Source organism: Anastrepha obliqua, chromosome 5 (assembly GCF_027943255.1).
Source record: "Anastrepha obliqua isolate idAnaObli1 chromosome 5, idAnaObli1_1.0, whole genome shotgun sequence".
In the NCBI taxonomy this organism is placed as follows: Eukaryota; Metazoa; Arthropoda; class Insecta; order Diptera; family Tephritidae; genus Anastrepha; species Anastrepha obliqua.
Window position 1 is genome coordinate 79,202,967 of NC_072896.1, and position 288,358 is coordinate 79,491,324.

A 288,358-nucleotide genomic window follows, 5' to 3' on the forward strand; every position below is an offset into this window, starting at 1 on the left:
TCTCCAAGTTTTTTGACAATAGGGAAGTGAGCTTCTATAAGAGGGGCATTATGAAGTTGGCATCTCGTTGGGAACTCGTCATCGAACAAAACGGTGCATATTTGACTTAAATCGCATTATTATAACCAATTTTATGAACAATTGAAAATTCAATAAAAATACCGCAAGAATTTTTTGCCAACCTATATAAACTGAATATATGCAGAACAGATCTTGCTAAAATATAGGCTCTGGGAACGCCGTCAAAACTGGATATTAACAGCCTATAGCTTGGCATATCCCATTTGTACGAGCCTAGTGCTCTTGGATGGTAATAACATCATCTGAGCGATTTGCTAAGCGAATCAGTAAAGCAGCAGAGGTCGATTTAGAATGGTGCAGATTAAAAACATTAAATGCCCATCAGGCATTGCGTTTTCCAGCTCCACTATCGTATTATCGCTCTCGTCCTCATCGGAGTCTAGTTCGCGGGCTCTTCATAGAGACCTTTGACCTCTGATAGCCTTTTTGAAGTAGAGGAGTGGTAGTCCTCGAGCGTGGGAACTGCTGATGCCTCCGTAAAGTTATTAGCATCCGCAGTGGGCAGCTCCTCTTTGACGGTGGCTACATCTTTACGATAAACGCGCAGATGCACCTTAGTGAAGCCGTAGTTTACTACCCCTCCAGCCTTCTTTAGTGATGCCAAAGATTGGGTGCTGCTTCTCATCATCACCTGCATAAAAGAGCCTTCTGGTTCCTCAACCTTCTATATCTTGCAATTATTCGCCAAAAAGTTCGGGTTACAAATCTTCAGCATTCGCAAGATGAATGCATCATAAGCCGACTTGCTGGCAACTCAGGCGCGAGCTCTTGGCGGAGACGGGATATATTCAAAACCCACAGCCTCAAGCTATGCGTCAGAGTAAACCTCATCAACCTTCTCTTCAGCCACCTAGTATAGTTCGCCCTCACCGGCGACTAATTCTGTGTGTCGATTAAACGTTAAATGCATTTGATATAAAAAAATTAACATTTTGAAAAGGATTGTCCCAATTTTTTTTTATAAGAATAGATTATTTGTCATCATCATTGACATCCAAAAAATTGGCAACAAATTTGTTCGACTTATTACTCCTTATGCCTTGAAATTTTTTCATTTGAACACAAATTTTTATATAGTTTTTGGTAAAACGAGTAGCATTACTGAGTGTCTGCTATCTGTAGGTAAACTGTTTTGAATCCTTTTATTACAAATGATTTAAGCTTTAAGTTAATTTTTAGTTATACTTTGATTGCTACTCGAAAAGTCTAGTCTGCGTTAAAAAGTAGCGAATGCCTCCCGTACAATGTTATTTCGTGTATGCACCACATTTAAATTTATGGCAAATTAGGAAGGCTTAATTTAAGACTGAATTAGAAGGCACGCCGCAGTAACTAACAATTCGGTATATTTACTTGTAATGAACTTAGTTTCATTATATGCACAAAAATTCACAAGATGTTCGCCATTCTTACACACTTACACATAATTTTGATGGTAAGTGGGAATATTTGTACTTTGGCAAACATTTCATTTGCTTTTTTCTTCTAAGCACTACCACAATTACTTCCTTGTAAAAGTAATGTTCGCAGCCAGTAGCCATCGCACGAACACGAGCACGAGCAGTGAAAATATGGCGACTGGTGTTTGAATGGATAGGAGTAGAGATGTTTGTGTGTATGGTATGTACGAGCATGGCATGTGTGCTGTTCCTTTAACAATTTCGTTCAATCTACTACTTGATACTTTGTACGAAAATCACAGTCGGAACACCGAAGAAATGGACCAACAGGCAGAAAGACAAGCGAAAGAGCATCAACTAGGCATGCAAACATCTGAGAATACACGTACAACCTACGTCGTAAGTGTGCGTGTGTGTGTGTTAGCAGCACCATTATAGAGACCAACAGCAATCAGGAAAAGGAGTCGGAGTAATAATCGTAACAACAATGGCAGTAGTTCTTGCAAGAGTAGCAATAGCAGTCCGCAGGCGAAAGACAAAATGCACAAGTATGTGCATGTGAGGATGTATACGTTTGTGTATGTGTATGTGCATGCAACAATTTTCTCATTTTTCTAATAGCAAGTGTTTCATGCTCTTGCAATGGTTGTTTGGCAGTAAAATTGCATTATTTAAGCGTAGAATAAAGCGAACACTACGACGACCTATTCAAATTGAACGCACACAGACCTTAATATTTATGTTATGTTCATATACGAGTATGTACGAATGTTTGTGCTTGCATCTAACAATGTTCAGCTAGTACAGTAGCACATGTTAAAATTTGCTTAGAGGCAAAAGCAAAACATACTCACTAACGAACACACATACACACACCTATACGTACAGCGGCGAACACCTAATTAGTAAAGCGTATTTTGACCAGTTTTGGCAACTTTTCTTTTTTTTAATTTGCAATAATTTTTTATGTAAATACAGTTCATGATAAAAAAAATACTACATAAATCAATGCTTAAGACTTTGTGCAAAATATATAAAAATTCCCTGAATTTTCATCAAAATTCCAAAATTTGTAATTAATTGAAATTTAGAAAAAAAATGTTGTACGCAGTTTTATAATCCATCAAATTTTAGTATAATAAAGTGCAAATTTCAGGTGGCTTACAATTTTCGCTGATTTTTGATAATTTGTTTTCTTGGATGATATTCGTATTTGCTCTATATAATGAATGCGGATCCATTTTTTGTTTATAAGGAGAAAATGCGCATCACCGTCGGAAAAAAATTCTCAAAAATCAACGAAAATTCTGAGCTATTTCAAACCTGCACTTTATTATCCTAAAATTTTATGAGCCATAAAACTGGAGCTATGGCAGCCGTAGCTGAATGGGTTGGTGCGTGATTACCATTCGGAATTCACAGAGAAAACGTAGGTTCAAATCTCGGTGAAACACCAAAATTAAAGAAAAACATTTTTCTAATAGCGGTCGCCCTTTGGCAGGGAATGGCAAACCTCCGAGTGTTTTTCTGCCATGAAAAAGCTCCTCATAAAAATATCTGCCGTTCGGAGTCGGCTAAAAACTGTAGGTCCCACACCAGAAATAGGAGGAGGAGCTCGGCCAAACACCCAAAAAGGGTCTACGCGCCAATTATATATACAGTGGCCGAGATAACTATACATACCCTACCTAAGGGAAAATTCAAACACAAATATTTTTTTCTATTATATCATTCAAATTTTTATAATATATATTAGTAACATTATAAAAACACAAATCAAAATATTTCAATTCCAAAAACAAAATATTATTTTCATATTTTTTTTATAAATGTTCAGAAACTTGTAGCGACAAAATTTGCGTACTCTTGTACCCTACTAGTAATAGTAAAAGTAATAACGTTATGCAAATGACTCAATACTTAGTGTTGCCGCCTTTTGCGTTAATTACAGCCAAAAGGCGGCGTGGCATACTGTGAACTAATCTCTTAAGAAGCTCTTCAGGTATTTTATTCCCGGTCTGTTGCAGTTTCTGAAAAAATTCTGCTTTCTTTGAGCGGCAACTTGATCGATCGATTTTTTCGTCTAAATATTGCCATAAGTGCTCGATAGGATTTAAGTAGGGGCTTTGAGCCGGCCATTCTAAAAGCTCTATTGAGTTTTGTCTAAAGTATTTCTTTGCTACGCGACGGGTATGTTTAGGGTCGTTGCCTTGTTGATAGATGAAATTGTGTCCAAGATCCATTCTTCGTGCCGAGGGCTCTAGGAATGTGCTTAGCATATTCACGTAGGACTCCCCAGTCATTTTTCCTTCAATATGTACCAGATCTAATATACCGGTATTGGAAAAACAGCTCCAGATAAGCACACTTCCCACGCCAAACTTAATTGTGCTTTGCCCGCACTTTGATTGGAGCCTCTCATTACTTTTTCGCCACACTTCTCTCTCTTATTTTTGTATTTTTAAACTCAAACTTACTCTCATCGCTCCATATAACTCTCTCCCAGAAACTCAATGGCATATTGATGTACTTTTTGGCAAATGCTAGTCGCGCGTTCATGTTTTTATTGCTGATGAAATGTTTCCTGATCTTGTAATGACCCTCTTCTCGGATTCTCCGCTGAATTGTTCGCTCACTTACATTAATTTGAAGACTTTCTTTAATAAACCTTGCCGATATTGTCGGGCCTTTCTTAATTTCCCTTACTATTTGCGTGTCATCGCGAGAATTGGTTACCCTTGACCGACCTGTTCTTAGAGCGCTCGCAAAGCCGCCATTTTTTTTAATCTTTTTATAACTCTCTGGATTGTTGACTTGCATCTATTATATTTTTTAGCAATTTTGCCATACCCTGATCCATTTTTGTGGTCCTGAACAATTAGTTTTCTTAAATCAATGCTTATTTCCCTCGACTTAGGCATTACAATGTGCTAAAAGTATATTTGTTGTAAAATAAACACCAAAAGATTGTTTCCATTACTTTTCACTACGAATTTGGGAAATATTTAAAACGAAGGACAAGACACGCGGATATTTTAGTGGTATGCACACTTTTGTCGAATCCGAAAAGCAACTGAGACGCAGTTAGTGAAAATTGTTCTGCCATGTGAAACGAAAATGGCACATTTTTAACGGCGCTTGTTTGCTAGCTCACACTTAGAAAAATAATGTGTACAATCTTAAATTCGAGGAGCAGCTTACGGACTTATTTATATAACAAAATATTTCTTCAAGAGGTATTCATAGTTATGTCGGCCACTGTATATATATAAAACTGCGTACCAAAATGTTTTTTTGTTTTTCCTTCTGATACAAAATTTTGAAATTTTGATGAATATTGTTTGAATTTTTATAAATCTTATACCAAATTTAAAACTTTGTTTTATGATAGTTCTTATAGGAAATATTTGGAAATAAAAAAAGCGAAACAAAAGTAGCGTTGCTAATTATTTGCACGCCAATGTACATGCTCCCAATGCACAACACTTACAAACGGAAGTGAACACACAAAGTTGCTGACATTCCATTTACGTATGGCTGTATGTATGTACAGGGATGTGTGTATGTAGATATAATGTGTTGAAATTTATTTTATATTTTTTACTGCTTCTCGTCTATTGCACTAGCATAAATTTCCACAAAATTGTGCAATAAGAAAATATTTAATTTGTTTTGTAAGCTTGCAGTCTACCTACATATCTTCATTGTAGTTACTCAGCTGTTATTCTTTGCATTTACCAAATTTGCGTTTGAGCGCACAAATACCAAGAGGCAAACATCAACACCAGCAGCACCGGCAGATACTTAGAAATATACAAGGTGGCGCAAAATTAATCACCCTATCGGAAGGTATCAATAATACTTGACACTTGTGAGCTACGTAGCTGCAGTACACAAACCGACAAGTCAGGAGGAGCGCATAAAGGTCAAAATAAAGATTTCCATTACTCATTCACTTGTATTTAGTAAAAATTTTATCAAAAAAACAAAATTGAATGTTTAATTTTGCATCGCCTTGTATATGGACAGAAGAAGTGTTGAAGTGAAGATATGCATACACAGTGACTTAAATACCCAATTGGAAGGGAAAAACAACTCATCAATGACTATGCTAGCAATTATTTCGTAAGTGTTGTTTGGAAAGATGACACAGTTCAATAATGTCTCTTCTGACAGGTGTTAAGTAGTAAATTCACAATTAACTAAAATGAGTTAAATGACGAGAATTTGATTCACCGATTGGCCACCAGGAGGCAGCACCCGCACAGGTAATGGCTTGGGCTGCTGTAACCGAAGATGGGCGCTCTCCAATCCGCTCCGCTTTTCGAGCCAGGCGTCAAGGTAAATGAGAAATATTATCGGTAAAGTATTCTGGAGGTTGCTTGAAGCCGTGGGTAGACAAACATTTCGGTGGCATACCCTGGACGTCTCACAAAGCTCGAGTGAACCAAGAATGGTCAAAAAACAATGTTCCAGAACTGCATAATGCCTCTGCATAATGGCTCTCAAATTCACTTGACGCATATTCAATGGATTATTCTCTTGGGGCCACTAGGCCATTTTGGAGAGCAAGGTCCGATCTAAAATATTCACCAGTCTGGAGGCGCTGAAATAAGCCATTGCCCACGAGTAGGGCAAAATACCTGCAAGTCACATTCAGGCAGCTTGCGATTAATTTCTGGACGGTCTAAAGACCATAATCCTGGCAAAAGTAAATTGTTTCTTAATTTTGTAGTATTTCACAAATTTTTTACTTTAAATTTAATAAAACTAATTTTCCAAACTAAACTTATGGCTTTTTAATTGGTTACACTTCGAATGCCGTAACCTGTATATATAATTGGCGCGTACCCTCTTTTTGGGTCTTTGGCCGAGCTCGTTCTTCTATTTGTGGCGTGGGTCTTGATGTTGTTCCACAAATGGAACATTGAAATTCTCCAGATAGCCTAATGAAATTTTAGACCAAGCCGTTTTAATGATCCGAATTAAAGCATTTTTGTTTTCAAATTGGTACCCTTTCTCATAAACCTTACGAGCCTTGCCATCATCGTAGGTTTTCAATAATATTTACATCTGGGGAGTTCGGTGGCTATGCTAAAGTTGCAACGTTTTGCGACGTACTCCAAGTTTAGACCACACTTGAAGTGTGTACAGGTGCATTATCTTGTTGCAAGACCCAATTAATAAGTACATATATTTCACGTTTCTCGGGAAAAGATGGGTGGATTGCGTTATTGAGATATCGTACATCTATAGTCAAAAGTATCTGCACAAAAATATTCACAATATTTGCTAGAAAGCCTTTCTTGTTGTTAACCAACTGTATTGAAAAATGTTCTAGTTGTTGAAACATTTAGAGTATGCCAAGAAAAGTATTGCAAATTCAAAGACAACAACGGCATAATTCACATTAAAGCAATCGCTTTAATTTACGCGAAATTTCGGGTTTGCGTAAATAATTTTCGTCTATGGCTGTATCAGCAATGTTTTTGCAACAACGTTTTGAAATATTGAAAACTTACTCCCAAAGTAGATGCGGTGTTTACGAAACAGTGCGAATTTTAAAAGAGATAGTAAATTTGTGGAAATGACAAGAGGCTGACATCTATATTGAGCGCTAAAGTATGTTCGTATTTGTTCAGTATACAACCCTGAAAATATCACTGCTGTTTTTAGATAGTGTGTGCATGAGTGGAGAAAATAAACTCGTTACAAATTTCACCAACTCAACATTAGTTGCCCTAACCTGAAATAAAATTCAGAGGATGACATTGACTCGTTGAATTATAAATAAACTCAGAAATTTAAGGTATATCGATATATTTTCTCTGTATGCGCCTTAATTCAGCCGAAATATTACAGCGATTATAATAAAAAATCTACTTTTCGGATGAGTACCATTTTCATCTTAGCGACTATTGTAGAAAGTTGTAAGGAAGTCAATACATCCCGATCGTTTTTGATAAGGGTCTTTAAAAATATTGATGATGTAAGATTCTAACAACACGGTGCCATGTGTCTCATATCAAGTGAAACACTTAATTTATTGCAAACGAAATTCGATGGAAAAATAACTTCACTATAGCTTGAAGCAATTTGGCCACCGCGATCACGTGAATGTGACATTTGTTTAAGGATAATAGAAGAGAGGATTGTGCCATTGGCGTTCTGATACCACGCAGCTCATCAACGAAATTTTACACTTATATTTAAATTCAATTTGGTAAAATTTCATGCAAAAAAAAAAATCCAATTGATTGCGTGTGAGTTCAAAAGCCTTAAAATTGTAATAAAAAAAAAAAACAAAAACATAAAAAATAGGTGTCACAAACAAATTTTCCTAAAGTATTGTACGAAAGCAGTGAAACTTGAATTAAAGGATTGAATTTGCAAAAATTTGAAATTATTTTTAATTTAATTTTTAATAAACTTTTTAAATAATCTTTTCACTGAAGTGATTTCGAAAATTTTTATTTATTTATTATTATTCTCAATATTTCATACGTTTTGTTGTATTACAACATTCAATAATTTTTGTTTTGCTGTTTGTTTGAAGAGAGAGAAAGATGCCTTTTTTGGTTGAAGAGAAAGGTTGACAGATAATGGCGCTCAACAGGGTACACAGGTCAACATACGTTACAATTGAGCCACGTCAGAAGAGACGTCCCACATCCAGTGGGAAGCCGGAAAAACACAACATTCATTAAAAAAAGTAGTAACAAATAAAAAAAATAAATGAATAAAATAAATACAAATTATTGGTGCGCCATTGGTAAAGTCAGCGAGAGGTCGTATGCGGTTTTCTATGCCCCGCACAAGGTTTGTATAATGTCCGGTGCCCATTTCCAGCTGGGTATGTAATCACGTATATGTGTGTGTATGAGATGAGGCACCGTTGTTGTGTTGCCTAACAAGAGCAGCTGCATTTGGATTTAAATGTCAATAGTTTGCAACAAAATTATCTTGATAAATAAAATGTGGTTGATTTTGCACTAGTCCACAGTCGTCAAAACTTTCAACTTTTTAATCTAAATTTTTAGAAAATTTCTGAGTACGCAGTTTTATAGCTTATTTAATTTTAGTTCAACAAAGTGTAAATTTGAAGCCACTCAAAAATTTCGTTTGAGCATTTTCTTCCTTATAAAAGCCTTCCAAAATACGAATACATATGTGTTTTATATGGGAAAAATGCTCAGCCTGGTAAGAAAAAATGAAATAAAATTTCAAAAATTAACGTTACTTTGTAGCCACTTCAGACTTGCTCTTTGTTATATTAAAATTCAATTGACTATAAAACTCCATACCCGCAATTTTTCGAAAGATTTCTGTTAAGAAGTTGAACATTTTGTAGGGAGTTTTTAGAAATTGGTTGAATTTTGGTTGAATTTTTGTGAAAGTCACCCGATCTTGCTTAAAATAATGGCATGGCTTTTGTCGGTTTCCCGCAGCATGTTAGATGCCTTAGGGTAGGCTCAGCTGCAAAGCCTTTTCAATATATGGTTTGTATGTCTACAGGTGGAAAGTCCAGAAGTGCCCTGTGATTGGATATAAATCTGCCAGTCGTTGAACTCATTGTAATCTGAGGAGATGGGATTTGGTGTTTACAGTCAGCCATCGAAGCTATGTGCCGCAAGTGAGAGTATATTTTATAACTGGTGTGTACATCCTAGGTACTATCTGCAGACGTAGGTGGGAATCTTTCCTAATTGTGTTTCTAGAGCAATAAAGTGCATTAAATATTTTTCTTCAGCAATATATAGAGCCGAGAAATACTCGCAAAAATTTTCCACCTTTCGACAGTTGAAGTTTTGTATAAAAGTTTGAGTTTTGTGGCAAAAGAAATAAGTAATAAAAAATTTTTATCAACTTGTTGAAAGAATCCTCTTCAACAGCATATCTAAATATTCTATTTTTATAAGCAAATTTCTACTAGGTTTTCCACGCAATTTTCGAATATATTATCGTGGGAAAATTGATTAGTTTTGAGACTTTAGGTTTAAGCTGGTCAGTAAAAAATTAATTTTTTAGAAAGTAAAATATAGTTAAATCTCGGCAAAAAATATCTAAAACGCAATTCCACGAATAGGGTGATTCAAGCCTTTGGACAGATAAGACAGATTTCAGATAGACATAAAATTTAATATTATGAAGGAGCAGAGAAGCCATTAAAATATAATTCTAAAACTATACTCATTTTGAATTTAATCTCAATTTGTACACTCCTTGCAGGCATTATTGCTTATACATCCATCGGGAAAATATAGCACTTCAAAATTATTATTAGTTTTTAGCATTTTTCTTTTCCATGTTAATGTGCATTACTTTTTTTGTTTTTATATAACGGGCCACCTACAACCTCAAACAAACGTCATCATTGCTAAACATGAAACGATGGAACGCTTGGAGGCTCACGGCAGTCATAACAGGCTATTGGTCTGTCAGGGAACAAGCAGCCAAAGTGGGCATCCCTCACAACACACACTGTTACAGTGTAAACAACCAGAGAAATAAGAAACGATTTTCCTTTTTCTCTGTGAATGCCTTGCCTTATGGAAGGAGAAAACGTCAACACTTGTTGACAAACCACTGTTCGGGAATCTCAAAAAACTGTCTGGCTTAGACGACCTTCTTCTTCTTAATTGGCGCGATAACGGCTTACGCGATTTTGGCCGAGTTCAACAAAGCGCGCCAGTCGTTTCTTTCTTGTGCTAACCGGCGTCAGTTAGACACATCAAGTGAAGCCAAGTCCTTCTCCACCTGCTACCACCAGCTGGTACCGTATCGAATACTTTCAGAGCCGGAGCGTTTGTATCCATTCGGACGACATGACCCAGCCAACGTAGGCGCTGGATCTTTATTCGCCGCGCTATGTTCCATAGCCTGGGATATTCGCCGTTGCCAACGTGCAAAGGTCTAAAAATCTTACGCAGAATCTTTCTCGGATGTGGTCACGTTTTGTTCGTCGAGAGAGGACTTTACTGCTCAGTTGCCTACTTAGTCCAAAGTAGCACTTGTTGGTAAGAGAGATTCTACGTTGGACTTCAAGGCTGACATTGTTATCGGTGTTAATGATGGTTCCTAAGTATACGAAATCCTTTACAATCGTGAAATCATAACTGTCAACAGTGACGTGGGTGCCGATACGCGAGTGCGCCGACTGTTTGTTTGATTAGAGGAGGTACTTCGTTTTGTCCTCGTTCACCACCAGACCCATTCGCTTTGTATCTTAATCCAGTTTGGAGAAGGCAGAACTAACAACGCTCAATCAATATCATCGGCTTACGCCAACAAGTGTACGCTCTTATAAAAAATTGTGCATGAGCGATTAAGTTCTGCGGCTCGTACGATGCTCTCCAACATCAGGTTAAATAAGTCATACGACAGCGAGTCACCCTGTCTGAAACTTCGTTTGGTATCAAAGACGAGCTTAGACGACGTTAGACAACCTAATAAGGCTGTTAAACCACACAGACTGGATATATTCATGTCATAAATAACATTAAACAAGGTAACGGGATGTGGCAACGAAATGGTGCAGAAGCGCTAGTTGGATGAATCCTTAGTTTAACCAACCAACCATGGCCCTTTATATAGGGTGGGCCATGTAAAATTTGCTTTTTGAATCGGCTATAAGAAAAAAACTAATCAATATTTTTCAAACTTTTTTTTTTATTTTGAAGATTGAACATTGTCATTTATGAATGAAAAATATTGAGAAGTTGAATTAGTTTTAAAGGGGTTTTTCGAAGATTTGGGGCTTTATTGTGAAAAAACGGTACAAAATATTTTATTCGAAGTATTGGCCATCGCTAGCTACAACTTTCGCCCATCTTTCGGGCAATTTCCGGATGCTGTTTCTCCAAAATTCTGGCCACTGCTTGGCTATCCATGACTCAACCCATATTTTGGTAGCCTCGTACGAGGAGAACCGCTGGTCCGCCAAATCGAGACTCATATGCCGGAACAAATGATAATCGGAGGGAGCTATGTCTGGACTATACGGCGGGTGGGGTAACACTTCCCAGCCAAGCGTTCCAAGGTATTTTTTGACAGGTTGAGCAACATGCGGTCGAGCATTGTCATGTTGCAAAATAACCTTGTCGTGCCTTTTTACCGTTTCCGGCCGTTTTTCTTTCAATGCCCGGCTTAAACGCATCAATTGCAGTCGGTAACGATCCCCCGTGATTGTTTCGCCCGGTTGGAGCAGCTCAAAATATACGACGCCGACCTAATCCCACCAAATGCAGAGCATGATTTTCTTGCCGTGAATATTCTGCTTGGCCGTCGACGTTGATGCGTGGCCGGGCAAACCCCATGATTTTTTGCGTTTTGGGTTATCGTAGTGGATCCATTTTTCGTCGCCAGTCACCACCCGATGCAAAAAACCCTTCCGATTTTGTCGCTCGATCAGCAATTCGCGCGTAAAAAATCGCCGTTCGACGTCGCGCAGCTTCAACTCGTACGGGACCCAATGCCCTTGCTTTTGGATCATTCCCATCGCTTTTAGACGCTTGCAAACGGTTGATTTATCAACGCCCAATGATTCAGCAAGCTCTTCTTGGGTTTGGCACGAGTCCTCGTTTACCAATTCCCCCAATTCCGCGTCCTCGAACTTTTTGGGCTGGCCAAGACGCTCCTTGTCTTCGGTGTGAAAATCACCACTTTTGAATCGTCGAAACCAGTACTCACATGTTGAAATCGACGGAGTATGGTCTGGGTAGGCCTCCTGCAGCAATTCACGGGCTTGGGCTGTATTTTTTTTCAAATTGAAGCAGAAAAGCAAAGCTTCCCGCAAATTGCGTTTCGACGGCACGAAAGTTGACATACTCGGAGCACGAAAACACTGCGTTGTTTATACTTCAGCGGCAGACAGATACTGATAAACAAAGCCTAGGGATGAGGCTTTGTCATGAATATATATTCAGTATTGCCAACGCGATAAAGTGATAAATAGCGCCATCTATGTGTCACCTTTAAAACTAATTCAACCTCCCAATAATATCTTCCAAGTGACTGCCACGACTGGCTTTACAGTAGGCCATTCGATCAACCCAATTTTTAAGCACATTTTCGATTTCGTGTTTTAAAACATCAATCGTCTCTGGATGGTTTGGATGTCCTTAACGGTTCCTCACAAAAAATAGTCCAACGGGCTTAAGTCACAGCTCCGAGGCGGCCAATTGGTATCGAAATTTCGGTTGATTATTCGGTTTTCAAAAACGGTAGCCAAACGTTCGAGTGTTACTTTGGCAGTGTGACAAGTTGCACCGTCCTGTTGAAACCAAATGTCGTCCATGTCATCCTCTTCAATTTTTGGAAACAAAAACTCGTTGAGCATGGCGCGGTAACACTCGCCTTTTACTGTAACCGCGGAAGAAGAAGAAGACTCACCACTTTGGAAATAAGTTTTCAATATTTCCCAATTTTGTTCAAGCGTATAGCGTCCCATTTCGAAAATGTCAAACCTTTAAGTAAATTATGAACACATTTGACATGCCATTTGTGTTACCATTCTCAAAAAAAATAGGTGGTTTAAAAAGCAAACGCTATATGGCCCACCCTAATAACAAAAACCTGGAAACCCTCATTTCAAACTTTGTATTAAAATTGAAAAAATTCAAAAATTTCGTGCACTCTTTATATGGAGAAAATGGGCAGTACCAGAAAAAAAGTATACAAAATCAAGAAGTTTTCTTGGAAACTTCAGACATACTGGAAGTTTTAGTGGAAGAAATCCTTTTAAAAAATTTAATAAGCTGTGTACAAATAACTTTTCTAGAAATTCTATTTAACAGACTCAAAATTGTTTGATGGAACTTGGTGTATCTATATATATAAAAAGAAGTTACATTTCCTTGGTAATCTTATAACTCAAGAACCGCCGAACCGATTGACACAAAAATTTTAGAGTTCTTTTCTATCTTTAAGGAGGTGGTTTGTGTGAAGTTTGAATTAAATCGGTGCAGCCGTTCCTGAGTTATGAAATTTTATGTAAGTAATGGTTTCCTCTCATACGAAATGCCTGTATGGGAAAAACAACAACAAATACACAACCGCTTATGAGCGTTTCTGTTGTACTGTTGTGGTTGTAAGTGTATTATGTTAATATTAATTTTGGATGAAAATATAATAAAAACTGGAGCATTCAAGGAACTGGAAAAACATTTTTAACTTTATTTATTTTAGCATAATTTATTTAGCGTAAAAAATTGAAATGGAAATTAAAGAATCAAAGTTTAATTACAAGTTTTTATCGGCTCTTTCACCTTACCTGTATATAGGTGACCACCACAATCAAATTTTAAAAAAGTACAGAAAAGGCTATTGTGACATCTTTAGAAAGTATGTTGAATGAAAAAAATCAGCTAATTCAACTGTTTAAACATTTTACGAGTTCTATAAAGAAAACTTAATATGAAAAATTTCTTGCGATATAAAAAACATTTTATGTATGGTGGTGCGAAGCCCACTGGGAAATGCTAGTTTTTTATATTTTCTTAGTTTTATAATTTTTTACAATGTAAGTATTTTTATTTTATTTATTATTTATCCTTGCCGTCAAAACAACATCTTCTAAAAGACCCTTCAGTCATGTAAAAAAAAAAAACAAGTAAAAAAGCAATTAGGTACCTCACATGTGTGGTCTTACAACAAATTTAGGTCGAGGCATAAACAAAAAAAATATTTTTGGGGCCAACCTAATACACAGATTTACCTTCTTAATTGAAAAATTTATAAATTAAGTCACATATTTAATAGCTTAACCAAGCGTGAATTGAATTTTAACTTTAAACATCAAAACTTGCGCCAGAATGATTACATACACCAGCATGAGTAGACTTCAAACTTTAGCACGAAAAAAAGCAAAAGAAAAAATTGAAAATCCACAAAGTTGAGACCATAACCAACCAAATGGTGGCAAATTATTATGAGATTATGATGATTATGATTTTGGGAATTTCAGCTGTTGCTGCTTAAGCTTTTACCATTGTTGTTGTAGCCAGAGCTTCTGTGGCTTGTTGCGTTTCGGCCTAACTTCTATGAAAGTTTCAACTAAAAGTCAACAACAAAATGCACCCACCATTCAGTGTTCACACACGTCAACATGGGCATACACATATGTACATATATTTATATGTGTAGAAACGTCCACACATACACACACAATATGTGCACACGTATATACATATGTGTGTTGTTTTTGCTTTTTCTTGAGCACATTAGCACCAATTTGAAACATAAATTCAACATTTCATAAGCCGTTAAACTGAAGTGTGTTTTAGTGGCTTCATACTCACTTTGAAGCTGTGAATGTGTTGCTGGCATGGAGGCATTCAATGAAAGTTTAGCAAACCACAATGAAGTTACGGTAATTTTGGTAATTCCACTTGCCATTTAGGGGTGGCAGGTGATGTGCTGCGTTGGCCTAAATAGTCATTATGTGGAATATTTGAGTTAGTAGTAAATGCATTGGCGGGGCCAAAGGCCAGAATCCTTACAAGCGATTATGTGAATAAATTTATAATAATCACAATAAACTCGTAAAATTGATGCGGAGCTTGAGGTTGCTTTCAATTTAGGTATTGCAAAGTAGTTAATATAACTATGTTTGCATGTATTAATGTATGTATAAGAGATTAAGTATATTATTCCAGTGGGATTATAATATTATCCCAAAGTTGGTTGGTGTAAAATAGAGGACCTAGATTTTCTCAAAATAGTAAAACAACAAATCTACCAAAAAATCAGCAGATAGCAAAAGGTTGCAAGACCGAAGCGTTTTGCTGTAAGAACAAAAACGACGAACAGGTGGCTGACATCCAGAGCATACTTGAGTTATGGAAGAAGCACTGCTCGAACTTGGTGACACCTGTGGATGTCACAGAGGATGAGAAGATTCCGATACAACAATCGTTGGCGACGATACTGTCATTTCGCTGCCTGACCGTAACGAGATATGAATAGCAATAAAATAACAAGAAAGCCGCGAGAGCCGACGCACAATGAGCATTTTTGACAAATTTTGTTAAAAAATCCTAAAGAGGGTAAATTCTGATTGATTTTAATAATTTTTTTCTTAAAACGCTGCTAATTTGATTCGGAAGAGATTATCTAGGCCCACAATTGAATTATTATTTTATAATAAACAAGTCTAAGCTAGAAACGATAGGAGCTTTGTGCTGATAACTTTGATTTTATTTATTCAAAATAGTCCTTTTTGACCTCGATACACTGTTTTGTGCAATCTAAAAGCTTTTCGAAAGAGTGCTTCAGGTCATTGACCGGAATATCCTTCAGGATGTCGGTACAAGCTGTTTGGATGACCTCTGCCGACGCGAATCTTTTTTTTTCATGGCCAAATGCAATTTTCCAAATATGTAGAAGTCACAGGGAGTCAAATCAAGCAAATACGGTCAGTGATTGATGGTTAAAATGCGATATCTAATAAAAAAATCAGTTACAGGAGTGGATCGATGAGATGGTGCATTATCATGCAATAAGCGCCAGCTTCCTTCTTCGCGGTATTCAGGGCGCATTCGACGAATGCGATGCAACAAACGCTTCAAAGCCCCAAGACTGAAAATTTCAATGATGGTGTGGCCCGTTGGCACGAACTTCTTGTGGACAACTTCCTTGGAATCGTAAAAACAAATGAGCATCGACTTGATTTTTGACTTTTCCAAGCGCGATTTTTTGGATGGTGGCCCGTCTGGGGCCTTCCATTCGACACTTTGACGCTTAGTTTCAGGTTCATGTTGGAAACATCACGCTTCATCACCAGTTACAATGTTATAAAGGAAGTTCTCGTCTTTTCTATTGCTTTATATTAGTTCTTTATTCGTAACTAATTTTTGTATCGATGGCACAAATATACTGACACCTTAAACGATATAATTTCGCTTCCATCGAACCAAATGTGTCCAAGCTTTCACTGGCTAGGGATGTAACTCCCAACGCACTAATTCAATAAAAAGGTGGCGCCATCAAAAGCATTTTTATGACGCCAATCTTGTTTATTTTGGACTTCACCTTGTATTTTTTCATTTATTTTTTTTTAACATGAAAACATGCCTTTGAATAGAGAACATTTTTTGAACTCTCTCAATTTTTACAGCATTTTTCGGTAAATATTCGATGTTTTACCTGAACTGAACTTCAGTTTGACGCCGAAAGGACAAATGGGCAAAGAATTCGAACTCAGCAACCCTAGAAATGTTTGTATCATTTTTTTGATTTTTTTCCGGTTAATATTCTTGGTGTGCCCTTGAAAAAATTACTTTTTAAGTATTTAGGTATTTAGGGGATGATTTCACTTTTTAAGGAGCGTTAGAAATTTGCGTACTTACCATGATGAATTACTGTTGATTAGAACTACAATAAAGAATACCAAACTGAATTTGAATATCTATCAACTAAGATCTCGCTGTTTGTCAATAGATGCCGCCAGCAGTGTGTGCTAGTAAATTGTAACATAACCTAAACGTCATAAACCAAGCTTAGACATATGGTAAACAAACTGCTTCGACACATTAGTGATTTTGTTTTGGTATCATAAACTTTTGGTTTGGTGAAAATGTCTGATTTTGTGCCGAATAATCGTCATTTGCGGGAAGTGTTGATTTTCCTCTTTCATTCGAAAAAAACGTCGGCTGAAGCGCATCGAGAGCTACAAAATGTTTATGGAGATGCTGCTTTAAGTGAAACAAAGGGCCGAGATTAGTTCCGTCGCTTCAAAGACGGTGATTTTAATGCCCGCGTGAAGGAAGGCTGAAAACCTTCGAAGACGCTGAATTGGAGGCATTGCTCAATGAGGGTCCGTGTCAAACGCAAGAAGAGCTTGCTTCAGTATTAGGAGTTACCCGCCAATCCATTTCCAAGCATGCAGGGACATGGGTTCCTTATGAGTTAAAACCAAGGGATGTTGAACGTCGTTTTTTCGCCTGTGAACATATGCTCCAGCGACAAAAACGGAAGGGTTTTCTTCATCGCATCGCGACGGGTGATGAAAAATGAATTCATAACAGCAATCCAAAGAAAAGAAAGTCATGAGGACTGCCCGGTCATGCTTCTACATCGTCACCTCAACTGAATATTCACGCTGCGAAGGTTATGCTATATATTTGGTGGGATCAAGTTGGTGTTTTTTATTATGAACTGTTAAAATCAAGCGAAACCATCACTGGGGATCGGTGTCGACTTCAATTGATGCGATTGAGCCGAGCACTGCGCAAGAAGCGGTCGCAATACGCGGATGGAACGAAAAAGTGATTCTACAGCATGACAACGCTGGCATCACGTTGCCAAACCGGTTAAAACCTACCTGGAAACACTGAAATGGGAAAGCCTATCCCACCGGCCATATTCTCCAGATATTGCGCTGTCCGTATATCACATGTTCCGATCGATAGCGCATGGTCTAGCAGTTCCATTCATATGAAGACATGAAAAAATGGCTTGATCCGTGGATAGCCTTAAAAGATGAATAGTTTTACCGCGACGGTATACGAGCACTACCAGAAAGATGGGAAAAATGGGCAAATGGGCAAAGATAGGAAAAATGGGCGATGGGCAATACTTTCAATGATTGATTTGTAACCATTTTTTCAGAATAAAGTTGTATTTTCATCAAAAAAACAGCGAGAACCTAGTTGCGCACCTAATATTGTATAATTTTTGTATTCAAAGTTTTTCTAAATTTTTCGTAAAAAAACTAATATTCGAGGATGTGTTTTGATACATATAATATAATAATTATTATTAATTATAATTAAACAAAATGGAAATTCCGGACTACACTATCGTTTCTAAGCTCATTTACGAAATGGTTGAAAATTCGATCCTGTAACCGTTTTTGAACAAAATGTGTCAAAATATCCCCACTGTGCGACGAAATGCCACCTGAGCTATTCGATCATGCGACGAGGAGCTGGTAAGGTGCATGCAACAACAATTGTCAGATGACATGCTTAACGATTCGAATTTAAGTGTGCTCTGCAAAATCCATAAGAAGAGTGGTCCTGCGATAGAACAATGGCCTGTATGAGCTTTATGGCGACATAGATCCAGTGAAGCGAATAAAGATCCAGTGGCTTCGTTGTCTAAGTTATGTCAACCGGATGAATACAAACGCAAAATTATAAAAAATCAACGAGAATTTTAAGTCAAAACTTACACTTTTTTGTACTAGAATGAGATGGGCTATAAAACTTTCTATAAACTACCCGAAATTTTTGAAAGAATTCTGCTTAAAAATTAGAACATTTGATATAAATATGTTGAAATACTTGGAAAATTTGAATTATGTGATTTTTGTAGGGTTGTGAATTATATTTTCGTAAAAAAATATCAAAATTAAATAAGAAAAAAATAAATTACCAAAATGACAATATGTCGTAGTGCTAAAGTCACGAAACTCACTTTAAGTATATTATATACCTATGATTTTCCTTTCTAAGGATAAATTGAGAAAGCTCCACTGACTCTTGTCGTATCTGCGGCCAATCCCCGGAGACTCCAATACACCTTCACCACGAATGCTATAGCGCAAATCAGAAAATCGATTTTTTTTATATTTCGAAAGTGTAGGCTTTTAAGGGGACAGATACCTGTAAAATTTCGAAAAAAAAATTTTTTTATAAAATGCTAATATAATTCTTTAAGAATATGTCAAAGAAATTTTAGAGCGTAAATTTGAGTATTTCTTATATTATAGATCGTCAACTGTGATAACTCTATTCATTGCGTTTGAGCGCTGGGAGAGGTATAGTTACGTTGTATTCATACTTTAGACGCGTTTTTCTCAAAACTATATTTTTCGAATTGGCATACACGATAACTCGAAAAGTTATTGATCGATCTCCCTGAAATTTCGCACACATATTTTTTATGATATTACTTTCTATGTGAATTTACAATTCGAAAATTTTTCGAAAAAATAATTTTTTTCAAGCAAAAATATTAGAAAAATTCGCCCCAAAATTAATATTTTTGAAGCCTTTTATTCCGCGATTTTTTTTTTATATAGAAATTAAGACACTAAGAAACAAAAAATTTTTTGGGTTTTTGTATTCAGGTCACTGACGCCGATGCTACAACAATTGAGAAGATCCGCTGCGACCTTCCTGGAAGAATTGAGTATACATCCGCCATTTTAAATGATTAAAAAAAAAATCGCCTGAAATTTTAATATGTTCACAACATCGGCCATAGATTCTGGATGATTGTTTAAATTTTTCGTATTTTTTTGATTAAAAAACTGAATAAAAAACGACTTTTAGAGCTTCATATTCAAAACCGCGTCATTTTGGCAATGTCTTGTTTTTATTCTAATACAAGACATAGCTATAGTCATACTGATTAATAATTGTTTCGGTTTTTCGTGTTTCAGATAAAAAGAAGAGAAAAAATGGAAACATTTTTTGGGAGGGCTATTTTGAAAATTATTAAAATTAAATTTTTTTTTTCATTTATGTATGTAAAAGAAGTTAAATATAAAGCCTGAAAAATTTCAATATCGATTTTAATTTTTTTATTGTAAAAAAAAAATTCCTGAAAATACCTTAGATTTACGAGCTCTGCACCACCGAGACCCGTTTAGTTTAAGAAGGGAACTGGGTTTGGATGAAAAAGTTACAGGGGGCTAGATCTGGGGAATACGGTGGCTGTGGCATCATTAGTGTGTTGTTTTTGGCCAAAAAGTCGCGCACAAGCAACGATGTCTGGCAGGGGCGTTATCGTGATGCAAGAGCCAATTTTTGTTCTTCCACAAATCCGGGCGTTTCTGGCGGATTACTTTGCGCAAATTGCGCATTACTTGCAGGTAATATTCCTTATTGACCATTTTACCCTGTGGAAGAACTCATGATGCACAATGACCCTGCAATCGAAGAAATGGTAAGCAAAACTTTTACATTCGACCGAACTTGGCGCGCTTTTTTCGGTCTTGGTTGGTGCGGCAGCTTCCGTTGAGATGATTGAGTTTTGGTTTCCACGTCATAGCCATAAACCCACGATTCGTCACTAGTTATGACCTGCGTCATGCGATGGTCGAAATTGAGCAGTTTTGGTACGTATTTTGCGGCGATCCGTTTCATGCCAAATCATTGAAAAAAATTGAATGGTACGAGCCAATCAATATGTCTAGGTCCTCAGTAACTTCTCATTTTGTGCCACCGATAAACGTTACTTTGGTCCAAAGTAGCTTCTCCGTATGACACAGTCAACATTCGGAATGCAACCGCGCACTTAATTTCCTTTTTCACACAGAATTTAATATAGGTTCTTTGATCCATCTTCTTGAATAGGTAAAAAGCGAAGACGAGCCGAAGCACGTGCAAGCAAAGTAGCTGTCAACAATTAACCGAACATTCAAAATGGCCGAACTCGTCGACATGAGTGAGAGATATGAGTCCAACATATCGCCACAAAAAAATCGAAAACGTAACCTCGAAGATTCAAAATTCGAATCTCCGAGTATAAAATAATAGCGGTCGTCCCACGGCAGGCATTACAGTGGTCGAGTGCACTTCTGTCATGGAAAAGCTCCTCATAAAAAAAAAAATAAGACGCTCGCTACAAATAGGAGGAGGAGATCGGCCATTACCCAATAAAGGGTGTAAAAGCCAATTAAATATATTTATATATACATATTAAAGAGGTTACAAACGGCTAGATTAGGCCGACTTCCAACGCCAGCCACAATAAAATACTTCACTTCCTATAAAGAGTACTAAAGCAGCCTCAACCCTTTGATGCACTTCAACTGCTAATATTTTATTTTCCATACACACAAAAGTTCTTCATACTAATTAACACTCTTTACACATACAATTTACCTAAGCTCTTTAAGCCACTTTAAGTCACTTGTATCCTATCAAAGTACTGAATCATATCTGCGTGACAATCCAGCGAAAATACCAACTTTAAGTGACATTATTTTATATGCAATACAAATACCAAGTAAAAGTCAAAATTTATGTGCGAAACTTTACATTACTGTCAGTCAGACAATCTGTGCATGCTGCGTTGAAAAACAAAGAAAAACAACAAAACATGATAAATACAAAAAAACCAAAAACAAAAACAAAATACATAAAACCCCACTGTGAAAATGCAAATGAAAGCCATAGGGGTGTCAAAAGAAAATAAATATTTTACTTTGTGTCAAACAAGCTGGGGGTGATATGCTGAAAGGGATGTGGGCGAGTAAAAATACAAGCATATAGGCACTATGGATACATACATGTGCTATGTAAATACATATTTACATACTACCCATATGTGTTTGCAGTTATGTGCATGGGCGCAGTTGTTTGCTTGTGTGCGTGATGCGGAGTAGCAGGGCTTGTAATAAGTTGAAGTTTTAATTACATTATGAAACAGATACCACCATATTTTTGTGGAAAATTAACAATGACATTTTACCCTTCTATGCGAGATAGAAGCACCACGAGCAGGCTTTGGATGTCGTAAGATGTTGAAAGAGAAAAGCAAATAATAAAATTAGGAAATGTGACGGGTGGTAGGTAGAGTGTGTTATTGCCAACCAAATGCATAGAAAATTTAAGCAAATATGTGCGTACATATACATACATACATACTGATATTATTCAAGTTATTGTGATATGTACATACAGTCAGGGTCAAAAGACAGTGTACAACACATATTGATAAGTTTTGACTATTTATTTATTTTATAATTCGAATTATTTTTTTATAAAAAAAAAACATTTCTCATACTACAATGAAACCCATATAGTAAATTTTCGAGCTTTGTAAAAAAATTTGTAATCATTTCGCAAACTTTCAACAAAATTTCAGGCTTTTTACTCAGAATTTTTAGAAAAATTTGTAGTATGCAGTTTTATAGGTCATTGAATTTTAGTTCAATAAAGTGCAAATGTCAAGTGGTTGCAAAATCGCCTTGATTTTTGAGAATATTTTCTGCTCACCGTGTGCTCTTCCAATTGAAAAAAAGTGGTATAGGCGTTAACTGGAGAAAATGCACAAGATCTAGACGAAACAAATTCTCAAATATCAGGGTGATAAAATTGTATACTTGAAATTTTTCCAGAAGTTTGAAATTTTGAGGAAAATGTACCGAATTTTTTAGAAATTTCGTATAAAGTTTGAGACTTAAACTATGAACTATATTTTTGAATACATTTTTTTTTAAATAAGAAGTAATTTAATAAATATTCAAAACTTGCCAACTATTGCGTACACTTTCTTTTGAAGTTGACTGTAGATTTGTACTTCAATGGTTATGTTTAAGTGCATGATCAGCGCTATAGAGTGAGTATAGCGTAAAAACGAACACACGGTTCAGTTGAATATGTATGAGAAAAGAGGACGCATTTAATCTACATTTAAACTTATATAAGCCCTGTTAAGTTTAAGTGAACTTATCGCCCAAAAACAAGATTTTGACTTGATTTTGACTTGATTGATTTTGAATTTTAAATTTGTCAAGGCTGGAATTCCTCATTCTGCGGTTCGGGGGAAAGCCAAATGCACATCTAATGTCATTTTATTAAAGGAGGATTTTGTGATCGTTGATTACGAATTTACTTAAAATGAAGAATCCCATTTGACTGACTAAATTTGAGTGAATATTAAATTTTATTATTTTTGAATTTGTTTGAAGAAAGGTGCGCAATATTGTGCTTACATTTTGATTTTGCATTATCCAGGGAGTTTAGGACTATCCACAAGAAAATTCGTTACTTCTCATATTAAAAATGTCGCGTTTACTTAGAGACCTTATCAAATATTCACCATTATTAGAATTGAGTGCATCCAGAAGGGTTTATTTAACCCAGATATACCTAATTTACTAAATGCAGTACAACCAGAGAATGTTGCATTAACATTCTCTGGTACAACTATGTTTTCAGAGTTCTTCGATAACAGTGTTTTGAATTTGCTAACTGATTGCTTTTATGTTATAGAACATTGTGGAACTTAGCCAACAAGAATCCTATAAGTACGGAAGTCAAAAGAAGAAAATGGAGATGGATATGGAACACATTTAGAAATCCACCTGACAGCATAATAAGAGTGACGCTAGAATAGAACCCGCGCGGAAGCAGAAGTCACGGTCACCCAAAAAACACTTGGAGAAGATCAACACTCCGCGAACTTGCAGCAGCCAATATAACGTGGGACCGGAAAAAAAAGGAGCGGGCCACATGGAAAAGCCTTGTAGAGGCTCTATGCTCCCAAGAGAAGTGAAACAATGAGATAAAAAATCAGGACATTATGACCAGAGAAGTGCAGGATTACAATTTTCTTTTTAATCTCACTTAATTGTGCGACACATTTTGTCGATGAAAAGGAATTTATGAAAACCAGGACTAGGACTATTTCCTCTAGGTCTTTAGTGTTTCACGTGATGTATGTCAATATTGGTTGCTCGCCTGGACTCCTCGCTACTCCGTTTCCTATTCCAATGTCGAATGGAATGGAATGGAACATTTTTTCAAGTGCTCAATAGGATGTTCCTTAAATTTCAAGTTGAATCTTTTTTTACGCATACCTTCTTAAAAGTTTTGTAATAACCCTATATTGTCTCAAAAAAAAATATTATCTCGATTTATAAACGATAACCCGTGCGGACTTGCGACTTGAACTTTTCTATATAAGTTGCATGAGTACTGCGCTGTGACTTGTTTTATTTGTCATTTCATAGGTGATTTTTGAGATTATTGGTGCTCTATTGTTTAGTGCGTAAACATGTCGGTGGAATTACAGTGTGACAAACAAAGTATTTCCCTTATTGGATTATCTAGTTGTCAAATAAATGGTGCAAAATTTCCTTCTAATCGACAAGTTCTCTCAGTCCTATTTTACGATATTCGTCAGGTTAAACTGACTGTTAGTGAAAGTGCAAATCTTGTGATTATCGAGTGCATCATATATTGGGAAAAAGCGAGAATTACAAAAAGGGCATTACCTAACTGCGTAAACAAATTTGTTGATTTATAAAATAAAAAAAAAATAAATAATTGATGCGTACACTTCTGTTAGGTGTTTGGCCGAGCTCCTCCTCCTATTTGTGGTGTGCGTCTTGATGTTGTTCCACAAATGGAGGGACCTACAGTTTTAAGCCGACTCCGAACGGCAGATATTTTTATGAGGAGCTTTTTCATGGCAGAAATACACTCGGAGGTTTGACATTGCCAGTCGAGGGGCGACCGCTATTAGAAAAATGTTTTTTATTAAGTTTGGTTTCACCGAGATTCGAACCAACGACCTCTCTGTGAATTCCGAATGGTAATCACGCACCAACCCATTCGGCTACGGCGGCCGCCAATTTGTTGATTTAGGTATATCAAAGTCAGGCTACGTTCAAGAGCCATGAGATAATTTGTTTGATACTGCACATGCTGATGCATTTGAGAGAATGAAAATAGAGAAAGACAAATTATTTTTAATGAAACAGAAAGACCCAGGTCACCTGGGATGCTTAGATGGAGTAGACAAAAAATGAACGGAAGAAGAAGAAAGATCTAGACGACAACGACTCGAAGAAGAGGAAAGTCTGCAATCAATGGCTCTTGCATCTCCTTCCTCCCCAAATAGCTTAGAAAGTGTAGAAGATTCAGATGAAGAACAGACCTTGAATTCTGAACTCAGCTTGCCGGACGTTCCCTGCCACGACCAAAGTTCAAAAAGATGTAGAAGGAATATCATAACACCTAAACTAGTTGCAGCTTTAGATCGATGCCAGTTAAGCATTAGATACTTCGTTTACTTTCTTAATGCAGTGATAGAAGCACTTGGTCTGAATAGCGATGGTTTCTCTATTAATAAATCCTCAATTCAGCGAATTCGTACTGAAACTAGAAAATCAAGGGCAGAAGCAATAAAATCTGACTTCCAAAACAATGCACCCGGAGTAATCACAGTCCATTGGGATCGGAAGCTTATTACCTGGGTTGGATGTACGAAGTTTAAAAGAAGAATGCTTGCAGTGTCAAAACTAGAGAGTTCTTTTGGAAAACATCAAGCTAAGCCATCTTTACAGCTCTCTTTGATTGGGACCTTCACAATAAAGTACAAATAATGGGCTGCGACACAAAAGTTCCAATGGAGCTTGTGCTATTTTAGAGCAAGGAATACAATTGCTCCTTTTCACCTGTCGTCATCATGTTTATGAATCGATCCTTAAAGCTGTCTTTGAAACCAAGATTAAGGAAATTACTAGTAGCCCAGATACTCCAATGTTCAAAAAGTTCAGGGAAAATTGGAAAAACATCGATTCTTTTTCACTTTTTGCTTTTCTTTGTTCATTGTAAAAATGTACTCGTCTGTTCCGTTATTGAGACAGCTTCTTCTTATATACTTGAATATTAAAAACGTTGGGTCGACACGTACGCCGTACTCGACTGATGCTTCGCGACTGCTGTGCAAACGTCATCCCCCAAATAGGATGCAGTGGGTCGCCGATTATGCTTATAGTGTAGAGTTAGCGCGCAAAAATGCCGAGTCGCGAGATCTTTCTGGCAATGGGTAGATCGAAGGCGCTCGAGAAAACTTCTAAGGCTAACAAAACAGTAGCTCCCTATTTGTTGGGTATTTTTACTGGACATTGTCCGTTAGGTATCCATGCGGTGAGACTTAAGATTGCAAGTCCTTTCTGCAGAAACTGTCTGGAAGAAGAGGTGGTTTCATCTCAGCACCTTTTTTTCAGCTACCCTGCCCTCGTCGGGCAAAGATTCAGGCATCTTGGCTATCATTTTTTGGCTACACCTGCGGATATTCACACACCTAGTGAATATCATCAGTAGCTTCAAGATTTTAATTCAAATGTAATTAGCCACGGTTAGTCGTCATCCTCCTTGTTTCCATCTGTTTGCTCTTTGCTCTAGTCTCCTTTATATGGTACCACAAAATGTCCCGGTATCCACTCAAGTTCAAGCTCATTCCGACTTCCAACAGAGTTTGGTCCCGACTTACACTGCAGAATAAGTTTTGGAGAAGTGCAAGTGGTTTTAATGCCTTAAGAGCAGCTTTGCTGTCACTATTTCGACCCCGGTTTTAATTCCTCGCCAGCCCCCTGTTGTCCAGTCTGCTACTTTAACTAATGCAAATGCTTCCGATTAAAAGACCGTTGCCTTAACAGTAAAGCATCTGAAATCACTGTTCAAATTCCATCGCTCTCCAGTGCCAACGAGATATCTTCGTTCTTACTATTATTTTCATAAAAAGAAATTGAATGAGAGTTATGCAAGGTTATGGGCAGCTATGACACTATAGGGCGCTAACTTCGAGAATTAAATGAGATTTCAAATTTCATTATCATTGATTTAGTCGAGGCTGATAAGCACGTTTGTAATTTAATTTCTTTTCTAATAAGTCGATAAGTCCAACTTTGGACTACTATTTTATTAGAGATACCAATCCTGGGATACCGGTGATTCTTTTAATTCCGGGATCGTGAAGAATTTGAGTTTTTGAATTGAAAAAAGTCAAAGCTGAATTCTTACAAAATTTGCGTACAATAAAAGCTTTCCGTCTTAAGATTTATTATCGAAGAAGTGAAAAGTAATAAATTTCCTTTAAGTAAGATTTTCATCGTCATCATTAGCACTACAATCTTGTGCAGACTATTGCTTCCTCATGATCAATCCTCTACTACGCTTTTCCAGGCTGGGATTCTTATTTTCCACTGGTTGACTGTGACCTCATCAATCCCGCGTTTATTTGGTTTCCCTCGACCTCTCAGTCCAATTGCTTGTCTATGGAACGCTGCCAGTACTCTTAGTAAGATTTTAGTTTCGAATATCGTTCAAAGAATTAAACAACGTTTATCGAATTCTTTTTCTATCATAACGATTCCTAATAACATATATGAGCTGAAGTATGATTTTTGTATTATACAATACCATGTTTGGCTACAGTCAAGAAATAACCTGAAACTATACTTCTACAAATATAGCCTGGGTCTTTTTGTGAAGAAAATTTAAATGGATGTGATTAGGGCGTCATTCATGGAAATGAAACAGAAAGTTTTAATAAAGGTTGCATAATTTATTAAATTGTCGGAAAACTTTTATTTTATCCGATGCGCTGTGAAGAAAAAATTGAATTACAATGGTGAAGATAGGTGTTATTATCGTCAAATAAAGGGTGTTTTTTTTAGAGGTTAGGTTTTCAAGATGAAATAAAACGTATATAATTTAATGTTATGGCCAAGAATTTAGCTTTATTATAAAGATAAGGGTTTGCTATTATGTTTTAAAAATGATTTCGGGCAAGTGGCCGCCGCGGCTGGCTCGAATAAATTCCAGCCGAGAGGCCCAATTTTCGACCACTTTTTGCAGCAATTGGGGCCGTATGTCAGCAATAACGCACCGAATATTCTATTCCAAGACGTCAATCGTCTCGGGCTTATCTGCGTAGACAAGCGACTTCAAATAGCCCCACAAGAAATAGTCCAACGGTGTTATATCGCACGATCTTGGAGGCCACGCCACAGGTCCACGGCGCGAGATAATGCGCTCACCAAAAGTTTCCTTCAATAAATCGATTGTTTCGTTGGCTGTATGGCGTGTAGCGCCGTCTTGTTGGAACCAAAGGTCGTCCACATCAACATCGTCCAATTCAGGCACGAAAAAGTCATTAATCATGGCTCTATAGCGCTCTCCATTGACTGTAACATTATGGCCGGCTTCATTTTTAAAGAAATATGGACCAATGATTCCCTCTGCCCATAGAGCACACCAAACAGTGACTTTTTGAGGATGTAACGGCGTCTCAGCAATGGCTTGTGGATAATGTTCACTCCAAATGCGACAATTTTGCTTATTGACATACCCATTCAGCCAAAAGTGAGCTTCATCGCTGAACAAAATTTTCTTGTGATGCGTCGCGCGAACCGAACCATTATTTTCGTAATAAATTTGCACGATTTGCAAACGTTGTTCAGGTGTAGGTCTATTCATTATGAAATGGCAAACCAAACTGAGCATAAATCAAGTGACAGCTGTCAAAAAGACCATCTACGAAAAAAGTAGTGCCAACTTGAAAACCTAACCTCTAAAAAAAACACCCTTTAGTATTCACAAGTCTATAGCTCAGTCGAAAAATAATGAGGCGGAGCGATGTTTTTATCAGAACGTTTTGTAAGTAACATATTTTGAGAGACCTTAGAAGACTCCACTTAGCGCACAAGAATAGATGTAGAAGTTGCAATCAAAAAGAATCTAAGGATACAGTCTTTCATTACATAGAACGCTGGGGGAATTCTCGATAGTTATCTTGAAAGAAATTGCGGAATAGATGACATGGGAATATTCTTAGTCAAATCAAGATGGTTCATCGAATAAAAAGCAGTAGTTCTACTAGTGGTGTATCAAAACGCCATCTTTTGTGCTAATTGGGTTTGGGCCCTGTCACTTAGATAACACCTCCACCATCACTACCACCATCACTCTAAATGCTTCCCTGTTTTTACGCAATCATTTTAATATCCAATATTATTTGCTATCACGCCGGCTGGGGGCGCAAAGTGTCGATATAAATATCATAAGTTCCATTGGGGTCGATTTGCAGCTTTTGACTTTATCTGTGGCCAGATGAGCGAGTCGTCAGATGTCGTGAATTCGTCATAGAGGCGTCATCTCCATGTTCTTTCGGCCGTCCTCTTCGGCGAGAGCCTTACGGATTCCAGTCTAGAGACATTCTGCTGATATCAGTTGCAGGTTTACGGATTGCATGGCCTATCCATTTTCATTTTCGTTCGCGTATTTCAATCCCAACCGGGCTTTGTTTGCTTTGGGCAATAATAATTAGTATCCAATTATAAGAAATTTTTTTTTTAAATAGGCCGACTATTAATGTTTGTTTTATGGAGTACAGGAAATATTTTTGAAGGTTTTGCTTTTGTATATTTTTGTTAATTTTCTTTTAATGTTTTTTTATAAAAATGATAACCTTCAAAAGTACCTTACATTTGCACTCTTTTTTGTGATATTTCCTTGTGATGTATTCCTGAATCATTAGTTTTCTAAATATAACTTAAAATTTATTATCTTAAGATTTGTCTGTATTAAAATCCATTTATCTTAAATTTCGCAAGGATTTACTTCATTGTGTGTTAAAATGCCTTCAGTTAGAGCATTTTTCCTGAAGTTAAAGAAGGTGTGTCCCAAAGTCAATGCCGACACAAGTCCATGGATCCCGCGATTACTTTAAAATTGCCCCTAAATTCCGGTATAGAAATCTTCCGCTAGCATTGCTATCCCTATTGCGCATTGAATATGTGACCACCTAATGGTGGTTACTATTAAATTTACTCGTCTACTACCACCAATGCAGATTTTGGTAATTATTCAGTTACACTTCAAACATTGTACCCTCACTTATGTGCATGTGTGTGTGCATACTTATTTTTTACTTATTGTAACGAAACCGCATGGCGTATACGTAATTTAATAATAAAGTTTTTGCTACAGCAGCCGAGTTGGTCGATGACTTTTAATTACTTACCTTAGAGCCACCCTTTTTTATACCGGAAAATGCATAATACATTAAATGACTTTCGATACAACATTTTACGTAGCTAAATTCTCTTACTAATTCAACGGTAAAATAATTCAAATTTTATGCTTTCGTAGTTTGCCTTTACGGCCAACCATTTTTAGTCACCCAGTGCCACCGGTGCTAATGTGTAAATGAAACCGCAATAAAAGTCAGACATTGCGCCCACACTTATGCCAGCATACATATCTACAAGTCCACACACATATTTTTAGCGCATTTGCATTTTTTGAGTGTTTAGCATTTTTTTGATTTTACTTTTGTAATGCTTTTAGCAGCGCAGACTGCTGTTCGTTTGTAATTTATGACACTTTTAAACTGCTTTTGTCTTTTCCCACTCTATTCTTTGAGTTTATGTAAAAATATTGTAATTGGAGCACTTATTGCAATAATTCAAAATATCAAATGCAGATAGGGCACACACCCGCTTGCATATGCCTGGAGGTGTATAATTTAATTTTAAGATTATTTGCCTTCGGTTAGGCAATATTTGAAAAGTCAATATACCAATGTTAAGAGTAATTTTAACTGCGCTGATATTGAATTTCAAAAATATAATCATATAGTTTTATATCTCATTTTGTTTGCTCGAGAATATTAAGAAGTATTAGTTATAGAAGCATTCGCAATTTCGTCTCCAAAAGTCTTTCAGAATCCCCCTTTACTTTAGAATATTTAAAGTTGAAATCTGTGCCGCAACAAAAGTAGCTAAATTGATTCAGGTTCTTTGATCCATCTTTTTGAATAGGTAAAAATCGAAGACGGGCCGAAACACGTCCAAGCAAAGCAGCTGTCAACAAATAACTGAACATTCAAAACGGCCGAACTCGTCGTATGAGTGAGAGACATGAGTACCAACATATCGCCCCAAAAAAATTGAAACTCGAATATACGTAGCCCGCGAAAATTCAAAATTGGCGATACTTTTTGAACACACCTCATAAAATGGATGAACTCTACGGAAATGGGCAGGTCACTATTTACTGGATACATGAATATAAAGGAATCGAAGGAAATGATGGTATGAGCTTGCTGAGACTTAAAACGTAAGAATTAAATACACCACTCTCCTTTCTAAAAACGGAACTAAATGAGGAACTATCTCTGAAAAAACCCGTTGATATGGGAACACTCAACCTCGTACAAAACTGCCACAATTATGGTAATGGCTTGGCATACGAAAATTACAATTTTTATTTTATCAATCTCCAGAAAATACTGCAAAATATTGTTTGGAGTACAGAGAAGGGCACTGTCTCACCCCACATCTCGCAGCCAAAATCGGATTAGTCAAGAATGATGCCTGTGACACAAGCAACGAAGCTAATGCCCGGGGTACTTTGGTGTAGTAACTCTGCCATTGCTCTGCTCTTTGTAGGACTCGACAAACGTGCCTAGGATCAACATACACAGTCAATAAATAACAGAACTTTTTATTTAAATCATGGAACACGTAGAGCTCTGTATTAAATTAACTATTAAATTATATTGAAAAGGTACAAGCGTCAGCTTTCAACCGCAGCCAACTTCATGTAAATCGTTTGACAGGTTAAAAATTTACGCGTCTTTTATTGACAGTATGTTTCGTGCTTGTGTCGTAAAAATACAATGGAGCAAAGAGCAAATATTAAATTCTGTGTTAAACTTGGAAAAACATTTAGTGAGACGTACGAATTGATGCAAAAAGTTTATGGTGAGGATTGTTTAGCTCGTTCAAATGTATATAATTGGTTTAGACGATTTAAAAGTGGTCGTGAAGATTTGAATGATGATGAAAGACCTGGTCGTCCCGAAGCAAGTAAGCACGATATTGGTGGAAAAAGTCCGCGAAATCATTGCTTTTGACGGAAATTTCACTGTAGGAATGTTGGCTGAAGAATTAAATTTATCTACTGGTACTATTTGGAAAATTTTAACTGACGATTTGGGTAAAAGAAAGGTTTGTGCACGCTTTGTTCTACACCAATTAAATGAAGATAAAAAATCGCTCGTGTAGAGCATTGTAAAGACATCATTTCAACAGCTGAAAACGATCCAGATTTTCTTGATTCGATCATAATGACGAAGCATGGTGCTTCAAATATGACCCTAAAACTAAGCGTCAATCTGCAGAATGGAAGACGAAAGGGGAGCCAAAAGCAAAGAAATTGCGTTTTCAGAAGTCAAGAATCAAAACAATGTTGATCACGTTCTACGATTCCAAGGGTATTGTACACAAGGAATTTGTTGCAGAAGGTGAAACTATTAATGGAGAATACTATTTACAAGTTTTACATCGTTTGTGGTCAAGAATTGTTCGTGTAAGACCTGAATATCCAGAGGGGAAACAGCTGTTTTTATTGCATGATAATGCACCACCTCACAAAACCAAAAATGTTCGTAAATTTTTGATGCAAAAACATATTTGTGTCCACCCTCCATATTCTCCTGATCTATCATCATGCGACTATTTTCTGTTCCCTAAATTGAAAACTGCCATGAAAGGTGCGTTTTATGATGAAATTCCAGCCGTTTAAGAGGCCGTACGCAGGTGTTAAAGAACATTCCCTTAGATGACTTAAAAAAGTCCATCGAGTTAAATGGAGACTATTTTGAATAAAAAATAACTTTCAAATACAGTACGATACGTGTTTTATTCTACATCTGAAAAGTTATGTTATTTATTGAACATACTGTGTAGTTTTCATTCTTGAAGGTTATTGGCGACAAAAGGCTGAGTGGATTGTTAAAACTCGCGAAGATGTGCATAAAATATTACATACAAAATAAATTACATAAAATAATAACTGGAATCCGAATTCATAGCACTGGCAACACAATGAACCCAGAGGTCTAAGTGGATCGTTTTACAGATCAGCCATCACTACCTAACCTAAAATATAGGCACAAATGAGGTGTTTATAGGAACTGATCTGTTTCAATCAAATGTGAAATTTTTAATTGCTACCTTGAACTTGTAACTACTTGAACTACCAATACATGTAAAATTTAACCATTTAGGGAGCCATACTAACGCCTGATTTGTGGTGCCAAGCCACTTTTTCTAAACTTCAACACAGTCTTATATGGACCTCGTGAGTCGTTTACTGAAATATCCAATTTTTGGTGTTTTGTTTTTAAGTACCGCTATGTGAGACATAGGCGTAACAGTTGTCCGATTGCGCCCATTTTTAATAACGTGAGCACCTTTCACACTTCAGCTTAAACTAAACATACACATACACGTTAGCACTCATTATATTTTTTGCCAACAATTTTTGAAACCTTGCTACTAAATGGCGAAAGTTTTTTTGTCATTAATATACAAGTGTTATTATACTATTCTACAAACAAATCACTTCAGTTTTGCGTAATTTTTCATCACATTTTAACTAAAAAATAAGCGACATTTTACTGATTTCATACACCAATTTTAAAACAGTGTTTATGTCACGCAATTATGGTAACCAGTGGAATATTCGTATTTCCTTTCAAATAAGCGGTGCACACTACTTTATTCAGAAATATTATGTCTTAGAAAAGTCTTGCAAAGCAAAAGCTGCATGCCACAATAATTGAATTTAACAAAGCATGACATCCAATTTCCTGTATCGAGTGAGCTGACACCAGTTAGAAAATGCTCGTGACGCTAAAGTCTTTTCCGGCTACCACAACATCTGCTGCTAGTTTTCTTTGCTACTTCCAGCGAGTGTTTCGAGTAGCTCAGGTAAAAGTACAGAAGCGGTTAAATAGGTGACATGATAGGGGCGGAAGTGACTGATTTTTATTTCGCCCAACTAAGTGAGGCCTTGGCTTATATTTTGATTAACTATTTGCTTTTAATAAACACATTAATACCAACGACACTACAATGATGGAGAGCTCTCTTTCAATGATTATTAATTTACAACTAATAGAATATAAGTATAACAGCCAAAAAAGTGGAATTTGCAATAAAAACACTCAAGGGCAGAAAAGCTCCTGGTCCTGACGGTAGTGTGAATGAAATGTTAAAATATGGTGGAGAGCTTCTTCATCAAGATCCTTTGAAAAATGAAAAAATATCGCAAGAGTGGAAGGCAAGCATTACAAGCATCCCGATCGTTCCCCCGATAGTCGGTTCTACGTTACCGGAGCGACCCGGATTTACTATATATCCGGCCAAGGACTGCCACTCCAGCAGCATTCCCCGTATATACATATATGGAGAATGTTTATGCTGCTACAACAACAATAACCCAATCTTCAAAAAAGGCAAAAACGACGTGTCGGCCTTTGGATTGTAAATGAATTTTTAAAGGAAAAAAAATTTAAATGCCGGAAGAGCTGCTCCCTTTAAGTTGTTCTTTTGACGTGATAACGTCTTATAATTCGATTTAGCCGGCTGCAAGCACGAAAAAATGTGTCGTTATCTTGCTCAATCGTCGTTATCTTGCTCATTCGTCGTTTTCTTGCTCACTCGTCGTTATCCTGCTCATGCGTCGTTACCTTGCTTGAACTGCAAGCGAAAGCGAGGAACGAACGACAAAGACCACAATCGGCCCCCGCATTCGGCAACGTTCGACATCTGGCTCTCTCCTACTTGAGTGAGCATATATATGTATGTATGTGTATGCGCATTTGTATATAAATTCACATATTTCTATTTGCATATGCTTTCTTCCTGTGTGAATGGTAATGAACCATTTCTCTGTTGAGAATAGGACGATGATAGGAAAAGTAGGGCATTAAAGGGAGTGTTTCGAGTGTACAATGTCTTGAAAAAGTCAAATCGATGATGGTGCCTCTTAGTGTTGTTGACTTATTAACGTCTGATGCACAATCGAAATTGAACATATCTTTCATGAATTTGATAAATGTTTCTTAATTTTTCACGTTTGTGTAAATGTAACTTCATCAATTCCATTGCGATTCCATTTACCTCCTTCTCTATATCCATACCTACAAAATATCTATCAAACAAATAAAATTAAAATTTTGTTTTGAAAATTGCAACCCTTACATCAGTATTTTCTTATGACGTTGTCACGTTAAACTATCGTCAGTAAACCAACTTTACAGACAACCTCTTTTTTATCTTTTTTATATTGTCATTAGTATTTATTGAATCTCGGCGACAAAGGATTGCAGTGTCGCCAGCAAACATGGATGTAAAGATTTGCGTGCTTTTTGAAAGGTCAGCCGTGTATATTATATTTATATATCCCTTAAGTTTACAAATTTTCTGTTCAACAATCGTTTTGTCACATGAACGTAGCAAAGAAAAAAAAATTATATCAAAACGTTTGTGTTTTTTAAACCCAATTTGAATGTTTCATTTTCTTGTAGGTCCATATAAAGCGAAATTTTACTGGTACCGAAGTTTGGGTTAGTACCTGTAACAGTTCGCGTAATATTATATATTTTTATTAAAAGATTTGAATGAAAATCGTCAGAAATATTCAAGAACAACAATTCTAAAGAAAATTTCTAAGATGTTTTATCACAGAATGGCTAGACAAAAAAAAATGCCGTTATTTGATTCGATACCCATATCTGTACATTACGACCTGCTCTTCGTTATTTAAAATCACTATTTTTACTGAAACTTTCCGACCCTTTTTAAAAATCGTAACCTTTGTGAAAAAACTAAACCGTAGATTTGCCATATTTGTCCTTTAACGTAACGCGCGTAACGTATATCCATTTCCTCACAAGTGGTTTGGGTAGTCGCACTATGTAATTGGTTAAGCATTGCTTAAACTCTTCTTGGAATTTATAATTCAACTTTTTTCATAGTTCTTCGTCTTATCTTGGAAGGATTTTCTTGTTAAATCGTGAGTATCGCTAAAAAATAAATGGAAACTTGTTCAAGCAATTTTGGGTTACACATTATTGGATGAGGTCAGCAAACTGCAAAGATACTTCATAGAAAGACACCCGACCTCACGCCAAGCTCTGCTATTTTGCTGAAAACAGCAGCTGAAGAGAGCCAATCACATGAAATATATTTACATATATACATATTTTTAAAACTTAATATGAATGTAAAGAAGCTAGTCGTATAAACATCTAAATGAAATGAGTTGAGAATTCGCACAGCCTTTGCAAAAAAAAACTCACTAGATAACAAAGCGAAAATGCACTTGCAAGTGCATCACGCAAATACAAATACTTAGAACAAACAAATGGTTCAGCCTGCATAAAAGAAGGAATGCGAATTGAAGATATCTCAATGGCTTCCTTCATAAATTCGAGAATTAACGACTTTGATATTTGAAGTTGTCGTCACTTCTTTTTCATATATTTTGTTATTTCCTGCCCCAAAAGTGGTAACTGCTGAATGAAAAACATTCAATCTCCTTAAAAATTTGCCAGCCTTCTGGAGTTAAATATTTGTAGACACTTCATTTCAGACATATACGAGTACATACATACTTCAGCAATATGTGTGCATATTTGTGTGTATGTATAAGTATAATACGGTACATGGGTATTTATTTTGCCGGACATTAAATATAAATTGTTGGCGAACAGCGCAAGACGTTGATGCGGAACGTGAAATGTTTGGTACAATAAAATCTTTTCAGGTTAAATAAACTTCCGGTGAACTTTTGCAATGTGGCTGGCACTCAAACACTGGAAGGGTAAGTGATATGTGCAGCAAACAAACAGAGTGTAACAGTAGCTAGCCACAATCGCACATACAAATAGCTACCATACGTATGTACATACAATCTCTCATACTCCCTTTGGTACGCAGAACAATCTCTGCGATAATATTCCGCACTTTCGTTGCCATAGCCAATGAACAGCAGGCAGCTAGCCGCGGGCAGTCCAGCATACAATAAGGCATGTAAGGATAATAGCTGCATATACTCGTATACGTCGAACGTATATTAAATCCTTCAAGCTGCGCCTGGTTGTTTGGTGCTGCACTTGTAAATCCAAGTGGCAAATAAAACTTGTAGCAACGCAATGCGGCGCGCTTCACTCTTAAATCCGCCCTGCCGCCACTCTTTCCATAAGTAAAGCGCGAAAGTAACCGAAACAAGCGAATGAAATTAATGAAAGCAATAAAACTGCATTGATCCGTGGGAAGCGCAAACTATACTATGCTACACCGGCAGTTTGTGCACGTACGCATATATCTTCATATACAGGGTGTTTTGCTATCGATTACAAGGACTTTTAAGTTGCATGATATTGGTTTATTTTTTTAAGGCATTTATTTAAGGCATGAAAAAAGAGACCTAAAGGTTCGTGTCCAACACAAACGACTAAGGAATGTCAGCCATTTATATTTTGATCATGTTTCACTATTAAAAATTGTGTAAAAAAAGATTATATCTGTTGTGTAGAAATCCTATTTTTTGTTTTTTTTTATTATGAATAAATTTTATTTGCAATCTATCAGTTGACAATCAGCAAATTTTTTAAATATAAGAATTATGACAGGATTGATGGCGCTCCATTGAGACCAATCAATATATTGTAACACAGTTGTATTCACTACAAATCAATTATGTTTCCTCAAATCTGTTTGGGAGATCCAAAATATGAATTTTTTAAGGCGTTTGACATCCATGCTATTATGTAGAAGATTTCTTGCTAGTAAGTTTTCATGGTACGACAGTCTGTCTAGGTATCTTCGAGAGGCTTTGGTGATTTCATTTCTAACGTAAGGTACATTTAAGTCTTTGTGAATTTCGAAGTTAGTTATATATCAAGGAGCACCAACAATGCTTCGTAAAGTCATAGCCTGGTATCTTTGCAGGATTTCAATGTTTGAGTTACTCGCTGTTCCCCAAAGCTGTATCGCATATGTCCATACTGACTTTAGATAGCTTTGTGGAGCAGTTCTTTATTTTCGAGACTAAGTTGTGATCGCGAGCCTAAGAGCCAGTACATTTTTTTCGTTTTAAACTTGAGTTGTTTCTGTTTCTCTTTAATGTGGGTTTTCCAGGTCATTCTTCGGTCCAAATGTACTCCGAGGTATTTGACAGTTTCACTTTCAGGTATGGTAAAGCCATTCAAAAATACGGGAGGACAATTCCCGGTTCTCAAAGTCAACGTTATCTGAACAGACTTCTGAGTGTTAACCTCCAGCTTCCAATTCATTAGCCATTTTTTAACCATATTCAGTTGTTGTTGTAGGTGAAGTGATGCGTCATTACGATTACAGTTTGTGGCAATAAAATCGGTAGGTCAGCGGTAAATATTGTGTATAGAACGCGGCGTTATACGCTCCCTTGAGGAACTCCAGCATTAATTGAGTACAACTCTGAAGATTCATCTTTTTCATGGACATAGAACGTACGGCCACTAAGATATGACTTTATAATTAAATAGTAAGGAGTAGGAAGCCAAGTTTTTACTTTATAGAGTCACCCTGGATGCCAAACTTTATCGAATGCTTGCTTGATATTTAAAAATACCGCAGTGCAATACTGTTTATATTCAAAAGCATTCTTGATAATTTGAACAATTCGGTGGCATTGCTCAGGAGTCCCATGCCTAAACCCAAACAAAATAGGCTCACTCGAAAGCTACTAAAACTAACTACTAAATAACGTTCAAAATTGTTATTGTGTGTTTTCTTTTTATCAGACACTTAGGGAGCCCAGGGGTCTAGAGCTCGAAAATGTACGGTATTTTAAAAAATTCTTTTATAATAAAAAAAAAATGAAAAAAGATATTTAAATTTTTTATCTTTTGTAAGCTTCTTATTAAGGACGCACTACTAAGTTCTGTAAATCAAAGATGGATTAGTGTCAATACCTGTGAAATTGCTAGGTAAACATGTCCAAGGCTAAATCTGCGTCTGCCCAAGAATATTATAATATAAAACTGAGTAGACTTCAAATTAGGACCTTAGTAGGGACCCTCACAGGACATTGTCTCATAGCAAGTCATGCGAAGAGATTAAGCGTTTACCTGCATGATTTCTGTCGTAGCTGCAGCAATGAGGAGGAGTAGGATTCAGCACCTTTTTTGCACATTCCCGGCTGTAGCTAGAAGCAGGAACCGATATTTAAGAACCCACTTGATAATGAATATAAATAATCTATACATTTTAGGTATCAACAACCTTTTACGCTTTGTAAAAAGGTCAGGATGGTTAAATAGGGAAAGAAAAATGTAGCCCAGCCCCTGCGGCTCACAACGGACCCATTTCGTGGTCTAAGTGGCATCAGTGTCTATATGTGCGATGCGGCTGCCAATCCTAACCTAACCTAGGCTTTTTATTTAACTTCTTTTACATACAAAAATGAAATTTTCTTTTTTTTCAGTTTTAATAATTTAAAAAATGGCACTGGATTTGACCCTTCTGAAAAATTGGACCTGGCTCTTCTATTTATCTGAAACACGAAAACCAAAAAAATTATTAATCAGTATGAATATATATCTATGTCTATATATGCTATATATCTATATATCTATATCTATATATGCTATATCCCGTACTAGAATAAAATTTAACAAAATGGCGGGCTTTTGAATTTGACACTAAAAATCTGGGTTTTCAGTGTTTTAATAAAAATATACGAAATAATTGAAATAATGATTCTAGTACGGGCGATGGCCATTGATGCTGTGAACAACATATTAAAATTTCAGAAGATTTTTTTTTTGACAACACCACTACAGCTCGGTGATAAATGAGTTTAAAGTTTGAGGTACCGAAGGGCGTGGACCGCTCTCTACCTAGTTAATGGGCTGAAGAAGCTATAATATTGGGAATTTCCGCATGAAATATTCTTATTCTTACCTATAGTGTAATTTCGAAATATCGAAAAAAAACACAATCGATTTTTTGAAATTTCTAGACCACCAAAACAAGTGAGCGAAAAACACAAAAAAAAATGAAAAAATTTAAAAGAAAATGTTTTCCTGTTCCGATATTCATTGTAAAAAATATAGCTTAAAAAAACTAAAAAACACGCTTTTATTGCTAATCGAACTAAAAAGTAGAAAATAAATTTTAATGACAAAGGAACCTATAATGAAGTAATAGCAAATCGAAGGATCAGTCATAGTCAACTACCTCAGAACAGAATTATAAAAAAAATTAAGATACAAATAGAGTAATTCAAATTAGAGTTAAAAGCGTGGGATGCATTTTGCTTCACTTTCATAACCCTCTGTACATAGGTAGTTGCCAATAGAATGATTGTAATATTTACTATATCAAGCACTCTCACGAGAAAAAGAGTTTCCCATCTAGTCATCTATGTTGTGTGTTCCGAGTCGATCAGATTTTTAGAAGCCAGTGAAAATTAAGCTCAAAGATTCCGTTACAGTCATTCATACATACAACCCGAGCTAATAAAAGTGTGTTAAAAAAATAAAATATTAATCCTGGCAATCCTAATAAGGATAATGGAAAATTTATCTCACATGTCTCACACTGCACTCGTTCTTCGTGACTATTTCGCCAAAAATTCCACACATATCGTTCCGCAACCAGCGTATTCGCCTGATTTGGCTCCGTGTGACTTCTGGCTATTCCCAAAACTCAAGAGACCACTACCGGAAATGGACTATTTGGCATGTTTCGGGGATTGGAAAACTCGTTGGCATAAGTGTATTTCATCGAGAGGATATTATTTTGAAGGGGATGAAATTGATTTACAAGAATAAATGACGATTTTTCATTTTACAACCAAATTCACCTTACTTTTTGCCCACAGGTAAAAAAAGAAAATATTAATCCTGGCAATCCCAATAAGGATAATGGAAAATTTTTATCAAATTATTGCATTGTCATCGGTCCTTGATAGGTGTGCAAAATTTTAAGTCGATCAGATGTTTAAAAGCCAGTGAAAATTAAGCTCAAAGATTCCGTTACATACATACATCCATACATACATACATACATACACACAACCCGTCCTAATAAAAGTGTGTTAAAAATTAAAGTACGAACCTGCAACTTTTGTGACATTTATCGACAGTTAGTTATGTAATCTTTAGAAATGTGTAAAATATTATGTTTTTTTACGAGTTTATAGTTGCCTCTTACGTCATGGAATGATTTACCGAATACAGCCTTAACGTTGTTGTTTTTGCTGTAACAGTTCACTAGACCCACACAAAATCGATTTTTTTCTTCACTCATCTTATAGTAAATCATTTCAAGAATGTTGTGTCAAAATTTTAAGTGGATCGGAGCAGAACTCTCAAAGTTATAGCCTTTGTAGGCACTCTACCTCGAATGCGGAGCATCGATAATTTTTCAGAGTCATTTTTTCAAACGCGTTTTTCCCGAAACGACTTCTTAAAAGTCGGTGCCAATCACAACTCCGAAACTATTCAACCGATTCTTTTCAAATTTGGCACACGTTTTCTAAATCAAAAATACCTCCCCCCTACACTGTTTTTTTTCATTTTTTTTTTTTTAAGGTTGTTTTTCACTTACAAATATGGCGAAATTTTTCGCCAAAAATGCTCGTTTTACGTTTTTTTGCCACCAAAACTACAAAAAAAAAAAAAAAAAAAAATTTATTAATGTAGGGGGGAGCATTACGTCATACTTTAACTGAAAAATTCGACTTTTTTAGTTTCAGATGATTCTACGACGAATGCCGATTGGCACCGCAGAGCACCTCTCGAAAAACATATCTCCAAAAAAACTCTGTCATGGGCTTATTTGTCAATATTTTATTATTAATATTTTTTAAAAACTTATTGAAAAGATGTACAATAACATGCAACTGATTTTATTAAAGTATCTTAAGCCATATTTCTGTAAAAAATTCAAAAAAAAAGTGTTTTTTTTTTAGCGCTAAACCCTACCCCCCCCTTAAAAACTTCGCTGTCCGGCGTTAGGAATTGTTTCGCTTGTCGCTGACCGGTAGAGTTTCGCCAGTGTTCAACGAACTTCTTCCCCTCCAACCTCCTAAGAATTTCGTTGACGGGGCTCTTTGTAAGTCCACAGAAAGTTTCAGGACCAATTTTTTTGCTAGTTTGTCTGCTATTTCATTTCTCTCGTGTCCTTCGTGCCCAGAACTCAACCCAGTGATATTGTGTTGAAGTTCCCTATCATATTAAGAAGGTCCAGGCAGTCATGTACCGTTTTTGAGGTGATTGTAGTTGATACAAGGAAAGGGCTTTAAAAGCCGCCTGACTATCTGAAAGTATGTAAATTTGAGTTCCTCTCATTTTTCTACGGAGACATTCCCTCGCACATATCTCAATGGCATGTATTTCTGTCTGGACTTTAGTAGAGTAGAGACCCATTGGAATCGATTTTTTGAATTTGGGCCCATTGACTCTCGCCCCTGTTTACTCATCTTGATGTTATTCGAGCTATCAGTGTACCATATCAGGGATCCGGGTTTGAACCTGATACAATTTTTTTTCCAGGCCGCACGTTTCTTAATGAGAACTTGGAAGCTCCTGAAGGGAATAGGTTTGATAGATAATACATCCGCCCTGCAAATAATAGGAGTGTGTCGGAAGTCTTATAAGAGATCTTTAGATGTCCTCTCATGTCTCCACCTTTTAGGTCAGAGTTGCTTTTTATTCTTAAGGCGCTCAAACGTGCTTCTTTCGTTGCTTAACTTTGGGCCACCATACTATGGAAGCATAGGTGACTATAGTTTTAACAACTGTAGTGAAAGTCCAATAAGTCATTCTGGAGCTGAGCCCCCATGTTTTCCCAAAAAGCCTTGTACAGGAAGAGAATGCCCTTGTGGCTTTTGCAGTAATTTTCTCAAGATGAGAGTTCCAAGTGAGTGTTTTGCTCTGATGTTAATTTCAAGCCCTTCAAATTTCAAAAACCTCGTATTAACTAAACTATGATCAGAAAGTATCGGGAATGTTTAAAGAAAACAAAACAGAGTTAAATTTCAAGCAAATTTATTTTATCTCCTTCAAAATATGATCCGTCTGAAGCAACCCACATGTGCCAACGTTTAACCCAGTCTCCCATACACCTCTGATAAGCCGACGAAAGGATGGCCTTCAGTTCCTTCGTCGCATTATCTTTGATCTCGTATATCGACTGAAATTTCTTTCTACGAAGTGGTAACTTCAACTTGGAAAACAAAAAGAAGTCGCACGGGTCCATATCAGTTGAATACGGTGCTTTCACTATGGTATTTACTTGGCGTTTGTTCAAATAATCCAGCACAATTTGGGCTTGGGGCGATAGCGCGTTGTCATCATGCAATTTCCAAGAATTGTTTTCCCACATTTCCGGCCTTTTGCATCGTACAGCATCTCTCAAAACGGATAAATAATATTCTTTATTGCCTTACAGGCCTACCACAAAGGAAGAAATTATGGACCGGTTCCCACGTGCGCGGTTCGCTTAAATTAAACATTCCCTGTGCTTTTTGATCATAGAGTACGAAGTTAATGAGATGTTTAATAATAAATAAAGGATTATCAATGTTACGTTTTTAACACGAACTAGTATTTGTGAGTAGGACAAATAAATTATTTTTGGTTTCTATTTTTTTTCTAAGGAAGCCCAAGCTAATTACTGTAATTTTGTAAATAATGTAAAAAAAAAAATTTACAAAATTTCAGAAAATTATTAAAAAATATTTTTTTAACAATCATTTTTTTTAATTAACAACGTATTTGCAATTATTTTGGTTTTATATCCTTTTTAATTGAATATGAGGCTTATTCTTTGCTTTTTCTATTTTTTGTCTTGATGATCAGAACTACCTCTCTATATTTTTGGTAATTAGATATAATGTTTTTAAGTTTGGAGCTCGCTATTGATTTTGGGGCTTTGCTTTCTTCCTTTTTTCTTGGAATTATATTTAGGAATGATGTCGAAAAAACTCTTCCCATACAAATTGCCCCGCCCTAATGCACATATTTATATATACACACTTATCTAAGGTATATCATAGGTATTTATACCGTCATTTGGCACATACATACTTACGCACATATCCTATGCATTGATGTTCAATGCGTATCCTTACGGAAGCTTCTGATTGATGCCACAATCGTTGTGGCGTAAAGAGAATACGATAATGCCAGCACAGCAGATTATAACTTTGAAGAGTAACTTTCAAATGGTGGAAGCAATTTTAAATTTTACGATTATTTGTTAACTCTGAAGTTAGTTCAGCTTTCAAACCTACAGGGTGGGCAATATAGCGTTTGCTGTTTGAACCACCTATTTTTTTGAGAATGGTAACACAAATGACATGACGAATATTGGAAACCTATTTTCAAAGGGGTTAGTCTTCTTCTTCTTCCGCGGTTACAGTAAATGGCGAGCGTTACTGTGACATCCTCAACGAGTTTTTGTTTCCAAAAATTGAAGAGGATGACATGGACGACATTTGGTTTCAACAGGACGGTGCAACTTGTCACACTGCCAAAGTTACACTCGAACTTTTGGCTACCGTTTTTGAAAACCGAATAATCAGCCGAAATTCCGATGTCAATTGGCCGCCTCGGAGCTGTGATTTAAGCCCGTTGGACTATTTTTTGTGGGGAGCCGTTAAGGACAAATGCTATGCGCACCATCCAGAGACGATTGTGTGCCGATTGTGTTCATTTCTTCCGTATATAACTAACACAATTGCATAATCATTTCAGAAAGTGATGCTTTAAAACACGAAATCGAAGTTGCCATTCATGAAATTGGAGCTCAAAAAATCGAAAATGTGCTTAAAAATTGGGTTGATTGAATGGCCTACTGTAAAGCCAGTCGTGGCAGTCATTTGAACGATATTATTTTTTATTCATAAATGACAATATTCAATCTTCAAAATAAAAAAAAAAGTTTGAAAAAATATTGATTAGTTTTTTTTTTATAGCCGATTCACAAAGCAAATTTTACATGGCCCACCCTATACAATCACCTGCCTGCAAGAAGCGGCTGATGGAAACTTCCAACGCTTATTCTCATTTCATTCACATTCCAAGTGTGGAGTTAGCGAAAATGCGAAGCTGCAAGGTAAAAAATATGCGCCACCACAGTACGTAAATTGTCTAATATCTTAACTTTTGGCCTATTAACATATACTCGTAAATAAAGGAAAATGGCGCATGTATTTGTGTTACATCATCACTTGAAAATAACTCGACCGATTTGACTCGTTTCGTTCGTAATTGCCGGGATGGACTTTATGTAAAAAAAAATTATCAACAGGTAGCGCTGGAGTCGAGTTATTACTAAAAGTTGTATTTATTGCCCAACTTACTTATATTCCATTCCATTATTCTATTACTAGCGAGCATTCGGCAGGCGCTACTCAGCTCTGTTAAGGCGAGTTATATACGAAAGAGTTGTAAACAATACAATAACAAATCAGCAGTGGTACGGGCAGGCTCTGTAATTCCCTTACCAGTGAAATTCATTGAAATTTCCTGGCAATTGCTGAACATTTCCGATGGAATTTAGGAAGCATACATTTTTTATCTTTACTATACCAGCTTCTTGGCGCTAAGAGAAGTTTGTCATACAGCGAACATAAACACGAACAGGAATGTTTTGATAGAATGTTTTTTTTTTGCAAAATTTTACAAGTAATAGGAAATAATTAATCAATTTTTTTAAAGCAGAGTAATAGCACACATTTCATAGTTGCATAATAAAAAAAAAACAGTACTCCAATCGGTTGATTGGTTTATTATTTGGTGCAGTTCGAAAATTCAATTTATGATTTTTTAACACTTTTCGGCTTATAGACACGCCACTTTTGTAAGTTTATTGCAATCTGAGTCAAAAAACCTTTTGACGAGTAATTTCTTCCAAAATAAGAAAAACTCTGTACAAATCGGTGCATTCTGTGGGTAGTTATTAACGAACATACATATTTTGGAACTTTATTTCATGAAAAGTGGAGGGGTTCGTCTTTGTAAATACAAATAAATTGTCGTATGTTTGTTATATCACCACTTAAGAATGACTCGAATCGAATTCTGTTTTGTTGGTATTTGAAATTTGTTTTTATATACGTAACTTCTTAATAACAGTCAGCTTTATAAAACAAAAAAAAAAAATAAACATATACTCTCGAAAATAAGAGCCAGGTATAGGAACATTTTACTTTTATTTCTTCCTTCTGTTATCAGGTTTCTGTTTAAAGGTCTCTGAATATGAAAATGAATAACTATTGAAGATATTCATTTAAAATTTTATCGTTGTATATTTTTGAAAATTTCTTACAAGTTATTACCAGAGAATTTTATCTTTAAGTTTATGTCCATTTTATTAATCTACACTGCACTGAAATTTTTAAATAGTTTTTTTAAATTAAACATATGCTTGAAATTATAAAGCCTTTAAAAAATCATGACGCCAGAGAGGAAAACTGAAATCACAGTTTTACTATATTTGGCCCCCAGTTTCGAAAGTGCATCGGTGTATTGGGTGTATTTAGAAGTTTTTTGGTTTTTGTCGGCCGGTGCTATATAAAAAATGTATGTACCTTTTTTCATTACTGCAATGATTTAATTATATTTTTGAAACTGCACATTTTGGCTAAAGTATTCCACCAATAAAGTTTTTTAATTTCCAGAAAAACAATTTCTTTTTTGTGTTAAAATGTTTTCGATAACACCCAAATTTGATTTACTCCCTGCCCTGTTCATGCGATAGCAATGACATTTAGGTGCTTTTGTGCTGAGCGAAGATATTCGAGCTTGTTTTGATATTCAAGGTGCCACGTATTTAAAAAAGTTGGAAGGTGCTAAAAAAGCTGTTGATTTTAAAAAAAAAATATTTTCTCTAACTTTTTTTCTTCTGAACCATTGGTCGGCATTGGCGGCCGCTGTAGCCGAATGGGTTGGTGCGTGACTACCATTCGCAATTCACAGAGAGAACGTCGGTTCGAATCTCGGTGAAACACCAAAATTAAGAAAAAAAAACATTTTTCTAACAGCGGTCGCTCCTCGGCAGGCAATGGCAAACCTCCGAGTGTATTTCTGCCATGAAAAAGGTCCTCATAAAAAATATCTGTCATTCGGAGTCGGCTTAAAACTGTAGGTCCCTCCATTTGTGGAACAACATCAATACGCACACCACAATTAGGAGAAGGAGCTCGGCCAAACACCCAAAAAAGGTGTACGCGCCAATTATATATATATATGTATATATATTGGTCGGCATTTTTTACATGGCCAAAATGCGCAACAACGTCAAGGCAAAATTTTATAAAAAGGAATGGAATTTTTAGGAAATTTTCGAAGTTGCACTTTAGGGATTTACAAGAGTTAATGAGCTATTAAATTGCATACCAAAAAGCTTTTCAGAAATTCTAATTAAAACACATGGAATTGTGATGAAAAGCTTGGGCATTGAATTTCCATTGGGTTACTACTTTTATAAAAGAATAATGAACATGTAAAAAAACAGAAACATTTTCAAAACTGGCAAACACTTTGATGCGCTATAGTTTGGTCGCTGCGTGAATATGCACAACTATTTTTGATGAACTATGCGAAAACACGTGAAGTCTGGAAGCATTAATCAATCGCTGTCTTCGCAAGGTTGAGCGCGTTTTCTGGCCAAACACTATCTCCGACAGTGATCTCTGGCGTATGACGAAACAGGTTACTGTTCATCTCGATATTCGGCACCGATAATGGAAATGGGTTTGGTATACACTTCGGAAGCCTCGTGAAGACATTGCAAAAGCAGCCTTGGACTGGTGCCCACAAGGAAGGTGACTAGTGGAGACGACTAATTAAACCTAACTTTCACTTGGTTATTGAGGAGGTTATTCCTCCTAGGAACCACATATAAAAGGGTGAACAATTTAGAGGTATCGAATTTTAAATTATAATAAAACAACGAAAATTCAAATTGTTTGGGCAATCTTTATTATTTTTGTGTAGAGCCATTAATGACATGTATTATTTACAGATAATCCCATTCAAAGGTTGACCGTGACTGCACCGTAATTCGTCCATCCGTAAACACCAATTCTGTATGACTCGATGAAGGAATTCGGTCGGTGTCTAGGGAATAACTTTAGTGATGTTGGATTTCAATGGTTTATCCACAAAGTATTTAGACTTTACATACCCCCATAAATAAAGGTCCAAAGCTGTGATATCACACGATCTTGGTGGCCAATCCACTAGTCCGAGAGGAGAGATAAATTGTTCACCGAAACAACGACGCAGAAAATCCATTGTTTCACGGGCTGTATGGCAAGTAGCGTCGTCTTGTTGGAATCAAATGTTGTGGAGATTAAGGGCTTCATTTTCCGGTATCAAAAAGTCATATATCATGGCACAATAGCGTTCGTCGTTCAATATGTTCCGATGATTCCTCCAGTGCATAGGCTCCACCAAGCGATTGCTGTTCTTAAATGGCTTCGGGCTAATGCTATTCAGCCCAAATATGGGAATTTTGCTTATAGTCATTCAACCAAAATGGGCCACATCGCTGAACACCATAAGTTGAACTGAAAGCGCAATGAAAACTTTTCACAAGGCGTCAATCGTACGATTTGTGAACGCTGTTGAGGCGTAAGTCTTTCCATAATGAAATTTCAATGAATACTGAAAAAAATTATGTATTTAATTTGAGAGTAGCCACGTGTGATCTGTGAAATGAAACCTATTAGAAAAACAGTACAAAAAACGCAAGGCTTAGTTTTATTTCTGAAAAATTACCGACAGAAAAATAATCTTGAATTATAAAAAAAGACTTGATTTTTCTTGATACCACGATAAAGGTGAAGTGTTCTTAGCGAGTGATATTTATTCGTGGCATTTAACGTCTTCATGAATATCATTTTGTTAATTATCAAAGTAGAGGTAGTATTTGTAAAAATTAAAAACCTCTTAAGATAAGACTCTGTTCAGATCGAAAAATTTATTGGAAGTGAAAAGTTTTAACGCAAATCAATTCAATATATTTTAAATATTATATTAAACAGTCTTAATCGTACAAAACATCGGTTGATCCAAATAGTAATCGAGATTGGTAGTGTGATAGCGGAACCGTGGGGATTTACCAACTTCTTTGTATTCGTGATGAAAGAGATACCAATTGGTTCCCAGCTGAGACTTTAAAGTGCTCGAGTATAGGGTCTTAATTGATGTTGTACTAAAATGCTTATAAAAGTGCAGACACGATTTTAAGGCAAGATTTGCTACATAATCAGTATGTTGATTGTCAAGTATGCCCGAATGCCCAGAAATCCATATCAGTTTCGTGCGTGGTGCTGACTTAATTAATAAATGATACAAGTGATAAGTGAATGTTAAAAAATTTTTAGTACTTATTTCGATGAGAATTTGTTCTGAAATTAAAAAAAAAATAGTCCAGGGATCAAAATAAATACAATTATCGAAGTCTTGGGATATTCTATATAAGCAACCCTAGTGTGTGTGAACAAACCATTTCAAATAGGTGTGGGAATGTTCGTCCCAAACCTGATGGGGCGTAACACATTGCATTGCCATTTTACTGTCGCTTGACGCTTATAACAATAAATAACAATTTTATAAATCAACAACGTGCAAAGACGAGAAAAAAAGCAAACAAAAAAGGTACAGGAGGAAGAAAAAAAAATCGGTGAAAACATGAGTGAGAAAAGTTTACGATCGTATGCAACATTTGCAAAGTGGGCAAAGCCAAAGTAAACGAAATGTTGGAAATATTCGCAGCCCGAACTTTGCTTCATAGAATTTTCGCTTGTGTGCGGAGCCGGTGTGTGGTAAATAAGTAGGTACTTCAAGTGCCTCTTTGGAAGTTCAGGGACAAAATGTAACTTTCTTATTTTGATTGAAAGATAAATCGAATTTATGAATTTATTATGAAAATATAACAACAGCAATTTCGCACAAATTTATTTATTCATGGTATCTGCTCGCAACTGTTGCCACTCTTCTTCTTTTGCACTTCTTTTCACTTTATGATTGTCATTGTATTATATTTGAAGTGGCTGTTGCTACTATAGCTACTGTTACTGCTGCTCCGACCGCTGTAGTTGCTTCTTGTTTACTCATTGTTGTTGACTGGCTTTTATTGCTGTTGATGTTTCTACGAGTACATATTTGACAAGCAGTCGACTGAAGGGTATTATCAAATATTTTTGACGCGCTTTTCTCATATTTTTTTATAGAAAATTGCATTGTAAAGAGGAGATTGCAAAAATCAACTTGGATTGTGCACATTCTTTAGAAGAAATCAGAGTAAAATTCGAGAAAAACACATCGTTGACAATACGCCTCTTCGATATGAGGATGACCATTTTTTGGTTTGTGAGTTACATGCATATATTTATAGCGTAGATGAGTTCTAAATATGCCTATCCGAAATTGGCTTAACAAAAATTGTAAGCAGTAGTCTTGAATCAAATTACATATGTTTTTATAACTTTTGTTTTTTCGTTGGGGTAAAAAAACCCAAAAAATATTATTAAATATTATTTGTGTTTCTTTTTCTAAATTAAGTTTAGCAATTTAAAGGAACAATATTAATAAACTTCAATTTATTCCCTACAAATCTTATTAACATATTTTTTGTTTAAGATCAATAGATTTCAGTATACAAATCTTTGAAGAAAGGTAAGTAATATCTTGAAAAGTAATTACATTGTTTTCTAAACTGTTGGGTCTTCTTCAAATACACCACGAATACAATAAAATTAACAAATAGCATCAATGTTTGAAATCCAAAATTTGGTTTTTTTAAAGGACTTTTTATTTTTCCGGAATTTGGTGTGCCTAATATATATATATATACAAAAAATATACTTACAAAAATTATAATATATATATATATATATATATAATTGGCGCGTACACCCTGTTTGAGTGTTTGGCCGAGCCCCTCCTCCTATTTGTGGCATGGGTCCTGATGTTGTTCCGCAAATGGAGGGATCTACAGCTTCAAGCCGACTCCGAACGTCAAATATTTTTTATGGCAGAAATACTCTCGGAGGTTTGCCATTGCCTGCCGAGGGGCAACCGCTATTAGAAAAAACTCTTTTCTAATTTCGGTTTTTCACCGAGAATCGAACTTACGATCTCTCTGAATTCTGAATAGTAGTCACGCACCAACCTATTCGCCTGCGGCGGCCGCCTAATAATTAACTTAATAATAAATATTTGTTTTTTTAAATCGGCGAATGAGCTTTCAAGTTATACTATACGGCAAAAAAAATTTGAGAACATTTCCCATTTGCTAGGAGAACTCCTGGGCAAGTACACAAACTTGTTAGACCGCGAAATCTTCTGGACACGTGTGGACCGAGGACTTACCCGAGCCTTCTCAGGTTGAAAATATTAGTTCTCGAATCTCATGGTTTTTCTCACAGGACACTACGCGCGAGGAATGCATGCTTTGAGACTTGGAATTACCTTGAGCCCTTTTTGCGCTGAATGTATAGAGAATGAGGTGGAATCATCCGAGCATCTCCTGATATAGATGGCGTTGACATTAAAAACTTGATGAATTTCGTCAGCAGCACAAAGCGGTTGACGCAAACACAGCACAGTCATCGTTCGTAATCCACACACTCTAAACTCACCCTCCTAACCATCCCACCACCACCTCTCCCCGCTCTCTCCCTGCACCCCATCGGTTTTTCTCTTTCCCCTCATCTCCTTCATAAGGATATCACAAAGGACAAATCCGTTTATCTTCGTCCAAGTCTACTCATTCCTTGGGCAACCATTCCAACGTAACCTATCCTGGGCGAGATAACAATAACCGGCGAGCGTTCCGTTCAACCTTTTTAACAGAGAAAATACCCCGAATTTTATGTAACCTTTTTAACAGACAAAATACCTCGAATTTTACTTTATTCTCGTATTTTTTTTAGCATACTCTTGAATAGTTATGCTAATTAACTGTTTCGACTAACAAAGCCCGCTGGTAGGGTCAAAAGAGCGAGGCACGTCCAAGGTTACAAGTCCCCATATGCGTATGCAAATAAGACTCAATCTTCACTCATGTCAGCTGTCAAACAGCAATGTTATATAATCTACACCATGAAAATTGCGCTAAATTTAAAATAATCGTACCTAGTGGTAGACCCAATATAGTAGATGCAGTTTTCGATTTTTCGAGTTAAAAATTGTCTTCCTCATTTTAGATTAGAACTGCAATGATATGCTTTTATGAGCACACCAATACACATTTACAGTTGCATAACATTGTATATGCTTACATACATACAAGCATATCAATAATAGGGGGTACCGCTCTCTATACAAAAAAATAAAAATATTAAAAAATAAAATATTATTCGGCACTTTTCTTCCAATGAAATTATAAAATTGAATATATTTTAAAACCTCAGAAAAATATTAATACTTACTCGGCCTGGACCGATTTGAAGGTACTTACAAAAATTGCACTTTTTTGATTCCTTTTATAAGAGTTAATTTGTATTATTTATAATAAGTACATATATATGTGAGGTAATTTTTTGGAAAAAAATATTTTCTTTAATTTTATTTAATTTTATAAAATTTAACTTATTTTTAAAAGTATTTTCTTTATAAAAACTCTATTCTTTCTAATTATTTTGAAATCGATTCGGATCACTTCAATCTTAACATACTTGCACTAACAACTATTAATTCGTAAGCCTACGAATTCTTCTCACATACACCTCGTTGCAAAATTATAAAAGTAAAAAGTTACAAAACTTTGTACAAACTTTTTTCAAAATGTTTCATAATTTCTTAAAATTTTATCAAAACTTTCAACTTTTTAAACAAAATTGTTGGAATTTTTCTGAATATGCATTTTTATAGCCTACTAGCGGACCCGACAGACTTCGTTCTGTCAAATATATTTTGAATGTGGCAGTTTATATTTCGACCTTAAGACGTGTTTACTTTGCTGACCCTCACACATCGCCCAATCTTCATGGTGACGGTTCTGTTCAGGAGAATTAAAGAAAAAAGTCTGCTCGGGTGACCTAAGTATCTTCGCTTCCACGAACTTTGGCCACTCTTTTGGGACCCACTAAAAACCCCGACTGGGATGTTTGGAAGAGGGCTTCAAACTAAGAGGGAAACTTAAGGTTCAAACCTGATTGAAAAATAATCTAAAGGGATAGTAGGAACCTAAAGGTGACAAATATTTATAAAGTGGGTGCTTCAATAACAAAACATAGAGATAATTAATTATTTATTATTATTATTATTAACATAGGGTTAGTAACCGATATAATAAAGAATAATGAAATAAAACGTATATATGTAAGTATTTTCAGTAATCGCTTTATTGTAAATCAAGTGAATCATAATTATTAACAAAAATCTGTTTTATTTTTATTGTAGTGCTTTATGATATACAATGTTTTTTGTTTGATTACCTGGTGAATATACAAACAAATCTGATGGTTTTCCAACACTGGAACAGGCAACATACAATTGACCATGTAAGAAACATGGGTTTTCTAGATTAATTGATAATGTTTGTCTTTTGTTATTCTTAACATACGTTTATCGTTTGTTCTTCTTCAAATACAGATGTATGTTTATCTTTTGGCATTCTTAAAATATGTTCGGATTTGTTCAGCCCTTCATGATTATTCTTAGAATTTACTTAACTATTTTTATTTATTATTTGTGAATGAAATCATTCCTTAACTCGTTCTGAAACTAAAAGAATAGAAAGAATATTGCGAGGCCAATCGAATCTATAGCTCTTACATTTTTTGATTTTTCAATTTGGTCAGGTTCACGATATTATCACTTTTGTGTAAACGCATTAGATCCCGCAAGGCGAACACACACGAACGCGCAATATTTGTATGGGAAAAAGAAAAGAAATTTTTCTCGCCGTAAAAACCATCCTTAGAGTTCAAGGAACATTTTAAAAAAAGAATTGTTAAGATTGGTCCATGCGTTGTTGAGTTATGCGCTTACCAACACATTTTGCGATTCATTTTTATATTATAGATTATATTTTAGTAGCGGTAGGCTAATCACCTACCCTGCCAGAAAGCAAAATAGATTAACGAAACCAACGCAAGACTGAGTCTTGTAAGGCCCTATGCTCCCGAGTGGAGTGAACAAGGAAAAATAATAATTTTTTAGTATAAAAAAGAGCAACTTTCAGGTGACTAAAAAATATCGTTGATTTTTGAGAGTTTTTTTTTTCGCTGAGGTGTTAGTAATTTTCTACCAAAAAAATTAGTGATGTTTTTTTAGCTCCAAGAGAACTATCGATATCGATAATTATGATTTCACAGCTGAGAATGGCAAACTCTGTTAACATTTCTGTTCATTAAGGTTTGGCAAGTCATCATGAATCGCCAGAACAATGTTGGCGAACTCCAAATTGTGGAAATTTACTTTGAAAAAAAATCTGTTCGCGAAGTTCATAGAGCGAAGTGTTGAAGAAAACGCCAATATGTCTATTCGTCGTTATTCTCAACTTGTTGACCTTTGTTCTTTGACTATTTGGAAAATGTTATTTAGGCATCTTGGCTTTCGTGTACATAAAATACAGCTCGTGCAAGAAATGAAGCCAAATTACTATCGTCTGGAAGCAGTTTGGCTGATTGCGCTCATTTAGGTTTCTTATTTAGATTTATTGGATAAAGTAGTAAAAAACTGGACTGATCGCATGGATCATGTAACTCATAGCCGCGGCGGACATTTGCTGGATATCAAATTAAAAAAATAAATGCCATGAAATAATCTATCGAAAAAATCATTCTTTATATACTCGGATTTTTTTATATGGAAGAAACAGCCTAAGGGGTAGTCAGAGGCCCGTTTCTCTAGAAGTCCCTTACGGTGACCATCACAAGTCCTTGGATCTAAGAACAATCGGAGAAGAGAAACTAATTTTATTAATAGATAATCTTGTGCCTGATCGAAGCTTTTTTTCAAAATTAATAATATAGCGGTCTCAGGAAATATTTTTCAGATTTTCGAGAAAAAAATCTTTCGATCAGGCACGAGTCTTTTATGTTTTTCAAAAGCAGTATAAATTTTATTGAAATCTATCTTTTAAGTTATTGTGATCATAGCTAGGTAGGTAGGTAAAATGGCAAGAGTAACACAGGCACACTTCAAGTAGCACTTACGCCCCGTTTTGATACCATATTCTGGACCATTACCTGCGCAAAGAAAAATTATGGGAAGAGAAAACCTTCTACAGCCATAGTGGTGGAGAGAAAAGGGATCTGGGCGTAGAGAAGGGCATGCTAAGGAATCTCAAGCGCCTAGCCGCCAGAGCCGGACATTTGCAGAGAAAATGTTCAACAGTCTCTTTCTCTGTAGGATTCTCACAGCTTCTGCAATAGGGGTTGTACGGAATTCCAAGCTTCTCCGCGGGAGTACCGATCACCCAGTGACCAGTGAACACCGCAATGAGTCTGGAAATTGAATGGCGGGGGATTCCCATCACCTTAAGCGTTCTATTTTTATCGTATTGAGGCCATAGTGTTTTCGAAATAGCGCACGATGAGACAGACCTCCATCTGCCTTGCGCTTTTCTTAAAAAGAAATTGTGTAGTTTCCCTTTAACAACGGACAACGGGACACCGATGTCTGCGAGGGGGACAGCTGAAACCGGTTCTGTCGACCCCTTCCTGGCAAGCTCGTCGGCAATTTCATTTCCCTCTATGTTCCTGTGCCCAGGAACCCAGATAAGGGAGATGTTTCCTGCTCGATCGAGATGTTTGAGTTCCTCCTTACAGGAGTTTACCAGAAGAGGGCTGCAATACGGCGACGACAGTGCCTTGATCGCAGCTTGGCTATCGGATAAAATATTAATGTCTCCCTCCCAACAGAGATCTTGAAGTATTTTGCATGCCTGCAGGATCGCGAAGACCTCTGCCTGAAAAACGCTGCTCGTTTCCGGCAGTTTAAAGGAGACCGAAATGCTGGCGGATTTAGAGAAAACCCCCGCTCCCACTCTAGATTCCATTTTGGATCCGTCAGTGAAAACAGAGGTACCTATATCCGTGCCGACTCTCCCCTCCTTCCAGTCTTGCCTGCTCGGAAAGATAGCCCAACCCACAAAACACAGTTTGTGGATGGAGAGATCAGTGCGAAGAACAGAGAAGGAAGGGGAGATCTGCTTCAAGGCTGCTACTATGTCCTGCAGGAAATTGTCTGTGATCATATAAGGGTGTCAAAAAAGTCTTGCGGTATTTTCGCAAGCTTGTCTTTGCAAGCACGTAGTTCTAGTTGTATTCGTCGCATCGGTTCACGCTAGAGCTTTTTGGAACACGTGTTTGATTAATTGTTGTTTGCTTTTAGTCGTTCGTGAGTTATAGCGTCGCAAAGCATGGAGAAAATAAAGAGAAAATACGGTATATTTTACAGTACTTCTACGATAAAGGCAAAAATGCATCTCATGCTGCTAATGAAATTTGTGCAGTTTATGGACCCGATACAGTTTCCATTTCCACCGCACAACGATGGTTTCAACGTTTTCGTTCTGGTGCTGGAGGTGATCGAAGATGCATCACGGTCCGGAAGGCCTGTCGTCGAAAATTTCAATAAAATCGCTGAATTGATCGAAGGAGACCGGCATAGTAGCAGCCGTAGCATCGGCCAAGAGCTGGGCATGAGTCATCAAACCGTTATAAACCATTTGAAGAAGCTTGGATTCAAAAAGAAGCTCGATGTATGGGTGCCACACGACTTGACGCAAAAAAACATTTTTTCCCGTATGGATGCATGCGAATCGCTTCTGATTCGCAACAAAATCGACCCGTTTTTGAAGCGGATGGTGACTGGTGATGAAAAGTGGGTCACTTACGACAACATGAAGCGCAAACGGTCGTGGTCGAAAAGCGATGAAGCTGCCCAGACGGTGGCCAAGCCTAGATTGACGGCCAGGAAGGTTCTTCTGAGTGTTTGGTGGGATTGGCAGGGAATCACCCACTATGAGTTGCTCCCCTATGGCCAAACGCTCAATTCGGACCTGTACTGCCAACAACTGGACCGCTTGAATGCAGCACTCATGCAGAAGAGGCCATCTTTGATCAACAGAGGCCGAATTGTCTTCCATCAGGACAACACCAGGCCACACACATCTTTGGTGACGCGCCAGAAGCTCCGGGAGCTCGGATGGGAGGTTCTTTTGCATCCACCGTATAGTCCGGATTTCGCACCAAGTGATTACTACCTATTTCTCTCCATGGCGAACGAGCTTGGTAGTCGGAAGTTGTCCACAAGAGAGTCCTGTGAAAATTGGCTCTCCGAGTTTTTTGACAATAGGGAAGCGAGCTTCTATAAGAGGGGCATTATGAAGTTGGCATCTCGTTGGGAACTCGTCATCGAACAAAACGGCGCATATTTGACTTAAATCGCATTATTATAACCAATTTTATGAACAATTGAAAATTCAATAAAAATACCGCAAGACTTTTTTGACAACCTTATAGTTTTGAGAAAAATTAATTTAAAGTTTTGCTATCGACTGCCGATTTGACCGAGCGCCCTTTGTTAATTGTTGAATAACGCGAAAAGTATTTGTCAGATTCACTTCAAATTTTCACACAATATTGTTTAGATATTATACTTTAAGCAAATAGAAAAAAAAACAAATTTTTTGAAAATTCTGACCTAACCCCAACCCCCGTAAATTTAGATCAGAAATTTTGAAATTTTTATGAACATTTTTCGAAATTTCATAATTTGTGTAGAAAGTTTAAAATTATGATTATTATGGGCTATGTTATAGACGGAACCATACTTTTATAAAAAAAAAATTAAAAAAATATGAAAATAGGTAGTGTTTTTAAAATAATTTCAGAAGTAAATTTTTCAGAAATATTTTGCATGAGGCCTTAAAATGTAATAAAGTCTATACCTTCTGGGGCAAAAGCGGCAACTTGTTGTTAGCGAGGCACCCTAATGTGTAAGCATCTTATTACTCTCATTTCTCAACTCCCAACATTTTCTTCATATTGGACAGTCAGCTGTCAACTGACAGAAATTAATTATAAAGATGACTCACGAAAGCTATTAATTATAATTATTTGCTTTCCAAATGGGCATATGCTGCCGCTTAGCTTTCGTACGTGTGTACGTGTGTATGTGCGTATGCAAGAGCTTTGTGTAAAAACTGATTGTCCTTCGCAGTGAGTGGACCAGCTGCTGCAACAAAATCTTATTCTTGTACAATTGCAAATTGCTGCAACATGCAATGCACACACACATACACACTATTGCATTTATACACCCACTCATACCAATACTCGCTCTTGTAACTCTCATTTCCTAGTCCCACTGCCTTGCTGGCCACTTCGCTGTCAGACTGTGTGACAAGATGTCTGACAGATTCTTCAACTCAGTTGATTTTCAGTGGCTGTTGTGCCATTTATTGTGTGGCGGCGCACTCATGCACTCGTGTCAAGGAGCAAATGTTGACAACTTAAATAGAGCAGCAACAAAATGACAACAAAACTAAAGAAGAACAAGCACAAACACAGGCACAAGCACAAGAAGTGGGAACGCCGAAATGACTCAAGCAATCACAATGGCAATGGCAACTGCAATACAAATACAAATACAAATACTAATATAAATGCGGATACGAACAAATACAAATACTAATGTGCTTGTTACGAGTTTATTATGAAATACAAGTGTGTGTGTGAGTGCGTGTATGAACTAGTTGCAGTGTTATTTTTATGTACGTGTAGTTTTCATGGATGTTGTTGCATTTCAACAGCAATTTTGCCATTTCTATTTGCCTTGTGGTTGCTTTTAGCATTTATACAGCCAGCAACAGTTGCACCATCATGGAAGTAAGTCTGCCATTTTGTTGTTGTTGTTGGTACTAAGCTCATTTTTGTGTGTTAAAATTTTCAGTGTTTTTTTTTTTTTGTGTGTTTTGTTGTTTGTATATTTGTTCATTTGTGTTTACTGAGGCGTACCAAATAACAAAGGACTTTTGGAGTACCCGAACTCCTTAAGCGAGTGAAGCGGAGTTGAGTAGCTGTCTGCTGACGATGTGCAGACAGACAGACAGTCATCAGCGTCTTGAGTGAAAATCATTGCCTTCATGCTTTTACACTCCTCAGCATGAGAAATAAATTCTGTACACACAGGATGTTTTTGTCCTTTAGGGCGCACACATAGATATGTAAGAAATTGCAATGATGTACTTGGACAGCGGAGATGCTACGTATTTATATATTTGAGAATTTAACTTGATTGAATTAAAAGTTAGGAAACGAAGATGCTTGTAGATGTTGGGAAGGTAATACGTTCATGCACAGAAAGTACAAGTACAGGTAACCCTCCTACAACGCGATTAATTGGTTCCTGAAAAACTCCGCGTTGTAGGAAAATCGCGTTGTAGGAAACTTTTTTTTCCTCCATTTTTCCTTTTCTTAAACAATATCACGCAAGTAACATTTTAAAGTTTTCTCAGCCGAATTAATTATATTAGACCTTTCATCGAATAAAAAAAATTTATTTTTTCAAAGATATTTTTCTATTTGTCTATTTCAATATAATAACATAAATTAATTCATTTAATTAACCAACAAAAAGCAATTCATTTATTTAAATAACATAAAACTAAGGAAAATAAAATCTGGGAAAAATAGACACGGATTTTCAAATCTACATATTTCAGAGGATTTTAAATCTCAACCTTCTACAAATCCGCTTCCTCGTCCTCGCTTATTATAATTTGCTTCAAACGTTTTGCTCTTGGTCGTCCTATTTCAAAATCCGAGCAAACACTTTTAGTATGTACATATGTATAATACAAACATATTATTATTTCTTTATGAGACTACGAATAATAGATATACACATATACACAAGTAATTTTTGATAATTGTGTGTTTATAGAATACAGTTTATAGAATATGTATTTAAAAAATGCTTAACAATCGCGTTGTAGGAGTCGCGTTATAAGAAACATTCCGCAATTCGCAAACCGCGTTGTAGCGAAATCGCGCTATAGAAGTACCGCGTTATAGGAGGGTTACCTGTAAGTACTTAGTAAAGAGAAAACTATATGAACTGGTATTGGTATGCCTTCTTATATGTAGCTCAACATTCTTGGCCCGATAGAAAGTAATATCATAAAAAAGATGTGTGCAAAATTTCAGGGAGAACGGTCAATAACTTTTCGAGTTATCGTGTACGCCAATTCGAAAAATATAGTTTTGAGAAAAACGCGTCTAAAGTGTGAATACAACGTAACTATACCTCTCCCAGCGCTCGAACGCAAAGAATAGAGTCGTAACGGTTAAGAAATACTCAAATTTACGTTCTAAAATTTTTTGAAATATTCTTAAAGAATTATAAAGGGTGATTTTTTGAGAGCTATAGGAAAGTTTTTCAAAAAAACACACGTAAAATTCAAAAAATGCATGAAATTTTAATTTAAATCGATAGTACAGTCCATATAATTTAATTTTGAAGATTATTTCCTGCAAATGTTGACCGCGACTGCGCTTCAAATGGTCCATCCGCTTAGTCCAATTTTGGCATACTCTTTCCAATGTTTCGGCCGGTGTCTCACATATAAATGCTTTAATGTTGTCTTCCAATGCGTTAATTGAAGCCGGCTTGTCTGAATAGACACGAGCATTAACAAAGCCCCACAAAAAATAATCTATAGGCGTTGTATCGCACGATCTGGGAGGCCAATTGACAGGTCCCGAACGTGAAATAAAATGTTCACCGAACTCGCCTCTCAACAAGTCCATTGTTACGCGTGCTGTGTGGCATGTGGCACCGTCTTGCTGAAACCACATGCCATGCAAGTCAAGCTCTTGCATTTTGGCCAAAAAAAAGTTGGATATCGTTTCACGGTAGCGCTCACCATTCACAGTTACGTTACGATTCTCAGCATCTTTGAAAAAGTACGGTCCAATGATACCTCCAGCCCATAAACCGCACCAAACTGTGACCTTTTCTGGATACGTTGGTAGCTCTTGCAATTCTTCTGGCTGATCTTCACTCCAAAATCGACAATTCTGCTTATTTACGTACTCATTGATCCAAAAATGAGCTTCGTCGCTGAACACAATTTTTCGATAAAAAAGTGGATCTTCGGCCAACTTTCGAAGAGTCCATTCCCCAAAAATTCTGTGTTGCGGTAGGTGCACACAGCACCAGCTGTATTTTGAAAGGCTTCACACCTAAATCCTTTCGCAAAATGTTCGACGTAATTGATGGTCATCATTAACACTGGCCGATACAGCTGCGATATTTTCTTCAGTTCGCACTCTACGTAAGCGTGTTGGTGGTTTGATGCCCAATAATGTAAATTTGGTTCTAAATTTAGTCGCAATAGCTCGAATAGCCGCTTCAGTGGGTCGATTAAACTGACCATAAAATGGAAGAAGCGCGCGATAAACTTTCTTAACAGAACTCGCATTTTTATAATAAAATTCAGTGATTTACAGGCGTTGTTCGTTTGTAAGACGATTCATGGTTAAATTATAGACCAAACTGAAGATGTTTGACAGTGAAACAAAACACGAAACGTGCGTTAGCTGTTTAAACCAATTGTTTAAAAAGATAATAGGTAAAAAATCACCCGTTATTAACAGTTTAGCAATAGTCCTAAGTATATAGCCCTAATATCTATTTCTTAATGATATTATTTCCTGTTTTTCGTTTGCCAATTTTCTTCTTTATTTTGATGATTTGAAAATATTTTCTGCGATTAGAAGAACTGAGGATGTTCCTATGTTGCACTTGCGCTCGTTTGCTGGTACAGTAACTCTTAATATAAAGAAATGTTTTCATCTTACTTTCGCCAAAACTCAAAGTGTTCTTCAATAATTTTATAGTAAGCTATTACTTTACCTTAATCCGTTCATGAATTTAAAGATCGAGGGGTGATTTTTGACTTGAATTTTTCATTTCATAGTCACATTAACTTTGTTGTATCCACTTCTTACTTAATCTTAGATTTCATACGGCGTAATATTTCGAAGTTTTCGGACCCTTACACACTCAAATTACTTTTCACTTCCTTTATTCGGAGACCTTGACACCAATTTCCAATAGAGATAATTGCACGTGTACAGAAGATGTTCCCTTAATACGCCCTCGGGTTGTTAAAATTTTCAAATCCTATAAGTCCTTTTGATTTTAATTAAATTAAAGTCTCTAGAGAGCATAATGTCTATACTCTGACTGTCTTTAGTTTTTAGTATAATTAAATGAGAAATTGATTGTTCCCTTTTCCTATTCCCTAATCTATTTCATCTTCATTTCATCTTAATTTGTTTAACACGAATTATTCGCGTAATGTTCGTATTGCTCGCGCTCTAACAAAATTTAATGAGATCTCGAGTTCTATTCCGCTTGACTTTTCGATGTCAAGGAATGACTTTTATGAAACTCTTAACTCTTTTTTTATTTATTTATTTAACTATCTGTAGTAATTTAGGCTCAAATTAGCTCTAAGTGGTCTGTAAAAACTATAATTGTGTTTTAGACTTGAAATAATTGAAATTTGTGAACTGTCCGATGAATCATATATGATTCATATCAGCATATCACCCTGTCTGATATGCTAATGTATCATATATACATATATAAGCAATTTTGGTCATATTTTGCCTAATGAAAATTTCCGGGACTTAATGAGCTAATTCTCATTTTTGTATGGTATGTGGGAGCATTTTTCCAATTTTTCATTGGCAGTGTTTCTGTGGTGGTCCCGAACTCTATCCTGGGATGCTTCGCCTTCTCACCTTAGCGAACGAATGTTCGGATGCTACACAGAGGATACTTGGGCGAAGCTCAGTTGTGAGGAGCTCAGGCAAAGTTGTGAGCTGTTTTGCCCGTATGCAGAAAAATCGTCCAGGCCACTCCCAAGAATATGGCGATTAGGGACTTTCTCCACAGCACTCGGTGTCACCAACTGGCGCCAACCCGCAGCGAACCGAGCTAGGTGGCATAATGTTTTAGATTTGGCCAAAGCCGACATATGGTTGTTGTGCCATCTAAGTAAGTAAGTAAGTACGTGACGGCATACTGCATACTATGTAAACTATAAACTTAAAAAAAAATTGGCATTGTTCAAATACTTGCCTGAATATGCGTCAATAAAAGCCATTTTCTTTTTATTTACAATTATGAGACGCCAAAATCTAGATTAGGTTAGGTTGAACTCGTTAAATTGCAGCCGCAAATAAATCGATTCGGTCCATAGGGAACCAGATGGAGTTCCTTAGTAATGTGTTTTGAAATAGTCCACCCGCATGGTGCTGGTTTTTATTGCGAATTTGAGGATATATTTCCAATCGACTGCTTATACAAGTATATCTTCCAATTGATCAAACTGTGGTGCCACCAGATATCTTAAGCGTGTTTTGAATAATGCGGGACATTCGTAAAGGAGAAGTTCTACAGTTTACCTTAAGCCCTGTTCACTCACATTTTCTGCATTGCTCGCTGCTGCTACTGGGATATGTCCCGTCGGCACGCATATCATATTATAGTTATAAAATCTTTTCGTGTTAGTGATACTAAAAATGGAATACGACTGCGATCGTCATGTTTACATATCTCTTAATCATGCCTGATAATAATCTGATCTTGTTTTCTTCTAAATAGTTCCCTGTACGTAATTCGTATTGACTTTGGTATTTCGCTAAGAAGTTACGAAAATAGAAATATCCCGTTTTTCGCTATATCGTCTACTATCTCGTTCCATTCAATGCTTTCATGGCCTGGGAGGCAATACAAATGTAGGTTAAAATCCAACCTTTCTACTGCTTCCCTGCTCTGAAGAACGATCTTGAATGTTATACTAAACGATGTAAATGCTTTAATGACTGCCTGACTATCTATGCAAAAGTTAACGTTGGAGTTGGTTCCAGTAGAATCACAAGCTAGGTCTGCTGCCTTTCCAACTGCGAAAGCCTCAGCCTGGAGCACTGCAGAGATCTGAAAGCTTATACGACTTCCTCAGGTCTAAGTCTGGACATTAGTATATCCTAGCGCTTATTCTACTACTAATTTTAGAACCGTGCGTATAAAAATTAAGCCCCTACGCCATCCTTCATTTTCGATTATAATCTTGAATCCTATTTCCCTTTTCAAAACCTAGCCATATATTCCGTATTGATTATATTTTTCCGGTTTATTGAGCTCATAGCATACATGACACTGCACTTTATGATAGTGTTTTTCAACAACATTCATTGAAGCAAGTAGGCAAAAGGTTTTACCACACATTCCGTATTTATTTATTTGGCTCGAAGTGAATTGACAGATAATTATTAATAGTACACACAGAAAATACAGTGCCGCTTCATTTCCCTAAGAAAACACAAGGGGAATTCGCCACACAAAAATCCAAGTGGCTCTGACTTATTGTAGATATTCTTATTATCATAAAACTGTTGATTCGTAACAGATAATATTGAAAAACATCTTGAGTGTAGAGATATTCGGTGAAATTTGTAGGTATAACATATGTATACAGGGAATCTGTTAAGCTGACAATAAAGAATATTTCTTCAACTACGATTGGAAGCACACATACATAATTTGAAATATTAAAGAAAAATCGTCAAAGATACACGTTCACGTTCTATGGAAATAAGAAAATATACCATTGGTATTTCGTGTTTATAATCAGCTAATTTCGGGGCGTAGTGAGTGTATTATTATAATCGTGCGCATTTGTGGCACGGGGATAGCATTATTCCGCCCACATAAAGATTATATAAAGGCCATATGAAACAGCATAAACCGTACAGATAATGCTGAGCACTTACGGAAAAAATTTCAATGCAATTACCAAAATTTTATTGGTCTCTAATACAACATTTTTTAATATGGAAATCAAATATTTAATCTGATATTTCTTCCGATGTGATATTCTATCTCTCTTTTACCAATAGCAATTTCCTATAAGTGAAAAAAAACATCTACATAAAACGGCAAAGCAACTCATATGCTTATAATGTGGCTGTTCTGAAAAAGGTACGCCTGGGGAATTTTTTGTGTTTGTTGTATGGTCCCGATAGTCGAATGAGTAGTAATATCCGAAATGATACCCGTATGTACAAGTTTTCTAATGAATACAAAAAATATTGTTTTTATAATAAATCTAAATATTTCTATATAAAACATTTTGTAATAACAAAAATGAGAAAAGGAGTAGTTTGGCAGTTCTGAGGACTTCATGATAACAAAAATGAGTAGCTTTGTTACTAGTGATGATTACTTAAAAATAAGTAGTTTGATTATTAGTGCCGAGAAGTTTGTGATAACGACAATGAGCAGTTTAGTTGTCAGCAGTATTTGCAATATAAAAATAAAAATTATTAGTTGCCTTGCCTTTTAGAGTACAGTAGATATACTTCTCACTTATGTGAAATGAATTCAAATTGGTAAAAGAGGGATAGACATCACATCGAGTCAGTTGTCTGTGGGAAAAGAATCGATATAAATACATATATATGTGTGTACCAAAATGCTCAGAATATCCGTCCAACCATCCGTGCGCACGACAACATGAGCAAAAATTAATACACTACTGTGGGCAAAAAGTAAGGTGAATTTGGTTGTAAAATGAAAAATCTTTATATATTCTTGTAAATCAATTTCATCCCCTTCAAAATAATCCCCTCTCGATGAAATACACTTATGCCAACGATTTTTCCAATCCCCGAAACATGCCAAATAGTCCATTTCCGGTATAGCCATCGGCACCTTCTTCGATTCCCCGAAGTGGCCTCTTGAGTTTTGGGAATAGCCAGAAGTCACACGGAGCCAAATCAGGGGAATACGGTGGTTGCGGAACGATATGCGTGAAATTTTTGGCGAAATGGTTACGAAGAACGAGTGCAGTGTGAGACGGTGCATTATCGTGATACAAAAACCAAGAGTTGTTGGCCCATAATTCTGGTCTTTTAAGACGAATTGCTTCACGAAACGAAGCATAACGCTCAAATATTGTAATATTCCTTATTAACAGTTTGGCCAAGTGGAAGGAATTCATAGTGCACCACACCACGAAAATCGAAAAAAAACTGTCATCATGACCTTTATTTTTGAACGACTTTGACGTGCTCTTTTCGGTCTGGCCTCGCCTTTAGCACGATATTCGCTTGATTGGTCGGTTGTTTCAGGGTCGTAAGCATAAATCCAAGTCTCATCTCCCGTAATGATGCATTTAAGCTTGCCCTGATAGTCTGTAAGCATTGTTTCACACACATCAACGCGACGACTTTTTTCCAAGAAATTGAGAGTTTTCGGTACCAAACGAGATTTGAGTTTTCGTAGGCCCAAATGGTCTTTCAAAATGGTTTTCACAGATCCTTTTGATATTCCGATCATATCAGTAAGGTCTTTAACAGTCAACTGACGATTTTTGAGCACTAACTCCTTCACTTTACTGACGTGTTGGTCATCGGTTGACGTCGATGGTCGTCCGGAGCGCTCCAAGTCATCAACACGTTCTCGACCCTCTTTGAAGTCTTTGCACAACTTATGGACATTTTTCTGCGACATGGTCAAATCACCAAATGCCTTCTGCAACATGCTAAACGTTTCCGCAGCCGAAATTTCATTCCGCAAACAAAATTTGATGGCACTTCTCTGCTCAATCAAATCAGACATTGTAAAAATCGAAAAATGCACTCTTGGTCGTTTGGTAAACACAAGCGTAAATATATTACTGATAATGACATTCACATGAAAGTTGGCCCAGATGTTATTAACAGTGCTGCCAACTCATGAAAAAATAACTAGAGCGAAATTTTAATCCCGCGAAGTTTGACAAATAAATTCACCTTACTTTTTTCCCACAGTAGTATTTCAATGAAACTTGGTGGGTGAAATCGGCCAATAACCACGTACATCTCCCAAGTTGATTTGTTTTAAAAGCAAAATTACTAAAATCCATTACAATTAAATAAATACTATTACTTAAATACATTTACAAATATGGGCCCATGAAAAGAAATGCAAAGTCTACTGCATTAAGGGGTTAGGGGTAGCCAGAATTTTCCACAAATTGAATTTTTGTTCTATTTTCTTAAAGTATAATATCTTAAAAATATTGTGTGAAAATTTGAAGTTAATCCGACAAATACTTTTCGAGTTATTCAACAATTAACCAAGCGCGCTCGGGCGCTCCGGCGCGTTTAAGAGCAAGTAATAAGAAGCAGCTGCTGAAAAAATGGATGCTGCACTTATGAAAGTGGCAGATAAGCGCGCTAACGATAACACTCGAGAAGGTAGAATGATACGTAGGCAACAGTAAATCGATATTTTGGAAGCTGCTACGACGGCTGAAGAACTATTATATGGCCCAGGAATAGATGCCATAGTGTAAGTGTTAAATAATTCGTATAACTCTACATAAATCGATAGCAAAACTTCAAATGCGTTTTTCTCAAAACTATGTATTTTGAACTGGTGATCATTGCAACTTAAAAGCGCTTGGTAGATTTCAATCAATTTATACTGCTTTTGAAAAACATAAAAAACTCGTGGCTGAACTGGAAGGATTTTTTTTAATTTTGTTTTTTTTAATAATTGTCGGTTTTTTTCTCGAAAATTTGAAAAATATTTCCTGAGGCCGCCATATTTGTTAATTTTGAAAAAAAAAGAAAAAGCTTCGGTCCGGCACAAGATTATCTATTAATAAAACTAATTTCTATTGTCCGATTTTAGATGAATCTCCAAGGGCTTGTGATTATCACCGCAAAGGAATTCTGAAGAAACGGGCTCCACACAAATAAATTTAATGTATTTCTATTATAGCTAACGACTTGAGTTTCCAGGCAGCTTCCTAAAATTTAATTTTCTATCGATATAACCTTTTAAAAAGGATCTTCGAACAGGACGAATAAAGGCCAGACCCGGCTGGCCGTCCGAAGGGTTTAAAGAGGTGTCCTACGGAGGGCTCAATTTCCATTCGTTCGTATGATATTATAAGCTATAACTGTCATTGTCAAAGAGTTCATTTAGCAGCCTGCTCCAAATTAAATTTTACTGTGTAGAATAAGTGCGGATATACAAAGTGGCGCAAAATTAATCATCCTATCGAAGTATTTATGGTATAATTGTTTGCGAATGCCGTCGTACGTCAAACATGCTTGACACTTGTGAACTTTTGTTGTTGTTGTTGTAGCAGCATGAGCATTCCCCATACTTGCATACGGGGAATGCTGCTGGAGTGACAGTCCTTGGCCGGATATAAATTCGGGTCGTTTCGGTAACGTAGAACCGACTGTCGTGGAAACGACACTTGTGAACTCGACAGCTGCGGTATACAAACAGACAAGCAATGGAGCACGCAAAGAGTAAAAAGAAAATGAAGACTTTCATCACTCAAAATCATTTTTTTATTTATTAAAAAGTTATTAAAATCGAAATTGGCTGATTAATTCTGCGCAAATTTTATATAGGCAGTGGTACTTATCCTCTTACTTTTTTCCATGCTCCCTCCTCTGTGCTTTGTTTTTTTTTGCACTAAAAACTGAAATTAAAAATACTCTATTTCCGCGTGATTTGCAATTTCTAAACATTGCACTATTAATTAATCCACTGAATCCATTTATGTTTGTGTTTATGGGCATTTGGTTTGCGTGCTGCCACGAATTTGTTGTGCGCGCTAGTCGTGCGGCTTCGGTGGTCAATGACGGGTGTAAATTAAGTATATGCAGTGCAGCCACTTAGCCGCCAGTTCAGGCGTGCGAAATGCTAGACGTTGTGATTTGCTTAAATGCTTGTGCACATTTCACTTTGCCTCCTCTGCTTCCGTCAACAATTGTTTGTTTACTATTTGCTTGCTGCTGCTGTTGTTGTAGCTGTTGTTATTTTTAGCTGTGATTTTCATGCTGCACTGTTTGCTGATTGTGGCAATAACGGTTGCTCTTGTTCGGCCAAGTATAATCGCCGCAGCCGTCTAATTGCTCAAACGCCAAACAAGCTGCTAATTTTGCACCGCCTGCCTGAGTGCTTAGTGAGGCGTGTTCGCTTGGCCTCCGCATCGATCGTGTGCCAATAAACAGTTCAGTCACGTAAAGTCCATTCATGAGTTCCTTCTGCACGGCTTCAGCGTTTTAAAGTACTCCGCTTGGCAAGCTGGCACTTAGTGAAGGAGCAAGTGATTTGGCGTGCGGTCAGACCGACACTTTGATGTGATTAAGACAAAGAAATTAAAAGTTGTTGATTGTTTGATTGGTTAGCTGATTTGTTGTTTAAGTGTCGCCATGCGATTGGCAAGGGCGAGATTTTCGAGCTATTTAAAGTTGATTAAGAAGGCAAATTTCAATGGAATGAAACCTGAACTGGTTTTTAAATAGAATGAGTTGGTTTTACTTACTTAAATGGACACTTTCATGGATTGGCAAATAAAAATAATAAAAATGTTTTTTATAAAAAAAAAAAAAATTAAAAAAAAAAAAAAAAATTACAAAAAAAGTAAAGAAGTGTCTACGCTCGCAAGAAACTCGGAATTTTAATGTTCTGCAGAAGAAATGTTATTCAAATCTTTAAAAAGTATCTATCAAATTGCAAGTAAAATTGCATTAAATTACCTTTTTCTTTTCTGTTACAGATTTATTACTGGGGCAGCAAATGTATTGCTCTATAACAATAGATGCCCCATTGATTTTTTAAGATTTTGATTTGATTTTATTCGTTTTAGTTAAAATCTGCACATACCTTCTGATATCGACAAGTCCAAAATGTTTGCCTTCTAAGAGATGGCACTTGAATGCACGACTCGGCCGCTGCGACTTCAAAGGAACTTTGAATTTTGAGTAAAGGTTTAATTTCTATTGATTCATCAATTAAAAAACTTTCCGTATTGCACACCTTACACACTGTCGCCTTCTGTCCTCAGTACTTTATTTTCAAAGCACATAAAAATTTAACTTATCGTAAATCCAAAACTTCTTGCAAAATGTTTGCTTCTATTGTTTGACTGGCAGGCAATGATAATTTGTGAAATAAAAGCGCATAACAAAGCCATTTTACAAATTTGATAGAATTGTTAAATTGTTGAATTGCTGTTTTCCCACCATCCCCACCGTCTCTCACCCCATTCAACAGACCTTAATGAATTTGCCAACTGCGAAAGTACAAAACTAAGTTCATTCATAAAACTGAAACTTTTAATGCTACGAAAAAGTTTGTAACAGCACTAATTTTAAGCATATTTCGGACAGATAAGATGTATTTTTGTGCTAGGTGAATGCAGCAAAACTTGTCTAGAGAATAACCAGAGTGGCGTACTTGTACTTTTATTTTTATTTGTTAATTTATCTATTTTTGCAAACAACGTTATTTGCATTTGATTAGACACTGTTGGCTTGAAATGTCAACTCTCCTATAAACACAAATTAAAAGCATTTTCATAAACCTAAATTTTTTTGAGTTATTCATTGATCAATTAATTTATTTTTTTCAGGCATTGTCAATTTCATGATAATGTATTTTCTGCCTGTCATTCTGACATTTTGTTAATGTATTAATTATCTGGAACAATGGCCTCTCACTACCATTTATTTGCATCCCTAGTTATACGTTTACATATACGTGCACACATCTACGTCATATCGTCTTCACGCCCCATCTACGGTTGGAATAACTTAATTTAATTACAGTCACGTACATTTAACATTGATGAATGTGACATATTATTTTTTTATTTTTTTTATATTTTTTTCTGGATACTATACAAGCACAAAAACACATAGACGTGCGGTAATATAATGAATACATTGATCACTTGAATTTTCAGGTAACACAATTAATTTGCTATCAATTCCTAATCTACAATTTTGGTCGTTAATCATGTCAAATCAATTAATTAGTGTTTAGTCATCTTGTCATTAAAATCGAATTAGTTGCGGATAAAAACACCTGAATATACACTAGGGTGGAGCGGGAAAAATAATTGGAGCATTTCAAAATTGCAATAGCGTAGGAACTCATGCCTTTGTAAATAAAGTACTAACGGATTAAGGCGACAGTGTGTATGGTGAGCAACATGGAATTTTTTTTAATTGCCTTTAGACGTCTATGTATGTATGTCTATATAAAGGATACTTATATATATATTAGTTTGGGGGAAAAAACATTATTTTCTAGGTAGATGCCTGTAGTGATCGATATCTTGTAAAGTAGGTAGGTAGGTATAGTGGTTGTCAATTGACACACCTATGCCTGCTATAGGTCCATTGTTATACCACCAGGACTGTCCCCTCTCCTCATTCTACATTGCCATCATTGAATAAACCTGTGGCTTTGAAATATCTAACAAAGCTTGTTATTTTTAAATTGGCTAGTTCTTCCAAGTTATTCAGGGAACTTTTTCCTAGAGTATTGAACCTTCTTCTATCTAGAGCCATGCACCCGCATAGAAAGTGTTTTATTGTCTCATCTTCTTCAATGTCGTTACAGCTTCTGAAATAGTGGTTATAGGGTACCCCCAATCTACTGGTATGCCTGCCAATCAGACAGTGCTCTGTTAGGACTGAATATATATTTATTGCACTTGGGGGGAGAACACTTTTATTTAGAGCTAACAAGCCATCCCTGATAGCCAAAATTTCAGCTTGAAATACACTACAGTGATCCGGTAGCCGGAATGGAATGTTGGCACTCATTTTCTCAGAGTGAAGGCCTCCGTCTACTTGTTCATTTAGCTCGGAGCCATCAGTATATATGCTGATTCCACTTCTATTGTCCATTACCCCATTGTCCCAATCTCTCTCGTTGGGAAAGTTGCGGTAAAGGGTGTGTTGGGGTGAGCTGTTGTGTTTTAGAACAGGTATCCGGTGTTTTCTGGTGAGCATGATTAGTTCTCTTTTGTTGGGACTTACCAAAGGACTACTCGATACAGCCCACCGGCTTACATCGTTCAAAGCATTTTGCATTATATTGCAGAGGATATCTGGGAATGTTCCTCTTATTAATATTGCAACATCATCTGCGTAGGGAACTACGTGTAGATTTCTTTTAGATTCTTTAACAATCGATTCATTGCCAGTATCCACAGCAGAGGAGAAAGTACACCGCCTTGAGAGGTACTTCTTCTGACGGATCTGCATATCGTCGAGAAGCCCAATGTCGAAATTACGAACCTGCCTAATAACAACAGTTCTATCAATTTCACCCAATACAGTCATCGCGCTTGTTATGGCCCCCGGTAAGATATTGTTGAAAGCGCCCTCTATGCCCAGGAAGTCTACCAGTGAATACTCTTTATTCTCTATTCATGTTTCTATCTCCGTAACTAGTGAATTTAGTGCTGTCTCTGTGGTCTCGTAAAGTATCGATCAAAGAATTTAAAGTTTATCTCTTTGTAAGGGTGACATTTCACACTAAAAAAATTCGTTTGCTGTTTTTGTTTGTTCCATTGAGTTGCGAGTTGCAGGGTGTTAGCAATGGAAGTCAACAAAGAGAAAACTCGGTACATTTTACAATTTTTCTTTGATAAGGGCGAAAATGGAAGGCAGGCCGCTGAAATTGTGAATGGTGTTTATGGTGCCGATACTCTAAAACAAATAATGTGCAGTTTTAGTTTCGTCGATTCCGTTCAGGTATTTTTAATGTTAAAGAAAATGTCGACTATGTCGAAAATGCTTATAAACTCACACAACTAGTTATATATGAGTTTGCGCCGTTTTGTTGGGATGTTGGTCGCTGAATTTCAAGCAAAAAAGGGACCACGTTGATGTCGTCAAAGATATGATTTCCAAGACTGAATCTACCCTCATTAAACGCATCATTACCGGAGGCAAGACGTGAGCTTATAAGTACGACATGCAATTCAAATATCAATCGAGTGAGTGACGAGCTTCAAATTAGCCAAGACTAAAAAACCACGTTGTTTTCAATCTAAAAAGAAAGCGATGCTCACCGTTTTTGTAGATTATAACAGTATTGTACTCCACGAATTTTTGTACACCACCAGAAAGTCAAACAGTTAATCGAGACTCTTATACGGGCGAGAAGCAATTCGCAAAAGAAAGGAAAGGATTAGCTTGAAAACAACTAGTAGATTTTGCCCAATGATAACGCACCGTCGTACTGTGCCATCTTTATTCGTGAATTTTTGACCAAGAATGAAATGAATATCAACGGATAATCATCAAATCCATCAACTTCACCAAATTTCGAATCGAATGAAAAAGTCGAAGTTAGCCCTGGTGGCTATACCGAAACTAGACTTCCATAAATCTTTCGAGAGCTGGATCAAACGCTGGCATAAGTGCGTTGCAGTTGAAGAGTGCTTTTTGAAGACAATAATATCACTGTAAAGGAATAAACTGGTATTTTAAATTTTCTGAATATACTCCGGGGCCTTTTTGATAAGGTGGTTATTCTCAGCATTTTTAAATATATACATATATACGTGTAATTGGGTCTTACATACTTTATTCGCTATTTGGCCGAGCTCCTCCCCCTATTTGTGCTGCGCGTGTTGATATTTTTCAACAAATGGAGGAGCCTCCTGTGGCAGATAGTTTTCTATGTAGGGCTTTTTCATAGTAGAAATATCCTCGGAGGTTCGCCATTGTCTGCCGAGGAGCGGCCGCTGGGTTAGGTTAGGTTAGGTAGTAATTGGTTAGTAATAGGTTAGGTAGTAGTTGCTCATAGAGTGGGCCCACTTGGACGAAAGATGTTTGGTTCATCCTTTATGATACCATTGCAAGAAGGGAAAAAGAGCTGAAGGAAAAAACGATAGGACGAACAGGACAACCCTCCCCGGGTTGAGTATTTGTGGGCAATGAACGGTGATTAATTTTCGGTTGTGTTAGCCGTTTTATGCTGCTGATGAAGTTCATCAGATATTTGATATCAAGACCTGCTATGTCAGCAAGCGCAGAAAATAAGTAAGAACCAAGGTGCTTGAGTTTTAGTTCCGCGAGAGCGGGGCAGCTAAGGAGCAGGTGCTAAGATGATTCCACCTCATTCTCCATACAGCTGACGCCAAAAGGAAGTAATTCCGAGTCTCACGGCATCTATACCCCGCGGATAGTGCTCCGATCCAAACGTGGCCAAAAGGATTTCGCGACCTTTCACGTTCGTGTACTTGCCTAGCTCGCTGAGTTGGGGCAAAGCCCATCCTTCCAGGAGTAGAGCGCAGGTTGTTAAGTGGATCCCGATCCTCTCCTTTCGTGGACACACTACCTCACAGGTCCCTTGTCTGGCCAGCTCATCGACCTCGCAGTTTCCAGCAATGTCACTATGACCGAGTACACCATAATAGTGCCTAGGTCCCTAATTGCCGCTTGGCTATCGGAGTAAATATTTACCTTCTTAACAGTTATTACGCAGGTAAGTAGCCAGTCAGCTGCTTCTTTAATTGCGGCCACCTCTGCTTGGAACCCACTTCAGTGATCAGGTAGCCTGAATTTGAGTTTCATGGAGAGCTCTTTGCAGAATACTCCTCCTCTAACCCTACCGTTCAACTTCGAGCGACCACTAACTAAACACTTTTTCTGTCGTACCCGTGCACTTGCGATGATGATGAATCAACCTATTCAGCTACAGTGGCCGCTATGTTTAGCATTTTTCTAGGACTAGCAAAAATTTGAAGCTTGACAAGCTTTAGACGACTATATGTAGGAAGAGGGAAGAGTATACCCATATAGCGAGCCCCATCGAAAATGTCTCAAGGCACAAAGTAAAAAACTCTTTGGGAATGGATTTTAGCTTACCCACAGCAATTTGGTAATGCAGGTTTCAGACTTTCGAAATGCATCCGTTTTTATGCTTCTTTATGTTTTTTATTTTTATAATAAATTCCAAGTCCCCTCTATTTGGTTTAAATGGGCGGTATGAGAATTTCATTTTCATAATTTGATGTTGCCTTTAAAAAAGTGCAGTGAATTTTCCATTTATGCACACAAATTCATTGACACGGTCTACATTTACACGCTTTACCACAATTCCGATCTGCTGCAATGCGACTCTGATTGGATTCATGCGGTTTTGATAGTTGGTAAAACAATTTCGAAAATCAATGAACCCTGTACACACATCAAAATAGGTACGCACATACATACGTACATGTAAAAGACTGCCTGGACATGTTTACTACTCCATATCTGTCTGTATAATACACAGATATAAAATTATGAAAATTACATATATAATGCATGTAAACATGGTGTCGTACGTAAATGTACTTTTGCTATTCCATACAACTCTGCACAGCAAACGTATGTGAATATTACCATTTCCATATACTTATAGTTATGTGTGTATGTTTGCCTTTTATTTGTATGACATTGTAGCTGTCAATAAGTGTTTATACGAACGACACCCATTCTCACACACATTCGAGTATGTCATACATGTGCATGTATGTATGTATGTGTGCATGTATGTGGGAATGCTTAATCTCATACAAATATGTATTTTGTTGTTATCGCGGTTTTGCAGGCTAGAGTCATTGCAAATGCCCTTTATGTTATTGATTATTGCATTTTAAAACAACAACAAGTCACATAAACTCCGACAAACTGGAAACTATTTTTTTTATTCACTCATTTCATTTCATATCATAAAACAATTAGTACAATTACATAAATGTAAATCAATTAATTGCACGCAAATACAGACACCACGAATGGCAATCACGTAATTACAAAACTAGTACCATCACCCACACCACCTAACACCACTACCATTCAAATACATGTACGAATTTGTGCATCCCAGTGTTTTGGGTGTATAGTAGCCACCCAGTTAAATGAATGAATACTCGCTTGAATAAATGAAGCGTGAACACACAATATAGTTATGTCGATTATGTAAGCAGCTGATTTTTCCATGAATTTTCAATAAGCCTGTTATTTTGAAATATACAAGTATAGTTGCTTCCTGGGAATAAGCACAGCAAGTGCTGTGCTGAGCAGGTGCTTAACGCTAAGTTCATTTTGTAAATTTCCCTGGCGTTAGCAGTGCGAAATTCTTCTTATTATTTCATCTTCGCAAACGCGTTGGGGTTAGTAATATAGTAGATATTTGAATACTTCACAGTTAAGGTAGTCAGAATTTTCAAAAGATTGTAGTTTTTTGCATTTTCTTAAAGTGTAATATCTTAAAAAGATTGTGTGAAAATTTGAAGCGAATCCGACAAATACTTTTCGAGATATTCAACAATTAACAAAGGGCGCTCAGGCGCTCGAAAAATCGATAGCAAATCTTTAAATGCGTTTTTCTCAAAACTATGTTTTTTGAACTGGTGATCTTTGTTTTTTTTTTTTTTTTAGTTGGCGCTTACACCCGTTTTGGGTGTTTGGCCGAGCTCCTTCTCGTATTTGTGGTGTGCGTCTTGATGCTGTTCCACAAATGGAGGGACCTACAGTTTCAAGCCGACTCCGAACGGCAGATATTTTTATGAGGAGCTTTTTCATGGTTCAAATACACTCGGAGGTTTACCATTGCCTGCCGAGGGGCGACCGCTATTGGACATTTTTTTTTCTTAATTTGGTGTTTCACCGAGATTCAAACCAACGTTCTCTCTGTGAATTCCGAGTGGTAATCACGCACCAACCCATCCGGCTACTGGTGATCACTGTAACTTAAAAACCGCTTGGTAGAGTTCAATACAATTTATACTGCTTTTGAAAAACATAAAAAACTTATGCCTGATAGAAGAATTTTTTTTTTTTTAATTTCGTTTTTTTTTTTAAATAAATTGTCATTTTTTTTTGAAAATCTGAAAAATATTTCTCGTTATCTATTAATAAATCTAATTTCTCTTTTCCGATTGATTTTAGATGAATCTTCAAGGACTTGTGATGATCAGTGCAAGGAAATTCTGGAGAAACGGACTTCACACAAACAGCAATAACTTTATGAATAATTATATTAATATTTTTTATGAGTTTTGTTAAAGCAATTCAATTTTTGTAAAATAAAGCAGTTGACTAGCAAAAAAAATTATTGTAAACCATCATTTTTTCGGGCCTCTGACTACCCCTAACCCCTTCACAGTTAAGTGGAATGAATCCTCAGCATTATAAAGAGTATTCTAAAAGTTACGCCTAGATGTCAAAAATTACTAATTTCTAGACGGTAACTTTTTTCATGCCATCTTTGACATTTGTCAAGTAGACATCAGATGCACAATTTATCACCAGAGAACAACGCATTGAAATTATTGAAACTTATTATGAAAAGCGTCGATCTTTAAGAACATGTCACACAATCTACAAGTTTTTCAGTGAAAATAAGCGTTGAAATGTGTCGATAACTCAAAGGTGGGTGAAAAAATGTCAAGCAACTGTTTCTGTCGAGGATAGAAAAAAGACTGGCAGACCAAAACCTGGACGTTCTATTGAGAATATTGGTGCTGTAGCGCAAAGTGTTGCTGAACAACCTTCAATGGTATTTCGACGTACTCAACAATTCATGATTAAGCATTCATGAATCGACTGTGTGGCGGATTTTACCTGCGGACGTGCTCAAGGTGGGCATTGAAATGATGTAATTTTTGCCATATAATCGCCATATTTTGAACAAAAGTAATGAGAACTGAAATAATGTGCATATTTACATGTATTATTTTAAAACAGTATCTAGGCGCGTCTTTTGAAAGGCCCTTTACCTCGTTGTACCATAAGTATCGGACAAATCTAAGAAACGAGATTTCAGATTTCAATGTTATTTCGATGCGGTTTTTTATTTATTATTTTTTAATTAATAATGTTTCGGGCATACTAAAACCATATTTAAAATGAACGCCTTTGCTACAATAAAGGCTCTACAAAGGTCGGACCATTATACTAAAGAGCGCAAAATTAATCACTCCATAGACTTATAATTTTTGGGAATGGCGTCATAGGTCAATCAAATTTGACAGCTGCAGTTTACAAACAGGCAACGAAAGGTTTCCATCACTAAAAAAATTTTTTTTTAATTCGAAGAATTCGGACGAAGAACACACAACTTGCTGAGGCTATCAAAAATACAAGACGTTGGCTGCCAGGTTTCGTGCCCATATAAAGATTTCTATAGGAGCTGTAAAAAGGAGGAAGAAACAGAGTTCCTTCTCCACAATTTCTAGGCGAATATCTTGCACTTTGAATAATATGCTGCTTATTCCTAGAGACTCACAAGGGCTTAAACAGTTAGGAGCAATCTCCCTCGAATTGCGTAGGCCTAAAGATCGGGATCGTTTCACGCCATGTAAAAATATGGATAAAAGTATTTTCTGGGCACGGCAATGAATCACTAAGTGAACTCTTTTAAACCTTGAAAGATAAAATCATGTAACAAAATACTTAATAGATAACCCTACGCACAATTTTTTAACGCTCTCAATTTTACCGTAAATGTTTGGCCGAGGAGCTAACACTCTACAAGGCTCTCATCATGCACGTCCTTACGTATGGCGCAGAAGCGTGGACTATGACAACATCCGATGAAGCGACGTTTGGAGTGTTTGAGAGAAAGATTCTGCGTAAGATTTTTGGACGTTGGCAACGGCGAATATCGCAGTCTATGGAACGATGAGCTACATGCGCTTCGACATAGACAGAGCGCAGCGATTAAAGATCCAGCGGCTACGTTGGCTGTGCCATGTCGTTCGAATGGATACAAACGCTCCGGCTGTGAAAGTATTCGATGCGGTACCAGCTGGTGGTAGCAGAGGAAGAGGAAGGCCTCCTCTGCGTTGGAAAGATCAGGTGGAGAACGACTTGGCTTCACTTGGTGTGCCCAACTGGCGCCGGTTAGCACGACAAAGAAACGACTGGTGCGCTTTGTTAAACTCGGTCAAAATCGCGTAAGCCGTTATCGCGCCAATTAAGAAGAAGAAGTTTGGCCGAGGTCCTCCTTCTATTTGTGGCGTACGTCTTGATGTTGTTTCACAAATGGAGGGACCCACAGCCGACTCCGAATGGCAAATGGTTTTTATGAGAAGCTTTTTTTTGCCTTTATTTGCCGAGGTGAAAAAATGTACTTTTCATTTTGGTGTTTCATGCACGTAGATTCGATTCTACGTACGCCAAATGGTAGTCACTCAACAGCCCATTCGCCTACAGCGGCTTCCCCTTTCGACCGCTTAACTTACGTACTAACTTAAAAAACTGGAAAGGAGAAATTACGTAAATTATACTACCAAATTTTTGTGTGTGCAATTATGTAGACAAGTGAGAGATCCGATTCAAGAGAGAATCATATTGCAACGAAGAGAGGATTACATGACTCTCCATGACGTAGGTTAGCTTTCTGGGGTTAAACAGCAGCCACACCTGATTAACACTTGTGTCGGGTGGTCAAATTTTTTAGGCGAGCTACAAATGTTGTATAAATATCAAATTATTATTTTTTGTCATAGTAGGTCTACAAAAAGTGAGTACCAAGAAAAATGAATGGAAAACTTCATTTCATTATTGCTATATTTTTTATACAATAAATTTTCATTTTATCCATATATGCATTTTATTTTTCTCTCATTTATACAAACAAATATTGTAAAATAGGGAACAGTTTCAATTTTTCAAAAATTAGTTCACATAATTTAGCGCCCACTGTATTAACTACAATAATGCACGCTCACGATTTTTATGTGGGAAAGTTTTGAAAAACCATAAATTATGCCAAAATCGAATACAATGCACAAATTATATAACACGCATAGTTTTGTGCTTGTATTGCCATGCAAGTACTTGTATGCCTTTACACCTACACACATACCTAAATGGGCTTATTGTAAGTACTCACTTGCAATCAATTTCCATTCAAATGTTGCTCTGAAAAAATATTTAATGTAATTTATTGATAAAATTCACTAAAAAAAATTTGAACTATTTATGCGGCTCATATTACCGTACAGTGATATGTATACCTGTAAGTATGCATACAAACAAATGATACTAAAACTGTCCGCAACAACTAGCAGGGCAAATGCAGCTACAACACGCACCGACACATAGCATTTTTCTACATATGTACCACATACATACATACATTCATATGTACATAGAACAAGTCGACATGAAATGTTCATATTATAATTTTACTTCCCACTAAGCAAAACGAAAGCGGAATTAAAAAGTCTTCGCGGAAATACCTATTTCGAGATTATAACGAAATTCTTTTGTTCAAACTTTGGCCAAATTTATAGTGTTTTATCGCATATGAATTTTAAGGTATCCGTATAACCAAATTTATCACCATTAATCTGGTATATACACATGACACAAAAAGTCTCCGTTCAAACCGAATTTCTTTGCAGCTTAGATGGGGAAGTAGATACCGATACCCTAGACGCTGACGATGGAATCGTCGTACCCCCAGCCGACCTAGATGAAGTTCGAACATCCATTAGGCCACTCAAAGATAACAAAGCCGTTGGAGTAGACGGACTTCCCGCCGAGCTATACAAAGCTTGGGGTGTAGAGCTGACAAATCACATGCATCAGCTCCTTTGCAGGATATGGTCGGATGAGAGAATGCTAAGCGAATGCAACCTGAGTGTGCTGTGTCCAATATATAATATAAGAAGGGTGGTCCTGCGATCTGCGCAGGGATAAGCCTGCTTAACATCGCATTCAAGGGCCTGCCGATCGTATGAGAAAATGAAGCCTATCGTCAACAAATTGATTGGACCCTATCAGTGCTGCTTCAGACCTGGTAAGTCCACCACAGACCAAATCTTCATAATGCGCCGAATTCTTGAGAGAATCCCCTAAAAACAACTTGACCTCTTCGTCGATTTCAAAGCCGTCTTTGATAGCAATGTAGAAATTACCACTATGCCGCTATGTATGAGTTTGGTATCCCTGCAAAACTAATATGGCTGTGTAAGATGACGTTGCGCGCTACCACAAGCGCCGTTAGAATTGGAAGTAAACTTTCCGAGCCATTCGATATCAAGCGAGGTTTCAGACAAGGCGATTCTCTATCTTGTTTTGAACTTCTTGCTCGAAAAATCGTTGGTGCTTCCGAGCTGAACCGCACTGGTATTATCTCGCATATGCCGACGACGTCAACATTATCGGCGAAACCAACCGCGCTGTACACTCGACATACTCTACTTTAAAGAAAGAGGTGAGCAATGTGGGTCTTGCGATGAATGAGGGTAAAACAAAGTACCTGCTGTCAACATACAGGGAGTCCTCGCGTCTTGGATAATATGTCAGTGTTGGCAACCAACTATTCGAAGTTGTGAAGACCTTGTCTACCTTGGGACTAATAGTAATAACAGAAATGACTTCAGCCTGGAGATCAAACGCAAAATAACTCTTGCCAAAAGGTGTTCCTTTGGGCTCAGTAGGCAACTGCGAAGTAGATCTCTCTCTCGAAGGCCTAAACTGGCACTCTACAAAACGCTCATCATTTCCGTCCTGCTATATGGCGCAGAAGCATGGACGATGTCAAAAGTGGATGAAAAAGTTTTGGGAGCCTTCGAAAGAAAAACTCTGTGCAAGATCTTTGATCCCCTTCGCGTTAGTGAGGAGTACCACATATGGTGGAACAGCGAGTTGTAGGAGCTATGTAGGGACATGGAAATGGTTAAGAGTGTAAAAATACAGCGACTGCTCTGGCTTGGCCATGTCACCCGTATGAAAGAAGACGCTCCAGCAAGACGAATTTACGACAAGGTACCCAAAAAGTAAGGTGTGGAAGAGGAAAATCACATCTCCGTTAGGAAGACCAAGTGCTGCAGAATCTTTCTTCACTCGAGTGGCACCAACGAGCGCAGGACAGAAACAGCTGGCGTGCCATTTTAGATTGGATGGATGGGCACACGGTTGTAGCGCCAAATAAGTAAGTAAGTAGTTTAATCCCGTAATCTCACAGACGCAGCTGAAAATTCTTGCGCATGTACTTTTCGAATGGCTGCCTTCATTATCAGTAGATAAAACTAAATTGCTGATATTTTTTATATTCATACATTTTAAAAGCTGGGGTGAACGCAGACTCTTCATGCCATGAGTATATACAATTTTGCTTCTTCAATCAATTTCGAAGTTTCTATGTATTTGGTTTAGTGGGACTCTACTTTCATATGTATGCACATACTCAGCGCTGTATATAGCAGTTATGTATATTTGCATGTGTGTGGTTGTGCTACATTGGATTCCTAAATTTGATTTGATGTCCAATTGATTGCCTTGTGGTAAATATTTGCCTAAATATTAAAAGTGCAATTTAAATGCATGATGTTTATTTACTAAAAGCCATACGCCTCTATGTAAAAATAAATATCTAAAACTCTGTTGAATGCGCCTACAAGTATGCAAAAAACACTTCAGTTGCTGTTTGAATTGGCTAAGTGTGTAATTTGAAATTTGCGCAGCAGTGTGTTAAATAAGTATTCGCGTACACATACATACATACATACGCAGATACATATATTATAAATAGGCATTACCATATATTAGTATTTGCACTTCCAAATTTATTTCACATAAATTTGTACTTCTAATTGAATTTGTAAAAGCAAACTCATGTGCTTAATTCGACATTTACAAATACATACACACATTCATACGTACATTAACTCGTACAAACATTTGGAGTTTGATTTTTTAATCTTGAAAAAATAATTCACATACACATGTACGCCGTGGAGCAACTTTTTTTTCATTGTACGTAATTTTTTATATACTAAAGAAAAATTAAAAATAAATTTGTTTATAAAGTTTAAGTGCAAATTAACAATGTAAATTTTTTTTATACGAGTATCATATTCACAGGGTTTGATTGAAAAGTAATGAGCCTTTCCGCGCGGAGCGTCTGCCAAGCGATCAAACGAATCGGCTGGTGGGGGAAAATGATCGTTGGACCTTCCCCTTACACTAGAAACTGGTCCCAGTTCGCTGGCAACAGCGGTGCAGTCAACATCGCTCCGCGCGTGAAAGCAGTTTTAAAAGTGTGTTAGGATTTTGCAGTGGCGAAAATGCAGCGATCGTTGTCTTTTTCGACTCTCGAGGCATCGTCCACAAGGAGTTTGTACCTCCAGGAAGCACTGTAAACGCGGCATTTTACAAAGAAGTGCTCCTTCGGCTAAAAAACCGCGTGGTCCGGGTTCGGCCCGACCTCGTCAACAATTGGACCCTTCATCACGACAATGCGTCGGCGCACACCGCCTTCCTCTGCACCTTTGCATAGGCCAAGATGGGGATTCAGGTGCTTCCCCACCCTCCCTACAGCCCAGACCTGTCCCCTTCGGGCTTCTTCTTGTTCCCCCGCCTGAAAAGAAAGCTGAAGGGGAGGCGTTTCGACTCCATCGAGGCGATCCAAAAAACTGTGACAGCCGAATTGAACGCGATTCCGGCGGATTAGTTTAAAAAATGTTTCCTGCAGTGGAAGGGCCGCTACCTGCGGTGCATTGACGCCCAAGAGTCCTATTTTGAAGAATATTATTATATAAGCTAAAAGGTTTAAGAATACTGCTAAACAAAAATATGGCTCATTACTTTTCAATCAAACCCTGTATTTACATTGTTATCTCTTCTAGAAACAGTTTTTCTGTTAGCGCCTTTTTGGCGCTGCTGGACGTATGTAACCTCTTCGTATTGTCTTTAAGGGGACAGATACATTAAGTGGACATATACCTGTAAACGGCCATATTTTCTCTGATTTTAATTAAAATTATTTAAAATGAAGAAGTCGATATATTTTTTTCAAAATTGGCGTACAGGTTATTTATATTATTATATACAGTGGCTCAAACGTCTAATCGTACATGCAGAGAACTCATCTTAAATATTAGTTTTAAAGGAGAAAATTTGTTTAATTTAAAATAATATACACTCATTTTATTTGATAATAACTTAATTTATATCTTCATATACAACAGTTTTAAGTTTTCACAACATTTTCTTAAAAAAAAAAACAAAAACAAACAAAACAAAAGAAATTCATGTCCAAACGAATAATCGTACATAAGTAGACGTCGACTGGATACAGTTATCCTATAAGCATTTTTTTCAAATTGTGTTTTGCACTGGACTATAAATAAATTCTTATTTAGTTATCCAGATTGCTTTAAGTTATAAACTTAATCGGTACGTAATGGCACCTTCAGAAAAACAGACAACGGTAGAAGAACGAAAATTAATAATTAAATTGCACGAATCCGGAAAAACTTTTAGAGAAATCGCAGTTTTAGTAAATATAGCTCATTCTACCGTGCAATATATCATAAAAAGATATAAAAATGACCTCTCTATTGTAAATAAAACTCGTGTTGGCCAAGGCAAGAAGCGCGATGAACGTTTGATTTTAAGGGAAGTGAAAAAAAATGCTTTTGTAACAGCAGTAGAAATTAACAGAACATTAAAAAAAAGACTGATAAGATAGTTTGTGATGAGACAATCCGAAATGTTGTGAAAAGAAACAATTATCACGGCAGAATAACACGAAAAAAGCCATACATAAGTCCTAAAAACAAAAAAGCTCGCATGAAATTTGCTACAGCCTATATTACAAAAGATATTAACTTCTGGAAAACGGTAAAAACAAAATAAAATTTAAATTATTGGCACTAAATTTCTTTTTTGACAGGTATTATTCACAGACGAAAGTAAATTTAATTTAAAAGGGTCCGATGGAAAGTGCTACGTATGGCGAAAACCCAATGCAGAATTTGATTGTAAAAATACAAAGCCTACTGTGAAACACGGTGGTGGATCAGTGATGGTGTGGGGGTGTGTTTCGAGTTCAGGTGTTGGAAATATTGAATTTATTGAAGGCAATATGGATAAATACAAGTATTTAGATATTTTAAAAAATAATGTGAAGCAAAGTGCCGAGCGTTTGGGGATAATAGACAATTTTGCTTTCTACCAGGACAACGATCCGAAACATACATCAATGGTTGCGAGGATGTGGCTTATTTATAATTGTTCAAAACTACTCCAAACTCCCGCACAATCAACTGATCTTAACATAATTGAGCATGTATGGGAGGAATTGTCTAAAAGATTAAAGGACAAAGCCTTTCGAAATGTTAATGAGTTGAAAGAAACTCTACGAACTGAGCGGTATAATATTTCACCAGAAGTATGTAAAAACTTAGTAGAATCGATGCCAAAACGTTTGAGTGCTGTGCTTAAAGCTAAAGGACTCTCTACTAAGTATTAATTTTAAAAATATTTAGTTTGAGAGCATAAATTCAGTATTGCACGATTATTCGTTTGAACATGAATTTCTTTTGTTTTGTTTGTTTTTGTTTTTTTTTTAAGAAAATGTTGTGAAAACTTAAAACTTTTGTATATGACGAAATAAATTAAGTTATTATGAAATAAAATCAGTGTATTTTAAATTAAACAAATCTTCTCTTTTAAAACTAATATTTAAGATGAGCTCTCTGCATGTACGATTAGCCGTTTGAACCACTGTACATTTAAAATGGTGGATGTACACTCAATTCTTCCATGAAGATCGCAGCGGCGCTTCTCAATCGGCGGGCATTGTAGCATCGGCGTGAGTGACCCGAATACAAAAACCCAACATTTTTTTTTTGTTATTAATTTCTATATTAATTAAACAAAAATCAAAAAAAACAAAATCGCGGAATAAAATGCTTCAAAAGAAAAAATTAATTTTGGGGCGAATTTTCCTACTATTTTTGCTTCGAAAAAAGAATTTTTTCGAAAAATTTTCGAATTGTTAATTCACATAGAAAGTGATATCATAAAAAAGATGTGTGCAAAATTTCAGGGAAATCGGTCAATAACTTTTGCAGTTATCGTGTACGCCAATTCGAAAAATATAGTTTTGAGAAAAACGCGTCTAAAGTATGAATACAACGTTACTACTCGTATACCTCTCCCAGCGCTCGAACGCAAAGAATAGAGTCGCCACGGTTGACGATCTATAAAAGAAGAAATACTTAAATTTACGTTCTAAAATTTTTTTGACATATTTTTAGAGGATTATATTAATATTTTATGAAAAATTTTTTTTTTTCGAAATTTTACAGGTATCTGTCTCCTTAAGAGATTATAACAAAATATTACACCAACATTAGAAATGTAAAACATTTGCATATTCTTTCTATTCGGATTGTGAGCAGGATGTCCATCACTCATGCTAACTTTTTGGGAGTCTACCTGGCGATCTCGACATTTTCGGTCTCTCTAGCAGTGCTCATTTCGTAAGGCCTCCGTCAGCCGTTCTTTTGACATGTCGATTCCACTCTCTTCGGCGTTGTCGGTTCCACATAACTGCATCTCCTATTTCGTCTTATCTCCACGTATATAGCATGTAGAAGTTGCATCTTTGTAGTGTTCACAATTCGTTGCGTGGCGGAAGTGCCTGAACTAGTTTCCACTCCATACGTTATAATTGGTCTGACACACGTTTCTTAATTTTGACTTTACTTCTTGTACTCGTATGTTTGTTGTTTCATACAACATCACGCACGTATCCCGATATGCAAGATGCTTTTATAGCTTGCGCTTAAATATTTAAATTCTAATACTTGTTCAACGCTCTTGTATGCAATATAAAGCAGGTTTGCACCTGAGAAACTGTGGCAATATTGCGAAGGACTTTGTTTTCTCCACTTTGGAATATTTTAGTGCAATAATTCTTACCCTTGTGGGTAATTTTAGCCACATTTTTAAAAATCTTAGTTTGTGAGGTTGATCTGTAAAAATATTGCCCGGCCGTTGAACGGTTTATTTAGTGCAAATCTGGTGAATTTTTTCTGGATTACCTCAATTCTATCAGAGTGTTTCGTGCAATATGGGCTGCATATTATCATTCCATATTGAACAATATCCCGAATCAAGGCAAGATAAAGTGCTTTAAGACTCCTAGCGTCCGTAAATTGTTTAAAATTCCTCAATATAAATCCCACCATCAAATAGGCTTTGGACAAGACTAAATCAATGCGCTTTGAAAATATAAATTTAGTGTCAAAAATAATTCCCAAGTCTTTCATTTCGGATTTACGTAGCAAAACAATACCGTTCAGAGAATAAGTGAAATTCCTGGCAGATGCGTGACGTACTGAAGCTTAGATACACTTCGGTTATGATACACCAATTCAAAAACGTGTCTACATAATTTTAAGGGTTTTCACAATCCAGCAAACATTGACATTGAAAAATAATTTCACATTGACTGTAAACATTAAGCGATTCGACGATAGGATGTCGTTAATAAATGTGAGAATAATATAGGGCATATGAGAGTGCCTCGAGAAATACTTGTTGTAGCATTGACTTCAATCTTCATAGGTCACCGAACCAATTCTCAGTAATAATTTATTACCGATTAGAAAACTCCTCGAGAAATTCAAAAATGTGCCGGATATAAAGGGGCCGGCACTCGACGTGTAACCAATTAAAAAGTCAATAAATTTAGTTTGGAAAATTAGTTTTATTTAATTCAAAGTAAAAAATGTGTGAAAATTAAGAAACAATTTACTTTTGCTCGATATAACTACCTTTTGCCTTGACTATGACTCGCGGACAATGGCTTTTTTCAGCGCCCAAAGAGAATAATACATCGGATTCGCGTCTGTTGAATTTGAAAGCCATTGTGTGGACGTTATGAAGTTCGGAACGCTGTTTTTTAGTCATTATTGGTTCACTAGAGCTTTGTGAAATGCTTGTCTGCCCACGGCTTCAATACAACGATGAGGCTCGATGAATACGATTGGAGAGTGCCCGTCTGCGGTTACAGCGACCCAAACCATTACCTGTGGCGGGCCAAACGATGACTCAAATTCTCTTATGAACGGTCGGCCAAATAAACCTTAACGTTTTGGGAGTTTACGAATTGCTCAATTTGAAAAATTGCTTCGTCAGAAAACACTATGTGCAACAGCAAACTGATAGAAAACGTTTTTTTCTAATAGTGGACGCCCCTCGGCAGACAATGGCAAAGCTCCGATTGTATTTCTGCCATAAAAAAAGCTCCTCGTAAGAGACCATCTGCCGTTCGGAGTCGGCTTAAAACTGTAGATCCCTCCATTTGTAGAACAACATCAAGACGCACGCCGCAAATAGGAGGAGCAGCTCCGCCAAACAAACGAGTGTTACAGAAGTGTACACGCCAATTATTTTTTGTTATTGAGTTCATTACTTGTATGAGGTGGCGCAAAATTAATCATCCAATTTTGTTTTTGTATAACTGACATAGAGATTTGAAAACTGTGGTCCAACCCGCAATGGCGTATGCGTCTGAATGCTGCCCGCTGTTTGCTAAGCAACAGCAAAGGATTCATATGGCGTTGATGAGAATGCTGAATTGGGCATTGGGCGTAAAAAAACTGGTAAAATTAAGCAACAAACGCATCAGAGGTGGCTGCCATGCAGCTCCAATAATTAAGAAATTGAGGTACAATCGCTTGCGCTAGTATGTTCATAATCTGAGAAGGCCAAATCAACTTGCAACAAAGAAATTATGTGTAGCGAAATGAAGTCCACGAAGGGACAACTCCCCCATTTAACCTGGAGATTGTGAAGAAGAAGATTATACACACTGAGAATAGCCAAAAATGCTATAATACTATGAAAATTAACGTAACTTAGCAAGCTTATTTAACTTGACTTTGGTAAGCTTTTTGTATTCCTTCAGGTCTCGTAATTTTTTTAAAACTCTTATTTAACACTTTCCCTTGACCCTTACCGCTTTGGGTGTTTCACATGCATATTTACATGCGTCTTTACTACATAGTAGAATGATAAAGTTCCATTTTCTCTGTCTCGGAAGATTGACATATAAGCGAATTAACGAATTGGTATGACTTAGAAATGTATCTATGCCCCAATAGGCGACTACTATTTTTCTTCAAAATCGTACTACATTTTCATCAAATTACAATACATTTTGTGTTTTTCTCATGCTCGCCATCCATCACAGCTGTATGTGTCGACAGCATGTAATGCTACTAAATGCTTATTTATTACATCATAAATTATGGCGTAATCATGACACGTCTCTATGCCAATCAAAAAACAAACAAAAAATTGCTTGGGAGCTATCAGCTGACCACCAAAATAGCCATTGCAGAAAAGGTGCTTTTTATTAGCCATTTGAGACCAAAAGCCATTTATACACATCTACATATATGCGCATATTCATACCTACAAGTAAATATATGGCGTAAATGGATTCCAAAAAACATTTGTGATAAAAATGGCCAATAAAGCAAAGATAATAATTCGATTTTGAGCCTGCTGATTCTTCAAAATAGGATTTACAGTATAATGTGCCTAATTGCACCAGCAGTGAAGATAATTGCGCCAAGTGTTTTGTTAATTGCAAGAAAATTTAAGTTTTTTTGCTGAATATTCGAAATTTTTTTCACGATTTAGTTTCCGATTGATTTTAGGTTTGTTAGCTGCGAATTTTACGGCCTGAGCATCTGGCTTCTTAAATCTGTTGCCACTTTTTTCGGCATAACAGACTTACATTGCTAAAAACGTGCGGTATATTTCGTGTTGTGTCTGGTTTATTAACCAATCAAATGACTTATCTCCGCAAAAAGTAGTCAATGCAATAAAATCGTATAACTCAATTGGCTTGCCCATTTCTTGTAATGATTCGCTCACCAAAAGTTCGCCTCAATGGAGTGAAGATTTCATGCGCTACGTGGCGTCTTACTGGAGCCATTGAGCACTTTGACGAATGATATTTAGGTGTGGAAGAAACAGGACGTGAAGCATTTGACCCTTCTTGGCGATAGCGCAGAGATAGAGAAAATTTCGAAAAGTTTTGAACCGATGTTTTTTCAGGCATAAATATGATACTTATTTACATACAGGGTGCATACGGTATTTGAGGACATACATATATGTGTCTATAACTACCCGAAACCATTATTTATATTTTTGCTTTTTTTCAGATAAAACAACTTAATTCAAGAAATGAAGAGACATGAAGTTATAGTCGCTAGATATGCCAATCACACCGATTTAGACATCTCTAATTTTCTTAATTGAACCAGCTCATTCAGTCATAAGATTCGTCTTGAATTGGAAGCGCCAGGCTGGGATAAAGAATCTGCTGCAAAACGCGAAAAATACGAGGAATGTGTCGACACTGTCCGATATGCAGAATTTATTTAACAAGTGCAAGCGATCACAGATGAGAACCTTTCAAAACCAATGAGAGCCCTTGCGAGGGAACTTAATGTTTCCGAGGGTCTTATTCGTCGAGTTGTCCACGAAGATTTCGGTATAAATCCTACGTTGAGCACAGAAAACAGTCAAAGCAAACACAAAAACTGCGAGTTAACTGATCGAAATGCCTTACAAAAAAAAAAAAAACTTAAACACCCTGAAGCCCGAAAGATAATATAGTTTTTTTCGATGAGAAAAATTTTGACCACGCAGAAACGACAGATAGCTATGCTCCAACCCTATAGAGTTTCCTGTTGTCATACACATGAAGTTTCCAGCCACTGTTATGGTTTCAGGTATTGTGAGCAACAAAGGACATGTCATGCCACCACTCTTCTTTACTCAAGGATTTTGAATGAATTCTGCCGCTCATATCGGGGTTCTAGCGAGCGTAGTGAAACTCTGTATCCATAGTGTAAGTGGTGACAACCATATATCTTACATCAAAACTGTGCTCCTTCACACAAAGCGATGGCGGTACAAGATTGGATGGCTGAAAATGTTCAAGATCACACAACAGCACCAAATTTTTCGTAGGATTTTACGCTCAAAAACGTTGAGTTTTTGTTCATCGATATTATTTAGTGTTCAAGTTTCAATGGGATGCAAAGCTGCGTATTCGAAATTTTTCTAAAGGCATTAGAAAGTTTGAAATTTTATGGAAATTTATTGAATTTCTGAGAACTTTTTACCAACTTTAGAATTAGTGTGAACTATATTTTTAAGAAAGCAAGCCAAAAACAAAAAATACTCACAATGCTATCTGTACCGTTAATAATATTTTGAACACAACACCATTTCTTCTCTGAACGCTGCAAATTAATACAGTTATGGACAATATGAGTAAGAAGCATTTGATTCGGGAATCTAATCGTTTGGGGCCCCGGGTCCAGGAAGTTATTGCAGCCAATGGAAAATAGCTAATTTTATTGCATGATTTTATAAATTAATTAAAAAATAATGTTGATAATGTTGGAAGGACTTCTCCGAGCCGTTTGATACCAAACGAGCTTTCTGACAGGGTGACTCGCTGTCGTGTGACTTCTTTAACCTGATGTTGGAGAGGATCGTAAGAATCGCAGAACTTAATCGCTCAGGCAACTGAGTAGTAAATTCCTCTGTCGACGAACAAAACTAACACGCACAAAGCTCTCATTATGCCCGTCCTAACGTATGGCGAGAAGCGTCGACGATGACAACAACCGATGAAGCGACGCTTGGAGTGTTTGAGAGAAAGATTCTGCGCCAAATTTTGGACCTTTGCACGTTGGTAACGACAAATATCGCAGGCGATGGAACGATGAGCTGTATGAGCTTTACGACGCCATAGACATAGCGCAGCGAATAAAGATCCAGTGGCTACGTTGGCTGGGTTATGTCGTCCGAATGGATACAAACGCTCCGGCTCTGAAAGTATTCTATGCGGTACTAGCTGGTTGTTGCAGAGGAAGAGGAAGGCCTCCTCTGCGTTGGAAAGATCAGGTGGAGAACGACTTGGCTTCACTTGGTGTGCCCAACTGGCGCCGGTTAGCACGACAAAGAATCGACTGGTGCGCTTTGTTAAGTTCGGTCAAAATCGCGTAAGCGGTTATCGCGCCAATTAAGAAGAAGAAGAAGAAGAAAAAGAAGAATAAAAAGAAGAAGACGAAGAAAAGGAAGAAGAAGAACAAGAAAAAGAAGAAGAATAAAAAGAAGAACAAGAATGTTGATAAAAAAGTCGTGAAATTTTGTTCAATAGAAATTGTGGTTATGCGGGTGATTATTCAGTCTTTGAAGCTATCTGAAGCTGAATCGTATTCTCCAAATGCCGTTTTCGCCAACAGCACCAAATTTTTCGTAGGAGTTGAGTTTTTGTTCATCGATATTATTTAGTGTTCAAGTTTCAATGAGATACAAAGCTGCGTACTGGAAATTTTTCTAAAGGTATTAGAAAGTTTGAAATTTTATGGAAATTTATTGAATTTTTGAGAATTTTTTACCAACTTTAGAATTAGAGTGAACTATATTTTTAAGAATACAGGCGGCCGCCGTAGCCGAATGGGTTGTTGCGTGAATACCATACCGAATTCACAGAGAGAACTTAGGTTCGAATCCCGATGAAACACCAAAATTAAAAAAAACATTTTTCTAGTAGCGATCGCCCCTCGGCAGGCAATGGCAAACCTCCGAGTGTATTTCTGCCATAAAAAAGCTCCTCATAAAAACCATTTGCCGTTCGGAGTCGGCTTGAAACTGTAGGCCCCTCCATTTGTGGAACAACATCAAAACGCACGCCAGAAATAGGAGGAGGAGCTCAGCCAAACACCCAAAAAAGGGTGTACGCGCGAATTATATATATATACTTTTTTTTAAGAAAGCAAACCAAAAACAAAAAATTTTCACAACGTTGCTATCTGTGCCGTTAATAGTATTTTGAACACAGGAGGTGGTCAGTGGCATGAAACATTATTTTTGGGAAACACTTGCGTTGTGTAACTACATAAAACCAATATAAGTTTTAGAAGTTGCTTATGAGAATAAGTATTAGCGCTCAACACCTGCCAGTCAAGCAAAGAAGACTTAGGCTTGGCTCCACAGCCTACCATGGGTCACCAGATTTTAGCCATCTGCAATGTAAAGGTTAATGTAAAGCCTCATTACTTTAAATATGCTCTGAAAACCGCCGCCTTGGAAGTGATGATCACAATAGACAAAAAATAGTTGACTCGTATGTACATATATGTAGGCGCTTCAGGTCACGGCTGGAGCAGGTTACAGAATGCGTTTACTGTCTTGGCTTAGATGAACCAAATGTTAGCGCGGCTACAAATGTTAACACTGGGAATTCTGCTCTGTTTTAAAGTTTTCTTTTTTTAACAGTTTTTGCTTATCCAGGTTTGACTGTATATGCTATACTTATAACATAAATATAAATAAGTAAAACAGCCGTTTTATATGTGATCTTAATTGCAGCACTTGCAGCTGCGGCTCAGTGCTGAGCTATAAAATACGAAAATCAATCAATGCAAAATTTTTATTTTCCGCACGTAAATCTACCAATTTTTTATTATAATCCAGACATGAATCTGTAAGATATTAGAATAAGTATTAAACACTTGTCTTTAGTTTTTTTTTCTGTTTTTGATTTTTCACTTATTATTTATATTTTACATTTATGGCTATTTTATGCACATTTTTCAAAGGAAGCATATAGATTTATTTAGAATTGTTTGTACAATTTCGTTTTGTCGACAAATTTCTACAATATCTAAATAATGGCTTAGCATAAATTCTCCTCCGGCTTGCTTGCTTGGTCATTTGTCAAAGCCATATAAAAGCCAATGCCATTCAATGCCATGGCAATGAGAGAATCTTGCTTTGCTTTTTGCCTAAAGTAAAAAGTCAAATACCTGCATACGCATATACATATGCATGTATATATGTATGCATGTATATATGCATGCATTTATGTAGGAACACCTCGCATATTAGTTGACTACCATTTTGACGCCAAACAAATACTTGAAGCTCCTCTAAATTACATGCGTTGAAGATAAAGCAATATTCAGCTCATTTGTATTTATGGTTACATATATATACGCAGCGCTGAAATCACCGCTAGTTGCCGGAAATGTATTATGCCACTGAATTCGCAGCCACTCAGCTGCTTCATTTTGTTCCTCGTCTGAGGTAAGCTGCTATTCATTATAGCAAACTCGTCAATCTAGACGCCAGCATTCACTCATCTGCTACACTCCCACAGGTTCTATGACACATACACCCACACACCCACACACTTGCATATATGCATTCATTCTAACATGAATATACATCCATTCAGGCACTTTGTCTCCACAAATTCTTGCAAAGAATCTCAGGTGTGTTTTTTGGGAAATCTTCAGTTGGTAATTTGTATAACACGTTTTTCTCTCTCCGTTGAATTTGCCGCGCGGCTGCGAGATTGCATTTTAGCGTAATTCGAAGTAGTTAAGTAATTTTGCGTCATCTCCAAAGTAAGATTTATTTGAGGTAATTAATTTTGTTATTTGCATAGGTTTGTGAAAATTTCAAAAAGTTTGCGTATTTTTACATGTATGTATACATACGCACGTGTACCAGTATATGCATGTGTTTCTGTATATACCATGCAGGGGATAATATTAGAATTGAACTAGAATAAAACCAGCTCCCTTTTCAGCTCAAGCAGTTCGTGTTCTAACTTTTTCCATGTAAGTAAGTGGTATTTTTAATACGGCGATGCTCTAGGAAATGCTGTAAAATACTAGTTGTAATACCAGTTCATACAAGATGGCGCAAAATTAATCACTCTATCGGAGGACTTCTAATTTTTGCAAATGGCGTCGTAGGTTTATCATATTTGACATTTGTGACCGGGACAGCTGTAGTGTGCAAAGATGTAAGCTATAGAGCGCGTGAGTGTGAAAAGTGCCTATTTACACAGGGAAACCTTTGGAAGGGAAAGATGTTGTTCATGGGAGAAGGACGGACGGGGAAGAGAGAGGGGATTTGGTCTTTGTGCTTCTTATTAGTATTGTCAATCAAAAATTGGCTGCAAAACAGTTTTTGACAGTTGCGTCAATCGTTTTATTCTTTTGTGGGGGAAAGTTCTGAGTTCTATGTGGGTTTCCAATCAAATGGAACAAATCTCGCATCAGAACGCTGCTTGGGAAATACAGGATGATATTGGCTAGTAAAGTAGGTGTAATTTAGGGAACTTTTGGGACATGTTTATGTTTAATTCTAAAGTTTTTTTTTTCAATTCTAGATACTTAAGTTAATTTTAAGTTACGGCGGCCGCCGTAGCCGAATGGGTTGGTGCGTGACTACCACTCGTTATTCAGAGAGAGAACGTAGGTTCGAGTCTCGGTGAAATATCAAAACTGAGAAACAGTTTTTTCTAATAGCGGTCGCCCTTCCGCAGGCAATGACAAATCTCCGAGTGAATTTCTGCCATGAAAAAGCTCCTCATAAAAATATCTCCCGTTCGGAGTTGGCTTGAAACTGTAGATCCCTCCATTTGTGGAACAACATCAAGACGCGCATCACAAATAGGAGGAGGAGCTCAGCCAAACACGGGTGTACGCGCCAATTATAAAGGGTGGTTAAATTTCAAGGGTCGATGTTGAATGTGAATCACACATACAGCAACAATTCAAGAGCTAAAGGATGAGATAATTCGGCACTTTAACGGCGTAGAACCTCAATTATGCCTCAGCGTCATCGAAAATTTGGACCATCGGATGGAGGTGTGACGCCGAGGCCGTGCCACCTATTTGGCCGATATTTTATTCTAAGCTTAGTTGAACTGTACCAGTATTATCATAATAAAGAGAAATGATAATAATTTTTTAAAAAAATTCTACTTTATTCAAAATCAACACCGGCCCTTGAAACTTAACCATTCTTTATAATATATAATAAGTGTTTCTAATAAATATTTTTTTATTCAAGTACAAAAATTTATATATATATATATTTAGAAAAACAAATTATTTACTTTTAACCAATCCAATTCCCCGATTTACATGCATGCTAGCGGATTGTAAAATATATATTTGAAGCAAATCCAAAACCTCATGAAGACGCCACGTTTGCTCCCTAGTACCGACCAATAAGTCTACCGCCGACAATATCAAAAATATTTGAGAAGCTACTCTTTTATCGCATAGAGCCCATTATAACAAAAATAAATTTAATTCCCCAACATCAGTTCGGATTTAGGCAAAAATATTCGACAATCCAACAAGTGCACAGAGTCACTCACAAAATTAAGAAAGACTTCAACAATGAACTTCAACAATGCGTGGCTGTATAACTCGACGTAGCTAAAGTATTTGACAAAGTATGGCACCCTGGGTTACTGCACAAACTCCCATCTTGGTTGCCAAAGGACTACTTTCTAATGCTAAAAAGTTGCATCCAATATAGAAAATTCTATGTTAAATATAACGATGCATGTTCATACATTGAGCCTATGAACGCAGAAATTCCCCAAGTCAGTGTATTAGGACCCACTCTGTATCTTACCTACTCCGCAGATTTACCGGAACCGTCTTCAGGAAATAGCATGATTGCGACGTTTGCAGATGACACTAATGTCATCTCATAGAAACCCGAATATAGCACAAGCAAATTTACAAAAAGACCTAAACAAAACACTGGAATGGTTAAAAAAATGGAATATAGAAATTAATTGCGACAAAACCATTGAAGTCAATTACACGAACAGAAAGGCAACCATAGACTCATTAAAGATTGGAAACTCTGACGCGATTACTTATAGGAAAGCTAAATACTTTGACATTACAATTGACTCTAAACTAAGCTGGAAGGATCGCTTTCGGCAACTGTACTGTCTGATAGGACCTCAGTAAAATCTCTCGCTGCAAAACAAAACCCTAATTGCACCAATTTGGAAGTACGGGATAGAAGTTTGAGGCACAGCTTCTAAAACCAATTTGACAATACTGCAACGTGCCCAGTCGAAGATACTTAGGACAATAACAAATGCACCTTGGTATATACAAAATGCTGACATTCACCGCGTTTTAAACATCGACACAGTTATCGAAGCAATACAAACTGCTAGCAAAAGGCACACAAGCAGATTTCTGACGCACACAAATCTGACGATGAGGAAGCTCCCTGCTCAAGAAAATTCAATAAGAAGAGACTTAAACGAAAACACCAACTCAACTCTTGTCATGTAACAATAAGGTATGCACGTCCTTAAGTACTTATCTAAATTGTCATAGTAAATATTTTACTAATGAATTACATATTCCTAAATGATTCTGAAGTGCAATGACCTCACAGTATATCCAAATATTTTTAAAACGAATTACTTATTGTCAATATAGACGCGTAATATTTTTGGAAGCAATAAAAAAAATTCCGAACCAGAAGAGGCTAAAGAAGTAAGCATCAATAGCAATGAATGTTGCCGAAGACAATTTTGCCCTTTTGACCGCGAATGAAACATAAAAAGAGAATTTCCAGTGTTTCGCTTTCAAATGTCACCGTGTGCAAATAGGCACAAACAAAGATCTCCATCCCCCGAAATAATTTATTCTTATTTAGTAAAAAATTTATTCGAAAACCATTATTTTTAATTAAACTTTATTTTGTATTCCACCTTTACTTATAATTAATACAAGTCCATATAAAAAATTTTTGAATTGATTTAAAAAGTGGCATTGAGATGTAGTTCCAGTGAAATATCCTTTTAAGTAAGTAAATGTAACATTCCATAGTTAACTCTTAGACGAACTGGATCTGTGTTTTCCTTTGAAAGCTGATGGCATGAGAGCAGAGGCCAGCTTATTTGGGTGTGATTGAAAACGATCTCGGTTTTTGCTGGTTAAATTTTTTATTTCCTTTTCTGTTAAAGGAATTTTTAAGTCCCGATGAATTTGGGCATTCGTCACGTACCACGGAGTGTTTGTAAAGGTGCGTAGAGTTTTGGACTGAAAAAATTGCAGAATTTCTTAGCTTGAATTTGATACTGTGCTATGCAGTTGGATTTCATAAGTCTAGACTGTGTCGAGCACAGCTTTGTAAAGGATATACTTGATGCCGATTCAGAGGGGGGAATTTGCGATTTAACAGCCGATACATGCTTCGAAAAATTAGTCCTAAGGCTATCTTATCTGCGTTTTCCACGTAAGCCGTTTATCCAAATAAATGCCCTACCTTTGGCAGTATCACATTGCGGTAACGGGGGAAGATTTAACTTGATTTGTGGACAAGTGATTATTCTTGTGGTAAAGGCTACATACATGTGAGGATTTATTTTCGTAGACTTTTAAGGGTCAGCTCCGGATCCATTTGGATATTTTATTTATGCCGATTTGAAAATTAGAGGAAGCTTCTGTGCAATCTGCAGCCATAGTTATAATATCAGTGTTATCGGCAAAAGTACCGGTTGCGTAAAAATTAGGCACAAGATTGGACCTAATATGCTGCTTTGTGCTTGCCTAGCATTTGTTGGAGATTAGATAGTTCCTAATTTGCCAAGAACAGTCATTGGTTTAAATACTATTTAAGGAATAAATATTATAGGTATTTAGCGGTAATTTTTTTATTTTTTGTGATACGCCAAGGAAAACTACTGACTAAACAAAATTAAGTTTGATTAGTTTTGCGCCATATCATATAGGAAAATAGCTCCGTCACAACTTTGATTCGGCGATGTTTGGTTGAAGTATACGCGGCACGCGATGGATCAGCGATTTTTGATTTAGGATGAATAAAAATTTCTTTTTCGATTGCGTATATTGATAGCTACAAATGTACTTCTTTTGATATACCGATTTTTGCAAACAAAAGGTAAAAGAATTTGAAAGTAAGAAAAAAAAAATTTAAATTTTTTTCAAAAATAAAATACAAAATGAAAAAAAAATCGGAAATTTGTTTATAATAAAAGTATGTAATATATTGGAAAAATTTACCAAAATATAATTTTAATTATATGAGTACATTTAATATGTATTTCAAGTTATTCTTTTAAGATTTGTGGGAATTATCAGTCTGGCCGCTCTCAAAAATATAGTTTTGTGATAGAGACGTTTAAAGTTTTCGGTGTGTTACGCATCTCGACCTATGCCAAAATTCGGGGTTGAAGTATTTAGACTTTTTTCCCTCAACTTAGTATAATATTTTGATTCGAGTATGCCCTTCTTAAGATCCATCCTTAAGCGTCTTTTAACAAACAAAATACTTCATATTTTGAAACTTCTACAGCTGTCGAACCCCATATATTGTTTTTGATTTAATATTTCAGTTTGTACGATATTTAGTAATAGGAACCATAAAAACAATTTAATACCCCTCCATTGACAAACTAAATACTTTCCTACATACACTTTCTGTACATATTTTTTTCTTCACTTTTAATATTTCACACCTACAAGGTACTTACCATTTATTTGTGTTTACTTACAGCAGCTTACATTTTCAATTTACCAGTACGGACACAGAGCTTTTAAGTATTCATTCCTACGCACAACATTCCACCCACTCTTATTGGCTGGGAGTGTGCCATCCATTTTGCCATTATCAGCTACATTAATGTAATCACACGTACGTGATTGGAATTATTTTTTCGCCAATAATTTTTATGATATAAAAAACGACGAACCCAAGCAAAAACAAATAAAAGATCTCATACAAAAAGCTGTATCCAAAAAAGCATTAAGGGACAAAATTGGGAGAGTGGGAAGCACAAGGAGTAGAATATAAATTTTATAAATGCGGCACGATTAGTTAGGACGCAAATTAGGGCACAATACAAACTACGATAAGCTATGGTTATGCAGAATATATTGCTTTCATTAAAATACTTTCTAAATACTGTTTTTTTAACGGGTGAGTTCACTCTGATGGCCTACAAATTAGACGATTACAAATATTTAATTTTATTTTAAGAATTTATTAGGGTTTTTCATATTTCACACAAGATACAGTGATCCACGTTTGGCAGAATACTTTTTTACGGTAGGCGTGATATGCTTCTTCTTCTTAATTGGCGCGAAAACGGCTTACGCAATTTTGGCCGAATTTAACAAAGCACACCAGTCGTTTCTTTCTCGTGCTAACCGGCGCCAATTGGACACACCAAGTGAAACCAAGTCCTTCTCCAGCCGCTATTCCAAACGCAAAGGAGGCCTTCTTCTTCCTCTGCAACAACCAGCTAGTACCGCATCGAGTACTTTGAGAGCCAGAGCGTTTGTATCCATTCGAACGACATGACACAGCCAACGTAGCCGCTGGATCTTCATTCGCTGCTCTATGTCTATGTCCTCGTAAAGCTCATACAGCTCATTGTTCCATCGCCTGCGATATTCGCCGTTGCCAACGTTCAATGATCCAAAAATCTTCCGCAGAATCTGTATCTCAAACATGGAGTGACGCCTCATCGGATATTGTCATCGTCCACACTTCTGCGCCATATGTTGGGACGGGTATGATATGAGACCTATAAAGTGTTAGTTTTGTTCGTCGAGAGTCCAAAGTGGCACTTGTTGGCAAGGGAGGTGTTAATGCTGGTTCCTAAATATACGAAGTCTTTTACAATCTCGAAATCATAACTGTCAACAGTGTCGTGGGTACCGATACGCAACTACGTCGACTGCTTGTTTGAGGACAGGTGGTACTTCATTTTGTCCTCCTTCATCTTCTTTATCCAGTTTGGAAAAGGCCGAACTAAGAGCGCGGTTGTTAAGGCCGATGATGTGTATATCATCGCCATACGCCAAGAATTGTACCCTCTTATAAAAAATTGTGCCTGAGCGATTAATTTCTGCAGGTCGCACGATCTTCTCCAATATCAGGTTAAAGAAGTCACCCAACAGAGAGTCACCTTGTCTGAAACCATCGTATGGTATCAAACGGTTCGAAGAGGTCCTTTTAAGTTCTGACGGCACTGCTGGTACTGAAAAAAAAAAACATATTTGTTTTTCATCCTTTTTTAGTCTTTTAGAAATTATAAATCCTTTCTATATATGGGTGCGCCTATAGCGTTTGCTTTTTGAACCACTTATTTTTTTGAGAATGGTAACACAAATGACATGTCAAATGTGTTCATAATTTACTTAATGGTTTGACATTTACGAAATGGAACGCTATACGCTTGAACAATGGGCAGAAAATGGTTTGACCGAAGATGAGCATTTTTACCGAAAAAACATCTTTTCGGATGAAGCTCATTTTCACATCTGTCGCTACGTCAATAAGCAAAATTGTCGGATTTGGGGCTTAGAAAATCCACACGTTACTGTAGAGAAGCAAATGCATCCACAACGAGTCACTGTTTGGTGCGGTTTTTGGTCTGGCGGCATCATCGGGCCATTTTTTTTTCGAAAATGAGCGAGGAGCCGCAGTTACAGTAAATGGCGAGCGTTACCGTGACATGCTCAACGAGTTGTTTCCAAAAATTGAAGAGGATGACATGGACGACATTTGGTTTCAACTGGACGGTGCAACTTGTCACACTGCCAAAGTTACACTCGAACTTTTGGCTACCGTTTTTGAAAACCAAATAATCAACCGAAATTCCGATATCAATTGGCCGCTTCGGAGCTGTGATTTAAGCCCGTTGGACTATTTTTTGTGGGGAGCCGTTACGGACAAATGCTATGCGAACCATCCAGAGACGATTGATGCTTTAAAACACGAAATCGAAGTTGCCATTCATGAAATCGGAGCCCAAACAATCGAAAATGTGCTTAAAAATTGGGTTGATTGAATTGGGTGATTGAATGTAAAACCAGTCGTGGCAGTCATTTGAACGATATTATTTTTCATTCATAAATGAGAATGCTCAATCTTCAAAATAAAAAAAAAGTTTGAAAAAATATTGATTCGGTTTTTTCTTATAGCCGATTCAAAAAGCCCACCCTATATTACATAGGTTCATTTTAGGATGTGAGAAGGTTCAGAAAAGTTTCACTAGATTAGCCATTTATTCCCTTCGGTGACCATATAAAAGTTGATGCCTTTTGTTAGCATTGCCAACATTTGAAATGCGAGGAAAAATTTCCTCGGTAGCCAGGGATCGTATCAAATGTGCCTTCTCAATGGAGCTTACACTTTTTAAATGTCCTTCTCGTAATCTTAGACTCAGCAATATGTTCCATTTACTTTACCACGAGACCAATTTTAGTTGTAATGAACTAAGGATGATAGATTACTAGGTTTGGCCAATAATAATGGTGAAAAACATAATTGTGAGGGGAACTTCGGCTGCCACGTCATGGGAATGATTTGCCAGCCGAATTCGACACGATGATTTCACACCGTTAAAAATTTATTTTTCGTTTTTGTTAAATTTGTAAAATTTGTAAAATTTCTAAATTTTCTAAAATTTTTTTAACTTAAATTTTTAAAAATTGCTTAACTAAAATTTCAAATTTTTTTAACTAAGTTTAATTATGTTTGTTGTAGAATGTACTTAACCCTAGAATGTAAGACCCTTCGTCATTTACATTTTATTATTGTTTTGTCTCATTTTTCGTACAGCTGTACTCGTGGGTGAGCTAAAGTTGGTTGCGAAATATTTTTTTATGATTTCTTTTTATGTGTCTTACGTATTTAATTTAATCTGACAAAACAATATTCATTAAATGACGAGGAAATTGAAAAATGGCTGGCTGAGGACGATGATGTTATTGGAAAGGATAATGATGATGGCATTGGCAAACTTGAGTGTGACTTGGGCTAAGAGCTAAGTGAGGGTGAAAATTCTTCTAAAGACGTTTCTTTAGACGAAGACGATATGCCGTCGAATATTTTGCGTGAAAGGTCTAATATAATCTTCTTCTTCTTCTTAATTGGCGCGATAACCGCTTACGCGATTTTGGCCGAGATTAACAAAGCGCGCCAGTCGTTTCTTTCTCGTGCTAACCGGCGCCAATTGGACACACCAAGTGAAGCCAAGTCCTTCTCCACCTGATCTTTCCAACGCAGAGGAGGCCTTCCTCTTCCTCTGCTACCACCAGCTGGTACCGCATCGAATACTTTCAAAGCCGGAGCGTTTGTATCCATTCGGACGACATGACCCAGCCAACGAAGCCGCTGGATCTTTATTCGCTGCGCTATGTCTATGTCGTCGTAAAGCTCATACAGCTCATCGTTCCATCGTCTGCGATATTCGCCGTTGCCAACGTGCAAAGGTCCAAAAATCTTACGCAGAATCTTTCTCTCGAACACTCCAAGCGTCGCTTCATCGGATGTTGTCATCGTCCAAGCTTCTGCGCCATACGTTAGGACGGGCATGATGAGAGTCTTGTAGAGTGTTAGTTTTGTTCGTCGAGAGAGGACTTTACTGCTCAATTGCCTACTTAGTCCAAAGTAGCACTTGTTGGCAAGAGAGATTCTACGTTGGATTTCAAGGCTGACATTGTTATCGGTGTTAATGCTGGTTCCTAAATACACGAAGTCTTTTACAACCTCAAAATTATAACTGTCTACAGTGACGTGGGTGCCGATACGCGAGTGCGCCGACTGTTTGTTTGAAGACAGGAGGTACTTCGTTTTGTCCTCGTTCACCACCAAACCCATTCGCTTTGCCTCTTTATCCAGTTTGGAGAAGGCAGAACTAACAGCGCGGTTGTTAAGGCCGATGATGTCAATATCATCGGCATACGCCAGCAATTGTACACTCTTATAAAAAATTGTGCCTGAGCGATTAAGTTCTGCGGCTCGTACGATGCTCTCCAACATCAGGTTAAAGAAGTCACACGACAGCGAGTCACCCTGTCTGAAACCTCGTTTGGTATCAAACGGCTCGGAGAGGTCCTTCCCAATTCTGACGACGCTGCTGGTTTTGAGCAACGTCATCTTGCATAGCCGTATTAGTTTTGCGGGGATACCAAATTCAGACATAGCGGCATACAGGTAACTCCTTTCCGTACTGTCGAATGCAGCTTTGAAGTCGACGAAAAGATGGTGTGTGTCGATTCTCCTTTCATGGGTCTTTTCCAAGATTTGGCGTATTGTGAATATTTGGTCGATGGTAGACTTTCCAGGTCTGAAGCCACACTGATAAGGACCAATCAGTTGGTTGACGGTGGGCTTCAGCCTTTCACACAATACGCTCGCTAGAACCTTATAGGCGATATTTAGAAGACTAATCCCGCGGTAATTGGCACAAATTGCAGGATCGCCCTTCTTGTGGATTGGGCAGAGCACACTTAAATTCCAATCGGCAGGCATGCTTTCATCCGACCATATTCTGCATAGGAGCTGATGCATGCACCTTACCAGCTCCTCGCCGCCATGTTTGAATAGCTCAGCCGGCAGTCCGTCAGCGCCCGCGGCTTTGTTGTTCTTTAGCCGTGATATTGCTATTCTCACCTCGTCATGGTCGGGTAACGGAACGACAATTCCGTCGTCAACGATTGGGGTATCGGGATCTTCACATTCTCTATGACATGCGTAGCTGTCACCGTTTAACAGGTTCGAGAAGTGTTCCCTCCATAATTTAAGATTGCTCTATACGTCAGTCACCAGATCGCCGTCTTTGTTCTTACAGGACAACGCCCCGGTCTTAAAACCTTCTGTAAGCCGCCGAACTTTCTGGTAAAATTTTCGGGCGTTGTTCCTATTGGCCAGCATCTCAAGCTCCTCGCACTCACGTATTTCGGCCTCTCGTTTCTTCTGTCGGATAATACGTCTCTCTTCCTTTTTCAGCTCTCTGTAGCGATCCCACATGGCTCGCGTTGCGCCCGATCGCAGCGTGGCTATATAGGCGGCATCTTTTCTTTCGGCGGCAGCATGACATTCCTCGTCGTACCAATTGTTTTTTCGGGCTCGCCGGAATCCGATTTCTTCTTCGGCGGCTTTACGTAGGGAACGAGAAATGTTGCTCCATTGCTCGCGCATGCCGGTGTGTTGGGCAGTGCTCTCCGAGAGCAGGAGTGAGAGTCGAGTGGCGAATCTTCTGGCTGTCTGTTGTGATTGCAGCTTTTCGATGTCGAACATTCTTTGCGTAGGTAGATGTACGTTTTTTGCTGCACAGAGGCGTGTGCGCAGTTTGGCTGCAACAAGGTAATGATCCGAGTCGATGTTGGGTCCTCGGATCGTACGTACATCTAATACACTAGAAGCGTGTCTTCCATCTATCACAACATGATCGATTTGGTTTCGCGTTTTTCGATCAGGAGACAGCCAGGTAGCTTGGTGTATCTTTTTATGCTGGAATCTGGTGCTGCAGACTACCATGTTTCGGGCCCCGGCGAAGTCGATCAGCCTCTGTCCGTTACCGGATGTTTCGTTGTGTAGGCTGAATTTTCCGACTGTGGGACCAAAAATTCCCTCCTTGCCCACCCTGGCGTTGAAGTCGCCAAGCACGATTTTTATGTCGTGGCGGGGGCAGCGCTCATAGGAACGTTCCAAGCGCTCATAGAAAGAATCCTTGATCGCATCGTCCTTCTCTTCCGTCGGGGCGTGGGCGCAAATTAGCGAGATGTTAAAAAATCGCGCTTTGATGCGGATTGTTGCGAGACGCTCGTCCACCGGAGTGAACGACAGTACTTGGCGACGAAGTCTCTCTCCCACAACAAATCCGACACCGAATTTGCGCTCCTTTACATGGCAGCTGTAGTAGACGTCGCAAGGTCCTATGTTTTTCTTACCTTGCCCCGTCCATCGCATCTCTTGGATGGCAGTGATGTCAGCCTTTACTCTCACGAGGACATCAACCAGCCGGGCAGAGGCACCTTCCCCATTAAGGGACCGGACATTCCAGGTGCATGCCCTCAAATCGTATTCCTTATTTCGTTTGCAGGGGTCGTCATCAGTGTTGGGAGTTCTCATCCGAGGCTTTGTTGCTGTTTTCATTGGGGGGGCTTTTTAAGTGGCGGGTCCCAAACCCAGCGCACAACCAGCTATGCTGGGATGCTTCGCCTTCTCACTTTAGGTCTAATATAATCACATTTTCGAAAAAGCAAAAAGCTAAGTCTCGTAGCCACGAAAAAAATATTGTGGATCAAGTACGTGACCCTAATCACTTGTTCAAAAATATTGTGATTCCACTACAAGTTTTTAAGCTTTTTATAACGCACGATATAATTTTAGAAATTTCTCAGTTAAGCAACGCTAAAATCAACCAACGTTCGTGTATTAATTCCATTGATGCAGCTCAAATAAAAGAAACAAACTCTGAGGAAATCGAAGCTTCGATTGGTATGTTAATCCTTTATTTTATCCGCCCTACTCTGGATCTAAATATATTTCTACAGTGACTCAAATCAAATTTCTAATGTCCAGCTTGCGATTTGGTTATACGCATACAGCTTACAGCAACTGAATTTGTTTCAATAAGGAAGTTATGGGAAATTTTAATTCATAAATGTCATGGGACCTATATTGACCATTGACGAGCAGTTAGTTCCTTTCAGAGGCAGGTTTTAAAATGTATATGCCCAACAAGCTACAAAATATGGATTGAAAGTGGTGATGATATGTGATAGTGTGCCAAAATGTATAGTAAGCCATGTTTAGGAAAGGAGTCACACGATTCCAATTAACCATCCAAGGAATCTTTTATTAAAGAGTTAGCGAGAAGCATCTATGGTACAAGTCGAAATGTATCCATGGATAATTGTTTTACTTCAGTATCCTTGGATAAGTCCCTAGTAAATGAACCACATAAACTAAAATTTGTTGGAACATTTTGGTCGAATAAAAAAGAAGTGTCCCAGAGATGAAAGCCAGCAAAGGTCGAGAATGTGGCACTTCAAAATTTGGATGATTCATCCAGCATGCAAATGGCGAATAACTAAATCTGCATTAGCCAAATGAAAAAAGCATGTGTGGAGAGCATAAGCTCTCTGTGCCTCATGTGAAAAATACAGTCTAAAACTTATAAAACAAAGTTTTTATTTTAATCTTAAGCATAAAATGTCAAAGCCAAACATTGAAGAGAGAATTGGGAAGGCAACAGTCGCCTTGTATGGTTGCAGGGGCGCTATCGGCAAAAGATGGGGCTTCTCCCTTAAAGTCACTTTTTGGCTGTATAACACGATTATAAAACCAATCTTGCTGTACGGAGTCCTTGTCTGGTGGAACACGCTAGAAAGGATGGTATCAGTTAAGAAGCTGGAGAGAGAACAAAGGTCTGCCCTCATTGGAATCAGTGGGGCGCTTCGTACCACTCCTACTCTAGCGTCTAACGCTATGCTGAATGTAGCACCCGTGGACATTGTAGGAAAAACGACCGCTGCGCGCGCCGCAATCAGACTAAGGTGTTCGGTCCATAAGCTGGACTTAAGTTACGGACATTCTAGCATTCTTAGAAATTTTGAGTTCATCCCTATGGTGCTGGATCACTGGACACCCACGTTAGGTCCGAGCGGACCTTTTTCTACGGGGTGTAACGTTTGGCGGCAAGGCATAGCAAACATGTTCACGGATGGCTCGAAGTTGGATGGAAGGGTTGGTGGGGGAGTATTCTGTAAGGAGCTTCCCATTAAACACAAATTCAGGCTTCCGGACTACTGTAGTGTTTTCCAAGCTGAGGTATCGGTAATTAAGGAAGCAGTGGATTGGTTGCTTACCTCGGTAATTACCGTTAAGGAATTAAATATTTACTCCGATAGCCAAGCAGCAATTAGAGCCTTGAGCTCGTTGCTTGCACGTTCGAAATTGGTCCGGGAATGTCTGGCTTCTCTCTCGATTGCATCCGAATACTTCATCAGGCTCACTTATGTTCCCAGTCACAGCGGCATAGAGGGAAACTGCTGGGCTGATGAGCTGGCTAGACTGGGAACTTTGGAGATGGTTTCGTCATGAAATGAGAGGGGTTCCCTTAAGAACCCCTGGTCTACTTCTGAAAAGATGGGCCTCGTGTCAACTCAGCGAGCGTTGGGCTAGTGCGCAAACGTGCAAGGTCGCGAGATCCTTCTGGCCACGGGTAGATCGGGGACGCTCGACTGAACTCCTAAGGCTAACAAAAGCCCAGCTCTCGAATTTGGTGGGCATCCATACCGGACATTGTCCGTTAGGTGTTCATGCGGTGAGACTTTTGATTGCCTTACGTCCGTTCTGCAGAAGCTGTCTTGAGGACGAGGTGGGATCATCTCCACACCTTCTTCTCAGCTGCTTTGCTCTCGTCTGGCAAAGATTTAGCCATGTTGGCTCTCATATTTTCGCTACGCCTGCGGATATAGTGCATAAATATCACAAATTTGGTGAAGTTCATCAGTGCTTGTTGCGGATAATTACGAACGTAAATCAGCCACCGTCGGCGTCATCGTAAATGCATGGTCATCATCGTCTCTAATCCCAAGGCTCCTTCTTCCTTCCCTTCTCCTTTCTCCTCTCCCCTGTATGGCATCACAACGGAGGAGTTTTTGAACATTTGTCGAAGTGTTCCCTAAACTAGGGCAGCCATTTAACCTAACTAAGTATAAAATGTACTTTCGGAACTAATTTGTGAAATCTAGTTTGATTAGTGTTACTTTTTTATTTATATAATACTTAATAATTTATTTATAACCAGTCATTTGCTATTACTCCTTTCCGTACTGTCGAATGCAGCTTTGAAGTCGGCGAAAAGAGCGTACAATTGCTGGCGTATGCCGATGATATTGACATCATCGGCCTTAACAACCGCGCTGTTAGTTCTGCCTTCTCCAAACTGGATAAAGAGGCAAAGCGAATGGGTCTGGTGGTGAACGAGGACAAAACGAAGTACCTCCTGTTTTCAAACAAACAGTCGGCGCACTCGCGTATCGGCACCCACGTCACTGTTGACAGTTATAATTTCGAGGTTGTCAAAGATTTCGTTTATTTAGGAACCAGCATTAACATCCAAAACAATGTCAGCCTTGAAATCCAACGTAGAATCTCTCTTGCCAACAAGTGCTACTTTGGACTAAGTAGGCAACTGAGCAGTAAAGTCTTCTCGAGACGAACAAAACTAACACTCTACAAGACTCTCATCATGCCCGTCCTAACGTATGGCGCAGAAGCTTGGACGATGACAACATCCGATGAAGCGACGCTTGGAGTGTTCGAGAGAAAGATTCTGCGTAAGATTTTTGGACCTTTGCACGTTGGCAACGGCGAATATCGCAGACGATGGAACGATGAGCTGTATGAGCTTTACGACGTTTCATATATATAGACATAGTGCAGCGAATAAAGATCCAGCGGCTACGTTGGCTGAGTCATGTCGTCCGAATGGATACAAACGCTCCGGCTTTGAAAGTATTCGATGCGGTACCAGCTGGTGGTAGCAGAGGAAGAGGGCGGCCTCCTCTGCGTTGGAAAGATCAGGTGGAGAAGGATTTGGCTTCACTTGGTGTGTCCAACTGGCGCCGGTTAGCACGAGAAAGAAACGACTGGCGCGCTCTGTTAAACTCGCGTAACCGGTTATAGCGCCAATTAAGAAGAAGAAGTCATTTGCTATTAGGCAGTCATTCTTTGAGACTATGAGCTTTCTCCGATGAATATTGTAGAAGTTGTAGAGATGAGGAAGAGAAAGAAACTGTTAAGTACTTTTTTTTTCAGTTGGTCAGCCTTAGCTAAAATCAGGGTAGGTTTTCTAGGTAAATATTTTTTTACTTCTCTTACTGAACTGCCTGGCGTGGGGATAGGATCAATACTGCGCTGCATAAGAACCAGAAATGGTTTCACGAAGAAAAATAATGGTATCAGAACGGACCTGTAAAGTCTTGGTCTTACAGACAGACTATCACCATAACCTAACCTTACTTTTTTCTTAATTCTGTCAGAGACTATGAACTCAAAAAAAAAAAAAATAAATTTGAAAATTAATTATTTAATTTTTAAGCTTAACATCACATTAAAAAAAAATAAACAAATAGTAAAATTATTAAATAAATATTCCGAATATTTAAGAAATGCCATTTTTTTATGATATGGTGTTTGGGTCCAGGTGCAATCTGGGGTAAGTTTAAAAGTTTGTGACACCGTTTCGACGAAGAATGTCTTTAGCGTTCTAAATACATGAATGTCCTTCCAGGGTTAAGAATATGTGCACTAATTTTTAGGGTAATTGCTATCATGCCCTCCGTTTTGAAAAATGTGGTTTCGACGAAAACGCAAAATAAGATAAGAAAAAATCCCTTTCCATGCTCTTCTGCAGCGTTGTCTTCTAATAATCATAATTCTTTTAACTATTTTGATAATTCTTTCGAAAACATTTTACTTTAAATTAAAAAAAAAAATTAAAACTTTAGTTTTGTCCTCCTAACTTTGGCAGATAATTTCATTTTCCATTCATGCAATTGCAAAATCGTACTTTTTACCAGCTACATGCGCATAGTCGTATACTCACATTCATATACATGTATGCCTACACATATTATTTCATTATTTTGCTATTTGAGCCATTCCCTCTCAAGTTCTCACCACTTAAGCACTTCGTGTACTACACATGTCTGCTGTGCATTCATTTCGTATGCAACAAGGCCAACGAAAGCCGCCCAAAGCTCTGAGATATTCATTTGATTGCTTCACCAAACAAAATGTACTCGTATTCCACTGCCGTCGCTTGGTTGCTTGCCATTCACCCACTCACTTTGGCCGACTAGCCAGTGGGAGTACTGCTGGCTCAGAGCGCATTTGCGTCTCAACTCGATAAATTCGACAAACAACATAAAAACAATTCGTGTGAGTTAAACAAATATGCTCATAAACAAATGCCCGCAAGTACATCAAAAACAACCCAAAACCAATAACGTTTTTTGTGAACGTTTTTCGTGTAACCACTTTGTTCCCATTCTCCTTCAAGGTGGCATTGACTACATGTGAAAGTATTTACATACGCACAAATGTGCGCAAATACAGCGCATACCCTGAATTTCATTATCATTGTTTGCATATGAATTGTGAACACTCTGCAACGCATTGTTTCCCAGCCGCGCACAAAGCAACCCCCCCTCCACATACGGTGGTCGGTCAGTGGCAACAACCTCTCACCCTCAACACATTTTAGGCGTACACACTTTAACTCTCACAACACATATTCTCAAATGCTCCACATTGCAACCCCAAAGACACACACACATACACACACCGTACTGCATACATACGCACATACATAATTGTAGGCATACATTCATGTTGGGTCTTCTGGACAATTGGCCTCGCTTCATCTGTATAATTTACACTTTTTCGCCTCGAAGAATATTCGAAAATGGATTTTCTTTTTTATCGCCATCATTATTTGCTGTTTTGTATATTGCTCTATTGACCTGGTCGGTGCTCTGCTACGCACTACGCACTACGCCCAATTTGTCGTTATTTGTATGCCGAACGTTAGCCTCGTTTCATTTTTCATTTCACATCAAAGAGTGGAGTGTGGGCATCTGCAATTCGTTTTTGCCATTGTATCTTAATATTTTATATTTTTATCTGTAGTATCCTTTGTTTGATAGCGATTTTTAATATATTTCGGGTCGGTATTTGTAGATACTCGTGCATTTGGAGATTCATTTCGTTTTTGGGGCGTGTTTATTTATGCGTTGTGCGTGCAAATGTTACACAAATAAATCGCATTTGAGAAGGGACTCCTTGTGAGTGAATCTATTGAAAGAAAAATAGAATTCTGATTAAGATGATTATGCAGGCTCATTTCACTGATAACACCGGCTTACGGCAAATACATTTCAAATAAACACTTAGTGTAAGTTCTTATATAAATGATGCTGGTGCTCTTCTCAAGTCCGCTAATGCTACTCATTTTATTACACTGTTTTTTTAATAAAGCAGTCTTCTCTGCCACCACCAGTCTAATTTTGTGTCGAACAGTGCTGGTTAGAAATGCTAATAACAATTAAATAAAAAAGTTTGGATTAGTTTCAAGCAGAATTACTATGACAATTTCTTGTTCTTCGTTTATTTAGGAAAATTCCTGTTTACAATCATATGTTTGGATAACTTTTACTTTAGTTCAGTAGATTCGTATGTCCAGCATTCGTGCCACCTCTTCGGTGGTCGCCCGAGTGATCTAGTGTGGCTCATTCTGTTGATCATCGCCTTACTTGCTATGAGCACGCTCGACATTCTGCGATCATGATCTGTCAACATTTTTCTACTTCGTCTTATACACCGGCTTACGTCTGTTACGTCACAAATCTCTCTTATTTCGTTATTTGGTCTTCCGCCATGCAATGTGTATCCTATTATTGTACGTAGTGTTTCCGCTACGTACGTTAGAATCGGTCGAAAGCAGGTCTTATATATTATTATCTTCATTTTATGTTCATGTATTTGTTCTTCGATATCGCCGATCTTAGGCAGCCAGACAGTGTTGCTGTTTTGTTTGCCGCAGTCTTCACTTCTCTCCTTAGATCATTACTATTCTTCTTCTATTGGCTTATTATTAACCAGCAGCTTGCATCTTTTTGGCCGATTGGATATTACCATTGCCTTGACCTTTTCCACTGATATCTGCATGTTTAAGGATGAGACCATTTGCTCGAATTTGTACACTAATCTCTGCAGTTCTTCTTAATTTTCTGCCAACAACACAGCTTCGTCTGCAAAGCATAATATTATTTTAAATTCACCAGTTGTCATACGGAAACCCGAAGCGGCTGTTTTAAATTGTTCTCTGATTCCATCCATAATAACAATGAACAGTGCTGGGATTTCGCTATCCTCTTGTCATGGAATCAACTCTGTTAGTTTGCCTTTAATTTTAATCGATGTTTAACTGTTGTTGTTTAAATTGCATATTGTAGTCAAGATTTCATTTGGAGTTCATATCTTATTCAGCAGTCGCAATACATCATTTAATCGCACCCTATCAAATGCTTTTGTGAGATCGACGAAACATAAGTAAGCGGGTTTATTAAACTTTAAGGCCTTTTGTGTAATTTTTTCAACCCGAATATGGCATCTACCGTCGACCTGGTTTTACTAAATCATTGCTGTTCCTCGAAATTTTATTTGCCATGATTTTTGTGAATAGTTTGAGTAGGCACACAGTAAGAATTGATTCTTTAGATAATATTTTTTGGCTCTTTTTTTATTTGTAATACTAGTAATACTGTTTTTCCATACATCGGGTATTGTTGCTGCCTCGAGTATTTTGCAATATATTTTATGTGTTTTCTCGCAGAGTGCAGTTCCTACATATTCGATTAGCTTATTATTAATGTTGTCGACTCCTGGATCTTTCCTTTTTTCCAATTTGGAGAGCGTTTCTTGGATTTCCTCGCGTTGCGGGCTAAGTAGGTAGTTTCCTCTTCTCACTCTTGTTTGATCTGAGTTGGTTACCAGTTCGATTATAGGTTTCTTCAGTTACGGATACTGTACCAAATTTTATTTCTTTTTTCTGAGAAAAAAATTTGCCAAAAACCGTTCTTTAATTTTATCAATTTCAAGTTTGACTTCGTTTCTGGTTATTTTATAATCTTTATAGTATATTTCGTGTGTCCTGTACCATTCATAGTCTTTTATTTGCTAGTTCTTTAACATCTTTATAATATATTACAATATTCTTTTGTGCCGTTTTTTCGTTGTTTACATTTATTGAAACATTTGTGATTGGCTTAGATAGAGAGAGTGTAGATAGCCAAGATAGAGGCAAACCATACAGTAGATATAGGAGGCTGAGTGTTTGTGCTTTTGTTACAGGTTCATTCATCTGGTATTGATAGCTCCAGTGGCTTGTTATAGTACTAAACACCAATATGATGAGGCTGATTAGAATGTATGTAAAACATGTTGCGCCGTATGATGCCAGGAGACTCAGGAAAGAGTGTGATGTAAAGAGCATGTTTGTAGTATACAGGATTACAGAAATGATCTAAATATTATTATTTAGAATGATTTTTTCGTTAATCCACTCTTAGCTGAATGGTACAGATAAAAACAAAAAAATAGTGTTCTATATAAAACTTTTAATTAACAGCTTTTACCAAATTTGGGCAAAACCTTGCCGAGGATCCTGTATTAAATGTGAGCAATTTTTACTCATTATTTTTTTATTTTTTATTTAATTGGCGCGTAAACCCTTTTTGGGTGTTTGGCCGAGCTCCTCCTCCTATTTGTGGTGTGCGTCTTGATGTTGTTCCACAAATGGAGGGACCTACACTTTCAAGCTGACTCCGAACGGCAGATATTTTTATGAGGAGCTTTTTTTCATGGCAGAAATACACTCGGATGTTTGCCATTGCCTGCCGAGGGGCGACCGCTATTAGAAAAATGTTTTTCATAATTTTGGTGTTTTCACCGAGATTCGAACCTATGTTCTCTCTGTGAATTCCGAATGGTAGTCATGCACCAACCCATTCGGCTACGGCGGCCGCCGTAGATAGTAACTGAAATATTGAAGTTTGAGGCTGCATACTCTCTCCACTGCTCTTTATTATTTACTCTGAAAGAATACTTTAGGATGCAATAGAAAACATTCAGGATGGTAGCAAAGTAAATGGCGTCATAATAAATAACATCAGGTACACCGACGATACAATTCTACTATTTGACAGCTTGGCTGGCCTTCAATAACTGGCCGACAAAGTTGCAATGCACAGTCAACTATACGGCCTCAAAATCAACATCAGCAAAACTAAATATATTGCTGTTAGCAGAAGAAATGCATACAACAACACTTATTTAAGAATCAGCAATGCTCCTGTAGAAAGAGTAAATAAATTTAGATACCTTGGTTGCCTTCTCAACGAAAAGTGGGATACCTCAACAGAAATAAGATGTCGCATCAAAATGGCACGATTCGCATTTCTTAAATATGGTAAAGTGCTAAAATGTGGCGACTTCAATCTTCAACAAAAAATGCGCTTCATAAAATGCTATGCACGGTCAGTTTTGCTATATGGCATGGAAATATGGGCCATACAACTCTCCGACATGAATAGACTGGAAGCATTTGAAATGTGGCTTTTCCGGATATTGCTCAAGATACCATGGACCGACCACGTTTCTAATAAAGAAGTGCATCAAGCGACGAAAAACTTCATATTCTACGAAACCCGCCATATGAGCTGTTGCGACTCATATTGCAAGGCAAAATTGAAGGAAGAAGAGGTATCTGGCGGAAGCATTTTTCTTGGTTGAGGAGTATTAGGAGTGGACCGGTATAAAACGGGAGCAGCTAGAGGCCGTGAATTATTTTTAAACATAGTTCAAAATTTAAATTTAAAAAAATTATTACTTTTAAATTGTATAATCGCTTACGTTCGAAGACGCATAGCAAATAAAGGAGAAGAAGAATATAATAAAATATATAAGTGTTCATATCTTACCTCTCTCTCTCTCTCTCTTTCATTCTCTCTGATTTCATTTTAATGGAATCTCATTTCACTTCATTAAAGCACCAAAGTTTTTGTAAGCAAATTCAAAAATTATTCATAAAATAACAGCCAAATGGTGCTTTTCATATCATAAAATTCAAATTAACAAACACATACATACATACATATATACATGAACACTTACATTTCGTCTCACTCTAATCGCTAGACAATAATTACAAATATTACAAAAATGCAAAATAATTGTCGCTCAAGTTAAATAAATCCTGTTGGCGTTCGTGTTTTTCGGTAGTTGGTGGAAGCTCAATTGTTGTTTAGTGGTACTTATATAGGCGTTGCAATGTAAATAAGTGAGTAATCTAATTACAATTTAATCTGACGGCAATTTGTCGCAAGTGTTGCAGACAATAACAACTCGTATAACAAACATTTCTTTATGCATCGACGATTTTATGGCTGCGGACAAAAAGTATTCCCCCAGAAATGTGGAAGATCATTTGGAATTGTGCAAAAAGTAAAAAGGCAATTTGAAGATAAGCGAAGGCCATGCCAGCAGTAAGTTCGGTAGTGTCTAGGTTAGCGCGGATCTGGTCCATTTTGAGATGATAAATACTACGAGTAAGATTTACAACCAGTACGGACGCAATCTCTATCCAATGCACTGAATTGTTAAAATGCATTTATTATTTTCTTCACTTTGGAGGTTTGTACTTATATGTATGCTTATATGCTGAACTATTTTAATTTACTTTATTTTTGTACCTGTTTATGTTTTAACTTAATTAATTGTGATTTATTTTATTTTGCTTTACTTAATTTTAACTTAATTAAATAATATTTTTTTCGTGTATTAACATTTTTTTAATTTTAATTTATTTTATTTGATTTCGTTTTGTTTTAATTGATTTTAGTTTAGATTTATTTATTATTGCATTTTGTTTTCATTTTTATTTTACTTGCAATACATTTTTTAAAATCTGATGTAATTTGTTTTATTTTGTGTAATTTGATTTATTTTTATTTCATCTAATTTTACTCTATTTTACCTATTTTTTTTGTTTTAATTTTATTACATTCCATTTTATTTATTGTATTTAAATATATTTTAGTTTATATTTGTTTTATATTTTATTAATTGTTTAAATCTATTTTAGTATTTTTATTTAGGGTTATTAACATTTTTTAATTATTATTTTTTTTTATTTTGCTTCAACTTAATTTATTTTAGTTTATTTTTTTATATTTAATTTTAATTAAATTATTCTATTTTACGTTTTTATTCGCTTTCTTATTTTATTTTATTTTATTTCGCATTTTTATTATTTTAGTTTGTTTTGTTCTAATTTGTTTTAGTTACATTTCTTAATTTTCATTTCTTTAATTTTTAAATTTTATTTTAGTTTATTAGTTTTTTTATTTCATTTGTTTAATTTTAATGTTTAATTTTATTTTGCTTTGCTTGATTTAATTTATTTTTATTTTTATTGAGGTAATTATACTATTTTATTAATTTTTTTTTTAATTTTATTATAGTTCATCTTGGTTGGTTGGTTGGTTGAAGGGTGACCCCGCATCGGAGCGCCACATAGACCGCAAGTTGGGTCCGTTGTGTTGCCCTAGAGCTCATTATTTTATATGATTTCCACACCTAACCGAGATTTTTATTATAGATTTTGCACAGCAAAAGCCTGCTCGATACTTCCTCATCTTCGTCCTCCCAGTATCTGCACAGGTCGTTTTGAGGAACCACGAGCCGACGTGCGTGAGTGCCCAAAAGGCAGTGGCCGGTGATAACAGATATTATATGCATTAGTTCGTGTTTCGATAGACTTATAAGGGTTTTTGTCTGTTTCAGATTGTAGGATGGCCAGATTTGTCTGGTCGTAAGGCAAGTAGTTTCCACTCACCACCTCCGATCAGCAATGCTGAGAAATTCTCGATCAATGATCATTTTACATGTTGCGAGCGGAATGTGGATTGCGGGTAAGTTACTAATATTTGATTGCGCAGCTCCAGCTCTCGCGAGCTCATCAGCTTTGCAGTTACCTTCGAATCCACTGTGACCCGGTATCCAGATAACTTGGACAGAACTCTGAACACTTATCTGGTTAAGAGATAAGAGACAGGAGCGAATCACATCTGAGTGGGTATACGAGGAGCTGAGTGCTCGAACGGCCGCTTGACTGTCAGTGAAAAAGCGGATATCCTCAAGTGATATTCTCTTTTCTAAGATAGTTTTCGCAGCATACCAGATAGCGCATACTTCCGCTTGGAATACACTACAGTAGTCGGGTAATCTAAATGATAGATTGATGTGAGGGCAATTGGAAAAGATTCCAAATCCCACTTTACCGTCTTGTTTTGAACCATCTGTATATATAATCAGAGGGCCATCGATTTCGGTAAGATTTGTCTGCCATCTTCCCTGGTTGGGAGTGAACAGGAGAATAGCAAGGGTGGTGATGGAAGACTTACATGATAGTCTATGTCGGAAGAGATAACAGTGTTCCTGTTCAGTATGGCCGAATGGCCAAGATACTTTTTCCATTTCGATATGGCATTCATGCGTGTCGCTGCATTCGCTGCAATCGCTTTGCCAGCTATGTAGATCGATAGGGAACAAGTGAAGCAACGTATTTAGAGCCTTAGTAGGTGTTGTACTTAAGCATCCTATTATCAGGAGGCAGGCTGTTCTTTGGACTCGATCAATTGTGGCTACTCTACACCGTTTTTCGAGTGCTGTCCACCATACAACCACACCGTAGAAGAGTATCGGTTTGATGATCGGGGTATATATCCAATAAATGATCCGAGGTGAAAAACCCCAGGTTCTGCAGGTAGCTTTCTTACAAGTATAAAGAGCAATGAAAGTTTTTTGACGATTTTTTTTTCTTTTGATTTCGTTTTATTTACAAATTTTATTTTCGGCTTATATTATTTTGTTTCAATTTATTTCATTTTACTTATTTTGTTTATTTAATTTAATTTTATTCTATTTTTTTTTAATTTGCTTTAATTTGTTTTATTTTATTTTGTTATATTTTAGTTTATTTTTTCAATTTTATTATTCGCATTTTTTATTTTGGATTTATTTTAATTTATTTTTTTTTATTTTTATTATTATTATATATTTTTTTTTGTTATGGGATTTTGTTTTACGTATTATTGTACTTTATAAAATTATTTTATTCCATTTGTTTACATTTTAATATTTTATTCTATTTTATTTTGTTTAATTTAAATTATTTTTATTTTACTTCGATTTACTTTATTTTCTTTTGTTTTATTTTATTTTACTTTATTAAATTTTATTTTTTAATTTATTTTGATTTATTTATGATTTATCATTTGGTTTAATTTGCTCAACTTAATTTAGTTGAATTTATTTTTATTTTACTCAATTTTATTTTAGTTCGTTTCATTTTATTTTATCTTACTCTATTTTATCTTATTTTATTAAAGTTTAGTTAATTTTTTTAATGCGATTGAGTTTTTTAATTTATTTTAGTTTGTTTCATTTGGCTTTGTTTTATTCGCATATTTTTAATTTTTTTTTATTTTAATTTTTTTAATTATTTTTGATTATTATTCCATCGATCCACATTTCCAAACATTCATTGGAGAGCTACTGTCGTAAGGCACAAACGTCAGTATAAGTTTTTTATTTGAAGCGTAAACAACAATATTTTTACCACACTTGAAAATGTCGAATTTCGTGCCAAATAATGTGTTTTTGCGGGGAATTCTTCTTCATTATTTTAATATGAAGAAAAAAGCAGCCGAAAGTCATCGTATCTTGGTGGAAGTTTATGGTGAGCATGCTCTAGCTGAGCGAACGTGCCAGAAGTGGTTTGCACGCTTTAAAAGTGGTGATTTTGGCTTGGAAGACGAAGAACGCGAGGGTGCGCCGCCAAAGTTCATGGATACCGAATTGGAGGAATTGCTCGATCAAGATCCGGCTCAAACGCAAGAAGAGGTTGCAAAAACTTTGGGAGTTGATCAATCAACCATTTCCAAACGTTTAAAAGCCATGGGAATGATCCGAAATTCAAATTTCGAAAAAAAACCGCACGAACTTATTCATAGTCCTATTATTTTGTTTTACTTTAACTTATTTTTAATTAATGTTTCTTCATTTTTTTAGTTTTTATTTCTCTTATTTTATTTTAGTTTTTTTTTGTATTACATTTAATTTAATTTTTATATTTTATTTTACTTAATTTTTTTAGTTTTATTTACATTTACTTCATTTAACCAAATTCATGTAATTTTCATTTACAATAAGATCTTTGTTTTTATTTTATTTTAATTTACTTAAATTTATTTTATTTTTTACTCATTTAATTTTTCATTTGTTTTTTTTTATTTTATTTTTTTTTATTTTATTTTATTTGATATGGCTTATGTCCCTCAGGCCATCTCTTTATATAGCAGCCTATACGGGAACTGGTTAGGTGAATCGAATTTAGATCCGGTTGTGAGTTTTTTTTTTACTTTTCGGGACAAAGTGTACAATATGGCTGGTACTGACGCTCTTATGATACTGTCACAATTCGGTTTACAGGTTGGCTGCTCTTCATATTTGAGTGTTACTTGTACTCATATATGTATGTGTATAAAATCGCAGCCGAGTAAGTGCCACTTCTTGGTCGGTTCAAATATTCTTTATACACGAGTGCAATTGTGAGCACATAAATTTGTCGTTGGAAGTTACCTATGTGTACCAATTAATCATAACAGCAATTTGCGTAAAAACTCGACTACTCGTAGCTTTTTAGTGCTCTACGTATGTACGTACATAACCTAAAATGGTAAATGCGCCAAATGGCATAAATTCAACCGAAAAAATCATATTTTTAACGCGATTTACGCAAACGAGTCTCTGTCGCTCGGTGGCACAGAACAGATTTAATTTGGTTGATTTACTATTGTTGTTATTGTTGGTTGTTCCTGCTTGCTTCGTTTTTTTTTTTGTGACGTACGGCTGCAAAAAATGCGACGAGCAAATGCAAAGTGCAATAAAGAAATACCCAAAGCCATGGATACTTGCTTGCATGAGTGATACCTATACATACATATGTGCGGGCATGCACCTATACTCGCACACGTGTAATATAAATGTGTGAATTAGTATGTGCATATTTGCATGCTTGTGCGACTGTGGCAATAAGAGAGTTTGTATGTCTTCATATGATGGCATAAATAATGCAATATGGCTGTACATACCAAACGGTTACACGTTGACAATGACAAACGTTTCGTTGTTGTTGTTATTGTTATAGCTGTAGCTGTGTTTGTTGGTGCAACAACACGCATATAAGTGTCACCATAATTGCTGCCATAAGGATACGGTGATGAATGCGTTTTTGCACTCAAATGTTCATTCCCACTTACACACGCAAGCACAAGCATGCCTACATACATGCAAAGACATGTTTACTTGTATAAAAAATATATGTATATGTATGTATGCACATGCGGCGTAGTTGTCTTCTTTTGCACTACAGAATGTGATTTTAGAATTTTTTTTCTCAAAACTCTGGTACGATAGTGAATCCAACTTATACTCGAATTAAAGCTTGGATCTCACCCAATTATAACCTACTACAAAAGCATTCAAAAAAAAAAAAAATATTTTAATAAAATGAATGAACGAATTAATGCCAGTTGATTACGATCGAATTGTAAATTAACCCAATGAAAATGACTACTCGTGGGCTTTTGAGGTCACCAAAGGAGCAGTCGTAGCAATCGTTTCAGCTCGGACTGTGTTGCCTTTCGCTGGGGTGGGATTGACGAGCTGTTCTATTGCTGCGTGAGAGCTGGCTGCTGATTGCTGTGCTGATTGTAGCCCTCCGATGATGATACTGGAGGCATATTTCAACTGAGTGCTGATTCTTGTATTGGCGTTGCTATTTCTGCGACCATCAGCTATGACGTCCTTGAGCGCATTGTGAGCTGATCCGCTTCCAGATGCATTCAGAATCGGAACATTTTTTACCGTCGGAGATCTTAGCAGTAGGCTGCTTCTTCTAAATGCCACTTCTATTCCGTCCCGCCTTTAGGGCGCTATCCTCACACGAAAGCACAGCTTACCTAAATGTGACTTTTAGACTCACTAAGTATCACCATATTGAATTTTTAAAAACTGATATCGGATTTGTAATAAGTCACATTCAAAACCGTCGAGTAGTTATTTTTATAAAATTAGCTCATAATAATTCGCTTTTTGTAATTGGCTCATAAAATAGCAACCAGCTGAAAGATCAAATATACTTTGTCTTAACAAAATCTTCTTTATTGCATCGATGGTGAGGTCCACAGACGATAAGGCAGGTAAGCTAGATTTTCGCATGAGCTTTCACACGTTTTGCAGCCAGAAAAGAATGCAGAAAAGAAATATCTATTTTACTAATAGTTCAAGCAAGCGCAGAACCAATTTTTTTTTATTTAAAACAAATTGAACCCAAAACAAAATAGAGAAATAACTTGAATGCTTAGATTTTCTTTCAATTTTCATTTGAATTTATAGAAATTGAATTCACTAAATATTATACTTTTGTAGACGTACGAAGTTTCTGAACAGAGTGGCTTCAATGTTCCTTACAAAACTTTACGGCTTTACTCTGCAGTTAATCTCAAAACAGTAAAATCAAACTATTATAACTTGCGTCGTTTGTTTTCAGAAAATTGATGTAACATTTTTCACCTTGGCTGTTGAGTTTCTTTAGATTTAAAGATGCCCTGCCCCATTCAACCGTTCTTGTGACGTTGTACTTCTTAAATATGTATTGAGTACGCGAAATAAGGATCCTGATCTTTCATTATCGTAAGTTATAGGACGAGTTGCTAGAATAATTGAGAAATTATATATACTTTAGGGTCTCTTTTCATGCGAATAGTTTTTTTGCAATTTTGAAGAAATGCGGTTTGTATAAGCTGGTTTAGGAAGCCCGCATATAGACACTTTCCAAAACTCGTGGACCGCTCCAAGCTTGCATCATCCACAGACATTTAATGTATTGTTCATCTAACTTCAGATGCCGTCGTAGGTCTAGAAGGTGATAATGATGAGGCAGAAAAACCAACCCCCCTCTTTGCGAAATTTATTCGAGAAAGTCTTCCACTGAGCTGCAGAACTGCATGTGTGGATATCGTGAGCCCGGCACTCGAAGTGTAACCAATTAAAAAGGCCTTAAATTTAGTTTGAAAAATTACTTTTATTCAATTTAAAGTATAAAATGTGTGAAAATAAACCAAAATTAAGAATCAAGAAACGAATCGTAGCTAACCGAATGTTACTTGCAGGTATTTTGGCCCACTCGCGGACAATGGTACATCGCATTTGTGAAAACCCTTTAGTCGCTTCTGATGATAAAGGTGATTTGGAACCACTTAGCGAACGGTGCAAGTCATTATCAGATAGCGATAATGATTAAAAAATATAAAACTTTCAGACATTCGACGTGATTTATTAAGCAGTCTATTTCTTCCAATTTCTGCAAACTTTTTATCCGCTTTTGATGTGCTTTAATTACGAAACGTGTCCCACTTTGTCAAAGCAAGTAAATTAGTTTTTAATGCGAATTTTTGCTATGCGATTTTCTGTAGAACGTATCCACCGCATAAAACGAGGTCTTAAGGTATTCGGCAATGCATCTTTGAGGCATAGTTTAAAGACTTTGGGATAGTTTGGCGTAGTTTTTGGCCTTTTTTCGGACTTCGCGTTCCAAATTATTTTACACCAAAGTTAAATTCATTTTAAGTTCCTAAAAATGGCATCTCTTTAAAAAGTATAAAATTATTATTATATTATTTTTATTAACAGTATATTTAAAATAAAGTCTAAAAGGTATAAAATATTTTTAAATTTTTTATATGTTTTTAAATTTTTTATAATATTTTATTATCAGTTTATTTATAAAATAAAATCTAAAAGGTATAAAATATTTTTAAATTTATCGTCAAGGTTTGAGGTAGTAAGGAGTTTGAAAGCTAATAAGTATAAATTTATGTTTTAAAAATGTATCTTCTAGATTGCGAATGACCTAGAATTGCTTTTCAATCATTTCTGTTGGTATCTACGTCTATGGCAAACAAAGTGAACAGCCTCTGAGAACGAAAATCTTACAACATGCTTACACATCGTTATTGTTTGTGTTGACAAACTACAAAGACAAACTATAATACATAATCTAATTTTTTTAAGGGTAAGGAGTGATATTATAGGGGTTTTCAGTAAGAGCGCTTTAACTTTTGAACTTTTTTGAATAAAACACAAACGGTTTGACTTTTTTAACTAATTTTTTTTTATTATCGAGTTTGAACATATACATTTAAGTATGAAATTCGATTTCTTTTGCATGACCACCGCGTGCACGTTTTACGAAGTCCAATCGTTGAACCCAATTTTCCACCACTCTTTTGCATAAATCGGCCGAAATTCCAGCAATTTCGCGTTCAATATTGGCTCTGAGCTCACAAATCGTCACCGGCTTGTTACTGTAGACCAATGACTTCACATAACCCCAAAACGTGACGGCTTGTTAAATGGACCGTAAAATGGCCGTAATGCTCTTAAAGTAGCAGCAACAGAACGATTATTTTCATAAAAAATTTGCACGATTTGCAATCGTTGCTCAAGTGTGTAGCGTTCCATGATCAAATGTATACTAATGAAGTTTACAAATGACAAGGGAAAAACAAAAAATATTGCGTCGTTCGCCCTCCCTATCGGAAAAAAGTTAAAGCGCACCTATTGAAGAACCCTATATTTTTTACCAATTATTGTATTTTTTATGTTTTTCTTCTTTTTGAGTATGATGAAAAGTGGCACTCTTTATTGGTATCAACATTTTGAACTAAGGGCTGGCCACATGGATCCAAGCTCAAAGATATACTGAGTTATGGAGGCATATGTTTATTATGAAGTATTTGGTGTCGCTCAGTTCTTAAGGGTTGGAAAAACGCAGAGGTTTATTTTAGGCAGAAGTTCTGGGGATATGCCATGCCTGCAGTACCTTAAGTAAAGGCACTCAATGTGAACGTTAATTATCAGTAACAACAAGTTTTGAAATTTAAGCGTGTCTTTGATCAGAAGAGGGCAGAATTGGCGAATAAGAAGTATGTTGTGTACCATCGAGGTAGTACTAGGTCCCATATAACTTAAACGGCGGGCCAGATTTTCCGAGATTTATAATGAGAGATTCTCTCAGATACGCTTTAGAGTTCAGACCCTGCATTAAGCGATTATCAATTTTTCAAGTATTTGCAAAGTTTCATAAAGGGCAAAAATAAGCTAAAGATGCTTTTTATCAATAAGAACAAAGACTTTTCAATCACATAGTTATGAAATTGCATTAAAAATGGGCCAAGACTGTCAATTATTATAAAAGGGCTCACATTTGATCAGAATTTAAATCTGAATGTCAAATATCAAATATTATATGTATTTATGATATATATTTCTGCAACTTTTACAACATTTTATGTCGATTTTATTATATAAAGCGGCAAAAATTAAGCATCTAATTTTTCTTTAATTACGTTTTTACTAAATAAAAAAAAATATTTTGTGACATCTTTATTTTGACCTACGGACTCCTTTGCTGGTCTGTTTGTATACCGCAGCTGTTGAGTTCACAAATATCAAATATGATTGACGTACGCCATTTACAAAAATTATAAATCTTCCTATGGGATGATTAATTTTGCACCACCTTGTGGTGGCTTAACCTATAAGTAATTAGCACTCTCGTCCATTTTTGGGTGTTTGGCTTCTCCTCTTCTCTCTTCTAATTTGTGCTGTTCGACTTGACGTTGTTCCACAAAAGGAGGTACCTACCATTTTCTGATGCCTCCGAAGGGCAGTGGCTTTTATCAAAAGCTTTGTAATGACAGAAATACACTCAGAAGTTTGTTATGCCTGTCGGATGGCGCCCACTGTTAGAAGAAAAATATCTTTCATGTAATGTTTCAAGTCCATGGTGGACTTGCAGCCATGCACAAACTGACCTGGCCACAGAGGAAATTCCCATTACTTATTTACAGGTGGCTTCTAAGGAAACTGCCAACTTAGCCGCTTTCTTATACCCACCCTTGTTTACCGATGAATACCTCTTTCATAGTTATTGCACTACAAAACTGATACGTTTTTTCGATAGTGAAATTTTACAAAAACTTTCCTTCCAATTATTTACAGATAATGGAGAAAGGCGGATTAAGTTTGCTTATTTCTCCACTGTGCGCCTATTGTGGCAACCGCATGACTTCGTAGCGGCAGCGGAAATACGCACGCCGTTAATCGGCCACATTTGTTTAAAAAGTGACGTTTACCTTGACACATACAAGCATACATCGCACAATGAAATATATGTATGTATGTATACGTAAACATATACATATATATGCATAAATTTATATGCGCGTGGGTTTAAATATATATTCGTACATACATACATATACATATGTACATATGTGTGAGTGTAGCAATGTGGCAAATACCTGCAAGTTGCAACTCGCAGTTTGTATCTGAATTATCGCGCAAGGACGGCGGCGCATTGCAATTACTGCCACGGTGCTTCAGCATATCACCATGCCATGGCATTCGTTCACAGATTTTTGTTCGGTTGAATAATTCAACTTTAACCACAGGTCGCGTGAATGGACCAATGTTTTTCGCTCAGCGTTTGCTTAACATTTTTATTTCATTTCCTTTTTGTTATTGCTATTATTGTTGTTTTGCGAAATCAGGATATTTGCAACTTTTGTTTCATCTCCTTTTGTACGTGTAGGTTTGTTTGCGGCGTGAGCTTCCTCGTATATACTCACGTACAGTTGTGTTCAACTAAATAGAACATTTATGCTTACAAAATCAAAATCAGCTTGGAGATTTCTGCCACAGCAGAAGAGTTTTTGGCGGCGTCCGGTCATCCAAATGCATGGCCCACAAAATCAGTTTCAAAATTTTCAATAATTTTCTATTAAAATGTAGTGCATTCTTCGTTAAATATTATATGAATACAAGTTTAAATCTATGTACAAAACTTATAAAAATGCAAAAATTATTACAAATTTTCATACAAATTCCAAGCATTCAAATAAGAAATAATAAAAATTTGGGTACGCAGTTTTATAGCCCTATAAATTTAAAGCAACAAAGTGCAAACGTTTAATGTTGCTGAACATTCTCGTTGATTTTTGAACATTTTTTTACCTGCCGGTGTTGCGGTGTCCATGTAATGAATGGTACTGCATTCATTTTTAGGGCTTTGATCTAATACGACCAATTTATGGCGCGATCTTAATATGCTTTTTATAAGAAATTTGTTTTGTGACAGAAATGTACTAGGGGTTTGCTATTACTTCCTGCTAGTAAAAACCTTTTTTTGAATTTGGTGTTTCGCGTTCCCAGCTAGTAAGAACCTTTTCTTGAATTTGGTATTTCACGTCTGTAGCATTGGATCCAGGCAAATCGAATGCCAGTCACGGCTACGACGGCCACCCCACATTTTCAATAATTAGAGCCACATGCAAGCTTTCTTCAATTTTTCATTCGGAAGGGCATGCTTCGCTTTCTATACTCTTTTGACTAGAGCTCGGCGCAGGTTTTCAATTCTGAGACCATATTTTGCTTGAATCATTTTATTTTTTAATTCTCAACAAGGTATGTCCTGAATTTTTCGCTGGGTAATCCGTAATCAATATTTTTTCAATCCTATGCCATTTATGGCGTTAGGGGTAGACAGAATTTTCGAAAAATTGATTTTTTTTTTGCACTTTCTTAAATTATAGTATCTTAAAAATGTTGCGTGAAAATTTGAAGTGAATCCCACATTTACTTTTCGAGTTATTCAATAATTAACAAAGGGTGCTCGGGCGCTCAAGAATCCATAGCAAAACTTTAAATGCGTTTTTCTCAAAACTATGGTTTTTGAGCTGGTGATCACTGTAACTTAAAAACCGCTTGGTAGATTTCATTTTGAAAAAAAAAAGCTTCCATTAGGCACAAGATTATTTATTAATAAAACAAGTTTCTCTTGTCCGACTGATTTTAGATGAATCTCCAAGTACTTCTGATGATCACCGTGAGGGACTTCTGGAGAAACGGGCTCCACACAATCAGCTATAACTTTTACAATTATACAGTTTTTTGTGTGGAAATTTTGCTAAAGCCAAGTCGAAACATGGGGTATTAATGCTATGTTTTTATTTTTGTAAAATAAAGCAACTGACTAGGAAAAAAAATTATTGAAAATCATCATCACCAAATCATCGTGCCTCTGAGTACCCCTAACCCCTTATGTGTGATCTTCGTGGAATTTACAGGATCATTATTCTGAAAATCACAGAATTAAATTTAAACTGTTACATTTCACTCTTCGGTATATCCAAACATTATACTAATTCAATTTTCTATATATTCGAACGACGACAAAGGATTTCACACTAAATCATGACATTTTCACAAGTTTTGTTTTCCTCTTGGGTGAGTTTGGGAATAAAAGCCTGTATTTTGCCTATAAGGTTCCATTACTAATGGCAGTTTCATCGTTCTAAGGAAAACTACATTTGTTCTTATAGAGTTTTGTGTAAATTAAGCTTTAAACTTGTATGCTTTTTGAACTGAATTTTTACGCTTTTTGCAACTAATGCTTTTTGCAATTCTTTTGTAGCATTTAAACGAATCTGCTTCACACCTCGGACTATACTTATATAACACCATCCTGAATAAATTGCCAGATTGCTTGCTTATCATACGTGAAGAAATCTGGGAGAAAGTCTTTGCTCTGCCAAATATCTTAGTGAAGCGATCTCTTCAATATGACGGTTAAGTACTTCGTCGGGAAGCAGTTGAGGAACTAACCTCAACGACTGATCCTGTACTTCGAAAGTTGCACTTACTTGAAAAGAAATTTTGTTATAATGGCTTAAGGCTATATTTCTACCGCTTTGGATTTGTTATAGGATGCCTCTTTCTTGGCAGTTCATCAGCTTTCTCATTTCCTTAAATGTATGTTCCCTTGGCCAGGTACCCAGATGAGAGTGATGTCTGTCGTGCACATTAAGTTCTTCTTTGCATTGTCTGACGATTTTTATAGGTGGCTTTAAAGCTTACATGGCTTCTTGACTATCAGGACTGGAGTGTTGGACTTTCCTGCCACTTCCACGATTTTGCTTTTCTAGACTTCTCAACTTAATCTGGTTCCATTAGCCTCTGCCTTCCAGCATGCACTTTACTATTGTGAATAACCGATTTTAGTCTGTGCTCATGTTCTCTAAAGAGTGAAAATGCAAGGAACACACGGCATCATTAGTCGCGCTATCCTCGCAACGAGCACAGTATGGTTCACACTTTGGTTCAATCTGTTAGTTTGGTATGACTGAAAGCAGTAAAGTGTGATGAAAAATTGGGCAGTGTGGACGTCTACGAGTACTTCGACGTCAGCAGTTTGTGGGAGCAATTTTAAAGAGAGTAGAAAGTAGAGAGTGGAAAGTAGTAATTATGAAATACCAGGTCGCCCAGAGAGTAGACTCACCCTAGAAAATATTCAAAAAGTGAGTGAAATTGATCTGTGAGTATCATTGAAATGGTATTGAAGATACCTTATACAACTAATCGCTTAAACTGAGTATTTAGACTCTTTCAAGCCTATTGGAAGGTTTGTGCCAGGTAAGCTGACAGTTGATGAAGGAATCTATCTCCCAACTATAGTTAAGTGCAATAAGCTCGTAGTGTTTTGAATATGCGGCACATTATCTGCGTCTGAAATCGGACTGGGAAATGATATCAGAGGATCATAAATCTATTGAAGCCAGCTGCTGCGATCGCCACCCTAAGCAATATCCCAAAAAGGTACTTGGAAAAATTCAAAAAATTGTGCATCGAAGCAGTAGATGTGTAGTGCACAAATGTGCACAAATATGCACTAGTTACTTTTGCTTGTCATTTTTTTTTGAAGTGAAGCTTCTTAGGCGTCGATGAACGAGCGAAAATGGATAGCAAAATTTCAAGGCCATACAACGTTTTGGGCACTTTCGTTCCGCGAGAGAGAAAAAAGATATAACGTAGAGGAAGAGGGGAGAGAAAGAGAGCTACACCTTATATGTATATTAGATACACTCTAGGCTATTTTTCCTGAGTTTTTCCTTGTGGTTGCTAATTTCTAGTGAGAAGTAGCCCTGTATACTGTTTGGCGCTTGTTTGTTGGTGCTAACTTGTAGGAAATATATTTTTGGTGCCTACTGTTTGGGGCGTTTTTGAAGTGAAAACTTCTTTAGAATCGTTGGGAGTGACTTGAGAAAAAGTGAAACGAAAAAAGCGACCCTCTTGGCTACGAAGCGTTATATTATATGTTGATACTAGTATGTTGATATAAACGTAGTGACGAACTAAATAACTTTTAGGCCAGCGCCGACAGCATGGCGCGGTAGCCGAGCGACTAGCAATGTGAGCTTCCGATCCAAAATCCTTGGTTCGAATCACAAGAAAAAAAATTTTTTATACAGTTATTTTATTTTATTTTATGATATGTTAATGAGGAGCTTTTTTTCATGGCAGAAATACACTCGGTGTTTTGCCATTGCCTGCTGAGGCGTGAGCGCTATTAGAAAAATAGTTTTCCTTAATTGTGGTGTTTTCACCGAGATTCGAACTGACGTTCTCTCTGTGAATTCTGAATAGTAGTCACGCACCAACCCATTCGGCTACGGCGTTTGTTTAATTTTACTGATGCAAAAATGAGGAAAAATATTTGAATAAAGTTTGCTTACTGTTTACACATTTTCCAAAGGTGACGGAGAACCAAAAAAAAAAGTCGATTTTCAAACAAATACGAGTGCATATGTGTAATTGTGTTAGAGTTTCGGTCACGCCCCAGCAAAACCTGCGTGCATATGTGTTTGTAACATTCAAAAAAATGTAATTGTGTTAGAGTTTCGGTCACGCAGGTTTTGCCGGGGACGCTCATAATAGCAACCGCGTGTGTATTTTTATATTCGTAAATATTTTCATTTTTAAATATTTACCGCAATTTACCGCCGAAAAATAATGCAGAAAAGTGTCGTGAATATCGACAGAAAAAAAAATCAATAAATAGCATCACGGAATTCATTCACGAAAATTTAATAAAGTATACACCAGAAGTATCGCGGATACTTAGAAAAGATTACGTCAAGTTCCAATGATTTTAAGTGGCGATTTTAACGTAAATTTTGCATTGGACACAGCGGTTCCTTCAATTGACTTTCTCAATACAACATTCAATTTAAAAATGTGTAACAATCGCACTGAATCGACAACACGATCAAAAACAACAATTGACGCGGTATTTCAAAGACATGTTGACAACATCGAAACCAAAGCATTTGCATCATATTTTAGCTATCATAAGCCACTCGTATCATTTGTTGAAATTGAAAACATTGAGGATGAATAATAATAAAATGAGGAAAATAAAATATGAACTTTATGGCAATATTATAATGAACCTATAATTATCCCTCCCCTAATGCTGCTTTCGTCTCATTTTCTCTCAGTTTTTTTTACGGAAGGTTTCACTTCTATCGCGTCTAACCGTTAGACTGGTATTTTTTTTTTTTTGGTGCCTTCTTTTTGGCGGTTATTTCCGTTTCCTGGCTAGTACTTGTGCGTACTGGAGCTATCCATTCCGGCGTCGGATTTATTGGAATTGCTTTGCGGTAATTTGTGCCGTTGCTGCGGTCCTGGAATCGCTGCGTTTGTGCGGCTGATAAACGCTCGGAGTAGTGCGCGTTGTTGCCACGGCTTGTGTTCGGCGTTTACCTACACCGGTCGACCCTTCTCCGTTTTTTGTTAATTTTGTCTATTTGTATTCCCTGCGAATGTTGTGAATTTATGTAGATAGATATTCTTTCTCTCTCTCTCTCTCTCTCTCTCTCTCTCATTATCTCTCGGGACTCATTCTCTCTTCGTCTGCCTTGAAAGTTTCACTTCTGTTATGTGTACTACGCTACACACACGTTTTTTTGGAAATGTCTGTGCATGTCTCTTCTCAGGAGCCTAATACTTTCCGCAGCCAATCTGAAGTAAATTTTAACAATTTTTTCTTTTAATATTTTCCACTAACAATAAAACTTGCTAAAAATGAGTATTCGACAGTTGAAGACATACTCTTTTAACCCTTCCCTCTGCTTGAGTGTCATAGAAAAAAAGAGCCATAAGTTATTTAAATAGTGATTTGCCAAAATTTTAAACAACCCAGCGACTCAATCTGATATGAAATTATGGAAAAAGTTAATAGAAAATATATCATTCAATTCCAACATGTTTTTGTAGTTGTTGCAACAGCATAAAATAGTCCCCATATTATTATTATTAAATGCTGCTGATTTGACGGTCCATGGCTGGACCGAGTCGCTCAAGTAACGTAGAATTGACTATCTTGGTGCGAATATTCAGTACCAAAATATATAGGCAACTCTAGAAATAATTATCTTCATATAGTATATAAATGTTTCGAATTTGATCCAAATTGGTCAATAAATTAAATTTTTAGAGATATTTCGACCACAGTTCCACCTGCCGAAAATTTCTGCGATTCTCTTCGAATTATTAAAAAAACAAACTTATCTTGTGAGTTTGATCTTAGGTTATATTGGAATGGTTACTCAAGGAATGGGCACACTTGGACGAAGATAAACGGATTCGTCCTTTGAAACATTGTAAATGAGGTGAAGTGAAGGATTAATGAAGAGAAAGGAGCTTACCATTTTATACATATTATATAAGATTTCAAAAAGCCTTGAACACTAAATGATTCAATTAACAGAAAATACCTCTCAAAATATATAACCTGTCCCGAAAAACCCTATTGCCCTACATGTGTGACCACGACTGTATGTACTTATCTACACATACATACAGACATACATATTGTTCAGCTTCCGCTCGGTTTGTTATGTTATTGATGAGGCAGGCAACATTTAAAACCGGCATGTAGCCATTTAAGTATCCTGATTAATTGTACGACAGGATAAAGGGAATGAAAAAAAAGCAGCAGCCACAATTTTATTGCTGTTCGCTTCATCTGATCGTGAAAACTCGGTACTTAACAGTTGAGAAATTTATGAAATTCTCTTGAACGTAATGATGCTTGTCGTACATAAATGCAGCATATATTGAATGCTGTTGCATGCTCCAGTACGCCGTAACGGCCGGTCAAAAGTTCATTAATGCGTTTTGTGCGCCAGGAAGCATTTTGCAATACGAACGGATAATGACTTTCAATTGGGATATAAATAAATAAAAATAAATAAGTAACAGCAAACGAATTCCGGGTTAAATTTCATTGGCTGTTAATCTGAATGGCGCCGCTACAAAGAGTCGCAATATTAAGTTTTTTAAATCCGAGTATTTAAAGTTAATTTAAAGTATTGCTGAAAGCGTTTTAACGTATGATGTGTTTGCATTGACACAGACCAGCATTTATTTATACTCTGCTCTTTTTAATATTTCCTCCGTTTGTATGTTGTTGTGTTATAACTTTTGGTTGCTGGGTGAATTTGGTCCATATAATATCTGATATTGTACGCACATTTGTTGACTTTTGTTTTTTAGTCAATAAATTTTTTTTCTTAATACTTCGTCTTAATTTCTGATAGGCCTGTTAAATGGCAGGCTGTCAAGTGATCTAAGTACCTTGGACATTGTCGCAAATTCTTCTTGGTTTATTTGTACGCTTGAGTATATTAAGAGATAAATTGAAAAATTAAAACAAAAAATTATAATTTTGATATCTTTTTAATTTTAAAAATTTGGGATATAGTTTTTTAAAGTGAAATATCTTCGGTTTTTTTATTTTACTTTTTTTTTTTTTTTTGTCCCATTTATTTTATACATCTGTCCATTGACATTAAGTACGTTGTTTAACAATTTGGCCAGGATTTACATACATCGCTTAATGACCAGTGCCAAAGCGATAGAAATTAAAATAAAGGAAATAATACTGTATACAATTAAATAATATTCAATACAAGTTTTACTCTACATAATTACAATTTTACAACAATTTAACAGCAATTTAACCCTTTTGCACATTTATTATTTTCTAGCATTCATTAAGTCGCTTGGTCGAGTTCTCTTTAAGCGTCCTTCAGTATTTTTTCCCCTATCCAGAAGTTTGTTGATTTCTGCATTATTGTGTTCCTGTATTTTTTCAAAGTGGCTTCTGGCTATTTTTCTGGTCTCTTCATCTACTGTTGCTATATTAAAAGTCCTGTGGATGTCATCATTTTTCGTGTACCTGTCAAACATGGTCAAAATTCGAAGAATCTTCGATTGCTGTCGTTGAATTTTTACTAGGTGAGACTTTTTAGTCGTTCCCCACACCTGTAGTCCATGTAGCCAGATTAGTTTAATCATGGCTTTGTACAATAATAGCTTGTTCTGTATAGTAAGTCTGGATTTTGTGCTGACTAACCAATGAAGTTGTCGAAGTTTTTCTTTTATTTGTTTGACCTTTTGCTTTATGTGGTGATTCCAATTTAGTTTCGAGTCCAAATGTATTCCAAGGTATTTAGTAGTTGGTTTAATTGTAATTGCTTTGCCATTTATTTTTATTGGAACTGCAGTAAATTTTGTTTTGGTAGTAAATATAACCTGTACGGTTTTGTCTTCATTTATTTTTAGGCACCAATTATCGAACCATTCCTTAACTGCGTTTGTGTATCGCTGCAGTTTTTCAGTAGCGATAGTTAAGCTTTTATCCGATGCCAGTAGTATTGTATCGTCTGCGAACGTAGCAATTGATGAATTAGTTTCGTCAGGAGGTGGTATGTCTGCGGTGAATAAAACATATAGTAGAGGTCCAAGAACGCTTCCTTGCGGAACTCCAGCACTTATTTGATGAATATCTGAACATTGATTGTCATATTTAATATAGAAACTTCGGTTAGTTAGGTAGCTTTTTATGATAAGATAGTAGTCAAAAGGAATCATTATTTTTATTTTGTGGAGTAAGCCTTTGTGCCACACTTTGTCAAACGCTTTAGCTACGTCTAAGAATACTGCCTCACAATAACGATTGTTTTCAAAGTCTGATTGGATTTTATTTGTAATTCTGTGGATCTGTTGGATAGTCGAATGTTTTTTTCTAAATCCAAATTGATGATCCGGTATTATACGTTTTTTCCCCAGAAATTGGGTTAGTCGTTCATGAAGTAATTTTTCAGCAATTTTAGATATTGTCGGTAGTAAGCTTATTGGTCTATAAGATGATACGGATCTTTACCTGGTTTTGGCAATGCAATAATCTCTGCCACTTTCCAGAGTTTCGGAAAATATTGCAAGCGAAACATGGCATTGAAAACGTTTCGCAAAAATATATATGCCTTGGTTGGTAGCTCCACTAATGCTTTTCCTGTTATCAAGTCATATCCGGGTGCTTTTTTATGTTTTAGTCTTTTTTTGATGCAAGCTATTATTTCGTGTGTATTCGTCCTTTTTATTTTTGTAAAGTCATAATGGTAGTTGTTTTGGTTGTCAATTTTCTTTTCTTCGTCATTTGATAGAACCTCTTCAAAGTATTTTGCTAAAGTTTTCGCTTTTTCCTCTTTTGTAACGGCCCATGAATTGTCATCTTTCTTTAGTGGTGGTTGATGTTTTATTTGGGTTTTTAATGTTTTGGTACATTTCCAAAGAGTGTAGTTTGCATCTTTGTTGGGAGTCAGGTTCTTCAAATAGTTTTCGATTTCTTTGTTATTTCTTTTGTTTAAAGTATCCTTAAGAATTTTTGTGGCTAAGTTTAGTTTTCTCTTGTCGTCAGGTGATCTAGTTTTTTGCCATCTTTTTCTTAACTTTCGTTTTTCAATAATTTGCTTCTTCATAGAAATGTCAGTTGCTGCTGAATTTGTTCTATTTGCTTGCTTTGGTGCCGATCTGATCCTTGCTTCTAGTACTACGTCATTGAAATGGATAATGGCACGTTCAATGTCAAGTTGCGTTTTTAATATCACATTTGGTATAAGTTGATCGTCAATATGGTGGCGGAATTTTTCCCTGTTGGTTCTGTCATTAAATATGCGAAAAGATGTATCTATAGATTTTATATAACTTACATATTCAAGTAATATCGGCGAGTGGTCAGAAGAAAGTTCATAGCATCCTAAAACACTAAAAAAGAAAAAAAATTATTAATTTTTGGGAAACAACTTTTGGTGTCATAATTTTTTTTTAATTTTTAGAAAAAATATGCTTTAAAAAAATTTTAGGGAAAACAATTTTTTTTGTGACTTTTGATACATAACTCTCAGATTTTTTTTTATTTTTATTTATAATTTTTGGGAAAATACTTTTGGTGCTATAATTTCTTTTTCTTTTTAGAAAAAATATCCTTAAAAAAACTTAGAAAAAACAAAATGTTTTAGCAGTCAAAGCTTTCGGTTCTTTATAACATTTTTATTTTCCTAAAAAACTAAAAAAGGAAAACTTTATTAATTTTTGGGAAAAAACTGTTGGTGTCATACATTTTTTTTTAATTTTTAGAAGAAATATGCTTAAAATAAGTTTTAGGAAAACAGTTTTTTTTGTCACGTTTGATATATAACTCTCAGATTTTTTCCTTATTTTTATTTATAGCTTTGACTATGTTCAGTAACTCATTAAAGTTTCATTGTGCGGTCCCCATAACTTTTCGTACTCGTATAGTTCATCCTTTTGCCGACTAACCGGAACAAAACTACGTGCATTACGAGGGTCGTTTAAAAAGTTCGTGCAAAAATTAGAATTACTTGATTGTTTTGAATAAAACTCCTTTTTTTCGATATAGCCTCCTTTTGGACTAATATACTTCATCCTACGCTGTTCTTGTTTGTTAATCGCTTCTGGATAATATGATTTGTCCATTCCTTTCTGCAATCACCTCCTTATTTGAATAAAATAGTTTTTCCGCCAGCCATTTCCCCAAATTTTGGGGAAAATAGTAGTCCAAGGTATCCGAGGTAGCCAAGTCTCGAGGGTAGGGGGATGTGAAACGAGTTGGAACCCTATTTCCATTGGTTTCGAGACCACAACTGCTGAGGTGTGAGTTGGTGCATTGTCGTGATGGAAAAAGAAACTAACTCGACTCCCTCAATTCAAATAAATGCCAAACATAAAGAAATAAACTGATTTGGCTGAAAATGTATGTGTATTCTTCCAATAGATGCTACTAACTAAACCTAACCTCGATACGCGCCAGTAGTACCATCTCTCTGACACTGCACGGACTTTTCAAAAGACCCTCGTATAGTAGCCAGATACACGGTATTTCCATAGTTCGTCAGACTTAAAAAATTACAAAAACAAAAAAAAAAAAGAAATTCGGCAAACAATATGAATAATAAAAATTGCTAATGTATATTTTATATGTATATTTTATTAAAAACAAAATTATAATATAGGAACAAGAAAAAATTATAAAAATTAAGAAAGAACTCAAGATATTTCACTTTAATTAAGAAAAATCGGCAACTAACATATATTGAAAATATTTGCCATAGAATTGCTCATAGAGCGAATACTCGAGAAAGATTAAAAGGCGCTAAAGTACGCAGAAAGTGAGTGTCTCCTATCTAGTTGCGGTGCTTTTGTACTTGCTGTATGACGGATACTTGTAAGTAAAGCTACCGGTTATTGATTCTGTACGCCATGGTAGTAACCGTGGAAGTGCTCAATATAGTTCGGGAACTAACGCCGAACCTTGCGATCATTGGAATAGGAAACACGCTTTCTTGCGTCAAAGAGATAGAGAAAACAAAAAACAAAAAAAAGAAGGGAAATAAAAAATAAAATGAAAATCAAAAAAGGTTTACGGTTAAGAAAAAAATGAAAACTTAGTACCAGACGATGCCAGCATATTTTGGAGCAGGAAATCATCGTTGTGGTACCGGCTTAACTGTATAACCCTAAGGGACACCCTAAAGTGGGACCCAACCCGACCACGTCAAGTAGATAGTTTCTTATTCGGGTCAGTTTATTATTCATTTTTCATTGCTTTTCGCTTAATTTCTCCCATTGTTTACCTGTACTTTCCCATTTACCAAACGCAACCTTGAGCCCAATCAAAGAGAGGGTTAAAGTTGGACCTGTCAGCGTTTGGACTGTATGAGTGGGTTTGTAATCTTTTGGTTGACCTACACTTCTGGTGCACTTCTAGTACAAGTTTTTTTCTTTAGTTTGAGTTTTAGTTAATATATTTTTCTTTGGTGGCTCTTCCTAGTACGGTTAGCTCAATATTTTGTTCTCCTTTCACCTGTTTAGTTCGGCCCTCTTGCCTTGTTAATTTGTTGTTGCGTTTATTTAAGTTTCAAAAGGTTTTCTTAATTTTCTAAAAATTTGTTTGCTTCCCCTATCTGGGAACCCAGCTGACTTCACTAGCTGTTTTCTTTCATATAAAGAAACAAATGTCGAGTACTTGATATAAGGAGAAAATGCGCAAGACTGTTAGCAAAAAAATTGCCTAAAATCAACGCGATTTTTGTGCCGCTTAAAACTAGTAATTTCTTATTTAAATTTCAATGGGCTATAAAATTGCATACCTAAAATGTTCCGTAATTTTGTGAGAAGTAATAAATTTTATTGTGAAATTGTGATGAAAGTTGGTTACATCTTTTTCGGATTTGTAAAAAGTTTGGAACTTGGTTTTATATGTTTTTGTATGAGAATAAATTACATACAGGGTTGGCCATATTAAACTGACCCATTGAGTAACCCTATAACTTTTTACTGTAATTTGAAATCTAAGGTTTACGTCAACAAGCCAAAGACACTAGGCGCACTTAAGGCCAATATCCGACGGGAAATAGCCGCCATATCGGCCGAGACGCTGGCCAAAACTATGGAAAACGCCGAAAAACGGGCACATTACGCTATACGAGCTAAGGGCGACCACTTGCGCGATATCATATTCAAAAAGTGATGTAAACGAATCTCCTTGAACTAAATTAAATGTTTTTCACAATGAAACACAAAAAAATGTTTCTTTTTCCATATTTTTTTTAATAATCACATGGGTCAGTTTAATATGGCCAACCCTGTATTTATAAATTTTCCATAAGCATTAAATGAGAAACAATAAATAAAAATAAAAATTGTTAATAAGCTCTGGTGTCCTACTTATTTACTACCCGGTCTCAGGCTCTTCATAGTTTTCTTAAAAGCTCAACAATTTCTACGGACACCGTTATGAATTTTTTTATAATTTCTTCCTCTTCCTCTACTTCTTACTCATCCCTGTTTTTTGAAATTTGGCTTTACCTATTTGTCAGTTAAACGAATTTATTTAATTGCCTGGTATATATGAGTAGTAACTACATGCACGAGTATATATGCCGTTATGTGTGTATGTATGTATAGTTGAGTTGAGTAGCAAAAGTTTTCGTGTAAAATAAAGCTGGCAAAACAGTACATGCAACATTTATTCCGTCTTGTTCGCACAAACTTGCCCATATTGATGACCTATTCATGCCATTAAAAACTTTTTCGACAATTGTAACTTATCTTGCCACACTTTAACTTAATTTGAAAATATGCAAACATCAAAGACCAACCGAAAGAAATTTTTCTGATAGAATGAGGGTGGCAGAGAGAGAGAGATAGCGAGCGAGCGAGAAAAGATGAAAAAGTTGAATCAAAACAGTCAAAACAGGAATGAAAATAAAGCAGCAGCACCAAATAAAACAACAACACCACCACCACCACAAACAACAACAACAACGACAAAATGAATAATAGCAATGCTGGCAATGAAAGTGATTTAATATGAAAATGCTTGCTGAAGTGGAAAAGTTTTCACGTGTTGTTGTTGCAGCCAGCGAATGACTTCTAGTGGCGCTGCCGTTTGCCATTTCATTGCTAATGATATTGTTTTTGTTGGCATTGTTACTGTCTGGTGGCATTTGCAACTTACTGCCAGCAATGAAAAAGACACAATTCACAGTTAATCTCCATTTTAACTGTGTGAAGCGCCACATCGCCCTCCCAACATCTCTTGGCAGCACAGCAAGCCTCTACGCCCAAAAGTAGGTCCCGCATAATACAAAATACATACAAACATACCCGTATACGTTTGCTTTGTTGATATGCAAGTTTTTTGGCTGCGTGTGCGCGTCTAAATGTATGTATGTATGTCGCCTGTTTGTGTGTATATGTGTGTGTGTGTGTTTGTGTGCGTTGTGTTGGGGCTCATTTCATATGTCTGCTTTGTGAGCACTTCATTTTATTATGTTTAACTTTTGATTTACTCACTATGCCTGTGTTCAGCAAAATGAAGGCGGCCAGTAGGGAAGTGAGGCAGGCACACATACATAGAGATTGGCGGTAGGTCGAGTATACTGTAGTTGTAGTGTGTTGTTCATGTTGTAATTTGCACTTTTGTTGCTCACTTTGTGATTGTTGTTGTCTTTGGTGCTGCCCAACTTTGGCACCGAAATAAAGTTAATTTTCGCACTCAAACTCAATTGCTAAAGTTTGGCCAAGCAGATTTTTAAATCACAACAACAAGCATAGAGTAGCAGCTATAACAATAACAACTGAAAAGGCAACAAAGCATAAAACAAAAGCCATAACTTAACAAGTTAGCAGTAAACCTTGTTAAACGCACACACACACACACACACACACATACCATCACATACATACGCACGCTGCTCACAAGCCAAAAACCGAAACTGAAAACCAAAAACCACCGACCATCTTCCATAATTTGTTTACACAATTCATTTTTCCTTTTCTTAAAAACTTTTCACAATTTTCCATTGACCACCAACGAAATTATATTTCATTTTCCTTTTGTTTTATTTTTATGTTCTTATTTTATATCTCTAATATTAACGGCCAAGGTTTCATTGTAATTTACTGCACTTTCTATTCACTTTTGTTTATTACCGAGTTCTTCCGTCTCGTTTGTCTGATTAAAAACTAAAATTTTAATGCATTTCTAAGCATGTTGGAGAGCAGAAATCTCGAACTTTGTAATATTTCAGCATGCAGTATACCCAAATGTACAAATATGGGAATATATATGTGCGTGTGTGCGGATTTTAAGGAAATATTTTTACAGAAGTTTGCATTTTCTTTGTTTTTATGTATATCTAAGTATGGGCATTATTGCGCACTTCTACAAAAATGTTTGCACAGAAAAAGGGTGGGCCATCACTTGATCTCGTTTCAAGATTGTCACAAAAGCCTTGATGAATATTTTTCAATGGCTTTTGATTTATTAGAAACTTTTCGGTTAATTAGGGAATATAATCTCACTCAAGTTGCTGTGTTGACTGGCCGTCGCTATATAGCAGATTGGCTTAATGCGAGATTCTATGGTTTAATCCGCTGCCGAATGGCATTTACGCGTAAGCGAAATAAATAATTTTGTTTTAATGTTTATTTAAGTATATATATTTTTTAAATTTAATTTTAGTTTTACTTTCTATTTTAGTTTTCTTTAAATTTATTTGACTTTAAATTTAGATGGTCTTAGGTAGGTAGTTAGGTGAGGTGGCTGTCGCAATGGGATACCACTGGAACTTATCCTTACCCTATGGGTTTCTTTTCAAACCTTTAGCTTTAATAAACGAGCAAAGTTTCGTTAGTTTTAGATGCGCTAAATCGAAGTACGGGAGTCCTAACCTTCTAGCGTGGCTGCCTATCAGACAATGACCAGTTAATACCCCTATCCTTTTTCTTATAGTTTTTTTGTTAAATCTTAACAAGCTTTTCGATCGACCGCTGTTCCATTTCGGCCATGTCTGTCTGCTTAGTTCGCATGTTGAAAGGTTTTGCCAACTTGTATTTACCGTATTGATGGTTTCCCTATCTATCAGTAGCTTACAGGTCCGCTTGGAGGTCGAGCGTTGTACCAATCCGAGCACGTTCATCTGCTTTGCAGTTCCCTGCTATATTCTTGTGGCCTGGCACCCAAATAAGGTGTATTTTGTAGTATTTTGATACGTTCTTTAGAAGGATAAAACAGTCTGTGACTGTTTTTGACGAGTGTGTTTTAGATTCTAGCGCTTTTATTGCTGCTTGACTGTCTAAGTATATGAAGACTTCGTTTGTGGATAATACTCTCGTTTTTATACCGTAAGTCCCTCTTTTATGGCAGTGACTTGCGCCTAAAATACACTGCAATGATCAGGCAGGCGAAATGATTGGCTAACTCCGAGTTTATCGGAGTAAACCCCTCCACCTACTCTGTTATGTAGTTTTGAGACATCTGCATAGATGCTTATATCATTCTCCCTAACAATAATTCCATTATTCCATTCCTCTTTGGAAGTAGGTGCTATGACGAAGGATTTATCTAAATTGATTTCCTTGGTCTTACAGAAATTCGTTGTACCAGGAATGCAGGGAAAATTTTCTTAAATTGAAGAGTGTCCTCTCTGGTTTACTCTGAGTAAGCCGATTTCTCTTAATCTGAGCAAGCAGCCTTGGTAGTTTTTTGCTTGCCGAAAGGTTTTATTGGTAATAGGTTAAGCATAATGTTTAGTGCCTCTGTGGGTGCGATCCTCAGGGCCCTGGTCTTATTTGATTTGATTTTCTTTTATTTAAATTTAATTTTGATTTTATTTGCAATTTTATTTAAATTTATTTTATTAATATTTACTGTTTTCAATTTTATTTTATTCCATTCAATATTAACTTATTTTATTTTCACTGACTTACTCTTTTCTTTTATTTGAAATTGAAATAATTTATTGCCAAGTAATTTTATTTAATTTAGTGTTAATTTATTTGATTTAAATTTAAACGTATGTAGTTTTATTTAACTTAAATTTATTTTATTTTATTTGAATGAAAATTTGATTCAGTTCATTTTCATTTTAGTTTAAATATAGTTATAACTTTGGTTTAAAATTATTTCAACTTATTTTTTTATTATACTCATGTTTCTTTTGCTTTATTTAATTTAATTTTATTATAAGTTTGATTTTTTTAAATTTATTTTATTTTAATTTAATTAAGAGTACTTTTAAATTTAAATTTTAATTTTAACTTGGTTGATTGCAACACAGACCGCAAGTTGGGTCCGTTGTGTCGCCCTATAGCTCATTATTTTATATGATTTCCCCACCTAACCGAGATTTTTACTATAGATTTTGGTCCAAGATATTAATTCGTTTCGAGAATTTAATGAGAGATTCGATTTTCAGGTCCGAGAGTACTGAAAGATTGTCAATTGTTGGAGTGCCTAGAAGAGCGAGTCGACTTCTGGCTAGACCGGGACAACTGCACAGCAAATGTCTGCTCGATACTTCCTCATCTTCGTCCTCCCAGTATCTGCACAGGTCGTTTTGAGGAACCCCGAGCCGACGTGCGTGAGTGCCCAAAAGGCAGTGGCCGGTGATAAGAGATATTATATGCCTTAGTTCGTGTTTCGATAGACTTATAAGGGTTTTTGTCTGTTTCAGATTGTAGGATGGCCAGATTTGTCTGGTCGTAACGCAAGTAGTTTCCACTCGCCACCTCCGATCAGCAATTATGTGAAATTCTCGATCAATGATCATTTTACATGTTGCGAGCGGAATGTGGATTGTGGGTAAGTTACTAATATTTGATTGCGCAGCTCCAGCTCTTGCGAGCTCATCAGCTTTGCAGTTACCTTCGAATCCACTGTGACCCGGTATCCAGATAACTTGGACAGAACTCTGAAAACACTTATCTGGTTAAGAGATAAGAGACAGGAGCGAATCACATCTGAGTGGGTATACGAGGAGCTGAGTGCTCGAACGGCCGCTTGACTGTCAGTGAAAAAGCGGATATCCTCAAGTGATATTCTCTTTTCTAAGATAGTTTTCGCAGCATACCAGATAGCGCATACTTCCGCTTGGAATACACTACAGTAGTCGGGTAATCTAAATGATAGATTGATGTGAGGGGAATTGGAAAAGATTCCAAATCCCACTTGACCGTCTTGTTTTGAACCATCTGTATATATAATCAGAGGGCCATCGATTTCGGTAAGATTTGTCTTCCATTCTTCCCTGGTTGGGAGTGAACAGGAGAATAGCAAGGGTGGTGATGGAAGACTTACATGATAGTCTATGTCCGAAGAGATAACAGTGTTCCTGTTCAGTATGGCCGAATGGCCAAGATACTTTTTCCATTTCGATATGGCATTCATGCGTGTCGCTGGTTTCGCTGCAATCGCTTTGCCAGCTAGATCGATAGGGAACAAGTGAAGCAACGTATTTAGAGCCTCAGTAGGTGTTGTACTTAGGCATCCTGTTATCAAGAGGCAGGCTGTTCTTTGGACTCGATCAATTGTGGCTACCCTACACCGTTTTTCGAGTGCTGTCTACCATACAACCACACCGTAGAAGAGTATCGGTTTGATAATCGAGGTATATATCCAATAAATGATCCGAGGTGAAAAACCCCAGGTTTTGCCTATAGCTTTCTTACAAGTATAAAGAGCTATGAAAGCTTTTTTACATCTGTTTTCAATGTTCAATTTCCAACTTAACTTCCTATCAAGAATAACTCCTAGATATTTAGCTGAATCAGATAGAAGTAATGATTCCCCTTTTAAAGTTATTGTTTGCAGTGGAAGAGATTGTTGTTTACTATTGAAGAGAACAAGATCTGTCTTTGCTGGGCTCGCGTTTAGTCCGCATTCGGTGCACCATTTGGACAGAATATTGATTGAGCGTTGCATGAGCTTAGTGAGGGTATTCCTTTGTTATTTTACTTTGCTTAATTCAATTTATTTTATTTGAATTAAAATTTTATTTTTAATATTAATTTTAAATTTTAGTATTAATTTTTTTAATCTTATTTTATTTTATAATATGTATATTTTATCTAAAATAATTTCTCCATTTGCTATAATATATTTAGAAAATGCGCAAGCCTATCGAGAAAAAAAGTTATGAAAAATAAATGAGAATTTTGAGCTACGTCAAACTTGCACATTTTATACTAAAATTGAAGTTTAAAACTGCGTACCGAATGTTTTTTGTTTTTTTTTTTTTTAATTTTTGTAAAAACTTGCTGATGAAAATTTGTCGAGATTCTAAAAATCTTATAGAACGTTTGAAAGTTTGATTTATTTAATATCTGATGTGGAATGATATATATATTTTTGGGGAAAGAAAACATGATAATTAGCTTAACAAAAGAAAATTAGAGAAAATTGGTCAAAATACCGCGCTGCTATTTAGGTGCTGGCAGTCGTACGTACGAATGTATGTACATACATTTGCACATATTCCACCTTTTAAAGCAGAATTGAAATTTCAGGATTTCTTATTATCAGCTGAGACAAGTACCCAATGCTGAAACGTAGCTTTCTATAAAATTTCCATTCAATAGTTCTTATAGTTAACAGCACAGAAACACTTGAAGGTCCGTCATCAGTCTAGACTGCCCTTCTATTAGTAGATACAGTGGTTGGTATCATCATTGAGTGCTGATTAATGGGAAACATGCGAAACGTGTGAGGTTTTCCCTCTAATCACTTCTCTCGCAGCTACAGACACGAGGACGAGATGGAGAGTGTTGAACACCTCGATTGCCACTGTCCCGCTGTTACTCGCTGCCATCCACTGTATTTTATGGTTTATCCGAGAAACAAAGTAGTTTCACCACATTGAGAATTAGAGGGGCAACTTTATAATGCCATCACTAAAATAATACCATTACAATGGGAATTCATGCTTAAGGTACTTGACCACCTTATAAGTTTCAAAAAATTAAATTTTTTTTTTTACATTTTTTCAATCCTTATACTTTTAAAAATCATCACCTGAAACTGTTTTTTTAAATTCGAATTCTAACAAAGTGAAATCAGTGAAAATGTGCAGGCGCATCCTGCACTCATTACTTGCTGACTCAGCGGAAAGAAAATAGCAAGTTTTAACTTTAAACGCGTTTTTCCAGAAATTACTTTTTTTCGAATAGCGGACACTTTATCTCCGAAACTGCTTAGCCGATTTTAATGATTTTGGTTTTGTTTTATTTGTTAAGATGTTTTGTATGCCAATTTACCACATTTTGCAAAAAAAAAGTTAATAAAGTATTGCTTTTTAAGCATAACATTGTGAAAAACAGGGGTGTTTTCTTAACTTTTTTTCAAACATCCGCCATTTTTTTATTATTTTTTTTTTGTCAGTTTGTGGTAAATTCTCACGCAAGGAACCTTCCTTTTGAAAATTTTGTTTCTCTCTTTTGTTTTAGAATTACCATTTCTAAGATTAACTGTCCGCCGCAAGACATGATTTTCTTCAGGCCTCGACTTTGGCGCCTCCTGGATATATGTTAAAAAAAGAAATTTTAATAAATCAATTTTTTTTTGTATTATATAAGCTCTAAATAAAAATTAAAAAAAAAATTTATTTTAATATATTATACAGAACATGAAAAAAAAATTATTGTATATGTTGTACTTTTTAGCTTTCCAAGGTGGTCAAGTACCTTAAGAGAACCCTTTCTGCACCCAATTTTTTATAAATAAAATAAAAATCACATGGTAATCAATATTCTTAAGGAAGTAACATAAATCGGCGGATGAGTATTATTCTTGAGTGAAAAAATAAAAATCTAATTATAATCAATAGCCTCGGTCACAAATATTAAAATCAAGATGAAATCATAATTGGTGAGAAAAAATAAAAATTCGAAAGGACTTGGAATACCCTGTGCACACATACGCAGGCACAATCTTCACATGCAATCATTTGCATGTATTTTACTGAGTTGATTTACTCTGAAATCCAAATACTCCACAAACATTTGTAGGCATTTCAATTCCTAACAAAGGAACCGAACCTAATTTGCAATAAAAATAGAAAGTCACACGTACGAGTATACGGAAATTGTCTTGCAATTTACCTTTACGACATTTATGTCTCTTTTAAAAAAGGTACCAAATGTGTTAAAAATTTGCTGATGTAGCTGGATGGTAATAAAATCGTTGATAGTCAAAACAAAAAAAAAGGAATTTATGCAAACTCAAATGTCGCATTGCATACTAAATACTTGGAAAGGGAAATCTACATTTATCGCATTTGCGGATTCGTAGCGATTAAATTGTGAAAATTATTCGCATATTTGCCTGGCCTACGGAAGCAACTCGAATACGCCCTTTTTGCCTAATTTGCAACATTTCGCCTGGGTGGTGCGCTGCTAAGTCGAGTTAAACATGACCGCAAAGTATGTCGTCAGGTCAAACGATAGCATTGTTGCATGGCATGCTTGTGCAAGCAATTTTATTGTTATATTCTATCCTTTTTCAAGATTTCCATTACAATCTCGCCTTTCGGTTTTCGCAGTTCAGGTGACGATTTTAATTAATGACTTTCGCTGACGTCACACTTCGTGTTGAATACTTTTTGTCACTTGTCACTTGACTTTTTTCGTGCTGTTGCTTTAGTTACCTACTCGTAAAAGTTGGTGTTGTCACCTCAATGGTTGCTATTCTTGCTTACAACCGGCCGGCAAAACATTTATTTTTGTTGCTCCAACGCCTCTCCAAAGTCATATTGATGGTATTAGTGTTTGTGAGCTGCTTTGACGCTGCGTCAAGGAGTGGCATGCTAATCTTTTATACAGCCGTACAGCCGCACAGCAGTAGGTGGTGGGTGGGTGGGTGGTTCGATAGGTCGTTCGCTCTTTGGGTTGGCGTTACTTTGTGTCTTTCATGCTGGATTGGATTTCACGGTTGCCTGGCAGACAGTTGGCTGTGAGGTGACAAGTGCTGACACGCTACAATCAATACCGCTGCTGTTTGTCATTTGTGAAAGCAATTAGCACCAACAGTGTCTACGAAAATAAAACAATAAGCGGGCGGCGTGAAAGTGAATGTCTTTTAAAGATTGAGTTCGATTTGTGTAGTTGTCTGCGTTGTACAGAAGTTTCAGTTATAATTTTACAAGAATTATTGCCGTGCTAAATTATATTTTATTCGTATTAGCAAATATACGGCTTGCGGCTTGTTTTGTTAATTAAACTCTTTATTTGAAGCCAAAATTTATAAGTTGAGTTCTTAATTAAGATCACATACTTAAATATAAATAATTAATATAAGATGTAGTAGTGTGAATTAAGAGTTTATATTTTATAAAAACAATATGGACTATATTTTTTGTATTTCCATTTTTTATAAAATCGTTCCTAACTTTATTTTTGTAATATTGTTGTGTGACTAATGCCGCTACATGCGCCTCATTTTTGCTTACTAGGTCTAATGCAGGAGTATGTGACGGCAAAAAATCATTTTATTTCTTTATCAATCTCAGTGTTGCGATCTTTACTAGAAAAGCGTAAATTGTTGGTTAAGTCTCTATCACTGAAGAAGATTTGCAAAGATTAGTTAGAAAGCTCCACATCACGCGTGTTGGAACTAAAAAATATTGTACAATTTGCTCAAATCGAAAAGTTTCAGGGTGAAGACGCGCACTAGATTTAATGCCAGACTTTGCTTCTACAAATCAATGATAAATAATGGAGAGTGCTGTGAACGGGACCATACTTTAACTAATATAAAATTTAAATTATTTGTTGTCCAATTACCCTGATTTTAAATTTATCAATTATTTATCTTCTTCTTTATTATAGCCTTAGCTGGTGTTATTTAACAATGTTGATTTAAAAGATACAATTTATTTAATTTATATGTCGAAAATATTAGTTATCGGCAGAGCTGGACGTTCAATACGCATTCCAGAGTTTAGGAGGGAGTCCGGGCGGCCTAGTAATCGTCAGCTTCTCTATTATTACAGATTTAGCCAACCCATTCTCGTTTTTCCATTTTCCATTCTTCGCCTTCGGCTTCATCTAACAATGTTTTGGTATGTATTTGTTATTTCGTTTCGCATAAGAGCTCTGCGAGTATGCCTTATGATAGATCGTGGTGTCGCCATCTAGTCTTTGTTTATTGCTTGTTGTGTTGCAATTGTATCGGCTCAGGCTTCCACAGCATAGGTGGGCACTGGTCGAAAGCATGTTTTATGAATTCGGATTTTGTGTTTTAAGCTTATATGCTTAAAATAATAAATCTCAAAAGCTTTAGGGCCATTAAGGTCCGGTATTTTATCCAATGGCTTTAGCATATTTTTATTGGTCTTTCAAAAATATATACGACTCACTCAAGGGAATTTCCACAAAAGAATTCTCGAAAAATCCTATATTTTATTTAGAAAACCTTTTTTTGTAACTTTGCGTACTGCTGTTGTTAGTTGATTATAAAGCGCTTTTCAGTTTTTTAAAAAGAAAAAGTTTAGACCTTTCGAACTTAGGGTATATGTGTGTACTTTTCCGATAAATGCAACATTTTTTCACTTTTTCCAACTTTGGTAATGCGTTTACGCGCTGTTTCAGAAAACGTTGGCATACAACGTACGCTTATTGGCCAGAATAATGAATTTGTTTTCAAAAATTGGCTAAAGCACAACGCTTATTTTCCCACATTCTTGCTTATGGATGTGTACCCGCACACATAGGCAATCTAATTCGATGAACCCGCCATGAAATTGGCGAGCCAAATATTTTTGAATTGTGTAACAAAAATGGTATTTTTGAAAAAAAAAAAAAAAAAAAATTAAATCGAGAGTAAGATTAATTCACGAATAGGTATATGCCTTCTAAAACCATGAAAATTTGTTATAGAATAGCTTACGGTTTTTTGTTTTCTTTCGACGAGTAAAAAATAATTGGCCTGTGTATAGACTCAAAATAGTACCGGAGACAAAAACTAAGCAGTGACTCTAACGATACCATTCTGGTGGAACAGTCTCGTAAAATGTTAGTAAGATCAAAAGAATTGTCGCGATAGACTAGCTAGTCATGAGCTATTTCATTGCCCAGAAACTAAAGATTAGTTAAAACCCTATTAAGAATCATTTGCTTAAATATAATTATAATTATGATAATTCCGTGGTCAATCATGGGAACTTCTAAGTACACCCAGAAAACGTGGCTTGCAAGTGCTATTCTTTAGGTTCTGCCTTCTCACACTTTCTTAAGATAGCAAAGTGGATAGGCGAAGTATCTGCTGTCATCAAATAAACAATCAGCGCACTCGCGGATATGCTCTGAAGTAACTGTTGATGGTTGCAATGTCGTTATAATGGTTACAATAGCATTAGTAGGGTATTCTTGCCTTGAAGGGCGTTAGAATCACTTTCCATCTGAAGCCGGCAGTTATACTTCCAACAAGAGATTATTTCTTTATTTACGAACCAGCATAAGCACCGATAATAAAGGCGACCTTAAAATTCAATGAAGATCCTTTCTTACCTACAAGTGCTACCTTGGAGTTATTGATAGTTTAGTAGTAAAATCTTCTCTCGACGGTCAAAACTAACACTTTGTAAGGCTCTCATCATGCCTGTCGTATGTAGAAGAAGCTTGGACGATGACAACATCCGATGAGGCTTCGCTTGGAGTGCTTGAGAGGAAAATTCTGCGGTAGTCTTTTGTAAAGGGTGTTTTTTTTAGAGGTTAGGTTTTCAAGATGAAATAAAACGTATATAATTTAATGTTATGGCCAAGAATTTAGCTTTATTATAAAGATAAGGGTTTGCCATTATGTTTTAAAAATGATTTCGGGCAAGTGGCCGCCGCGGCTGGCTCGAATAAATTCCAGCCGAGAGGCCCAATTTTCGACCGCTTTTTGCAGCAATTGGGGCCGTATGTCAGCAATAACGCGCCGAATATTCTCTTCTAAGACGTCAATCGTCTCGGGCTTATCTGCGTAGACAAGCGACTTCACATAGCCCCACAAGAAATAGTCCAGCGGTGTTATATCGCACGATCTTGGAGGCCACGCCACAGCTCCACGGCGCGAGATAATGCGCTCACCAAAAGTTTCCTTCAATAAATCGATTGTTGCGTTGGCTGTATGGCATGTAGCGCCGTCTTGTTGGAACCAAAGGTCGTCCACATCAACATCGTCCAATTCAGGCACGAAAAAGTCATTAATAATGGCTCTATAGCGCTCTCTATTGACTGTAACATTATGGCCGGCTTCATTTTTAAAGAAATATGGACCAATGATTCCCTCTGCCCATAGAGCACACCAAACAGTGACTTTTTGAGGATGTAACGGCGTCTCAGCAATGGCTTGTGGATTATGTTTACTCCAAATGCGACAATTTTGCTTATTGACATACCCATTCAACCAAAAGTGAGCTTCATCGCTGAACAAAATTTTCTTCGATGCGTCGCTCAAACCGAACCATTATTTTCGTAATAAATTTGCACGATTTGCAAACGTTGTTCAGGTGTAAGTCTATTCATTATGAAATGGCAAACCAAACTGAGCATAAATCAAGTGACAGCTGTCAAAAAGACCATCTACGAAAAAAGTAGTGCCAACTTGAAAACCTAACCTCTAAAAAAACACCCTTTACTATTGTAGTATTCGAGCTGATGGTAGCAGAGGAAGAAAAGGGCCTCTTTTGCACTGGAAAGACCAGGTGGAGAAAAACTTGGCTTTACTTGGTGTGCCCAACGAGTGCCGGTTAGCAAGCAAAAGAGACGACTGACCTACTTTGCTAATATCGATTAAAATTGCTTAAGCAGTTATCGCGTCATTCAAGAAGAAGAGAATTTTAATGCACAAATAAATGGTGTTGTAAAAAGAAATCAAACACTTTTCCATTAGTTTGCTTTGTTTTGCGCGGATGAGAAGGTTTAAAATGCCCATTGCATCATCAACGCTGCCGTCGCAGCAATGGTATGTCCTAGACTAAAAAACTTGTTTCGAACCGTCGCCCACCCTGGAACCGCTTTCGCATTACTTTATGCTGGCGTTCCATCTTCCTCATTACAAGATATATGCTTGTGTGCCTCCTTCCAGGCCCCGCTTTTTCATCCGGAGAATTTTTTCTGCGAAACCACTGAGGATTTTCCACGTTTACTCGCTGCTTACCATCTTGTCGATTACAGTTTCAGTGGTTGTGTGACCGACTGCATTCTTCCCCATTAGACCTTCTTGTTCTCAAGGCATGCATTGGGAAAAGGTGTGTTCGCCTGTATCACTGTACACGCATGTGCGGTGTTCGCAGTTTCCTATTTGAGCAGGTACTGGAAATATCCGTGCCCATTTGGGTTGTATAAAAATTGACTTCATCTAAGTTCCTTCTGTGCCATGCAGCGACATCTTTTATTAGCCAAGCCTTCCTTCTGCCGCGTGTTTCGTTCCTCCAACTTCTTGCCATAGCTTTATCGTTTGGTTCTTTATTTCGGGCTCTGCAGGTTTGCTAACTCCTTCTCCCATCTTCTTTCTTCTTTAGTGCCCACAACTTTTTCCTCTTAAAGGCTATTAAATCTATCGGTATTGAACCGCTTATACTGTACAGTACAAAGACACATCACAGCTGTCGTTCGTTGTACCGATGGTAGGAGCTTACACCGGCGATTTGCCTTTAGCGGATTTGCTCACAATTTAGCTGCGTATAAGAGAAGGGAGAGCGTGGTAGCCATCATTAATTCCAGTTTCCTTTGGGTTGGCCCCTTATATTTGCTATCAATCTACAGATGGCATCCCTACATCTTAGCGGCTTTCACTGCTGAGCGTTTTATTCGGGTCCAGAAAGTTAGTCTTGGTCCTTATCTTATGCCTTTCAAACCTTTTTTGTGGTTAGCGTATTGGAGCAAGTTTGCATGTTAACTTCTAGTGGGATGTGCTTCTTGGTTAAAGTTAGAGCTAGAAAAGAATTACTAAAAGTAAGTACATTTAAATTTTCCGCTAAAAATCAATAATTCACTACAAAAACCACTACATCTGGCAGCCCACCTGGAGTCGGGTTCTTTGCGGAATTATGTTGCACGCAGTCAAATCGCACTATTCCCAAAGGTTAGGGGTGTTGGTAGTTTTGCGCCCAGTTCACGTACATACACTGTTTTTAACTCGTAAATATTTGAATATGAAACAACAACAATCTGCAAGTTACACACGTGATTGTTTGCATTGAAACGGATACTTAAATAAACATAATTTTTGTTGAATAAAAAGTTAAAAAACAAACAAATACAAATGCAAATATGCTTGTAAGTGCGCAGATAAGCCTCTTAACTGGCAATCAAAACGTAAGCGAAATTCGCCGATAATTGACAACTGATGACAGCCAAAACGTCGTTGACAGTTGTTTGAACTCTCACCGAAATCCCACCAAAACAACAACAACCGAATAGTAACAGCTTGTTGCGGCTAACAAGCCCATAACACCCGCGAGTAATTACAAAATGCCTGATTGCAACAATTCGCCGATATGACAATCAAGTGAAATGCTTAACGAGCCAGTGGCACGTATGTTCGGGAATATATGTACAAGTATATAAAGGGTGATTGAAATGAAAAATATTTTTTCAAGGAAATAAAACGAATAATAATATAATTTGATTTTTTGTAATTTTCGAATAAGTTTTGAGCAAATGAGCATAAGGACGAATTGCAGAAATAAAAAAAAAACACTATTTTTTTGCCCGAAACAAAGTTGTAGAGTTATTTGTTGTTATTTATTGCTATTTTTAATTCCTCTTTTTCTTAAATAAAACAGCATTTGACATTTTTCACAGACTCGCTCGGACTTTTTCTCTGGGCAACTTCGGGCTAGTGGAAAATAAAAACTACTCTCCCAAAATGACCCTCAACAGTCCGAGAATTGGCAAAAGAAAGATCAAATGGGCATTTTCGAACACCCATTGGCGCCTTCGCACAAGCAAACAAAAAAACAGTTTAATCGTTTGACTCACTAACCTAACTGGCTTTGAAGTACGCCATCAATCTTAATCAAGCCTTTGTCAAAAGAGTGTAAGATTAATTCAGAAATTTTTCGGCCATACAGATAATACTAGCTTATTCAGTAAATTTTCTTATAATAATGAAATATTTGAACAATGTTTTCCTGAATTTTCATGAGAAAATATCGAAAGGAGCAGGTGCTCGAAAAGCTGCCTGGAAAAAAAGATGTTTTGCAGTGTATATCCCAACTCATCAAAAGTATCATCTGAAGGGAAATAAACAAAATTCATTTGATAAAAGAGATACTTCTCGAGGTATCTCCGAAAATAATAGGACTATGAATAAGTGCGGTTTTACAACAGATGGCGTAACTTGATTATTATTCCATCGATCCACATTTCCAAACATTCATTGGAGAGCTACTGTCGTAAGGCACAAACGTCAGTATAAGTTTTTTATTTGAAGCGTAAACAACAATATTTTTACCACACTTGAAAATGTCGAATTTCGTGCCAAATAATGTGTTTTTGCGGGGAATTCTTCTTCATTATTTTAATATGAAGAAAAAAGCAGCCGAAAGTCATCGTATCTTGGTGGAAGTTTATGGTGAGCATGCTCTAGCTGAGCGAACGTGCCAGAAGTGGTTTGCACGCTTTAAAAGTGGTGATTTTGGCCGCGCCGCCAAAGTTCATGGATACCGAATTGGAGGAATTGCTCGATCAAGATCCGGCTCAAACGCAAGAAGAGGTTGCAAAAACTTTGGGAGTTGATCAATCAACCATTTCCAAACGTTTAAAAGCCATGGGAATGATCCGAAAGGTAGGCCATTGGGTGCCGTATGAATTGAAGCCAAGAGACGTTGAACGCCGTTTTATGGCATGCGAACAACTGCTTCAACGGCACAAAAGAAAGGGTTTTTTGCATCGAATTGTGACTGGCGATGAAAAGTGGGTCCATTACGACAATCCAAAACGTCGGGCAACGTATGGATACCCTGGCCATGCTTCAACATCGACGTCGGCGCAGAATATTCATGGCCTGAAGGTTATGCTGTGTATCTGGTGGGACCAGCTGGGTGTTGTGTATTATGAGCTACTGAAACCGAATGAAACGATTACGGGGGATGTCTACCGACGACAATTGATGCGTTTGAGCCGAGCACTGCGAGAAAAACGGCCGCAATACGCCGATAGACACGACAAAGTTATTTTGCAACATGACAATGCTCGGCCACATGTTGCACAAGTGGTCAAAACATACTTAGAAACGCTCAAATGGGATGTCCTACCCCACCCGCCGTATAGTCCAGACCTTGCGCCATCCGATTACTATCTCTTCCGATCGATGCAACATGGCCTGGCTGACCAGCACTTCCGTAATTACGATGAAGTCAAAAAATGGATCGATTCGTGGATTGCGGCAAAACCGACCGAATTTTTCACAAAGGGAATCCGTGAATTGCCAGAAAGATGGGAAAAAGTAGTAGTAAGCGATGGGCAATACTTTGAATATTAAATTTGTAACCATTTTACGTCAATAAAGTTTCAAATTTCGAAAAAAAACCGCACGAACTTATTCATAGGATTTTTGGATTTTTAAATTTTTCGCTACACTTTGAATCCAAAAGCCGATTTGCGTAAAACAAATTACCTAATTTCCTTCGTAAGATTAAAAAAAAAAATAATAATAATAATAATTGGCTCGTACACTTCTGCGAACTGTTTGGGCGAACTCCTTCTACTATTTGTGGCGCGCGTCTTAATGTTGTTCCACAAATGGAAGGACCTACAGTTTTAAGCCGACTCCCAACGGCAAATTGTTTTTCATATCAGAAATATACTCGGGGGTTTGCCATTGACTGCCGCTATTGGAAACAAAAACTTTTTCTATAATTTTGCTTTTTCATGCACGGAGATTTAAACATACGTCTACCGAATGGTAGTCACGCACCAACTCATTCCGCTATGGTGGCCGCCGTATTCTTTTCCCCCTCAAAGGTTTTTGGCTCTGTCTGAGAAATAGCTTTGAGAGATAATAAGACATATCTCTTCACCCATAAAAAAATTTTGAAGGTCCCAAATTACTTCCGAAATCGCGCTCATTCTATGAACTACGTGTCATGCGGTGAGCCATTCCGATGAAACCAGATTGAAAATAGACAGAAAAGTCAGCAATTCTGGTTCCGCTATAGAAGTCTCGAAGATCCTTGAACACACTATTAGTTTTATGTTGAATTTTGCTGTTAAGGGGTAACACCACTGTACACGCGTAAAATAAACACGATTTTTAAAGAATTTTTTTGTATAGAAGGAAAGGGAAAACAATCACTCTGATTTGGGAAGTTATTACTTATATACTAAATTACAAAACTACAAAGTTTGATCGAAAAATTTTACAAAATGGCGGCATAGGAGACATTTTTGTAATGTGGTTTCTCTTGAAAGAGCTCCGCGGCACGCAGCACAGAGGGTGCAAATTTTAATCTGGAACAAAGAAACATTTTTTTTCTTAATCTAGATAAGAATAGATAGAGAAACACGTAGGGGATTTAAAAAATGTTTATTTTTGTGGAATTAGCAAGCATTTGAAGGAAAAAACTCTATTTTGGACTAAAAAAACGGCACTTAAATAATTATAACAATCGTTTAAATTAATCTATCGAAAATCCCCTACGCCTTTCTCTTAAGAAGGTTATTATATAGACGTAGTGAAAAACCTGAATAAAAATATTTAAAATTGTTTGAGTTATGCTGCGTGCCAGTTTCAGAAAAGGTGTTTTGAGAAAAACGCGTTTAAAGTTTGGAAATTTGGAGGAGTCGTTAGGTAGCAGTCACTAACGCTTGGTTAAAAGCTTAAAATATTTATGAAATAAACTTCGGTAACGTACAAAACATTTTGTTCTCTATTTTAAAAGGTTCAAAGAATTTTTTAAGCTTATAAAAAAAATCAATTTTTTGAAATTTCTACAGTGGTGTTACCCCTTAAATACATAATGTGTCGATAACAGCGAGGTTTATTCGCCGGTAGATTGGCAGTTTCCATTCTCGCCATATTCAGGGAACATGGCCTCGAGTAGTTTTTGCGGTGTGTCTAACTGGCACAGTTATCACGAGAAAGAAATGAGCGGCGGGATTTGTTAAACTCGGCCAAAATTGTTTAAACGATTATCACGCCAATCAAGAAGAAGAAGTAGTTTTTAAGTCGATTCACTATGAGTTTTGCACTTCGATCTCATGGTATTTAAGTCGACTGCATTTACAAAGACTTCTCAAAAAAACTTGCTTGTTTGTGCTTTCAGTTTGTCTTTCTGCGTTGGGTTAACTCCTATTCGTGTAATAGACTTCATACTTTATTGTTACAATAGATGGAGTGATCTCGAACCCTTTTTGTTACTTTTTCTGGGGGAGATCTATGCAGTGCTTTGGTCCCCGTATTTTCATACTTTTCGTAAACCAAGTCAGTGGTTATTTCTGCTTTGCTAAATTCCTACTTACGTTGATGACTTGAAGATATTTTCGGTAATTAAAAGCCCTTTGCCTCTTATTTATCTTCAGAGAGATATCGGCAATCTGGACTTGCGGGTCTGAATTCGCAACTTTAAAGTTTTCATATGACTTGGTCAAAGTATTGTAACATTTTGCCTTCAAGTTTCAGTTTAACAAATTATTTCCCAAAGAGGGTTAGTGCAATTAAAGTCCTGGAAGTAATTTTCGATAATAGATTCTCCTTTACAATATCAATTAAGTATTCAAAGTCACATTCTGGACTAAGTCTGATGTAATGCCTCTAAATTCTGAGAACCGTATTTTTATAATATTTTTTAAGCCACTTCTGTAATAGTCTGCTAAGTTAGTTTGATCGAAGGACTAGATATTTTTGTGAAAAATTATAATCAGCCAGCTGAAGTGCTTATTTTTCATGATTTATAGCGATTTATTTTCGGCCGCCGTAGCTGAATGGGTTGGTGCGTGATTATATTCGGAATTCACAGAGAGAACTTTGGTTCAAATCTCGGTGAAACACCAAAATTAAGGTCAACATTTTTCTTATAACGGTCGCCCCTCGGCAGGCAATGGCAAACCTCCGAGTGTATTTCTCCCATCAAAAAGCTCCTCATAAAATTATCTGCCGTTTGGAGTCGGCTTGAAACTGGAGGTCCCTCCACTTGTGGAACAACATTAAGACGCACACCACAAATACGAGGAGGAGCTCGGCCAAGCACCCAAAAAGGGTGTACGCGCCAATTATATATATAATATAATATATGCTCTTCCTGAGAGCATATAACAAAATAGCATATAGCAACATATCAAACCACTGGGGCAGTGCAATCTTTACTTTGGAAATAAATTGTCTAATACTTTTATATTTTTAAGTTTTCCAAGCATTATTCATGAAGGTATTACTGTCGCATCAAAGATTTTGTACTAGAAATAGTTGGACGTTCTTCATCACCTGTATGATACAACTACCCTGTGTAGTTTCATATGTAAAGGTCGCTGGCGTCGCTCGGTCATCTCATGTCAAATGTATGTAAGGCCCATGAAGCAACAACTTCTAGTTTATATGCAAATACATACATATGTATGTATACACTAGGCAAAAGAAGTCTGCGTTTAGTTTTTCTCTCTGCAATAAGAAAAATGAATGCTTTTATATTTTTAACGCTTATTTCATATAAAACTGCAGTTCTTATGAGAAACTTCCGAATATGTGCTGGACATTAGATGGAAGAAAACTCTCTACATCCTACAAAGAAAAAAAAATTTCAAAAATCAAAGCAATTTTTGGCCGACTTCACACCTTATCGTACTAAAATTTAATGAAAAAATTTCGTACCTGTAAAATTTTCTAAAAATTCTTAACAAAAAGCTTCAACTTTTTTTAAATTTGCTGAACTTTTATCAATTTTGGGCAAAATTTGAAGTTTTTTCATACTTACGTGGGTTCGCTTTTATGTTACAAACTATGTTTTTATAAAAAATTTTCGAAAAAGATTTAACATTGCATGCATTGCGAATTAGTGAAAAAGACTGAGCGCACACTTTTTCTGGCTAGTGTATTTACTTACATGTAAAGTTGAACACTTTGCGTTTTTTCCCATTAAAGTATGATACTTAAAAATAAATATTATATTACACTAGTTTATAGCAGTTTTGTTTTTGTGCTTCCACAAGTTTACAGTTTTTTTTTAATTTTTTTATTTATTATGCAGACAGATACATCAATTTAGCTATCATAGCGCTATAAAAATTGAATCAAAGTTTTTCTTATTTATCAGCCTAATCCGAAAGCATAACAAATTCCATGTAGCGGTGCTAAAGTCTAATATGAAGTGACCACTGTCGTAACTTAGTGTGTACACGGGGTAGTTTTGCAGAGACAATTGTAATATATTTACAATCATCTCTCATTGCTCTTGTTAGTAGGTGAAATAGTTCAAGTACGATGATGGCATTCCCCAAAATGGCACTAAAGCGTCGGCGAGCACTGTGCCATGCATCAAAGAAAGCAGCACCCAGTCACCTTACTCGTCTGGCTGTCAAACCTGAACATTTACAGAGAAAGTACTCAATAGCCTCCTTCTCTGAAAGTTCCTCATAGCTTCTGCGATGAGGATTAAATGGTAAACCCAGCTTTTCTGCGAGAATGCCGATCATAAAATGATCGGTCAGCACAGCTACAGGTTTGGAAATTGAATGGCGTGGAATCCCCATGACTATCAGCGACCTGCGTCTATTGTACTGGCGCGATGGGATTTTCGAAATAGCACAGGAAGAAGTGGAATTCCATCTGATGTGTGCTTTCCTGAGAAATGAGTTGTGCAATTCCCCTTCAACAACAGTTACAGAGATTAATGATGACCGGGTGCGAGACGTCTGAGACCAATACAGACGACCCCTTCCTGAGAAACACAGCAATTTCATTTCTCTCTATGTTTCTATATCTTTGAACCGCGATTGGGGAAATGTTACTTGCACACACAAGAGTTTTGATCTCTTCATTACATGAGTTGACCGATTTGGATCTACACCATGGTGTCGTCAGGACCTTGATCGCAGCTTCATTATCGGAAACATGTTAATATCTCCCTCGCTCTTGCTTTCCCTAGGCATCTCAGCATGTCTACAAGATCGTAAAGACTTCTGCTTGAAAAACATTAGTAGTATTCGGCAGTTTTAAGCAAATAGATAAGTTGGCTGATTTAGAAGAAACCCCTACTCCGACGCCCGATTCCATATTGGAGCCATCAGTGACGAGAGTAACAGCCTCGGTACAGATTTTCCTCGGGTACCAGTCCTGCCTACTTGGAAAGATTGCTCTGGCCGACCCTCAAACGTCAGTTTGCGAGTATAGAGACCATGCCTTCGTGCTGGTATATGCTTTTTCGGCTAGAGTAAATTTGGCAGTTTATTTGGGGGCTAATTTAACTGGCTATTTTGGCGACGTTACGTTGCAATTCGTGAAGGAATCAAAGTCAGAGCAAGTAATTTGCACAAAACGACACTAACGGCTGTTGTTTAAAAGTTAATTGTCTTTATAACTGTCTGGACGCCTAGGCAACGCAAACAATATTTCTCCTTTTTAACGGCTAATACCTATTTTCAATTATCTTCGGAGCATTGCCAAGGAGGTAAGCTTTCGACTAACGTGGCACGCCAGCAAGTTTTAGAAAAGTGAGTGAAATCTGAAAATGAAAGGAAGAGAGAGTTTAAAAATCTGCGTGGGCACAGCATAAGCGTTTCAGAGGAGGTTTCGTTGATTATTTTTTTTGGTATACGGGCCAGGAGGTTAAAGCTTCTAAAGATATTTATAGCCGCTACTATTAGCATACTCGAATCGCTCGCTCGTCGTGCGTCCCCTCCACCTTTTAATCCTGTTAGTCATTCCGGGAATGCCAGTTAAGACACCCCTTGGTAAGACAAGCTATTTGGACATTTCGCACCCTCAGTTGTTTCTCAGACGTTGCTTATATTGTGAGAGTCTCACCATTATTATCTTCTTTTATTCGTTTCCTATGTCTTACTTCTCAACCGAGCAAAGCATTTTTCGAACGGGTTCGTTGGCCTCATTATGCAATTCAATTGCTGCTCAATCCTATTTCTTAAGCATGAAAATCTAACATACTCTGAGATTACATGTTTAGGTTTCAGAGGTAGTGTCGAGCGCCAGTAACTATTTTGTGATTATGAATAGTTAGTTAATAGTCAGTTGATGTTTAATGCGGAGTTAACTAGTGACAATTTGTGTATTTTGTGCCATAAACTATACAAAAGTAGTTTACCCACATTAAAGGAACTGTACAGTCAACGCTAATTTTTAGAAAGCTACTTAAAGCTACTTTTATGTTAAATTCATGCCCTGAAGGGTATAATACAGGGTCCGGCACTTGCAGTGTAATCAATTAAAAGGGCCATAAATTTAGTTTGGAAAATTACTTTTATTCAATTCCAAATAAAAAATGTGTGAAAATAATGCAAAATTAAGAATCAATTTACTTTTGCTCGATTTAACCACCTTTTACCTTGAGACGGTCCAGAAATGAATCGCAAGCTGCCCGAATGTGACTTGCAGGTATTTTGACCCACTTGCGGACAATGGCTCTTTTCAGCGCATCGAGACTGGTGAATGTTTTAGTTCGGAATAATCCATCGAATTCGCGTCTGGTGCATTTGACAGCTATTGTGTGGACGTTATGAAGTTCGGAACGTTGTTTTTACCCATTCTTGGTTCGCTTGAGCCTTGTAAGATGGTGCCGGTGTTGAAACTGTCTGCCACCGAAATGTTTGTCTGCCCACGGCTTCAAATCAACCTCCAGAATACTTCCCGACAATACTTTGTGATTGCCTTGACGCCAGGCTGGTTGAAAACGATTGGAGAGCGTCCATTTGCGGTTACAGCGGGCCAAACCATTATCTGTGGCAGGTGCTGCCTCCTGATGGCCAATCGATTACTCAAACTCTCATATGAACGGTCGGCCGAATAAACCCTATCGTTTTGGAAGTTTACGAATTGCTCAATTTGAAAAATTTTCTCGTCCGAAAATGCCATGCTCGGAAATTGACCTTTTTCGGCCAAGCGAAGCAACTCCTTCGCTCTCTCAAGTTTAACATGTTGCTGCTTTGGGGTGAGATCATGAGCCTTTTGGATCTTGTAAGGCTTGACTTTGAGATAATTTTTCAATGTGCGGCGGATGCTATGGTCGGATATTTTCAGCTCGCTATTTGGTTGGAACTTCTTCATTTTTTTGGACCATTTCACATGGCGTTGATGATCACGTTTCGCCTGTATCATTGTAACGAGTGATGGTGTGAAATGATGCAAAAACTTTATTTACTTTAAGGTGCTCGAGCTCACGAACAATCGCTGGTTGTGATTTTCCAACTAAATATACTGCAATCACTCCATTACTTATGAAATTCATTACTGATTTTCTGTTTTCACGTTTACTCTCAGCAAAATGCTTCCGCGCGCTTATAAACAATGCTCTGGACTGGCATTTAGCCAACTAACAGACAACTGACTAATTGATGCGTGAGCGGTCTGAAGTTGGTTACACTTCGAGTGCCGCACCACGTACATATGGGTAAAAAGTGGATATTCTATATGCTTTGTTCCTCTATATAATATTATATGTTTTATATTCTCGCATCTCTCTCTCTTTCTCTCTCATGCTGCGGCATGTTTTCACTAGACTACAGGCAGTAGGCCCTGTGGTCGATTCCATAGCTGGCACTGATAAAAAATAATAATTTTCAAACAAGGATAAGCCTTTGTAGGTACAACCAAACCTCAACCAAACTTGTCGGTGACAGCATAAAACAGGTTCATCCACTTACGGCACAATAGTAGCACTTACGCGCACACCGCAATCTGTAGAGCGGCAGCTTGGCCTAAACACCTTACGCGCTCTTCTTGTGTGTCAGTCTATAAATAATATCAAAATATGCAAATACAAGCGTGCATGCAGTTCAATAAATGCACTTTTTTATATATCTGTTTTTTTTTCAATATCAGCCCTAATAACGGAAAAATATGCAATGAAGCTTTAACTGCACTGGTTTTTATGGCTTTAAACATTTTTATGGCGAATTGATATTAAAGTTGTTGACATAACTTCTTGTTTGATCCTGTCAATTTCCATATTTTTTTTCCGAATAAAAACACTGCCATTGCGTTGGAATTAATTTGTTTCATTTTCTAGTGGTATCATATAATTTATCGCCACGTTGCATACTTTTATACACAAAAAGTTCAAACAACAACAATGAGAAAAACTAGTAATATATATGTAATTATGACTGGACCACCAATTATTTATTGTTTGCTACTCTGCAATGATTTAAGCACATTGATCAAATAACTTTTTGCTTAGAACTCAGTTTCATATTTATTTAGGTGGGTTTGTAAGTACAATACATAGCTAGCTATTACAGAAGGGTACCCTTAATAATTTTTGTTTGTTTGTTATATGGATGAAAAAAACACCCAAAACCATCAGCAAAAAAACTGTATTTTTAAAAGAATCATTTTACAATGAAGAATTTTATCAAGCAGAATTTTGAAATATAGAATCTTAGCAGCCAGAATTTTGAGTACAGAATATTGTACCATAAATATTTTTCAACCAGCTCAACCCGCAAATCCAATCAGCTACTGCGGTAACCAGGAATATTACCAAGCAAATGAAACTAAAGGGTGATCAGTTTCGAGGTACTTTCTCCAATAGTTTTTTTTTTTAGACAAATCACGCGTGACTACTATCAAATTAAATACATAATTTTTTCAGTATTCATTGAGATTTCAACATGGAAAGACTAGGGCCTCAACAACGTTTACAAATCGTATAACGACAATCGACGCGCTGTGAAATTTGTTCATCGTGCGCTCAGCTGTATTGTAAATAAAACCGTCGGCAAAGTTGAGAACAATTTTACATTAATGATTGACACCCCACCGATTATACTACGTACAGCTCGAGGTTAAGAGAGTATTGCGGGTGTAAATGAGAGGTTTGCCGAAGACCCGGAAGAATCGATTCGACGCCGATATCAACAACTTGGCCTATCTTATGGCACTACTTGTGCGATTTTACGCAAAGCTCTTGATTTGAAAGCTTATAAAATACAGCCAGTCCAAGGTTAGAAAGCAGCCGATCTTCCGAAGCGTCTTAATTTCAGTCGTTGGACTCTTCAAGATCCCCATTATGGGACCCGAATTTCGTTCAACGATGAGGCCGGTATTTGATTTAATGGCTACGTAAAATTGCCGTATTAAGGCTCAAGCAGGCCCGGCAAAATAGGAGGGTACGGTGGGTAGTTGTACCCACTCAGAAAATTCCGGGTGGGTAAAACACCCACCCAGATTTTGATGACATTTTTCGAAAAATTTATGTTTTTTGAGACTGGCAGTAAAGTACGTGCCAGAAATCAATCAGCTGAATCAAGGTGTATTCATGTTAGGTGTAGGCAGTAGCTTTCCCCATGTATTTGTTAGTGTAATTTGAAAGAGACTTGTCAAAGTACAAACGAGAACATAAACACACACACACACAAACAAATGTAAGCGCCCTGATTTTGACAACTATGCTTGCAATTGAAAATGAAAAAAGTAAAAATCAGTTCAACTAACTCGACCTGCAAGGCTGCCAGTATTCTCCCTTAAAAATCGCCAAAATCACCAAATTTTACTAGCATGTTACAGCTGCTAACTAGGATTGGAAATTATGGAACTATCGAGTTTATCGAAATATGCGTTGGTATTGCGATGCCTACTTTTCCCCACAGTCATTTTGTTATTGCAGAGCCCTAATTTGTGATTTTGAAAAAAATACTGGCAGCCCTGTCGACCTTCATGTCTATTGTTAAAAAGTAGTGATGAAACGAAAATAAAGAAAAGAAACTGGAAAGGGGGTTGAAGTGAAAAGAACGATGGATAAATTTATAGTGCGATGGAAAAGAAATAACGAAGTGAGCGTGGAAGATGCGGTTAGACAAGTCGAGGTGGAACAGCTGACAGAAATTCAGTATACTAAAGCTGACGAGCGCGTTGATGTAGTAGATTGCAATCAAAATCAATACCAAGAAAGCAATAAAAACGATATTAAAAAACGTAAGTAAAAAATAGCTTTTTATACACATGTGCATGAAATACATTTATATTTGTATTCATGTTTTTTCAGATACTTCAAAAAGTCTAACCACACCCCCGCGTTTCAAACGCTATAAAGAACAATATCCATGGCTTATAATCAAAAATGATAAAGGATTTTGCACTGATTGTACTGATGCATGCGAACGGAAATTAGTCATCAATTTGCACACGCGTGAAGTCCAATCTAAGAAAGCCTGGGTTGACGACGGTTTTTCAAACTGGAAGCATGGAGCAGATCGACTAAAAATTCATTCAACAACTTGCCTACACCTCAATTGCGTCGAAGCATTATTGAACGTTGCAAAAACTAACGTGGTTCAGCAAATATCGACAGTCCATTTCAAGCAGATGATGGATAATCGTACAGCGTTATTAAAAATATTCAGCACATTGAAAGCACTGGCTATATAAGGTTTGCCTATAAGAGGAGACAACAATGATGAAAGATCGAACTTCATGACGTTCCTACAGGCCCGTGCAGAAGATGTCGTGGAACTGAAAGCTTGGCTCCAAAGAGATGGTCATAAATGGCTACACCACAGAAGTCAAAATGAAATCCTCGAACTAATGGCCACCACAGTTTCAATGGAAATTATAGAAGACATAAGAAACGCCGAATACTGCTCCATTTCATTGGATGAAACCTCGGATGTATCCCGAATCGAGCAAGTATCTGTTTGTCTGAGAATTGTTTCCGAAGATTTGACAGCAAAAGAACACTTTATTTCATTTTTTTCGACTTCGGACACAAAGGGCAAAACATTGTTCGATCTTGTCGAAGAAATCTTCCAAAAATACAACTTGCCATTGTCAAAAGTCAGGGGTCAGTGTTACGATGGAGCTTCCAATGTTTCTGGCAATATTTCGGGATTGCAGACGCGAATTCTTGAAAAAGAGTCTCGAGCATTGTATGTACACTGCAATGCTCATAATTTAAATCTCGTTGTCCAGGATGCGATTGAAAATATGTCATCAGCAAGAAAATGCATTGGAATATTAAGAGAAATTATAAACTTTGTTAGAGACTCTCCAAAACGAATTGCACAATTCAGAGATTTACAGATTCAAGCGGAAAACGAGGGAGAGGAAAACTTGCCTTCTCTTGCAGCCTATTGCCCGACCAGGTATTGATAAGGAATCGAAATTTCGTCTTTAAAATGTATACACTGAATAAAAAAAAATTGATACACTAAAATTTTTTTGAATTTCGTTAGACATGGTGCTAAGATGGTATTTCTAAAATCTTGTAATTAAAAAATAGTCAATTATATAACAGGAAGAAAAAAAAGTTTGCACAAAGTTCAGGGGAATTTTTCAAAATTTGCTAAACGGCCATCAAAATGTTCACCTTTTTTGGCAGAATGTTTAGAATTAATTTTTTTTTGTATGGAAGAAATTAGGCAAAACCCTCGACGAAAAAAATTCTAAAAAATCAGGGAAATTTCGCTACTTCTAGCTTGCACATTGTTACAGTCAAATTGACTGGCCTACAAAACTGCGTACTCAGAAAATTTCTAAAAATTCTGCCAAAAAAGGTGAAAATTTTGATGGCCGTTTAGCAAATTTTGAAAAATTCCCCTGAACTTTGTGCAAACTTTTTTTTCTTCCTGTTATATAATTGGCTATTTTTTAATTACAAGATTTTAGAAATACCATCTTAGCACCATGTCTAACGAAATTCAAAAAAATTTTAGTGCACCAATTTTTTTTTATTCAGTTTAAATCGGCGTGCCATACGAAAACTAACACTAGAAATTTTGTGTCTGAAGAAAACTAACACTTTCACTTTTTGTTTGAAGAAAATGTACTACCTAAAATTGTTTCGTTTTCGCCAGCACAAATTAAAAGTGTTAGTTTTCTTACATCATTTTGAAAGTGTAATTTTTCGTAGGCAATTTTAAAAGTGTTAGTTTTCGTATGGCACGTCGAAATATACATACATGTTTAAGATTTTTAGATTTTGTTATTTTCATGATACAGATGGGTTGTACGAATAAAATCTTTAAAAACTGTGAGGGACAATTATGCTCAACTGATGCAATTTTTCCATGATCGCAGTGTCGACAAGGAAATTAACAGTGCAATGTCAGCCAAGGCATCTGGATTCTACGATTACATGGAGTCTTTTGATTGTACGTTTTATTTGAACATGTTAATAGAAATGTTTGATCGCATCGAAATATTGAACAAAGACTTGCAAAAGATGAATCTTTCCGTCATCGAATCATACGAAAAAGTCGGAGCAGTGACTGACGTTTTAAACGCTTCTCGTGACTCCAAATTTGAAGAAATTTGGCAAAAAAGCGTCCAAGCAGCTGAGGATCTCGAAATTGACGAACCACGAATTCCGCGTCAACGAAAAATTCCGAAACGCCTCGATACAGGTACAACCACAAACGTTCAATTCAAGACTGCTAAAGATTTTTTCAGAAAGTCGTACATCGAAATTTATGATCAATTAATTTCGTCACTGAGAAGGCGATTTGAAAATGATTCCGCGCAATTTTTCAAATTGTTGGAAAGGTTTGCAATCGGTCAGGCCGCAGACATTGATGTCATTGTGAAATTTTATAAAGATGATTTTGACAAAGAACGTTTGCTTAGCGACAGAAACATGTTTATGGAACTTCTAAAAAGACAAAATGAGCAAGCTAATAACTTGAGAGAGGTTGTAGATTTTCTAAAAAAATATGAATGGGTTAGAGGGATTATTCCAGAATTCCAGCGATTTGTTCGCTTGCTCATCACGATTCCTGGCTCATCTTGTTCAAATGAACGAAGTTTTTCTGTTCTCCGTCGACTCAAATCATATTTAAGGTCTACAATGTCGCAGGATCGGCTTAATAACATTGCTATTTTACATGTGTATCGCGAGATTACAGACAAACTTGATTTAGAAAAGTTATTAAATCAGTTTATTTCACGAAAAGCAAAGCGCACCGCAATTTTTGCATTGCGCACCTGAGTTTCTATTAAAGTATTTATACGTAGAGTTACGATATTTACCTTAATGATAATATTTTGTAACTTCAATAAGAAATGATAGTAAACAAATTTTTGAAAATTAAAAAAAATCTTTTTTCTTGCCGACATCGCCCCCCCCTTCCTCCTTCACCCTAACCTACTACCCACCCAGGCTGAAAGTCTTCTGCCGGGCCTGGGCTCAAGAGCAACCCGAAGCCATTCAAAAACATCCATTGCATCCATTGAAAACAACCATTTTGTGCGGTCTATGGGTTGGAGGAATTATCAGCCAATATTTGTTCAAAGACGAGGCTGACCCACTGTAACAGTGAATGGCGAACGGTATCGCGCCATGATATATGATCGTTTGATGCCAAAAATTCAAGCCGGTGATCTCCACAACTACTCTACTTGACATACAGCCCGTGAAACAAAGGATTCACTGCGTCGTCATTTCGGTGAGCCTGGGTGTGTCCCATCCCCATTTAGTGACCGTAGTTGTAATTCTTAATCTATTTTGAATCCATAAAAGCATTTCTGGATAAATTTTAAATATTGCGCAATTATTCCTCTTCTCGACTAAAGTTTCTATATAAAATTTCGCATTAAAGTCAAAAGTGAGATGATATTGAAATAAAACAAAAATGTTGGAGCCTTATTGTAATGCACATTAAAATAATTGTAGTCTCAATTAGAGGGTATATATTATATTTTTTTCGTGAATAGTTCTGAATTGAAACTTCTGGAGAATTTTTGAAGGCACAACATCACCACTTTTCATTTCACTGTTAGGCAAAAAAGTATTTTCAATGCAAATACTTAAAACCATTACGATTTAATAGCCACAAAGTTGGCTAATTATAAATGCCAATGCCTCGGATGAAATTAATTGCTAAAATTACAGTTAGCGAACTACATAGTAGGTTGAACTCACGTAAGCAATTTTCGACACACCCACTTGGCAGCTGTAATTTCATTAATTCATCAAATGAAGCAACAGTTGAACGCGTTCAAATATTCAATTACAGTTCTAAAGTGGTTATTCGAAATGTCTAAGGAGAAATGTGTATGTATGTATGTGCATAAAGTGTTTCCTAATACGAATGAATGTATGTATGCACAAGTATATAAGTGTTGGTATTACGATCAAAAGATGTTCGGCTTGCTAATGATGCAATAAATTATTGTATGTAAATATACAGAATATATGTACAGTGCCAAAAAAAAAAATTATCCATACAATTGATTGTCGGAAATACATATATGTATAGATAAGTAGATGAAAAGCCTACGAGCGATGATATTAGGGCGAATGTAACAAATTGGGTATTAAACGACGCATACTTTTTAGCGCTTTAAGATTGTAAACGTTTCACTTAACACTCCGATGGGCACATTTTTAAAACCTTCGGTTGGACATCCGGGTCTGGCCTTTTCTCGTTTGGTTCGAGGATCCTTTCTGAAAGGTTATATCTGAAAATCGATGGAAAATTAAGGGGTTATATGCCTTGTGAGCCCGAAAAAATGGACGACTGTCATAATTTTTTTTAAATATGTTTTAGAACTTTTATTCAAATGAGGCATATATTATACTAAATGGTAACTCTCGAAGAATTAATTTTGATGTTTTTATTTAAAAAAATATTATTATTTATTGTTGATATCGCCCCTCCCCCGAAACGCCGTTTTTTAGAAGAGGCTTGCGGTGATCACGGTAGCGCATGAGCAGCTCAACTGAAATCAAAAAAATTAAATGATTATTATAGAAAAATGTTTTTTAGTGAATCTGAACGGTTAATTTACCCAAAAAAAATTTTTGTCGATATGAAAACCACTTTGCACCAAAAAAAAAAAAAAAAATGATTTTTGAGGGGATTGAAAAATTAAAAAAAAATTAATTCCAGCGAACTGTGCAAATATTTATAAAAAGTGAACCGTTCAGATTCACGAGGTTGTAACTTCGAATAATTAAAAAAAAGTTTATGCAAATCGGTAAAATAGTTTTTGATAAATAATGATCACCGCGACGGTAATTTTCAAAAAACACGACTTTGAGATAATCGCGTCTAAAGTTTTGTGTGCACTTCTCGTTCCAAGAAAGGTCGCGCGCTTCCACGGTCTGGCCCATTCTCGTATAATCGCTTTTTTCAGCGCATCCATACTGGCATATGTTTTAGTCCTCAGCTTGTTTTCCAAAATGGACCAGATGGAATAGTCCATCCGATTTGCGTCTGGCGAATTCGAAAGCCATTATGTGGACGAAATGAAGTGGGGAACATGATTTTTTAACCATTATTGGTTCACACGAGCTTTATGACACGGTGCCGAGTCCTGTTGGAACGTCCATGGTCTACGACCGAAATGTTTGCGTGCCCACGGCTCTAAAGCAGCTTCTAAAACATTTCCGCGATAATAAGACGCATTCACTTTGACACCAGGCTCCATAAAAATGATTGGAGAGCGTCCATCAGCGGTCCCTGCGGCCCAAACCATTACTTGCGATGGGAAATTGCTTCGAGTGGCCATACGTAGGCTCAAATTCTCGTATGAGCGTTCGGTCAAGTAATCACGATCGTTTTGAGTATTCATGAAGTGCTCAATTGCGAAATTTTTTGCATCAGAAAACACAATGTTAGGAAATTCGCCACGTTCGTGTAAGCGCAACAACTCCTTTGCTCTTTCGCACCGAACTTTTTTTTTGCTGGGGTGAAAGATCGTGTGCTTTATGGAACTTGTAAGCCTTGACCTTGAGCTCATTTTTAAATATGCGTCGAATACTGTCTTGCGATATTTTCAGTTCTTTGGCCATTTTTCTTCCACTTCGACGTGGATTTCTTTCAGGTCAAGCCTTCACTTTCGAACCATTTCTGGCGTTGTTGCGGTTTTTTCTGGTCCCCCTCAATAGCGTTTTGCAATGCTACCAGTATAATTGTAACGTTTTATAATGCGATACAACAACATTTTATTCACTTTGAGGTGACTGAGCTCACGAACAATGGCTGGTTGTGATTTTCCAGGAAAATATAAGGCAATCACACTGTTACGTTTGAATTCCATCACAGAAAAAAAATCTACAAAACTGAGACGCAAATGCTTTTGATGGCTTATAAACAATATATTGAACAGTGATTAGAACAATTTTGACGTTGATGTCATGAGCTGTTTTACAGATACAAGCTGTGTGAAGTTGGTAACACTTCATATCGTTCCCCCAGTATATATATATATATATACATTAGGTTGGCAACTAAGTAATTGTGGGTTTTTTTAGAAAATCAAAGACAATTTGTCCATGGAACTAAATAACTTTATTCTGTAATGTATTGCCCATTTTGATCAATGACCTTTTGCCGTCCTTTAGGCAACTTCATAATCCCACGTTCATAAAACTGAAACAGGTACGATTTGACATCATCATTATTGAAATTTTTACCTTTCAAGGAGTTTTGTTAAGATTGAAACAAAAAGTAATCAGATGGTGTAAGGTCAGGACTACATGGTGGATATGGCAAAACATCCCAACCTAGCTCCAATAATTTTTGCCGAGTGGCCAAAGATGTGTGTGGCCTTGCATTGCCATGATGGAATACAATACGTTTTCGATTTGTCAATTCGGGGCGCTTTTCTTCAACTTCTTTGTATACTTTCGTTAGTTGTTCAATGTAGACATCAGAATTGATCGAGCAGAGCGTTTTTCATGTTTGTGTGAAAAATCACCAGAACTAAATTTGGCAAACCAATTTTGACGTTGCCGTTCTTTTAATGCTTTGTCACCATAAACAGCGCATAACTTTTTATGAGTTTGCGATGCGGGTTTCCCGTTGCGGAAATAAAAAAGCAAAATATGGCGAAAATGTGACTTTTGATTTTCCATTTTTCAATGAACGCGAAATGAAAACTACGCAACCGATCAAAATACTTTTTTCACTGATTGACAACTGAATTGTCAACTATCTAATAATATTATAAAATGCGTTTTTTCATTCGTACCACGTCTGCAAACCTTAAAAATTCAACTGAAGCCACCTATGAGTGAAATCCGCAATTACTTGTCAACCCAATATTTTGAATCATGTGAGCCAAATTCCACTTTATTCGATGAAGTAGATTTAATTTTAATATCTGTCCCATTGTAACTAATGGAACGTATTGCTGTTTGAATCTTGCAAATAAGTTGGACTTACTTGAAGACGTTTTCGAATATGACTTTTTGCAAGTTCAAGAGCTAGTGGCATACTATAAATGGACACCCTATTAATAAAATACTGCTCCGAGAGCTTACGTGTTTAAAAGTGTGAGCAAAAGTTTTATTTTTTCACACAAATTTCTAATGCCTAATGCCTTTGATATTTTCAGTAAATTTAACTACTTATTGTTAATATTATAATATAATCATCATCATCATAGTTGGCTGGACAACCTTAATCGGGTATTCGACTGCTGGATATGTCTCCAATTGTCTCAGTTTCGTGCCTGTATCCTCCATACCCAAAATGCAAAGGCCTGCGTCTTCATCGACATCGTCAATTCGTCTGAGCGGCGGGCGGCCCCTTCTTTCCTGTCTATGGTACTTTTAAACTGGTAAAGTTAAACTTTCAAATTATACTATTCGCGCTCTAGCATCACCGACGAAAGGAAGGAGTGCTGGAGTCTCCGAAGACTGGTTGCTAAACCCTCAGGGGGCAATGGAAGAGTTATCCCAATCCTGTGCAGATTGCTACGCGATTTGTAGTATCCTGTCAGTATGCCCCTTAGCTCAGCTTGTCCTTAATAAGTGTTATGAGCTGCCTCCTGAACCTCCTTTTATTATATACCCCCGTTAAAGACTTCGCCTGACTTAACCCTATAATTTGGTACCAGTTCACGTTTCTTGGACTTAGCTCCTCGTTTCAAGGCTTCTCCTTGTTAGAGTGTTGTCCCATAGCAAGGAAGGGCAGGGGCCTATTAATAACGAGGTCGTAACCTCCCTAGCCAGGTAAAGTACTTCGTTACCAGTTATAACCCAATGCACTCAAGGACTAATGAGAAATTTACCTCAAATGATGACATCACCTTGAGCGCTGCCTGACTGTCACTTTGAATGGTAATTCGCTCATTCTGCAGGTTTCTGCACATACTCGTAGGCAGATGGCATCTACATTTCTTGGAAGCTGCTGGGAAAACTACCCATCGGCACAGACCGCTTTGTTTTGGCGGTTGCCTTCTGGTGTCTTCGAGCAGCTGCATACCAGTGTGGGAGCAGGTGTACTTTAGCTTAGTTTATCGTCCCGTTTGACCCTGTACTTCTTGTCAAATTTATAATAAGTTGGGGCAAGTGCGAGCTGTAGGCTCGACGATTCCATGGTTTTGGATTAAATGACTTTTACCAAAACCATTTCTAGTCATATTTTACAGGGTACGCTTGTCTTTAATGTCTACTTATCTTATCTGATCCTCTCCAATTTAAATGAAAAAATACTACTGGTGTGGCGGCACCCTCGATTTAAAAATCGCTCATTGCTCTGTGAAAATCGTATTCTAGGGATCAAAATAAGAAACTTTGCCGAAGGAACCATACCTCTAAAACGAATTCTGATGTCCCCCAATTTGGGTCGAACGAAAAATGCCACTTTGACCCATTTAGAGTGCTCCAATCGAGTCCAAATGTATGACCGACCCCCACTAACTTTGGACGGCCGATCCACCCATGCCAGTGGCACACCCCCTGGAACTCCCCTGGGGGGTTCCCCATACAATCATTTCAAAATATCACCATTTTTTGGCCTTTACATGAGAAAAGAAACTAAAAAGTTCGACCCAAATTGGGGGACATCAGAATTCGTTTTAGAGGTATGGTTCCTTTGGCAAAGTTTCTTATTTTGATCCCTAGAATATGATTTTCACAGAGCAATGGGCGATTTTTTGGCTCCCCACAAAAGACACTAAAAGTTCGACCAAAATTGGCGGACATCAGAATTCGTTTTATAGGTATGGTTCCTTCGGCAAAGTTTCTTATTTTATCCCTAGAATACGATTTTCACAGAGCAATGGGCGATTTTTTTGCCTACCCACAAATGGACCCGGGTTAATATATATATATATGTACTATACATGTACTTATATATGCATTAGTGCAAGCTACAAGACCAGCGGGCCCCAATATAAATGAAGAAAAGACGGAGTACATCACACGAGCCTTCCATGATAGTTACATCAGAATCGGAAATTATGTTTTTGAGTTTATGCAAGAGTTTAAATACTTAGGCGTAGTACTCAGCATAAATAAGAATATGTTTTTGTCTAAACAAAACCGTATTCAGGCAGCTAACAGAGCTGGCCATATCAAACTTATGAACTCAAAACTCCAGATGTACACAACTATATTAAGACCGGTTCTCACCTACGGCTGTGAAACATGGGTGCTTAAAGTTAATGACGTGAATTTACTGATGCGATTTGAAAGTAAAATTCTTAGAATAATATTCGACCATATACGATTAGAATACGGTACATACCGTATACGGTATAACCACGAGCTCAGTGTTTTAATCGCGGGAGGAAATGGAACGCAGTTTATAAAGCCCCAAAGATTACGGTGGCAATAACACATTTTAAGAATGAGCAGCGAAAGTACGACCAAAAAAGTATTTGAAGCAAACCCTGTAGGAGCAAGAAGGAGAGGCCGGCCAAGGAGACGTTGGTTGCAAGATGTAGAAGACGATATACGAAAGATGAAAATCTCACAACATAGAGCGAAAGCAGATTGTCGAGAAGAATGGAGGCGTATTGTAGAGGAGGCAATGGTCCACCCCGGACTGTAATGCCGGGATGATGATGATATATATGCATTGCCCGAATTGTTTTTTGACTATTTTCTGTGGAGCTATCTCTGAGATAGCGGTTACGTGAATAAAACTGAAAGTATTGAAGATTGGAAAGATAATAGTCGGTGGAATATGGTCAAGATAGGACCTCAATTATGCCTAAGCTTAGTCGTATTTTTCATTTAGTCAAAATACCTTGCACAATTATTTCATTTTGTCTTTCTTTTTTAATTTATTTTAAGTAGATTTTTTGTTGAATGCCGCTGTCATTGTTTCGTATATTATGATTGTCATGCTAACTAGTAAATGCGCCATGAAAATACGCATCTGTTGGCTACATACAAAATAAATATGAATGCGTGATACTGAATACTAGTTATTTCTAAAAATTATCAAAGGTTAAAATATGTGAAATTTTAACACCGTAAATTACAGTAAATAATATAAGCATTAATACGCTGCGCAAATACTCGGCTAATGCAACTAATTGAGGAAGTTAATCCCGAATTCGGACGTTGAATTCAAGCGCACACATTAATTATGTAATTACTCAGCCGCTAACATGGCGCACATACACACACATACACATACTCGTGTAGTCAAGCAATATTTGCTAATAATTTTATTGCAATTACTAAACGACAACTTCATGAGTCGGTTACGGTTAGGTGGTGGGCTATGTGTGTTTAAATCCTATTAAAAGCGCATAATTTGGTCATTTTAATCCTTTTATACAATATTATTATGTCTACAAATGGAGGATGTGAACACCTGCGCACGCACTTCATTAACAAAATTTCAAGCTCCACGTTTGTGCCTATGCACTCTGTACTTGTATGGATGGGTTGGAGTGTCACATATGCATTGATGGGTGTGGGTGTGTGTGTGTATCACTTGTGGGTTAACCGACAACTTAAACAAACTGCACAGCAGTCGCAAATTGGCAATGCTCAACTGCGTGTTATGTAGCTATGTAGCTATGTTGTTGATATACAGCTGCAAAATTAGCAGGATACACCAAACAAAATATGCAAACCTACATACATTTAGACACAGAAATATATGTACTGGCATGCACTCATTAGTGTGTGCCAAAGTGTACCCATCTAGCTTAGAGTTGCAAAATATGGCCAAATGAATGTACATACATACATGCATACATATGCACATAGGTACGCATGCAGTATACAGTATATCTGTTCGGAAAAGATGGCTGCATGCAACGCGTCGACAGCTGCAGTTGAAGCAACTAATTTATGTAATGCAGCATTTATATGCAAATTTGCTTTTGTCAATGACGAACGAAACTCATTATGTAGGTAGGTATGTGCATTATGTAAACAAATGCGTCCACAAGCACCTTTTATAGGCTTACGTACATACATAAATTGCTCGGAAGTTAGTAGAATGTTTTGCGTGTATGGCAATGAATTTGTCGGCATGCAGTGCAGGTTTGGTGGGGAAATTAAAGCATAAGCGGCATCATTGATCACATTGGAATTCTATATCATTTTCCTTCATGTGCAAGTGAACATTTATAGTAATAATAATAATAGTAATAATAATAAACTGCAGGCATGCTTGAATGGTGTTCAGGCCAAACTTTTGCTCCAATTTGTGATGTGCGGCTTGGTGTTCTGCCACAAGTGGAATGCTTTGGAATTTTATGTCACAGCAGATAAATAGTTTGTTATGAAGAGAAGAAGAAGCCTTCGTCATGATAATAAGCCCAATGGTGACATATGGGGCGGTTGCTTAGGCATCGAGAGTCACTCTCTCTAGGCTCCAGAACTTAGCATGGGACTGCATCACGGAAGCGATGAGGATCTACCCTGAGCTAACACCGTTTCATATAGCTATTCAGCAATCAGTTATTCGTACTCTGCGGAATATTACCAGGGAGGGCTTTGGGAGAGGAAAATGGGTGTCATCTAAAAATAAGAAAGTGCTATGGCTGCAGCTCGCACTTACCCAGAGATGATATCACTAAAGTTATCAAATTCGAAAAGAAGTTCAGAACTGAGGTGAACAGTAGGTTAAACTGGAGTAGACCTCCATTTGAAACGGAACTCCATGAGTGCATCCTGCACTGACACACAGATGGCTCGGAGACGCCAGAAGGCATAGGCACTGGAATTTACGGCACCAGAACTAAACGCTCAGGGCCGATGAGCAGGTTTCCAAGCATCCTCCAAGCGGAGATGTATGCCACTTGTCTATGTGCAGAGACAAACTAAGCCAGAAATTTCTGGAATGAGCGAATTGCTAATCAAAAAGACAGTCAGGCGGCACCCATGGCCCTATCGTCCTCATTGGCCCTTGAGTGTATCGAGAAAATTAATCTGCTAAAAACGCAAAATTGCATCAGACCAATTTGGGTCCTGGACACAGGGGTATAACTGGATATGGATACAGAGTATAACTGGATAAGTATAATGAAATAGCGGACGCATTAGCAAGAAAGACTGCGGCCTCGTCTTTAATAGGACCCGAGCCCTCCTTTGCTGTGGGACAACACACCTTCAATTAGAAGCTTATGAGTGAAGAGCTAGGGCTATGGGAGGTTTGCTAGTACCAAACTATAGGGCTACTTCAGGCGAAATCAATACTGGGAGGATACAACCAAAAGAGGTTTAAAAAACTCATAACCCTCCAAAGGATAAATTGAGAATAATCACGAATTCTCACAGGCCACTGCAGACTGCGAAGTCATTTCCATCGAAGTGCAAACCTCATAATGAATCTAATCTAATATTTGCGGAGTCTTTTTATTACAAAAATCCACAGAGAGTTCGCCATTGCCTATGAAAGCTGATCGCTCTTAGAAAGCAAAACAATTTGAAATTTTATCTCGGCAGTTTAGGTTGACCCAGAGTTTAATATGCCACACAAAGGCTATTGAGCGGTTGGTATTTTGTGGCTTTGGTTTTGGCTCGACTGAGAAGTGGCTTTCCGACGGTAATTCGTCGAAATTAACCCAATAGACATATTGACAAACGAAGCCGCAACGATTGTTGAGAATGGAATGGAACGCTCTGTAATGCGAGAAATCGTATCATGCGAAATGCTGCGCGTCAATTGATAACGCAGACCTTCATGTGACATGTCGCGAAACGGAGGCATTCTTCGTTGTTACCAGCATCCTGCATATAAACTATTGGCCGTCAAGAAGATTTGCTTTCGTTGGATGTCGCTTAATTTTACAATTGTTGAAAACGGTACGCGCATCGATTGATGTGGAGAAATGTTGAAGAAGTTTAGCTACGTTGGTTGAAAACACCTCTATTATATCGTAACAGGTGATGTATCGTGGATATATGTATACGAGCTGGAAGCAAAACAGTATCGACAGTATGAGTGTTCGAGGACGAGCTTAATCCAACAAAAGTTGTTCGCGGAAGAAGTACTTCAAAGCAAACGACCACCAGTCTTTCCGAAAAATCTGGTGATGTCGCCTCTGTACTTACTTACTTAGATGGCACTTGAACCGTACGTCGGTTTTGGCCGAATCCAAAACATTGCGACGTCAGTTGGGGACACCGAGTGCGGTCAGATTATGCCTTACTTAGTCTACCTCGTAGATTAGGTCTTTCTCTTCCTTGTCGTCCACCAGTGCGGTACCTCTCGAAGGTCTTTCGTGTTAGATCACTTTTGACCATCCTCGACTCGGTCAAAATAAAGATTTCCATCCCTCAAAATATTCTTTTTAATAAGTAAAAAAATTTAGTCAAAAATTATTTAAAAACAAAATTGGATGATCAAATTTGCGCAACATTGTGTTGTTGAATAATTTCTGTCCCAGATTAGTTACCGAACATGATTTCATTTTTTATACAGACTATGTTTAACACAAACTGAAACTGACCAAGCACAAGTCCATACATAAATTAGTAAATAAAAAAATATTTTAAGGAATCATTTTTTTTCTTTTAATTTCTTCTCTTCAATTTCCATGTAATAGTTAATCAAGGTAATGAGTCTGAACTCAAACCTTCTCTGCGCAAACTTACAGAGTTCTGATTATAGCTGCAGCAAAATTCTTAATTTCTAAGTTTTGTTTTTTCATTATTAAATTTTACAGGAAATTTCCATGAAGCCACACCAAATAGCCAGCTCACATTTTTACCTCTTTGTGTTCGCTTCTCTCTTCTATTGGCTTTGCAGCTTTGTGCTTTCCTTACGATGAATTTTCTCGTTAACAAAAATTAAATTAAAAACTAAACGCAAAATAAATTTCTCTCAAGAGAATAGCGTGACTACGCCAACGTGATACAGAATAAAAAAAAAATTACGAAGAAAACTTAAAAGTTCTTAAAGCTCCAGCAAATTGAGTATTTTGCACGACGACGTCCTCTGAACATAAACTTTTATACCCTTGAACGCTCAAAACTTGACTTCCTGCTGGCGCCCGGTGGCGAAGGAACTTTTTTCAAGTGAAAATCTCGCCACATAAATTTATGAATTTTTAATGTAGTATTTGCTCGATTTCTTAAAGTAAATATCGTGTCATATTGAAAATACATTTAGGTATATACGCGTGTGTGTATGTGCGAGGGGCTGCTAATAAATTGGTGACCTAAGGTAATAAGCAATGACTCATTGTGAGTATAAATAACATCCCCCTTTTTATTTCAGTTTTTAACAGTTATCCCTGGCACATGCAACAAAATATCATGCAAAAAAAAAATTGGAAATTCTTACATTTTAAGGGGTCAGTCTACTTTGGAGACTCGAAAAAAAGGCTATATTCGTGATTTTTTTTTTGAGAAAACTATAAATGATAGTAATATAAAATTTGTTTGATTTAATAAATAAAGTCTTAAAATTCAGAAATAAATTTTTTTTTATTCAATTTTATAGTATTTTTAGTAAAAAAATAGCAGTGAAGCGTAACGTCTCAAACATGGGTTGGTGAGGCAGCTCCATCAGAACTCAAGAACGGCTTGTCTGAAACAAAAAAATCAAAATGTTTCAGATTCAGTAAGATACTGGCTACAAAATGACCCTCGGATATTAGGTTTTAATGAAGACAAAAAAAATGGCTGATAAAAATGGAAAATTTTTGATAGAACGGTTTTTTTTTCGCATATTTAAAAAAAATATATAGTAAAAATTTAAAATTTCAAAACCCCCGAGCGTCAATTTGGTGCAAATTATGTCTAGAATAGGTGATCCAAATTTTATGAAAATCGGTTGATTAGTTTTTGAGATACAGTGGAGCTAGATTTTGAAAACGTTGTTTTGAGAAAAACGCGTTTAAAGTTTTTAATGCACGCTATACGCGCAGGTAGACGAAATGATGTTCAGGTAAAAAAAAATAGTTAGAGTGCTCGGATTTTCTTAAAATTTTTACACAATATTTCTGGATATATATACTTTCAAATTATGCAAAAAAAAAAAATTGAAAAATTTTAAAGTGACAAAGTAGACTAACCCCTTAAGGCGTGACTCTGTGGCTAAATTCCTTGTTACGAAAAGGAATGCGCTGAAACAAATTTTTGAATTGTCACCGATTTTCGAAGTTTTTGGACCTTCATATATTCTTAGTTTTACCATAAATTCTGTGACAAATACGCAGAAAAAAGTTCCGTTATTTCATATGCATTGTCTACTCATAAATTTTACTCAGTTCCATGGCAAATTTTTGCTTCTTAACAATGGAGTGGGGAGGTAAGAAAAATCGCAGTGCAGTGATTGCATTAGAAAAGTATGGTAAAAGTGCAAGTGAGATTTGCGAATTGCGGAAAAAAGCTTAACATTTCGAAAATGTTTTCTTTACCGCACGATCAGTCGTTTTTTCCAAGCGTCTGAAGTGACAAACAGAAAAAGAAGTGGTCGTCCTCGCGTGGTTCGAACCAGTGCAGTCATAAAGCCGCTCGAGAAAGAATTCACAGAAATACTCTTAGAGAAAATAATGTTCAGGAAATTTAGAGGAACATTAATTAGAAAAATTAGAGATGATCTCCACATGAAAGCCTACCGTCGCTACACTGGACATTTTTTGACAACGCGAAAATTAGAATCGATAGATGCATGAAAATATTCTTTTCACAGATGAGAAAATTTTCACTGTTGAAGTTTTTAATAAGCAAAACCACAAAATCTAAAACTTTTAAAGATGCAAAACATGTTGTTCCAAGGGCGAATTTTGGTTCAGCGTGGCCACCGCAATGGTTTGGTGCGAAGTGTCTTGTAAAGACGTTTCTGCATAAAATGGGGTTCAAACCGGTGCAAAAATGTACCAGAGAATGTCCTACAAGGCGTAGTGAAGCATTTGAACAGTGCTCTCCTTAATGGAGATCGTTGAATCTTTTAGCCCATAAGGCAAAAACTACCCAGCAGTGGCTAAAAAGGAATATTCCTGGGTTCATAGCCGCAGGAGATTGACCGTCTGTAAGTTTAGAACTGAATCCATTGGACTACAGTTTGTGATGACAATTTAAGAAAATAGCTTATCTAAGACTTCATAGAAATTTTGAGAGCATCAAACAATCTTTGGTTCGTGCAGCGACGTCAATATCCATCAATGGAAACCGCGCTCGCTGCAATAGCTGAATGGCCTAATCGTTTGAAGGCTTGTGTGACCGTTTCGAATGAAAATTAACATTTTTTTTTAATATTTACATGTATAAATAAAATTGGTTTCATTAAAAAAAACATTGCTATAATAAATTTTTGTTTTTTTTTTTTTTGTTTTTTATTTATTTCCATTATAAATTACAATCTGTTGATATTGACAATAAGTAATTGGTGTTGGGGGTTGGAATTAAAATGCCCCTTCTATTTGGAAGAGAACAATATTGTCTTTAGTGGTATTTAGTTATAACTTTATTAAGATAACATAGGTTTTTGCAGTTTTATTTATACGAGCAATATCTGTGGGTATTTTGCGCTTTAGTCTTTTCGGCTGAAGTTCCAGTTCTGGTATCAGCCTGATTTCATAGTTTTTGTGCTGTAGTAGTAGCAAGAGATGCTTACTGCTGCTCCTCCTTAATACTGTTCCAGTGACAGTGACTATGCCGAGGTCGCGGGGAAGATCGTCATTTTTTGTGTACCAATTTGCGTTTGTGATTGTGAGTAGCATCTTAGATTGACTTCTCTGTACAATTTGTAGGCTTGGTTTACTGGTAGTTCCGCAAATTTCTAGTCCGTAGATTCATGTCGGTCTAATTTTTGATTTATATATCATTTGTTTTTTAAATAAGCTTAGGGTTGATTGTTTTCCTAGTAATCAGTAGAGTTGTCGGAATTTATTTTCACCTCGTTTCTCTTGTTCGGTATGTATTGTTTCCATGTGAGTTTTGAGTCAATCGTTATGCCTAAATATTTTGCACTTGAGTGTATTTTTATGCCTTCTCCGTTAATTTGGATTGGATGTCTTGCAGATTTTCTTTCATGTTATCCCATTGTAGCTATCAGTGATCTTCGAGTAGTTGGCGTTGCTTTTTATACTAATTATAGTATGGATCCCAATATACTACCTTGAGGTATTCCAGCTGTCGCCGTCATGATTTTAGAGCAGTCATCGTCGTATTTTATGAACAAGTGTCTATCCGTTATGTAGCTTTTAAGGATATGAAATATGTTAAGTAGTAAAATGTTTTTCCGTTGTGCCATACTCTGTTAAATGCTTTCGCGATGTCCAAATACACGGCCATGCAATATCTCTTCTTATCGAAGTCGTCTGTAATTTTGTTTAGTACTCTGTAAATCTGCTGTACAGTTGAATGTTGTTTTCGGAAACAGAACTGGGGATAGGCGATAGCGTCTATTTGTTTTAGAATTGGGTCAATTCGGTCAACTAATATTTTCTCGAATAATTTGGAGAGGATGGGAAGCAAGCCAGTTGCTGTGTATGAGCTTGCAACAATGGCGTTCTTGTTTGGCTGGGGGATCGCTATGACTCGTACAACTTTCCATGCTTTTAGAAATGTATTGTAGCCTAATTATCACATTAAAGAGGTATCGCATGTAGTTTATTATAGTATTGGGCAGTTCCTTTAGTATTTTTCCGTTTATTTGGTCATATCCCGATATCGTTTTGTTTTTAAGTTTCTTTATATAAAATTTTATTTCTTCTTTTGACGTGTTTTGTATTGCGTGGTCTGCATTTTCAATTGAGTTTGGCAGCTAAATGTTTTTATTATCCATGCTATTTGTAAATATTGTTTTAAAGTGGTCAGCTAGTGTGTCAGCTTTCTCTTTCCTTGTTCTTTCCTATGTGTTGGAATTTGTTTTTATTGGAGGCTTGTGTTTGATGGTTTTAGTAAGTTCTTTAGTTGCTTTCCATAGAGAATAGTTGGTAGTTGTTTCGAGACTGCTAAGGTACTTCTTCAGTTGATCGTGTTTATGCTCTTGGAGAATTTTTTTGAGTTCATTTGATGATTTGTGTAGCTTAGTCTTATCGGCTGGGTGTTTGAAGTCTTGCCATTTTTTCCTAAGTTCGCCTTTTTGTTTGAATTTGTCTAAAATAAAAACATTGATTTTCCTTGTTGATGATTGCTTAGTCCAGTTCGGTGGTGGATTTCAAAGATATTCTAATTTCCATGTTTTTTATGACATCAGGAAATATATTACAGTTTGTCTTATGCTTATATAGCGCGGTGATGATTTTTTCAACAGGTCTATCCTGAAGCGTTATTATAATTGGTGAGTGGTCTGATGATAAATCAAGGCATGATTTCATTACAAAGTTTTCAAGAGTCAGGTTTTTCGTAATTCAGAAGCCGATTAAGTCAGGAAGTTTTTTAGTGTCAGTTTGCTAATACGTCGGTATTCCTGTTCTTAATATGCTGTTGTTATTTGCCTTAATGACCCCATTTTGCGAGGCAGTTAAGGAGCAAGTGGTGAGATGATTCAACTTCATCCTCCATACAACTGTGGCAAAAAAGGACTCGAAGTAATTCCGAGTCTCACGGCATGTATACCCTGCGGATAGTGACCCGTGCTTCAAAATTTGAGAGCTGATTTTTAGTCATCCTCAGAATATCCCTCAAACACCTCCGATCCAAACGTGGCCAGAAGGATTTCGCGACCTTACACGTTTGTGTACTTGCCCAGTGCTCGCTGAGTTGATGCAAAGCCCATCCTTCCAGGAGTAGAGTGCAGGTTGTCAAGGGGATCCTCCTCAGATCCTCTCCTTTCGCGAGGTCCCTTATCTGGCCAGCTCGTCGGCTTTGCAGTTTCCAGCAATGTCACTGTGACCAGGTACCCAGCTTGGAGCACACTGCAGAGGGTACACATTGATCCGTCGACGGGGGCATAAACTCAGAAACTTTGATTGCCCATATGTGAGATTGAGTCTATAGCCCAAAGCCCTCTGTCTGATTGCGGTACGTGCAGCAGCAATTCTGCCTGTGATGTCTATGGCAGGACTAAATATATATACTTTCATGGCGTGAAAAACATTACCAACATTTTAAAAAAATCACTGCGGCAAACATTTTCTGATTGACTATATATGAAATGAGCAAATAATTTCATGAATTTGTTTCTGTCTTCCAAAATGAGTTTTTGTTAGGAGCCATTAAAGGGTAATAAATACTGAATACATACATACAGGAATTAGTTCCTCAAATTTTGAAGCAAAATAAAAATAGTATCAATTCTCTTTTCAAAGTTAAACGTTTATTACTTTCCAATACTCAAAACTTGCTTTCCCCCATTTTTGAAGACAAATATATGTACATGTTTGTATACATATGTATATTAATGTATGCAGCTTTTCACTTTCTGCTTCGATCAGCTGCTGCATAGCTAATGTGACTTCAATAAACTTTTCTAACTTTCTGCTAAGCCGTCTGGAATATTTTATTTTTTCTTATTAGTAAAACTTTTCAGAAAAATAAGAGTTGTTTTACTAAGTGACTATTAATCACCAAAATCACCAGTTTTTGGGTGAAATTTAAGGATCAAATTAAATATTAAAGCTAATTCAACATAACTCGTTATTCATAAGAACCAAAACGTATTGTCGAATGCTTTCCATTAGGAGGAATAATTTGTAATAAAGCATAATAAAATAACATATCAAATATCTTTCCGGTTCACCATTAATTTTACACGATTACACCGTTATTCTACAAGTATAATGGAAAAGGGTTTTCACTACCTCTCTGCTTCCCTGGCTGATGGCTGCCACCACTCGCTTGCTCACATCGGTGTTGAAAAGAAATAAGGAATACCCGAGAAAAAATAGGTGAGATAATATTTCTTGTTCGGATGATGAATGATTCGCATATCGCAGCAAGACAACGACCATATCATGACATAATAACTTTTGCGATGATATATTGCCATGAGGGAGAATGGCAACAACTCAATGCCAGCAAAATATTTGTTCAAAAGTGAAATTGGCTAGCTTGCTTCGACGACGACTTTAATTATATCTAATTAAGATTCAAGTGGATGCTTAAATTTGTGTTTCATGAAATTATTAATATTTGTGCCTCATAACATTTCTCTCAGTTGCTAATATGAAAATTATTGCATATTTCCTTATCACTGCAGTGTATTTTGCTCACTTCAAATCTAATATACGGGTGTGCAATGCGAATATATATACTAGGGTGAGCATCAGTGCATTTATTACCATCCAGCTCGACAGACATGTGTGCTTGTATGCTAGTTATTGCATCGCAGCTGCCTCTGTGCTATAGATTTTATTTGCATGTAATGTTTGTTATTCCTATAAATTTCAATAAAATCGCAATTTGTTGCGCATGTTAAGCGTTTGCAAATTTTATTGCTCTCGTTTGTTGGAACAAATCTAATAAATCAATGCCGTTTCGCACTGGATACAGACTGGCTGTGAACATGTAAGCACTGGCGGAGCATTTAATTACTGCGGGTAGGGAATAGAAAAGCAAAAATATAAACAAAAACAAATACGAAAAGAGAAAAAAGAAAACTAGAAATAAACAAATATGTTTTACCAGTATTTAGTGACCTATAAAAGCAATTTTGCGTTGACATATGCGAAATCTAAATTAATTAAAGTCCTCATGGCTGTGGCACAATGAGTGATCAGCAAAAATTGAAATTTATTTGTATTTAAGATTAATATGTATAAATATTCAGATGTGATAACTTTTAATAAACATAAAAGTACCTAAGCTCAGGCGCAAGTTGGCGCAAAATTAATCACCCTACTGGAAAATTTAAAAATTTTTGCAAATGGTGTCGTAGGTCAATCACATTTGACACTTGTGAGCTAAACAACCGCAGTATAGGTATAGTACATACAGGCAAGCAAGGGAGCGGGCAAAGGTGAAAATAAAGATTCCCAACACTCAAAATAATTTTTTTTATTTAGTAAAAGTTATTCAAAAACCTAATTGGTTGATTAATTTTGCGCCACCTTGACCTTAGTTTAATGCTATCAACTCGTACCTCCACGATTTCTGCTCATATAGAATATATATTAGGCCGGGTCGATTTGTGGGGAGGCAAAAAAATCGCCCATTGCTCTGTAAAAATCATATTCTAGGGATCAAAATAAGAAACTTTGCCGAAGGAACCATACCTCTAAAACGAATTCTGATGTTCCCCAATTTGGGTCGAACTTTTTAGTTTCTTTTCTCATGTAAAGGCCAAAAATGGTGATATTTTGAAATGATTGTATGGGAAACCCCCCAGGGGGGGTTCCAGGAGGTGTGCCACTGGCATGGGTAAATCGGCCGTCCAAAGCTAGTGGGGGTCAGTCATACATTTGGACTCGATTGGAGCACTCTAAATGGGTCAAAGTGGGATTTTTCGTTCGACCCAAATTGGGGGACATCAGAATTCGTTTTAGAGGTATGGTTCCTTCGGCAAAGTTTCTTATTTTGATCCCTAGAATACGATTTCACAGAGCAATGAGCGATTTTTAAATCGACCCGCCCTAATATATATATATATAATTGGGCTTTTTGGGTGTTTGGCCGAGCTCCTCCTCCTTTGTGGCGTGCGTCTTGATGTTGTTCCACAAATCGAGGGACCTACAGTTTTAAGCCGACTCTGATATTTTTATGAGTAGCTTTTTGTGGGCAGAAATACACTCGGAGGTTTGCCATTGCCTGCCGAGGGGCGACCGCTATTAGAAAAATGTTTTTCTTAATTTTAGTGTTTCACCGAGATTCGAACCAACGTTCTCTCTGTGAATTCCGAATGGTAATCACGCACCAACCCATTCGGCTATGGCGGTCGCTCATATAAACGCCGTTTTAAAATTATAAACACACCACTATTTTTCTATAAAAATATACTTCATACCACAACAAAAAACTTTCACAAAAGTTACAAGGTAGTTGAAGTACCACTCTGGCACTCCTAAAGCCCCGTTTTGATGCCATTATGAGACCTCCAACAGGCAAATATGTATATACAGCCAGCCTGAGCTGTTGATGTAATGGAGAAGATTGATGGGACTTAGATTGGGGTACGGCCCCAGGTTGTCGAAGAAAGTAGCACCCAGTGACCTAAATCGTCTAGCTACCAAAGCCGGCCATTTACAGAGAAAGTGCTCAACGGTCTCCTTCCCTGAAAGGTCCCTACGACTTCTGCAATGAGGATTAAATGGTAAACCTAGCTTTTCTGAGTGAGTGCCGATAGTTCAATGACCGGTAAACACAGCTACGAGTTTGGAAATTGAATGGCGTGGGGTGCCCAAGACTTTTTGGAACCTCCGTATATTGTACCAAAGGGTTTTCGAAATAGCACACGAAGAAATGGAGCTCCATCCGATCTGCGCTTTCCTGAGAAATAAGTTGTACAGTTCCTCTTTAGCCACTGTTAGAGGTATGCCGATGATCAGGTAGTAGGTTCAGTCCCCTTCTTGGCAATCTCATCAGCAATGCCCTGGAACCTACATCAGAGAAATTCTACGTGCACAGCCAAGAAATTTGATCTCCTCCTTACAGGAGTTTACTAATTTCGTTCTGCACTATGGCGTCATCAGAGCCTTAATCGCGGCTTGACTATCGGAGAAAATGTTAATATCTCCCTCACTTCCACGTTTTGTAAGCATTTTGTGTGCCTGCAGGATCGCAAAGACTTCTGCCTGAAAAATATTAGCAGTATTCGGCAGTTTAAAGGAGATATATAAATTGGCTGATTTAGAGAAAACCCCTATTCCGACTCCCGATTCCATATTGGAGCCGTCAATGAAGACAGAGGTCAAACTTTGTGCACAAATTTTCTAAAACTTCATCGGAGTTTTAAATTTTTTTATTCAGAATTTTTTTGAATTTTTCTGTGTAAGTTTTTGGCAATGTTTTTGGTGACGTTCTAACGTCAAATTACTAAAATTTACATAAATCTGATAAACAAATAAATTCCTTTATTACTATATATTATTAGTGGTGGTTTCTTCGAGTTCTGAAGTCGGAGTAGATAAGTTTCGTGTTTTTGCTCAAACCCATGCTAGATACTTTATGTAAAGTTCCATGGCATAACAAGACTGCAATTTTGCATAAGTTTTTTATTTTATTTTTATTATTATGGCCAAAAATAATATCACTTCCTTTGGTTCCAGTCAGCAAACAAAGAAAGCGCAGGGAGCTCGAAATATGGTAAAGACTTTAAAACATACACAGAGTATGTTGTGTTAAAAGCAAAATTAGTCGAGCAAAATGTAATGGAGGTATATTAAAAAGATTTTTCATTACTTGTGACACCATTAATTTCAAATAGAAGAAAAATGCCATTAAAAAATTTAACAGCCCACAATTAAGTGTGGATCTTTTGAAATTACCACTTCCGCAGACTGCTGATGATGATAGAGATGAAAATAGTGATATAGATAGTATTTAGGATAGCTTTAATGACAGTGACGATGACTATTTTTTAATTAATGATGATTGGAAAAATGGTAGCCACCCTTTTTCCCGCGTCCTATTTCACGAAATCGTTTTTCCCGACAACCGGTTTCCCGACAGATATTTTTCCCGAATCTAATTCCCCGACAACTTTTTCCCCAAATCCAATTTCCCGACAACCTTTTTTCCGACAAATGTTTTTTTTTGTTTAGACATTTTTATATCATATCAATCTTTATTGTTGTCTTGGTAACAATATAACAAACCTTCAGTTTTGTTTATAAACTTGAAGTTTGACATTTCAAATCAAAATATTTCTTCAAAATTTTTTGTTTTAATTTGAAAATACGAAGTCATTAGGTAAAATTATCGGTAACAAATGAATCATTGACGGTTACGTATATTTAAAATCGATAGAAAGAAATGGAAAAACGTATTGGGACTTTAATCGATTGCGGAAAGGTGAATGCAGTGCAAGAGCTGTAACGGCCATGAATAGTGAGGATGTTATTACACTTAGAGGACCTGCACAATCAAAACGACCTGGTAGAGAACGAAGAATAGCTGTACCTCCCAGATATCCAGTTTTGACATGGAACCAGTATAAGTCTGCACGAGATGGGACACCACAAGACAAATAATGGAAGTGAAGGATGGCACAATCGTTTTCGTGTACTTGTGGGAAAGCATCATCCAGACTTATATTCAGCTTTGAAAGAATTCCAAAAAAAAAAATTGGTGGATGTTGAAATTATGATAGCTGAATTTAGTTTGGGGCGATCTGTAAAAGCGGCACTAAAAAAATGGAAAGAATTCCAAAATCGCTTGAGGTGTATTGTTTTACAATATGAAGGATACAAAAACTCTGGCACTGTTTCCTCATATCTAACGTTATTGGCACACAATATTGCTTTTTGATGGACTCCATTTTGATACTACGATTTACATATATTAGTAAAATTCCTTTTACTATTTATTATTATCTTTTAACTGTCGGGACAAAAGTTGTCGGGAAATAGGATTCGGGAAAAGTATCTGTCGCGATACAGGTTGTCGGGACACGAGTTGTCGGGAAATAGGATTCGGGTAAAGAAATGGGAATCGGAAAAATTATTTATAAAAATAACAACCTAAGTTTTACTTCCTTCGCTCATTGGTAATACCATAAGAGCTTTGATAAAAGCTAACTATGTTCAGAACTCTCTTCTTTTACTTAATGGTGCTAGTTGCACAAACTAATAAACATTTTTTTCCTTAAATGCACGCAACGAGTCACTGTTTGGTGTGGTTTTGGGTTGCCAAAGCCATCGGACCGTATCTCTTCGAAAACGATGGCCCTACCGCTGTTATGGTGAACGGTAGCGCCATCGTTATATAGTAATAAACGTTTTATGACCTCAATTATAGGACATGGACTTTCACAACCTGAGAACTTCTCACATATGAATGAAACAATGGAATGGGAACAAATTATGTTCCAAGGATGCATTATTTCACTAAACAACGAAGCCCGAAGGTCGCCCAGATCTTACGAGCTGCCATCATTGCTCTCCTTCTGCGGGGTAATGTGAGAGTTTGTTTTGTACCAATAAGCCCGAGTTGATTCCAGAATAGAGGCACGAAATAATACGTGCCATAGATGATTTTCAGCCAACGCTATGCCATAAAGTCATGCAAAATTTTAATTTCCGCATGCTGTGTTGCCAGAGGAGTCGTGACATTTAACGGATAATTCATACACAAATGCCAAAGACTAAAAAAAAAATCATTTCGAGAAACTCTGCTTATAAAAGAAAGTCTGCGGTCACCTGAATCACTGAATTACCCCGTACAATGTACCCGGGGCGCGTTTTTGTTGAAATTGCGTAGCCAAAGTCATAAACATATAAGGCTCTTATGTACACCTTTGAGATCTAACTCCGAGCGTCACGTGAATATACTTATCTTGTAGAGCTAGCCAAACATAAACAAAAATCGCGTTAATCTTGCACCTTTACTCTCTGGATATTGGAGCATCTTGAACTCCTGCCTATTCAAAATGGACTTCGACAAGCTCTCGATGCTTGTGGTGCGTTATGCGGGCAATGAGTTTTTGACCTGATATGAGTAGTTTGTAGTAAATGATTTCTTTTCTATCCCAACAAACACTACAAAACTTTCTTGACCATCCAATCCTTGCGATCGATTGAGCTGACTCTCTTCAATTCGATTGCGATATTTTTAGACTGTTAGTTTTTTTATCTGAGCTATTTTTTATTAGTTACTGGTGGAGAATGATTGAATACCTGCTTGCACCATGTTCGGTCACAAAAGTTCAGGTCGGGCTCGAGAAAGAGCCGAACTTTGACTGAACATTTAATTTTTTAGTTGTACTCTTAGTTTTTGTAACAGTTTTTGGTTAAAATATCTACATATTTCCTCCTCCATCGAATGTGGTTAGTGAGTATGGTAATTATTTAGAGCGGCAGCTCAGCTGTTTACCGATAGATGGTGCGGTAGTAAGGTGATGTCGTTAAATTATTGGACCCCTAAAAATGTGTGGATAGATATTCGCTCGTTTTCTATTAACTACTATCGGCTCAAAAAATAGGTCAACTTCGTTGTGTTTCGCCAAAGAGTAGAAGGTGTCAATTCGGTCTAAGCCATTCCATTGCGTCAATACGTATTACAGATTCATGATTTTATCGACATTTTTACAGCTTGGTTCACCAAAACGTGCCTTGTGATCCACACTAATAGAACGTGAAGAGTGAAATCACTGCTTTACTCATATGATCAGAAAGTACCGGGAAACCGATTTAAATAAAACAAAACAGAGTTCAATTTCAGGCAAACTTATTTTATTTACTTCAAGATATGACCCGTCTGAAGCAACACACGTGCGCCAACGTTTAACCCAGTCTTCCATGCACCCCTGGTAGGCCCACGAAAGGATGGCCTTCAGTTCCTTCATCGCATTCTCTATCGACTGAAATCTCCTTCCACGAAGTGATAACTTCAACTTGGGCAACAAAAAGAAGTCGCGCGGGGCCATATCAGGTGAATACGGTGCTTGCACTATGGTATTTACTTGGCGTTTGTTCAAATAATCCAGCACAATTTGGGCTCGGTACGATGGCGCGCTTTGATCATGCAAAATCCAAGAATTGTTTTCCCACATTTCCGGCCGTTTGCGTCGTACAGCAAACGGATAAAAAATATTCTTTATTGATTGTTTGGCCCGATGGAAAGTATTCATGGTGCACTATGCCTTGGCAATCGAAGAAAACAGTGAATTAAACATTCCCGGTACTTTGGCGACCTACTCCTACTTTTCACATTAGTTGTTGTTTTACTGAAAAATGTATTGGTTTTTTCTCTTTTTTTTCACTTCAACACACAACTGGAATCATCAAACGCAAAGCTGTTAGAGAGCTTTATCGGAATGCAAACGTCATTTCTAAATTTTCGTTTACGATGACTCGACTCAGTATATATTTATACACTCTGAGATATAGCTCAGTAAAGACATCTAGCGGAAAACCATCAAAACTTTTTACTTTGTCCATAAATATTTACCTGACATATATATTTTTCTATGCCATGAGAGCTTCTTACCGCGAGATGTGCCTCTTTTGACTTTGGTTTTTCAGTTTAAAGGAAGATGCTTCAGCAAATAATGTATTTCGCGGCCACCGCAGTAGAATGGACGCATATCCAGATATTATTTGCTTACTTGTGGATGTACTTATACAGTGTGTTTCTGAAGAAAAGAACCGTTTTTTTTCTTATAACTTCAAGATATATTTTGTTCTGCCTTTTGCTGCATAATAGTCCCACTCAAGGGCTACGACGGATGTGCTAACTCAGGTTATTGTCGTTCGAAACTTTCCCGTAAATGCAACCAAACAAAAACGAGTGACGACAAAAAAAGGATAAAGTAATCGTCCAACTTTTTAAGCGGGACCCTTCTTTTTGACTACGCTAAGTACGATCAGTTCTATCTAAAAAGGGAATAGATGTGAATATCAACACATATCTTATCATCCCACATCATCAAAACCACTGCTCTCAGAAAAACACATTGAGAAACAACAAAACAAGAAAATGGTGTCACATTATTGGACTGGCCTTCTCAGTCCCCCGACGCCAACCCCATTGAAAATGTGTGGGGAACTATGAAAACGTATCTTGCCAAAAGGCCAGTCCATGATTCAAAGCAACTTTGGTCCTCTTTGTCGATGAGCTACGCAGAAAAGCTCAAAGCATGCCGAGAATATGCCAGGTTATACTCGACAGCGATGGAGACTACACGGCTTATTGAGTAATTGCGACTCGTAGTTTTGAACATAAAAAAAAAAAAAAAAATAAATAATTGGCGCGTACACTTCTGTTAGGTGTTTGGCCGAGCTCCTCCTCCTATTTGTGGTGTGCGTCTTGGTGTTGTTCCACAAATGGAGGGACCTACAGTTTCAAGCCGACTCCGAACGGCAGATATTTTTATGAGGAGCTTTTTCATGGCAGAAATACACTCGGAGGTTTGCCATTGCCTGCCTAGGGGCGACCGCTATTAGAAAAATATTTTTATTAATGATATATATAGTTTTGAACATACTTTCATGTAAAAGAATTTGAAATATACATCTTTTATACTTGCTTTGCACTGTATATAATTGCTTTGCACTGCATCAGAAAACTTGTTGTTGTTGTACCTGCTTTGTTGTTGCTCTGCCAGTACGGAGGTTTTGGAGTTGTTGTCTGAGAGATACCATTTTGATACACCACTTGTAGAACCAGTGCTTTTTATTAGTCGGACCATCTTGTTTTGACTATGAATCTGCTTATGCCATATCTTTTCCGCAATTATTTTCAAGTTAACCATCTGAAATTCCTCCAGCATGCTATGTCATATGCCACCCAGACTTGGGCACTCACACAGAATGTGAAAGACTGTTTCCTTAAATTCTTCTTGATTTCAGATTTTAAATCTATCGTGGTACGGCCATCCCATCTTCCTGGCATAGTCTCACAAAAGCAATTCTGAATATGTCTACTCGGAGCTTTCTCAACAACTCATCAGTTAAGGATTTGTTGAAATTGGGTCACGTTTCTTTAGTTATTTTATCTGTGTTAGTCCATGTGTTAAAGGCCTGCTTCTGGAATAGCGAGAAGATCTGGCATTTGCGCTCTCCTTGGGGACAGCCTATTTCTAGAACTTCAAGTTCGTTATAGGATGCCCTCTGTCTTGCTAGTTCATCAGCTTTCGCATTTCCTTCTATGTTCCTATGGCCATGTACCAGATAAAAGTGATGTCTGTCGTGCGTTGTAAAGCATTAACTTCTTCTTTGCTTTGTCTGACGATTTTTGAATGGATTATAGGTAACTTTAAAGAGAAGATGGTTGTTGGATTATATGAAACAATACATACTTTCGATAATTGCTGTGGATGGTTTGAAAATACTATTCCAATTCTCCAGGCGGAAAGATGAGGACTTTCGAAGACACATGCATCGGCGCCGATGCCGCAATTCATTTTGAATCCGTCAGTGTCAAGTGCAGTTGTATTATCTTTGACTACTGAATTCAATCAAATAAAACGATGGCCACACATAGCATTCCAAAAACCACCTTCTTTTATTCTGAAGATGGCATTCGTTGCTGTGAGTTGTAGTTGTAAGTCTATTGGTAACAAGTAGAACATGACATTAAGTGCCAGCAAAGGCACGACTTCATAGCTCTAATTATTCCTAGTTATTCCAGGCTGCTCGTTGTACGCATGTTAGCCGTTTAACGTTGTACTCTTTGTTTAACGTAGGTCACTTTACTAAAGCTCCGTACAACATAATCGGTCTTACTATGGCGGTATATATCCAGAGAACGAGTTTAGGCTTCCAGCTTCCTTGTATTTAACGGTCGTCATCGTCTATCTCATCTAAGGGTAGGCCCAGGAAACACGGGCCCGTTTGCATCCAAGAGTGTTAGGTGAGTGGGTTTAGGGGCCATGTAAATATGTGGCTGGTATCTCACGGGAAAGCTTCACCTGCCGGACATTCGTTGAGTATGTTCGGGTCTATTCTGGATAGGTTGGAGTTTAGCCTACTATAAGATCCAGAAATTGATTTGCCAAAGTAGCGCGGGTCTCTCGAAGCAGCTGAAGCTCTTCGTTTGCGCGGGCTGGTGGTTGAACTCCTACTACGGCATTCGGGAGTCGAGAGTTTAGGCAGGTGTTCAGCGACTTCCGATGAATGTCGTTTAATGGTTGTCTATAAACTGCGTTGTCCAGTTGTTGTAGTTATGAACTGTCTTCGCTTTACTTTACTTTGTTTTCAAAGCACCAAAGTGATTTGTGCTCAAAAAGCTTAGAATTGAAAGCTACCAGAGTGTAAATATCGAATTAAAAATAATTACTGTCAAACGAATTTAACACTTTCATGTAAATACGTGAGAAAAATGTTTCGCCACGAAGTTCGATGTGCAAAATATTTCCCATTTCGTTATCGCCTATGGATAGCTAAAAATGCTGCGAAAGTTGTAAGCACATTGGCAATATTCGTCTGCTTCTGACAACAATTAGAGTCACAACAGAATTTTAAAAATTTCTTTAATTTTTTTTAATCATAAAACAAAAGGAAGGGGGAAAATAGCGGCACTACTGAAAAATCGAGAAAAAGCACTTATCTCGAGTACATTAACGTGCATCGAAGCAGTGCCAAGCAGTGAGTCAGTTAGTATGCCAGCATCAGGAATTAAATTGAAATGAATTGGCCACTTGTATTTCAATTGAAAAGGCAAACCACAAGCAAAAGACGAGAAACGGCAGACCGAAAGAAGTGCAAGTATTTACTGAAGTGGAAGCAGGACTCTTGTGTGCGAGCTCTGAGCAAAGGAAGGAAGGAGCAGAAGAAGGCTGCAGAAGAGTTGAGATGGAGAGTATGCGTTGCCCAGCTACCGATATCCGGACCATTTTGCAAGGATATTTGCGAAACACTGAAAGAAAGCGGCGCATAATGAAGGAATAAACGAAAAGAAGTTTAAGTGTAAAATTACCAATGTTGTTCAGAAGAAATGAGCAGAAATACGGTGTGTATTCTTTAATGAAAAAAATCTCTTTCTTCTCGCATTTCAACTGGCCAAATATCTTTTGTGCACAAAGTAAGTGGCATGACTGGTGGAAAAATGTAGCAACTGAAACAGAAAACCGCGGTAATATAGAGGCAAAAAAAAACTGTATTTAATGCGTAATCAACTCATTGACCGTGAGACGTTTGTCGCTTGCCGTTGGGCCTGACAATGCTTGACTAATGGCTGCTGGGACAAATCGAGTTTGCCTGCAAGTATGGATATATGTGTGTGTGTAAATGCGTCTCTTCCCTGTGTGCCGTTCTAATTTTATGCTGCCAAGCAAAATATTGAAATTAAACTCTGTACGTATGTGTGGATGTATGTGACAGTAAGCGAAAGGCATGCATCGTCAGTGTGGGACAAGGCAAAAAACGAAAAAGGGTTGACTCATTTTAAAACAATTTCAAACTCGCTCCACTCAAGTATGCCTATTGTGGCTTCGAGGACTTTGCTACTTCCTGCAACCCTATTTTGTTGTTTGGTGCGAAAATAATGGTAATTTAATTTATTTGCCACATTGAGTGCGGTCAAAGTGGTTTAAGTACCGGTGAGTGGCAAAAAAAAAAGCTTTAAGTATATAAACAGAATTGCTAAATAAACAGAAATGCAGAAAAAAAATCGAAATGGTCACGGGTGTGTAATTTTGCGGCATAGCTTACAGCCGCGTGCGCTCATACATATCTCTGTTTGAATTCAAGATTTTCAGATATTATTGTAATTAAGTGCCTGGTTTAAATTTACATACGTACATGTACAGTCAGCGTCAAAAGAAAGCGTGCACCACCACAAGTGTTGACTATTTATTTATTTATTTTCTACAATAATTTCAATTATTTTTTAAATAAAAATATAGTTCATACCACAACAAAAACTATATACAGCAAAATTTTGAACTTGTGAATTGTAAAATTTGTAAAAATTCGGCAAATTTTCACTAAAATTTCAAATTTTTTACTCGGAATTTTTAGAAAAATTTCGTTTATGCAGTTTTATAGGCAATTGAATTTTAGTACAATAAAGTGCAAATTTCAATTGGTTTAAAAATCGGCTGGATTTTTGAAAAATTTTCCACTGATATTATTGGGTGTTTTCCTTCATATAAAAAAATGTGGAGTAGGGTTAAATGGAAAAAATGCACAAAGCCGCGAACAAAAAAAAATCTCAAAAATCAGAGTGGTTTTTAATCTATTTGAAATCTGCAGTTTATGCACTACAATTCAATGATCTATAAAACTGCATACCCGAAATTTTTCTAAAAACTCTGAGCAAAAAGTTTGAAAGTTTTCGTGGTCTACAGTTTCTTTTGACGTTGACACGCTATAAACAGTGAAGTGGCAAAACTGAAGTTTAGTTGCAAAATATTTACGGCTTTCTGCTTATGAGCATAAATAGCTCAAATATTTGTTAAACCAAATATGTAATATACCATTTTGGTCGACCACCTTTTGCCATTTTTCTTCTACAGACATTATTCCATCAGTGAAAAACTTTTGTGGTTTCTCGGCGAAAAACTGCGACAAGTAATTTTCACAGGCTTCTCTTGAAGCCAAATTTACTCCATTAAGGGTGTTCTGCATTGACCGAAATAAATGGTAGTCCGATGGTGCAGGGTCAGGGCTATATGGTGGATGCATCAAAACTTCCCAGCCAAGCTCTCCCAGTTTTTGCCGAGTTATCAAAGATGTGTGTGGCCTAGCGTTGTCCTGATGGAAGACGACACCCTTTTTGCTGATCAGTTCTGTAAGTTTTTTCCGATTGCTTGCTTCAATCTCATCAGTTATTGACAGTAAAGTGTAGAATCAATCGTTCGAGCAGGCTGGAGCAGCTCATAGTGGATGACTCCTTTCCAATCCCACCAAACACACAGCATAACCTTTCGAGGCGTCAATCCTGGCTTTGCAACCATTCGTTGAGCTTCACCACCCTTGCATCATGATCTTTTTTGAACATTATTGTCGTATTTGATCCACTTTTCGTCTGCTGTTACCATTCGCTTCAGAAATGGTTCGATTTCATTTCGTTTCAGCAAAGAATCGCAGATGTTAATTCGGTCCATTAAATTTTTCACAGACAATTCAGGTGGTACCCAAACATCGAGCTTCTTTTTGTAACAGGCCTTTTTTAAATGGTTCAAAACCGTTTGATGATGAATTTTTACTGCCTTGGCGATGTCATGGCAGCTTATGTGACGGTCCTGGTCAATATTTTCCATAATTTCATCGATTTTTTCAACGATAGGTCGACCGGAGCGAGGTGCATCTTTCACATCGAAATTTCCAAAACGGAAGCGAGCGAACCATTGTTGTGCTACACGAACTGATACAGCATCGTCTGCGTAAACTTCACAAATTTCATTGGTGCCTTGCGTGGCATTCTTCCCTTTTTTATACAAAAATTTCAAAATATAGCGAATTTCTTCATTATTTTCACTCATTTTTGAACAGCTATAACTTTTTTTCAGCTTCTCCGAATTTAATTTTTTTTTTGGTTAAATGAAGCTTAAAATGTCACCTTTCTAACACCATATCATATGATACAATGTGATTGACTTTTTCGACTACCCAATACATACCTTCTAAGGTGGAGCGATAGTATATGGAAAGTTTTTCTATGAATCGCAGTCATCAAGCCATTAGTTTTGTTCCCGTACTGATGAAAAATTGCTTCCACTGAAAAACTATAAAGAGCAGATGCCAGGAACACTACTTTCAGAAGTTGCTACAATGGCACCATTTGGTCGATTGCCACGCAGGTCGATTGCCATCTTCTATTCTTCTATCCCATCTGCCATTCTGTGAAAATATGATCTCATCGTAGTTGTCCGCTGCGTATCGTCGCACGATTTGTGTCCAGTATTCTTCGTCTAAAGTAGAAGTTTTGAGCCACGGTGACACTTCTTATATGTAACGTTTTGAAGTAGAACTTTGTGGCAGAAAAAATCTAAGTCCATAAAGTTCCAGAAAACAGAGCATTGAAAGCATTAGTTCTAACTATACCTAACCAGAAAATTATGATTTCGTTAGCTTAGCGGAGAAATATTGAAATTAATTTTCTCGAGCTGCGATCGCCCCACTTAACAAATCGAAAACGAAAGTGGTGGAGTGAGCAGTCCTTCTAATTTTACTTAGTATTTTCCAGAATCTAGTCAGATTTAGACCTGAAGATATTAAAAATGTTTGAAATGAATTTGAATATCTACCAATTTCGACTTTCCGAAATGTTACTGTTGAATATTTTAGATCCAATTTCCTCCTTTTTTCCACTGTAGAATGTTTCTTTCCTCTTTTAAATTTTTTGGAGGACACAAAAATTTGTAAATAAACTCAGCTGATATGTTTTCAACTACCAGTTTTAGAAAGTGTTGGCAAATTTTGCGTTCTTAACTTTTTGGCTTTTCTTCCCTTTAGGAGAAAATTTTCACTTACGCTCTTTATTTCGATTGATGGCTGGTGAAAATTTGAAAATTTGAAAGTCCAGTTCACCTCATCATTTTTTATTTATGAATTTCTGTTGCCGATTAACCTAACAAAGAATTTTAACGCTGCCGATATTCGGTTATTCCAAACAAAAAACACACTGACTCGTCAACTTCAAATGGCTTGTAAAAAAAAGTGAATTGACAGTCCGAAATAAAATTTTTAGTGTGTTCAAACGAGAGTTGGAATATTAAATTGGCGTATAAATTTTATTTTCTTTACTAGTTGGTAGTCGTTACGTGAAAACAATACTTTTTTGCACTTGATTTTAACACCTCGCTAAACTCTGATAAACACTTCGAGTCTAAAATCCTGCACTCAATCCAAATAAAATTTACGAGCGCGCATCCGAAGGCTATCACCAACAACTTTGGCTAGTGCGAAAAAGGTGCAGCTAAATGGATATCAGGTGAAGACATTTTCTCACGTTATTCAGCAGACTGTAATTATGGCCAGTGAAATAAAAAAAAATATGTGTATCTAACTTTTTACTGACAGTTAAATGGGATAGTAAAAGTGAAAAGTTCGAGTTTAAAACTTACAATGTAGATAGAGCTTGATTGGCGTAGACAAACGAAATTCACGGGAGTGCTATCGACTATTGTGTTATTTGCACATGTAACAATTTAATAGTTACAATTGAAATGTATATGTATGCGTGTATATGTGCAGGTGGCAGCACCACCAATTGGCCCTAATCAGACACAATCAAATATGTATATCTTGTTAACATCAAATATTTCTAAGCAAAAAGGAATGTATTTGGCTCCGGTGATTCATGTTCGGAGCTATTTCGTGAGTTATGCACAGAAACATACAAGGTACAAGGCGAGTGTGTATTGTAACTGTATATTGAACCGTATGTGCTTGCATGTGTATGTGGTCGTACGAGCATATCTGAGTATTATTTTGTAGGCGACGAGCCACCCTTTCACCTTTGACATGCTGACAGCCGTCATTTGTCTTAGCAGCAAGCAACTTCATACTTATGCTGCAGTGAAATATTCTTAAACTAGTCATAAACTACATTCTTTACAACCAGTGTGCTTGGTGGATGAAGCAGTATCTTTTCTATTTTTTCTTCTATGCTAGCGTCTGGTATTTTTAGCATGGCGATGGTTTAGGAAACTGCTTATATAATAGCATTAATGTCAGTTATCGCACTAGTTCATAATGTACCCCAACAACACTAGTCCCGTTTACGGCGAAAATACCTAGTTTCGGACGAGTTGGAAAATGCAAATATACAAATTAATAATTTAAGGGGGGTCTAGAATTTTGAAAAAATCGAAAAATTTTTTTTTGTCTTAAAAGGTGCCAGCAAAAATGTCTAAATGCCCAAATTTTTCATTCGACGGCAGTGCCTCGCAGGTATGCCCCGAACGCTACTTACAACTTTAAACGCGTTTTTCTCGAAATCACTTTTTTTAAACTGGCCGAAGACATAACTCGAACAAATCTTTACCGATTCTTACGAAATTTTGACAATACATTCGAAATACCTTTCTCCGGAGACGTACGTTGGATTTTTTATTTATATTACATAGTTTTTTTTTTAATCAACAATTTTATGTCGTTCTTTATAGTGAAAATTGTAACTTTTTGTTCAAACGTGCACCATTTCGCGAAAAAACAAAATATCGAAAAAATCCTACGTACGTCTCTTTCTGTTGTTATATAGGAACTAAAAAAATTTTAGTTTTTGATCCAGGACAAAAATTAAGGAGTTTACGTCTTCGGCAATGGACCCACTAGAAAAAAAGGCGCCTTAGGAGAACTGCTGGACAGCGGCCATTTTGAAATTAATTCAGACGAAAAATTTTCTATTTGTACCATGAAAGCTATATTATTAAACCTATTTCACAGATTTTCGATTGATTCCTTTGTTGAGTCAAAATAAATTCATGAAATATGCCCATTTTTTGCGCTCTAGACCAGCTTCCCCCCTTAAAGTTTCAGGAATATTTTATTCTGAATTAACGAAACAAATTAACACTACAAAAACAAATTTTCTTATCCTTAAATTTGTCATTCGAATTGTTCGCCACGATCAAACACTAGTTTATTAACCACAATGCTCTTACAGTATCACATTTTAGTATAATTATAGTCATTTTGAAACTAGTTGACCTCGTCCATCAAATGCTAGTTTATGAATACGATGTTTTGTATGGACGTTTTATGAAAAGACAATTTGTTTCGCATACCTTAAATTGGCCATTTTGCTAGTAAATTCAACTGGTAAAAGTCTAGTAACTTTAAAACTAGTTGACTACTACTACTAGTTGACTACCAAATACGAGTTTATGAACTGAAAAATTCCATAGAAATTATTTTTCATACACTTCCAATTAGTTATTTTGCAACTGGTACACTTCTAGTCACTTTCAAACTAGTATGACTTCTGTCATGATGTACTAGTTTATGAAGTATAATATTCCTATAACATAAAATAAATTTTTTTCGTTCACTTCTAATTGCAACTGGTCATTTTGCAACTGGAACAAGTCTAGTTACTTTGAAACTAGTTGACTTCTTCCGTCTGGTAACGTCGAAACTAGTTACCTTCTTCTCTCCTCTGCGGCCATCACGGCCACGGTTAGCAAATGGGTAACTAACACCCACAAGCGAGCTTGGCAGGCTGAGAGAGGCTGTAGATGGACAAAACTGATGTTACCTGTCATGTCCGATCGACTGTCGCAAACCCTTCTGTCATTAGGCAGAGGGGAGTGTAGAAGGCTGGTTGGACTGATGACGGGCCACTTTCTGTGGGCAAAACACATGGAAAGGTTGGGCATCTCAGACAGTGTACTCTGCCCAGCCTGAGAAGAGGAGGATGAGACGGCGGACCACTTCCTATGTGTCTGCCCCGCCTTCGCTCGAATCAGGTTTGAGGTCTTTGGCACTGATGTGTTAAGAAGCGACCATTTTGGCTCCTTGGCACCACAAGATCTACTCAGATTTCTTCGGAGATCGGGTAGATTTAAAGAAAATTAAAAGGGAATCCAAGTGTAGTACAATGGACTCAATTAATGTCTGAGTGCTGCACTTGCTAGTTGTCCCGACAAAAAAAAAAGTTACCTTCTTCCTTCAAATACTACTTTATGAACTGAAATACTCGTATTGAATAAAATAATATTATTTTTTTTTTACATCTTTAATTGGTCATTTTGCAACTGGTACAAGTCCAAGTATCCATCAGATACTAGTTTATGCACTATAATGTTATTATTGGTAATTTTGCAACAGGTATAATTCTAGTCCCTTTGAAACTAGTATGTCTTCTGTCATGATGAACTAACTAGTTTATGAACAATAAAACTATTATTGCATAAGAAATTTTCTTCATACATTTTTAATTGATAATTTTGCAATTGGTACCATTCTAGTCACTTTGAAATTAGATGACTTCACCCATCAGATACTAGTTTATGAATATTAGTTTCTATGAAATTAGGACTTCGGCCATTATATTCAACTCTAATTAAATAATTTAAAAGCAGTATTACTTTTTCCCTTAAACACTAATTTATGAACTAATTGAAAGTTCATAGTGAACTAAAGTTTGCAACTGGTACATTTCTACTCACTTTGAAACTAGTTAGCTTCATCCATTAAATACTCGTTTATGAAATAGAATGATATTACTGAATATGACTATGAATTTTTCCTTACTTTTACTTCTAATTGGTAATTTTGCAACTGGTACAATTGTAGTCACTCTGGAACTAGATAGTATGAACACCTTTAATTGGCTATTTTGCGACTGATAACATTCTTATCACTCTAGAACTTCTTTCATAAAATACCAATGAAAAGTAATATTATTATTTCATAGAAAAATATTTATTTTGCATACACCTTTATTTGACTAGTTTGCAACTGGTACAATCCTAACCAATCTGGAACTAGTAGGACTTATTCTATCAAATATTAATTTATAAACTCGAATGTGTAAGAATATTTATTTTGCACCTACCTCCAATAAGTCATTTTGCAACTAGTACGCTCCTAACCACTCCGGAACTAGTAGGACTTCTTCTATCAAATATTAATTTATAAACTCGAATGTATAAGAATATTTATTTTGCACCTACCTCCAATAAGTCATTTTGCAACTAGTACGCTCCTAACCACTCTACAACTAGTAGGACTTCTTCATATTAGTTTATGAGTCAGAATGTTTGAGAACGTTCATTTGCACCCACCTCTAATAAGTCATTTCGCAACAAGTACGCTTCCAGTTACTTTGAAACTAGTTCGACTTCTTCCTTCAATTATCAGCTCAGGAAGTAAATTTATGTTAAGCATTTTAACTTTTGATTGTGGGGTACACCCGTACACCCACACATTCACATGCCGAAAACACCTTGACAGGAGGCAGACACGTGAAGTATGTGGCAAGGTGCAAAAGGATAAACACATGTACGTGACGTGCTCCGGTTGCTCAGCTGTCTGTCTGACTGCTTGCCTGGTTGTCAGACGACCAACGCTTTGTATAAGAGAAAGTAGTCGGGAGACGTACGAATAAGTGGAATGCTTGGTGGTTGTAAGCCTGCCCGTTGCCAAGGATTAGAAGGGCGCAGGCTTTGTGGTACTCTATGTTGATTTATGGTGATTTACAATGTTTGCCAGAAACCTATGCATGTAAGTATGTAAGTGTATGTGTATATTGTAGAAAAAAGCCAAGCACTCGTTTATGCTATCATACTTTCCCTCTTCTAAATATATATGTTCGTTTGTATGCATACACCTAGTATAGATTTATTCTATGTGCGTATGTATGTGTATATATTTGTATGTATTAAGAGGTAAATTGTGCCGGGTTAATGTGTTGGATATTTTGTTGAAATTTATTTGCTCAACAGATAAGTGTGAAAATGTGTAAAGTATTAAATATTTACACAACTACATGTGTACGTTGAAATACTCAAAAGGCAGGGTTAGACAATGTTAACTTGCTTTATTGATTTACCGTTGCGCCTTTTGGCAGATGCCACAATATAAATAAGGATATTTAGAGTTATTGCGTATATGTGTGCATGTATGCATATGTGTATGTAAGTACATTGTGGCTTTTTAGTCATGCACACACATACATATGTAGTTGCTATGTTAATTGAAATTAAGCAAGCATATACGCCCATACATATGTACATACATACATACATATACACAAATTAGTAGTTTAATAATTAATCCTGATTCATGGAGTAGCATTGTATACATATGTATGTATGTATGTGTAGTGTGGTAACCAAGATTTAGCCAAGGGAGTGTATGGAAATATATCCTAAAAAAGCACAACAACACGACAGGGAACACAAATTGGTGAAGAAGCTCGGCTTAAACCTTTCAAAGCTGGTTGCACCAAACTACTAGAAGATATTACTACTAGTAGTGAGTGACCGCATAAAGACCACCCAATGCTCCTCACTCCATGTTGCTCATTTCGTGTTCCTCAGGGGAATGCCTGCATGAAGTAGACAATTTGAACCTAGACATTCATCTTTACTTCCCATTGTGTTCTGGAAATATTGCGCTCTATTGTGTTTTGACTGCACTGAAATTCAATTTAGAGCTGAGTGAGTTAATTGAGCAAAAATTACAGGCTTATTTGCAGGGAAATTAAAGGGTGGGTAAACTTGATTCCTATTAGTATTCAATGCAAATATCGAAAGGCGGTGGCAAAAACAAGATAAATTAGGAAACAATTTTCGCAAAACTACATACTAGCCAGCCTATTCTCCATCATTACTATCTCATTCATTGATTCATGGCTTTGTACCCATTAAGGCATACTTCTAGTTTATAAAAAAAATGTAAAATGCATTTTCTATAAATTTAAAAATGTTCTAAGTTTATTTCGCATCATTGTATTTTACTTACAATTCTAAATTTTACATTTTCTTGCTATACAGTTCATGTCGGTTTAGACGCAGGAAGTCGCCACTGGACATAAGAAATTAACTCACTCTTAACAAAATCAGCTTTATTTGTGACTCCGAAACATAATTGAAGCCAAACAAGAATGGGAAGGTATTGATGCCAAAGGGCGACTGATACTGAGGAAGGTGCAATGATTAACTGTATTTCTATATTGTACGTTGAGGCTCCGTTGAAAAGATGCTTTGAGCCGAAATCAAGAATGAATGAATGAAAGAATGGAAGCAATAAACTTAGAGCAGCCTTTACACAGTTGTGCTTAACTCCTATCTGGCAAAGTTTCTTGGTTATCGACCAAATATTGTATGGTGTTGATGTGGTTAGGTTGTAGCGGCTGTCCACTACGAAAAATACTCCAGCTCATAACCAATTAGGTACCGCATGAGCAACGTGTTCTTATTCAGCTAAAACCAATGTGAGCATTTACAAAATTTGCAAAATCCCTGACGTCGACAGTGCTGAAATCTGCCAACTTTTTTTTAATTGTTTACCTAAAGTGGTTAATATTCCCTTCTGTATATAAGGTAAAGCAGTGGTACAGAATGTGCGAGATCATCTCTTCATCTTCTTCGTTTACACAGCATCTGTTTGTCACAGTATCTGCACGACTAGACCCTGACAGTGGCACGTTTTAAGAGAAATCAGTGTGGAAGGCTAAACTTAGTTTGGCTTAGCAGGAATGCTTTCCGTTTAGCATACAGAGTCGGCCACAATTGTCGGGCGATTCTGCAGGTGGGGTTGAATTAAAAAAATCCAAATCTAACTTTTGAAGTGTTAACATTCGTGATTGGTATTTAGGTGTTTGAAAAACTCAGTATTTTTCAGAGAAAAGTTGACTCGCTCTGTTTTTTTTTATTTTGTTCCACCGAATAGTCTTTTCCCTCGCTCTTCAAGGGAGCGTCACGGTTACGCCTATTCTGTTCAAATTATATGTAGTATAGCTGTCAGTCATGATGGAAAGAATAATGAGATGGCGCCTATCGTGGTCCCGTTACTTTGCGCTCAGCGAATTTGACAACTAGTTACGTGATTTTAGCTCCAGTATGGCCAGATTACCATTTTCGTAACTTGATTTATTTTTTCGTTATTTTTATTATTTTGTGTCTCGGAGTTTTAGTTCTTTCTTCATGACATTTTTCTAGCTGTTCTAATTAAAATGTCATGTTTATAATTTTGTAAAATATACATTTTTTAATAATTATTTAAATAATTCACTCAGTTTTATTTAGCTTTACTTTTTTTTTAACATCTGGTGGCATTGCCCGCGAGTGCAGGTGTTGTTGGTGTTCTTCTGCTTTCGGCAGTCAAATGTCTTTCTCGCTACTGTAGCATTAAAATGCCCATTCAAAGAAAATAATACAACAAATTTTTATTGAATCACTTAAAGAGCTTTGTATGCGTGACAATTTGTCTTTAAAATGTGCGTTTTTTTTAAATAAATGTGTCATGCTTATGTACAATTTAATTTATGAGGTTTTCTTATTAAGCGAGACTTTTTTGTTAAGGGAACGACTTTTTTGCTATATTTGAAGTTATGTAACTAGATAAGCTACTCTTTTTGTAAATATGTCAGTTTGGTTTCTTTAGTATTTTCTGGTATTTTCTTGTTTATTTTTACAATGAATATAACTCTTAATGTCCTATGTCTCACTAAGGATTGATGACCGGAAGAAACGATTAAACCTCTATGGTTTAATTTGCATTCAATAAATTCAAAGGCTTTTTAAAATGTGTAAAAAGGTTTTCAATCTGAAGAAGAGTTGAGAGAGGGGTATTTAATAGTTTTGCATAACCTTAAATGGCGCCAAAAATTAAATTTGCACTTTCGAATTATCAAATTTTATAAGAGTAAAAAAATTTTCATTAGCACTAAAATCTTCTCAGAGTGACCTTTTTTAACCTTTTTTTTGTTTAATAATATAGTTTATTTTTTAACTTAAAGTTTTGGTAGCTTTAAATTAAAAAAAAAGAAACAAACACGAAACTTCAAAATTTTCGCATTTTCGGTATAAAAAAGCACTAAATTTATTGCGAAGAGCAAATGGTTGGCAATACTGCACAACTCAGCAAACGTGACGTCACGAACGCTCTGATGGGCGCAATCTTGTTTCTATCATTCTTGGCTGTAAGTGATATCGAGAGTAACAAAATAGCAGTGAGCATTTCTCACGACGTTTCTAAGAGAGTTGGCACCACTCGCCAAAAATATTTCCTCCCCATGGTTAAAAAATTCAGCAGGTGTGGTCAATATCAGACCGTTAACCGGCAGCAGCAAATTTGAAAGAGTCGACTGATTGGTTGACGTAACTGGGGTCATGGCAGTGAGATTGTGTTGGTCATATACGATAAAAATCAATACAGCCTTTCTCCATGCCGCTTCGTCGCCGTCTGAATAACGACTGAGTGCGTGAATACAAGTAAAGTGAGTGGGTGGAATTATGTGAAATTCATGCTTCTCACTTAGTTTATCAATATTTGATAAATAGAGATGTCATTAAGAGAAGTATGTGGTTTAATTTGCATAAATTATCGTTAATCAGATGAGGTTAAGGAATTTTTGGAATGTTTTGGCTTAAGAGCTTGCATAGCCTTCGCTTTCATGCCGTGCATATATTGCTGATATACAATAAAACCACACTTTTTCCACAATACGAGGTTGCGGCAATGACTTTTGGTATAAACATGAGAAAAAAAAAACACAATGAATTGTCTGACTTTCTTAGAGGTATTAAAGTTCTTACCTTCGGCATATTTTTGTGGTGAATAGTCATATAAAACCAAGTGATCGGACAACGAATTATGGTAGAGGCGAGCAAAAGAAAATATATTTTGTCTCTCTTGCGGGGAAGGGCCTTGTAAATATTTTTCAGGTACAGTGTTATGCAAAGAATTAAATTACTTCATTGATACATATGTATATAAGAAGCTCTAACTCTTAGTTGCAGCGCAGGGTGTCAAATTAGAAAGTACTAAATTTATTATATTGTTTTTGGTTCAGGGTCAGCTCAAGGTCAGTTGCTAAGAAAATAAAAATACGAAAATTTTGTATTTTTCAATTCCACAATAGCGTCCTTTAACTTTTACCCATTACTGTACATTTTTTAAAGAATATAATAGTTTTTACGCACTATTGTTAACCGTTATTTGGAATAAAAATATCTGCTCTATAATTTTTGATATTCTATTTCCAATCTAGCCCGCAGGTTAGGTTAGGTTAGTTTAGGTTAAATGGCCGCCCATGAAAGAGTTCACACAAAGAATCAAATTCGTCCATTTTGAGTGGGGAAAAACAGAACCAAGAACAAAAGAGAGAAGGATGGCTTAATTATGTTTGCGTTAACCGCTTTAAATTTCTGATTAAATTCTTCAAATGTGATATCTAAACTACAGGTGAAGATGTTTGAATCTTAGCCAGCTGAGGAGAAGGTGTGGAGATGATTCCGCAGAAAGGACTCGTAGTAATACCAAGTCTCAATGCGTGGATACCTAACGAACAATGCCTGGTAAAGGAACTGTTGATTGAAGGTTAGACGAGTTCTTTTATGCTTCCTGCTAGATGTCTTTATTCAGAGCGAGACAGATTTTAGTAAGTCGTTACAAATATAAGTGACAATGAATAGTAAGTTGTGTTAAATACTCCAGAGGACATTAAACATAAACTGTATGAAAGCAATCTAATTCCTTCGTATTTTCTAACAGAAGCCCAAAAATTCGTGAGCTCTGCCTTTGTTAGTCTTTGAAGTTCTTTCGTGTGCCTTTGATCTACCGATGACCAGAAAGCTCTCGTAACTTTGCACATTTGCGCACTAATCCAGCGCTCGCTGAGCTGCTGTGAAGCCTATCTTTCCAGAAGCGGACCACAAGTTTTAAAGGGAACCCCAATTCTCTCATTCCGTAGGGAAACCGCTTCGAGGGTCGCCTGCCAAGCTAGTTCAACAGCCCAGCAGCTGATGTAGCCAATACACTTCAAACTAACAAAGCATAAATCCACTCGAACCCGGCCGTCGACTTCAAGATTAGACCGACAATCAGTTTTATGAACCATGGAGGTGAGGCTGATGGATATTTCAAAGCAATTACAAAAAATGTTTGATACAAGTATTCCAAACTGCCACAAAAAGTTGATGCAATTTTTTAACAAGAAAAGAAAAGAAATCCGCGACCAAAGTTTGGCTCTCTTTTCGAACCGAAGTCGAAACGAAAGTAAACTGAAATTTTGCGGTCGAACATGGCCGAATACGAAGCCAAACCTGAAGAACGATCGATTTCTAGAAAAAATTGTCGTTTCCTTATAGTTTGTTGTTGCATAGCTCTGGTTAAGGTTTTGTTTTATGTATGTATTGTAAAATGTGTGTATAAATGCATTTAGAAATGCACTATGGAAATTGTTGTTACCATTCTCGGAATTCTAATGTCCCTGAAAGAACAATTTTGCTCTGCAGAACCAGCCTTTATCTCTCATTTAGTCCAACAAACAAAGCATAATGAAAAAACTTGTTCCTAGAAGCATGCCCCAATAGCCATGAAGAGAAACAATCGTTTTTGGTGATAACTACAAGTTTATTTCATTTCTATAACTTTATAAACTCGTATCTTGCAGTATCTTTTAGTCAAACAGGGCCATGATGTAATTAATATCCACAAAATAAATGCTGATGTGCCTCAAGGCTCCGTCCTAGGAACGCTATTATACCAGTTTTTCTCGCATTTGTGTGCTTCATTAAGTGCCCTAATCGGATATTTTGCCGATAATACAACTGTCCTGCTTTATATAAAGTCGCGAACAAAGCATCTCTAAAATTGCAAAATGTCTCGTTTACTCACTACCCAAATGGCTACAAAATTGGTGTATTTAAGCGAATAAGACTAAATCGGTTCAAGTAACATTTACAACCAGGCGTGACGTAGAGCTCAATGGCATTGAGATCCGCCAATCCAACGAAACTAAGTATTTAGGCAAGTGAACTCAAAACTCACATCCTCCCCAAAAGAAAAGCTTTGGGCTTAAATTTTAGCTCTCTCTACTTACCGATTGGCTGCTCAAATGCGTATTAACGGTCAAGAAAGTAAATATTTACTCCGACAGCCAAGCGGCAATAAGGGCCCTCGGGTCTACGACGGTGCATTCGGAATTGGTCAAGGAATGCTTAACCTTGCTTTCGACTGCGTCCGAATTCTTTAACATCAGTCTCATCTGGGTTCCTGGTCACAGCGACATAGCTGGAAACTGTGAGGCCGATGAGCTGGCCAGACAAGGGACATGCGAGGTGATTTCTCCGCGAAGGGAGAGAATTGGGATCCCCCTGACTACCTGCGGTCTGCTCCTGGAAAGATGGGCATCGCACCAACTCAGCGATCGCTGGGCAAGTACACAAACGGGTAAGGTCGCGAAATCATTCTGGCTACGTGTGGACCTCAGGCGCTCGGGCGGACTTCTGAGGCTGACAAAATATCAGCTCTCTAATCTCGTGGGTTTCCTCACAGGACACAATGCGCGAGGAATGCATGCTGTGAGACTTGGAATCACCTCGAGTCCTTTTTGCGCTGGATGTATGGAGGATGAGGTGGAATCATCTCAGCACCTTCTCCTTAGCTGCCCTGCTCTGGCGGGGCTAAGATCTAGGCATCTTGGCTCCTACTTCTTTGTCACGCCTGCTAATATAGCTGGCGCTGACATTAAAAATCTGATGAATTTCATCAGCAGCATAAAGCGGTTGACGCAAACATAGTCATCGTTCGTAATCCGCACGCTCACAACTATCCCAGCACCACCTCTCCTCGCCCTCTCTCTGTATCCCATCGGTCTTTCTCTCCCACCTCACCCCTCCATAATGGCATCACAAAGGACGAGTCCTTCTTCGTCCAAGTGTGCCCATTCCCTGGGCAACCATATCAACCTAACCTAACCTAACTGTTTACTAAACAGATAACAAAAATTCGTGTATAAGGCCACTGCCAAACCCATTTGGACATACGGTATTTAGCTATGGGATACTACAGCCAACTCAAATATCGAAATATTACAGAGATTTCCGTCTAAAGCTCTCAGTATGATAATAAATTGCCCGTGGTATGTCTCCAATGCCCAATTCTACAGAGATCTCAAAATACCAACGGTTAAAGAGGAAATAAACAACACAGCAACCCGCTATAAAAGTAGATTATTTTTACACCCATACTTTGGCATCATATTATATCTAATGAGATAAGACAGTCGTCATAAGAGGCTTAAAAGAAAAACCCCGGTCGAGTTATTCTATTAAGCTAATATAATATTTTTGTTGGCGGTCGCATCACTGGATGCATCCGCAAAAGGAAAGAAATTTAGATCATATATCTAATTTTTTTTTATGTTACGATTGAATTTAAACTATTTTAAAATAAGTTTTAACATATTGTAAATGTTAATTAACAGACGCAATAAATCATGGAGTCAATAATTAAAAAAAGTTTACTAGGTACTTTATGTAGTTAAAGGTAATTGTGAGGTGTATTTCAGCTTTCACAATTACCTTTAACTAATAATTTGTATATGCAGAATTAAGAATAACGTTGACAAGTCACAGTTTATATCCCTTTATCGATAGCGTTTGCTCTATTTGCTGTCTTGCTTCCTTGTGGTTGAAGTGCATACACATACTTACACACAAATCATACCTACATATATACTTATGCAGTCATATTGAATAAATTTACCATACAGTTATGTATTCTGCAGGAATTTATCGAAAGTTTTACTTGGACCAATTTAACATTAATTACCACACAGATGGCATTGCCTCTCGGGCTTTCAGCAGAACACGTTTCGCTTTGCGGTTGATGAACAGCAGCTGTTGTTGCTACCTTGACTGCTACTGGCTTCTCATCTACTGCTGCTTTTGCTACCGTCATTGACATGCATTCGTGGCACATGGCTGCCCGGTGCGGAAGCAAGCAGCAAGCAGTAAGCAGTCAGCAGTCACAAATCGCAAGAGAGCCACACCTCTGACATGACCCTCGTCCCTCGCTCCTCGTCGTGCATTGCTCTTGTTCAAGTCGTTGTTGTCTGGCACAAAACTGCCAAATTAATTTACCATAAAGTCACCACCAGACAGTGGCCAGCAGAGGAAAGGGGAAGTTTGACAAAAAATGTAACAAATACAACGCAGGCCAACGTGAGCGGAGATGCGAACTCAACAGTAGAATTGACTAGCTTGGCAGGCAAGCTTTTGGCGCAGTGCGCTTGCATGTGAAGAAGACGACGTTGATAATCATGGTGGGAATGGTGGAATATAAGGAGAAATATTGTGGAGCCGAATTGGTTTCCCTTTCGTGCGCGTGTTTTGTTGTTGCCTTTTAATATATGTATATGCACTAGTAAGTATATGTGTAAATATTATTTTTTTGCTTCCAAATAAGTACTTTCTTTGTGTTATGTGAAAGCGAACACTGACAAATATGTATGTATGAGTATGAAGTAAGATGAGTCGAAACATTTTTGGCTTATTCCATTTTCTACTTGTACTTTTTGCAAAACTGGTAATAACATCAGTTTCAATTGTCGCTGGTCGGTAGCAGCAGCTGTCTTCAGTTGTTTGCTTTATTGGTCGCAGCTCGTAAGGTAATGTTTTTGTTTTTTTTTTTTGTAAAAATAAAAGCAAAAACAACTGCAGGAAGAAAAGGATCAACACACTTCTCATATTTTGAAAATTTCAAACCTACAACACAGAAGCACAGGCGTCAAAAGGACAAAGAGGGGGCGTTTTGCCACTACTTCACAACAGGTAAGCGGTTGCGGTCAAGCGTAAGTGGCGCCGTCGCCAACGCCTTTGACGTGATGCAGGTTAACTGAGCCCCAACAACTCTTTAAAAAATCGAAAAAAGCAAAAAAATTGCGCTTGCTGCATTGTTGGAATTTTGCATAATTACAAAGCAACACTTGCATAATAAGCGAACTCTTGTAGAGAACTGGTCGTCTGTTGTTGCGTCGTAATTTATTTATTTTTTTCGTTAGTTGATTCTGCCGAGTGCTCGCATTACCAACTGTCGGCATCCGGTGTCCTCACAAATTCCATGCTGTTGTTGGTAGAACATGGAAATTATGCAGCCGTCGAAATTATTACCTCAAAAATTATGAAAATTATGTCAAGCTGTCATTATTCGGTTGAAAAGGTGTATGAAATGATGTCCTTTTGTCACTGTAATGGCATTGTTTAAATTAAATCTAACCATTATGTCAAGCAGGTATGCAAAGCGAACAGCGTTGAGTACTTAACGGTTGTACCGTTGTGTCCTTAACAGTTTTAATTGCTGAATCGCACATTTTCTTTCGTCCGACTAATGATGGTGAATTTATTTTGTGCACCTACCTGAATTTTGTCTTATTACAAGTTGATAAATGTGAATAGCTTTAAATTTATTAATTTAACCTTGACGCATAATGTCCACCACAAAATTCACGTGAAATGGTAAAAGTAATTTACACGAACCAGTAAAAATTTGGCGATTGAAGACTTCCTCCTTTTAAATAAAGCTTTAACACTTTATTTTCAAATACAGAAGAGTAGAAGCATGTTTTAAAGGGGCCTTCAGTAGGTGCGTCGAACTTTGACAGATATAAATATCTCGAATACATATTTAGACGGACCGTTTAGCCATGAAATCCTACAGCATTTGACCATGCATTTCAATTGTTTAAATTTATTGTCAAATCTGTGCTCTGTTTGCCAAAATAGACGTTGAGGTGATGCATCCATACGCTTGTCTTTCTAGACTCATTTCTGCTTAAGTGTCTTCGTTAGTAAAGAACATTACCAGGTTTGGATCTAAAAAAATCCACGAGAGCTTCCCTTAGGTACCTCCGCACTCTGAATAAGTTACTGTTTTGTATGGCTTTCGGTCCGACGGTAACATTGGCCCTTATTTCTTTGCAAGGAGCTCCGGTCATTGTAAATAGTGACTGATTTCGAGAGATAATAACTAACTTTTTTTTTGCCTAAGATGGGTGGTATGGATCTTCCAAACATCTTCCGCAAGGCAGCGGTATTCACTGCCACCGCGTTCGTGTGGCTACTATTTTCTGTGGTATTACGTAAAATGTCTGCTCTTTTCAGACATACCACTATGAAGGCCAATAAATGTCCCGTTCTTCCCGAAATTGAAGCCCATTTGCGTGAAAAAGCCATTTAAGAATTTTACTTTGCCCACCTCGAGCACTTTTAATGATGAACTCTTTATTTGCTGAAGATTTCAAAATTAACTGTGGAATTGATGCCTGAATCTACTCAATAAACCTTCATATCGTGAGGACTTTGCAATTACCAGACTTAGTGAGCGTCTTTCACTAGTCTTCCTCTTGATTGGCGCAATAACCGTTTACGCGTTTTTAGTCGGGTTTAACAAAGCGCGCCAGTCGTTTCTTCATACAATAACCGGCACCAAGTCTTTCTTCACCTGATCTTTCTGAAGCAGAAGAGGCCTTCCTTTTCCTCTGCTATCACCAGCTGGTACCGTATCGAATACTTTCAGAGACGGAGCGTTTATATCCATTAGGATGACATGACCCAGCCAACGTAGCCGCTGGAGCTTTATTCTCCATACTCTTTCAGTCACGAGGCTTTAATATCTGCCAAGTTTTTAAATCATTTCTAGCTTCGGAAAGAGCCGGCTCTAGTATAAGTATACTTTACCGGAAGCAAGCAAGTTTTTTGGCTTTGTTATAGTAACAAGCCTTGTGTTTTCCTCGTGGACTTATATTATTATTTATTTATTTTTAACTCCTATTGGGGGTAGATATGCAGGGTAGGGGGGAAATAAAATTCCACCCATGGACCAAAACAAGCATACACCTGCTTGAAGTGCAGATGGACATCCAGCCTAATCTGGGGTAGGCGGGCTGGCAACCTACATAGCTATCTAAAACTCCTTTCGCTAACGAGTGAATTTGAGTGCTTTATCATAGTGCAAGATTAACGAGTTGTTTTCCTACTAATCCACTTTTTTTGGCGAATTGCTTCACGCAAACGGCTCATAACGCCCAAATAATAGTCTTTATGATCTCTCTGACCTTCTGGGAGAATTTTGTGGTGTAAAATACCGTTGCAATCTATTAAAACCATGGGCATTACTTTCTCTTTTGATTGAAAACGACGTGGATTTTTTTTATCTTGGTTCATTCGCGGCTCTCCGCTTACCCGTTTGATGTCTGGATTGCGTGTCGTTCTCATAAATCTACATCTCGTATCCAGTAATGATACGTTTGATGAGTGCTAGGTTGGATTTAGCCTTGGAAATCATATCTTTGGCGCAATCAACACGTCTCCTTTTTTGCATGAAATTCAAGTATTTTGGGACCAACTTTGGAGCAACACGGCCCAAATCATTAACTACAATGTCCTGATCGACTCCATAAGCAATCTTCGAGTTCTCTCTCAGCTCTCTGATGGTTAAGCTTTCACTTTGTTGATGTTTTCGTAAGTTTTACATGTCGATGGCCTGCCACTACGTTCATCATCCTCGATGGATTCACGAGCTGAAACGTTTATTATTTTTAAAAATGTGAAAAAAAGGTAGATTTACTTAAGACGGTGTAATTTTTACAAATGTCAGGCAATGGCGATAAAATTTTTGTAGGAATGTTAATCACAGATGTGGCAATGTAACAAAAAAAAAGAGCTTTAATCAGAAGAATTCCGGGAACATATTAATCAGGGTGGTACAGGGTGGCTGATGAAAGCCGCTACCAAAAAAAAATTGAATAACTTTTTTTCTTTTTAAGTTATCTGTTCCATTTTTGTTTTAATTTGCAGATTGATCTTTAAAATTTATTAAAATGGATAATTGGGACACGCAAACAAGAATTTGGATAGTCCGCCGCTATCACGCACTGGAGTCCGTAGTTTTGGTACAGAGAGAGTACAGGCGGATGTTTGGCGGCGATCCCCCGAGCAGATGGACCATAATGAGACTGGTGAATAATTTTGCTGAGCAAGGAACAGTCGCAAGAAGGCCTTATCATCGAAACCCACCAGTTCGGACGGAGGAAACGATCGCTGCTGTAGCTGCAGCTATACAAAGCAATCCAAGGGTTTCAACAAGAAGCTTATCTGCTCAACTTGGTGTCAGCCGACAGTTTTTGCAAACAATAATGCACAAAGATTTAGACTTATTTCCCTACAAAATTCAAATGGTTAACAAACTGAATGCAGCAGACTTGCCGATTCGCTTGGAATTTTGCCAGAAGATCCTGCAAATGGTGGAAGAAGACCAAAACATGTTAAACTGCCTTTTCATGTCTGATGAGGCCTATTTCGATTTAAACGGCAATGTGAACAAACAAAATTATCGAATATGGAGTACTTCTAACCCACAGATACTCCACGAGACGGAATTGCATTCTCTTCGCGTGACAGTGTGGCGGTTTCTTCACGCTGTATTGTCGGGCCTTATTTTTTTGAAGAAAATGGTCACACCGTTACGGTTACTGGAGACCGTTATTTGAAAATGCTGAAAGAATTTTTCTATCCAGAACTACGCCGAAAGAGAATTCCTTTCAACTCTGTGTGGTTTCAACAAGATGGGGCAACGTCTCACATAGCCCAGACTGTTATGACAGAGTTGCGACGAAAATTTCCCAATAAACTGATTTCAAGAAACTCCGAATTTCGTTGGCCCCCAGGTCGCCTGACCTTACTGCACCTGACTTTTTCTTGTGGGGCTTGTGTAAACAAGAAGTTTATAAAACAAAGCCAACAAATTTGGATAAACTAAAACAATCCATTCGGGCAACAATTGCGGCTATTCCTGTCGCAACTCTCAAAGCAGCAATGAACAACTTTTTACTAAGATGCCGCACTTGTGTCAACGAGCATGGGGGGCATTTAAATTCAATTATTTTTAAAACTAATTAGTTAAGCTACATTTAATAAAATTTAATGACCTTCAACTTGAAAAAAAAAATAAATGAATTCCATACACTAAAAAAAAAGTTATTTGAGTTTCTTAATGTAGCAAAATTCATCAGCCACCCTGTATATTGCGATCTCCAAAGTTCATTTATTTTAATCGGTGTATGAATTCCTGACTTTAATAATTCCATTTGTGGAATAATATCAATACGTATGCCACAAATAGTAAGAGCAGCACTGCCGATCATCGCGCCAAATATTTATTTATTTTTTAATAAGGTTTTGTCATTTACGGCATTTGCCGTAAAGAAACATATTTGAGCATGTCCCTGTAGTAGTCGCTATTAACGACCTGATTTTCTTAAAATTTAAAGGAATATAGTCCAGTTCGTAGGTCCCCAAAACGATCAAAAAAATAGTTTTTGAGCTGCATAGGTAATGTCAATGATGAGTCAGCTCTTATTCACGTGGCTGCTAAGTCGCATGAAAATTTTTGCAAAACACATATTTTAGAAATATATTTTTCCTAATTTGTAAACTTCCTCAAGTAAGCTAATGTGTGTGTCAAAACAACTCAGCAAACATCACGCAAACATAACACTTATACATTGAAGATAGCCTTTGTCTACAGTCTCATCATTGCTGCTTTTACTTTGGCTTGGTTAATACTGTAAAAGCCTAATATAGCAGCCGTAGGTATTTGTTACACATCACATAAAGTAAACCACAATGCACCACTTTTATTTTACAATATTGTATTGTTATAAATTTCCAAATTTCTAGTAATCAAGAAATATTTATACTAATCCACTCTTTAGTATAATGCATTTGAAAATAAAAATAATAAAAAATCAGCCGCATATTTCTCTGTAAACTTTACCATTTCGCCGTATGCATTTAACATGTCGGTCATTAACATTTTTCATTCGGCTTATGTGCATTTTTACAGAAGTGTTATATTTATGTTATCTATGTACGCAATGCTGTTATAAAAATGTGTGCTCTTATTCTGTAAGCGACCGGAACAACAGTGTGTATGCACTGCAAATACTTGTGAAACTCCAAACTGTAAACCACAAGTTTTACAGCGCTGAGAGAAATCTGCTGGGAATTTATGGCTTCCGCCTAGATAACATCAGAGAATATTAATAATTAACATTCTCTGTTAACATTTCGTAAATATACATTTTGCTGAAGCATAAGAGGAGGAATATTTTAGTATCCGTCGAAGCGAGCAATGGGATCATTTAAATAGCATTAGATGTAATGCGCATAATTTTATGCTCGGGCAAAGCAAGTTCATTAAAGGGCATGACTTTGGTGTAGGTATAGTATCTGATAGTTGATGTTAACGACCTCTTTTCAAATAAGAAAATAAAAAAAAATTGTTGAGCGAAAAACCGTAATTTGCGAAATTTCTTTCCCGCACTGGCACTATTTGATGTTATCATTTAAATTAAAATTGAGATATCTCAACGAAACCCAGTACGTACATTATTTTGGTACAAGTTATAACGCAAAATTTCAAATAACCAAATATGGTTCAAAGAATGGCATTAAAGGAAAAAATACGATTTATTTCATTTGTTGAAAACTGGCCCTAGCAGCCCCTTTCTGTGAATCATTTCATCTCGAGAGATGTTTAAATGCCGACTTCCATTGACTACCTTTTAGGAATGGCAGGCATTTTTAGTTTTACTTTGCTTTTGCCTCCAAAGCTCCTATAAGTTAGTGAATCGAATGCAATTTTTGTAGCTTAAAATAGGTTTAGCGTCTTTATTTTGCGCTTCTATCAAAATAATTAATCACTAAATTCTTTCTTCTTTATTCGCTTATTCGATTGCGAATCATACAATAATTATTTTTACATTAAAAATGTTTACTACTAACAATAATTAAATTATTTTATATTGCTTACAATTTCTCTATAAGTATAATGATTTTTAGCCGTTTTCCATATTTCAGCTATGTATGTTGCGAAGGCCTTTGCAGTTCCTGATGTTACTCAAAAATGACAGCTCATTTCTTTTAATACATCCTTTTTCTTCAATTTTATCCTCGAGCATAAACTGTAGAAGATGATATTTTGAATTTCTTAATTTTTGGCCAAGATACGCCGTTTTAAGACGCTCTATTACATGCAAGAGATCACGATCACGTTTAATATGACGTAAAACTCGATATTAGAGGTCCGCTCCCCGTCCAGGGAATTTTTAAATTACTTCTAATTGCTCACGTTTCCCTCAAACCTCAAAACCTCAAGTTTGGTCATATCAGCACTTTCAGTGGTCGAAATTCCTCAGCGTATAGAAGTACCGACCGCACATGGTCCTTGATAAAATTAATTTTGTGTTGATGTTAAAATCGTGGCAGCTGAAGATTTTCTTAAATTTGCATAAGGCGGATCTTACCATTTCTATTCTTCTCATTATTTCAGCTGATGCGCCTCAGTTTTCATTAACCCAACAACCAATGTATTTGTAGCTTGCAACCTTTTTCTATCTGTTCGTCATTTATCGTTAGTGTATATGGAGTGACTGGGTTTCCTGCTAACATGCATAAATTTAGTTTTTTTCTGATATTGGTTCTTACTCGGAATTATCAAGTGAATAAGAGAAGCAATTAGCATAGTCATCGACGTAACTCAGTGCTGTTAAATTTTTTGCCTTTCATACTTGAGAGTGAATACTGCCACTTGATGTTGGGCAGATTTCTCACCACATCGCCACAAAATTACAACTTTTAATGTCGAAGGCGTATACGTATAAAAAAATTTTAATTTGAGAGTTAATCAAATTAACTAGTAGCCAACAGACAAAGTTATTTTCTTTTGAAATAAATATTAGAAAAAAAAAAAAAAAATAGCGGGCAAAGCATGTAGTTTACAGTGAAAACAGAAATATTAATCTCTTAACTATTGCAACGAGTCAAAGCGAGGTGTAATCCATACCCAGATATACATATCAAATACTTCATGATTACTGCTTCGCGTTCTATTCTTGTTTAACCCTTTCTTAGTTAAAAAAAAAAACAAAGAAACGTTGGAGAAATTCTAACAGAAATAAAATTTCGCATATAAATCTGCCTACTCGATTTGATTTCGAAAGGGAGGAGTTAAGCATTTGGGTGGGGAAACCAATTACAGTTCCGAACATAGTGGATATTATGCTTGAATCGGAGATAACAGGTTGGATGTCTGTAATATGGCAAAAAGTATTATCACGAAACTGCGTCGTGCTGAACAACAGCGCAAATGTTTATGTATTGGTAATAGGCCGCTCCCCCTCTCGCGAAGTGATACTTAAAGGTTGTTCCGCGATGGGAGCGAAACGGAGACGAGGTGAGTTTTTAGTGATTGAGCCGAAAGGCAAATCTCACTCTTTCCGGGTCTCACTGCTTTGCGCCACCTAAACAAAAACAAAAAAATAAATCTCCCCAATTATATAGGTCTAGGGATAAGTTCGTGCGGTTTTACAACAGATGGCGTAACTTGATTATTATTCCATCGATCCACATTTCCAAACATTCATTGGAGAGCTACTGTCGTAAGGCACAAACGTCAGTATAAGTTTTTTATTTGAAGCGTAAACAACAATATTTTTACCACACTTGAAAATGTCGAATTTCGTGCCAAATAATGTGTTTTTGCGGGGAATTTTTAATATGAAGAAAAAAGCAGCCGAAAGTCATCGTATCTTGGTGGAAGTTTATGGTGAGCATGCTCTAGCTGAGCGAACGTGCCAGAAGTGGTTTGCACGCTTTAAAAGTGGTGATTTTGGCTTGGAAGACGAAGAACGCGAGGGTGCGCCGCCAAAGTTCATGGATACCGAATTGGAGGAATTGCTCGATCAAGATCCGGCTCAAACGCAAGAAGAGGTTGCAAAAACTTTGGGAGTTGATCAATCAACCATTTCCAAACGTTTAAAAGCCATGGGAATGATCCGAAATTCAAATTTCGAAAAAAAACCGCACGAACTTATTCATAGACCAGTTCGGGTTCGAAAATGTTTATTTACCTATCAATGAGCACCCACTATATCATAACTACTAACTTTTTTTAGTTGTTTGTCTGACTCTCTACTTCAATTTGTGGTATGCGTCTTAATGTTCTCTTACAACTCAAAACCGTCTCCGAATAGGAGGCGGCTGCCTCGAGCTTTCAGGAGAAACTTTGTTTTATGACATAAATACAGTCTGAGGTTTAGTATGTTGGGAATATCTAGGTATGTATGTAATTAAGAGCTTGAAAACTTAAAATGACAAAATAATTTTGAATTTTTGTTTTTTATTATAATCTGAAAGATAATTTCATTACACTTATTTCTTGAATATGATATCCCACCGCAGATACGAGTTATGTGGTTTATTCGATCAGTCCAAGTTTTGAATGGTTTTTCCAATAAATTCGTATAATAAGCCCAAATGAACCCAATCAGAAAAAATGGGACGCAAACGATAGCCATTTGGCTTCAATTTTTGCACGAGATGTACGAGTATTTTATAGGCACACAACCCAAGCTCCATACGCAAAATTTTCAACTTAGTCGAAGAATAAAGGCCAACGAGTTGAGAACGACGCCGAATCGAAATTTTAACATTTTCTTTAACACTTCGCTTTATGAACTTCGCGAACAGATTTTTTTTTTCAAAGTAAATTTCCATAATTTGAAAGCGTTGTTCCAACGATCCATGGTTCATGATGACTTGCCGAATCTACTTCTTCATCTTACGCGATTTTGGCAGAGTTTAACAATGCGCGCTAGTCGTTTCTTTCTCCTGCTAACCGGCGCCAGTTGGACACACCATGTGAAGCCAAGTACTTCTCCACCTAATCTTTCCACCGCCTCCTCGCCTTCCTCTTTCTCTACTACCACCAGCTGGTACCGCATCGAATACTTTCAGAGAAGGAGCGTTTATATCCATTCGGACCATATGACCCACCAATGAAGCCGTTGGATCTTTATAAGCTGCACTAAAACTATGCTGTCGTAAAGCTCATACAGCTCATTGTTCCATCGCCTGCGATATTCGCCGTCATCGGATGTTGTCATCGTCCACGCTTCTGCGCCATACGTTAGGACGGGCATGATGAAAGCCTTGTAGAGTGTTAGTCGAGAGAGGACTTTACTACTCAATTGCCTACTTAGTCCAAAGTAGCACTTGTTGGCAAAACAGATTCTACGCTGAACTTTATTGAACAGAAATGTTAACACAGTTTGCTATTCTCAGCTGTCCCTCCATAGTTATCGATATCGATAGTTCTCGTGCAGCTAAAACAACACCTGATAAGATCTACACTTTGAGCTGAATCTATGGGGCCCGCTGCCTCTTAGAAACAACTTTTTATGTTCAATACCAGTGGTGGTCAATTGAGGATCCATTGTATGTCGCGTACCAACTCATTCGGTGGTCGTGAAAAGTTTAACATTGGTCGGTGTCGAAATATGCAAAGACTTTGGTTTTGTTGTTTTAAAGGTTATTTTTGAACCGAACTTCGTCCGGCTGATTCCCAGCTTATTTTTAAACTAACTAAACATTTTGTCCAGCTTGCAACTGCTCGATATTCACCACTCTTCTGCCACTCTTCTTATCTCTAAATTCTATTCATAAGATTAAATACAAAAAGACAAATAGTGGCTTGTCAAAGGTCGATTTCCACAAATTTAATCACGTTTAGACAAATAAATTTACGCAAACGTTTTGCAGAGGTCTTATTATTTTTAATTTAAATTACTCGAGTATCAAATTCTTTTGGTTTACTTGTTTTTCAGAAAGGAAGAGAAAAGGAAAAATTCCGAGAGCAACGAGACTCAAAGCAAAAGTTGCATAACCGAATTTACCTACTTACATAAGTCTACGGGAAAGGAAGTTTGTGGCCAATACGTAGCTCGCGTATGTATTTATGTGTATGTAAGTATGTGTGCTTATAAATAAAAGTACCTAAACAGGCATACATAAATTTATATATTTGAGAGTGCGCCCGAATTGGAAAACCACATCTCTGACCGACTAATTAGTACCGACATTTAAGAGATTGTCAAACAATTTTATAATTGTTAACATTAAAAACACATTTTCAAAGAAAATGGAAAAAGTAAAAAGAAAAACTCCTATGAAAGTCCCCCCGAGTTGATAGTTTGGGGGGTGCAAACAATTTGTCTTTTAGAAAATTCAAAATACCAAACACCAAAGAGGACAAATAGCTTAGTTCCGTCAGCCGGCAACGGCGGCAATAGCAATAACAACAACCGTAGCAACAACAATAGCAATGGCGATTGCTAAAGCAACTACAACAGCAACCGCTCAACACCTTGCAACGCCACTCAGCCGTTGCGATGACAAACGCGACGATGGCAGCCAATCGGCGCAAAAAACTTGCTGCACGGACGGACGGCATGTGTGAGTGAGTGTGGAAGCGTGGGCACGTGATTCCAGATTTACGTTATTGTGTTTGAATGTGCGCTTGTTTTGAGCATATTATTCATAGGTTTGTAAGTGTGTGTATTTACGTGCACATTGGCTCGATGGAAATAACATCAATCGAGGCGGCTGTCAGTTGCATCGCAACTATAATTGAATATTGCTCTGCTATTAAGAGCGACTGATGACAGATTTGTTTGTGTATCGACGTATTTTGTATGTCGAATACATACGCACCACATATGGATATATGGCATGCACTTTGATGTACAAAAAGTGCACATGTATGAGAGAATGTATCACTTACCCTGTGAGAAAAATGTGAGATAATTACTGAATGAACATGATTCTTAGTGAGGTGGAGAATGTCAATTGGAAAGGAACTCGGAAGGGATTTTACCCACTATGAGCCACTCACATGGCGTCAAACAATCATCCGATGGGACTCTATATTCAACGTTCACACGGCAGTCGGTTCTACTTACATCACCCGAACGATCCAGATTTATAACCAGCCAAGAGCTGTCACTCAGCGACATCCTCTGTAATTATAGGTGAAATGTTTATACTGTTGCAACAACAGCAACAATTTTATATTCAATAACCCGTCAGTTTGAACCGGACGACAAGCTGTTGTGTACAAAATTGACGAAGAAAAGAGTTGTGTTCTATTAAAGCAACGCCAGGCCGCATACATCTTGAACGACGCCCCAGCAGCTACGAGAGGTTGAATGGCTGGTTCCATCTTATCTTTCGTATATTATAGACCAGGTATGAAGTGGTTATCATCTTTTCAAGCATCTGTTAAATTTTCTTGATGATCTCAAGTATTTTTTGCAATGAAGATGATAACTTCTTTAATCGCGGAATCATGAAATTGCTTACAAAATTCAAGAAAAGTTAACAAACAAAACGGCGCATATTAAATAAAGAAATCTTAGCTACAACCGTTGAAAAATACTTAAGAACAATACCCAGTTCTCTCCATTTGAGATTTTTTTTCAATAAAATCACTTAAATGGTTTGCATATTTGGCTTTATTTTATGAATTTCAAATGTTTTCAATCAGTACCAGTCTTTTTGTCTAAGGAAAACATAATTTGTTGAACTTCATGCACAAAATTTAATGCAATGCAAAATTTCTTTGAAAAAAAAAAACTTAAGAACGAAGGAAAATAATAGGGAAATCATAAAAAAATGCAAGCGAAAGGGAAAATTATACAATACAATTTTGTAAAAAATCCTTTTTTGCTTTATTAGTGTTACGGTAGACACCTATGAAATGAGACTTTTTTTTCAATTTCAAACGTTTATTAACAAAAAATGGTTACAAATTTAATCTTCAAAATAATAGCCATCGCTAACGACACATTTTTCCCATCTCTCAGGCAATTTGTGGATGCCGCGCCAAAAATATTGGCCATCTTTGGCCGCAAACCAATCATCGAGGCATTTTTTGGCGCCAAGTCTGGTGAGTAAGCCGCATGCACCAGCGGTTCCTAATCGTACGTATCCACCAATTCCCGGGTCGCTCTTGTTCGATGTGGCGGTGCATTGTCATCAAGAAAACTTACTTTGTGACGCCGATCGGCATATTCTGGGCGTTTTCGGTGCATAGCGCTGTCGTTGGTAGCGTGCACCGTCAATTGTTTCCCCTGGTTTTAATAGCTTGTTCCAAATCATACCACGCTGATCCCAGAAAACACACAGCATTGCCTTGCGGCCGAAGCGATTTGGTTTGGCCATTGCTTTGACTTGTGGCTGGGCGGACCATACGATGGTTTACGCTTGGGGTTGGAGAAATACACCCATTTTTCATCACTCGTAACGATTCGATGCAAAAAAGACTTCCTTTTGAACCGGGAGAGCAGCATTTCACAAGTGGTTTTTCGGTTCTCTTGCTGCCTTTCAGTCAGTTCATGCGGCACTCATCTTCCGACCTTTAAAATCATGCCCATGTCTTTCAAACGTTTGGAAATGGTTTTTTGGGTCACTCCCAACTGCTCTGCCATCATTTCTTGCGTTTGACCATCATCTTAATCCAACAATGTTTGCAATTCGGCGTCCACGAACATTTTCGGTGACCGGCCACGGTCCTCGTTCAAACCACCTGAAGCACTGTGCTCTACTTAGATAATGCCCACCATAAGCTTCTATAAGCATTTGATGAGCTTGAGAAGCGTTTTTCTTCAATTGATAACAGAAAATCAACGATGTCCGCAAATCGTAGTTTGAAGGCACGAAATTCGACATTTTTAAGAGCGACAAAAATGCATTGTTGTATGAAACGTAACAAACAAAGAACTGAATATTGTTGACAGAAGACAGACGAAAAAAAACAAGACATTTGGGAAGGTTTAAAAATACTCCTGGTGACATCTATGGACTAATAGCTGAAAGTCTCATTTCATAGGTACACAGCGCCTTTGCATTGACATTACTTAAGCTTTACAACGTTCAACAGGAATGTATTCCCATGATTTCTCGGCCTTTTCAAACAACTGATCCAAATTTGTAATATACTGCACACTAAGGGTACTTTTTACGTCGTTTCAAAGATGTTCTCTTGGACTTAAGTCGACATTCGAACATGCCCAATTCAGAGATCCGCAAGAGTGATCGATGTGTCTTCGAAAAGCTTTTTTGCAATACGAGAAGTAAACTTCGAATCATTGTGTTGTTGAAATTCCAAAATCACCAGTAAATTCTCTTCCGCATAAGGCAGCATTGCCAAACCTAATCTAACTCTCAACGCCACAACCCATTTCGTGGTCTAAGTGGCATCGCTGTCTCTATGTACGATGCGGCTGCCAAACCTAAGGTCATATGAAGTATCTGAACGTACTTGACCGCATCTATATTACCTTAAAAGCGTTAAATTAACGCGACGCCGTTGTAGGAAAACTAGCCCTACTCCATTATTGAACCTATCCCGTGCTTTATGATTGGTGAAGCGAACTTGGGATCGAATGTTGCATGCTTTGGGCGCCGCGCGTACTTCCTACTATCTGAACCAATTCTATTTATTTTCGTTTCATCGCTGAATAAAATATAAAGCCACTGGTTTTGAGTCCATATTCGAGATGAACAAACTTAATTCGGTGTTATCGTTGCGTTGCTGTTACCAATGGCTTCTTCTGAACCAGTCGACCGTGAAGTGATGTTTCTGCCAATCGAGGTGCTACTGTTCTTTTCGTTATTTGCTTTTATATATATAGGTATATATATAATTGGCGCGTACACCCTTTTCGGGTGTTTGGCCGAGCTCCTCCTCCTATTTGTGGTGTGCGCGTCTTGATGTTGTTCCACATATGGAGGGACTTATAGTTTCAAGTCGACTTTTTCATGGCAGAAATACACTCGGAGGTTTGCCTTTGCCTGCCGAGGGCGACCGCTATTAGAAAAATGTTTTTCTTAATTTTTTTTTTGGTGTTCCATCGAGATTCGAACCAACGTTCTCTCTGTGAATTCCGAATGGTAGTCACGCACCAACCTATTCGGCTACGGCGGCCGCCTCTTTTATAGGTGAACGAAAATTTCTCGATTGATGTCAGCAACAGTCAATTTTTAGCTTTAGTATGCTTTGCTTCATCTTCACAAAGCTATTTCATTCATTTTATGGAATTGCTTCAAATTCATGGTAATCGTAATTTTTTAAACCATTTCTTACAGTTTGGTAATGCATTCAATAATAGAAATCTAATTTTATTGCGTAGTAAATTTTTTGTTTTAAAACACAGAATTCGATTTTCAACTTTAGTGCTACTGATTGACAAAAGTGGTAAGCAATAAACAAAATTTATTAGCTTCTTGGAAGTATTTCCTTCAACAGCATTTCTAAATAGCCAAATTTTAAACTAAAATATTTAATTTTTCAACGAGTTTTCAATTTAATGTATTGTTGAAATCTCGCTTAAGCAGTATTTCAAATCTCCAGATACTTGGAGAAGCCCAATTTTACATACATTTTTTACAGAAACGAAGGGTAGTTTTCACGACATATCAATAATTTGGCGCAACGTTGCCGTAATATGACAAATAAGCCAATTTTACAATAAAATTCCACAAATTGTTTCGCATAATCTTTTGTATTCTATTTTCAAGCATACTTTCATAGGACAATTTATTAATTTTAAAGCTTAACTCCAATTTCAAAAATCGCTAATAAACGTACTAACTGAAAAATACAATTTGCTATTGATTTTTTCATCCGATTTCCTGCTAGGCTTATTTTAATACGTACGCGTATGCATAAATGCATGAGTATTAATTTCCATAAGTATTCACGAGTGCATGAGTCTGATGTAATACACAGTAGTTTGTAATGAAAAACACAGCTCTTTCGGGAATGCTCCAGCAAATTTCGATTTTCGTTTGATGATGCTGGCCACTGTTTGCTAGGTGGGGACTTGGGCGATAAATTTATTTACAACTACTGCAATAAACTTTTATATCAACAGGCGGCTGGCGCAAGTGGCAGCACGAGTAGTTCATTAGGTGAATAGGCTGTCTGAGTTGGAATACTTAATAATTTGAATGCTCTTTTTTGTTGGTGTTTGTTTATGCTCTGATTTATTAACTATGTGTGAAATTTTGTTATTAGTGTAGTCGTAATTAGAAGTGTGGTAGGAGAATTTTCACGGTTACATTATGAAATTATTATTGCGTGCTCAATCTATCTCTTTTGAATGTGTATGTAATTGAGATTGCATAAGCAATTTCTTCATACTTTGAGGGTGGTGGCTTCTTTCGCATACCACACCGTATCGTGTTCCCCTCTCAGAGGCCAGAAATTATTATTTTGCATGCTGTTCAAATACTAAACGCCCTCCGAAGTTCTCCGGAGGGATCATGCTGATGTTTCTGCTTAATAGCTTAACAGAGACTGTAGCGTCTGTTCATCCATTAGGTGGCTCACTTGGAGATCATTAAATATGGTATATATATTCAAAAAAATTTATCTTAGAATCCGGTTTGGGGCATACCATAAATACTACTCCAGCAAAAAATTAGTAAAATATTCGGAAAACTACTTCTTTTCTTGCAACCTTCGGGAATGCAAGATTACCATGAGTTAAAAGGCAGACGTGCATAACATCTCTGCATTTGATGAATAAAGTGTATGAAACGTTGCAGTGTGAAAGCGTCAATGGAAGTTGGAAAGGGAAAAGGAATACAAAGAGATAATTTCCTTACTTTATTCCTCTAGCATTAGCTTCTGTCCTTGATTTATAAATGTAGTCGCTATTCAAAGTCATGTTAAAAATAATTGAAAAGGATTGGCGCATAACAAACTATTATCCGGCTCTCAACGAATTTGACAGAATCAGTTGAGCGGCTGACGTAACTGGATAAAATCTGGTAAATAGTACGAAGAGACATTTGCAGGCCGTTATTCAATCTAAAGGAGGACACTCAAAGTATTAGCGCGTTACAGCTGCAATGGAGCAAGCTGATTACGCTGCCTGTGCCAATACTCTTTTGATGTGAATTTATGCCTTATTTTACCTTTCAAGATTGAGCTTGTAAACCTATGTCGAAATTAATTTTTTTTTGTTCAGATACGTAATAAATAAATGCATTTAGAAAATACCGTTTCCTATTTTTTTACTTTCATTAGAAGAAACGTTATAGCACTGAGAACTTTGATTTTTCGAGTGTGCCAATACATTTTTTGACTCACTGTATGTACACAAGACTAGTTAAAAGTAGAAGACGAAAAGGATATACTAGGATTTGAAAAATTTTAAAAACTCACTTCAATTTAAATTATTAGGTTATGTTGACATGGCTGGCTGAAAGCCATCACATAGACTTAGACCTTAGTGGTACTAGATTCATTCTTACGTTTCTTTTTAGTAGGCTTCGTGTAATAAGCCTGCGTCTTTTGCGAATCTAAGTAAGCTCTGAAGCTCTAACCCCGAGAGATATTCTAACCTCTCATATTGTGGTGCTCTTAAACATTTCCTTCGAGTTCTAGCTAATGCAGGGCAAGAACATAGAAGGTGTTCAAGTGTTTCCCTCTCTTCTAGTTCATTACAAAATCTGCAGTTATCATTTTTTTCAATTCCCCTTCTTGTATGCGTGTGCCACTAACAAATTGTGGCCTGTATACCTACGATAGTTCTGCTTCTCTTTCTAGACAGGGCTTGTACGAATCTGGCGTATTTATCTGCATTCTGTGTATACATGATTTTCGCGGTTTTACAAGTGGCTAGATTATTCCACCTCCTGTCTATACGTGTTTTCATGTCCGCAGCGATGCTATTGCATACCGTATTTAAAGGTTTCAGTCGTTTCAGGTCGTTTTTTGTTCGAATTGTATGTAAATAAATAACGCTTTTGGCAATCTCATTTACAATTTCGTTTCCTGCAATACTCTCATGTCCGGGTACCCAATAGATGTGTAACCGTATGTCTGGGGCTAGTCTCTCTGTGGCTTCCCTGGTCTTAATCATATGAGTTTATTGCCTTCATTGCCTTTAAATTATTAAGTTTCAATTGAATTAATTTTAAGACAAATAATTATAAATATTTCGAACAGTTTTCGTCAGTTATTTTTGGCACGTTTTTTCTGGCAGCCCACCATTTCGCCTATCAGCTGTTCATCATCCCATAATGTGTGAATGCTGCTCAAAATGAAAGATTTTCGCATCTTAATATGTATTTCGCTGTCCAGATGACAAAGAACTAAGATGAGTGCTGATTTTTTGGTATACATACATACCACTACCACAATCTCAATTTTGTTGTAAACAAACCACTGTCACAGCCCCGATTACATCAGCAAATCAGTTGATTCCTTAAAGATCTCTGAGAACCGGTTAACGCTCTTATATTATCCACACTTCTGCATTCTTTACATTCAACTAAGAAATATTTTAGCAGAACATTAATCCTCTAAGTATCATTGGAGAGCAGATATTACAACTATTTTTTACAGATTCTACTTTCTTTCACTGTAAGTGTGAACGGACGTGTTTTTCAAATCGCTCAGCGAAAAAATATCTATAACCAATAACTAGTGCGCACAATTGATCTGAGATAGTGACTCTACCATAAACACCAAAAGTGCCAACTGACTCGTTAAGCTTTGCTTTGCTTTACTGTTTACGTGTATTTAAACATCAAAATCAAAATAAAAATAAACATAAATATAAAAAAGCATTATTGCTTTATCTCAGCATATGAGTGTCCTTGATGACATTATATCTGAGCTTGCTGAGTACGCACATATAGTTACTAACATAGACAACATCTTTAAAAACGGAACAAAACAATCTCTTTCTATCTTCTCTATAGAGCTTAAACCTAAAGAAAATAACAAAGATATATACAACTTGACGAACTTACTTCACTGTAAAATAAAATTTGAACCTCCGCATCAGAAAAGGACTTTCCCTCAGTGCATCATTTGCCAGAAATATGGGCATACAAAAATTATTGCACAAGAAGTCCAGTCTGCGTTAAATGTGCACGCCCGCATAAAACTGCGAACTGTACCATTAATATAAATGACGATAACATCAAATGTGTCCTATGTAAAGAGAAGTACACCGCAAACTACAAAGGCCGCATGGTTTACAAATCCCTAACAGTGCAACGTTTCCCAGTTCTGCGGAAAAAGGAAATGCCTGCTACACAGACAAGTTCAAACCAGCAAAACGACACAAGCGAAGCCACCAGAAAAACTGCAGGGACTTATGCACAAATAAAACAAATACTACGCTTCAAAATGATGATATACAGGAATTGAAAACAATGAAAGGCCAGCTAATCAACCAAATGTCGAACATGATGAACATCATAACACTTCTCGCCACCAAAATGGATGACCAAACAAAATAACTTGACAATAGCCTTATGGAATGCAAACGGACTAAGCCAACATATACTGGAAACTCAAAACTTCATTAGAGAAAACCGCATTGACATACTAATGGTATCGGAAACTCATTTTAGCGATAAATCCTTTGTAAGAATTTCAGGATATAAAAATTTTTGTACCAATCATTCTAACAATAAAGCACATGGAGGCACTGCTATTATATTAAGACAAAAAAATATAATATGTAATGAAATGGAGAAATTCAAAATGGATCACCTACAATCAACGACAATTCAAATTAATGACACTCATGGCCTATTGACTATATCAGCTGCATACTGTCCACCAAAATTTAATAATAAAATAAACCATTATGTCGACTACCTAAATAAACTTGGAAACAAATTTATAGCCGGGGGTGATTTCAACGCAAAGAACATGACCTGGGGCTCAAGACTGACCAATACCAAAGGCAAAGCTTTACTTGACTCCATCAGAGAATTGAACTGCGACTTTATAAGTACAAGGGAACCCACTTACTGGCCAACATGTGTTAGTAAAGTACCAGACTTGCTGGACTTCTTCGTAACAAAATCAAGAAACTTAAAAGTGTTGACAATTAAATCCTGTCTTGAACTTTCGTCTGACCATTCACCAATAATCCTGACAATTCAAAAACGCCTACAACTAACACCTAGTCGGACACCCTATAACCATCTAACAGACTGGGAGGCTTTTATGTAAATAATGAAACGAAGCCAGGACAGGAAAATCCCATTAAAAACTACCCACGATATTGAAACTGCAATAGCTTTTTTTAATGAGATGAATATTATGTCACTAAGCCGATCCACACCAACTCTTCAACCTCAATCTACAAAATATAACATTCCTGACGCAATAAAAAAGAAACTAAAACAAAAGAGAAAACTAAGAAAAAAATGGCAGACTACAAGATTTCCGCATGACAAAAAACAACTTAACAAATTAACTAAAGAAGTTAAAGAACTATTGAAACATGAAAAAGACAAAAAACTAAACAATTACCTTAAAAATATTGACGCAACAAGATCTACAAACTATTCATTGTGGAAGGCGACAAAAAAGATGGTCGGAGCTACAATACACCTCCCACCAATAGGAACTACAAACGGACATGGGGCCCAAACATAATCGGAAAAAGCAACTTATTTATTAGCTCAACATTTTAAAAATATATTTCAAAATGAAAATAGCACCAAATTCGATTTGACTCATTCAACGTACAATAAAGACGAGCAAATCATCAAAAAAACCTCACTAACAGAGGTAAAGCAATTAATTTCGACATAAAAAACAACAAATCCCCTGGATATGACCTCATCTCGGGAAAAGTTTTAAAGCATATGCCCGACAGAGCAATACTTTATCCCAGGAACATTTTTAATGCTGCTATTAAGTTCAAATACTTGCCAAAGACATGGAAAATTGTTGAAATCATTGCTATCCCAAAACCCAATAAAGACGCGAAGTTTGCATCGTCGTACCGACCAATAAGTCTACTGCCGACAATATCAAAAATATTAGAGATGCTACTCTTTGATTGCATAGAGCCTATCAAAACAAAAATAAATTTAATTCCTCAACATCAGTTCGGATTTAGGCGAAAACATTCGACAATCCAACAAGTGCACAGAGTCACTCACAAAATTAAGAAAGACTTCAACAATAAACAAGTATGCATGGCTGTATATCTTGACGTAGCTAAAGCCTCTGACAATGTATGGCATCCTGGATTACTGCACAAACTCTCATCTTGGTTGCCAAAGGACTACTTTCTAATGCTAAAAAGTTGCATCCAATATAGAAAATTTTATGTTAAATATAACGATGCATGTTCATACATTGAGCCTATGAACGCAGGAATTCCCCAAGTCAGTGTATTAGGACCTACTCTGTATCTTACCTACACCGCAGATTTACCGGAACCATATTCAGGTAATAGCTTGATTGCGACGTTTGCAGATGACACTGTACTTTAGATTAGATTAGATTTGTGGGGGGGTTGGACAAGTCCAAGCACTCGGTCAGTAGACCATTGTACTACACACGGATAGAAATCAGTAGAAAGAATAGAGATTGGAAAGATAGAAGGTGGATGATAAAAACGCATAAATTAGTTTGAGGTCACTCTTCCACAAATCTCTTGGATTCATTGATGAATTTTAAGAGATCCGGAAGAGGAAGAGTATGAACTTTGTCCATACTCAGTGTATCGCAAGCCAATATCCTAAGTCTGATTCTGACAAATGCAGGACAGCTACAGAGAAAATGCTCTGCAGTGTCGTCACTCTCAAGACAGGATAGGCATATCGGGTTGTCTACGACCCCCATGGTAGCCATATGCTGACCACAGACGTTGATTGACACCCACCAGTACTCTCAGGTCCTTCTTGCTGAGTTTTAGGAGCAAGGTCGCTGTTTTCTTGTTTGGTTCTTTCACAAAGCACTTGGCTACTCTGCACGAGTTCAACTCAGACCAACGACCTCTGTGAGTAGACCTCATGAAGCCGTCAATCCATAGTTGAATCGATGCAGAATTGACACCTAGAAAGGGTTCAGGGCCTAGTGGAAACTTGCAGAGCCTTCATTTGGCAATTTATCAGCTAACTCGTTCCCTGCAATACCAGAATGTCCAGGCACCCTAATAAGACTAACTTTGTTGAGTTTTGCAATACTGTTCAGTTTTGTCTTACATCCACCGACTAACTTCGAGAAGCAGCGTGCGTTAGCAAGGGCTCTCAGTGCAGCTTGACTGTCACTATAAATTCCAATACTGTTGCCCCGCCTCTTTTTCTCAATTAGCCAGTACGCCACATTCAAGATGGCATAGACTTCCGTAAGGAATACCGTGGCCATTTGTCCTGTGGCATAGGAGTACTTAGTGTCTTCAGCTATATTAAGTACCATCCAGATCCGCTTCCATCCATGGTTTTGGATCCTTCGGTGTAGAAAGTGTGCTGGTATCCCGTTAATAGGTTCTCTGGACTTAACCAATGATCTTTATCTGGGATGAAAACATCATTATTCCTACCGAAGCTAACGACAGGCACCCGATTGTCCACCGGCATCGAGAGCAGTGTGCACCGCTCCAACTGGTGGTATATCTGACAGTGGCCAGTGCTTACTTCATTTCCCCAGACTCCGTTTAATTTGAACCTGTACTAATGACAGCTCATAGAGACCCGAAAATAGCACAAACAAATTTACAAAACGACCTCAACAAAGCACTGGACTGGTTGAAAAAATGGAAAGGTAACCATAGACTTATTAAAGATTGGAAACTCGGACGCGATTACTGATAGGAAAGCTAAATACTTAGGCATTACAATTGACTCTAAACTAAACTGGAAGAACCATATAATAAAAAAAAAGAAATAAAATTAAAAATCGCTTTCGGCAACTGTACTGACTGCTAGGACCTCAGTATAATCTCTCGCTGCAAAACAAAACCTTTTGCACCAATTTGGAAGTATGGGATAGAAGTTTGGGGCACAGCTTCTACATCCAATCTGACAATACTACAACGTGCCCAGTCGAAGATACTTAGGACAATAACAAATGCACTATGGTATATACTAAGCGTTGACATTCACCGCGATTTAAACAACGACACAGTTAACGAAGCAATACAAACTGCGAGCTGAAGGCACACAAGCAGATTTCTGACGCACACAAAACTGACGATGAGGAAGCTTCCGGCTGAAGAAAATTCAATAAGAAGAGACTTAAACGAAAAACATCAACTGACCTCTTGTAATGTATTAATAAGGAATATACATTATTATTATTATTATTAGAAGGCCATTACGCACTGCGACCAGAGCTGATCTATTGTGAAACGGCTATTTTTGTAACCCTACAGTTTTAGGCTTTTTACAAATTTTAGCACAACTTTTTAGGTTTTTGGTTCCAAATATTGCATGGATATACTACGATACCACCAAGGTGATGAAGTCTTCGTCTGCCCAACGCAGGACATTCACAAAGCATATGTTCTGAGCTTTCTATATCCGTTTCGCAAAAGCGGCAGACATTGGTCTTAGATAGGCCAATATTATTTAGATGATACCTCAGGCTGTAGTGACTTGTAAGATATCTTGTTAAAAGACGCAGATCTACTCTGCTTAGTGAGAGTAGCTTGTCAGATATTCCTTTGTTGGGACTTAGGAATAGTTTGGCTTGACGCTGACCGGCACAGTGTAGCCAGTTTCTTCCCATTTCCTAAGGAATTCATTAATGTGGGTTTTTGTGAGTCCACAGAAAGGCTCAGGACCAGTAAGTTGTATATTTGCTCCTTGTTTTGCAAGATCATCAGCCATTTCATTTCCCTCATGTCCTTCATGCCCCGGAATCCAGCATAGTGTTACTATGTTGAGGTTTCCTAACGTATTGAGAAGGTTTAGGCAATCATTTACCAATTTAGAGGTGATAGTTGTTGATAGAAGGGCTTTTAGAGCCGCTTGACTATCTGAAAGTATGTAGATAGATGTGAGTACCTCTCATTCTCCTGCTAAGGCATTCTCTCACACATATTTCAATGGCAAAGGAATATACATACATACTTACATAAGTACTTATCTAAATTATCATAGTAAATATTTTACAAATGAATTACATATTCCAAAATGATCCCCAAATGCAATGGCCTTACAGTATCACTTAACTATCCAAATATCTTTTAAACAAATTACTTATTGTTAATATAGACAGGTGTAATATTTTTTGGAAGCAATAAAAAAAAAAAATTTTACTGAATTTGGAAAATCAAGAAAGGCGCATCTTCAGGCGTTAGAGTAAAATACTCTGCCTTAACGGCAGAGTCAGGCTTGCCGGGTGTTTGTTAGTATCACAATACATAAAATTAATTGAAGAAATGTCAAAAATGTATTCATACACGTACATACATATGTATATAGCTTTCTTACTTTCAATTTGGAAATGTTCAGCACACTCCAATTCCCATTGCTTAGACCCCCCAGTATTCGAAAATACAGTCTAAGGTACTTTTTATAAACTTTTTTTGTTTTTGTTCAATACAATCAAATTACTTTTCTCGCATTTTCATCACTTTTAATAAAATTCATTCAACACCAATGACTAGCTGTGGGAATTGTGCATCGGTGTGCCTTTACAAACAAATTACACTGCTACACATACACACATACATACATACGTGCGCTCTTCCATATGTACATATATGAAATACTCGCATATGAATGGAATGCCAATTGAATTCTGATGAAAATATCCATCATAAGTGTACTAAGTGCATACATATCTACTATTGATATTTATCAATTAATTGATTGACAACTAAAGTTGACAGCCATAAAAGCCTATGCCGAAAGAATTGTCACTGTCATAACCAACTAAGTGATTTGCAGCCCTTCATAGCTATTTAGAAATCAACGTAACAACATAGCGCTTATGTCCGTCCACAAACAATATGCAATGCCCACACACTCCCAAATAAGTGCGTGCGTTTATGCGCGTTTCAAATGATGCTGGAAATTCCCGTTACGGCGCTTGTTTAGTTTGTGCTTCATTGCGCGGTCGACTGATTGCATGTTCGCCCATATGGACATAAATGTGCACGAATGCATACATACAAGTGCACTAGGCAGTGAAACATCGAAAAAAGTATTAGAACGAGTATTTTCTGACTGAAAGCGAACTAGTCCAAAAAAGACTAGACTTGTACTTATTTTATTTGACTTGAATCTTTTAATTTACTTTTATGTGGGTACACCATTTGCATAATATTTCAAATTATTTCAGAAAAACAGTTCCTTAAGGGGTTTTGGGTAGTCGGAATTTTGAAAAAATTGGAAATTGTACTTTCTTAAAGTATAATATCTTAAAAATATTATGTAAAAATTTGAAGTGAATCCGGCAAATACTTTTCGAGTTATTCAACAATTAACACAGGGCACTCGGGCAAAAAAAAAAAAAAAAAAAAAAAAAAAAAAAAAAAAAAAAACTTTTAATGCGTTTTTCTTAAAACTATTGTATGTTTTTTGAACTGGTAATCACTGTAACTTAAAAACCACTGGATAGATTTCAATAAAATTTATACTGCTTTTGAAAAACATAAAAAACTCGCGCCTGATCGAAGGATTTTTTTTTTTAATTTCGAATTTTTTAAACAGTTAATTGTCGGTTTTTTCTCGAAAATCTGGAATATATTTTCTGAGGCCGCCATATTGTTAATTTTGAAAAAAAAAAAACAGGAAATGCTTCGATCAGGCACAAGATTATCTATTAATAAAACTAATTTCTATTGTCCGATTGATTTTAGATGAATCTCCAAGGACTTGCGATGATCACCGCAAGGGACTTTTCTAGCAACGGGATCCACACAAACAGCGAAAACTTTTACAATTATTATTATTATTTTTTTTTTTTGAAATTTTGCTAAAGTCAGGTCGAAACATGATGTATTAATGCTATGTTTTTATTTTAAAACAAAAATAAAGCAATTGACTAACAAAACAAAAAAAATTATTGGAAATCATCATTTTTCGGGCCTCAGACTACCTCTAACCCCTTAAAATTTCATTACATTTGCTTCACCATTATTTCATTTTTTTTTTAAACTTGAATTATTAAAAAGTAACGCCTGTATTACTGAGACAAACTTAGTTAGATTTGTGATGACTATTTGAAACGGCGACTATTTACTCACTGTGATGGCTGTCTTTTGATTGCGATAACAGATGCCTAACAGCGGGTAAGAGAGAGTGTTCCGTTGCCCTTCTGGCTGCCAATCACAAGCTTATCTGGCGTGCGTGGTGAGTAGGGTGGTGAGTATCCAGCATTAAGCCAAGTACACTAATCAGGTACATGTTTCATGCCCTCAACAATATTAACGTTTCTTTCATACTTATCCCTATGACACCCGTCAAATTGAATAGTGGATAAAAAACTCACTTTCTTTAAAAACCGATTTGTTCAAGTTAAACTCAAATAGCGCCATCAAGTGTCTTGTTTTTGACAAGCAACCTGGCTAGCCTAATCTTGCTCTAAATAGCACAATATTTGCCTTCACGTTTAAATACAGTATCAAGAAATAAAGAGTGCATTAAAAATATCTGCAAAATTATTTAAATAATATCAATAATACTAATGAATAATACTGGCGGCTCCGCCAGCTCGAAGACTACGCCAAAAAGTGAATACTTGTGGACGCATATCTTTTTTCTTCAAAGACGCGTGGATTTTCATCATATAAATCTGAAGAAAACAAACGCATCTAATATACATATTATCATATCATAAATTACAAGATCCGGCACTCGAAGTCTAACTAACTTCAGACCGCTTGCGCAGCTGATGCACGGACATCAGGTGTTTGTTAGTTGGCTAAATGCCAGTCCAAAGCATTGTTTACAAGCGCGCGGAAGCATTTTGCCAAGAGTAAACGCGAAAAAAGAAAATCAGTAATGGATTTCAAACGTAACCGTGTGATTGCATTATATTTCGCTGGAAAATCACTACCAGCGATTGTCCGTGGGCTCGAGCACCTTAAAGTAAATACAGTTTTTATTAATCCCACCATTACTTGTTACAATAGCATTGGTAGCATCGCGAAACTTCATGCTATTGAACATCAAAAGAGTGCAACGTGTCGTGAAATGTTTCAAAAAGTGATGAAGCGACTTCAGCGAAATCCCCGACGAAGTGCCAATCAAATGGCGAAAGAACTGACCGTAGCATCCACCGCATACTAAAAAATTAACTCAAAGTCAAGCCTTAAAGATCCCAAAGGCAAATGATCTCACCCCAAAGCAGCAACAAGTCAGACTTGAGAGAGCGAAGGAGCCGAAAGCGATTAATTTCCGAACATGGTGTTTTCTGTAGAGAAAATTGTTCAAATTGAGCAATTCGTAAACCCTCAAAGTAATAGGGTTAATTTGACCGACCGTTCGTACGAGAATTTGAGTCATCGATTGGCTACCAGAAGGCAGCATCCACCACAGGTAATTGTAACTACAGGGTCGTTGTAACTACAGATGGGCGCCCTCCAATCGTCTCGTCGACCCTGGCATCAAGGTAAATACGAAATATTATCGGGAAAGTATTTTGCAGGTTGCTTTGAGGCCGTGGACAGACAAACATTTACGTGGCAGACCATGGCCGTCTCAACAGGACTCGGCATCGTCTCACAAAGCTCAAGTGCACCAAGAATGGCTAAAAACAATGTTCCGATCTTCATACCGTCCACACAATGGCTCTCAAATTCACCAGACGCGAATCCGATGGATTATTCTCTTTGAGCCATTTTGGAGAGCAAGGTCCGAACTAAAAGGTTCAACAGTCTCGAGGCGCTGAAAAAAAGCCATTGTCCACGAGTGGACCGAAATACCTGCAAGTCACATTCGGGCAGCTTGCGATTCATTTCTGGACCATCTGGTCATATGGGGAAAAAGTAAATTGATTCTTAATTTTATATTATTTTCACACATTTTTTACTTTGAATTGAATAAAAGTAATTTTCCAAACTAAATTTTTGGCCTTTCCACTTCGAGTGCCGGACGCTGTACATATGAATCTCAAAAAGTGTAAGGCTTAGGAAAAAAAACAAGAAGAAATCATTAATTCAGTTTTCGAGATATTTCATTGCAATCTTAGAATTCCATCAAATTGACGGGTTCCGTAAATCTGGTATTAAAACCAGTACATTTGCTAGTATAATAATAATAAAGTAATATTATTGGGAAAGATAAAAAAATTATTTATTTTTCTTGAAATCTTTTACTTTTGATAATCTGTATTGATTGCTTTTATTTAACCTTTGGAAGAACACCAATTTTGAAATATTTTAAATACATAAATGTACATTTCTATCAATACTCAGAAAATGTAAGCCAATACATTAGCTGCTAAATAAAAATTTGTAATAATTTAAATGGCCGTTAAAAAAAGATTTTCTTGTGTATTCATGAGTTTATTTCATTTTTTAATTAATTTAATTCTTATTTATTATTATTTTTAAACTGAAATTATTGATTTTTTTCCAAAATTGGTAAGGTAGTTTTGTTTGTCTATTTTGTACTAGTTGAGTCCGTTATGTTTCTCTCTGAAATCTGACAATTGACATCTCGTAGCACTTCGCTATGCAAAAAATACCAATTTCTGATATGGAAAAGAGACAGTTACTTGAGTTGTTGGGTCTACGGCTCATAAGGTACCTGTGAGGTAGTTTACAACTAGTGCATTTGACTACAGGGTGTGTACTCTTATGTGTGTATAAAAGTGTATGTATGTATGTGTGCGAGGAACTTTTCAAACTTAATGGCATGAATTAGCTATGCACGGATATTCATTCCATTCATGTACGAGCTGCTTATTGGCGCCAGTTCAACCCACTTACTAGCCAACCGCTTCGAAACATATCAACACACATATGTACATATACATACATACATATGTACATACATACATGCATATGCACGTATATTTCAATCAACCTTTATTGCTTTCGTTCTACGTAGTCGCATGCAATTGTTGTTGTTTATCAAAATATTGATAGACGTGTGAGTGGTGCGTCGGTGGCAGCATGTTTATCAGATACAATTACACATCTACATTAATCCTTACACATATATACTTACATATGCATGTGTCCGCAAGCGTAAAGCTATGCGCATCCGCGCATGTATCTTAGCTTCACAGCAGAGAAGTCAACATTGATCGAATTGGTTTGCTTCTGGTGAATTTAGAAATATGACTGGTAGGCAGGCGCTTCTTCTCTGTTTTATGCATACGGCCTAATATGTATGTATGTATATTGGGCCGGGTTGATTTATGGGGAGGCAAAAAAATCGCCCATTGCTCTGTGAAAATCATATTCTAGGGATCAAAATAAGAAACTTTGCCGAAGGAACCATACCTCTAAAACGAATTCTGATGTCCCCCAATTTGCGTCGAACTTCTTTCTTTTCTGCGTCGAACTTCTTTCTTTTCTTCACTGGCATGGGTGGATCTACCGTCCAAAGTTAGTGGGGGTCGGTCATATATTTGGACTCGATTGGAGCACTCTAAATGGGTCAAAGTTGGATTTTTCGTTCGACCCAAATTGGGGGACATCAGAATTCGTTTTATAGGTATGGTTCCTTCGGCAAAGTTTCTTATTTTGATCCCTAGAATACGATTTTCACTGAGCAATGAGCGATTTTTAAATCCACCCGCCCTAATACATATGTATATATACATAATCAACTGGTGAATTTGAATATAGAGATATCATAGGGAGTGCCAATTTCGTTAAATTCGGTTGATGGGATTGTGTTGTTGTTGTTGTAGCAGCATAGATCTTATTCGCCCTGCATAGCTACTCGTATTTCGAGAGATCTGATCCAGTGTTGGATATTTACGTCAAAGAGTGTCTATATAGTCCCTACGGAAGTCTGTCTCCTTGACGTGGATAAGGGCCCGAAACGGTGATATGGCAGCTGCTACGGTATCTCTGATATTACCATAAACTAAGTGGGAAACTCTGCATTACTACCAGATGCTGTGAAAACCGCGAGTTTAAAACTTGATACTATCAACTCCAGTTCTCCGTAGAAATTATTATACCGGCAGCTTTATCCTAACTCTCACTATCATATACCCAAATTTCCCTCAAAATAATTCCTCTATAATCCTGGCATATCCCTATCGGACTTTTTTGCAGAGGAGTGTAAGCGCTGTTTTATGGCAATACCTGCCTGCCTTGGTGGGCAACGGTGATCTTGCCATGATACTGGTGACTATAAGATACACTCGTGGGAGTTTATGAAAAAAATAATATAATATATAATATAAAAATTTCAGTAAGTAGAGGGCTTTTATCTCGCTACATGATTACAGAACCATGTCAAGCACAATATCAGAAATATTGCCTGCCAGAATTCAGGCAAAAAGGAAAAGAAACGTGAAGAGGGCAAAGGTATGCAGGCTTGTAAAATTTACTAGCACCAAGGAACGAAAAGAAACGAAATAAACGTCGAGTAGCAGTACGTTCGGATTTACTTTGGTATCAATAAGAAATGCCAAAGTCTTGTGGGCTCGGATGGTGAAATTGAAATTTGAATAGGTCGAGTCAAGGATCACAAAGAGATTTGGGGGCTCCTAAAACACTCAGGCTAAAAAGCCCGTTGTATTTAGAGCTCTGGAAAGAGGGAAGATAGTCCGGGAGGAAAGGAGAAAGGTATCAGAGAAAGAGATATGAAAGAATAGAGACATATACAAAGGTAGTTAGTCCTGTGAGAACTTTCTAGATTCTTTAGCAAATCAGTAAATATCCTTCAGTTTTAAAGAACAAATATTACTCATTCTCACGACATCGCAACCCAAAATTCCTAGCCTTGCTCTAGCGAAGGCAGGCCACTCACAGAGAAAGTGCTCAGTGGTATCCGCCTCCCCCAAGACAGGCACATCGGGTTCTCAATAATTCCAATGGTGGTCATTAGCTGATCCCATGGGTTGTGTCCTGTAACAATACTAACCATTAACCAAAAGTTTTTCCTTCCTTCGGATGGTCCTTCGGTATCAAAGGAGAAAGAACCAAAAGTCTCAAAAAGTACTGTTTTGACTTTTGAATATACTTTGAAATTTAAGGAGTTAGCTATGCCATGGCCGCTAAATTTACCAGACTAACCGTTCTGCCAGAATTTCTGTAGAATTTGTAATCAATTGTTAGAAAAATTCAGAATGTCAATGTTGAACAAAAAAGCAATGGACAGAGTACTCCAATCGATGGTATATAATTTCGGACACATCTGGTTGATTGATAGATTGATGATGTATGGTTCTTGATGTCGTATACCGTACATATCAGGCCTTTATATGGTAACGGCGTACCCACAGAAATTTCAAGATACAGAAACGAATAAACTTTCTGACTTTCGTGTCGCCGATGGCGGCTGCTGCAGGCGAATGTGTTGGTGCATGGCTACCATTCGGAATGGGTACGTTCGAACCTCCGTGGATGAAAAAGCAAAATGATAGAACAAGTTTTTTCTAATAGCAGTCGCCCCTCGACAGGCAACAGCAGACCTCCGCGTATATTTCTCTCGTGAAAAAGCTCCTCAAAGAAAACCATTTGCGGTTCGGAGTCAGCTTAAAACTGTAGGCTCCTTCATTTGTGGAACAACATCAAGATGCAAGCCACAAATAGGAGGAGAAGCTCGGCCAAACCTCTAACAGAAGTATATGCGCCAATTATTTATTTATTTTTTGTTTTAAGAATGAGAGTTTGACTAGACTAGGGAGGATTTTATAATTCAAGGATGAAAAGCGAGCTAGATCCGTTTAGGATCCGTGACTGACCTGTCTATAAAAAACAAGTTTACACGTTTGGTAGCATTTAATACAACTAATGAAGAGGCCGGAATTGGATACACCATCAGGCGAGGCTCTCGAGAAACCGTTCGAGTTCGCTGAGCGATGTAGTAGAATTTGTCAACCTCCTACCTCATGAGTCTGAAGATTTTGACGAATTGGATCTCACAATCGATAGATTTTTATTAGATGCCGAAAAAATTTCAGTTTTTACTTTTAAAGTATTCTAGTTCAATGTACAATTCATAAGTTTGGTAAGTTAGATTTAATTAAATTTAATTTTAACGCATCCGTGGTAATGAAAAATCACCAAATTCTCTTCTAGCCAGTCCAGAATTAGAAACTTAATACCTCAGAAACTCTAAGAAGCACTCGAAGCTTACTTCTCATCAGGTTGAAACCATTTGTCATACGAAGAAAATTTTTCTATTCAACATTTTCATTACAACAAGTAAATAAAATATGGTAAATATTTCTAAATATTTTTGTGAGAATTTGTTGATATAAATATAAAATCTGTAACTTTGCTTCTTCTTTTTTTCACACAATTTAAGTCCCAATTTTTAAAAAAGTGACTACATATCGTCCCCTTAGTATTAAAATAGCCTATACATTTTTTGATGTTTTGAGAAAATGAATTTCAAACTTTTTGTCGAAAGTAGCTCTCACTCAAATCTCGTTATGTCTGTAAATACTTATTATTTTTTGACTGACGTTTTGACCCACCTTGTGGAACTAGAATTTGACAAAATTTTGACCACATATAAAATCGACGATGGAGAATCCAAAAATTCAATAAAAAAATAATAGCCTATGAGCACATAGGCTATTGTTATACTAAGGGGACGATATGTAAGTTTCGTAGTATTGTCCGTCGTGTGTCACTACTTTTTCCACCTTTAGGGTAGCACATCAATTCCGTGTTCTCACCATTTGATCCGATCTATGAATTTATCTATTTTTGACTTCTTCTCAGAGTGAAAATGCTGTTCACTAGAGGAGCTGGGATCAATCGAAACAAATAATAGTCGAAAGGAACAATATTTGGAGAGTACGGCGGGTAAAGTAAAACCATGGCGAGTCTTCAGATTTTTTTTTTCTGGATCATGAAACCAATAGTTAATATGCTGGGAGATAACTTACTGTGACCGCTTTTATTCAGTGCTAGGCTCAAATGAATTCATGGTGATGAGTAATAGATTTTAATCGAATAGTGCCTCCGATTTTAGAGGTTCGATAATTTTGTGTCTTCTACCACTATGCCGGACTTCAAGATCAAAATCACTACGCCTGAAGTGTTGAATGAGGATAATTTGACATAACACTTGATATCTTTTACCGAGAGTAAATTTATGAGGATCCAAAAATTGGCATATGTGAAGCTGTCTTTATGCTCACAGATGTCTACGCTTACTGCAAAAAATTTTAGATCTACTCATTTCGACCATTGCTTACCACTGCAGCCATTTATCAAAATGCGGCGTAAGAAAATACATTCGGGAAAATAAAATAAAACAATGACTAAAATGTTATATTTTTTAGGGTTTGACTCCTTTCGGAGCAATATACCACATGTATTCAATATGTATCTCTGGCTTATGAGTACAGTTATTACAAATAAATCAAGTTTCTTGCCTTCACCGGTGGAAACTTAGACAGAAATCTACAGAAAGAGCGAATTGTCATTCGGAGCGACAGTTAGGCTGCACTCAAGGCATTGTCAACCTGTGCGGTTAAGTCCTCACTGGTCTTTAAGTGTATCGAGAAACTGATTTTGTTAGAATTGCATCCGGCTCACATGGGTCCCAGGACATAGGAGCATAACTGGGAACAAAGTAGCGGACGCATGGGCTAGATAGGTTGCAACACACCATCAAGGAGAAGTTTAGGAGCCAAGAGTTAAGGCTAAGAGATGCTAGCAGGCACCAAATTATAGGGCTATGCCAGGCGAAGTACTTACTGGAGAGGGGTATAGGAAAAGGTATAGGAAACTCATACCCCTCCCTAAGGATACTGAAGATTGTGCAGTCATCTGTAAAGGATTGAGCCCACCGGCTCTTGTCGTTTCTGTGACGAATCCCCGTAGACTCCATGTGGCGCTTTATCGCGAAAAAGGTTTAGAGATCAATTGCAGCCAGAAGAAAGTCACGTACGCTTAGTTCAACCCAGCTCTATATTAAATTTAATAAGGAAACTATATTTAGATGAGGGACCTTGAAGATTCGAGGGCACAAAATACCCTGATGTCGAAGTGTAAGCCTCAAATCCAGATATAATGGGTGACTTTTAGCGATTATCTTTTTAAACAGTTGGTTTAAACAGCTGACGTACGTTTCGTGTTTTGTTTCACTGTCAAACATCTTCAGTTTGGTGTATAATTTAACCATGAATCGCCTTACAAACGAACAACGCATGCAAATCATTGAATTTTATTATAAAAATGCGTGTTCTGTTAAGAAAGTTTAAAGTCGAAAAATTGTGTTCAGCGACGAACCTAATTTTTGGATCAATAGGTACGTAAATAAGCAGAATTGTCATTTTTGGAGTGAAGATCAGCCAGAAGAATTGCAAGAGCTACCAATGTTTGGTGCGGTTTATGGGCTGGAGGTATCATTGGACCGTACTTCTTCAAAGATGCTGCGAATCGTAACGTAACTGTGAATGGTGAGCGCTATCGTTTCAAGCAGGTTGTACGTAGCATTGGGTGATTATTTAAATTAATAAATGAATGAAAAATGAGTAAGGGGTTAGCACTTCGACCTTAAGGTGTTTTGTGTCTTCTACTCGTCATAGTATCACATCAACGCCCACCTCTATCAATAAAACTAAAATGGAGCTGGATTGAGATGAAGTAAGTGTCTTTCTTCCTGCCATAACCGGCCCAATCCTGTAAAGATAGCTGCGCAGTACGCAGTGACCTGTGAGAATGCTAGTGAGCAATCTCTCTTGTCTCTTGTCATATTTTGATTGACTCCTTGTCAGTAACGACTTCACCTGCAGTTTGGTGCCAGCATCTCGTAGTCTTAGCTTCTCGCTTTTAAACGTAAGAGTTGTAGCTTATCCAGTGCTGCGCGCACTGTAGAAAGATCGTCCCCCCAAATTGGGGGACATCAGAATTCGTTTTAGAGGTATGGTTCCTCCGGCAAAGTTTCTTATTTTGATCCCTAGAATATGAATTTCACAGAGCAATGGGCGATTTATTTGCCTCCCCACAAATCGACCCGGCCTAATACTTACATAGCTGCTTTGACAATGTCGAACTCAGAAAACTGTGATTTTACACAAAACATTTTTGTTTACTTAGCGAAGTATTTTACAACTTGCAAAATGTCACTAGTTCTGAACTAGTTACCTGCCTCGTTAGTGTTTGTATTCCCTATAGGGTTATATCAGCTTAAGTTTTGTTTGTACTCCCCACTTGTTGGTGCACAGCAGCTCAGGTAGGGGCATTGTATGTATGAGAATGTTTATCTCTATGCTCCTACAAACAAATAATCGTTTGTAATAAAATGCCAAAAGCGTGCCACATGTTGGCCCTGTTGATTGTTGTTTTTGTTTTGTTTTTTATTGAGTAACAACAATTCATATCACATCGAGTCTTTATGGTTATCGACATAAACAAAAAACATGATCATGCTTGTGTGGCTGGGGATGTGAATGCACGCATGAATGGGTGTGTGTGTGTGTGAATTCCACCACTCACATTGATTGTTGGTTGTTAACGACTGCAGAATTTATGCATCTTTTGAAATTTTTGATTGTTTATGCAGTTGTTGTTTATGTCTCTCTTATTGCTTCTTTGTTTTGATAACTGCATTCAATGACAGGTTCAGTATATAGTATTGAGTATATGTATGGATGTGTGTATGTATGTACGAATGTGTTACGCAAGCATTGTAAGCAATGATATGAGTATAATTCCTAATGTTTTTTTAATCTAAAGCTCGCTTTTAAGCAAACTAATATGTCTATGAATAAGTTCGTGCGGTTTTTTTTCGAAATTTGAATTTCGGATCATTCCCATGGCTTTTAAACGTTTGGAAATGGTTGATTGATCAACTCCCAAAGTTTTTGCAACCTCTTCTTGCGTTTGAGCCGGATCTTGATCGAGCAATTCCTCCAATTCGGTATCCATGAACTTTGGCGGCGCGGCCAAAATCACCACTTTTAAAGCGTGCAAACCACTTCTGGCACGTTCGCTCAGCTAGAGCATGCTCACCATAAACTTCCACCAAGATACGATGACTTTCGGCTGCTTTTTTCTTCATATTAAAGAATTCCCCGCAAAAACACATTATTTGGCACGAAATTCGACATTTTCAAGTGTGGTAAAAATATTGTTGTTTACGCTTCAAATAAAAAACTTATACTGACGTTTGTGCCTTAAGACCTATTACTATTTTTATTGGAAAATGTTTAATTAAAGTTATGAATTTTTTATACTTCAGTTCACTGGAATCTGTTGGACTCTTCGGAGCACTCTTACTGTAGCGTTCGACGCTATGCTAAATGTGGTAAACGTGGACATGGCAGGGAAAACTGCCGTTGTATGCCACAATCAGATTGAGTTGTTTGGGCCACAAGTGGGAGAACACTTTAGCTTAAGAACATTCTAGTATTCTTAGAAACTTAGAGTTCACCCCCATGGTGCTTGATTAATGGACACCCTCGCTGGGTCCGAGCGGTACTTTTTTCATTCATATTCCCTCAAGGAAGGAGTGGGTGGTGTTGCAACATTTAAAGGAGCTGTGAGGAGCTCCTCATCAAACTCAAATTTAGACTCCACACCATTGTAGTGCGTTCCGAGCGGAGGTGGTCGCAATTTAAGAAGCAGTTGATTGGTTGCCTACTTTTGGAGTTACTGTAAGGTAGATAAATATCTACTCCGATAGCTAGGCGGCAATTAGGGCTCTGGGCTTGTTGTTTGTGCGTTCTCAACTTGCTCCGAATACTTCGATATTAGGCTTATTTCGATTCTCTGTCACAGTAACATATCGGGAAACTGATGGGCTGATGAGCTTATTAGACAGGGATCCTAGCAATGGCTTCACCGTGAAGGCAGAGAATTGAGGCTACTTGCGAGCCTGCGGTCTACTCATGGAAAGATGTCCTGGCGCCAACTCAGCAAGCGCTTGGCTAGTGTCCAAACGTGCAAAGTCGCGAGATATTTTTCACCACGAGTAGATCGAGGACGCTCGAGGAATCTTCTAAAGCTAACAAAGTCGCAAGCCTCGGATTTGGTGCATGTCCGATCGCACATTGTCCGTGAGGTATCCACGCGGTGAGACTTCTTCTTGCTTCAAGCACCTTCAGATTCAGACATCTGGGCTCTCACTGTTTTGCTACACCTGCGGATATAGCAGGTCACTTGAAACTTGAACTGTGATATACTAAAATTAAATGGGTTATAAAATTGCATACGAGGGTTTTCTAAAAAAATTCATTCGCAGAATTTTTCTAAAAATTGTAAAAAGGTCGGAATTTTGGTGAATTTTTATAAACTTTGTACAAAGTTAGGTTTTTTTATAGTATGAATTATGTTTGTAGTATTTTGTCTCCTGATCAAAAAACGTGAAGCCAGATCGATAGATGGAAGACACTTCTAGTAGTTTCAATGTGCGTACGATCCGAGGACCCAACATCCACTCGGATCATTACCTTGTTGCTGCCAAACTACGCACACGCCAAGCTGCAATCACAACAGACTGCCAGAAGATTCACCACTCGACTCTCACTCTTGCTCTCAGAGAGTACTTCCCAACAAACCGGCAGGCACGAACAATGGAGCAACATTTCTCGTTCTCTACGTACCGCCGCCGAAAAAGAAATCGGATTCTGGCGAGCCCGAAAAAACAATTGGTACGACGAGGAATGTCATGCTGCCGCAGAAAGAAAGGAACCTGTTAAACAGTGACAGCTGCGCATGTCACAGAGAATATGAAGATCTCGGTACCCCAATCGTTGACGATGGAATTGTCGTTCCGCTACCCGATCATGACGTGGTGAGAATAGCGATAACGCAGCTAAAAAACCACAAAGCCGCGGGCGCCAACGGACTGCCGGCTGAGCTATTCAAACATGGCGGCGAGGAGCTGGTAAGGTGCATGCATCAGCTCCTATGCAAAATATGGTCGGGTGAAAGCATGCCTGCCGATTGGAATTTAAGTGTGCTCTGCCCTATCCATAAGAAGGGCGATCCTGCAATTTGTGCCAATTACCGCGGGATTAGTCTTCTAAATATCGCCTATAAGGTTCTAGCTAGCGTATTGTGTGAAAGCCTGAAGCCCACCGTCAACCAACTGATTGGACTTTATCTGTGTGGCTTTAGACCTGGAAAGTCTACCATCGACCAAATATACACAATACCCCAAATCATGGAAAAGACCCATGAAAGCGGAATCGACACACATCATCCTTTCGTCGATTTCAAAGCTGCCTTCGACAGTACGATAAGGAGTTGTCTTTATGCCGCGATTTCTGAATTTGGTATCCTCGCAAAACTAGTACGGCTATGTAAGATGACGTTGCTCAATACCAGCAGCGCCGTCAGAATTGGGAAGGACTTCTCCGAGCCATTTGATAAAAAACGAGGTTTCAGACAGGGTGACTTTCTGTATATGACTTCTTTAACCTGATGTTGGGGAGGATCATACGAGCCGCAGAACTTAATCGCTCAGGCACAATTTTTTATAAGAGCGTACAATTGTTGGCGTATGCATCGTCGGCCTTAACAAACTGGATAAAGAGGCAAATTGAATGGGTCTGCTGATGAATGAGGACAACAAGTGCAATGTTGGACTAAGTAGCCAAATGAGTAGTAAATTCCTCTCTCGACGAACAGAACTAACACTCTACAAAACTCTCATCATGCCCGTCCTAACGTATGGCGCAGAAGTTTGGACGATGACAACATCCGATGAAGCTACGCTCGGAATGCTTCAGAAAAAAATTCTGCGTAAGGTTTTTGGACCTTTGCACGTTGGTGACGGCGAATATCGCAGACGATGGAACGATGAGTTGTATGGGCTTTACGATGACATAGATATAGCGCAGCGAATAAAGATCCAGCGGATCCTCTGGCTTTGAAAGTATTAGCAGCGGCAGAGGAAGGACTCCTCTGGTTCAGAAAGATCAGCTTGAGAAGGACTTGGCTTCACTGGGCATGCCCAAATGACGCCAGTGAGCACAAGAAAGAAATGACTGACCTGCTTTGTTAAACTCGGTCAAAAGCGCGTAAGCGGTTATCGCGCCAATTAAGAAGAGAAGAAGAAGGTGAATTATTTTCGTATGAAGAAAAAAATAAAATAAAAAATAAACTTATTGTCAATGCTTGTCAGTATGTGATGAATCAGTATTTGATGCTAACATACAGCTAAAATTAAACGAAAGTATTTGGTGCACACAAAAATTTAGAAAAGTTATTGTAATTCCTTGAAAAATTCGAAAAATATCAAATATAAAAAAGCCATTGAAAATGGATTTGATTCGAAAATAGTATTTCTTGTTTTATTTTGTAGCGGATTTCTGTTTTTTATTTAAACTTTTTTTTTTTTGTCATTGAACAACAAGCAGCAGGTAGGGCGATTTTTTTAAGACTAGTAAAATTTTCTTTGACAATATAGTTTTATAAACTGTTTGTTGTTTTTTATGCCACTACAATACCTTTCCTAAAATCTATCTACAACAATAAATAGAAGGGGCCTCAGCAAAACTTTGTGCTAGTACGAACAGGTTAGAGGTCCGAAAAGAAGCGTTCAACTATTGAAATCGAGGAAGCAAATGTGGTCTGCACGATGAGAATATCCTGTCAGCACTAAGTCCTGTGGCTGGATTCTTTTAAAGTGTCTCATTTGTAGCCCTTATTTAGGGTAGAAAACTCCTTTAGGTTTCAGTGATGTTTTGCAGAAAGTAGCTCGATGATCTCAGAAACACTTTCTATCTTATGATCTCTGGTAACAATGGCGCATTTTGCATTGCCTACCCTTAGCTTTATTTGACACATCCAAATAGGTCTCATCTGATATTTAATGAAAACCCGAAACTCGTTTTTTCACATTTCATTAACAACTAAAGCTTCTATAATAAATCGACTGTAATTCGAATACTACTGAATAAAATGCCGCTCAATTTCGAATGTTGGCTTCTAAATAATGGTTCTTCACGATGACGTACAAATTTAATCTATCGGCAATATTTCAATTGAAGGCTTAGTACTTTTCATTGCATAAGTACAGCGCACCTGCCAATAGTATTAGCTATTAAACAGCTAAATTTAGGACACACCCTAAAATTGCAGAACGGCTCAAAACCGTAACGAACAACCCCACACGTGGCTCTAGGAACTCACCCAATTACATATATACATACATAAAAATATGAATGCCTGCTTGCCTACAACTATTGTGGAAATGCAGGCAAATCAAACGACTAATGAAGCGTGAAAAACACCTTGAAGTACTTTTATAATTCGACACTCAATATAATAAATAGCCACCAACAAGAAACGAGTCTACCGATTGTACGGCCACGCGTGCATTGCTTGTGTGTGATCAGTAACCGTGGCATGCGCTGCTAGTGGCGCTTTGGAAAACCATTTCCGCTGCTTAATTGACTAATTATTTAGACAAATGACAAATAGTATCGAAAAACACTGCAGGTGCGTTTCTAAATTACCAAAAGTATTTTTTGTTTTTATTAATATAACATAAATGTCACAGATATTGCAAGTTCTTTATAAAGTGGGTAACATAATGAAAGGGCCAACGTATATTAGGGGTATTCTCACCGAGCTCGCTACTTGGCAAGCTTGATCGGCAGTTGGCAGACCAATGATCAGCTGTTTAACAATCGGCGTTTGGTGATCAGATGCGAAGGAACCTGTTTTCGAAAAGATGTATGCGTCCTCCTAAAGTCGTATCTGACTGTATCTGTATCTACTTTTGCGGTAAACAAGAAAAGTAATACTCTAACATTGAAGAAATAAATGCTAGTTTGTTCCAAGGAAGCATTCTTGGTCCGCTCTTTCACCTTTAATACACCAGAGACTTGCGATTACCACGAATAGCTTGATCGCTACTTTCGCCGACTACACTGCTGGCCTAGCAACTGGAATAAACGCTGAAAAAGCTGCATCCAAACTTGAAGTTGCAAGAGACATTGCTGGGGAATGGACGCAATTTGGCGCATAAAATGGAGCAATACCAAGTCAGTTCATGTAAACTTCACCAATAAAAAAGTCAATAGTTATTCAGTAATACTGCTAGATGCTGCAACACTACATGCAAACACTGCAAAATACTCGTACCTTGACGTAACGTTCAATGGTAAGCTTCGATGGAAGGAGCGTATACAATTAAAACTTTCATGCCGTTTCCATCTGAAGATAACAAAAATGAAATGGTTAATTAGACAAATATCAAAGCTCTCTATATATAACAAAATACCGATATAAAGGGTGGTTAAGTTTCAAGGGCCGGTGTTGATTTTGAATAAAATACAATTTTTTTAGGAAATTATTGTCATTTCTCTTTATTATGATAATATTGGTATGGTTCAATTACGTATGGAACAAAATATCGGCCAAAGGGCCGCCGCGGCCATTGTTGCAGGCTTATCGACTTACACTTTTTCTTTCAAATAACCCCAAAGAAATAAGTCCAACGGTGTCAAATCACATGATCTTGGCGGCCAATTGACATCGCCGCGACGTGAGATTATTCGGCCATCAAATTGTTCGCGCTGCCGTTGATATAAACCTCATTGAGTATATTTCTAATTGTCTGTGGGCAACATTTTTTCCCCAAATCACTTGCTCGCGATTGTTGCGAGTTTCGGAGCTCTGAAAAATTGATTCTTTTTGACTTTCCGTAGAAAATACTGTTCATCACTCGGTGAGAAAATTTTGTTATTTGCAACTTTTAGACTATTTTTAACATTTTTATTCTCATTTTACCGTCTTATAATGTCCTGTACGGTCGATCGGCTTCGATTTACAATTTGAGATATTTCCCGAAGCGTTTTTTGGTTTTCGTAATGATGAATTACTAATTTTCTCACTTCAACACTGGTTTGTCGTCTTTGACTGCCCATTTCAATTTTTTATTATCCTTTATCAATAAATGACACAATGTTCAACATATGGCAAAGAAGTTTAATATTTGGGACTTCCCGGAACTCTACTTTAAAAATAACGTGAACTTAGTGTGACTGCAACCAATTTTCCCTGTAAATTAACACTGTACGAGTTTGGCTTTTGCTTTGAAAATTGCCGCTTTTTAAATAATTTATATTTATTTTAATAAGTAGGGGAGTATTTCAAATTTTGCCTTTGCCGTTTAATGCACTACCTAGCATATAAATGAAACAACAACAATTAGTTTTTTTTGGGGGGGGGGGGGGGGGGGGGGGGCTAACCTATTTAATGTAAAATCAACTATCTGGGTGGATGCAGATCGCTTGGAGCTACTGAGTGCATTTTTTTTTAAACAAATATCTGCGAAAAAAATTTTCAAATACTTTTTAAGTTTAAATATGGGGGATGAAAGGACTTAAATGCTTATATAAAACATTTACAATATAATCATTTTTTTTTTTTAATTTTAAAATCTTATATTTTTTATTTCAATTTGCTCCACTTGTCAGAGGTCACTTATTTTTTCCAATGCTTACCCGCTCAGTTATTGTTAATCTGGGAGATGACCAGTTCAGGCCATACAAATATTTTGATGACTTAAAGGCGACTTTGTTTTTTTTCGATCACAAATACATTTTCTTGCACAACACTCGTCAACAAGCTTAAGCGCAAAGAGGATGGCTTTTTTAGCCACTATTTCATCAACCAAAATTTTTGATATGCTGTCCACTTAAAGTGCGCTCACATATGCATTAATTACCAAAAAATCCACAAAATTAATCTCCCCGTTCACATATGGCAGATTACCTGCAAAATTGACAATCAGCTGTCAGTACTGTTGTGAAAGGTTTTTCTTAGAAATTATTTTGGTGGGATATTTCGGTGTTTTTGGTTTGTTTAATAATTATTAACGATGTGAAGAAAAGACAAGGAGAAGGAAGAGTTAATTTAAGGGGGCAGATAACTGTAAAATTTCGAAAAAAAAAAAAATTTTTTTCGATAAAATGTTTAAGAATATGTGAAAAAATTTTTTGAACGTAAATTCGTTCGAGCGCTGGGAGAGGAATTTTCATGTATTCAAACTTTAGACGCGTTTTTCTCAAAATTATTTTTTTCGAATTGGCGTAAACGATAACTCGAAAAGTTACTAACCGATCTCCCTGAAATTTTGCACACATCTTTTTTGTGATATTACTTTCTATTTTTTTTTGAAGCAAAATTAGTACGAAAAATTCGCCCCAAAATAATTTTTTTTAAGCATTTTATCCCGCGATTTTGTTTATAATTTTTGTTCAATTCATAAAGAAATTATGACACAAATAAACAAAAAAAATTTTGGTGTTTTATATTCAGGTAAATGGCGCCGATGCTACAATGCCCGCCAATTGAGAAGCCCCGCTGCGACCTTCCTGGAAGAATTGAGTGTACATCCGCCATTTTAAATGATTAAAAAACAAAAACTGTATGCCAATTTTAAAAAAATATATTGAATTCTTCATTTTAAATAATTTTCAAGAAAATCGGGAAAAATATGGCCGTTTACAGGTATCTGCCCCCTTAATTGCGCAATTGGCTGCTAACACTGCGTTACAAAAACGAACTTTTTTTCAGTCCTATGAACCAAATATACTTTTTCGGAAAGGGGAGAAAAATAAAAATACACGTGTATCGGCGATTTTCATGTACACGTCAGAATTTTTTTTTAATGTATGAAATATAGAGCTCGTAGTCCGCCTGTGTGAAAAACTTTGGATCAATTTTTAACCCTTTTTCCGTGATCCAATTGCGCGGCGGCCGCCGTAGCCGAATGGGTTGGTGCGTGATTACCATTCGGAATTCACAGAGAGGTCGTTGGTTCGAATCTCGGTGAAAGCAAAATTAATAAAAAAAAAAAACAGGCAGGCAATAGCAAACCTCCGAGTGTATTTCTGCCATGAAAAAGCTCCTCATAAAAAATATCTGCCGTTCGGAGACGGCTTGAAACTGTAGGTCCCTCCATTTGTGGAACAACATCAAGACGCACACCACAAATAGGAGGAGGAGCTCGGCCAAACACCTAACAGAAGTGTACGCGCCAATAATTTTTTTTTTTTTTTTTTAATTGCGCTGAATTTCTGCAGGCAGACTCGAGGAAATGTTTTTATTATGTAAAATTAAAAAAAAAATTTTATCAATTCTCAGATTTTCTTGAATGTTTGAAATGCTATCAACATTTCTTGCATCGAATGCGAGATGCGGGGAACCAGAAGTATCGGAATTTGTACCAACACCCAGTGTACTTGGGACTGCAGTGCCGCATTTAGTAACGCAAGCCGACTTCAATGACATTGTACGAGAAGGAAATTTGTCAAAGAGAACAGCCGAACTCTTTGCATCACGCTTTAAGCAGTGGAATATAGTAGCGGCTGATTTTAAAATAAATTTTTAATGTAACAATTTTTAATTTTAATATAATAAGTTATTAAAAAATTTCGGGGTTTTATATCTCTATTGTAATACGGAGAGAAATACCTTTCTTTTGATACCCACATCGGCATATCTCATCGATTTTTTTTTTCAATTTCGAACAGGTGGCAACCCTGTGAAACATTGTCATTGGCAACGCCTAGGTGAAAAGTGTAGAATTGTGATACACTATCTGTGTTCCCAATTTCATTCAAATCCGTTAAGCTAATCCTGAGATCGTGTGGCTATACAGATATGCATACAAGAATTGCTCGTTTAAAGTTATAAAATCCAAAAAAAGAAAAAATTGTGACGTGTACATGAAAATCGCCGATACACGTTATTTTTATTTTTTATCCCCTTTCCGAAAAAGTATATTTGGTTCATAGGACAGAATGTGTGTAACGCGGTGTAATAATAAACAGTTGGAGGAAGTCCGTAAACGACGTTTACGAGGTTTCAAAAAATTATGGCAGCAAGACGCATTCGAAATTCGATATTACATTTTATATGTGATAGGAGGACACACGTTTATGGACACAAGCCTTTTTTCAGTTATATATATGAATGCATAGTTAATATTACCTAACAAACAATTTATTAGAATTATGTCTATAAACCTGTTTTCTTTGCCGGCATCCATTTTATTTAGTTTTTACTTTCAAGTTTTGCTTTAAACTTGTAAAAATAATGATGTATTACACAGAAAACAAAAGTATGGTTAATATCTAGGATTATTTTATAATCTCAAATTTTTGGAGAGAAATTTTGTATGGGAAATCTCGCTTTTTAATTACGGATTGGGAGTTAAACACGAAATAGTAGATCATCTACTTATATGTGAACGTATTTTTAGATAAATTTGGCCCAACTTTTTTAAGTACTTAAAGTGCTCGCATAACAACAAAATAAGTGAGCAAAAGGCCGCAATAAGCAGCGTTAACAACTGACGAAAGCTCATCTCAATCACCTCATCAAAATTACAACCGCTGTTTTGAACAATTATTTCAGTGCTGTTGGGACGAAAATTTTTAGTTTCAATTTGCATTAAAATGAGATGAGACCAGATGCCTGTGGTTACTTTCGCTAAACATTTACATACTTGTCAAAGCTATATATGTGTGTATACACGTATTATATTAACCCAGCTTGGCATGTGTGTGTGTGTGTGTGAACACGTAGGTACATTGCCATCGTAATTGGCGCTGCAGCCACTTGCTGATACTAAACCATTGCCTGTTGCAGTTGTTCTGCCACCCCCTACACTGACTCATCTGTCCATCCACCCGTCCGTCCATTCAGCCAGTCATCCATCCATACTAATGACCATAGGCGTTCGACGGGGTGCAACAGCAGCTTTAAATGGCATTTCAAATGCAATATGTTGCATTGTCATTAGTTTTGGTGTTTCTGCTACGATCGCCGCCGCCACTCTAAACTATTCTTGTTGCTATTGCTGATGTGTTATTGCTACTGCCATATTTTTGTTGTTGGTGCTAGCATTGCTACCGTTGCAGTGGCTGGTGTTGTAGGAAATTGCAGCAATTGAAATAAATTGCGTTGCTTGTGGCAGCAACCACTGCGCGTGCGGTCGCATAGCCGCATATTCTAATGTTCCGTGCATATGTATGAAAGTATGTATGTATGTATCATATATACTGGTGTGATCATGTATGAGTGTGTGCTCAGATACGTTTGCGCAGCATCTGCACGCATGGCCTCTGTGACATTTATATAATGAATAATAATGATTTGATTCATTCACACGCGTACATGCACATGCTCTGCATTGTTTAGGCATACATATGTACATATACATACATACTATATATGTATGTATGTGCACGCGCTTAGATGTGAGAGTGCGCGCATAGTTTTTCGCTTAAAAATTTTAAATCACAATTTAATGTTTAAATTGAAAGTGATTATCACAGTTTACAACATTTTGCATTTTTATTAAAATTTACACAAAAGTGCACACTTACATCTACATATGTACATGTACAAGCACTCATATGGAATGTATCTATGTTTATACAGATGCAGGCTCTGCCAATAACGAGTGCCCATTAAAATTCATTTCAAAATCGACGGAAATTTATTCACTTCAATTTGGACAATGACTCTTACGAATAATTCAATTTCAGTACCGCATAGGTATAATAACTATATGTAGTTTATTTAAATCAAAAACAGGTAGACTGTAAAAACGCATTACTATGCCAGATTATGTAAACATGAAGTGCTTTTCTCTGCATCAAAAAATAAACTATGAAATGATTGAAATTCCGAGAGTATATTAAATTTTTTAAATAATAGACTAAGAGCCCGCGACGCCCAGACCTTCGTTAAATTATAAAAGTTGGAAATTTTTCTATATACGTCTCCTATACAGGTATAAGCAAACCCAGATTATTAAACCTGGGTCGCGGTGGCTTTGGCAGGTAACAGGTAGTAAAGGTGAGTAAAATTGAGTCTCAAATTTGTAATAGTATAAAGCTTAGTTTTTATACATTTCAACTTACAATCATATCAGAAACTGCCTCGTCCATTGGCGGACACTTTGGGCGGTAACAACCCCTCCCCAGACACCCTAACATTCTAATTATTTATAAATCTACTTTCGTCATAGTATAAAATCTAATTTTTATATATGTTATTCAGAGATCTATAAAAATAATGTTTTCACAATCCCCAGACAGTTTCGATGGTTCCCCTATCTTCCCAGACATAATGAAGTCCACTCCAGGCGTGAGCGCGATGAATATATATGTACGTTGGTGCGAGTGAAATAGCGCGATTGGTCTACGGCGATCTTTTTCTGCGCATCAGCTGTCTTATACTCTGTATAATACTCCGTATTGTATATTATTGTAGTGTGAACTGTTATACGTACAGCAAGCGTTTAATAATTTATTTGCAAAATTTATTATAAAATAAGTGGTCTAGTTGTGATAAAGTGTTGTCATGGAAACGGAGGAACCGGAAAAAAACAAATTAAGTTGTTTTATTTGTAAGAAAAGTGAGGGGAAATTAATATTGCTTTCTGAAGAGACATTAAAGAAGTGCCGAACTGTTTTGAAAGTCAGAAAAAAACACAACCTTAAATATGCTAATGTTATTTTGCCTGATGAATATACAGATGGAGGTTATCACCGGGAATGCCATAAAACATTCACAGGCGTTAATAAACAGTACTACAATTCGGAGCCTGCAGATTTAAAAAAGAAAAAAGAGTAAACAAAGAGTCGATTAGTGTAGACAATTTATCTCCAGATACACCGATAGTACCTGAGTTCACTACCGAACTCGCAACAAAATCTCCAACGTCATCAGAACAAAATTTATATTCTGAATTGATAAAGCTCCAGCCTTCAACCTCCACAGAACAATCTCATTTACCGCCTCAACATACAGAACCTTCAACAATTTCACACCTTCAACAATTTTGCACCCTATGGTTTCACTAGGGCTAGAAATTCTCCATTTCAAATCGTTCCTAGAAAATGATAAAATTACTTTAACAGATGATATGATTGACGAAATAAAACGACTACAATCCTGTAAAATATCATCTTTTATCATTGAAAATGAGGACGTAAAAGAGCTAATGAATAACTATATAATCTACAAACAACAAAGCTTGAATGGGGAACATGGAAAAACGGTACAGTTTTATCTAATATACATAAATCTTATACATCATTATTTAAATTTATCTTGAAGCATTCGTACTGGAGATTTCGATCTTTTTAAATCTGTATTGCCGAAAATAACAAACTTGTTTTTCATCTGCAACCAACAAAACTATGCGCGATGGACTGTAAAATACAACGACACTTTATTAGCAGTATCTGAAACACATCCACATTTATATGAAGGATTTCAACAAGGTTTCTTCGGTATTAAAAGAACCGCCAAGCCATTTTCAAGACAACCAATTGACTTGGTTTTGGAGCAAACTATAAATGCAGAAGACTGACTGGTGATATACATTTCACAAATTCAATTTCGGCACGACAAAGGTGGGCTCGGAACCACGATATAAGATCCACTATAATAAGCCAACTTTATCTTGAACTAGGACTCCAAAGTAACCAAGATGTCTCTGCAGAACACCATACAACTACAAGAATTTGTATCGACCTTCGAACGATTTATTAATCCTTTCAGCCCAGAAGTACCAAAAGATCAGTTACTAAATATATCTACAGGAAAATTTGCATCGCCACCGGTTGAGGAATATCTTTTAAACATCGAATCGAATGGCGATAGTTACCGTAAAACAATTATTTTTGAGTGCCAATTGGATATCAAAAGATTTGAGAGTGCTATAAAAAAGTGCCTATCAATAATTTTACCAAGGATTATGAGAAAAAAAAGAAAATTCAAGTAGGTGGTAAAATTCAAGAAGTGAAAATCCAACAAGATTTATTTGGGCGAATGCTGGGTATATCTATGGTATATCTATCCTACCCAATTACGTCGGTACCATTGTCAATGTGCCACTTAGATGGCGCAATTTGTAAAACGGATAAAGCCGCTCTGATGAAGTGCTTGGAGAAGGAGGTACAACATGATTCTCCACGTCATATTGATGTTTACAATCCGGCATTATTTAGAAAGGGAAAACTAAGACCTTACAAACTATTAAAAAAAAAACGATGAATTCCAAAAAGCTTTTATAAAGTTCGGCGAAAATAAGTTAATAGAGGACAGCAGTGAACAGAAGAACATTTTCAATAGTATTCGATATGCAGTGTATATAATGTTCGGAATGCAATTGATGCCAATTCTGCTCGAGTTCAGATGTTTATAGACTCATACAAAGTTTCCAACATTAATGAGGCTTTCAATCGAAAAAAATTGAGAAACTTTGATGCTAGCAGTTTACCACCTTGTGAAAATGAGCTACTACAGCATTTTTTACGAGCTAATTATATTTGTACGATTTGGAACAATGCTCATTTAAGAAAACCTACTTCACATAAACCTGAAAATAATGGCTGGGTACTGGAAAATGATCAATACCATTTTAAATGGTTTGAAGGAGATCAGCTACCTACTTATGTCAGTGATTCTCTACAAACTTTGTCAGGTATGTTATAATGTTCACTGTTTATGAAGAAATTATCAACCATTCATAATTATTCTAACTTGCTTTAATTATTACAGAAGCTGATGAAGACGATGACATTCATGAGGACAAATCCGCAGAATGGAGTAGCGGTGATGAAGATAATCGAGATACCGACGAGGACGATGAAGTTGATTAAATATTTTTTTTTGATTCAATAATAATGTTTGACACATTATATTTTTACTTTGTATTGTAATGGCTATAATTATAAATATAATTGAAATCTTTTTCGATTGGTTCAATTACGATCTAAATTTTTCTCGCTCCTTACAGTAAAACTAGCATGTATACAAATTTATCTTCTTAACTTTAAACTTCTAGAATTTTACCATCAGCTGTCGATTTTTCGTATTTTTTTCTGCACAATACTAGAAAAAATTTTCGATTGATATTTACAACTTTCGTAGATCTCCACTTGACTCAATAAAAATCGCATTATTGTATTGTTGATTTAATAATTTGTTAATATGAAAATTTTTCTGCGTTCTCCTTTAAAAATTTACTTTTTTTATCTGTTATAAATGTATATAATGAATTTTCTTGATAAATTTAGAGAAGAGATCGCACTATTTCACTCGCACCAACGTACATATATATTCATCGCGCTCACGCCTGGAGTGGACTTCATTATGTCTGGGAAGATAGGGGAACCATCGAAACTGTCTGGGGATTGTGAAAACATTATTTTTATAGATCTCTGAATAGCATATATAAAAATTAGATTTTATACTATGACGAAAGTAGATTTATAAATAATTAGAATGTTAGGGTGTCTGGGGAGGGGTTGTTACCGCCCAAAGTGTCCGCCAATGGACGAGGCAGTTTCTGATATGATTGTAAGTTGAAATGTATAAAAACTAAGCTTTATACTATTACAAATTTGAGACTCAATTTTACTCACCTTTACTACCTGTTACCTGCCAAAGCCACCGCGACCCAGGTTTAATAATCTGGGTTTGCTTATACCTGTATAGGAGACGTATATAGAAAAATTTCCAACTTTTATAATTTAACGAAGGTCTGGGCGTCGCGGGCTCTCCCTCTATAACGAGAATTTATTTTAGATTTTTGGCACCAAATTTCGTTAATTGGCGTATGGAGACACCATCTGGGTAGCTTTTGAGAATAAAGAAACCTCGATAAAAATATTATTGGTACTAAATGAGCTCTATGGAAGGTGCATTCCCATGCATGTAGTTCGAACTTTTAAAAAGGTGGTATTTACAAAGAAGGCTTATATACATTGGAAACTGCATTTGTAAAAATGCTTGGAAGGAACCACAAATAATTGTTTATATCCCAAATCATATCTTCTAATTTTCATAGAGCAATAAACTTTCGGCCGCCATAGTCGAATGGGTTGGTGTGTAACTACCAATAGGGAGTGAGTAGGTTCGAATCTCCATACATGAAACAGGAAAATGACAGAAGAAGTTTTTTCTAATAGCAGTCCGCCCCTCGACAGGCAACAGCAGACCTCCGCGTATATTTCTCTCGTGAAAAAGCTCCTCAAAGAAAACCATTTGCGGTTCGGAGTCAGCTTAAAGCTGTAGGCCCCTTCATTTGTGGAGCAACATCATGACGCACGCCACAAATATGAGGAGGAGCTCGTTCAAACACCTCACAGAAGCTTACGCGCCAATTAAAAACAAAAAGAACAAACAACTTTCAAACTTGATTTCTGAACATTTTCATTTTTACACATTCACATTTCTGGCACAAGCAGAGCGATATTCTTACGAATATCTTAAAAAGCCTCTCATAAAAATATCTACAAAATTAGAAAATTTATATTAATTTGAAGACAATGCTTTAGAAGAGCGCAGAGATTTATTTTTATCATTCTTTCTCTCTTCTCTTCGAAAGAACATTTTTCCAAATGATGGGGACTAAAACTCAAACACTTTTCAATTGATTGATTAAAACAAGATGAGCACCTATCTTTTTATATGTATATACAAGGTGACGCAAAATTAGTCACCCTATCGGAAGATCTATACTTTTAGCAAAGGGTGTCGTACGTCAATCATATTTGATGATTTTTTTTTTTTTAATAAATTATTCCAAAAAAATGGATTTTTAATTTTGAGCCAACTTGTTTATAAAGGGTGATTTTTTTTAGAGCTAAAGGAAAGTTTTTCAAAAAAACACACGTAAAATTCAGTAAAATGCGTGGATTTTTACTTAAATCGATAGTACAGTCCATATAATTTAATGTTTGAAGATTATTTAATGCAAATGTTGACCGCGACTGCGCTTCAAATGCTCCATCCGCTTAGTCCAATTTTGGCATACTCTCTCCAATGTTTCAGCCGGTGTCTGACATATAAATTCTTTAATATTGTCTTCCAATGCGTTAATTGAAGCAGGCTTGTCTGAATAGACATGAGCTTTAACATAGCCCCACAAAAAATAGTCTAAGTCGTTATATCGGACGATCTGGGTGGCCAATTGACAGGTCCCGAACGTGAAATGAAATGTTCATGTACAAGTCCACTTTTACGCGTGCTGTGTGGCATGTGGCACCGTCTTGCTGAAACCACATGTCATGCAGGTCAATCTCTTGCATTTTGGACAAAAAAAAGTTGGATATCATTTCACGGTAGCGCTTACCATTCACAGTTACGCTACGATTCGCAGCATCTTGGAAGAAGTACGGTCCAATGACACCTCCAGCCCATAAACCGCACCAAACTGTGACCTTTTCTGGATTCATTGGTAGCTCTTGCAATTCTTCTGGCTGATCTTCACTCCAAAAACGACAATTCTGCTTATTTACGTACCCATTGATCCAAAAATGAGCTTCGTCGCTGAACACAATTTTTCGACTTTAAACTTTCTTAAAAGAACACGCATTTTTATAATAAAATTCAATGATTTGCAAGCGTTTATCGTTTGTAAGACGATTCATGGTTAAATTATAGACCAAACTGAAGATGGTTGACAGTGAAACAAAACACGAAACGTGCGTCAGCTGTTTAAACCAACTGTTTAAAAAATTAATAGCTTAAAAATCACCCTTTACATACTAGGCTGTTCAATAAGTTTTGCGGATTGTTAAGAAAAACACAATTGTATGGTTTGAAATACACTTTATTATTGGTTCGAACGAGATTCCAATATATGAATCTCATACGCTTCCGCAGCTGGTAGGATCTCAAATATTTATGGAAAACGTCTTGCATGCATGCATTTTCTTAGGTGAGGAAACAAATGGAAGTCGGCTGGTAAATTCTGTGGATGCTCCAAAAGATCGAGCTTTAATTCATGGATTTTACCAATTGATATGGTGCATTGTCCTGATGAAAAAGATTTTTTTTGGGGTATTTTTTCAAGAATTTTTACGTTGAGCTGGTGTAGAAGGTTACAATGATCGTCTTCAAGGCTTGTACCACCACATTTAAATTCAGCAAACCATCTTTCTACTGTAGTAATTGATTACGAAAAGTCGTTGTACACTTTAAACATTCAATGATAAATTTCCTTTGCTTTTAGACCTTCTATAAATAAAAATTCAATCACTGGACGATACTTGACTTGATCCAATGTAGAAAATGCTGTGAAACGTCGATACTAAATGGCTTGTAAACAAAGAATGAATTGACCGATTGAAATGTGACTTCACATGCGTTCATATGTATGTAGAGTGTACCAACCACACAACTTATTGAACAACCTAGAATGTTATCAGTATGTTTCATAGCAAGCCGAATCAGGGTAGACGGAACCGTGGAATCTCGTTATAGAGAAGGACGTCAGAAAGCTACAACATGACAAGAGGACTCAAGTATAGTAAGAACGCCCTAAAATGGCAGCCTCAGTCACTTGAACTTAATCCAGTAAAAAATCTCTAAGAAATAGTAAACATGATGGTATGCAGACAAAATGCCAATGTGAACAAATATAAGTTAAGTGAAACTGCACATCAAGCCCGGTTAAGTATTTATCCAGAAACTTTGTAGCTTCAATGCCTGCGTAATAGTTTAGCATGCTTACCGAGTGTTCCTTGAAATATAAAAAAAGAACAATAAACAAAATAAGTAACGGTAAAAAAAGCCTCAACAGTCCATCGTCGTACGCACACCAGTTTGCTTGCTTGACACAGCGAGCGCGGGAAGCCTGTCTGAATGACAGCGTCGGTTCCGACCTGGAGGATCCACAGTTGGTGTCATTGAAGAGATGATGAAGAGTGCGAACATCGCGCGCAGCAAAAATCGTCATTCTAGACCCATGCGACTCTCGACGTTAAAAACGCTTTCAATACTTCAAAGTAGTTAAATAGGATGACAGAACTCGAAGTAAGGTGTCTCAGGTGAATCATGAAAATGATTCACAGCTATCTGATGCAATGTGCGCTGATCTAAGAAACGGCAAGAGGGCCACGGAGGAAAACCATCACAGCAGAGGCCGCCCAAGGATTAATCCTTGGCACGGACTTCGCATCGACATGCCAGATGACTGTCACATTGTTGGCTATGCAGATGACATAGCGGCAGTTATCAATGCGCGGAATGCAACAATAGCGCAGGATAAGCTGAACCTGGCCATGATAAGGACGCAATACTGGCTTGACTCACATCGACTTAGTCTAGACACAGAAAAGACGAAGTTAATACTGCGCATCTAAGGCGAGTAAATTTTTTTTTTGACATCGTTTCTAGCAGATTTGGATTCTACATTTAAGTCAAATTATTAGAAAAAAGTAAAATGAATAAGTATATCCGTTAGAGGAAAGCTCTAAAGTAAGTTTGATTCTTGCGGCAATTGAGTTACAACATCCTAATTACTATTGATGGCAAGCTGTGTATTCAAGTACTTAAAATATGGTCATATAAAAATTACTTCGACCAAGGAAATATTGAATGTGAACAATTTGATAGAAGAATGCCAAGTAAAAGGTTAAAAATTCGGTCATTCAAGGGATAAGCCTCTAGACCTTCTAGAGAGACCTATAAAAGGTTCTAACTTAACACTTTTTGTGGTATCAGAACGGATAAATTTTAAATTTCGTCCAAGTGAGTCCCTAGCAAGGGCAGCCCTTTAACCTAACATTGCTCAATACAAGGTGGCGCAAAATTAATCATCCTATTTGGTCTTTGAATAACGTTTTACTACACAAAAAAATTTGATTGAAAAAAATTTGTATTTTAAACGATTACGCTCCATTGGCCATAGCCGAATGGGTTGGTGCTTGACTACCATTCGGAATTCACAGAGAGAACGTTGGTTCGAATCTCGGTGAAACACCAAAAATTAAGAAACAAATTTTTCTAATAGCGGTCACCCCTCGGCAGGCAATGGCAAACCTCCGGGTGTATTTCTGCCATGAAAAAGCTCCTCATAAAAATATCTGCCGTTCGGAGTCATAATCAAGACGCACACCCCAAATAGGAGGAGGAGCTCGGCCAAACACCAAAAAAAAAACAGAGTGTACGCGCCAATTATATGTATATATATATACGCTCCATTGCTCAACTGACTAATTCACAAGTGTCAAATATGACGGACGTACGGCCATTTGCAAAAATTAGGGTGTTTAATTTTGCGCCACCTGTTATAAATGAAAATCAATTTCTACATCTCCATATCAGTTGACTTAAATATGTACTTCCACAAATCGATGTAGAGATTAATGCCCAGATGAAGGCGATGCGTGTTCTTAAAGAAGTCTGTTCGCAAACAAGCCATCGCAACCACCATTAAGCGCGTGGGCGTTTTTCTACGCCCCATCTACTACATTTTTTCACATTTGCTTGCTGCAGATTTCTATGGCGCGACTAAGCGACGCGACGTTTCCTCGATTCGTATAATTGTACATTTGTATGCACAAGTATTCTCACATATACATACATATATATGTCTATGGTACATTTGACAAGCCAAATGAATGAGGCACGTTCCAGCCACATTTTCCGAAGTGTTAATTGCAACATTTTGCAGTTTTTTCCGCATTTTCTTTAGTTAGGCACGTAGAGCTCATTTTTTCGGTAATCAGTGAAATCAATCGTGAAATTGGGCAGTTTCGCAAAAACTATTGTGTATGTGTGCATGTATGTGTTGTTTTGCGAGAGAGACAAAATATAAGTAAAAAGAAGTAACAAAATTTATTGATAATAGTAACACTGAGCACTACAAACAGGCATAAAATGATTACAATGTTGTTACTGGTTTTCCTATTTACATATTCATATAAATAAAGTTGAATATTTGTTGTTGTTTGTATGTATATAGTATTACAATACTTATGATTCATTCATGCTCTCTTATATCGAACAGGGGTAATAAATATGAATGGCTAACTTTCAGTCCGAGTTGAAAACTGAATAGACTTCCTTTTTTCTTTGACTTCTTTATATTAAAAATAGTTTTTCTGTTTTTCCGTTGTTTGATTTTAATATATTTTATTTTTCTTCAATGCTTGACTGTAGCTCATCCAAATTTTTTGACCGTTGTTTAGTGTTAGATAGATTGTAGATTGCAGATTTGTGTGGGGCTGAATAAGTCTAAGCACTCAGTCAGGAGGACTATTGCACTACACCCAGATAGATTGCAGTGGAAGGAACAAAGAGACAGGGTAGATACAGTATGGATGGAAAAGACTGAAAAGTTTGGTTTGAGAACACTCTTTGTCGATGAAGCTTAAGAGATCCGCAAGAGTAAGAATATGAACTTTATCCATACTCAGTACATCGCACCCCAATAGCCTAGGTCTTATTCCAGAAAGCGCCGGACAGCTGCAGAGAAAATGCGCTGCAGTATTCTCGTTTTCCCGGCAGGATAGGCATATTAGGTCGTCAATGATTTCCACGGTAGCCATATGCTTACCATAGGCGTTGTGCCCTGTGATTACACCCGCCAGTACTTTCAGGTCCTTCCTACTAAGTTTTAGGAGAAAGGTCGCTCGTTTCCTGTTTGGTTCTTTCACAAAACGCTTGGCTATTCTGCAGGATCCCAAATCAGACTAATATCTTCTATGGCTAGATTTCATGAAGTCGTCAATCCATAGTTGAATCGATGGAGAATTTACACCTAGGAAGGTTTTAGGGCCTAGTGGTATGCTAGCAAAGCCTTCATTAGCCCGTTTATCAGCCAACTCGTTCCCTGTAACACCACAGTATCCAGACAACCAAATAAGATAAACTTTCTTGTGTTTTGTAACACTGTTCAGTTTTGTCTTACATTCATCGACTAATTTCGAAGAGCAGCGTGGGCTCTTAGTGCAGCTTGGCTGTTACTAAAAATTCCAATAGTACTACCCTGCGACTTTTTCTCAATTTGCCAGTATACTGCACTCAAGATGGCAAAGACTTCCGTTAAGAATACCTTAGCCATCTTTCCTGCAGCGTAGTACTATCTAGTTGTGCTACCATCACTGGTTTTGGATCCATCGATGTAGATAGTTTGCTGAAATACCGTCAACAGGTTATCTTGACTTAACCATTTATCTCTATCTGGGATCAAAACATCATACTTCCTACCGAAGCTAACGTAAGGCACCCGATTGTGCGCTGGCGTCGAGAACATTGTTCACCGCTCCGACAACTGGTGGAACATTTGACAGTGGCCAGTGTGTTAGTGTTACTATTTATGCATATTTACATATGCGAATTATTATTGCTCTAAGTTGATGTCCAAACAGTGAACTCGTACAAGCAATCTTATATTACTGTGTTTTAAGTATTCAGCTACATCGAGAATGTGATTCGATAGAGCAGGAGGGTAAAGGAGCTCCGAACAAATTAAAATTGGAATCAATACAGCACAATTCAAATTGACCGCTCAGGGTATTTCTTAATTCTTGACATCTTTACTATTTATTTCACACCTTTTTTTTTTAATTATTAAGCCTTTAGTATTAAGTAGGTAATGTTTTAGAAGTAAGTAAGAACACAGTAAAAAACTGCGCCTTACTAATATAAAATAAATAAATAAATACGCTGCTTAATTTTGTTTCAAAACTTCTGATGTAAAGATTTGAAGTTCTTAAAAATGTATGTGCTTTTAATGGTTGAGAGCAAATTTAATATTAAAAGGCGCTTCTTGGTAGGAAATTGAAAAAAATTGGAATACGGTCAAACTAATATAGTTTTTTGAACTATGAAAGTGATTCTATTGGAATTTTCCAAAATATTTTTTTTTTTTTCATTTAAGCTTGAGTGGAAGTAAAATATAAATTTTTCTTTATTTAAATTGGAAAAACTGTGAATTATGAGTACACATTTTTTTTCGCTTAAGTTTACGAAATTTTGAATGTTGAGGGAAATTGAAATTTGAAAAGCACCAGGAGATTTGGTGGCTCCTAAAACACTCAGGTTAAAAAGCCCATTGTAATTAAAGCTCTGGAAAGGGGGTAGAGAGTCAAGGAGGGAAGGAGGGAAGGAGAAAAGTATCAGAGAAAGAGATAGGAAAGAATAGAGACAGAGATAGAGATAGTTAGTACTGTGAGAATTTTCCAGATTCTTTGGCAAATCTGTAAATATCCTCCAGTTTTAGAGAACGAGTATTATTCATTCTCACGACATCGGAACCACTTCTGGCACGTTCGCTCAGCTAGAGCATGCTCACCATAAACTTCCACCAAGATACGATGACTTTCGGCTGCTTTTTTCTTCATATTAAAAAATTCCCCGCAAAAACACATTATTTGGCACGAAATTCGACATTTTCAAGTGTGGTAAAAATATTGTTGTTTACGCTTCAAATAAAAAACTTATACTGACGTTTGTGCCTTACGACAGTAGCTCTCCAATGAATGTTTGGAAATGTGGATCGATGGAATAATAATCAAGTTACGCCATCTGTTGTAAAACCGCACGAACTTATCGATAGACCTATTAGTTGGCGCTTAAGTCGCGGGTCGTGGAAGGAAACATTTGAATTATTGAGGGTACCTCGAGATTTTTACAAAGAATTGTCATGAGAGTACTATTGATTTGGGAATACCGGACAAGTTCCACTTTTTTAAGGCGATGATTCCCAGCTTTCGCTAATTTTATAGAAGAATGACAATTTTTCAACTGACAAGCAATATGAAGACCATTCAACTTTTTCTTAACCTCCAGATCTGAATGTCATAGACAACTACTTCCATTTTTGTGTTTTAATATTGCATTTTTTTTTTGAATTTTGGGCAGCTTTCAAGACCCCAATACCAATTTTAAAATAATTTATATTTAAAAAAAGTGATATCTAACTAAAAAAATCCTTTGAAAATGCTTTTCATCCTGAATGGGAAATAAATTTGCCACGAATAATAAAAAAAATTGGTTAAATCTATGTAAAACCATATAAAGGACGTTATAAGGATTACCTTTTATATTTTGCGCCTAATAATGAAAACGCAGTGAATGAAGAGTTATTGGAATAACTTTATTTCTCTTCAAAATATTTTCCTTGGAAGGAAATACACTTCTGTATTCGCTTGAATCAATTTTCAAAGCACTTTTGCCCCTCGGAACTGGATACCTTCAGGGGTTCAGGTGTTGAAAAAACGTTGGCCTGGCATTTTATTTTTGATGTTCGGGAACAAAAAGGAATCAATCGGTGCCAAGTTAGGGTTTTAGAGCGAATTATCCATTAACTCCCGAACACATGAGAGCTCGCATTTTCTGGATGATTCGTCTTCGGCGATTGGCTTTCCTGAGTTCTCCCAAAACTTTTGGCAAACAAATGGCTGTGTAGAACTCAGAATTGTCTGTTTTAAGTTCCTCTATTGACTTGGCCATTATTCCGAAAAACCAGGGGACTATTTGGTGGGAGATATATCCTCTGCGAACAGCTTTTGTTGGATTAAGTCTGTCTTGGAACACCCATACTGTCGATTGTTATTTTGTTTCGGCTCATTTGCATAGATCTAAGATTCGACACATGATGCGCTTTTTTTGAACGCCTGCAGTTGAATTTCTTCACCAGTACTTTACACCAATCGACACGAGTCTGTTTTGTAGAATCGTTAAGTTATGCGCTATCCAACGGGAACACATCTTCTTGACGACCAAATGTTGAGGTAATATTGAATGTGTTCGAGTTCCACTAATGCCTAAGGGTGCATCTATCTCGCGATATGTTACATGATGATTTTGTATCATCAGTTTACACAGAGATTGTTTCTCACTCAACAACCGTTTATGGGCGCTCTTCATGAAATTTATCCTGCAAGAGTCGACTATACCTATAGTATGCTATGTTGAAACTAGTTTTATCAGCGTTTCATAGTGACTAAGTGTGGGGTTTGAACGCCAAAAGTCGAAGTATATTTATCAGTTAACTCCTGTATTATATTGCGTCAAAAATTGAAAGAAATCATCGCACGAAAATTTTCACGCGATAATTTGAACATTTGGGAGAGTAGAATTTTTCATCTCATTGAAGGAAGAGCAAATAAAGTGAAAACGTAATGCTAAAGGATACCAAACTTTTCGATACAAATATCGACTTACCGCTCATCACACGTAGTGCTGCGTAGGAGGAAAGTATCAAATAAACAACAAATATTAATTTTACAAAAATTTAAACTTTTTGAACAATTTTGAGTTAGCTCATGTTTCATACATTTTCTTTATTTGTTATTTCAATGTAATAGTTTTTTAGTGCACTTCATTTGGATTTATTTAATATAATAATTAAGAAGGCGGTCGACACTATCAAACGAGACGCAATTCGGCTGACACTGAGTAGAAAGGGAGTTTCTGCCAAGATAATCCGCCTCATCTAAGCCCTCTACGAGAACTCCGAACTGGCAGTACTCCACAAAGGCGATATCAGCGATCCATTCACTACCAATGCAGGCATATGGCAAGGTTGTCCCCTGTCGCCCCTTCTCCGGAGCCAACTGACCCTGCACAAAAAAGGCATCGCATGGCGTTTTACCAGACATCTTGAGTACCCGGACTTCGCCGATGACATCTGCCTCCTCTCTCACAAACTCTCTGACATGCAAGCGAAGGCGGGCCAACTAGTAGCGCTGGCACTCACTGTTGGACTGGAGGTCAACATCGCCAAGACCAAGGCCATGAGAGTTAACCACAATAACGCAAGGCAGATATTGGTTGGCGTATGCCCGGTGGGATTCGTTGAAAGCTTCTGCTACCTCGGCTGCATCATCACGGCAGATGGTGGAGCAGATGAACATGTCAACTGCAGGCTAAACAAAGCAAAGGCAGCATTCGGGCGAATGCATACAGTATGAGGGAGTTCGCAAATCTCCAGGCGCACTAAACTACGAATATTCGGCTAATGCGTAAGGCAGTATTGTTGTACCGAAGCGAATTATGGCTAGTCTCTAACAAATATTCTGGCCAAACACCATCAGTAACGACGCACTGTGGAGATTAACGAACGAGGAACCCATCCTTCGGCAAATCAAACGCAGAAAATGGCCATGGATGAGTCACACATTAAGAAAATCACCAGATAGCATCACGCGAATGGCACTGGACTGGAACCCGCAAGGGAGCAGAGGTCGCGGTCGACCAAAAACACTTGGAGAAGGTCGATACTGCGCGAACTAGCAGATGCCGGCGTCTCATGGGACGGTGCAAAAACAACAGCACAGAACCATGTACGATGGAAGAGTCTTGTCGAGGCCCTATGCTCATGGGAGGAGTGAACAAGGAAAAAAAAATATTAGTAGTAATTAATAAAGACCCTGAAGATAGAAGAAGGAGAAATATCGACAAATAAATAAATGAAATCAATAACTTAATTTGTTGTTTTATTTTTCATCCGACCTTGAGCTCTCAAAATAAATAAGGAGCTGTAAAACAAAAAAAAAAAAAATTTAATAATAATTTAAAGTTTTTGTTCATTTTATTGAATATCATAAATCAATTGATGTGTATGACTTCCATTGCGACTCACTGTATATACCTATTAGTATACACCGAAATTCTATTCAACGCAGCAATTTCTTCTAGTCAATGGTTGAAATTCGCATTAGTTGAATTTCTACTCCAATTCATTCTTTCTTCTAAATGTTTTTGGCGCTGCTACTGATATTTGCTTTCAAGTGAGCACCTCTTTTCGTTTTTCGAAGACTTCGCAAGACACCAAACTGAAGAGCATGTCACTGGCAGTGTAGGCGTGTGTCAGTGAAACTGATGGCGGTTATGCTTTGCTGTTGTCGCCTCTGCCAGCGCTCGTCTTGCTTGCGTGGACTACGGGTGAGCCACAAGATTCACATTTTATTCCTGCTTTTTCAGTCGTTATTTCTGTTGTTTTTGGTATTCCACGGTGCGCGCGGCATCGTTTTTAATTTATTAGCCTTTAGCATTCGAGTTTTTATTTTTGCTTGCTTGGTCTTGCGTGCGCTGGCGTATGTGATATCGCCTGTTGATATTAATTTTCGTTGATTCGCAACTTATTTCCCGAGTCTTTTCATTGATATCCACCCGTCGTTGTATTGCATGACATGGATATGGAGGAAAAAAACATTTTTTATAGCGAAATTCGCGGATGTTCTCTTTACTTTCTGGCTGCTGATATTATCAGCTGAAATACCAACAGACTCGAGTAAAGGAGCAGTGTTGCGCGTGGATTGAGGATTGGTGTGCGCAGCCAGGCTGCCAGTTGAGTGCTCTAATTGAAGCTAATAACATTTGACAATTCCAATTAATACTAATAATGCGGCTATTGTGAAGTGTTGCACCGAGCAATGTTTCAAGCTCAAGTTGCAACATACGACATGTCTCTATTTGTTAATTTTGTTTTTGCTTTTCATTAAAGAGCGTCACACTTTGGTCTTTCGCGCAGCGGTGGATGGGATGCATGCATTTCTTTAATATCATAGCAAAGCGTAAAAATGGTAAATATTGTTTTAAGAAATAGGGAAAATTAAGCGTATTTATTTAAGAGATGTCCATGTAATCGATAATAGACGGGAGATATGTAGGCAATTTTCCTTCAGTTTTTAAAGGTCAAGGTAATTGGCGGTATTCCATCATTAGTTATAATTAGACTTTGTAACCATAGATAAGTGCTGCATATTCCCTTTTCTAGTGAAAAAGGCGGTAAATAATTCCGTTGCTTGAGCACAGCCAGCTGCAACTCACCGAATTTAGTATACTTTTTTACTAATTCTTCCTATTACGCCCTAGCAATTTTAGTGAAAAACGTGATATTTTTGTAAATTTAGTAAATGAAGCGGAATCACTAAAATTTGTTGTAAATAATAAACCCATCAAAAGAAATGCAAGAAAAATTGGCGTCGCCACGACGACTTGGAGTAAATGCGTTAATCTCGATAACGGCTTAATAAACCCCTCCCAAACTGAAGATTACATTTCACATCGGTTCACCTTATTTCAAGATTTCGTTGTTGCGTTTAACTCTGAACTCAATTTTGTTAATTATGTTTGCTATCTAATTCCAAAGGTTTATACTCGTAGTACTCATAACTTAGTATTTCTATGCAGATATGCCAAAGATTTTAGGAATCTCTATACTAGAAACATACTTTTTAACGCCCTGGCGTTACAACGTAAATTTGTTCGCTTTGCTCTTAAGTCTTAAAATACTAAAATTGGTGTTTTAAGGTACCGATTGCTATTTAAATCGAACATTAGCTTTCACCAAAACTGGTGCTGGAATATCTTGATGAACTGAACATCTTAAGCCAGAACAACCAGGTACGTATTCTATGGATTACAGGGCACGTACAATTTTCTGGAAACGAAGTGACAGATAAATTATCATAGAAGAGGGCGGTCTCTCCATTTACAGGTCAAGAGGTATTTTGTGGCCTAGGAAAGCATAACGAAGTGGGGTAAAAACAAAGAAGATTATACTTAGATAATTTATCGGTTGTATTGCAATCAAAATCAATGAAAGGTAGCTTTTACCTAAACCGATTTAAATATTGCATGGAATTAAATAAAAATTAGTTCAGAATCATAATAGGAATTCTCGCAAGGCATTGTAAATCGAATTATCGTCTTACTAACCTGAAAATATGCGAGTACTTAAATGGAATGTGCAGGTTCTATGGGAGGAAGATAAAATCGCTAAATATTATTGATATATACGCAGGACAAACACCTGGGTAAACATATTTTTCCAAAGGAGGAAATAGAAATGAATAAAATAGGACAAATACCCAAACTTATTGAGGAGAATGGACTTAGAGAATTAGTCAAAATTCTTCAAAGCGCCACAAAAGATCTTTCAGGTCGCAGACCTAAATCGGCTAGCAATAATAATAATAATAATAATAATAGTAATAATAATTGATTCTATCCACCCATCGGATGTTACAAGCTATAATAAATGTAATTAATCACCCTATCGGAAGATGGATAGCAGCTGTAGTAAGTAGACAAGCAATGAACCGTGTAAAAGTCAAAATAAAGATTTCAATCATTTTTTTTTTTACTTAGTAAAATATTTCAAATAAATTTGGTGATTGGCTTTAAAATTATACTCTAATGTACTACAATTATTTTTTTGAAATAAAAAAATAAATTCACTCTGAGCTACATGCCATTACTGGCGAACTTGAACTATCTCTTATTTTCTCCTATGAGAAGAGCATAGAACTTTTGATTTGGATTTACCTTTCCTAGGTCTCTTCTTTTCAGTTAAAAATGAAGTGGTATCATTCTACGAATTCTAGTAATTGCATGCAATCATATTTATTTATGTATTTATTTCAAGGCAGTGGAGCATGGTTCCATATGTACATAGAAGTCCACGCAAGTGGGGAAAATTACTGATCGCCACTCACTTGGCAGTGGCCGGGACGTTTTTTCTGCATATGGTTCAAGCAGCTCACAACTTCCAGGATTAGCCCAAGTATCCTCTGGGTAGCTTCCGAACACCCGTTCGAGGGCAAGCTACCATAATGTAAGAAGGCGAAGCAACCCAGAAGACAGAAGTTATCGAAGTTGTAAGCAATAAATGAAAAAGTTTTAGGTAGAATGTATTTTGAGTGTTAAACGGGAATCAAAAACAAAACCCAAATCCAGGATTTCATCAATGCTGGATAAAACAAAGTTTCCATGATAGTACGACGACGATAAAAGCGAAGTCTCGAAAAAGTGAAATGCTCTAATTCTTAAGATTAAGGAACAAACGGTTTTGGTTTGTATAAAGGTTTTTTAGATTTCTCTGTAAGCCAAACATGCTATTAGAATTTCTTAGACATACCTTTAAATTATCGGCATATAAAAAAGTGATTGCTGAAATCACTCTTCTGCTTTCAAGCGTGGGGACGGGTAAATAAAGACTTTAATCTGATATTCTGATTTCAACGCGTTGAATTCTTTTATTGTGCGCCATCTTTTATGTCGGTATGTAAACGCTGAATAACTTTGTCATTTACCAACTGATCGACTGCAACATACATATTTTCGATACGTCAATTCAGTGCAATTTCAACCATAGATCGCTTTAAACCGAAACAACGCGCTGAAATAGTGACGCTATATATACATCGAAAATACGAGGGGTGCCTTTTATGTTTCGGGATTTGGCAACCCTGGTGTTACAATCTGGCAACTGACAGCTGTATCGCAAAGTTTGACATTTTTTGGCTTTTACGTACTCAGAACGTTTTGAAATACCAGCGCTATTTGTGTTGCTTACAGTAACTTAAAAGATTCATCTCGGTCCAAAAATGGAATTAAATCGTGAACATTTTCGTGCGATTATTTTTTACAACTTTCGACGTGGATTAACTTAATTCATTTTTTTGCGACGTAGCTCCATCAAGGACCAGTGTTTATCGATGGTATGGTGAATTCAATCGTGGTCGTAGTTCACTCCAAGACGAATTTCGTGAAGGTCGTCCAAAATCAGTTGTTGTTCCGAAAACCATTGATGCTGTGCGCGAACTGATATTGCAAGATCGTCATGTGACCTATCGTGAGATTGAGACAATCTTAGGCATTAGTGGGACCAGCATACAAAATTTGTTCGCGTTGGATCCCACACAATTTGTCAATCGCTCAAAAAAAGGCTCGTGTCGATTGGTCGAAGGAAATGCTCAAAAAATACAATCGCGGGGCTTCGAAACACGTCTATGACATCGTGACAGGTGATGAATCATGGATTTACGCGTATGAGCACGAAAGTAAACAGCAGTCCACTGTATGGGTGTTTCAAGATGAGCCAAATCCAACAAAAGTTGTTCGCGCACGAAGCACTTCCAAGCAAATGGTCGCCTGTTTTTTCGGAAAAACTAGACATGTCGCAACCGTACCACTAGAACAACGCAGAACAGTAAATTCTGAGTGGTACACAACCATTTGTTTGCCAGTTGTCTTCCAAGAAATTAGGAACACCAATCGCCAAAGACGGATCACTCTTCACCAGGACAATGCGAGTTCTCACACATCGGCTCAAACAACTGCATTTTTGAGCACCCAAAACATCGAATTAATGGGTCATCCGTCGTATAGTCCTGACTTGGCACCGAGTGACTTCTTTTTATTCCCGTACGTAAAAAACAAACTGAGAGGTCAACGTTTTTCGACACCTGAAGAAGCGGTTGCGACATTTAGAATGCATGTCTTGGAGGTACCTCATTCAGAGTGGCAAAAGTGCTTCGACAATTGGTTCAAACGCATGCAAAAGTGTATAGATATTCATGGCGAATATTTTGAAAAACAGTAAAGTGATTTTCCATGACTAAAATTTGTTTTTGTTCTCTAATCCCGACATATAAAAGGCACCCCTCGTAGTCGTTCTGTTGTTCTAACTCAATGTGCGCATGTCGCAAAAAGTGTCGCGGCAGACAGACGCCATCTGACAATACTATTCGTCGCTTCGTGTCGATTTTTTTTAGCACGGGACAGTAGGAGATCGTCAATATGCCGTTCATCAACGACCAAGACGTTCCAATGAACTTGTTGAAGCAGTGAGGGAAAGCGTTGCCAAGGAGCCAACAGTGTCGTATCGTCGTCGCGTTCAGTATTTGAATTTATGCAACTAAATTCCCGGGAGGTCTAGTGTCAAAAAGAGGCGACATCGACTGGCCCCTCATATCACCTGACTTAACCCCCAAGACTTCTTTTTGTGGGGTTATCTGAAGAGCAAGGTTTACGCCAACAGGCCGCAGACTATTGATCAGCTTAATGCAAACATTCGTGCCGAAAACGACGCTATAGAAACCGAAATGCTTGACAAGGTGATGACAAACGCAGAAAAACGATCGCAGTTTGTGATTGCTAATAAAGATTCATTGATATTGCATTCAAAAAATAGTTTTAATAAATTGTAAATAACCAAACCAAATAAAAATACCTTACTTATACAAATCAGTTGTTTTTTTTTTCAAAGTTATTCAATGTTTTCATACTGACATACATAAAAGATGGAAGAAAAAAATTATTCCTTCTTTATTTTTTATCTCTCTCTTAGCTTCACAGTCTGTGGTGGACCATAGCTTCATAAACAATCCTCCTTCAACTCACTCTTTCACTTGGCTCATTCCTCGAATTACGAACGTTTATCAGGTGGGCTCTCTTTCTTCCTCGTATTGGATGCAAAGTAAACACCGTTTTTCTGGTTCTTTCGTTCGGCTTTCTTATGTTGTGGTCAATCCTTCTAATCCGCAGCGCTTGAATAAAACGTATTACATTTTCACCACAAGTAAAGTTTTCAATTTCGTTGCTGTAACGGATGCGATACGTGCCGTTTTCAAGCCCAATGGGACTGTCTATTTTTCTCATTATGGTTCTTTCAAATCGCAATAACTGGTTTATATCATTAACATTCAGTGGCCAAATTTCAGCACCGTAAGTAAGAACCGGACGTATCAAAGTTTTATATGTACATCTTGATTTTCTGCATTTGTGATAATTTATCCTTTATAAGTTCCTAACAAATTTTGTGAGACTTAGAACAAAAACGCTATTTAGCAGTTGCACGATTTTTTTTAGAAATAAATCATAAAATAAACTGAAATAAAACCTGCATAACAAAAAACATCGAATGATGTAATACATATCCTTTATAAATGAGACGTAAAGCATCCGAAACACAACTAACGTTCATTAAACTTTTCTATATTTCACCAAGGCAACGCCCTTCGAAAAAAAATATAAAAAAATAAAAAATCAACTTGAATGACAAACTGATTGATGATGTGAAATAAAATGTGTCGTTAGTTGCGATTGTTACGCATCATAAAATTTGCAAAAAAGTAGAAGAAATAACACAAATTCTGCTTCGAATCTAAAAATAAACCAAAGGGAAAGAGAAACGAAATGAGATCGCTGATATTTGTGTATTAAAGAAATGTACTGTGTCTTATAGTGCGAGAGGTCAACGGCGGGTTAGGTGGTTAGAAATTGTCCGCGGAAAAGGATTCTTGTTGGAAGAGGCGACTAAAATCCATACCGTAGCCTGTTAGTTATAAGCATTAACTCACCGCTAATAGGGAGAAACCAGTACAGAAATTGATTGGTCACGATGGGAACATTGGCACCATTGTACCAAAAATTTATTATGGAAGTTGGGTTGAGAAAAATATTCTGAAGCTATGAAGGGGTGCAATTGATGTCATATAATATACAGAAATACTTTTATGTACAGGCGCAAAATTAATCATCCCCATTTGTTTATGCATAACTGTTTTACTAAACGCCAGCGACTCGTTTGAAAAAAAAAATCGATTTTTTTCGCTTATTTATGTAGATTAAATATTCAAAAATATCGGCCCCAAACGATTTTTCGAAATACGGGGTTTTAAAGTCAAAAAAGGGTTTAAAAACGGTTTTTCATGTTTGAACGTTTGCCATTTCGTGATTTGTTTTTTTAAAGATCGTAGTTCACACAATAAAGACATTCACACTGAATAAGAACATTTTTGTCCTTTTGATTTCAGACACCTGTGAGTCCCGGACATACCTTTTTGTGGAAGACCATTTTTTGAAGGCTGCCAACTTCTTGAACGAACCTCGTATGACCAAATACAAATTTTTACTTTTACTCATGGATCAAAAAATAATATACTCAAAATGAAAGTAAAAAACCTGTTTTTGTTTCCGTTTTACACACTTTTAAATGAACACCCAAAAAACACCATGTCAAATGAGGCGAGGGCCTAAATACCAAAAAAAAAAAAATTAATTGTGAGTGATGAAAATATTTTTTTGGGCCTTTATAATTGTTTCTGTTAATTGGTTTTGCACTTTTTGTTTGCACTTTTTATCGCATTTTCCATGACTTTCCGAAAGATTTCCGGTGATAACTGTTCACATTTCTGTCGAATATTCTTTTTAAGGGCTGGGATAGTCTGAGATGAACCATCCTGCATAAACCCACGACTTCAAGTAGTGCTAAAGGAAGAAGGGCTTGTCGATCAGCTGCATGCCAAAATGGGAGATTACGCGACCAGGAAACGCTTTTTTCATAATATCCATTGTGACCCGTCCTGCGTGTGTGGCTGCACCGTCTTGTTGAAACCCCATGTTCATCAAGATCAAGGTCATGCAATTCCGGCAGTAAAAGGCGTTTATCATGGCCCATGGCCATTCGCTACTAAGAGGGACCACATTGTCGATAACGTCCTCAAAAAAATACGCAATACGGTCACTTGTGAAGGCCGAACCACACAGTGGATTTGAGTGGATGTAATGGATTTTTGGTGCCCCAGAATGAAACATTTTTCTTATTGACGTAACCGCTTAAGTGGAAATGCACCTCATCGCTCATAATGATTTCGACACAAATTCGACCTCTTCGTTGTTGAGATTGAGGATGACTTGACAGTAATTTGTACGCGACTGACGGTCAGCAGGCATTAACTGATGCACTGTTTGCGCTTTGTACCGGTATAAATGAAAGTCTTTCACTAAAATTCGCTGTAGATTTCGGCTGGTGAAGCCCACAGCTCTCACTTTCTCGACCGAACGGGAGGTCTGGTGGCGGTGCAAGGTCCATTTTTTTCTTCCAGGTGATTACTTTTGCATAATTATGCAGTAGATAGATTAGGGCCAACGGTCTCTAAAGGAATAAATTTCGTAGGACGAAGCCATATTGGAATCATAAAAAGAATTCCCTTTACAGCCTTTATAACAACCTTCAACTCAACTGCGCCTTAACGCCTGAGCATGAGTACATTGTGTTGGCTATTCTACAGTTTCCATACTTCAGTTATTTTAGAAGTTGATAGCGAATACATATTTCCGACAATAACTGGAGTTTGAAACTTTATATATATGTACGTAGTAAATAGTACCTACTTAAGGAAAAAAGAGATACACTCATCGCATCATCAATTTAAAATGAATCTTTATTACTAAAGTTTAGCTCACAGCTTTAATCAAAAGTGCGCTCTTTATCAAAAAAAAAAAAAAAAAAAACATAAAAAAAACCTGCCGTTCTGTGGTAGCAAGCAATAAACGACTATACCAATAGTTTGAGCAATAACACAAGCGATATGCTGAGACTAATGTTAGGGGAGGTATGTAGGTCTGGTGGCTGCCAATATGACATGCTTAGACCTGTCGTAGGCCCGTTGATATACCACGGGAACTTTTTCCTTACACTATGGGATCTCTTTTTTTAACCATCCTGTGGCTTTTATAAAAGAGCTTAACTGCGTTAAGTCAATATGTTTTTGTTAAAACTTATCTTTTTTTTAACATTCTTAGGTGGAGTTAGTAGCACAGAGTAGTAAATGGAGTTCAGTTACTACTTAACTCGACTTAGGCGATTATTGCATGTGACCACAGAATTATTGCAATAGCCTTTGTTAACAATTTCCTATTCTATTCAACATTTTTAAACTCTGAAGCTCTAAAGTTTTCAAATCCACTTAAAGTTAATGAAATATTTATAAAAAAATATCTTTACGAAAAAATCATTCATGCATGTATGTACGTACTACTAATACATACGCACATACTGGCACATATGAACAACAATGTATGATATTAATGCCCGCGTTGGCAAGGTGGCAGAGCACACACAAGTGAAATAGAAGAGAATATGAAATCGATAATATTTTCCTAGAAATATTTTCACGAAGCTCCAGCAACAACTAACAAAACTAAAAAAGTTGAAAGATTTCGCCCAGCCAGCCAGCAGAATTGCTATGCGGCAAGGTGGCGCAAAGTGTGTGGTACAAAGTGCCGCCCATTAAGCGCCTGAGAGCAACTGTTGCTCATTGCTTGCTAGAAGGTTGACTGGCTGCCTGTCCGACCGACTGACTTTCACTTGTTGTTGTTTATTGTTGAGGCATAATGCAATACAACACACGGCTCGCGTCGAAACTTTGCCAGCTTGTTAGCAGAGTGCGCGGCGAAAAGACGTGCGAACGTGTAAAATATTGTTTCATATTTTTCTGTCGTTCTTGTATGAGAATTTTTTATGCCCCTTTTGCCATAGCGGCTGAAAGCAACTTAAGAAGCACTATTATCAGATAAGCTGATGACTTCTTTAGCAACGAGAAAAGTGGCAACACCGCAGGGAATGGGTTAGAGGGAATGTGTGAAACGGTTGTATTAGAAGAGGATGCATTTATGGGAAAGGCTTATACTTTAACAAGTTGACTTTGAAAGTTGAACCATTTTGCGGGTAATACAATTAAAAAGGTATTTTGTGCTTAAAACTTTAAGTTAAACAGAAAGTGCATAATGGATGCTATTTGATTTTGTCGTGGTTATTGAGTTATGAGCGAATGAAATGTTAAGCGTAAAATTTCCTAGGTGAAATTTATTAGTTCTGGTTTAATTTTTTAATTAAACTCAATTATTTTTTCTTTTCTTTTTAACTCATATAAAGCAATTCATAGAAGTACAGTGTATTCGGTCTTTTAAGTGGCTCAGGAACAGTACAAATTTAAACCCTATAGAGAACTTTTTGGGTACTGGGAATAATTTTTGTACAAGAAACGCAAAAAAAATCTGTACTAAAAAAATGCTATACTGACTTGCAACTGTTATAAAAGTTAGTTATTAAACCAACAACTCTGGTTTACCCAAAAAACACGTATTTCGTTAAAAAAAACTTGTTTGTTTGAGTCGCTGAACACGAAAAAGAAATGTTTTCGAAATACAGGCAAAAAATCTGTTCTCCAGGTCTTTTTATTGTGCAGTTATTGCAAGAAAAAGCAGAAGAGCAAAAAAAAAAAAAAATAATAATTAAATAAATTAAAAAAAATTAAAAAAAAAATATAATTAAAAAAGTGAAACAAAAAAATTAATAAAAAATGAAAACAAAGAAAAAAAGAAAAAAAAATAAAAAAAGTAAAAAAAAAATAAAATAAAAATAGTATTTACATAATCAAAATCGAACGAAATCTATAAAAAGTTCATTTTGTTCACTATTTTGAAGTTTGTTACAATAATCGCAAATAGCCCAGAAAACAGATTTTTTGCCTTAATTAAAAATAAAATAAATATATGCAAAGGTGGCACAAAATTAATCACCGCATCGGTACATTTATTATTTCTGCAAAGAGCGTCGTACGTCAATCATATTTGACGCTTGTGAATTGCAGTATACAGGGTTTGATTGAAAAGTAATGAGCCTTCCCGCGCGGAGCGTCTGCCAAGCGATCAACCGAATCGGCTGGTGGGGAAAAATGATCGTTCGACCTTCCCCTTCCACTAGAAGCCGGTCCCAGTTCGCTGGCAACAGCGGTGCGGTCAACATCGCTCCGTGCGTGAAAGCTGTTTTAAAAGTGTGTTGGGATTTTGCAGTGCGAAAATGCAGCAATCGTTGGAGCAACGTTACTCGATCAAATTCTGCGTAAAGCTAAACAAACCGAGTACCGAGTGGCACAAGTCGTTCAAGGAAAGCCGGGAGGACGTCGAGGACGAACAGCGATCTGGAAGGTCTTCGACGACGCAAACAGACGGAGATGTGAACTGGGTTCGTGAATTTTTGAACATTGACCGTCGTGCTAGTCTACGTGAGATCAGTGAAGAGTTAAATTTAACTTATTACAATGTGCGAGAAATCGTGACCGGAAAACTTGAGATGCGATGTGTTCTTTAGCCCAAATACCGCAATTTCGCTTATTGACGTAGCCATTAAGCCAGAATGAGCCACATCGCTGAACACCATAAGTTGAACTGAAAGCGCAATGAACACTTTTCACAGAGCGTTAATTGTACGATTTGTAAACGTTGTTGAGGTATAAGTCTTTCCATGATAAAATGTCAATGAATACTGAAAAAAATTATGAATTTAGTTTTACCGTAGTCACGCGTAATCTGTCAAAAAAACCCTATTGGAAACATTTGTGTAAAATCACTTTATTAAAGGGGTATAACTTTTTAAGAAAATACTTGAGTACTAGGGTTAGTATTGGTTTTATTTTAAATATTAATACACCATGATTTTATAATTCTGCAACATTTCAATTTCATTTTCCCTGAGCTTAGAAACTTATGTTCTGCTGGAACTTACGACAATTCAGTTTTCATTGCCTTTTGGTGTAAATGCAAAAGTGTGTATGCATTGATATATTTCCTGGAATGTGGGAATGTAGCCTTTATGTCACTTTTGGGTTAACCGAAATTATCTGATAATACTTGGCATATGATTAACGTATTCCTACAAAACATTTATCCCTAATTGGGATCTACTCCCACCCTCATTTAGAACAAATTGAATTGCTCCCTAAGCCTCATGCGAATTTCATGGATTTGAGTATGTAAATAGTTGGAATTCGATTACCTTCTAAGTCACCAACTACAAAACGACCTTTCCAAAACTACACACACATTGATACACAAGAATGCGTAAATAAATAAAGACGCGTATAAAAGTTCGAGTATAATCGAACCTTCTGTACCCAACGCATGTGTTTAGTTAAATGCATTGGCCCTGTTGGGTAAGCATTGCTTTTCGAAAACCTGGTGGATTTCTCCTTCCCAAGCGCGATCCATATATTGTAGACATTATGCAAAGTATGTACCAATGGATTTTAGTGATATCAAATATTTGCAATACATTTTTTCCTGCTGCTTTTCCACTTCAGCTTACCAAAGCAAATGTTGGATGCAGTATCTGATATAGGAATAATATAAGAAGAAATACGCTTAATAGGCTATCTTTTGCAATATGATATATTACAATATGTTTTTCGAAAGTCAACTAATATAAATCCTGAAAGTCTCTAAGTCTAAATTGATCATCATCATCATTGTTTAATTGAATACCTAGCGGGACATAGCGCACCAACAACACCTACGCGCCATTTCGTCCGATTACTGTTTCCAACTTACTCCGAGTTGAGCCGTCTTGCGATCTAAAGTTCTATTCCAGATTACCTTTGACCTGCCAAGCGCTCATCCTCTCGCTGTGAGTGGGTTCCATTTCATTGCCATCTTCGCGATGTTACCGTCGTCCTTCCCACTTCCATTTCTGTCCTCTAATCCAAGTGTCTAACGGCTCCTGTTTGCTTTTTGGAGCAATTTCTTGTTTGGCATTATTATTGGCCAGAAAATTCGGAATATAATACTTAGATAGCCGTTGACAAAAAACTTGTAAGCGACTGGTTATAGCAGTGGAATTTTCCAGGAAGAGCCGTTAAATTGATATGACTCTAACACTTTATGGAACCTTAGCAATGACTATTTTTTAATTTTAATTTTGTGTACCAGACCTAAATGGCTCACTTTATTAATTGGTTGAACTACATCGAGAAAGTTTGCAGAGCAGTACTCTCTGAGTTGAAATGCCTTTCTGAATTTCATTAGTGATTGGTTCGACTTGTTCTTTTGTGCCATGATTTTCTAGTAATCTTTGAAAGCAATACTTTTTCATACTTTCTTACTAAGCTTACTGCCTTGTCTTTCCATTCATAAATAATTTGGAAAGGTAAGGCAGTAAACTTATTAGTCTATAGGAAGACGGTTGCATAGAGTATTACCCATTTCTCACTCTTCTACCAAATCGAGTATTCTGTTCTTCGAATTACGCATTAAAGAGCTTCGTAAGAAATGCTATTGCAATATTTGGCAACGCTATTGGCGGCCGCCGTAGCCTAATGGGTTGGTGCGTGACTACCACTAGGAATTCACAGAGAGAACGTAGGTTTGAGTCTCGCTGAAACACCAAAGTTAAGAAAAAAAAATATTTTTGTAATAGCGGTCGACCCTCGGCAGGTAATGGCAAACCTCCGAGTGTTTTTCTGCCATGAAAAACGCTCCTCATAAGAAATATCTGCCGTTCGGAGTCGGCTTGAAACTGTAGGCCCCTCCATTTGTGGAACAACATCAAGACGCACACCACAAATAGAAGAAGGAGCTCGGCCAAACACCCAAAAAGTGTGTACGTGCCAAATATATACATATATATATATTGTAATTTTTGGAGTGACATAATTGTAACTCGGACTGACTTCTTTGGATTCTACTATTTTGCCATAGTTTTTACTTCGGAAGTAGGTGTCTGGAGACACGTTTATGTTTGGCCTTCACTGGTTATCAGATGTGGCGTTGTATAGTTATTTGTTGGGATGTTCGATCTGATCACATTGTTTAAACGGCTAGTATTTACTACGTCACTAGGGATCGGGTTACTACTTATATATAGCTTCAAATATATAGCGATATATCCTTCTATTAAGGATGTGTGTCTTGATGTGTCTACAGCTTGATACCACTCCCGAACGGCAGATGGTGTTTGTTTAAGAGCAGCTTTTTCATGGCAGCAATACTCTGGGAGGTTTGCTATTGTCTGCCGAGAAGCGCCCGCTACTAGAAAACAACATTTTCTAACAATTGGTGTTTCATGCACGGACATGCGAAACTACGCTCTTCCGAATGATAGTCTCGCACCAACTCATTTGGCTACGATGGTCCTTTCAGCTTGTCTACTAGAGGCTTTAAATTATTCAGTGCATTCCAAAGTAAGTACCTTTTTCGTAGAGTTTGGTGAGCGGTTCTTCACATATTTTTCTAAATTGTGCTCGCTAGAGGACTTCTTTTAATTTTTTTGGTGCTACATTTAATCTTAACCGTGGACAGGAGCTCAATGTCCTTGCCACTCTTGTTAGAAATTGTCTCAAATTTAATTCTGTAGGATTTCTTATCAATGTATGATCTATTTTACGACATTCCTTTGGGTCAATAAATATGGTTCGTGTATGACAGTGCTACAACTCATTTTTCAACCGCTGCCCGAAAGCATTTATAGTTACTAAGCATTTCTACATGGATGTGTAGGAAGGGGCGGAATTATGAACTGCAAGATCGCATGATTTAAATCCTCTAAAGTTATTTTTGTGAATATATTTCAATATTAGCCTTTGGTTGTGCTACAAATAGTTTTGTTTAGCTGAAACTACAAATTAGTCGAAAATGCCAGCAAACCTAACTCACTGAGCGGGTTTTAGAAAGAGTCCAAATATCCTATAGACAAAGATGTCGTGCCGGCTTGGAAAGGGAAGAAGACCACTTTGAATATCTTATATGACTTTTGTGTTTATCTTATATGACTTTTTTGTGTATGCTTTGCCTACTTCTTTTGTTTGCTTCCTTGCTTTGGGGAAAAAATTGCTCGCAATAACTTGAAAACCCTTATTTCGTGGACCAATATTTAAGGAATTTTTTTTTTCGTTGGGTCCTCACTAAAATATTTGAACTCGTGTACCGTTCACTTAATTTCAATAAAACGTGCATAGGTTTGAAGAAAATAATTTCATTTAGTGCAGAAATGTTAATCTTGATATATATGGGGAAAGTCATCTGATATATATACCCAATTGTGAGAACCAATATATCTCTAAAATGAACTAAGTTATGGGGCTGAAATTTGGCACGAATGCATATGCACTTACTGCACTTATGGTGGAAGGTGGTAGGTGAAACGGCCCGTATATTATAAACTTAAATTTCCAAATCGCATTTCACCGGAACCACAAAAGCTAAGATAATGAAATTTGATCCAGTTATAAAAATTGCTAATGCAGCTTTATACGAAAAGTGGTTAAAATTCGGAAAAGGGGCGTGGCACCTTTCATATAAACTGAAGCCTTCATCAAACTTTTCTCTGGATAAAATCTATTGCTTACAGTGGGAGTTGTTATGGGCCGAATTTTCGATCATGTATAATTTTAGGATGAAAAAATTCAAGAAATATTCATTACATTTTTTTTAATGTATTCCATATGAGTTCTGTTGTAATATCTGAATTCCTTTTCGAATTATGCATTTTAAGGTGGTCGGGTGAACGGACGTAACTTAACCGATTCTTATCAGCAAACCGATAGAATTGTATCTGTATAAACAATTATAAGTAAAGCTGCCTAAAATTTTATTATATTTATTTCACAAAATACTAAAAAGTCTGTCAGATACAGTCTCATTTTTAATAATAAATAAATTAATTAATAAAAACTGCAAGCTCCTGAGCTACTGTACGTCCAGCCGCTAGACTGTGGAAAAGCTTATAATACCCTAGTGGCCTAGTGCGCGAGGTGTAAAAATGGAGCATGTGAGTGTTAGCAAATAGAAGTACAGTTACAAGAGGGATAGCATAAATATCTCCATATGTATGTATGCGCATATGTATGTATTTGTGAACCTTCGTTTATTCTTGCTCGTTTGTGCACTTTCGCTGTCTCAATCATTGGTGAATTAGGTTGGGATTTACAGTGGAAATCGACTGTTAATGTCAGTTTAAATGATGAAAAGGAAATACCGTAAAATTAGCATTTAATTTTATGCAAAAGAGGTATGCACTGTAATCCTGCGACTTACATACTGCTTTTCGAGAAAGTTTATGTTAATATCCCAGCTTAAATACATTAAAAGGAACAAGTATATGCACATCGCATAAATCGGGCACGTACCACAAGGCTTTGCAATATAGGACCCCACACGTAGGAGAGGTTTAAGTAGGCGGTCGAATGATGCCTGGTTGCAGTTACTTCAGTCTTATTTTTGGTGCTACTTTGTTCTTCACTACATAGTATCTTTAATATTCAATTGGGACTGCCTTGATGTGGTTACACCATAACAGGTTTGTTCTTCTCTGGTACTCTTTTTTAACCCTTTCGGTCCGAACAGGACTTATATGTCCCGGCAATGTTTGAAGATACCTACAATTTTGATGGGACAAAAGACTTTTATTTCACCCATTGCAACTATTAAACATAAAAAATAATTTGTATTTCCGTTAGCGGCTTTCCGTACCGAAAGGGTTAAATTTTTTATTGAAACCATTTAAACCGTGCATTCAGTATTGATTTCCTCGGACTGCAAAAGTTTTGGCTTATTCAGGTAGGTCAGTGACACAGGCCACAAAAAATAGATTGATTTCTAAAAATAATCTTATGAACTAACACTGTTTCCATTATATTGGTATTTCAGAAGATTAATGTATATTTTTTACAAATGTCGTCGCACGTCAATCTAATTTGACATTTGTGAACTAAACAACTTCAATATACGAACAGATAATCAATGTAGCGCGTAAAAGTCAAAATAAATATTTTCTTCACTCTAAAACACTGTTTTTTATTTAGTAAAAAAGTGATTGAAAACACAAAATTGAATGATTGATTTTGCGCCACCGGGTACATTTATATGTGCTAAAATAAGAGCATGAACTGAAAGA